The sequence below is a fragment of the Stegodyphus dumicola genome, chromosome 9, assembly GCF_044657685.1.
Source record: "Stegodyphus dumicola isolate Sdum_Otavi_A_Nest chromosome 9, ASM4465768v1".
Taxonomy (NCBI): domain Eukaryota; kingdom Metazoa; phylum Arthropoda; class Arachnida; order Araneae; family Eresidae; genus Stegodyphus; species Stegodyphus dumicola.
Window position 1 is genome coordinate 108,181,121 of NC_140776.1, and position 288,358 is coordinate 108,469,478.

Genomic DNA, 288,358 nt, shown 5'->3' on the forward strand with positions numbered 1-288,358 from the left:
CCTGTGTGTGGCCCAATCTCTGACACCTGTAGCATCTGGTGATGCCGTGATATTCGGTAATGGTGTGGGCGGCCCATCCCAAGTAGAGTCTTCGTGCCTTGATTGCTGCTGCAAATCCTGCTTGTTGGCATTCAAATACCCATTTGACTCTATCGCCTCGTCGTTCAAGAGAGAGGAGTTTCGGTTCCCTTATCCCTGAAGGGTCTTGACAAATCGAGAGGTCCATCATTTTCGAGAGGTCCCTCTTTCTCCAGGGGCCTTGAGAAAAGGAGAGGTTTTTCATCTTCGAGGAGGTTTGACAATGGGAGAGATCTCTCCTTCTCGAGGGGTCTCTCTTCCTCGAGGGGTCTTGAGAAAGGGAGAGGTTTTTCATCCTCGACGGGTTTTGACAAACGGAGAGGAATCTGAACGTGCTTCAACTTATCCTCATCGAGGAGGATGATGATAGGCTTTTGGAAAGGTTTCTTCTTTTTCTTCTGAACAGGCTCCTCCTGATGCTCGGGGAGAGGGATGGGGTAGTTGTTCCACCATTCTATTTTTTCTTGCTCGATAATTTTTTCAAAAGTCGTGGCCTCCTTAAGATGAGACGAAGGAGGAGAGTCCCCGAGAAGAATGTAATTGGCATTCTTCCCAGTCTTCTCGATCGAGAGAGGTTCGTGCAGACATTTGTGCAACCACTCACTAAAATGAACGAGAATCCCTTTTGTCTTCTCAAGACGATCCATAATCCTATTCATTTGCGAGACGGTTAGAAAGTGGGACGTGTAAAAATATTTGGCTCGTTTCATTAACAAAATTTGTGCATCCAAAGGTGGAATGTCACGAGCCATCAACACGTTTTCGTCGGACAAAAATTCATCCCGCATCTTTTGATAAGTCCCCACGATATGATAACCCGCACATTTTGAAAAATCGGAGGCTTTCAAGTAAACGACTCCTTGGATGATATAAAAGGAAAGATCAACATATTTATATTTGAAAGAAATACACGTGGTGAGCTGGGGATGCGTCTTCATGATCCACTTGGACAAAAATACGACTTTGGGCCTCTCCCCTTTTATTTATAGAGAAAGAGAGTGTGACCTCCCCCCTCCTCTCCCTTCTTCCTCTATCTCTGGACGTCCTTGGGATGGAAAGGGTGACTCTAAAAAAAGAAGGTCATGGTTGGTTAGTTTTTTTTATTAAATTATTACTGTCACTTCCTCATTCCCACACAAATTCATCTTTTAAAAAGAAAAAGAGGTCATGGAGATAAGATTTCTTGGAAAGGAGAGAGGGAAACAAACAAAAAAAACAAATAAAACGGACGTCATAGAGCCTATATGTGTCTGTGTGTGTGTATATATAAGAAGGCGCGAGTACTGGGCGTGATCATTTCTTTTCCATTAGGAGCCATGTCGCTGTTAGATGTTTTTCCAATTCAACGGATTTCGAACGGGGAGGATTTGAAGACGCTAAAGCAAATCGCCAACCTGAAAATCTTTTTGGCGTGCCATTGTGCAACATTTATTCCGCATTTACCAGCTCATCAAGCGATCGTTTCTTTCAACCAAGATGTCGAATCCTCCAACCTGCTCGTTCAGAATATATACAGAAATTTATTCGAATCGCAACAAACGAAAGAGGAATCTCCCTTCTCTTGGAACCGGATGGATCGAGCTTTGAGACGGCCCATTCAAACAGACCGGCGATATACGGATCCGCGCACGAGTTTTCGGTGGAAGAATATTTTTCTCACGAAACGATACTTTACGTTTGGAGTGAGAACGACGGTTGAGGACGAAGTTCATATTGTTCAGACCACAGCCGCTTCTCTCACCTATTACGAATCATCGTCCCCCAATCTGAAGGAAAGAAGTTTTAAAGTCACCGACAGGATGAAATATAAGAAATATATCCTAAGACCTTTTCAAAACTATGTCGTTCCCCCGAAAACGCAATATCTCATCGTCACGACCCAGAAGAGCCTCTTTCTCGTCGATCGGTGCTCGTGGACGGTTTGGAAACAATTGAAAAGGAGATTCCTTTCCAATCGCCGATGGTGTTTCAAGAAGAGTAGAACCCCCCGCCACCTTTACCCATACCTTCCTTAGATGATACGAGGAGCTGGACCAAACCGTCATGGCCCGAAACAAAATCGACCCGGCAAAGGAATGAAATTGAAGTCATCATGATTGAAGATGAGGAGGAAGAAAAAAAATTACCTCTTAAAAAACGGTCGACTTACCGGAACCTACCTGGCGTGCAAGATCCGCTTCAGAACCCAGAAGCTTCTTCTTCTTCTTCTTCCCCGACTTGTTCAAACAGGCAGCCTCTTTCGAACTCCTCACAGACAGAAACTCTTCCAGTATCCTCTTCTTCTTCTCCTCCTCCAACCTGTCCCGACATCGTAGAGGTAGAATGTCAGACGGGTCCACAAGCTTCAACGAGTCCCGACATCGTAGAGGTAGAATGTCAGACGGGTCCACAAGCTACAACGAGTCCCGACATCGTAGAGGTAGAATTTCAGCCGGGTTCACAAGTTCCAAGGGGTCCAGAAATCATGGAGGCAGAATCACAGCCGGGTCCACAAGTTCCAACGGGTCCAGAAATCATGGAGGCAGGATCACAGCCCGGTCCACAAGTTCCAACGGGTCCAGAAATCGTAGAGGTAGAATTTCAGCCGGGTCCACAAGTTCCAACGGGTCCAGAAATCATGGAGGCCGATTCGCAGCCGGGTCCAGACATCCTAGATCCCTCCACTCATCCCAAAGAGACTCCAAGTGTTTCAAGACAGCCTTGCGAGGATCCAGCCCTTCCCGTTTGGAATGATTATATGGACTTACAAAGTTTGATGGAACAGGAAGAAGAAAATAATCATACGGATGGGTGGGTCAAAGACTGTGTAGATCAGTTAACCTCGAATGAAATTGAACTGTTATGGAATTGCATTTCTGAAATCACATCGGAAATGGGATAAAAACCAAAACAAAAAACAATTTTTTTAACAAATTGGAGGAGGGTCATGATATCAATAAAAAATATTATATAGAGTCCAATCTTGGTGGTTCACTTCAGTTTTCCAGCATGAGGTGCTCCACGTTTCCCGAAATATGGATCCCATTCCAAGAGAGATTGTGTAGAGCCTTCACTTCAGTTCTTTTTTCTACCAAGAGGAGAGGGTCCCCAAAGGGCTACCAATGTCCAAAGAGAGAGAGAGTGTAGAGCGTTGATTTCAGTTTTTTTCCAAGTTTAGGGGAGGGAGGTCTCAAAATGGCACCCCCCATTTTCAAAGAGAGATGGTGTAGAGCGTTCATTTCTGTTTTTTCCAAAGTTAGGGAGTTTTCAAATGGCTACCCATTTCAGAGAGAGAGAAGGTGTAGAGCGTTCATTTCAGTTTTCCGAGGTTAGGATGGGGTTGGAGAATCCTCCAAAATGGCTACTCATCTCAAAGAGAGAGAGAGAAAATGCGTAGAGCGTTCATTTCAGTTTTCCAGCATTAGAAGGTCCCAAAATACCTTCTGAATTCAAAGAGAGATCGTGTAGAGCGTTCATTTCCAGTTCTCCAAGATCAGAAGAAGAGGGTCCGCTTTTCCCAAAATGGCTTTCCGCATTCAGAGACAGCGGGGTGCAGACTTCAGTTTCTCCCTTCCCAAGAATAGAGGGTCCCAAAATGGCTTCCCATTTCAAAGAGAGAGGGAGGGGCGTTCATTTCCGTTCTCTAAGATAGGGTCGTCTGCTTTTTCCCAAAATGGCTTCCCAATTCAAAGAGAGAGAGAGAGAGAAAGGATGTGTAGAGCGGTTATGTTCATTCTCCAAGATGGGGTCGTCTACTTTTTCTCAAAATGGCATCCCCCCCTTCAAAGAAAGATCGTGACCATTTTTTTCCAGTTTTTTCCAAGATGGGGGGAGGAGAAGAAAACCTAAGATGGAATAACACGACACAGAGAGAGAGAGAGAAAAAAACACCATCTTGTCATTTTCTGATAGGGTATCGGTGTTCGAATACTTTTGCGACCGACTGTACCTGCTGAAGCTATGACTTGTAAGGAGTGTATGCCTGAATGCAGAGGTGCATTATGAGTCATCATCACTAGGTCACCAGCCTACACAGCATTGTGTGTTACGTCATTCATGTAAATAAGGAATAAAATTGATTGCACTTTAGTTAAATAGCCTAACTCATTCGTTGTAAGTATTATGCGAGAGTACTGTAATTGTTGAATAAGAATACAACACTTGCTTTCTGTTTATCTGAAATGGGATAGATCTGACAGCAGTTATTCCGGCAGAAGCTTAAAAAAATGGATCATTCTCTATTTATTTAGATAATCAAAATACACAAGCTAAGGACATAACGTATTAAACCGTAATTCACTTTTCACATAAGACAGCCAATGTTTTCCATTTTCACATAAGTCGTACTTTCCCGTAATTTTGAAAATACTCTATTGCATGCTGTTCTGTTGAAGACAAGTCTGAAATCACTTTTTTTTTCAAAATGCAATTGATAATTTGTATTGATTTTTACAAAATTTAAACCTGGGAGTCATGAACAAATTTGTGATAGGTCACCAAATTCAAAGAAATTTATTTGACAAATAAAAGATATACGGAATTTGAAGAGAAGTTTGGATGTTTTTTAACATTTGCCAGGAACTTTAAATTAAACATTTCCATATTTTAATTTTGATTTTATTGCTTTCCACTTGATTTGTGTGTTATGCTTGATGATTTCCAAACAGCTCGCATCGAATTTCAAAACAATTGCATACGCACAGCTAAGATGTAGTTTTTTTTCGGCTATCTTAGTAGTATCTTGCATGCAATTTGTAATTGCAATACGCATCATTTATAAACTATGTTTCTTATTTCTAATCAAATTTGTTGTCAAATAAGCACATAACATTTCCTAAATATTAGAAAATTCAGTAGTGTCTCGAAGGGTAATAAAAGAAATTTTGTTTTAGTTGCAATTTTGTTCATGATGGTTAAATGGCCCAAAATAGGTACCCAATGTTCACAAGAGAAACGGGATGGATGGACCAGCATCAAATAAAGAGAAAAATTATTTATGAAGAGTTTATTTTATATACTGTTTTACATGTTGCATTATCAATGGCAAATGAATATCCATTGTGTGTTAAATGCAGTGAAAACTTGGCTCATGGAAAGTGTGAAAACTTGGCACATGGAAAGCATGAAACCTGTGAAATTAAAACCACATTTAGAAACAAACAGTACTTTTCTGTTTGGCCAGCACAAACGATAAAGTCGCCAACAATGATACAACTGATGCCAAACGGAATATCTTCGCTGGTTACCTTTTACCCCTCATTTTCAAAACAAGTCACATCCATTTCTTATCAGATTGGTTGTTTCTTTCAATACTGGCATACAATTACATAGAATTTTTACAAGATAGTTAAGAGCATTCGCGATAATTAAGTCAATTAGAATGCAATCACACCGCTCACCCAAAGGTGAAAATATAGAAAAGGCAAAATCAAGGGTTAAATTCATCAATTCGAATGAGAATGCACTAGTGAAGTAAAGCACTGCGGTTTTATATATTTTCTGAGTAAGCTATTTGTACAAATTGGAATAATTCTTGCATTTAAACTTGTATTCCAAATTAAGATTTAAGTTGAAATTAATGTATATGTTACCGTGAAAGAACGAAATTGGAGAATGTCGACTTTCACCGGAGAATGTCAACATTCACCATATACGTCGGTGAAAGATTGAATATTTCTTTGCATTCGGACCCTCACCGGTGTATGTCGACAATCACAGATATGGGGGTCTAGTCTGGACACCTGTCGAAATCGATATTGGAAAACCAGTCGGGATTCTCTTTCCACTCCACAGCAAACGGGAGAGCGAGTCTGACCCCTTCAAATTCCGTCGGCGGAAAATGAAGTGGAGATTCCGTGCGGAAGTGACGTTTATTGCATAACAACCAGTCTGTCTCACCTCTACATTGCTCGAGGCTCAGGGAAAGAGGGGTAGTTTGTTGTCAAAAGGGCTGCTTCGCACGTGCTTTTCAATGAGGATGGCGGTATAAAAATAAATTACCAATCAGTTGGAGTAAATGGTGAAATTTTTCGAAAAGCTCTGCAGCTGTTAAGCGATAAACTTGATAGAACATTTAGTAAAGAGCACAGAAAAAAGAAATGGGAAGAGTCAATGGATATTTTACACAAAACTGCAGATATGTGAAGAGAGTAAGCATAATTTTACGTATGATCTTTTGCAAAATGGAAATTTTCTAAAAGGTTACATGTTTGTAAACTATTTGTTAACAGTTTTATGGTTAAAATATTTTTGTCTTAAAAGTTATGTAACAGTGTCCTAAATCAAATCATTAAAATATAGCATCGTGTACACGTGTTTAATATTTCTACTGAATTTGAATCAAATTTTTTTAAAATTTTTAGCAGCCCATGATTGTATCAATAATTTTATTTATTCAGGAATTATACTTATCACGTAGCTACAAATATACCATGTATCGAAAATACCAATAAGCAGAAAACTTTGGATTGATGCATTAAAAGACGATTTACTAGTAAGTAAAAATATAAGAAATTTTTAACAAAAGTAATGGGAAGGAAAATAAAAAGAATTAAATAACTATAAGTTAAACCACAAAACATATCATCTTGCATATAAATGCACACACATAAACATATATATATATATTATATAAAATGGAAGGGAAAATTGCATAACAGCTGCATATTGATAATGGAAAGATTTTTCTGTTTATATAAATGAACTCTGGCATTCTTCCGTGTCAGTAGGTGCAATTATAGATACGTGGGTACCATCCTACAGCGCTGATGACACCAGAAAATCCAAATTTTCGATTGAATCGTAATTTGATTTTGTTTTGTTGAAAACTATGTAAATTTATCTATTTGGTGAAAATACCAGAACAAATAGCATATGTATCTTCTCAAATGCACCAACTTGACATTTATTTCTCAGCCCAATATATCTGTTATTAACAATATATCTCTGGTAACTTCCAGATGCAAAACAATTTAAGGCAAACAATTATAAATATATAATTGTTTAATAATATTGTTTCAGAATTTGTATAATATATTATAAATATATCAACATATGCAGTGAAAGGAAATTGTAGTACATATTCCTATTTATAACCTTTTTAAATAGATCTCACCAGCGACCGTGAGGTAAAATCGCTGAACACTGGTAGTTCAGTCCGAGGTCCGAATATCGCGAACGGGTTGGCTGCATTACCAACATATCTCTAATAATCAATATACCAATATATCTGTCATTACTAATATATTTCTCATTACCAACATATTTCTGGTAACTTCCAAAAGCATAAAAATTTAAGGCGTACAAAACCTTTTTTAAATAAATAACTATATACATATGTATAATTGTATTATAAACATATCAGCATATGCAGTGAAAGAAATTGCAGTACATGTTTCTATTTATACCCTTTGTAAATTGATCCCACTAGCGGCCGAGCGGTAAAATCTCTGAACACCGATAGTTCGGACCGAAGTTCGAATCCCGCGATCGGACTTGCTGCATGGGCTTCATTACAAACATATTTCTCGTAAATTCCAAAAGCATAAAAATTTAAGACATACAAAACATGTTTTAAATAACTAAGTAACTAAATGTATTATAAATATATTATCATATGCAGTGTAAGGAAATTGCGGAACACATTCCTATTTATGTCCTTTTTATATCGATCTCACTAGTGGCCAAGCAGTAAAATCTCTAAACACTGGTAGTACGGTCCGAGGTTCGAATCCAGAACGGACTATCTGCATGGGCCTCATTACCAACATATCATTGGTAACTTCCAGAAGCATAGGAGGTTAAGGCACGCAAAATCTGTTTTAAATATATATATATAACTGCATGATAAATATATTATCAGATGCAGTGAAAGAAATCGCAGTACATATTCTTATTTATACCCTTTTTAAATCGATCCTACAAGCGGCCGAGCGGTAAAATCCCTGAACATTGGAAGTTCGGTGCAAGGTTGGAATCCCGTGAACGGGCTGGCTGCATGGGCGTTTTCGTGGTTTCCCCATCTGTTACGTGTATACGAGCTAGTTTCCTTTAGAAAGTCCTCCACGAAGGCAACCCTCACTTTAGGCAGATAGCCCTCGAGGCTTTGCCGTAATTACATAAAACCAGCACTTTAAGATCTGAATAAAAATACAAAACTGATGTAATATCTAAAAGCAGACCACATTAAAAAATCTGATAACTAATTATAAATCTTGCATTATAATATTTACAAGAATTTAACCGAAAATTATACAGGAATTTAACTTGTTTTATACAGGAGATTTTGGAAACCGACATTCATATCAGTACAGTTAAAACTACTTAAATATTTTTTTAAGTCAAAGCAATTTAATGTAAATATTGAATTTAGGATGTGAATAATTTGAATTATATACTGCATATTCTTTCATGCACGTGTTAATGTATTAAATTTTTATACACTACAAATTAAAATAAAAGTAGAGGAAAATACATTATAATTTAAAACATAAAATTGCAAAATTTATAAATTACTCATCCAAACATGAAATTAAGTACATTGATATATACATTAGTTGAAAAATTAAATTTTAAATTAAAAGTATGCACTTCTTCTTTATATGTGAAATAGGAAAACACCAAATATATTATTTTCACTAAAATTTAATTAAGGAATTGCTACCGTAGAATACATAAATGATCTAGAATCGTTAGCATCAAATGCGTTATTTCTATAGCGAAATATTCGAGTTTTTCACAAATTTTAAGAAATTAAAATATCCATTAAATACACTTCCAGAAACTATCCGCCGTCCTCGCTTTAGCTCTAAAACGACAGTCAGAAACTTAAACGGCAGCTATTCAGCTGACGGAAAAATTTCCGACGCGTCGATCTCTGTAATGATCGAGACGATGACACCAGACTCGCTCTCTGTCGAGTAGATCGCAGAAAACGACCCGTTCTTCCATCTCGACGGTGTCCAGACTAGGGCCCATGCTCTGGTGTAGGTCGAAAAGAGAGGAGGAGTATATGTACACGCTGCCATTCCAAAAGGAAGTGTTCCACAAATAAATGCAGTTGTAAAAGCAAGGGCCTCTTGTGCAATTCAAAGTGTCATAATAGTTTAAGTTGTTGCAATAAATAAGATTTGAATCACATAATTTGGTAAGTTTATAACTTCTATTATTTTCCTTTCTCATTTTGAATGTACTGTGTGTTTTAAGTTCTTATATTCTTATTCTGAGTCTCAAGTGAGTTTTTTCGCGAATAAATTACGGAGAAGGAAATATAATATTCTTATATGTTCAACATTCATCATTAGTACATGGGGAATGTCGACATTCACCGGTGTAAGTCAGAAATAAGAGTATTTGGAAAATATTTCGGACATACACCAAGCGACTATGTGAATGTTGACATTCACCGGTGAAAGTCGACATTCTCCAGATTTCGGTGTTTCACCGTAACATATATAATTGTTGAGAGAATTAGATTTTTGTAGTGTAGTTTACGTGAGATGAGGTCACGTGATACGAACCGGCGAATCAGGATGTTGAATCATGAAAGCATAGTAAATTCTCAATGTCTTTTTACAAATTTATTGGCTTTTTAAAAAATTTTAAACCATATTAAAATGTTTATGCCATCAAAATAAAAATTCTTAGAACTAACGTTTGTTAACAATTTTCATATGTATATTGTAGCCAACAAATCTTGCTTGGTGAGATTTGCACCGGCGAAACAGAAAAGTAGCTCAGAAACTAAACATAAAGATTTAGTAAATAAACCTGAAGAATGTTTTGTAAGGAATGAGCTGAGAGCATGTAAAATTAAAATGTATTTTTGAAAAAATATACAACAGTTCCTGAGAAGGCTTTACAGGCATCCTTAAAAGTTTCATATTTAGCAAAAAATTTAAAACCTAAAACAATTGGAGAATCATTCCTTCTTCCTTCAGGAATTAAAATGACATCATTTATACACGCAGGAAAATATAGTAATGTTTTAAAAACAATAGCATTATCAAAAGATACCGTTTCTCACCAAATTTCTATCATATCCAACACTATAGAATACAAAATCCTGTCTTTACTATACAACTTGATGAAACTACCGACATTACTAAAATGTCTCAATTCATCGTTTATCTGAGATACGTTTTTGAATACAATGCAGTAGAATATTTTTTATGTTATAATATTTGGGAAGGAAAAGCAACTGGATAAAAAATGTTTGAAATTATTAACAGATATTTTGAAACGAATAATCTTGCCTAGACACACTTATCGCAGTTTGTGCTGATTATGCTGTAGCATTAACAGGTAATTATAAAAGACTAAGAGGGTTAATAATAAAAATTGCTCCCCATATAATATTACACATCATTTACAATCGTATGTCGTTGGCTACATCCAAAAGTTAAAGAAAAAGAGCCATTTATAGAATCTCCAACCTCATGATTAAGAAATTTCCGCTGAAAACTGTTTTCCTGTTACTTCTCAAGCAAATGGAAGACGGCTTCTTGCAAGCAACTACACTCCCATCCTGAAACTTGGCAGAACTGCTGCAGCACCAGAACCTTACAGACCCATCAGCTTGTTGTCATGCCTGAGCAAAATTATAGGAGCCATTTTACTTAAACGAGTCAACGACCACATCGAAGAAAGAAGTATACTCATTTCGTATCCGAAGAAATCTTTCGACAACCAACAGTTGTACAGGGTGCGTATTTCCAAACCCTACCCCACTTTTCGAATTTTTGACGTCAGGGAAAAATCGACTAGTTTCGCCTGGATGGTAATTCTTGAGCATGCGCTGAAGGGCGAGAAGTAACGTAAACAGAACTTTGGCTTGCGTTTGTAAACAGTATTAAAGGATATAGTTTCAAAGTGCATTCGTTTATGTACTTGCATAATTTGAATGTTTCTGTAATAAGAAAACTTCATTCAGATAAAATTTATTTTAATATTATTATCTGGTTATAGGATTATACGAAATGCTGAATACTGTAGATACTATTGTAATCTTCACATAACCTTTCACATTGGATTTTTCCTTATCATTGTAAAATATATTACATTATAAAGATTAAATCAAAGCAAATTACTTTGTTAGAGTAATTAGAGATATGAATGTTCTAGCCGTGTTCTCTTTTTTTATCACTTATTATTTATTTTCGCTTTGAAAACACATTTATATATGACAAATATGTATCTCCAATGAAAATTTTTTGTTTGTTTAAACTATATTTGTCAATAATGTAATAAAAACTCACTAATCTAGTGCTTCGTAGATCAATATGACAACAAATTCAAAATGTTTTGAAAACAATTCTTTAATCTTTAGTTTGTAGTAGATGCAGTTAAATGGCACAGAGAAAAAATATTTCAATAAAAAAGTTCTCTATGTTAATTCAATAGCAAAATTATTTCTATTTCAGTGAGAAATCCGCTTTCAATGCTTATATGATGGAAAAATGTAACATAAGCCTTTTGGAAGTTTTAAATATAAGCTAAAGGTTTATTATACAATTTTACGAGAGAAACTTAATAATTTAGTTTCATTCCTTTTAAATTTGCATATTCTTTTCCAATAGGTAACTAAAATTTTTGGCAAGTTAGAGACTTAACTTATACACAGTATTCCGTCACTTAAAATATCAATTAATTGTTCTTTTTCATTTAGAGATACATTGGAATTGAAAATACCAAAGGAAAAATGGGTCACGGATCCAATCTAATTCCTTATTTGGAAAATTTTCAAAAATTTTCTGTTAATTTTATTATACGTTGTTTTAAACAAGAAATCTGTATTATTTTCTGTAGTAAATTCTGAAAACATGTTTCTGTTGTTTTTGTTCAATTCTTCTTGCCAAAATATTAGGCTTAGTTTTAAAAGCTTCAATATTGGTGCTCAGTATTAAAATGTTTAGTTTTAGAAAATGTCTGCTATGAAACTAAGTTTTCCTAACTAATCATTATTAATGAATGAACTTGCTGATGTATGTCTCTTTTCTTCCGAAAATATGTAAACTGTATTTCTCAAATCGAAAACATGATTCAGTATTTTTCTTTGTGAAAGCCAACTGACTTTGGTAATAATGTCTCATACATAGAACTTATCTCATTACGTCGTATTAAAAAGAGACAACTGTTTAGGATCTTGCCTTTTAATGTAATTAATTGCAGTAATAACCCTGCAATATCTTGTGCAATTCTTCACAATGTCGTTGTGAATAATGGGAGTGTAGTTGCTTGCAAGAAGCCGTCTTCCATTTGCTTGAAAAGTAACAGGAAAACAGTTTTCAGCGGATAGCCAACGACATACGATTTGGATGTAGCATGCCTGGAATTATGTTATCCTCGCGTGGGTGTGTACTGTAATTGGTGTTGAAGTTCTGAACTAAGTTTTCAGTTGTAGTTTCCTGAATGTTGTTTATGCGAAACTGAGATTCTAGATGCTGTGCTAAAAGTTGGCGGAGAACCAGAAATAGCGCTAAAACCTTTAACAAAACGTTTCGGGAGTATCACGTGATATACAACCAATGACAGTGAAGATGAGCATTTTCGGTTTTCTGTCTTGATACGCTTGCATTTAGGAGATGTTTCTTCTTTACGCCAAAAGACGTCGCAGATGCAAAAAAAGAAAGAGAGAGAACTGTTTTGTTTACCTTCTAATGAATTCTGTGTGCGAGGGCGCTGCGATCACCGAGGCAAGCGGCTGGACGTTCGCAGCGCTCCGTAAAAAAGTGAAAAAAAATTCCTTTCCCCTTGGGGAATATCAATTAAATTACATTGAAATACTGATTTTTCTACAATACCTACACGTTTTCAAAAGTTTTTCAGTTGCGATGTTGATGAGAATGAAACAGCGGACAATGTGAGGAAGTACAACGAAAGGCTGGAATTTTAAGATAAGTACCCTTCTTTCATCTAAACTCAATCAAATTTCTATAAATATGTGCCTTTAAATCAATAAATTTTAACTTTTAATCAGTTTTTAGCATTAAAAAATACTTGAAATTGCTTATTGCCTGTGGCTTCCTTTGTTAAACAATTCCGAACAGACGCCAACGTTATCAGTTCATGTCTGTCGTCACTTACAAAGCCCCCTTATCTTGCTTTGAGGAATCTCGTGAGAGGGAAAATAGGGGACTCACGGCATCGCGCTATTTCCTCTCGGATCCTCTGGATTCTTTTTTTTTTTTTTTTTTTTTTTTTAGATCGCTTAAATATTTTTTGCCTTTAAATAATATTATACCTCACCGATTTTTTCTCATACTGTTCCTTGCTATCTGTTAAATGTCCATATGTAACGGATGGATTATTCGTCACTACCTTAAATAAATTCTTAGAACTATGAGCTTATATAAACAACAGTGTCCCTCATTGTGTAATTAATTAAGTAATTAATTGTGTAATTTATTAATTAAGTAGTAATAAATTATGATAGCAAAATAATAAATCTTGTAATAAATTATGATATATAAATTAATAAATACTATGTTTAATTTGTGTTTTTAATACATATACTCAGTAATTTACATACACACATATATTTATATATATCTTTTTTTTCTTCTTTCTTTCTTTCTTTCTTTTTCTTTTTCTTTTTTTTTTTTTGTGTGTGTGTGTGTGTGTGTGTGTGTGTACGGTTGTGGTCTTGTATTGTATATGGTTCTATCTTGTTTGTCTGCTGCTGTTTTTTGCAAAAATGTATGAAAATGTTGGGAACGAAAATAGCACAATTTACTTTAGTTAAATTAATATATACTTTGTATGATGACTTTTGTTGATATCTCAGGATGCAATACATATTACTTTGCACATACTCAGCATACATATTACTTTGTATTTCATGCTAAATACCTTGATACGAAGCAATTTAACACCGTCAATATTTTTTCCTCCCCCAGTAACACATCTATTCATCATTACCAAACACACTCACCACACACACTTGTGAGACACTAGTTATTGTAAATGAAGACAAATTTTCCTCCTTTTAACTACACTCATGGACACAATCGTATTTTAGGATATTTTCTACTTCTTTTCCTTTTCTTTCTATAGGCCCTTTTTTTTTTTTTTTTTTTTTTTTTTTTTTTTTTTTTTTTTTCCCTCTCTATTATTTTTGGGCCATTTATTTTAAATTTTATTTTGTCCCATATTTTCTTCCTGACCTTTTGAACTCGTGCAAGATGTACGAAGTTCCCTTTTTACTCTCCTCAGATACGAAATTGCCCCCTTTCTATATACCTTTCCTTCGCACCTATGCTTGATTTTTCGCCCATCGGTGCAGAAAGACTTAGCGGGTGCAAAACAAGACATCTGTCTACTTTGTCTGTCTGTCTGTTTTGTCTGACTTATTTTTTCTCAACGCATTTTATTATTCTAGTGTTAGCGCATTACAACTTCTTGATATATAATCTATTTCATCCATGTTTATTATGTTTCAACTTTATTTTGCATTTTCCATATAAAAAATAACATTTTCATGTTTCTTTAACTTAGATGCTAATCTAAGTTGCGCAGAAGCGCATATTCTTCTATTTCCAGTCTAAGGCTTCAGAGCAGCAACGCCAACTAAGGTCTAAACTCCTGGCGATAGGTTCTTCAAGAACCACCAGCGATGTACGATGGCTTACTTTTCGTAGGAAGAGAGCTGATGGCGATGCTTTGGAGATAAGCAATGAAGTCTACTGTGGTGCCACTGCTGGAAGATTTATCTGTGCTCAGTTCAGCTATTATGTTATGGAATAAGAACGATTTTAAAGCCTTAGCTGCAAAATTCCATTTTCAATCCTCAGATGATAGCGAACGACAAAAAGAGTTTCAAGTGCTGGAAGATGAAGCGGTAAGAAAGATACGTAAATTCTTACTACCTGAATCATTGGAAAAGAAAGTATTGAAGATTTTAAAATCAGTTTTCTGGGAAGTGTTGATATGGAAAGAAAATCATGCGAAAATTTTGTCTCATAGGTTAAGGAAAAGCGTATATAAGATTTGTTTGACATCAAAAGGAAGATTAGACCAAAAGAAAACAGCAGAAACGCTAGTAAGAGATGGTGGTTTATATAATACAACACGCTATAAGCTAGCCTGTATTTATTGCTTAGAGAATGATATTTTAACATTATGGCACCAAATGCATAAAAGTCGCAGAAAATGCTTTTATAGTAAAAGAGGGCCTGAAAATGTTAAGCAACATAAATTAGTAGTATATTGGACATATGCTATGCATGGGGAGGAAAATTGGCTTACTAAGGAGATGTTTGTTTCTTGTGTGTGTCGTAACATTTATCAGCGTATATTTGAAAATGCTGCTTTAGAGGGTGATAAAGTAGTAACTGAATATTTTTTACTTAAACTAACGTCTCAAGAAAAAAGTATGTCTTTGATGTACTGTGTGCAATGCATAGCATTCAGGCGTCGTCTTTTAGATTGGACCAAGTGGACCAGTCTTTCTCACCGGTATAAGAGTGAAGTTGTATACTTTCTGCTTTCAGAAATGAGTGATGAACAGCGAATAAAAGTGTATGCAAGTTCATCGTATGGAATAGCAAGGTGTTTATTGGATTTACCGTGGCAACATTTTCTAGAAGAACTGGATTTTCTGTGGGGTAATCTTTCTTTGACAGATTATAATAAATTATTGCAAATTATTATTGATCTGACAGAGCATGGGTACTTGGACTGTAACTACCAAAAGTGCTTGGGGGAGTTCTGGAAGCAAAGTCCAGATGTTTATAAAGAATATGTCATAAATATGGAAATAAATGACCAAGGGGAGTGTGAGAACATATTGTCATGCTTGCTTAATTTAGGTGACAGAGACAATATAAAATTGATTTTAAAGGATGCCACTATTAAAGAGAAAGAGAACTTTATCTTCAGTTATAAAGGAAAATGCATTTGTGAAGATTTGATCTACAGTGATAAAAGAGATTTGTTGAAATTCTTTGTTCAAGAATGTATATACTCAAGAGATGTTATGATCAGGTTCAAAAATGAACTTGAAAAACATATTTTATGTAGATCTGAAATGTTAAGAAGAGAAATTGATCTGCAACGGAAATCTTTCGAAGTTTTAGACGATTGTGCCAGTGAGTATGGTGAGTGGAAGCATGAAGAAGAAAATGTTCATTCAGGTGCGAGATTCCATAGTTCTAGTGCATATAGAGATGTGCCTTTGAGGCAAATATATGCTCCGGGTGATTTAGATTTTCTTTGTGTAATTACATAATTTATAGTTGCCAATTCTCCTGGTCAGTTTTTTTTTTTTTTTTTTCCGCATTTTCCAGCCTCCCAGTAGATTATGAATATGTCAGTTTTTAATTTTTACTTTCAGTTGGGAAAATTACAAAGATAAATGTTTTTCAGCAATAAGTGAAATTTATTGAATTAACTGAAATTTTATAACTTCAATTCCCTTAACCCCTAGTGATTTGATTCTGACATTATTTGTCTTATTAAATTTTATTTGGTAATGTATACATGAGTTACTGCTTTTAGTTAGTAATTTTTTAGATAATGCTACTATAACACTCTCTAAATATGAAAATAAGTACAAATAATAAAAAATATATAAATGGAAACAATGCCATTAATTAATTAAATAACCTATTAAATTTTTAATTCCATTAAATGTAAATTTCTTCCAATTTTACAAGTCATTTAGCAGTATATGCTACAAATGCCATGCAGCTCCGCTAAAAAATAGTCCTCACTTTTATTAACAGATCTTTACTGTGCTTCTGCAAGATAAAATAAAAGCATTTGGAGTATAGTTCTCCAAATTTCATTACTTTCATAATAATTGAATCATTATAGCTTCATAAAATTTAAAAAATGTATTAGCTTTCATATTCAAACGTACAATTAAGATTACAGGAAGAAAAGTGATTAAAGCAACAAATTTTTTTGTTACCATTTAAAAAGTAAGTAATTAAAAGTGGTAGATTGTACTCTTCATTTGATTTCATATTAATCTGCTGAAGATATGTGTAGATCTTTTTATAAAAGTTCAACTAAAATTTAATCTGTTAGCATTTACATGAAATTTTGTTTTACCCTCATAAATGGTACATTACTAAGTTTATCCATACAATATTTAATTACATTAACTGTTGATTAATTTCTTACTGTTAACATCAATTATTAATATTATTTTTATCCTGTTTAATTCTTTGAAATACAAAGCCTTTGCTAACCTGTATCCTTGAAATACCTAATGGCCCAAAATACTTTTCCAGTTTCACAGTAATTTCCTCCCCTTCCCATCCATTAATGCAGAAATAGCTGTGAAGATTTTGAATGACATGTTTTCTACTTTCTAACAAAGATTCCATTAGCTTTTGACCCCATTCTTTATAAACCTATTCTGACAGTCAGAGAAACAAGCCTCTCTGGCTTTATGATCACGAATGAGATTTTGTTTACTTCCGTTATTTTTATACAAAGGAATAAATTGATTAAAAATAAATATAATCCTTGAAAGCACACTGTACCAAAAAATAATGCTGTTAATTAAATATAAAAACATTTTGATTAAAAAAATAGTTTTTGTTAATTGCAAAGTGGATAAAATTTAATTGGAGGACCTTTAAAGGACACAAAATAAATAATGTGCTTGATTAACTCTAAAAACATCTCGGCATTACACGTTTTCATCTGTCATATTGTGCTATATTGCCAGAGCATTTATCATCCATGTGAGGTTGTATAAGTCGTCATATCATGAGTAATAATAAAAATACTTCACGGGATCCTGATACGTAACCATTTCATAGAAGTGCTATTGTTAAAATTCAGTGAGGTCTGTAAATTATCACTACATTAAGTTACTGAGCAGTATACGTAGTTCTTAATAATTTACAGCTCTTTTCCTATTTAATCATCTATAATTAATGTAATTTATAATGTGTATAATTCATATGATTTATAATTGATAATTTTTATAAACATTTAGAAATCATTATTGTAATTAACAAAACATTATGGATTTTAAATATTTTGGTATAGAATAACTGAGCATTGGTCATATGTTTTAATATTTTATACCTTTTTTCATTTCTTTCATGTCTAGTTAATTTAATTTATAATAAATAATTGTAATTATAATTTGTAATTATAATTGATAATCATAAATTATAGTAATTTATAATTATAGTTGATAATTTTTACAAGCACTTTAAAATCATTGTACTAAGTAAAAAACGATGCATTTAAGTTATAGAAGAATTGTTTGGATGTTATAACTAACAAAAAATTATACATTTGCTATAGAGTAATTAATTAGATGCTGATTAACAGTGATTTTTAATGCTGTTTTTATTGCATTGAAACAAGCAGATGTAGAAATCGAGAAACTGAGGTTATTATTACATTTTAGCATTTTAAAGAAATTCTGCGACAGTCTCAGTTAGATTTATGTATATTGGAAAATGGTATTTCTGCATTAAATTTGTGCAATCTGAAACAAGCAGATTTCAAATGTCGCCAAAAGCTTGTGCAGTCGTCACTTTAACAAGGAGCTATTCGGAAAATTTATAGCTTTCAACTTATTTTATTCTGCCATCTAATGACAATAAATCATCTATTTTAAGAATTAATCACATTGTTAATGAAATTAAAAGTTAGTAATGAATTTTAAAAGGAAGAAGATATCCAAGTAGATAATTTATGCAATTGCTTTTAATCCTGTAATGTGTGAGATTTTTGTCTGCAAAACTGGTCATGCTGTGAACTTACACGATTATAGTGAGAAACTGGTATTTGTTTTCTGTAATGGCCTTTGTGAGAAAAAATGGATTGATGCAATTTGGACCTAAGAAAATGCGATTTGTTTCCAAATGTTATAAGCATGCATATAAAAAAAAACTGACTATGTTAAACAAGAATTCATTCAATATTTACATGACATAATTTTTTTAATATGTACATATAGAAGGAATTTAGTATGTTTTTGTATTTATTATATTATTTAATAATGTAGTAATTAATTACAGTACTTATTTTAAAAATGTAAAAAAAATAACATGCCAGAAAATTAATTGGTTAATCTTGGGATTATGGTAACTTGGCGATTTTTTGGCAACCAACCCTGCTAGTTTTGTTTTGGACGCCATTTTGTTTACACAAAGTAAAGGCTTTTTTTTTTTTAACTACTCAACATTTTTTTCCAACAATCTGCTAGCCGAATTGCGCTTATGCTAGAACTTTTATGGAACAAAAGTGCTTAATCATGACGAAGATTAGGTGCGAAATTGGGAGAAAGTGCAAAATAGCCCACTGCTTGCTGCGTTTTGAAGAATTGCACATACACGGTATCATCCATGTACACGTCGACCTATTTTCACTTAAAAAAAAATCCCAGAATTGCACAAAAATAGCATTGTGCACACTCTTGACTTTATCCATGTACACTGCTAAAGTCCTAGCTAGTAACCTTTATCGCTTTACCAAAATGTCACCAAACTACCTGTTACCATATTCCAAAGATTAGCCAATTAATTTTTTACAAACTCTTACTGGTGGCAGTTCAGCAACTGCTGAATTCAATTGCTTACGCTAAAATTTCCACAGTTTTGAAATTGAGGTATTTGCATATAGGACTGCGATTTTTATGCAAAATAATTTGACGACTGCATATGTATCTGTAATATACTGATATTTCTTTTAATCAAAAATTAGCATTTTTTAGTACCCCTCTCTGCCATCAATTTTGTATACTTTTGTTAATTGTTTTGGTCAAACTGTAGTTTTTCACTTGTTGATGTTTCTGTATGAAGTTTTGGTTTTTATATTTAATTTTAAGTATGTTAGTTTTCTTTATAGCTTTATTTATTTGTGTTTTTGTTTTTATTTATTAATTGTTGTTACTTATTTTTGTAAGCACTTAATTTATCTATGTTTTGAATATTTTAGCATTTTTTCGAATTTTGATTTTCAGAGCTTTATGAAATACGTTTTCTTTTGGAGAATAAGATTTGCAGCTGTAAAATATCTCTAAAACTACAGTGTTAGTTATGTATCACAGTGATATCGCATAAGATCCTTCAGATGTTTTGATAATGATTAACATTCACAGTTACATAAGTGTATTTAATATTTTTTTTGCATTTTGTTCATAAAATCTGAACACAGTTCAAATAAAAATGTGAATAACCCATTTGAATACTAGTAGGAAAGCGTAGTTTAAGAAATTTATGCTATAATTTTAGTGAAGAAACAGTTTTTTTCCCTTTTTGTCCAATATCACTGATACAAATGTGTAGTCCAAAGAACCAGACTAATTCCGAACAATAGATATTTTTAAACTGTGTGCAGTTTTCTGATTCAAAGAAAGATATTTATTGAATGAAGGAAAGGCTAATTGTAAACCGTGTCCATATTTGAACAAATATAGTACAGTACAAAGTCTTTAATCCGGACCTCAAAGCTACAAACTTTCTGCGCATGCGTAGCGTTTACGCATGCGCATAATACGTTTATGCCTGCGCGTTTAATGTATAACGAACGGTATAAGCTAGGCTAAAATTATCTAATTATCTATTTCAGTTAATGTTGCAGATTGCGTTGTTCCTTAATCTTCTAATTGGATCCGGCTTATTATTTTTTGCAGACTGTTAGAGCAGTTTTATAAAAAGTAAGCTTGAACTTTCGATTATGTCAAAAAGAGTTTCCAATTCTGGAGCTGCCAAAGGATCTACAAAGCGAAAGCATGTTTTAATGTCCAGCAAACAAAAAGTGGAATTGCTGCAAAAAATGGATAAAGGCATGAAGAAAGTGACAGAGAGGTTAGTGAAAATGAAAAAATTTCGATTGACAAGTTAGTGGTATTCTCGGCACAGCAATTACAGGACTTGAACAGCGGAACTTTGTAACTGAACTAGAAATTTTGTCTGTTTATAGAATTAAAGAGGAAGTAATAGCACATAAAACAAAGCAACTTAAACAATTTACATTGAAAGAAATGTTTAATAAAGTAAACAAATAAATATTAAACCTTTTTTTGTTGTTTGTTAATTTTGATACCCTTTAGATCATAATTGCTCTTTATTTCATAAATTACGGTCTCATATTTTTAATTTTATAATTTATGCATGCCATCTTACCAGATTTAAATTGATGATCTATAATCCGGAATCGCCGAAGTCCCGACAAGTCCAGATTAAAGACTTTGTACTGTATTGAGTTTAAGACTGAAAATATTAACCTAGTGGTTAAAATATTTCTTCCTAATCATTTGTGACATCCAAAATTAACTAGTTTTAAAAGTCGTTAACATTTCGGACACCCATAATCCAGAACTCAAAGCTAAAATTCGGACACCCATAATCCAGAACTCAAAGCTAAAAACTTTCTGCGCATGTGCCGCGTTGACACATGCGCATAGGCGTTTACGCGTGCGCGTAAGACCCTTACGACTGCGTATATGCAACTTACATTGAAAGAAATGTTTAATAAAGTAAATAAATAAATATTAAGCTTTTTTTTTTTTTTTGTAAATTTTGAAACCTTTTAGATCATAATTGTTCTTTATTTCATAAATTACGGTTTCAAATTTTTAATTTTAGAATTTCTGCATGCCATCGTACGAGATTTAAACTGATGATCTATAATCCGGAATCGCCGAAGTCCCGACGAGTCCGGATTAACGACTTTTGACTGTATATCATTATTAATATGTTGTACTTTTTAATTACTTTGTTAATAGGTACTTGCATGTTATTGCAGCCACCTTAATAAAAGTTGCAAGACTTTCAGGATGTGCCTAACCTTGGCAATCATGGGCATAAATATTCTTCAGGCAATCATTCTCGTAATTCAGTCAAGCAAGATCGCCATTTTGGTGGGCATCCTTTTTGTTGTATTCTAAGGTCCGATGTTTTTTATAGAAAAATTGTCCTTTTTTTTTGGCCTTTAACTCAATTTTAAAGTCTCTTGTGGAATTTACCAACAAAATTGCTAAAAGGAACAATGGTTACATGCATTTGGTAGATAGCCGGGTTCGGTGCTGAGTTGGTCCAAGTCTGTGATTTTTTTAAGCAAAAACAGATCACTATGCGCATGAGTAGTAAAACAGCGCTATTAAATTAGAGGATTTTGCAGAAAATGTATTTTATATTTTTATTGCATCACACAATCCTTATTTAATAATAAAATTTGTGAAATATTTGCTCTTTGGTATGTTGGTAATGTTAGCCAACTTACAATAAATATCGGTAGTTTCGGAATGTTTTAAAAAAAAAGTTACGAAAAAGTCTCTAACCTGCAACTAACAAGTCACCAACTTGTACCTAATAAATAATGTTTACTTTTTCATCTGTAAGATCGGCCAAATTGCTCCAAGGTGGTTGTGTTAATATTTAAGCACCTGCCATTGTTAATGTGAATCAGACTTCATGACATCACTCGGTAATGCAAATCACAATTGAATGTATTGTTATTAATGTGAGTTACTGCTTACTATGTCACTATTAATGTGAACCAGTGTTCATTGCATTATTCTCAGTGTGAGTTAGTATTTAATATAAAAATATGAAAATATACAGTATTTGTTTTGTGCTTTTACATCAGTTTATTTCTATCAGGTTCATTATATATATATATATATATATATATGCAATGTTTTGTTTCACACCTCAGATACATTCTACTTGTCCTGCAAAATACACTGTGTCCACAAAAGTCCTTATGTGGACTATTTTTTCAACTGTTCCTTGCTCGTACAGAGGACGTTTACACATTTAAAAAATGATTTTGGGGCCAATTAGTGTTTAAAATGTAAAGAAATCTATTTAAACATTTGATTTGGCCTTTTTTCTGGACTATAAGTGTGCTTCATGATTTCCACAATAGAAGGGCTTTTCATTTCCAGGGGTATTGATTTCCATTCCTTTACTGCTACTTTCCCATCTGTTGTGGTGGGTTTATAGTTAGAAAGAGCTCTTTTGAAGAGATCAAAAGTATAATGCATAGGTGAAACGTCAGAGAAATTTGCAGAAATACACTGAAGAGGAATATATACTGAAGAGCCAAAACATTATGACCACCTACTCAATAACGAGTTGCTGAATTTTGGCCTTCAAAACAGCTGCAACTCGTCTTAGCATGGATGCCACAAGTTCTTGGTAGCTGACTGGAAACAGGTTGTACCAAAGCTCTTAGCAGCAATTACGCGAATTCGAGATATTCTGACATGATGGTGTTTGATCTCTGAACTGCTGCTTCATGCCATACCAAATGTGGTTTATTGGGTTAAGTTCATTAAGTTCCAGGACATACCGTATATACCTGCATATAAGTCGATCCCCCGACTTTTGAGAAAAATTTTCGGAGAAACAAATTTGTCACATGAACGGCGCCGCCGCCGCTAATATGTAGCTGATGTACTTGATAAAATTGCACTTACACTTTAGCAAATTTTTGTTTATTTCCATTTTAGCACATGATAAAATTTTAAAATATGTACAAAATTTTCAAAGAATTTCATTTGAATCTTTCAAATTCTGATTCAATTCAGAATCTGCAAATAAATCCTGTAATTCTTTTACAGTCATTAGCGAGTCGTTATAAATTTCATCACTCTGTTCATCACAGCTAGTGTTATTATCATCATCCAAGTTATTGGGAATGAAACGCTATTTGAATGGTTTAATTATCGTTTCAGCTGGAATCATGTCTTTAAACCCACCGTGCAATTAAAGTTATGCCCGGCTTTCTAATATTGCCATCTTTGGTTTTAGTATAAAGTGACCACATTTTCATTGAGATGAAGCGGGACAAATGGAATGAAATGCAGGCCCAGATCGAATAGGTGCGGGGCCGATTGGATTTTTTTTTGCGAGGCCCCTTTCAAATATCTTATACAAACGAATTTTTTCTTGGTTCAACACATTCAGTTGAACATTATCTATTGTTTGCTTAGCAGAAAGTCTTTTTTTGAAGCTCTATACATTTTAACATAGCTACCAAATAATTTTTTGATTTTTCATGTGTTCTCTTTTTTGTTTCAGTGGATTCGACATCTAATGATAAAGTTATAGGTTAGGTATCCATTTTAAATCACATAATAAACTTCAGTTTTTAATTTTACAAATAATTGTTTGTTAATAAAGATTATGTAATATAATTAGTACTTACCTTATTCGACAATTAGTAATTGTAATCACAAAATACGACTCTAATAATTATAACGATTAGAAGAATAGCGAACTACAAATGCAAGAAACAATTGACATTTGATACTAGCTATACATCCACCACTGGCAGGTACGGTTGTACGACTAGTTGCACGTGCATATACCTGCATAGTAGTTTACGTACGTAAAATAGGTCACGTCCGTAGTGCAAAATCTCTCTAATATAGGACTGTCCCGATTAAATTCAATACATTTGACATGAACTTTTACGGATATCAGTTTTCTATATTATATAATAATAAACGTTAATAAAATCTCATCCAGCAATGCGAACTTAAAATAAATATATTTTTAATTATTTGAATAATTCATAATTTATCCATTATTGTCAAAAGCAATCTGCTTTAAATTTCGAATTTTTTTTTTTTTTTTTGTTCATTTTGATGGTAACGCGGGGCCCGATTGGGCCCAATCGCCTTTTATCCAGCCCTGATGAAATGAGAATTAAAATTTATTTATGAAAGGCAGACCAATAATTCAAAAAATATATTTTATTATATACATTCATATACTTGTCTATAAATATACAAAAATATATTTATTATTAACTATTGGTAAAGATATTTGTAAAAAAACAATAATTTGAATATTATGTTTTTGATTAATTTAATATTTTTTTAATTAAAAATTATGGTTTTCTTTAACGGTTATATTTTTATCCGAGTGAATATTTTGCAATAAATTTGGATCATTTATTAAAATGTCATGGAATTTCTCTCATAAGTTGGTTAAATTATATTTTAGGCTTAATACAGATTTTAAAGTTTTAATGTTCAGCTGCGTTTTTTTCAAATGTCCATATTTTATTGATATTAGAAAAAACACGTTTCGTTGCTGCATTTCTTCCTGGAAGGGGATATAAAGGAAAATCTATAAAGCAGATTAATAAACATTCACTATATGGCGCGCGACAAAATGTAAAGACTTTAATTTTGCTATGAACTTTGGGCAAGTAGAAGAGAGAGACGGTTTGCAGACAGATGAGATGATAGACGTTCGGTTGTATTTCTAGTTTTTCTGTATATCTTAACGCTGAATTATTATGAAATTAAAAGTTTTTTTTCCCTTCTTAAGATGTAGCATTCATTGAATATAGAAATCAAAAATAGGAATCGGCGAGCTGAGATCCGTGCAACACTTTGAAAGGAACAAAGGTAAGTGAAACCTTTTTCCTTGAATTTTAGAACTTAGAAAATTTAGAATTTATAATATAGAAAGTTTTCTACATGGCATCCCAATGCCGGGACTTGAGCTCGATTTATGAATCTTGGAATGAATGCTTATAGAAATAATTTGAAATAACTTTTGTTTATTTTATCATTTTATCATTGTGAAACAGTGAAGCTTAATCTGTAAAATTTGTATTTGAATTAATTGACAGTGATAAAGTGAACTGTGTTGTGTATATTTTAAAATATAGACATTTACTGAATCTTTCATATTTGAATTGATCGTATTATTAGAAATTTATCCATATATCTTTAAAATATGGCCGAAGCACAATCATATGAGTTATTAAAAAGGAAACGTAAATCGCTGAGAACAGCGGTTACGAAGGCAGTTAATGATTTAGAAGCTGAATTAGTAAACACAGTTTTAAATACTGAAAAGATAGATGAGTTAATTGAGATTCTTTCTGTTTGATTTGAATCTCTAGCTTTAGTTGATCAACAACTAGAACCGCTTTTGAAGCTTGAGGAGTTTGATACCGAATTCGAAACTACACAAGAATATAGAGAAAAAGTATTGATTTGGAAATTTCATGCGAAAAAGAAAATCGTGACAACCTTTACAAATCTCGAATTCTGATAACCTTCGTATTAAAGTCCCCAAATACCATATTGCCCGATTCTATGGAGATGACGGCTCAAAATGGCTTACCTTTTGGAACAGTTTTGAAATAGCTGTGCATAATAATGAGTCGCTAAACAAAATAGATAAATTTAATTATTTAAAGGCTCATCTGGGGGATCTGCTTTGAACACTGTGGAGGGTTTTCCTATTTTGGCAGAAGCCTATGATAAAGCTGTGCAATTATTAAAGGAGAGATTTGCCAACCCCGAAATATTGATTACAGCACATACGAACAAGATTCTAATTATGCAGCCACTGAAAAACTCTAATGATATGTCTTTTAGGAAGTTTGGAGATAACTGTAATGTGCAATTAAGAAGTTTAGAATCATCAAACGTATCTCCCAAATATTACGGCAGTATTTTATGCCCTATGCTATTAAAACTTATTCCGTTTGATTTAGTGTTAGAACATAATAAATCACAAGAAAGCAAATCTAGTTACGACATTCAACATTTACTTGAGTATCTTACACACGCATTGACGGCGCGGGAAAAGACATATTTTTTAATAACAAGTCATCATTCGAATTAAACAAGTCGCACTTCGTATTTTGTTTCTCTTGTGTGTACATGTATTCTTCTGTGAAATAGTTGTTAAAAAAATAGTTAATTGTGTATGGATTAGTAATTAGGTACTTAAGGGAAAAAAATATGTATTTAACTATTAGCAATTATGAATTTAAACTCTTGCTCATTTAATTATTTAGCATATTCAGTTATATTTCTCATAATTCGAAACTTTTATCATGTTATTCGATGAGGGGTAGGGCTATGGCGCCCAGGCACCCTGGTGGTTAAGCACCGCAGTTCAACATGAATCGAAAACAAGACACCAGACATAATTTACCGCGAGATAAGCATCTGAATAAAAAACAAAATTTAACGGATGTTCCAACTGCGAATGAATTATTGACGGCTTCAAAGCCAGTGGGGAATAATAAAGAGAAAAATATAACAACTTGAATTTTGTGATTCCATGACTCATACTTCTGACTGTTGTAATGTAGTGATGAATCTTACTTAAAATGGCTTACGTTAATGGAAGAGCGGAAAAGTATCTTATTGCGTAAGGGAGCTTGCTTTGATTGTTTACAAAAAGCAAAACATCGCGGAACTGCCCCATTAAGAAAACTAAATGTGAATTCTGCTCTGGATTACATCATGTTTTTTTTTTTTTTTTTCTTTGAAAAACAAAAAAGGGAACGAATAAATAATAGGGATTCAGAGTCTACCGATCTAACTAATCAAAGCAAGGGAGAGGTTTTTTTGCAAACGTTGACTGTTTACATTGAGAATGAAAGTTCAAGGCAACTGGTGAGGGCGATTATAGACACCGGGAGCCAGAAAAGCTATATTTCAAAATATGTTGCAAAAAACATGGGTTTGAAGAGCAGAGGAAAAGAAACGATAACTCATGGGCTTTTCGGAGGTAAAAAAATGACGTCAGTCCGTGATAAATACTATACGATTAAGCAGGGGCGTAGCTAGAGTTCCCAGCGCCCGGGGACAACTGAAGAATTTGCGCCCCTTTCTATGTACCAAGAATGGAAAACATTTCATTAAAAAATTTCGTAGCATCAGTTTGGCGCCCCTTGGATGCTGCGCCCGGGGATAGATGTCCCCCCTTGCCCCACTCTAGCTACGCCACTGCGATTAAGTTATGCAGTTTTGATGAAAAATTTAAATTTGTTTTGGAAGTCAATGGTCAGGAACACATTTACTTAGGCATACCTAGAATTAATGATCATAACATCTTACAAGAATTAAAAAGAATGAATATTTTCGTAACCGATTCTTTTATGAATAAGAAGCTTTGTTTTTTCGAAAAGGACGTTAATGAAATTCATATCTTATTGGGTTCTGACATTGTTGGAAGGTTATTAACTGGTAATGTACAACAACTTTCTGGTGGACTCGCCGCAGTAGAAACGCATTTAGGATGGACAGTTTTAGGAAAATCTAAATATGAATATGACTTGACTAATCTGACTAAGCAAAAAATTCGCTATTGGTGCAGTCTATGCTTACGAATCTTGAAAAAATATCAGATTTATGGGAATTAGATTCTCTAGGCATAAAAGATCCTAATGAAAAGCGAACAAAATTAGAATTACAGGATTTCGCTTTGAAGCATTTTGAAAACACGGTAGCTAGGAATAAAGAAGGCAGGTATATTGTTTGCATTCCTTGGATTGAGGGCCATGCAAAACTTGGCGATAGTTTTGAACTGGCTAAAAAAAGATTGAAGAACACGGTAAGATCTTTAAAATCTGTAGGAAGATTAAATGATTATGAACATGTATTTGACGAATGGGAAAAGGAGGGCATTATCGAAAAAGTCGATTTAAATGAGGTTAATAAAACTGGGAAATTTTACTACTTACTCCACCGACCTGTGTTTAAAGAAAATTCTATCATTCTAAGATTTGACCAGTTTTTGATGGTTCAGCTCGACAGAGAAGTTTTAATTCACTTAATGATTGTGTAGAAAAGGGCCCTAATCTCATTGAAATGATACCCTCAATTGTGAATCGTTTTAGATTAGGAAAAATAGGTGTCATGTCAGATATTCGAAAAGCGTTTTTACAAATTGCTCTACACGAAAATGATAAGAATTTCCTACGCCTTTTGTTGTGGTTAGGAGGAAATCCTGATAAGTTTGTAATTTACAGGCATTGCCTCGTTGTTTTCGGCCTTTCGCGCAGCCCATTTTTATTAGCAGCAGTTATAAATTATCATATAAAGAATGCATCCGATCATTTGAAAATGGCAGCTGAAAAACTGAAAGACTATGTATGTGGACAACTGCATTACGAGTGTAGACTCAGTTGAAGAACTAGAGTCCTTCCAACGAGATGCTAAAGAACTGTTAGCTATGGGAAAGTTTGATCTGCGTGGATGGCTTAACAGTGAAGAGTCTGGTCAAAATTTTGAAAGAAAAAATGAGCATCAAAAAGCAGATCTAACTGAAGCGCAGGTACTGGGGCTTGCGTGGAATTTAGAAGAGGATTCCCTGTCTGTCACATACAGAGAAACAGAGACAAAAGGAGAATTCATTACAAAGAGAAAAATACTTTCGTTAGCACATCGAATTTTCCACCCAATCGGAGTGACTTGTCCTATTACTTTAATTTCCAAATTACTGTTGCAGGAATGCTGGAAAATAGGAGCTTCGTGGGACTCTAAATTCCCTTTAGACATAGGAAATAAATTTGAAAGTTCGAGAAACCAGCTGGTGGATCTAGAAAACATCATAATCTCTCGAAAGCTCTTGAGTCTTGAACTCAAGAATGCCAACCAATCGTTACACATTTTTTGTGATGCATCTAAATTGGCCTATGCTACTTGTGTCTTTCTTCGAACCGAAAAGGGTGGTGAAGTAACCTGCCAATTGATTCAAGCGAGATCGAAAGTCGCACTTTTAAAGGGAACCTCAATTCCAAGGTTAGAGTTATTGGCTTGCACAATTGGCGTAAGGTTGGTTACGTCAATAAAGAAAGATTTGAACATGGAAGATGCATCATCAGTTTTTTGGACAGACTCGATGGATGTTCTTTACTGGATAAAAAAGGAAGGCCATGGGTGATTTTCGTAGCCAATAGAGTAGAAGAGATTAGGACACTGTCTTCTCACGAAAATTGGAGATTTGTACCAGGTGTACTGAACCCTGCCGATCTCCCCTCGCGAGGAAGTTCGGTGAGAACTCTTATCAAAGAACGTTGGTGGAAGGGACCTTCTTGGCATAAAAAAGGAAGAAGAATGGCCAAAGTTAGAACACATTCCAAATATGGAGGTAGTTAATTCCGAAAAGAAAAAAACTATTGTAACGGCAGTTTCGGTGCAATGCAAAGAAAAGTATTACTATCGTTATTCAGCTTACGTTAAACTTGTCAGAATCACAGCGTGCATAACTAGATTTATAACAAATATGAAGAATATAAAATATCATAGAACAACAGGGAAATTGATAACTGATAAAATTAAAAGGGCTGAACGTACTTTGCTGAAGCAAGTACAGAGTGATGCGTTCAGTAATGAGACTGACAAGAAATTAAATTCTTTACAGGTAATTGAAAGACTCGGATGGTATTTTGAGATTAAAAACAAAAATATGTTTCAGAGAAGATCATGAAGAATTCCGTTTGCCTATTATACTTCCATCCTGTCATCTAGTTGTGAAAGCTCTCATTATATATAAGCACGAAAGTTTAGGACATGCCGGAGTCCAAATGCTTATGAGCCATCTTAGAGAGAATTATTGGATTCTGAAAACTAGAAAAGCTATTAAAGAAGTAATCAGGTCTTGTATCATCTGCAGTAGGTTTAAGACGAAACCAATAACTGTATCAGAAGGCTTTTTGCCTCAAGATCGTGTACGAGATGCCGCAATTTTCAAAATTATAGGAGTCGATCCTTGCAGGTCCTCTTATTCTCAATGTAGGAAAAAAGGCTTGGATTTTGATCCTGACTTGTGCAGTATACCGTGCAGTACATCTCGAATTGGTAACCTCAATCTCGATTGAAAATTTTATTTTTGGTTTGAGGAGATTTATAGCACGTCGCCTAAGACCAGCAGTCATTTACTCAGACAATGTTTCTAATTTCAAAGGCACTTCTAGGCTCTTAGAGAAAGTGGATTTAGAAAAATTGAAGAACATAGAGGGGCTAAATCCAATCACATGAAAATTCATACCTCCTAACGCCCCCTGGTAGGGAGGCTTCTGGGAGAGGTTGATTGGACTGATGAAGATAATTTTAAGGAAAACTTTAGGCAAAACGTCTTTAAATCATGAAGAAATGAATACTGTTCTACGCGATTGTGAAAGCTTTATAAATTCAAGACCGCTGACTTGGTATTTTTGAAGATCCCGAAGATTTGGAAACTCTGACTCCTGCAATGTTCTTACAAGAAATTAGAAAAATTGGCGTTCCCGAATTGAACAATATTGAGGCAAACACGTTAAAAAAGAAATTTGCATATCGTGTTAGAGTGAAAAGGGATTTAAGAAAACGTTTTAGAACGGAGTATCTAGGGCAACTGAGAGAAGCATATAAGGGGAAAAGAGAAAGTATCTTAAATGAAGAAGACATAGTTTTGCTAGGAAATGATCATACCAAAAGACTGAACTGGAATTTAGGGCGAGTAATGAAACTCTATCCTGGAAAAGACCATAGGGTTAGAGTAGCGCTTCTAAAAACAGCATATGGTTCCTTTTTACGTCCCGTGCAAAAATTGTTCCCTTTGGAATTACAGGAAAAGGAAAAACCAGCTTCATGCCCTACTAACTTTCCTTTGTTTCCAGATTCTAATGGAGTACATTCTATGCCCTCTAATTTAGACCCAGGTACAGGAGGACTACCACAGGAGGGAAACACTTTATGCCAATCATATTCCAATGATGGAGCTGTGCTGGAGAGAAGAACTGATGCTTTCAGAGTATCACCTGAGGATCCAACTCCTACTCGACCATCGGAGCCTCAGCGTTCACGTTATGGCAGACTAATAAAACCAACGAAAAATGTGACTACTTTACAGTTGTTTGAGTTTTACCCAGAACTTGATTAAAACTCAAAGTGGGGAATGTTGAAAACGGATATAAAGGAAAATCTATAAAGCAAATTAATAAACAGTCACTAAATGGCGTGCGACAAAATGTAAAGACTTTAATTTTGCTATGAACTTTGGGCAAGTAGAAGAGAGAGAGACGGTTTGCACACAGAAGAGATGATAGACGTTCGGCTGTATTTCTAGTTTTTCTGTATATCTTAACGCTGAATTATTATGAAATTAAAAGTTTTTTTCTTCTTCTTAAGATGTAGCATTCATTGAATATAGAAATCAAAAATTGGAATCGGCGAGCTCAGATCCAGGCAACACTTTGAAAGGAATGTGTTTCAGAGAAGATCATAAAGAATTCCGTTTGCCTATTATACATCCATCCCATCATCCAGTTGTGAAAGCTCTCATTATATATAAGCACGAAAGTTTAGAACATGCCGGAGTCCAAATGCTTATGAAACCCTTGAATTTTAGAATTTACAAAACTTGGAATTTATAGTATAGAAAGTTTTCTACAGAGAGCGTGTGTTCTACAATTTTCAAAATATTTTCATAAGGAATATTATTCTGTTTAAAATGAAGGAATAACTCCGTCCATTTTTTGTCTTTCTACATTTGCAGACAACCAACATTTAATTTTTTCATCAGTAACGTATCTTTTTACCAATGACACCTCATCAAAAAGATCATTTTGGCAAATATTATTTTTCGGAAAATGTTTACTAATATATTAAAAAGATTTTTCCACATATTCCCATAAAATCTCCTTTTTTAATGTCCAATGAAAGTTTTTAATATCTTCGAATTGAACTGTCTGTTCTTCAAGATATTCCAAGCAGTTATTATAAGAATTTCTGACTTCTTTCAGAAAATCAGGTCGTTTAATGTGGCACCTTGTTCTTCCAACCTTGTGATGCGATGCCCTTTCGAATAACTAAAGAAACGTAATTGTTATCAATTCTTTCTCGCAATTTTGTTTTTAAATTATTGATTTCATTTGCACTTCCGTAATTGAAATTTTGTCCCCTTCTATAATTTTCACTGCATTCTGAAATAATGTAGCTTGGTTGTGAATGAACTGAAGACAAATTTGTGATGTGTCATTTTCGAAAAACAGCTGCAATATTCTTGGACATTTATCTTGTGATAAAAAGTAGGAATTTAATGGTTCGTATATTTTTAAATATTTTCTACAGCTGGTAAAAGAGTATTTTGCTGTAACCAATAATTCTTTTATATTTGATTTCTGCGCTTTCACAAAAATCTTTCAAACGTTCGACATGCACAGTATATATATATAAAATGTAGTAAGCTCGCCTAAAAGTTACCAAGAGCTGCTGCTCCAAAAAGTTCAACACGTTTTAAAAAATTAATACATATGAAAATCAAACCATTAAACATGTAAAACATTAATAAAAAAACAGAATCAGATTTTTTGAATTAGATAATGATATTTTATGCCTAAAGCCACGGATGGTTTAAGATGGATGACTAATTCAGAGAATCTATTGTAAAAATGTACAGATAATTCTTGTTTATTCATTCTCTTTCCTCCAAAATTTTGACACTTTAATTTTAAATACTATTGTGTACATAGTTTTAAATTTCTATAATGGCCAATTTTACTGCTTTTATTAACAAATCGGGCCTTTTCGTTTTTCATAGTAGCTTGATCGCCCGCTAGCTTGAAGAATTACGACTTTTTTAACAAATGACTGTTTTTTCCTTTTACTCTTGCTTTAATGGCCAAGTTTTTGTAGTGTTAGCTGAATTAGCCATTTTCACTTCGAGAAAAAATTTTTTCCATCCAGCTACATGCCAGGCGCCATTTTTGAGATTTTTTCACGTTTTTCCGAGGTTTCCGGCCCTCTTCGATAATAGGAGACGAGTTGCAGATAACGAAAATCTCTTCGAATTGGCTAAATGCCCACATAACTTCGCTCCCCCCTACATACGTCATTCGTATGAAGTACACAGAAAGGAATTGCAACCACTTTTCAACTAGTTTTAAGAGGGAGAGCTTTGCATCGCCACAGGTCAGTTTTTTGTTTCTTTTGTTACAACTTTTTCTTGGTTTTAGCAAGACCCACTTAGTTTGTTCTCATCTTAATTTTCTTTTCTTTTATTTTATTTTAATTGCAGTTTTTCATTACAGATTTCTAAAATATAAAAATTAAATTGTTAATCTTTAAGCTTGCAGGCCCAGCCCGTATGTTTTTGTATATTTAGGACTAATAGCTGACTGCTATTTATTTTCGTTTTTATTTTTATTTTATTTTTGATTTTAATTTCGATTTTAGTCTAGATTTAAGATGTTTAGGTATTGTTTAACATATTTTAACACCTTAATGTGTCATTCTGTGCGGACGCGTCGGGAAATTGGAACAGAGAATTGAGACTATTAAAATTTCCAAGACACTTTGTCTAAATTAAAAAAAAAAAATTTGTAGCGAAAAAGTTTCAATTGTCTGTTTCGGCGAAACGCGTAATGGGGTTAGCTTGATTCGACGTTCAAATAAATGAAATTTCCCTTGCAAAGCCAGTTTGGAAGTCGAGTTGGGCTAATTTACCATTTTCCGCTTACCTTTTTATCTGACTCTGTTTTTTTAATGTTTTACATGTTTAATGGTTTGATTTTCATATGTATTAATTTTTTAAAACGTGTTGAACTTTTTGGAGCAGCAGCTCTTGGTAACTTTTAGGGGAGCTTACTACATTTTTTTATATTTTACTTATTTTGCAGCATATTGCGCAAGATGTTTTCTAGACCAAAATTAGTTTTTCAAAACTGTTATTACTACCTTGCTTGAAATATATATATAAATGCAAATAGATTTTTGAAATAATATTTTCAACATCCACGGGAAGTAAGTCAGATGTTGTTTGAATAGTATTGTATAGAATGTGCGCTGCACAACCTACTCGAATAATTTTTTGGATCACACGGTTCGTTAAGTTTCGTAAAAACGTTATTGATGCCTCTTCTAGCTTTTCCAACAAAATTTGCGTTAGTGTCAACAATAAAATTGCCTCACAATAGGCAATAATTTTATTGTTCAAATTATTCTTTTTTAAAATAGTACTTATTGTATCAAAAGTTATTTATGGAGTTTCACCCAGCTGCCGCCCAGACGGTATAGTGCTTAGGGGAGCCTGACTGCGATACCAAAAAACCTGGGTTCGAATCCCGGAGGAGGCATAGTTATAACTGACCGTCCCTTTATAGGAAGCAATGGTGGCTCACCTATTAGGTGCCTCCATAATAAAGAAACGACTACGTCTGGTTTTAGTATAGATTAATGGACTCTGTTACAAAACTGTAACTGTTCTCAATCTGCCATTAGGAAAAAAAAGTTTCACCCGGCCATGAAACAAAATCTAATATTCTAATTGTAATTTATGTTTCTGGATCAAAAATAGTCTAACACTTGTGGGAAATAATTTTAAATCTTTATGGTTGGAAGCATCATAATATATGCATTTGTGTAATTCTTTCCACAATTGTGAAAACGAATATGGTGAAAAAAACATTACAAATAATTGCTTCGGTTTTTGTCCTTGCATGTGCAAATTTTTTGTCGTACTATGTTTCGATCATTTGCGACGTACAATCAATTGTCAGCCTCCTGGGATCACAGAAAGTGTTGTTTTTGAAATATCTGCATACCTTTTTAGAACTTTTGAACGATGCGGTCGAAACATATCCCAAATCAAAAGCGAAGGTTTCCCTAAAAGTGCATCTGGATTTTTACATTTTGAAATCAATTAATCAATCATTAAGGTGTTGTCCATCCACCCATTTTTCTGTGCGCGAACAAGAACACCTGCCGGGAATGCTGTCTTTTTCGATAATGTTCTTCGCTTGAAAATAATCATGGGAGGCAACTTATTGCTTATGAAGTGGAAAGAATATATAAAAATTTTGTATTTTTTCTGTATGAACGATATTTTAAATAATCAAGTTTGCCGACGTTTATCGATAGGCGGATCTTTCTTTTAGTCTACAGGGGCTTTGTCCCTGAAGGACTATTGTTTTCGTTTTGCGATTTTGTGTTGAAAACTTTAAAAGGCTGTATCACTTTTCAAATCGTTCCCACCAAATACTATCATCCTGTATTATATTTGAAGAAATAATATAATGAAGAATCTCCATAAATGTATTTATGTTTCTCGCATTGTGATAAAACAACGGTACCTAGAGCCATCCAATTTTGAATGACGTAATCCTACTGCGAATATGGGTCTGTAGTGGAACATAATTTAATGTTTCTATATAATTATTAAGATTTCCTAATGTAATGTTTTGAATTGTTATTAAGATTCGCCGCGTGGCAACAAAGAGTCGAGCTAAAAACGTCGTTACTTGGAGTGTTCCTTGATAAGAGTTTCATAAGCTTTATTTCTTAAAAGTTTGTTATATTTTTACTAGAAAGCCCGGCGGTCATACGAAATAACCGCTGTTGTAGATATTATAAATTGTAATTAAAATGATTTGTGCAAAGGTATCTGCTAATCTAAACTAAATTACCCAGGGCAGGCGGCGAGGACGCCCCTTTGCTTACTGCCCCACGGGGTTTCCCCCTTCTACTTCCTTAATTGCTTAAAGTAGAGTGCAATGAAGGCAACCACTAGCGGCACATTTCTTAAGAGCCACCGCTAGCTCATTGAATAAAGGTGATTTAAATAATGAAATGTTAATTCACATGTCAAAGATCTCTTTGTACAGAGCATTTCTTGTGTAGATCTTTCCATCATTTTTAAGCTCGCCTTGCAAAAGACCATCAATTATTTTTAATTTTATGTCCGTTCTTTCACGAACTCTTGAACAGGCAACAAAAAGTTGACCATGTCCAAATGCAGGCTCAGGTAAAAAAATGCCAACACGCTTAAGCGTTTGGCCCCGAGACTTATGGATGGTCATAGCAAAGGCAAGTTTAACAGGAAATTGTCTAATTAAAACGGCAACCCTGTGCCGTGGCAACTTCACTCCATTGGCTAGTACAGTTACGCAAGCAACCAATAAACTATCGGCGACAAACAGACACTTAAGCCGCATATATGTATGGGGTGAAGTAACATCATCTCCTCCGAAACGGCTGGCTCCTGGGCTTAGCGAAGCCCACCGTTGGATTCCGCAGCTCCGTGGCACGCCATTTTGACCATTTGCGTCTTTGTGGGACTTTAATTAGCCGAGATGTTAATTAAAAACTGATTTCCCTACGTTTCCTCTACATTTTCCACTTTCTTTCTTGGGTTTTCGCTATTAGAGGGATTTGGCTACGTGCCAAATTCTTTTTTCTCGAATATCTACGCAACGGCGCCGAACTGAAATTCGAGACGCGTATCCTCGGATTCCAAAACATTCACGGAATCCATCGATACCGTTCTCATCTTCGTACAACTTTAATCGGCTGAGATATTAATTAAAAACTGCGGAAACGTAAATTTGTGCTCTCATTTTTTCGAGTGGCAACAATAAACTATCGGCGACACACACTTTAGCTGCTTATATATATATAACTAGAAAGGCCGTCGGTCATAGGAAATGACCGCTGTTCTAGATATTATACATTGTAATTAAAATGATTTGTGCAAAGGTGTCTGTTAATTCAAACTGAATTACCCAGGTCCGGCGGCGAGGACGCCCCTTTGCTTACTGCCCCACGGGGTTTTCCCCTTCTACTTCCTTAATTGATTAAAGTATAGTGCAATGAAGGAAACCACTGGCGGTATATTTCTTAAGAGCCACCGCTAGCTGAATAAATAAAGGTGATTTAAATAATAAAATGTTAATTCACATGTGAAATTTCTCTTTGTACACAACATTTCTTGTGTAGATCTTTTCATCATTTTTAAGCTCGCCTTGCAGATGACCATCCATTATTTTTAATTTTACGTCCGTTTTTTCACCAACTCTTGAGCAGGCAACATAAAGTTGACCGTGTCGAAATGCAGACTCAGGTAAAAAAATGCCAACACGCTTAAGCGTTTGGCCCTGAGATTTATTGATGGTCATAGCAAAGGAAAGTTTTACAGGTAACTGCCTACATTTCAATTGAAACGGCAAACCTTTGCCAAGGCAACTTCACCCCATTGGCTAGTACAGTTACGCAAGCAACCATAAACTATCAGCGACAAACAGACACTTAAGCCGCATATATATATATATATATAGGGTATATCATCTCCTCCGAAACGGCTGGCTCCCGGACTTAGCAAAGCCCACCGTTGAATTCCGCAGGTCCACGGAACGCCATTTTGACCATTTGCTTCTATGTGGGACTTTAATTAGCCGAGATATTAATTAAAAACTAATTTCTCTACGTTTTCCCTACATTTTCCACTTTCTTTCTTGGGTTTTCCCTACTAGAGGGATTTGGTTACGTGCCAAATTATTTTTTCTCGGATGTCTACGGAACGGCGCCGAGTTGAAATTCGAGACGCGTATCCTTGGATTCCAAAAAATTCTCCGAATCCATCGATACCATTCTCATCTTCGTACGACTTCACTTGGCCGAGATATTAATTAAAAACTGCGGAAACGTTAATTTCCGCGCTTATTTTTCCAGTGGCAACAATAAACTATCGGCGACACACCCTTAAGCCGCTTATATATATAAAGAAGATGTAGTGAAAAACATCAACCATAATAGTCGGTGGTAATGTATATATTTTCGTTTTCTTCTTAGTTAGCCAAGATTTTACTTCATTTTCTTTACTTATAGATTTACTTATCAAATTACAAAGCACTATGGACTTTGTTTCTGCCAAAGCAGGTAGACTTTGTGTGTAAATAGTTTTTACTCTTGTGAAACGTTTCAATGTACTGCAAATTGTGTTTTTCATCATTTTACTTGCCAATTATTGCTTATCAAAAGAATAATTTTTATGAAATTTTAAAAATGCCTTACAATACATCCTGCAAGAGATGGTGCAACCAGGGCTCCAGTCAACTAAAATACTTTTGATCGCTACTAATAGATGGCGCCACACGAGTACCTCTTTTGTTCAAAGTTTATTTATTCTACGGACGGCGGCCCAGGAGCCTCCGTCGCTAGTAATCTCTGAGTTCTTTGCTCCTCCTTACGGCGAACATTATGTGAAGATAGTTCTATGTTATTGTGCCCATCTGGCATAAATTTGATTGAGCCAGATAAACTACTGATCTCAGTAGTATTCTGGCTATAAGTTATCAGTCAGTCAGTCAGAAACGTCATCTCCTCCGAAACGGCTGGCTCCCGGGCTTAGCGAAGCCCACCGTTGGAATCCGCAGCACCGTGTCACGCCATTTTGACCATTTGCGTCTTCGTGGGACTTCAATTAGCCGAGATATTAATTAAAAACTGATTTCCCTACGTTTTCTCTACATTTTCCACTTTCTTTCTTGGGTTTTCCCTATTAGACGTATTTGGCTACGTGCCAAATTATTTTTTCTCGAATATCTACGGAATGGCGCCGAGTTGAAATTCGAGACGCGTATCCTCGGATTCTAAAAAATTCTCTGAATGCATCGATATTGTTCTCATCTTCGTACGACTTTAATCGGCTGAGATATTAATTAAAAACTGCGAAAACCTTAATTTCCGGTCTCATTATTTCCGAGTGGCAACAATAAACTATCGGCGACATAATTTTTAGCCGCTTATACTATATATAAAGAAGATAAAGATGTAAAAAATAAGTAACATGTTGCAAACAAGAATGAAAATTGTAAAAATATATATGCTGTTTCTTTTAACAGCAAAATAAGTATTAATTTCACCTATGAAATGCTCTGGCTGATCAGTTTCGGTTTCGCTTATTCATCAAATCCACATTAAAAGATTGGTGACCGTAACATTGGATTATGGAAGGAACATCAACGCTGGAAACTTGCAAGGTGAGTGTCAAAATTTCACCTTTTTGGCCAGAAAAGCCTGAAATTTGTTTTTTTCAAATAGAAGCTCAGTTCGAAATTAATGCTGTAACTGTTGATAGTTCCAAATTTAATTATGTAGTATCTCAACTAGAAAATATGTTCACATTATTTGGGATATCATTACGGATAAAACATCTGATAATAAATATGCTTTAGTTAAAGAAAGACTGTTAAACACATTCAAAGAGAGCGAAAATAAGAGAATTAAGCGCTTAGTCACTGGCCTTGACCTCGGGGATATGAAACACAGTCAGTTATTTCAAAAAATGAGATCGCTCGCTACTGATGACGTTTCAGATAAAGTACTCAAAACATTGTGGTTGGAAAAAATGCCTGACTCAATCAAAAATATTTTACTGGTTTCCGATGAAGGGTTAGACAAAATAGCTTTAACGGCCGTCAAATTAATGGAAATGAATTCAAAGCCTGAAATTTATTCCTCTGGCAAAAATTTAAATTCGGTTGATGAGTTACTGCTAAAAATTTCCTCTCTGAAAAAACAAATAGAAACGTTAAGTGTTTGTTTCTCGCCAATCTCGGTCTCGGAATCGTAGTAGCGATAGATACAAAGAGCGAAGTAGAAGTAATAAACGTAAAAGATTTAATACAAATGGAAAGTATTGTTATTACCATTACATGTTTGGTTCAAAATGCATTCCTGACAAGTGTCAACCTAATTGCTCTTGGGGTAAAAAAAAGTCGGAAAACTTAAACCAGCAGCGGAATTAGCGGCTGATTTTGCTGCAGGTTATGTTCAGGATGGCCGCAAACACCGAATATTTGTGACTGACAAACACACCGGTTTGCATTTTCTAATTGATTCCGGTTCAGATGCTTATTTATTACCTGCTAAAAAAAAAAAAAAAACTTCAAAGTGATATTAAATTATATGCCGCCAATGGCACAGAAATTCCCACTTATGCGGTAAAACTTTTAACGCTTGATCTTGGCCTTCGTCGAGCTTTTCGATGCCCATTCATTACTGCCAAATTAATAAAGGCATAATCGGAGCAGACGTTTTGGACCATTTCAAGTTATTAATTGATTTAAACAACAAAAGATTAATCGATTTTGTAACTAACCTTACTAATAAATGTGACATTACATCCATCTCCAAAATAAATTATATAAGTTTACATGATAAGTTAAAATATCATGATCTGTTATCCAAGTATCCGAATATTACAAAACCTAATCTTTTGATAACAAATGTTAAGCATCACATTTTAACTGAAGGTCAACCGGTGTATTCCAAGCCAAGACAGCTAGACAGTAAAAAGTTACAGATTGCCAAACAAGAATTTCAGTATATGTTGGAAAACAATATAATAAAACAGTCTACACCTCCATGGGCTAGTCCTCTCCACTTAGTCTCTAAAAGAGATGGAAATTTTCGTCCTTGTGGAGATTATCGAAGACTTCATGCTATAACTATTCCTGGCAGATACCCTATCCCTAGGATTAATGATTTTAACCACATTTTAAAAGACAGAAAAAAAAATATTTTCCAAAATTGATCTTTCAAAGCCTATTTCCAAATTCCTATAGCCGAAGAGGACAAACAGAAAACCGCCATAATTACGCCATTTGGCCTCTATTAATTTAATGTAATGAGCTTCGGTTTGCGAAATGCACCAGCTACTTTTCAAAGATTCATACATGAAGTATTTCAAGGTTTGGACTTTACTTTTCCATATCTCGATGACATATTATCAACATTTCCAAGTCGATCATGGGTATTGATAACTTAGAATTTTTAGGATATCTTATAACACCGGAAGGATCTCGTCCTCTACCTGAAAACGTCGAAGCAATTTTGAATTATAAATTACCAGAGACTATCCATGATTTGCGAACTTTCTTAGGGATGCTTAATTTTTATCGACCGTTTCTGAAGGATGCTGCTAAGACACAAGCAATACTTCATGAATACCTAAAGGGTGCTAAGAAAAAAGATAGAAGAAAAATTAAATGGTCAGATGAAGCTACATTTAACTTTGAAAAATGTAAACAGGATTTGGCAAACGTAGCTCTTTTAAGTTATCCCAATTCAGATTTGCCCTTGTCACTATGCACGAATGCATCTGATTGGGCTATTGGTGCAGTTCTCCAACAGTTTGAAAATGGAGCATGGAAACCTTTAGCTTTTTATTCAAAAAAATTAAATAACACTCAGAAAAATTACAGTACTTATGACCGCGAGTTACTGGAAGTATATCTTGCACTTAAACATTTTAAACACACGTTAGAAGGTCCCGATTTAAAATTTTTACGGATCATAAACCACTAGTTTATGCTTTCAGACAAAAGAGCGAAAAGGCATCACCAAGACAAATGCGCCAATTGCAATACATCAATTATAACATATCTCAATTTTCTTCTAACATATGCCATATTAGTGGAAGTGAAAACATTGTTGCAGATCAGTTATCAAGAATAGCCCATGTCTCTATTTCACTCATTGATTATGATAAAATTGCTGACAAACAAGTTAATGATAAAGAATTACAAGATTTAGAAGCTCAAAATAAAACGTTAAATTTCAAAAGTTATTTATTTCCATCTGGTAAAAATCTGTGGTGTGATAGTATTCTTCTAACATTAGATCATTTATACCCAAGCAGTTTAGAATGGATATATTTCAACAAATCCATGGCCTCGCTCATCCAGGAATCAAGTCGACCGTTAAAGAAATGACGTCCAAATTTATTTGGCCAAATATTAAAAAGGATATACAAACATGGAGTCGTGCCTGTATTGGTTGTCCAAAAAACTAAGGTCTCACGTCATACAAAATCTGAATTAGGAACTGAACAGCAGCAGTCTGATGAACGTTTTACTATAATTCACATTGACTTAATAGGTCCTTATTCACCATCTGATAATTTTGTGTATTGCTTGACTTGCATTGATCGCTATACTGGTTGGATGGAAGCCATTCCTTTGCGTGACATAACAACATAAACCGTTGCCAGAGATTTTTATGAACATTGGATCACTCGTTTTGGAATTCCTTACCAAATTATTACGGATCGTGGAGCACAGTTTACTTCTGAACTATTTCGAACCTTGGCAATTATATGTGGAGTCAAAATTCAACACACAACTTCCTATCATCCACAGTGTAACGGAAAAATTGGGAGATTTCATCGAACTTTGACAGCTGCTATCAAATGTCATAATTCCATTAAGTGGTCCGAATCCATTCCAACAATTCTTCTAGGTCTTAGGGCAGCCTTAAAAGAAGACTCTGGGTATTCCATTGCACAAATGGTTTACGGGAAAACAATCAAACTTTCTGGAGAATTTTTTGATAAACTCACAGTTTCTACAACACCTCAAACATTTTTTCATAAATTGAAAAAAACAAATGGAATTGTTCAAGCCTTCTCCGGTATAGCGAAAAATGATTCCTAAAGTTTTTGTCCATAAAGATCTAAATGTGTGTACTCATGTTTTCCTAAGAACTGATAGAGTCAACAAACCATTAGAACCTAGTTATGCAGGACCTTTCAAAGTACTTAAAAGAATGGGAAATTACTTCTTGTTACAAATCAAAGGTAAGGAAGTAAACATTTCGATTGAAAGGCTGAAGCCAGCCTATTGTTTATCAGGTGAGCAAAGGCTGGAACCAGAAACTTCTCACACCCAGCCCAAGACTCAGACTATGTTAAAATCTGAGACCAATGATGAACGATCTCGAGTCTCACGAACTGGACGACTAATCAAACGTTCTTTACGTTTTAGTAACAATGTTGAATTATTTTTCCTAACCTCTATTATTGAATATGTTTAATTGTAATTGTATTTAGTATTTTTAATTCTAATGTTAGCATACTCTACATTACTCCACTAACGGCATCTCTTAGATCGTAACACAGTTACTGGAGGGGGAGTAATGTAGCGGAACATAATTTAATGTTTCTATATCATTATTAAGATTTCCTAAGTAGCAACATGATGTAATGTTTTGAATAGTTGTTATTAAGATTCGCCGTGTGGCAGCAACGAGTCGAGCTAAAAACGTCGTTACTTGGAGTGTTCCATGATAAGCTTTTCCTAAGCTTTATTTCTTAAAAGTTTGTTATATTTTTATGTAAAAAATAAGTAACATGTTGCAAACAAGAATGAAAACTGGAAAAATAAATATGCTGTTTCTTTTAATAGCAAAATAAGCCTTTATTTTACTTATGAAATGCTCTGGATGATCAGTTTCGATTTCGCTTATTCATCATATCCACGGGCCTCTGAAAGCCCAAATTTGGAATTTGTTTTATTACCGATTTCATTTTTCCTAAAAATTGTCGACTTATGCGCGGGTATATACGTTAATTGGAATCCAACCTTATGTTCCTCGAAACTCTCGAATACAATTCGAGCCGTGGGACATGGGACTTTGTCCTGCTGGAAGATTCCATTTCCATTTGGATAAACAGACGCCATGTAAAGGTGCAACTAATTCGCAGTTATGTTCAGATAGTTCGCAACTTTCATGGTCGGTTCTACCACAACTAAGGATCCCAGAGCCGCCTAGGAGAATGACCCCCAAGGCATAATACTGCCATCAATAGCCTGTGTATGACTTGCTGTACGGAGGGGGGGGAGCAACTGTTTGCTTGGAAGATGGTGTACTCTGACATGTCCATCAATGTGATGAATGAGAAATCGTGATTCATCTCAACAGGCAATTGTCCACTCTCGATGTTCTCAAACCTACTGTAGGTGTAGTTGACAATGGTGTTTGGTCAGCAGAGACACACGAGTGGGACGTCTGCTGCGCAGTGCTATATCCAACAGTGTCCGCTGAACTGTATGTTCCAAAAACCTTGCACTTGGACCTGCATTTTATAAGACTGTCTGGCGCCGATTTTGCTGTACCAAGCGGGACAGTCTCCGACATCCTGTTTGGTGACGCGTGGATGTCAACAGCTTGGCATATACTTCACGATCATTTATCCACTTTGCATACATATAGACAACGACGAATCGTGAAGAACGTATACCAGTCCTTCTGTTTTGGAGATACTCGTTCCGATTTTTCAGGCCATTACGGTCTGCCGTCCATCAAATTCTTGCAGATCAGCAGCCTTTCTCATTCATCGCAAAAGTAAGTGCGAGAATTATATCTTACGTCCTCTAGCAGCAGTTAAATACCATTCCCACTTAATAACGTGCCCTTTACGTCATATACGTGTTCGTTGAAAAATGTGATGGTCGTAATGTTTTGGTTCGTCAACGCATCTGTACTTTTATCAGTCTTAATTTTTTTCAAGGAAAGCAATGGTACTTTTAAAAAATATGACTTGTTGCTTTGTCTTGATGAAGTTTTACTCTTTGAAAGTCATTGAAATAAAGAAATGGAATTTATTCTGTAAATATTGGGCATAAAGCAATTTCTTGCAACAATTATAAATCCCTTACTGAAATTTAAGTTAAAGTAACACGCCAAATAATGCTTTATTATGAATCAAAATTATTTGAATATATAATATCTATATATACAGGGACATAGATCATGAGACAAACTTGGAGGGGTGGTGGAGCGTACTTGTAGATAGAAAACGTTGGTTCTGCGCCACAGGGCGCTGGGACTGCGTGGCGCTCACAAGGGGGTAGGGAATTGAGCGCGCGAGGGTTGCTACGTCATCAACCACGCAGCTTAACCCAGGACGCGCTGCATCCTGTTCGTGACGTCATCAAACATTATCACCTCGGATCACCTTGCCATTGCTACGTCAGACACATGTTTCATCCTGTTTGTGTTGATGTACACGTTTACCGATTGACGTAGAACCCCCCGCTGCTCTGATGTCATACTGAATCCCCCACGTGATTGCAACATGTTGGAATTTCTAGAACATTCTTTTTAGTTCAGCAATGGCCGCTAGAGCGCAGTAGTCTTACCCATAGCGCTTTCTGATTGGTTCTCGTAGATCCTGACCAAGGCCTATATAAAGAGACGCTGGACCCTTTCATATCATTTCCGCCTGTGTTGCATGTTTCGCTCCTGCTTTTGCCCTTCCTGTTTCAATCAAGACGCGTTATTCGCGGTACGTATTTTATCATAGATTGTGTCTATTTTTAGATTCTATGTTACTATTTAGTATTTTTATTAGATATTATACATAGTTTTTATATAATGTCTTCTTTATTTTGTTCAAAATTTTCCTAAGGACCATTTTAGTTGAACCCGTTGCGTTTTAATGTAAGTCATTAATTTTCTATACCTCTTTTACATTAATTTTATTCTATATTTTTTTGCTATTATTTAGAGATTACATTTATTGAGATTCTAGCAAAATATGATACCTAAGGTAAATTTTCTTATTTAAATTAACGATACTTCGTATTTTCATGTAAATATTAATCGCATTTCTTAAATTATCTATAGCATGTGTTCTCTTTCCTATTGTAATTCCTCTTACCTTGTAAGATTCTCACTAGTGTAATTCTCAGTTACTGTAGAAAGTGACGAATCTTAAGAACTAGTTAGCGAATAATCGCTTAAGTTCGTGTAGCAGTAAACAACAAGATAGAAGGGTAACTAACCCTTTATTATTGCAATAAGATTTAACAACACTCCGTCTTGGAGTGTACACTTGGCTTGAACTTAAGAGACTAAAAATTAAACTAAAACTAAGATTATCTAAAGAAATATAGCCGAAGCTATCAAGATTATATCGAGTTGGCCCCTTAACTCTATTTGATTACGAAGCTTATCAAGGGCCGGAGTACGGCCGAGCGTAATAACAGCTTTCAGAGAGAGAGAGAGGCCAAAAGGCAGACGCCCGTAAATCAGAAACTCTGATTCTCTCTCACGTGAGTAACTTCGCGGTTTAAATACCGCTCCTTCTCATTAAGTATTCAGAAATTTGGTCGGAAGTAGTAAGTTGAAGTTGAGAATTTGACAGGAAAGGAACTTTAACTTAAAATTTAACTGTTAATAAAATTAACATAATCCTTACAAGATAAATTAACGATACATCGTGTTTTTACGTGAATTTTATCGCATTTCTGAAATTATATGTCGTATGCTTTCTTTTTTCTAATGTAATTTTTCTTAGCTAAATTAACGATACTTAATGTTTTTATGTAAATGTTATTGCATTTATTAAACTGATGATTTATATGTTGCATTAACAATCAAATATCTTTTTTTTCATTAGTTTGTTTTCTTTTTACTATTAGTTTATATAAGTAGGTTTATTTTAAGTTACTATTATTATTTAAACCTCTGGCTATGCTTTTAAATCATGAGGCTGCTCAGTCACAAGCCAACGTAAGTATCTTTCTTTTTTAAAAATGACATGTTTGAGAATTTTTTGAGTTATAATACTTATTTTTGGTACTTTTATATTTTTAGATGAATCTTGAATATGTTTTCGAACATGAAGGCATGCCTTTGGATGATCAAATGATTGCTATTATGGATTTTGGTGATCTTACATCATCACAGTTGGATTCGCCTTTCGTTGATATTAACATTGACAAGACATATTAAAGTGCAGCATTCAATTCCAAGAAACATTTTCGCCATATACAAAAAGGAGTTTCGACGCTCCGATAAATTGAATAATCATATGAAGATTCATGCTAAACCACCGAAATCCGCGCCATCGCTCAGTGAAACGAGCAGCTCCCCCCGCCACCATGCTTGCCCCTAAACGACACAGGCAAGAGCGTCCACCCTACCTTGGTACGTTTGCTACGGAAATCATTTATCCCAGTGAAGACACCAAGAATGACTTACAAGTGCTTTTAGAGTTGTCAAAAACCGAAGTCGCGAGCAAGATTCAAGAAACTGCCGCTCCTTACTAAGGTATCAAATGGTACTTGAATATTTGCGCGAAAATGGTCAGAAAAATGTGAGAGACCGAGGAGGAGACATGCACCCCTTACTTTCGGTCAACATGCAGCACCACCCTCACGGGAGAAATGCCTGATATGCAAACAGCTATTGAGAAGGTAAGGATATTTATTTTATCTGAATTTTGTACTCTGTATATATAATAATACTCAAATAAAAAAATTATCTGTTATTCAAATTAAAAAAAATATTTATTTTATCTGAATTTTGTACTCTGTATATATAATTTTGTACTCTCTTTATATAATAATATTCAAATAAAAAAATTTCCTTACCTTCTCAATAGCTGTTTACATATCAGGCATTTTTCCCGTGAGGGTGGTGCTGCATGTTGACCGAAAGTAAGGGGTGCATGTCTCCTCCTCGGTCTCTCACATTTTTCTGACCATTTTCGCGCAAATATTCAAGTACCATTTGATACCTTGGTGGTGTGCTGCAGTTTCTTGAATCTTGCTGGCGACTTCGGTTTTTGACAAGTCTAAAAACACTTGTAAATCATTCTTGGTGTCTTCACTGGGATAAATGATTTCCGTAGTAAACGTACCAAGGCAGGGTGGAAGCCCTTGCATCGGTCGTTTAGGGACAGGCATGGTGGCGGGGGGAGCTGCTCGTTTCACTGAGCGAGATGGCATAGATTTCTGAGGTTTAGCATGAATCTTCATATGATTATTCAGCTTATCGGCGCTTCGGAAGATCTTTTTGCATATGGAGCAAATGTATTTACCTGCCGAATGCTGCACTTTTATATGTCTTGTCAAGCTTCTCTGGTGTGCAAAGGTTTTATCAAAGGTGCAAAGGTCTCCAAGCAAATATCAAATCTGCTTTTGTGAAATGAACTGAAGTAATAGCTGGCGCGAGGCGCTGCTGTTCGTGACGTCAGCCTGCGTGCTGAGTGTTTCGAATGGTTTGCTTGTAGACAGAACCAAAGCTGATCTCGGAAGTGCAAGACTGTTTTGATGAAAATAAAGAAAGTCTTATTAAGAATTTTTTTGTCTTTATTCATAATGCACCCAGTCTCGGGTAGATGCAGCCCGCAAATGAATGAACTGTTTTGAATATATTTGATTTATATATTTTCTGTGTTCTTCGCAACATAGTGATATCCTCGGCGGAACAGGGACTATGAATTAGACTTTTCCGATTGAACTTTTGATTTTGAACTTCGATTTTGAATATACTTTGAAGATGGATTTGATTGCTTTAAAGGCCCAAAGAAGAGGACTTAGAATTACGTTTTCTCAAACCTCAATGAAAACCGAAAGTGAATTAACTGAAGAAGTAAGAGATTTAAAAATACTTTCGATTTTGAAGTGTCAACATTTTATAAGTTCCAGAGACTTGACGTATGCCAGAGTGCTATCTCGCAGCAGATTTTGCAGGCTGAAGATAGAGAAAAATTATTTAGTGATGACTTTCAAAAAGCGGAGGATTACCGAGATAAGTTTCTAGAACAGTGTGCTCAAATAGATGCGGAAGTACAAACCTCCTCTCTTCCAAGTAACTCAGAATCGAGGAAATTTAAATTGCCTAAAATTGAGTTTAAAAAATTCAGTGGTGAAGTTAAAGATTACCTGACTTTTTGGAGTCAGTTCCAGAAAATCCACGACGACAAAAGTATCGCTGATGAAGATAAAATGCAGTATCTGTTGCAGGCCATGGAACCCAAATCGAAGGCAGAACGCCTAGTTATTAGCTTCCTGGCAACAGCAGCTAATTATCCCAAAGCCATCGAACAACTAAGAGAGCGCTTTGGACGCGAAGATTTACTTGTGCAAATCTATGTGAGAGACTTGTTAAGCCTAATGATGAAAAACGCTGTAACCGGAAGAGCAAAAACTGATCTACCCACCCTGTATGATGAACTAGAAGGAAAATTGCGAGCGTTGGAAAGTTTGGGGAGAACCCAAGAAAAATATGGGGATTTTTTGACCCCCTGAAGTGGAAAGTTGCTTACCAGAAGAAGTACTGATGGCGTGGGAAAGAAGCCGAAATCACGACTCCATTGAAACTAAAGGGACTCGATCCTTGCAACAGTTAATGAATTTCTTAAAACAGGAAGTTAACCCATTAACGAGCCCGCCCCTCGGAACGAAATGCTTTGAAAATGGCCGTGTTGACAGTCAACAAACCCCTCCAAAAAAATCGCTTTCGTTTTCTGAAATCTCGCTAAGATGGCCCAGCTTAGGGCAGTATATTTGCTTCCCCTTAGTGGGATGGATAAGCCATAAAATTGCCTCCCCGCTATTGAATGGCAAGAAGTACTTGTTGCGTTTAGTTTCGTTTCTCCTCTTTCTTTGTACTTGTAGTTTGTAGACTTGTTTCTTTTAATATGTGACGTCCGAATTTTCCGAAATCTTTTTAGAATTTTAGCTTCCAAGCTTGTAAATTTTTAATTATTCGACATGTTTTATTGGGCAGTATTTTAAGAAAGATCATTATTTATTTTGTTACACAATTTTTTTACTATATACTTATCTATTTTATTTAGTTTTAGTAGGCCAATTTATTTTGGAAAGTTAAATTTTAATCCATTCTTTTACCGACTCAGTTTTCATCACGTTATAAGTCCGATTATTTACGATGAGAGTACAATATTTATCAGGAATTTTTGGAAAATTTGGTATACGTATTTATATTTTAGCGTTGAATTTTTTCCACAAGTTGTTCGTTAACAGTCGAGCTCATCCTCGTAAACGCTTGATCTTTTCAGCATGGAATTGGCAAGCAATAATCTTCTTAATGTTTTTCGGGATTTTATAGCAATTTCTAGAATTTTGGCGGTTTTCTACAAATATTTTGGTAAGTTTAGCTATTATACAGTTGCTAGTAATGTGGAATTTAAAACAAAAATGTACTCCTTCGTTGATTTGAGAGATCGCATTTCGAATTTAAACGGAAGTTTAAATGAATTTGATACAATCTTACCACAGACTAGAAAGAATTATTTCTTCTGTATTGGATGGATTTTCTCTCTTTTCCGCATTTTATACATTAAATGCATAAAGCAGACACGCACAAAAATCCCTTTTGATTCTTACGGTTTCAGTTAAATGAATTGTAAAATGTATATATATTTTAACATTCAAAATATATTTGCTCGTTTATGCATAAATTTAAAATCGTGGGACTTCCACTTACAAATTATATGACTAAATTGCAGTATTTAACTAATAACTGAAATTATAGTACTGAAATGACATAGAATATAAGAATAATTATAGTCAATTTAAATAAATTTCTATTCTATTGTAGTCTATTTAAATAAATTTATATTTTCATTTAAAATTTGTCATTATTAGCACCTCCAGCACTTTTATGCAATCGTAGGATTTTCCGAATTCTATTAGGTCCTTAACATAAGTTCAAGGCCTAATAGAAAAGTGATAATGTGGAAAGACTATGTCTTAAGTACCAATAGCCAAGTATTTGTAATTAAATAATTAAATAAAAATTAATATTGAATACCAGCCTCTTTTTTATTTATTTTTAGTCATGTGACAAAAGAAAAATAAGAATACTATTACATCTAAGAATTATTTAGTAAATTATTTTACTAATTTTATATGAATGAGGAAACACGGTAAAAATTTTTAATGATTGAATTCACCGTTAAAAATTAAACAAACCCCAAAATTCCTTTTTCCCAAAACTGCGTAAAATGTTTTGATTAAATATGACTTGAATGAAGTTTCCAATTCTGTTTTGAGTGATATAAATTAGGATATAAATATTATTAAATTCGGATATAAATTATTATTAGTAATAATTTTTATATTATAACTTAGCAGAATATCGTTTACCATTAAAAATTATATCTAAAAGAATTAAATTTTATAAAAGAATTAAAAATATAATTAACTGTTCCATTTTGTCCTTTATGCATCTATTTATATAAAAATGAAATCTGGCTAGGGAATTTACATCTTGTATATGAACTAAAAATTGGTATCTTGACAAAACTTATCAGAGCATAAAAAGCGTATATTCTGTGATATTAATGTATTAATCATACTTCTGTATACGTAAATGCAGTTTATAATTACCAGCATAAGTATCATAATGGATTTTATTAAAACGATGGAAACTGATGCATGATCATTATACAAAAGGAATACAAGGAATACAAAAACCTTGTCTAAAACTTAAAGGTTTATTCAACTGCAACTTCAAAAATGATGAAAACTTAACATCATAAACGAAAACTTAATATCTTAGGTGGAAAAATTCAAAATGCTTTAAAGTAACAGCTATGCCGGCACGGGGAAGAACACTTTCTTTTAAAAGACAAAATCCATCTATCCCTTTCGGCATACATCTCCATTCGCTGGATTCAGACTTCAGCTCCTACGTGTTTTGGACTTAAACGGCCGGACTGGAACTGAAACAGGACTGGATCATTACCGGAACCAGAATAGGACCGGAACCGGAATAGGACGGGAACCGGAACAGGACGGGAACCGGAATCTATCATCCCCTGGCTTCTTCCCCGGGCAGATCTATTCTGGCTCGAACTAAAATGAACTGCGGTGCCACCAAGGAAAGCACCTCCTTTTATTGACGGCGGTTGCCGTTACTACAGGCGATTATGCAAATATTTAACATCCTTCCATCTAAGGCGAAAAAAAAAAAAGTGAACTTTCACAACAAAGTAAAACAATTGTAAAGAACCGTAATATGCCAGTCTGTCTGGCGGAGTTACAGAGTTACAGTTCTACCAGATCGTGTTACAGGTCTCACAGATTTATCATCTACGTTAAGGTCAGACAACGAATCTTGTTTTTCATTCTGCAGCTTGACGGCTACATCATTTTGCGTTACCTCTAAAGGATACAGAGTTCGAACTGCTGTAAGCAAAATTCCATTTCGGGTCTTTACTCTTGCAAGCCGATTTATTCCATCAGGTCCTGGAAGTAGTTCTATGACACGACCAAGTTGCCAAAAAAGTCTTTTGTTACTACTAGCGATCAAAACGATATCCAATTTAATAGTAATTTTCTTTTCAGCTCTTTTATGCGAAACCTTGAGAATTCCCAAATATTCTTTACGAAATCTATTTTTAAATGCTTCTTGTACAGTTTGAATATACTGAAATCCTTTTTGTAAATTACTTGATTTAATACCATATTTTATATCCCGCAAACTACTAGTTCTAATTTCTTTTAAAAAGTCGGCAGGAGTTAAAGCTTTAAATTCAGGATCGGAAGGAATTACTTTCAACGGTCGGTCATTAAGAATCGCTTCACAGTCACCCAGTATCGTGTACATTTCTTCATAATTTAAACAAGCATGTTTAAGAACTTTTTTAAGGACTTGCTTCATCATTCCGATAAGACGTTCCCACCAACCACCCCACCATGGAGCACCAGGGGGAATAAACTTCCATGTTATTCTCTCATCGGCTGCCTGCCGAATAATTTGTTCAAAATCTATTAATTTGAATGCATTTGAAGCTCCTACAAAATTAGTTCCATTATCACTGTACACAGTTGTGGGTTTACCTCTTCGCGACACGAACCGATGAAAAGTCTGAAGAAACACTTCTGTAGATAGAGAAGTCAGCAACTCCAAATAGACCGCTCTATAAACGGCGCATGTAAAAACACAAATCCATGCCTTTTCTTTGTTTCTCAGCAGTGAAGGACCTACCCGTTACTTGAAATACTGCTGAATCATTTACTCGCTCTGTTGGCGGTGGGGCTGATATGTGGTCAACAGGTACAGCAGAATATCTCTTGCAAGTAATGCATTTACTCAAAACAGAACGTACAGTTCTTCTGCCAGATAACAACCAAAACCTTTCGCTTAAGGTATTCAGTATATATTGTACACCTGCATGTCCTTTCTTTTTATGTTCTTCCATAATTAAATTTCTAACTAACGGATGTTCTCCTGGTAATATTATAGGTGTTCTAAACTCTAACGTGTCATCTCTTCGAAACGCACCAGTTTTAATTCTTAGAATGCCCGCATCATAAAATGGACTAAGAGTTCGTAAGCGTACGTCTTCTATATCCTGAAACGATTCCGATTGAATCAAGTGAATAACAACCTTTTCTACAAAATCAATTTCATCAACAGTGAGTTCACCTTTCCTTTTTTTTCTTATTTCAGCAATTAAAGAAAAATCTTTGAATCCAACCAACAACTCTAACTGTTTTTCGATAGCTAGAATATCGCTCACTCAAACTAAACCTTTCAGTAGACACTAGAGATGAAACCACTGCCTTTTTTTTTTTTTTTTTTTTTTTCTCGCTGGCTATTTCCGCTTCATCAGTTATGAATTTGGCACTCGGCCAGTTTTCTTGGGATTTTAAAAGCCAGCTCGGACCCTCCCACCATTTTGACCGAACTGAACACCCTCTACTTGGAAGATCTGCAGGGTTAAGGTGACCAGGTATATGCCTCCAATCCTCCACACATGTCAAAAGCCTTATTTCCTGTACTCTATTTTGTACAAATGTCCCCCACGGTTCTTCCCTTTTTATCCATGCAAGGACAGTAGTTGAATCTGTCCAGAAAAATGTACTTCTGGCCTCAAAGTCTTTTAGAACGTCTGCAGCAAGACGAGATGCAATAGTTGCTGCTAACAATTCTAATCTTACAATAGTAGTTTCCTTTTTACCACAAGGGGAAACTCTAGACCTAGCCTGAAGCAACTGGACTTTAACTGATTCAGGTTCTTCTACACGAATGAAAACTACTGCCGCATACGCTGCTTGACTGGCGTCACAGAAAACATGTATTGAACACTGTTTGGGCTGATATCGTATCCACCTTGGAATTTTAATGTTTTTCAAAAGAAAAATGTCTTTTACCCATTTCAAAAATGTACTTTTAATTTCAGTGTTAACTTTTTCGTCCCATTTTACTTTTATTTCCCATGTACGCTGTAATAACATCTTAGGTAATATAAGAACTGGACATGTTATACCGATGGAATCAAATACTTTATAGGCTATTGCCAAAATACTTCTTTTCGTGACTTTCTCGAAACAAAGATTTTGCAAATTAGCAACATTTATTTGAAGAGTATCGCCTTGTCTTTCCCAAAGCAAACCTAATACATTCGAAACAGTTTCTGTTTCAAAACTACAGTCGGTATATTCCCAACCCCGTAATTCAAATTTTCGTTCTGCCATAACATCTGAAGATACTTTCATGAAGCGCTGTAATTCATCTTCACTTCCGACACTTGTTACACAGTTATCAACATAGAAACTATTCATTAATTTAACAACAATGTCGGAAGGATATTTTACATCTGCATCATTTTTCTCTAAAATTCCCAACCCCGTAATTCAAATTTTCGTTCTGCCATAACATCTGAAGATACTTTCATGAAGCGCTGTAATTCATCTTCACTTCCGACACTTGTTACACAGTTATCAACATAGAAACTATTCATTAATTTAACAACAATGTCGGAAGGATATTTTACATCTGCATCATTTTTCTCTAAAATTGAATGTAAGTGATATTGAATAACAGCTCCAAGTAAAAATGGACTACTGGTTACACCAAATACGACCCGACAATGATGAAAATGCTTCAAGCCATCTTCACCCTTTATCCAAAGAAATCGGAGGAAGTTTCTGTCACTAGAATTCAGGCCAATTTGTAGAAAGGCCTTACGAATATCAGAAATCACCCCTATTTTTTCCTGGCGAAATCTATTTAAGATTGTAGGAATAAATGCAATAAGGTTTAATCCCTTTTCAAGACAATCGTTGAGACTCGAAAAACCCTTTGCTTTAGACGAAGCGTCAAATACTGGCCGTAACTTCTTAGTACTATGTTCCTTAACAACATGTCTATGTGGCAAATAATGATGGGGTAAATCTAATTCATTTACAGGTACTTCCGCTATTATGCCCTCTTTGAGCCATTCTTGGAATACTCTTGGCGAAGATTATCCAGTTCAAGTTGCCTAATCGTACCATGCAACCTTTTAAGCGATAACTCAAAATTATCCGACAGGGGAGGGTGCCCTTCCAACCAAGGCAAAGACACTACAAAGCGGTTATCTTCTATTCTTACAGTATCAAGAAAATGTTGCCTGGTAGCTTCATGCAATTCCAATTTACTCTTTTGTTCGGATGGGTCCGTAATACCAAGCGAGTCGATGGCCCATAAATCAGAAATACAAGCCTCTTTATTCAACATTGAAGTAACTAAGAATGTTGAACCTTCACTATTCAATTCCCCGGTTTTTCCTATAACCGTCCATCCTAACTTTGTCACAATAGCCACAAGACCGTTTGAAATTTGTTTACGATTTTCCGTTAATAATCGTCCTGCAACATCGGCTCCTATTAAAATTTCTATAGGTCCTTCTAAACGATCTGTTAAACTTATTCCACAGTCAGCAAGCTCTTTAAGCCATATTCCTTGTCCAATAGAAGGTATATTATTACAAATAACAGGCTGACTTAACGTATCAAAATTACAGCTGTATGAGCCAGACGTATTAGATAAATGATTTTTGTAAACTTTATATTCACACAAACTGGTCGTTGTACCGCCAAATAATGCGTGGCTAAAGTATTCCTTTATCGTATACCTATAACTCATATCTTGAGCTGTGCTTTGCAGAATATATGACCTTTGAGAACCAGTATCAATTATAGCTCGAGCCGAACGAGATTTTTTATCTCCTTTAATTATTACTCTTATTGTTTGCAGCAAAACTTTAGGAGACCTTGAAGAAATGTTGGCGAGTGTTTCAGCCTGATTTGGAGGCTGTTCCGTTGCTCTTGTCTCACTCATTTGTGAATGGCCCTTACATAGAAAAATATGATGCCTTTTACCACATGTAAAACAAACTGTTTTTAATCTACACCTCCTGACAGAATGTCCAGATTTCAGACACAGGTAACAAGAGCGTGTCCTTTTGACCAAAACTTCTCTTTCCGACAACGATAAGTTACGCGGCTGAAAACATTCCGCAGAACCATGATTTATACTGGAACAAAATATGCAGCCTTTTCTAGCTTCATGAGAAGTAAACAGTTCAGCTGCCGTAGGTTTTAAGTGAGGTTCTCTTATCTTTAAACCCGAATTCCCTTTCTTATTACCGTGAGCTAATCGATCGAAAACATTGAAAGATTTAGCTGCTAAAGAAATTCTTTCCTTACTTTCAACTTCACCGCGCAAGAAACATAGAAGGCGCTCAAGGTCAGATTCCCTTTCTCTTAACTCAGCGTTTTCGCCGGTTAAACTTTCTGATCATTTAAGCGAAAACCTAAGTCTCTCCCACGTTTTTAAAAACTTCATTCGGCAATGCTGATTCTGATTCTATCAATGGATAGAATCAGTATTTCCGAATGAAGTTTTTAAGAATCATCATTGCCGAATGAAGTTTTTAAAAACGTGGATGAAATATCGCGCAATATTTGCCTCTATTTATTCCCAATATCTCCAGGGCTCTTAGATTAGATTCAAGTTCATCGTATAATTTCCGTGAATAACAAGGGTTAACAAATCACAAATATAAATCTCCGTTAGTCATTCTTTTTTACCAAAACGCGTTTGCAATGCTTCAATTGCGCTCTTGTAACTATCGCCAGTTGGCGGAAAGCTTTTAACTATTTCCTCTGCGGAAGAATTCTTCTCCATAGCCTGTGCCAAGTAAGCAAATTTATCATTATTATCTAATGTAGGATCTTTATCAATCTTTTGGAATTGCCTCCAAAATCCTAGCAATTTCTTCACGTTACCATCAAAGATAGGCAATTTAATCTTCGGATAATGTAACATTTTATTATGAACAAAGGACGGATCAATTAAAGTTATATTCGGGGTACCAAAAGTGAGATCTTTTAGTTTACTTTCCATAAGTCTCCACCTATCAAAATATAATTCAGATTCATCTATTTCCTTAATAAGTAAAGTCTCATCTGTAATTTCTTTAAACATTAATTCTCGTATTTTCATTTCGGTATCAAACAAAACTTTAGCTTTCTCGGCAATAACTTTTATTTTAATTAATTTTTCTTCCTGATTAAATTTAGTTTCTTCATTGTCAAATTCATTACACGCTTTGCTAAATAGTTTTCTATATTGAGTTCGTGCTAACTTTAAGGCTTCCATGATTCAAAATAAAAAAGTCGCTTACCTTGCAGACAATGTCCTGTCGCTTGGCGCGGCCGAGCGGTAAAGTCGCTGAACACTGGTAGTTCGGTCCGAGGTTCGAATCCCGCGAACGGGCTGGCTGCATGGGCGTTTTCGTGGTTTTCCCCATGTGTAACGTGTATACGAGCCAGTTTCCCTTAGAAAGTCCTCCACGAAAGGCATCCCTCTCTTAGGCAGATAGCCCTAGTGTGCTTTGCCATAATTAAATACACACCTGTCGCTTGGCGCCAAATGTTGATTTTTCCGTTAAATCTTATGTGATATATCTGACTTCGAATCTAAAATTTCTGAGGAACACAAAAACCTTGTCTAAAACTTAAAGGTTTATTCAACTGCAACTTCAAAAATGATGAAAACTTAACATCATAAACGAAAACTTAATATCTTAGGTGGAAACATTCAAAATGCTTTAAAGTTGTGTTGTTGTTGTGTATTTAATTATGGCAAAGCACACTAGGGCTATCTGCCTAAGGGGAGGGATGCCTTCGTGGAGGACTTTCTAAGGGAAACTGGCTCGTATACACGTTACACATGGGGAAAACCACGAAAACGCCCATGGGGCCAGCCTGTTCGCGGGATTCGAACCTCGGACCGAACTACCAGTGTTCAGCGACTTTACCGCTCGGCCGCTGGTGGGCCTCAAAATGCTTTAAAGTAACAGCTATGCCGGCACGGTAAAGAACACTTTCTTTTAAAAGACAAAATCCGTCTAGCCCTTTCGGCATATATCTCCATTCGCTGGATTCAGACTTCAGCTTCTACGTGTTTTGGACTTAAACGGCCGGACTGGAAGTGGAACAGGACTGGATCAGGACGGGAACCGGAATCTATCATCCCCTGGCTTCTCCCCCGGGCAGGTCTACTCTGGCTCGAACTAAAATGAACTGCGGTGCCACTAAGGAAAGCACCTCCTTTTATTGACGGCGGTTGCCGTTACTACAGGCGATTATGCAAATATTTAACATCTTGATAGCTTCGCAGTGAATAAGCGTTAAGGGGCCGACTCCGTTAGAATCTTGATAGCTTCGGCTGTATCTCTTTAATTAAGATTACTTTAGTTTGATTTTTAGTCTCTTAAGTTCAAGCTTAAGTGTGCCAAGACGGAGTTCTGTTACGCTGGATTGGAATAATAAAGGGTTATTTTACCCTTCTATCTTGTTCTTTCCTGTCAGGCGATCTCAAGCGATTATTCGCTTATCAGTTCTTAAGATTCTTCATTTTTAACTGTAACTTAAAATTCTACAAGTTATACGACCTGTTGGCACACAGAAATACTACTTAGTATTTGAAAAGTCTGGAAAATATCAAAATGATTAGGTTAATTATTCTTCGTTTTGAAATTGAGAATGGCAATTCTTTGTAAAGGAATTTGAAATGGAATCCTAAGTTTTTAAGACTTTTATTTTGGAAAAAGGTAGCATATTATTTTTATAAATTTAAAATTCTGAACCTTGAGATTCCAATTATACTGTGAATAGAAACACTTCATTCAATCAGCCTTATTAATGTGATCTAATTTTATGATTTGCATTCTGCGAACTGTTTTAATGTTAGTTTTAAGATATTACGAGATGAACGAGATTTAAAGCATAAGTTGCCTACTTTAGTTATTGTTTACTTTAATTATTCTTTATTATTATTATTTCCAGTGTTAGCAGTGCAGTAACATCAGCGTCTTTGCACAATTTCGAGCGTTCGCATATTCGATTCATCAGAGAATCGAGGGGCTTACTAGTAATTTTTTAATGCAATTACTGATTCTCAGAAACGATGATTCTGTCTCATCTTGGAAGGATATTTAAAACTACTTCAAAAAAAAATGTTTAAGCAGTAGTAAAAAGTATTTAAGCAACACAGACTGTTTTTGTTCAATGAAGAGGAATCATTCACTAAGGCGGCTGAAGTGATTAGATAAGCTTACCACGTGATTATTCATAAGAGAAGGAGACTTTAAAAAATCATTTGAAATTAATTCCAAGTTTCTGAGGGAAACTATGAGTGAGAAGATGCTCTTGCTGTTCGGTTTCTTCGCCTTTACTTTCTTGACGTTATCAAACGCAGCAATCAGAATTCGTAATTATTCATTTTTCTTAGCTTCAGTTTCACAGATTGTTTGCAGTTCTTAGTAAAATTAAACTCACTGCTAATTTATGTATTCATAATTTATTTAATAATCTAATTTATTCATAACTAACTTTTTTACTATGTAGTGCATAATTAATTTTATTATTACTTTTCTAACTTAAATTATTAGCCTAAAGGGCGTTAGACCAGAAGGGCTATTTATTTCATTTTGGCATTTTGCGTTGATTCGTTATAAAAGGCGAATCACTTTTTAAATTGTTTCCACCAAATATTAGAGCCCTGTATTATATTTAAAGAAATTGAATAATGAATAATTTGCATAAATGTATGTATGTTTTTCGCATTGTGATAAAACAACGGTACCTAGAGCCATCAAATTTTGAATAACGTACCTCTCCACCCGAATATAGACATATAGAAGCCCAAATTTGGAATTTATTTTATATTTTGTAAAACATTTATGAGTTTTTGATTAAGAAACTCAACGATTTCAAAGCGGGCAACAGCAGGACTGTACGCGGGGGGGGGGGGGAATTATCTCCAGCGCGCGAGACTGCATATCGGAAATTCTAAAGATATACTCTTTTAAATATTTCATGATATTGCTGTTGAATTGAATTTTATGGTTTAAGTGCGAAGAACATCATATTTAATAAATAAACGTAACACACAAAACAGCAGAAAAACGCCCCATTGCGCGTAGTATAAAATCTGAAAGCTTTCAGATTTAAAGCAAAAAATATTATTGTTTTTTCTGTAATTTTGATTGAAATTATACTTTTTTATGCAAATAAAAATAATGATTTAATTTTTGCTTTGAAAAAAAAAATAAGACCAGTGTTTATATGCGAGACCTGAGAAAAATATATTAATTTCACTTTTTTCAGAAACGCGTTGCCTGTTCAGACAAATAAAATAGCTTGAATTGTGTAGTTCCTTTGAGACAAAAAGTGTTCGTGTTAAAATGCTTTTGTCTGGGTAATAAAAATATTTGAATTTTAATTATGGTAATTCTAGCGTAATAAGTTAAATGATGAACAAAAAATGAAATCCTTGCTTTTATGTTACAGCAATTATTACTTTTGGAAGTTAGACGAATGTAGGAATGGGATGTTTGAGTATCACGAATCTTAAGAAAGATTCGAACTTTAAAAATCTGCTTATTTTTGTCAGTCAAATCTTTAGAATTCTAACCAAAAGAATCATAACATGCTTTTAATTCTAAACATTAAAAAGGAAAATTTTTTGGTACTTGAGATGCTACTAGTCTTGAAACTCATTTTTCATCCTTATAACTTCTGTGTTCGAATCAGGACTAAAGAGAAGGGCTAGCTCATAGAGCGTTTCCCCCTGAAACAGGCAGTGAGGAGTGATGACGTAGCAATGATGTCACTGAGCGCGGAGATGCAATTGACAACATAAAAATTAGCGTTTTAAATTTGAAGAATCAGCGTTTAAAATGAGCTGTGTGTGAAAGGTAGCTATAATTTGGAAGAGACAATGTTACTGCAGTATGCATTTTACACTGAACATTACAAAATTTAATAGTACTTACTCAATTTTAAAATAATAGATAAAATGCGCTACTCTTAGCATAAAGTTCCTTTTTTTATTTGCAGGGATTTTTTTTTCTTTAAATGCCTGTTTGTTTCTAATCATTTCTTTATCTGCATGTTAACTAAGAGAACTGTACTACTGCTAAGATAACTATAATAACAGCTATTTAAAATTAATCAGAAAAATAACCTTAAATTGGCATAGTTTTAAACGTGTATGGTTATATATGGCAAAATTTCTGCTAATCTAAGTTTGAGTTTCAGCCTAATTGTAAATTTTACATTAGCATATTTTTCTCCCGATTCATTATAATAACATATATTTTTTTTTAAATAATTTTGTAACTTAGGCTTACATCGATATTTCATTTAAATAAATACATGTAAGATTGTTATCTTAATTTAGACAAAACAACTTTATTCACAGTACCTAAAATAATTATTTAATTTTTCAAAAGTGGGGGTTAAGGGGGCAGGTCTTCTTATGCCAATTACTTTAATATTATACTTTATATATATTTTATCTAGAATGCTAAGCTAGCACAAAATCGAATCAATAATAACAGAGGATACAATAAAAATAACTGTAACAATAACTTAACAGAATTAGTTCTCATTTGAAATATGCTTTACGCTATTAACTTCTAAAATGCAATCTAGAAATATTTCAAATCAAAACATATTATACATACTTACTTTTTGTCTCTCGTTTCCCTTGACCATTTAATAATTTGGTTTTAGTTTGTGACACAATTTAATTCTCTATAATAATATCAACATTTAAAACAGTTCCATCTTCTAAAACAAATCCTTTATCTAAAAAGTGGTTTCTCAGTAATTTGAGCCCACCAGAGGCCGAGCGGTAAAGTCGCTGAACATTGGTAGTTCGGTCCGAGGTTCGAATCCCGCGAACGGGCTGGCTGCATGGGCGTTTTCGTGGTTTTCCCCATGTGTAACGTGTATACGAGCTAGTTTCCCTTAGAAAGTCCTCCACGAAGGCATTCCTCCCCTTAGGCAGATAGCCCTAGTGTGCTTTGTCATAATTAAATACACCAACACTCAGTAATTTCAGGCAGTCGCTAAATCTGCAAAAACCCATATTTTTTTCGTTTGGAATACTGGATTTAGAAAATGAGAACTATTAACCGAAATCTCTAACTCTTTCCACAAAGTAGTAGATCCTCCTAAATCAGACACTATTGCTTTCACTTCTACTCTAGATGATTGAATATGTCTTATGAGTGAAAAAAGAAGTTCTTTCTTCATTGGAGTGTTAAAATCAAAAAATATTGGTTGTTTCCACTGCGAAATGAGACCTCTGATTAAAACAAACTGCACTTTTTGAAAAGGACCGATTTTGGTCCAGTTTAGAGTCATAGCAGAGTTTAGAATCTATGTGCGTTTCGTCGAAACTGAGAACGCATATTTTTTTCTACAGAATTCAAATATTGGCATCTTTCCTTCATTACAGCAAGAACATCACTCTGAATTCCTGGACTACATGAAAATTTAGTGCACCATCTCTTTAATGTGCTAGTGCTAGGTAAAGGAATTCCCATTTTTTCTTTCCAAAAATCGTAGCTTTTAGATGACAGAGCTCTTATGACAATGCAACGTGAAATATCTTCACTAGTCCACCGGATTTTTTCCTTCTTTTCTAGCAATGCGTTAATCTGCGTCTTTGTAAAAATATGCTTTAGACGTTTTTCCAAATTCTCCGATCTGTTCTGTTTTTTCCTAAATTTCGCTGTTTGGGATTTTAATTTCTAAATTTCCGATACAAATTTCTTTCTAGATGTCGTCCACCTTCTTTGTCGCTGAGCAAACATTCTAAAATTTTTCTTTTCTCTATTTTTCAATATTTTATTACAATTTTCTAAGGATATTATTTTGTTCTTCAAATTATCAATACATTCTTGTTTATCATTACACTTAGGGCATTCAGGGATATTGTCACTTGTGAATTTTATTTCAAAATCATTGACATTTGATTTATTATTGTCAGCTTCAATTTCGTTCTCAGCTGCAAAATAAATTTTCTTTGGTATTAATTCATGTAGTTTTTCAAAACCACCCTGCATTACTTTTCTTTTCAAATGTCTCCGATTTCTTGGTGTTGTTTCGTTTATTGCATACGATAAATTTACTTTCGGCACAGTATTGCATTTCAACAGTTTCTTTTGCGGCAATCCAAGCAAGCGATTTCTCATGTCATCTTCATAATCACTGCACAGAAAATGTTCGCTGCAAATTCTTGCTTTTTTCACATTAATAGAATCCTGTCTTCGACATTTATGTATCCATTCTTTCGTCAAAAGCAAATTGTCCTTGGGGAAAGCATGAAATACAATATCTCTTCCTTTCGTATTTTTATAAGTGTTACGGCACGTTGCTACAGCACAAGAAGCCATATTACATGAAGGATACTTTAAATATAGAATTTAAAAGAAAACTGACTAAAACTATATATACACAAATTATTTTAAATGTTTGCATTATTAGAAAACAAATATGTATGATTAAAATTAATTTGGGATATGCGATCTCCAGAAAATCGTCTCGCAACTGAATGAAACTACAGTTTTAAAGGCGCGAAATCAGAGCAGGTGCAACAGAGATACGTCAGATTACTTCCGGTTCTCCCCTCTATGAGACTCGCGTCGGCGAGGAGTCGAACAAAGGAATGACCTAGCCCTTCTATTTATCCCTGGTTCGAATCACTTTTGGAATTGCTGCCACCAAATGTTATCTCGATGTATTAAAAAAAAAATGGAATAATAAAGAATCAATGCGTATATATGTATCTTCCTCACATTGTAGTAAAACGGTGACATATAGTCCTCCAGCTGAACGTTCGCATATAGAAACCGGAATTTTGAATTTCGAATTAGTTAGCTCAAAGGGGCCTTTAGTTACCAAACGGAATTTAGCGGCGTATCACTATAAATGTGGGTTCGCTTTAGATGGCTGCTTCACTTGTCGAATTGCCCTGTATTACTTTTAAAGAAATTAAATAATGAAGAACCTGCCTTAATGTATGCATGTTTCTTGCACTGTAAAAAAAGGACGTTACCTAAGGTCATCAGATTTTGAATAAAATAGTCATCTACCCGAAAATGTGCCACTGGAAGCCCGAATTTTGAATTTCGAATTTTATATTTCATATTTTGTAAAACTTTAATGAATTTAACAAGCTCAACGATTTAAAAGCGAGCAGTATCGACACTGTACGGATTAAATCATTGTTATCTCCACTAATAAGACTGTATATCGGAAACATAAAGATATGCTGCTTTTAAATCTTGTTGCTTGCATATGGGTTTGTAATAGATTGAATGCACAAGTCAGATAAAAAGTTAACAAAATCTATTCTTATTACAAGAAGTATAACATAACGCTGGAATTTTCTCTAAAGATATTCGTCCAATATCACAATATCACGCAATATAATCAGTAGCTATATTTTAAAATACTAAAACGTTTAATAGAACGCAATCCAAAGCGCAGACAAAGCTAATTCGATCTCACCGCGAATTCGCTACAATCAACAACAACGGCTCTGAGCTGAGCTGTTCTATCTCTGGCTTTCTATACTTTTTAAAAACGGCCGCACGAGATAGTTCCAACAATTTCTGAAAAGCGAAAAAATTAATTGAAGACCCTCCTTTATCTAATCCAGGAACTGCCGACGTTTTCCTGTCCCCTCTTGAACTTGAGTTCCCAAGAAGATGGGTGCTGCAAAAATTCATTTATCGCCATTAATGGGACATTTTATTGACACTACAAGCCTGTATTTTCGTTTATCAGATACTGTAAAAAATTGTGCATACAAAACAAATATTAATTTAAAATCTGGCGTGTGCTAAAGTAAAAAGAATTTCTTTTACACTCATTTTAAAGTTTTATGATGCTTAAAAAAATAATGAGCCAGACCTTTTTTATTCTCTATAAGAATTAAAACTTTCCAAGTTGTAGATTTTAGCTACTGATAGTAGTTATATCAGTTTTAAATAATAAAATTGATAGATTAATGACAGACATAAAACTGATACATAATCAACCTACCAGATATCGATTTGTAGAGCACCTTAAATAAGTTTTCTTGTCTAGATAAATATTAACAAATCTTCGTAGATAGCAGAATGGTTTTAACTTTCAAATTTACCATTCTAGGTAAACAGTTCTAATTTAATATAAAAAACTCTTTATTAAATCTAAAAATTGGATTTCTTAAGTGGTTCTACAAGGTTGTTCAATAAGTTCGCGGAACGGAAATGAAGAAGCCAATTTTTATTTGTAAAAATGACTTCATTTTTCAACGTAGTTTCCCTCAACTTCAATACACTTATTCCAAAGGTCTTCTAATTTATGGATCTTAAGTGGTTCTAGTAAATTCACACTAATATTATTGCAGTATACTCGTATGTCTTATTAAGCTTTCCATTTTTAATCATTGAGGTTATTTTAAAGTTATTTAACTTTCTTATATTCCATATTTTAATATTAGAAACGTTTAAATATTTATTTTGTTTTCCAGTCACTCTACCTAATGTACTTTGCCATGCATTTAACTTCTAATACACATTTAATTAATAAATTGATAATTATCAGCACCTGCAGAATTTTCATAATTAACAGAAAAATTTCGAACTCTCTTACATTCATATCTTGGGATTTTCGGTTCCTTTTCAAACCGTTCCTTTTTCACATATTGTTTCATTGTATTCAAGTTTTCATGTATGTAGAATTTATATACTTTGTATTGTATTTATTCCAATTTATATTTATATGATAATTTTTATGAATTCTTGCATCATAACTCTAGTTAACACAAGATGTTTCTAACACCTTGGTAAAGAGTGATCTTCAGCATGCAGCTTATTTTACAATCTAGTTTCAGGCTGAATTATTTGTAAAATTAATTATTTGAAATTATTTGCAAACAAAGATGGTCGCTAAATCGCGTTAATAATATTTTTAACTGTTGTAATTTATAATGCAACGAATTCATGTGATTTATAATTTTTTCAGCAGTATTGGAATTAATAGCAGATACTGAAAATGTTATACATTTAGATTACAATGATTTAGACTGCCATTGCCTTCTTCATTGGTGCTTTTATGCTACATTCCTAATATTTCATAATGGCATTCAGATAAGTTTTAACTCATTCACCAAACATGTAAATCTGTAATTGAGCCCACTTTTGTTCTTACATGTGTTGTATTTTCTATTTTCTTTAATATATTATTCAGCCTAATTTCAAAAGGTCTTACGATCAAGCGGAAAAGTCACTAAACATTGGTAGTTCGAACCAGTTTCTAATCCTAGAGATTCCCCAGCTCTTTCTTTTTTTTGTATTTATGTACTGTGAAAAAATATATTGCAAAGATTTTAGTTCATGAAGTAAAAATACATTTTAAATTCATTCTTTAAAAATACTGCAAAAATTTGTACCTTAGCATATCTCTTTACAAATCCTTTTAATAAGAAAAAATAAGGAAGGAAATTAACTCGGTTTCTGTGATTGATACCTCGGTGGAAAATATATGTAACTTTTTCGAAAAGCATAGAGTTTATATGGATATCAATAAATTAAGGATTATTTCTCCATCTAATTGTCTTAACATGTTTATTTCAGAATTTTCTTTTCACGCTGTAGTGCTTAACATTATGAGTTTTCTATAATCATTCAATTTCTCTCGCTATGGCAATTATGCGTACCTTCTGACAAGTAGTCATATTTTTAACCACTGTATTTTAATTCCTGTTGACTATCAGTACATTATTCACTTGTTTCCAAAGTGGAACATTTATTTTACACGCAAATCTACGTAAAATAGCAATAAAACTTCAGTTATGCGGAGCTCTCGATCGATTGTTTGTTTTAGAGTAAATGAAATTAAGCTTAATGTTGCTGTTAATTAGCTTGTTATTAATTTAATTATACGTTTCTAATTAATTATATGTTCAGATACTTACAAGTACATTAGAGGGAAACTGTCTCGTATACACGTTACACATGGGGAAAACCACGAAAACGCCCATGCAGCCAGCCCGTTCCGGGATTCGAACCTCGGCCCGAACTACCAGTGTTCAGCGACTCTACCGCTCGGCCGCTGGTGGGCCAGATAAATTTTAGAAAAATCTTCTTAGCATAATAATTTAAATTTATTAAAATTTATACGACAGTGTTCCAAACGCGTAGTAGTGCTATAATAGATTTCATGGTGAGTTTTTTAAAATTTAACTATTCATTTCTGCAAACATTTACATGATTACTGTAATTAACAAAAATATTTCTAGCACACTTTAACACACTTTGATACGGAATAATCTTTTGCACGCCACATTAAATTTTTCTAGTTCAGACATCATGACTATTATTGATGTAGTTTATAAAAAACATAATATAATATAGTTGGTGTATACCCCTGAAAAGCGATGTGCTGCCACTTCTCAGAACAACACATTTTTATCTTCCGCGCACTTTCAGAATAAATCTCTCTATTACTGATTAATAAACTAAGTTATTTATAATCTCTAAACGCAGTTCTTAATCATATTTTCTCTTTTATTTTTATTTATTTATTTATTTATTTTTACTTCCTTGTACGAAGTAAAGGAAGTATTATAATCGCGAAGAATTTCAGGTTTTAGATTTCAACGGAGATATCCATTTTGAACACACCGGAATCCATTTTGACTATTTTTTTGCTGGACTTCTGTACGCACGGACGGAATAAATGACTTTTTATTTCAAAACGAATTGTAAAATTCACTCGAAATTGAATTTTTTAGTAGCGTCTGTAAATGCCTGTGTGTGTACGTAAGTATGTATCTCGCATAACTCAAAAACGATTACCCGTAGATCGTTGAAATTTTGTATATAAAGAGAGCTACAACTTTTGCTAAACCTTTTAATTTTATAGCAATCGGCAGTGGCGAAAGGGCACTTTCCTCGAAGAATTTTTTTGAATTTTTCGCATAATTCAAAAACTGTTTGCCGTAGAATACTGAAATTTCGTATAAAGAATTTCTGTAACATCCAGTTATTTACTTTCCTGATTTTTACTTCCTCGTGCGATGTAAAGAAAGTTTTATAATGGCGAAAAATTTCAATTTTTAGATTTTAAAAAATGCCCATTTTGACTAGTCCTGTCGGGACGTCTGTACGTATGTATGTTACACAGCTCAAAAAACGATTCTCCGTAATGTTGTTGTTTTATTGTTGAAATAAATGTTGAAGTGTTGTGTTTGGAACTTTTATAATATCTAGTTATGTGCCTCTCTCTCTATCTCTCTCTCTCTTTTTTTTTTTTTTTTTTTTTTTGTTGTTGTTGCAATCGGCAGTGCCAAAAGCGTACTTTACTCGAAGGATTTTTAAATACAGCAGAAACACGTTACAAATGTAAATTAAAAATTTAGTAACCTTTACTTTTGTTTTGATTTTGTTGATCAAATCATAATAATTAAAAAAGCATAATATTAAATAGATAACAGACGTACATTTATTTAAAGAGTAATAAAGGAGCTTTTACTCTAGCCTAGCGTTTCTTAAAATGTGGGTCGCGAAACCAAATGGGGTCGCATAGTTAAGTGTTGTGATCACGAAAATTTAATTCAAGACAAATTTTTAAATAAATGTTTTCCAATTTGTTTTCATTATCTTTAATTTGATAGAGTCACTGAACCAGCGGCCGAGCGGTAAAGTCGCTGAACACTGATAGTTCGCTCCGAGGTTCGAATCCCGCGAACGGGCTGGCTGCATGGGCGTTTTCGTGGTTTTCCCCATGTGTAACGTGTATACGAGCCAGTTGCCCTTAGAAAGTCCTCCACGAAGGCATCCCTCCCCTTAGGCAAATAGCCCTCGAGGCTTTGCTATATTCACACACACACACAACTGTGATGACAATAAACAACCTCCTTGTTTAATTTGCAATAATGCTTCAGCTAGGAAGAGTATGAAACCATTAAAATTAGAAAGGCATCTCGAATCCAAACATCCTTTCTTACGTGAATAAACCAAAAGAATATTTTCAACGACTGTAAAAGTGTTCCAGCATAAAATCCCATATTTTGAAGAACTTAGAGAAAAATATTTACTTGCATCATTCGAAGGTTTATATCTGATTGCTATTTAAAGAAAGCTCACATTCGCAATTTAGATGGACGAAACAACTGATATTTCAAGAAAAAGTTCAGTTATTAGTGTTTATCAGACGCATTCATCAAGAAAACATCGATGAAGAATTGTAATTTCATCGGCCCTTGGAAGAATATACACGAGGAAAAGTCATCTATAGTGAAGTTGAGGATTTTTAAAACTGAAATCTTAGAAAAAAAAAAAAAATGTTCTGTAGTATATACAAATGGCGTAAAAGTGATGGCGAACAAAAATATTGTTCAAAGTTGCTAATTTGTTAAAGTTTGTAATGAACATGTAATATTTGCACATTGACAGATTTATCGAGAGTCCCTTGCAGCAGACATTTGCAATGGAATTGAACGATGTACTGCAGGATGCTGTCAAAATTATTAAAAGCCGTGCGCTTAACAGTCATTTATTTTAAAATTTTTTCGAAGACATGCAATCCGACACACAGAAATTATTATTACATGAAGAAGTAAGATGAAAGTTAAGAGGGCGAAGTTTAAGAAGATTCTTATTAATAAAAGCAAAATTACTACAATTTTAATCGGACAAAAATCTAATCTCAGAATGACTTAATGGCTATACAAGCTGTGTTATGTGTCAGATATTTTTGAGAAACTCAACGATCTCATCATTTCAAGGACAAATTAGCAAATTTATTTCGTATGATAAAATTCAAGATTTTATTAAAAAGACCAATATTTGAAAGAATTATTATTTTCGATTGTCAGCAATTTTAGGATTGAAAAAAGAACAATAATTCAAAAAATTCAGTTAAACACAGTTTTAAAGAACTTTATATCCAATTTTGATTTAAAATGTTATCTTGGATTCAAAAAACAGTTTTGATAGATATCAATGAGATTAATCACCTGCTATATAAAGCACAAGAGGAGCTGGTTGAGTTGTCTAGTGCATGAAACTTAAACTTGGGTTTCCACAATAAACCTTGACTTAATTCTAGATCGGTGGTAGAACTGAATTTCTCACAAATTCAGAAAGGATATCAAATTTTCTTCTGCCTATAGTTATGTGAAACGACTTTTACGTGTATTAAACCCGAATTTCAGCATTAAAAATCTGATGTGTACACCACACGACTTCCTTGTACGGAATATTAAATTATACGCATTTGTTTCTTGCATTTCGTTTAAACTTATTGGATTCAATTAAATCTACTTCGCCGACAGCGCATAAACCACAATAGAATAAAGGCATTCTTTAAAATTCACTCTATTTGTTTAACATCGACACTCTGGCACTAGGTTCACTTACCAGTATTATATTTCGTTCATATTATAACTATGCTTATGTCTATGTCTATGTCATTAACGCAATTAAGAGGCAATCGGTAGTAGTAGGGTGTCTTTAATGATGAGTTGAATCCAGTAAGATGGAACGCACTTTTTGCACCTAGTGCAGAGTCTCTAGAAGAGAAGTAAACGTGGCCCCACGATGTAAAGATCTGCAACTTGAGAATTTCTGCCGCTCGGCTATGCTTATCTTGAGAGAAGGTGCAAATTAATCTTTATCTGCAAAGTTCAGAAGCATCTCAATGGCTTGAAAAGCTAGGCAAAGTTTTTGCATATTTGATTTAGTTGATTTAATTCTCTGAACTATTGTGGTTATTGATTTCATGAGAAAAAGGGTTTTCTGATCTTTGAAAATGTTAATGATTTCTGCTAAATTTTCCTGCGGGTTTTTCTGCTTAACTTTGTCACTGTAAAGGTTTTTAGGCATTTCTTGATTAGTTTGGCCTCGAGCTTGAATAAATTCGGGGAAGTCATCTTTAGTGGGAATTTCTTGTGGTTTTTCTGTCTTCTCTAAATGATTGAATCTTTTTCTGTATACCTTACAACCACGATAAGAAGAAACGTGATTTTCGTGACAGTAAATGCAAGTTGGTTTTTCATCTGGTTTTAATTTACAGGTATTGGATCTGTGATTTTGTCCGCACTTACAGCACCTGACCTTTTTAAAGCAGTTATTTTGGGAGTGCCCGAACTCCTGGCAACTGAAACATTGAATTGGGCGTTTTCTGGGCTGATATTTTTCTATTGTGATATTGAATCCGAACATATTGTTTAATTGATGAATTTTCTCTCCTGCAGAATTTCTTTTTAGTTCAAGGAAAAATATAGGTAAATGGATAATTTGGTCTTCTGCTTTCTTCGTGAATTGCTTTACTTTAATTATAGGGAAGCTTCTGCGTTCTAAGCCTGCATGAATTGCTTGCTCTGTGTAGGATCTTTGGATATTCTTAAGTATAACTTTAATTGAAGAGGTTGAGGAAATTTGGTACGTATGAAAACTAATCTGTGCTTTCTTGAATTTATCAACTGTAGCTTTATAATCGGCTTCGGTGATAGTGTAAAGGAAAATCTGTCTTGCTTTGATTGTAACTTCAAATTCGTTTTTACATATCTCTCTGAGCATTTTGTCAATTTCAGGCCAATCAACATCGTTTTCTGGAATGACTAATGGGGAAATTTTCGTTTTATTTTCTGCTTTATTCTATGTTGTAGTCATCTGCGTTTCATCTGTAACTTCCATATCTTCGTTATTTTCGCTAAGAGTTTCAAATCTGTTATTTTGCGGAATAGCTGCTGGTGGGGTAGACTCGGAATTTTTCGCGGTTTTCTTTGGAGTTTACCAATCCTTATTGTTGTATCATATGTTTTAGAATTTGCCAGCTTCGGGGTGTTCTGAATGCTTGCTAAAATTAACTGATTTTGTTGAATTTCTTCTTGTAACTTTGAATGCATTTCCATCGCTGGTGGGGAGGTTAATGTCTTCATAGACTCAATGCAGTTAATTTATCGGTGATTTCGTTTTCTAATTTAAGTGAGAGATCTTTTGGGTTAGTCGGAAGCTAAGTATTAAAATATTCTTGCGAGATAGCTTCTGTTAAATTAGGAAAAACTTTTCTGTGTTTGTTAACTACTGCTTCAAAATTTGAAGGGGAGGGTTTGAATTTCTTAGTATTATCGGCTATTTTCTTAGGACTTCCTGCGGTTTTCTTTTCTTTCTCTGGGATTTACTTTTCTTAGTAGAAATTAGTATACTTTGAAGCGCCTGGTTATCTGAAGCAATTACAGGCATCTCTTTGGATGTAGTCGATTTTCTTGAATAATTCGAATAAGTAGAATCATTATCGCCATCATAATCGCTGAAAGTAGCATGCCAAGGAATTTTGCCTCTATTTGGTGGTTCACTATTACTGGCCATATCGAGAAGAACAAGCAAAAATAATATTTACCAAAAATCAAGAAGAACAATCGTTTATTTATAACTCCGAATGCACAAAATTTACATCATTTTTGTTCACTATATTTGTTTAATGCACAAAATTTATATCATTTTGCATTCACACACACAGAATGCACAAAATTTATATAATTTTCCCTCATATTATCCATATTATATATATATATATATATATATATATATATATATATATATATATATATTATTATTTCTGATTCACCTCAGGTATACAACTACTTTGAGTTTTGACCTGTTCAATCTGTGCAGCCTATGAAGGCCATTCACGGTATCTATATTAAAACTCAGAATGCATAAATTTATATCATTTGAAGAATTATCTAATACTTTCAAATACTATAATAAAGCTAGAACGATGTATAAAAGAAATTAAGCAAACAAAACAAAAAAGGAAACAGTTTTTCACAGACGATTGAGTATTTCTCATTCAATTAATTCAGTTCTCACTTCGCGACAAGACAAAAATACATAAAAGCTCAAAATATCTGTAATAAAAATTACGAATTATTAAAAATCAAGTTAATCTTAAACACTTAATTCCTGGAAAAAATTCCAGAAAGAATTAAGCATGATTTAATTCGCAATAATAAATGAAGGCGTTATCTTTGTTGTTGCGAAGCTAAGTTTCTCTAGATTGGCAACAAATCCACTAGTCTCCTGTTTCAAATGTAAACATCAATGGCCGCCATAAAAAAAGGCTTAGCGGCACTTAGACAACTTTAAAATTGTTGATAATTCTAAAAATATTGCATACAGATTTACTAAAGGCATAAAAACCTTTACCGGAAGATAAAAACAACATAATACAGTCATTTTTAAAGCAAAAAATGTACAATTTACAAACATATAAGAGTAAAGAAACTGAGATCACTGAGCCGGGTAGCAGAGTGGATATATATATAAATATATTTGTATACGTTTGGTGCGGCCGATTGCAACCAAAATACGAGGTGCACATCTACATGTTATAGCAGTCCTATATACAAAATTTCAACGTTCTGAGGCTACTCGTTTTTGAGTTATGCGAGATACGTACGCACGTACGTACATACGTTCGTACAGACGCCACGAAAAATTCTCTTTAGAATTCATTTTAAAGCAGTTTTATAATTTTTTTGAAGGAAAAGAGTATTTTATTCTTTCCTTACGTACAGATATCATGCAAAAACATCGTTAAATTGCATTTGATAGCGATCAAAATGGATATTTTCGTTGAAATATGCTGCCTAAACTTTTCGCGATTACAATACTTCCTCTTTACTTCGTAGAAAGAAGTAAAAATTGGTGAAGACGCGTTACACCCAAGCAGTGTCAAATATTGTAAAGATTTAATTTGTTATGCAGCAAAATACGAGCATATCTCTCTATTTTTTTATTCATTTGTGTATACTTGAAACAAATCATAAAATTACTTCTTTTGATGCTTATATTGTTTATCAAAGAAATACATCATTTACGGGAAAATATTTATTTTTATGGCTTTATTTTTATATTTAACATCTGCAATCAAGCAAAAATTCTGGATGATTAAAATGGGGTCATAAATAAAAAAAATTAAAAAGCGCTACTCTATCTTAATATTTCAAGAAGATTGTTGAAATTAATAACTGTTTAAATATTTGATGTTAATAAAAATTAATATTTTAGCAATTATATAACTGTTCCTTTTATTGAAGAATTAGAGGGTCGTATCTCACTTTCAGATGAAATAAGTTTAAATGAAATGCTGCCAAAATGTGCATAATTTACGTGCATAGCAAAAAAGTGCATAATAGCCATACAAGGAAAGCCATGTTGTATCTATATCAGATATTTTAATCTGATGAATTTAAATTAAAAGTACATTTAATCAATGCTCTGGTTAAATGGTCTTGCGTTAGCTAAACTCCTGCTAATAATTCTCCGTACGGAAATTCTTCAGTATTCATTATATTTAGTCTGTACAGTTTATCCTGTATCATGCCATAAGCTCCTCTTTCGCTTTGAGCTGTCTTCTTTATTCGTTTCGTAGTAGATTTTCTAGGCTTCGTTGGATAGGTAGAAAGAACAAAAAAGTTTTACTACAGCAGTAATATATATGCTGACTGCTACAAAAGGTCTATCGTGTCTCTTATCATCCAAGTCTTCAATAAATACAACACCAAAATGAAAGGAAACAGTTAATATTTGATTTTTACTATCAGTAATAACAGTATACTGAGAAATACAGTACCATACCAAAAATGGCATAAATATATTCGCGAATTTTTTTTCGCGTATTTAAAAAAAAATACGCGAATAACATAGTTATTCGCGTATTTTTTTAAAGCTGATTTTAATTTGCGAAAATCGAGAGGGGGAAAATTATGTGAGTTATTTTTCATTTCCGAAGAACGCGGTTGTTGTAAGAGCATAACAAATAAGAAGGAGTCATGTATTTTATAAAGTGGTAACTATCAGAATATTATTTCTATACCTACATTCCAACATGAATACATAATAATACTAACATTGCATCTGACAGTGATAGAGCCGGACATGTCGCGCAGAGCTCGACGTGTCTAGTTCGATTACCTTGTAAAACTCTGGGGCACCTCACATAAATGTGTTTTTACCGAAGTTCCCAAGAGGGACATCATAGGAAACAAGGAGAAGGGGGCCTTACCATTTACACAACTTGCAAAAAGTTCAAGTCTTTTTTTTTTTTTTTTTCATTCTTTCGAGACAGTTCTCAAACATGGGTATTTTAAGCCTAGCATTTTGAAAAGTGGTGTTGAATTTTTTTCACGTGATTCATAGTTTACACTTTCGTTAACACAACAGCTACAATTAGACATCACAAATGTTGCACGTCTACCCGTAGATCCCCCAAAAAGTAAACAAAGCAATTAATCAAGCACATGGAGGCACCAGCGACTAGCGCTCAAAACTGTTTGCACTTGCTCTGTGATCTCAGGATTGCCAAATGCCAGCTTTTGTTTAAGCCTAAATAAACTTTTTATATATATATATATAAATTAATTTTAGTAGATAACAATATTTTAACATATAAGCATTTTACGATAGATTCAAAAAAAAAAAAAAAAAAAAAAATCAAAGTAAAAAAAACTAAAAGAAATGATGGAGTCCCAAAAATTTAGCAAAACCTATGCACTAAAATTTTAGAAGCATAGATTTATAAAAAGTAGCAATTTGCGAAAAATCGCACGGCCTTGCACACTGCTCTGATCAAACTTGTCTGTGTGATTACGGCAAAGCCTCGAGGGCTAACTGCCTAAGGGGAGGGATGCCTTCGTGGATGACTCTCTAAGGAAAACTGGCTCTTATACACGTTACACATGGGGAAAACCATAAAAACGCTCACGCAGCCAGCCCGTTCGCGGAATTCGAACCTCGGACGACCGAAATACCAATGTTCAGCGGTCGCTGGAAGACCTGCTCTGATCACATGCTGTATTTCCTCGCGTAATTCCCCCCCCCCAAACTTTTTAGCTGTAGATACTGAAAATTTAGTAAATATTCGCATCATTTTCCCCTTCCTCTATTGCAAATAGTTTCTTTCTCTGTTCCATTTCGTTTATTGACAAATTAGATTCCCTCGATTACATTTATTCAGCGTATTTATTTTGCGTGTGCGTTTACATTTTTCTACTAGAATTTCGTCCATTTTGTTTTTCCCTGCAATTGTTATTTGAAACGTATTTCATTTAGATTCTGCGATAAGTTACCCGTACGTGGCGAGTGTTCAACCACTTAAAATGTTTTCGAAACATGTGATTTCTTCCTGATTTTATCATTTACGTTCAAGCTCTGACCTACTGCCAATGTGTTCGATTCTTTGCGAATCTGGGTCTATTTTTCGCCCCCTTCTCCTTCGTTCCTCCGCTGTCACTCTTGGAAAATGCGGTTAAGTCTCTCATTCATGTGGCGTGTCCATGTGGCTTTACGATGTAACATAGCCCGACACTTCACACAGTGTCTCAATTACCGTCAGATATAGGCTCCATCAGATACCGTCAGATATAGGTAATTTAATGTTAATATTACTATGTTTTCACATGGGAATGCAGGTTTCTTTTAAAGAAATAATATTGTGATAGCTACCTGCAGTTTAAACTTAACTTCTTTTCATTTTGTCTGCTCTTACTGTAAGTCGTTCTTTGGTATTATGATATACTGCACAGACCGTCAGCAAAAATCCCTCTACTAACTAAGCTACGCTGGAACTTTCGATCACGAACAAATTTTCTGAACGAAAAATGCATTGGATAACGAGCGATGAGACACGAACAAGTAAAAGCTGTATCACATCTATTGCCTGTCCTGCAAGAGCGCGTCAAAAGAAACATTTCTGTGAATTTTTACTTACTGAAAATCTAATTGGCTGTCTTACGCGAAAACCAGTTCTTTGAGATGAAACGCACGAGCCAACACAGCTCGAGTTTCATTTCAAATAAAAAATGCCTTGCATAGCTAGCCGGTACATTAGTTCCAACGAAACATGTTTCATCTAACAGCCCTCCAGTGGTAGGAGATGAAGAAACTTGTTTGTAGGAGAAGTTTCTTTTAGCCTCAGAGGCCCACCGCGTTCGAACGCGAAAGTCTCAGAACATTGGTAGTTCGACTTGGGTTCAATACCAGGCGAACGTGCTGGTTTCGAGGTTTTGCTCATGTGTAACATGGATGCCAGCCAGTTTCGCTTAGGTGGTTCTCCAGGAAAGTATCTTTATTCTTAGGCAGATAACCCTCGTGTACTTTGCCATACTCAAAATAAACCAAATCCTAGCGGCACGCTTTGTTAGAGGTGATAACCCCATAAACCGTCAATAAAAAATGATACTCCAAAATGAAGTCAATACAAAGGAGAAAATGTCTTCATTATTAGAAGGCGGAAGGGAATATATTCCTAGTAGTTATATTCGCAAAATCTGCGCAAAATGGAATAAAATTCATGCAACATTATCACTCTGATAAGTAGCAGTAAGATGTAGCATAAATATTTTCAGTGACAATATCACATCTTAATTCAGGAACATTTTAAAACACACGTAGAGTAGACACTAGATACCGCTTAATTTGATCGTGGTTAGTGTATTCGGATATTGTTATCGAATTTCTGGAGTTTGACCTTTTTGTATACGAAGCGTGAAAAATACATTATTCATTGTGATCAGCAAGTTGGTTAATGGGATCAGAATAATACATAATAAATTTTTTAAACTGCTTTAAAATCGTCAAGAAAGTTTTAAATGCATTATAAAAATTGCCAAGTTACACAGAACTGTCACCAAGGGAGTGGGTGAAACGCCAAATTCATTGGTTTCAGTTTTAGTCAACCATTTAAAATTGTAACAACAACAACAACAACAAAAAAAAAAAAAAAAAAAAAAAAAAAAAGAAGAAGAAGAAGAAAAACACAGTTTGACGAAGAGTTTTAATAACTCGATCGATTTTTAGGAAATTAGGCACATGGGCCTCTTCTTCAGGAGCAAATAAAATAAGTTTGCAGAATTTTCTTTTTCTAGAAATACCAACGCCAAATTAAGATTATTTTTTGGCCTAATTTAAAATTTTACTTTGACATGTTCTCTTCCAATGAGAAATGCCCTCCGGGTATTAATATTAAAGGTACAACATCAGTCACATAATTTCCAAATAAGTTATTAATCGTTCATAAAATAACTTTTGCATTAAAGTCATTATGAATAATTGATAAAGAAATGTCCGCATTTTCATTGTTAAAAAGTTGTTGAAAGTACCTATTTATATTTCTACTTTTATTTGTATTAAAAAAATTAATTTCATTGCTACTTTGAGCTTTGACGGGTATTTTTAATCATCGTTTATTGTGAAAAGCAGCCGTGGACAAACATGTTTACATTAAGCTGCGACTACTTTAATAACAAATCACACTGAGCAAATTTTTAAACGAACCCCATAGACGCTCAAATAGAAGCGAAGTTAAGAGGGGGGGGAATAAATAAATAAAAAAAATCTGAAAGCTTTTAGATTTTATATCACGCCCATCGAACCCAAGCTTTGAAGCCCAAAGGGGCGTTTTTTTCATATACACACACATAACCTTCTTTCGAGAGCGAGTGTCCCTTTGGACTATTAATATTTGAAAACAGCATATCTTTAGAATTTCCAATACACAGTACCGTGCGCTGGAGATAAAAATGTTTTTTTATCCCTTGTACAGTGTTGCCATTGCTCGTTTTGAAACCGTTGAGTTGGTTAATCAAAAATTCGTCAAATTTTTCAAAATATGAAGTAGACAATAAAGCGAATTCAAAATTCGAGATTTGGGCGTCTAGGTGCCCATGTTCGGTTGGAGGATTACGTTATTCAAAATTTGATGGCTATTATAAAATTTGATGTACTGTTGTTTTTTCACAATGAGAGAAACATGCATACATTTATGCAGATTCTTCATTATTTAATTTTTTAAGTATAATACAGGGTAATAATACTCTGCTCGACATTGAAAATGCAACACCAAGAAGGAGTGGTCAGAAATTTATGCAAATTTTAGAGTAGAGCACGTCAGTGAGTTATGCGAATGATGTGAAATGCGCAGCTCTCCGACGCACGTGAAGTAAGATATAAGGGAAGGAACGTGCAGAATGGGCAATATTCGTGTCGTTATTTCTGCCAGACGAATTATCGAAGAAAGTTGGTTTTTGTCCCAGAGGTTACGTGTAATAGGAGAAAATGCCAGGCCGCCGTCAACGAAGGCACTTTAAGCAGATAGACGATTTTGCGAAGGGTATGGTAATCGGACTGGGATGCCGGGTTGGTCCTTACGTCAAATTGCAGCTGATACCCACCTGGATGCGAGCACGGTGCATCGGCTATGGCGAACATGGTTGGAACAAGGAAATGTTGGAAGAAGGAGGGGTGCAGGTGCAGCCAGAGTGACGTCAGCACGCGTGGATCGACGCATCCGCCGACAAGCTGTGGCGGTCCCGCAAGTCACTTGTACCGCGATTCTGCAGCATGTGCAAGATAATAAATACCCTGAATGTTCCCGTGTCGACAAGAACCTTTTCCCGTCGATTGGTTGAAAGTGGCCTGCACTCACGGCGTCCGTTAAGAAGACTGCCATTGACCCCACAGCATAGACGCCGACGTTTAGAATGGTGCCGGACTGGAGCGACGTGGATGACAGAATGGCGAAACGTCATGTTCTCAGTTGAGTCACGCTTCTGTTTATCCAGTGACAGTCGCCGCATACGTGTGTAGCGTCGACGTGGAGACAGATCTAATCCGGCAGTAACTGTGAAACGCCCCACCGCGCGACAACGTGGCATAATGGTTTGGGACGCTGTTGCCTACGATTCCAGGTCACCTCTAGTTCGTATTCAGGGCACTATGACTGCCCAACGATACTTGGATAGTGCACTGCGGCCGGTGGCAATCCCCTACCTTCAGGAGCTGCTTAATGCAATTTTTCAGCAGGATAACACCCGACCACACAGTGCTCGCATCTGCCAACATGCTCTGCATGGTATACAAATGCTTCCCTGGCCACCGTACTCTCCTGACCTGTCACCAATCGAACATGTGTGGGATGTGATTGGACGCCGTTTGCAGGCTCTACCCCTGCCTCTTTCAGAAGACGAACTGTGGCAAATGGTTGAAAGGGAATGGAGAGCCATCCCTCAGGACACCATCCGCACTCTTATTGACTCTATTCCTAGACGTGTTTCTTTGTGCATCGCTGTCCGCGGTGGTCCTACATCCTACTGAGCCATGAGCCGGATATGTTAGAGAGAACGGACGTGTGTCGTTTCGCTCCTGTTTTTTCGAGATTTTCTATTGGAAATTCTGCTGCCGAAAGTGCGCCGTTGGTTTTAAAGTGTGTATGAATATCTGCTACATGCGTGGATACTTTGTTTATGTGTGTGTGACCATTTTTTTACGGAGATATAAGTGTTTTAGTGCAATAACAAAGGATTATAGGCTGCTGCAATTTCAGCGGACTTCTGTTCACTTACCTCGCCGCCTTCCCTACGGAAGGTTACCGCCGGCCAAACACGTGGCACCGAGGTAGGCTTAACTTTTTGCTTGAAACTTTGCTTGCTCCAGAGATTAGACAATTGTTTTCAAAAATCCATAACTCTTCAAATTTTAGTGATTTTCATACCGGGTTTTGTTCAAAATGTGTTAAATTTTAAGTTCTATCTTTTTGTATTACTTAATATAATCTTGTATTGATATTTAACGAGTTAGTATATAATAGCTATGTTTTTATGCACTTATGCTAAATTTCACCCTGTATTTAAATAGGGTTAACTGTATTTTCATATGTATTTGCTCCAAAGGGTTTGTCCTTTTGGCAGTTGTTTTTCGCGAAATTTTTAACATTGTCGAGAAGTTGAACTTTTTGTCGAGATCCAGTTCTCGTCATTAGACTATTGTCGAATCTCACTCGACAAGTGTTCGGTTTTCGTTTTTTGACATTTGTATTGATTAAAATAGTGTTTTAAGTATATTTCTTGATCTCTCAACTGTCTTATAATATTCTTTAAGCATTGTTTCACTTTATTTTATGGTTTTTTTTATGTAATTTAATTAATTTTACTGGACTTAGTTGTTTCAGATTGTGAAGATTGAAATCTATAATCTCTGCCTATATTTAGTGTCTTGCTATTATAACTGCTGATAATATACCTCGATATGTATTTGAGTCAGTTAAAATTTTAGTCATTCTGCTGTCTAAACATTACTTTGTGTATATTGATTAGTTATATAGGAATTTTGCTTGTATTATTCTCTGTTATCACGTGTCACATAGACATTTTAATCTGATCGTTCTTAATGACTTTTGGACATTGCACTTTTAGTCTATGTTTTACTACTGCTCTTTAATACTTTATAATGTCCCGTAAATCTGTTTTAACAACTGCCAGAGAAACATCACAGGGGGCTACTAGCGCACCCGATTTGTTAGACTCTGACTTACCTTATGCGGATAAAATTACACTACTCTGTGCTGATATACGCAAAGTAGCTACCACCAGCAGAGGTGGCAGAATCCTCTTATCTTCGGATCTTCGAGAGCATCTGTTACAATCTCTGACAACTTTGCAAACTTTGGCCTTACAGGGGCCTGAGGGCTTACCTATTCCAGAATTGGTGGACGCTGAAGTCAATACATCTACCATAGTTTGCTGTGAAGCGGTTCGACAACATTCTTTCCAGTCACCAGTTCTCCCATCTACAGCTGATCAGGCTTTGGCTCCTGCTCCATCTTTTGCGGATATTGTTCGACGACCTAAAAAGCCTAGCCTTATTATTCGTCCTAAAGCTGACACTACTAGTGATACGCTTAAAGAACAGCTTAATACCAAAGTTCCGCTCTCACAACTTAAAGTTGGAATAGATCGTATTACTAAAATAAATAACGGAGGTTTGGAGGTCTTCTGTCAAACACCTGATGATGTTGCGATACTCGAACAAGAACTCACGCGCTCTGATGTACCAGCAGATGTCAGTAGACCAATCAGAAGAAAACCAAGAATTGCTATCCATGACTTGCCGGAATCAATCACACCGCAAACAGTACTTTCAGAACTCAGCGGAGCCACGGGATTCCCAGAAACATCATTCACGATGCGATTCCGTCTCAGGGAGCGACGGAAGGGATACATTAAATGGATTGTTGAATGTGACTCCCCAGGTTTTGCTGCGGTCATGCGTCGGCGAAAAATTTTCGTCGGCTGGCAAGCTCACAGAGCCACTGAATTTATTGGAATTAAAAGATGTTACTCCTGTCAGCAATATGGCCATGTGCAAACAGAATGCAAGAGTAAGCGAAAATACTGCTCCTACTGTGCAGGAGATCACGGGCTCAAAGATTGCACAGCTCAAACACCTGAATGCATCAACTGTGGCGAAGCCAATAATCGTTACGGTACCAGATATGACTTCGCCCATCCCGCCTACCACCCCGATTGTCCAGAGTATCAACGTCGCGTCCAGCTCATCAGGGCAAACACAGACTACTAACTTCAATCCTTATAGTCTAGCATCAGGTAACTTAGTATCTGATTCTTCATTGGATCATATACAAAAAGATCTTAATACCACTCTTCTGCAACGAACTTTACCGACGGAATGTCTACAAATAAACCTTCAACATGCTCGAGCTGCGACGGCACAGACTGTAGAATATGCTACTTCTGAACATATTGACTTCATCTTAATCCAGGAGCCGTATTGTCTAAATGGTAAGGCGGTTGGCTTTCCACTGCACTGGACACTATATCAAAAGGAAGATCCTTTACTTCCACCCCGTGCAATTATTGTCAATTGCAATTCTTCCTGGTCTCCTTTACTTGTCACTGCGCAGCGAGATATTGTTGCTGTTCTTCTGGAAGTTCATCATCTGACAGTCCTTCTGGTTTCCATTTATTCCTCACCGTCCTCAGAAATCGAACCTATGCTCTCTGCGATGCAAGATTTACTGACCTCAATTCAAATTCCAAATTTGCTCTTTTCTGGTGATTTTAATGCTCATAATGTTTCGTGGGGATATGCTACTACGGACGTAAAGGGTAGACTTCTGGAAGATTTTATATCCAGTTTTAATCTCGTAAAACATAATTCACATGATGCTCCTCCGACTTTTGATCGTCAACATTCACATGGTTGGCCAGATTTGACTTTGTCTACTTTGCCTATGGCCTCTCTTCTTCAAGATTGGCGAGTAATTGAGGGTCTAAGTCTATCAGACCATAACTATATACGTTTTTCACTCGCGGGAACTACAGCCACCTCAATCATACGGCGTTATAATTTACCTGGCCGAAAGGTCAGACAGTTTACTGCAGCCATTCAAGCCAATTTGGCCTCTTATCATTCTCGTCTTCAATCTCTGCATTCTCGTGAAGATCTACAAAATTTTACTAGTGATCTTATGGCTACCATTCGAATAATATGTGATAGTGTTTTGCCTATTCGTACCACTAAGAAGTTATGTACATTAAATTGGTGGAATGCTCAGCTTCGTACTCAACAACAAAAATGTAGAGCTCTTCGACGTCGGCTAAAGCAAGAGCGTCGAAATAATATCAGCTCCAATACTCTGCTTCTTTACCGACAGGAAAGAGCATGTTACAAACAAATGATTATACGTGCCAAATTAACTAGCTGGCGCAAATTTTGTTCTGAGACAACATCTGTTTATGGTATTCATCATAAGATTGCGACCGACAAGCTGTTTAAGCCAGCAACTTTCCATCTTTTACCTACAGTTAGTTCTAATAGTCACCTGACTGAATCAACTCTATCAGAAGTCCTTGATACGGTTTTTTCTACAGATGATAATTCAACTGATTCCTCCTTTCATCAGACTATTCGAAATCAAACTTCTAGTCTTCAAACACCAGACGATGTTATTTTTACTACTCAAGAAATTCGGCAAGTCTTACGCCAACTCCCTAATAAGCGCGCACCGGGTCCAGATGGTGTTGACTATTGTATTGTCAAATTGATTATTAGCACCAATCTCAGTCTCTTCCAAAGCCTGTTTAATAAGCTATTCAATAGTGGAACTTTTCCTCAATGTTTTAAAATTGGCCAGGTGATCTTATTTTTAAAGAAACACCGTGATCCAGCCCGTGCCGATTCTTATCGCCCTATTTGTTTGTTGTCAGCTTTTGGCAAAACTTTTGAAAAACTTCTTATGGGACGATTGAGATTTCATTTGCACTCAACAAATTATCTGTGTCCTTTTCAATACGGTTTTCGCACCAAAAGATCAACACTGCACGCTTTAAAGGAAGTTCAAGATACCATCCTGCGCAATAAGTTCTCCGGCCACCACACAGCGTTTATCTCAGTGGATTTAAAGAGCGCCTTCGATACGTTGTGGTGGCCGGCAGTTCTATATGCATTAAGAGATGCCAATTGCCCCCGCAATTTATATAATACTCTTGCACATTATCTGTCCGATCGACATTTGATCATTTCCTATAATGGAGGCCTGGTACATAGATATCAGACTCGAGGGTGCCCGCAGGGTTCATGTGCGAGCCCCTTTCTCTGGAATGTGACATACAATCTTATCCTCAAGCAGCCATGGCCTGAACATACAACTGTGGTTACTTATGCCGATGATACCGCATTCATAGTGCGAGGTAGGACTCGTGATCAACTTCAAGCAAACTCACAGGAGACCTGTTCTTTGTTTCAGACTAGATGTGAAGATTTTAAATTGCAAATCTCTGAAGAGAAATCGCAAATTCTGATCATTCCTAAGAAGGGTGGTTCTATGACTCGTCAGCCGAGAATAACCATAAATGGCAAGCGTCTTCGTATTAAACGTGAACTTAAATACCTTGGAATTATTTTCGACGACAAACTCAATTGGATTCCCCATGTGTTAGATCTCAAGAAGCGTACTGCTGTGATTGCTCAACGCCTTAAACTTATGAAGGGAATCCACTGGGGCTTAAATCCACATCTTCTTAAAGTTTTATATGCAACAGTAACTGAAAAGATTGTTTCATATGGTGCTGCAATTTGGGCAGCACCAATGCAAGGACGCAAAGTCCGACATTTAAATAGTATACAGAGACCATTTCTCTTAAATATCACTCGTGCCTTCCGCACATCACCAACTAACGCCCTCGCAGTTGCAGCTGGAGTCTTGCCTTTACCTATTGCGGTTGAAAAGGACGCAGCTTATCAGTTGATTAGACAACTTGGCTGTTCAGTTCAGTTTGGAGATCACTCTTTCTCCTCCCATGATTATGAAGCAGCAATAAACAGAGAAGATCAACACCCCTCCCTCTATGGTACGGGAGTTAAAGTTAATCTCAAACCGAGTCATCAAGTTTCTCATGCTGATCTGGTCTTTTATACTGATGGCTCTAAATTGGAAGATCAGGTTGGCTGTGCATATATAGCCATACTGCAAGATCAGACAACTCTTCACCAGTGGAAATGCCATCTGTCTTCTTTTAACAGCGTCTTCCAGAGTGAGGCTATTGCTATTCGACAAGCAATACAAACAATCATTAATCATCGATATTCACATTCCTATGTTCTTACCGATAGTCTCTCCACATTGTATGCCATTTTAAATCCTCTGCATTCATCCCCCATTATTGTGGACATTCAAACTAGCTTGTCTCGACATAAAAATCTACACATTTGTTTAGAATGGACAAAAGCTCATGTGGGGAACTACGGTAATGAAACTGTCGATAGGCTTGCTAAGGAAGCAGCACAGAATCACGAGATAACACAGACCTTGACGGTTTCACGCCCAGTATCTAATCTAAAGCGTCACTTACTTCTCACAGCCATCTCCTTGTGGCAAAATGCATGGAGTTCGGAGGAAACTGGTCGCCGAGCATTTGCCCATGTCCCTAAAGTAGATTTAGACCGATTAATCATGCCACCACAGCTGATCTTCTACATTACGGGCCACGGGCCTTTTCCCTTATATTTCGAGAGACATGGACTCTCTTCCTCAGCACTCTGTAGTTGTGGACAACTGGGCAATCCAGAACACTATCTAATCGATTGTCCACTTACTACTGAATTCCATATTCCTTTTCCACCTACGGATAGGACTGCCTTTAGTCGTTTTTTGATTAAGCAACGGCATCAAGTCAAAAAGATAGTCCGTTTAATTGACAAACTGATGAATCTGGGACTTGATCTTTGTGCCTTATAATATCGACATATGATTCAACTTCTTCAACTGCTTGTATATATTATAACCCATCTACTTTTATGCTCTGAAGTGTTTGTAACCATTGTAATCTATTGTAATCCATCTGTTATAAGTCGCTGTGTATAGCAGCAGTCAAATATTTATATATTCTCTCTCAGCATCTTTTTCTAAGTGCAACCAGGTAATATTGTCTATAACAGCTGTCCTTGTACCTATGGTACATTTAATACCAGGTGCTGTTTAGTATCTGTATATCTTGCATTTGCCTATTTACCGATGAATAATAATGTTATCTTTTGCATATGCACATTTATTATCAAGTGCTGTTAAATATCTGTATATATTGAATTTGCATATTTATCTGTTGCATATGTATTGTCCTAATAGTCTCTTTGTTGTCCATAGCAGCTATCAATGTACTTATGGTACATTTTTTACCAGGTGCTGTTAAATATCTGAATATATTAAATCTGCATATTTACCTATGAATAATAATGTTATTGTCTTTATTTTTATCTTTTGCCCATGTATTATCAAACATATAACTGTCTGTATTCCCTCATAATGCACTATGATAATATCTACATTGAACGTATTTTGCGTTTTTCACTGTATAATAGTATATAATATCTTGGCATATCTAGTTGGGCGTATTAATGGTACATTGTTTGCCAGTTGCTGTTAAACATCGGTATACCATATACTTGCATATTTGGCTATACATTATACTGTTACTGTCTTCTTTTCATCAATTGCCCATGTAATATCATACATTTAATTCTCTGTGTAATAATAACACTGAATGTATTGGGGTCGCTAGAGATTTTCATTGTATAATATATCCAACCATTATCCATTGTTTTAAATATATCCATTGTATTTATACCAACATTGAATGTATTTTGTGTTTTTCACGGTATAATATATGTTCATAATTTGTGGCATACTTAAGTCTATATTTCATCCTTTGCAAATGTATAATAACACATTTAACTGTCTGCATCAATTTATTTGCTGCATAAGGATCACAAGTGTCATGATAATTTTAAATGTATATTTGTGTTACCAACACTGAATGTATTTTATATTTCTATTGTATAGTATTGTATAGTATCTACTGTATCGTATCGTATTATGGTATTGTTTTGTATTGTATAGTATCTTATATCAGTTGACTTTATACAGGTTAAATATGTTAATTTTTATTCATTATAATCGTTTAATTAGCTTTTGTATTGTATTGTAGTATTGTATAGTATTGTATGGTATCTTATATAAGTTATCTTTTATGCAGGTAACTGCATCAATTTATTTGCTGCATTTGGATCACTGGTATCATGACAATTTTAAATGTATTTTTGTGTCACCAACACTGAATGTATTTTGTATTTTCATCACTAGTGTCATGACAATTTTAAATGTATTTTTGTGTCACCAACACTGAATGTATTTTGTATTTTCATTGTATAGTATTGTATAGCATCTACTGTATCGTATTATATTGTGGTATTGTATCTACTGTATCGTATTGTATTGTGGTATTGTATAGTATTGTATAGTATCTTATATCAGTTGGCTTTTAGTACAGGTTAAATATGTTAATTTTTTTTTGTATTGTATTGTATTGTAATATTGTATAGTATTGTATAGTATCTTATATTCGTTAACTTTTATGCAGGCTAAATATGTTATTTTTATTCCTCTTAATCGTATAATTAGCCTTATTGCATGTTTTTCCCACAATACCACGTGATCAAGTGTATTGTACCGCTATTACATTCTGTTACATTGTATTCTTTTATTTTTATTTCTTTTGGTATATCCTCTGTGTATTGCTGTAATCATTTACATTCATTATTTCACTATGTTCTCTATTTTTATGTTATATTGTCATTAAGTCTAATTCTACTGTCTATATTTATTCATTGTATATTATTGGGCTGCCCAACATCAGACTGTACTTTAGCTTATGTATATTCTATATTTGTGTGTATTGCACCTTTGTAAAATTTTTGCTTATTGTCCAAACTCGCCCTTTTTGGCCCTGCATGCTTTTGTTATTTTATTTAATAAATGTGGGGCCTGGGCGGTTGTTGGGACTGTCTTTCGTGGGCATTTGGTCTGTTGGACTGCCCCCGGGTTGAATTTGGCTCTGGGTTTGGGCGCCCGGCGCGTGGCGTCTTGTAATTCCTCTTTAGGCTCTAGATATAGGTGGACGTGGTGCTATACCGATTAACCTTTTGGTAAAGGGACAGTGCCCACGTCCTCCGTTGCTTATCGCTTGCTTATCCTACTGAGCCGGAGTTTGGCTTGAGACGCCGTGAGGGTAAGTCGCACTATTTGAGCTCCGTCTATTTGTTCAATAACTACGGACGTTTTACTCGCATCGACTTGGTAGTAGTTGCTATCTGTTCCTAAGATCAACAGGAACAATTTGATACCCCATTTATATATGTTGGTCAATTTGTTCTCTAATTATCATTTTTACAACAAATTAGCATTGAGCTGTGTTATTCCCAGCGGATATACCACCTTTGACGTCCTCTGAGGGAGCTGTTGTTATCCGTCGCAACCTAAAAGTTACATCATCTTGTAGAGATAAATTCCCTCTTCAATTCAAGATATGTGTGAAGACAATTGGATAATTACAAAATTAATTATGGACAAATTACTGTAATTACATAGCAGCATTTCGATTCGGAAGACGATTTGACCGCTGAAGCTTCGTAACGGTAGCATTCCACACCCCCCCCCCGTGAGCAGAGGAAGCTGTTAAGGCCAAATCCAACGGCGAATTTCTTCATAGTAGGCTTTTAATCAGGCCACTGCTAATTAGACCGCTAATTATTGTATCAACTTGAAACCTGTGCCATACTTCCAATAAGATTACGGAAGGTTCAAGTTTCCAAATTTGAAACAGATCCGTTAATTAGAAGCGGAGATACAAATTTTTGCACTAATTTTTGGACTTAGTGAAAATTGTGTTTTGTGACTCACTTGCGATTTGAAATAGTGTGCGCTGAGTGTGTAACACCTGAATATAACAGCTTTTGGATTACAGCAAGTTTTAAAACAGATGAAAAACAGAGAAGTTTAACGACCAAGTTTATTACAAGTTTTGGAGTGCACCCAACATTGTTAGGTTATTAAGTACAGTCTGCCACCTTTACAATTGTTCAGTCATCGAGTACTTTAAGCATTTACAGAATTCTTTGAAATATGTCCTGTCAATCAGTTCTCCCGATTGACGGTGATTCAGCACATCCAGAAAATGGACTTGATCCTACATTAGTATTGGCATCTGATTTACCTCATACTGATAAAATTACTGCACTGTGTGACGACATTCGAAGAATTGCAACTACTAAACGAAGTTCAAAATTTTCGCTGCCCACGGATTTACGCACTAGACTCTTAAATTCTCTTACTGCTTTACAAACTCTTGCTTCAGCGGGTCCTGAATGTGTATTAAAGCCCGCCAAGGTTGATATTGGTGTTAACACCTCCACAGTACTTTGTTGCGAATTAGCTCATTCCTCGCCATCACTTCCTTCTGTTCCTTTGCTAAGTGATTTACCGGCGTCTACATCTTTGCCTGCTCCTCCAATACCTACTTTTGCGGAGATTGCTAGAAAACATAACAAGCCTCGTATATATATTAATCCCAAAGCGCATGTCTCAGAAGTTGAGCTCAAAGCTGAATTAAATGCTAAAGTTCCTCTCTCAAAACTTAAGGTTGGCATTGAGAGAATTATTAAAACCCGCCGAGGTGGTTTAGAAGTGGTGTGTAACTCTAATGATGACGGCAATGTCCTTGAAAAAGAAATCCAAAACCAGGACATCCCAGCGGAGATTAGCCGTCCCCGCCGGCACAGACCTCGATGCGCAGTTCATGACCTGCCCGAATCCATCAAGCCAGAGGATGTCGTTGCCGAAATCAGTGGTGCCACTGGCATGCCCAGTAACATCTTCAAGCCTCTCCATCGACTTAGAGAGCGTCGTAAAGGGCACGTTAAGTGGATCTTTGAGTGCGAGCCCCGAGGCTTCTGTGCACTCATGCAACAACACAAGATCTTCCTCGGCTGGCAGGCACATAGAGTCTCGGAACACATTGGAATTAACAGATGCTTCCGATTCCAGCAGTTCGGTCATCTACAAGCCAACTGCAAGAGTCGAAAACAATTTTGTTCCTACTGTGCTGAGGAGCACGGCATTCGGGACTGTACAGCGCAAAATCCACTGTGTATCAACTGCAGTGATGCCAATGCTTGATTCGGAACTGGTTTCGACTACGACCATCCTGCCTACGACTCAGCCTGTATCCAGTACCAACGTCGTGTGCAATCCATCCGAGATAAGACAAACTATGAGTACTAATAATCAGTCCTTGCCTTCTATTGGAAATGCATCGGCTGATACTATAAACATGGATTTTATCCGCAGTGGACTTTCAATTAAATGTATACAGATCAATCTTCAACACGCTAAGGCTGCTGTTGCTCAACTTACGCATTACGCAGTAGAACGTGAGGCTGATCTCATCTTTGTTCAGGAGCCTTATATTAAGGACGGACTTGCTGTGGGTTTCCCGCTTCAGTGGTCTATCTTTCAAGCAGGCGATTTGGAGAAACCACCCAGGGCCATCATTATCAATTGCAACAAGGATTGGAAACCGACAGTCGTCGCAGCTAATAGGGACAATGTAGCCATTCTTCTTGATGTACAGGAAACCTCCATGCTTTTTATTTCACAATATTCATCTCCATCCGAGTCCATTCTTCCTTCATTGACTTTTCTATCAACTACTCTACAGCGCATTAAAATCCCTCTTCAGTTTATTGTGGGTGATTATAACGCCCATAATACAACTTGGGGTTATGCTTCAACGGATGAAAAAGGCCATCCTTTGGAGGATTTTCTATCAGCACATCATTTAATTCTGCATAACTCAATTGATGCCCCTCCAACCTTCAACAGAATACATTCACGTGGATGGCCGGATCTGACTATTAGTTCCACTTCTGCGGCTTCTCTCCTCCAGAACTGGACAGTTGAAGATGAAATAAGTCTTAGCGACCATCGCTATATTACATTTACAATAGCTCAGCCTACAACCATTCAAATTATTCGACGCTACAATCTGCCAGGAAAACGGATACGTGCCTTTACTGATCGTGTGAAAGCATTAGTAAATGATCTCGATGGTCAACTTTCTTCAGCCAATACTCGCGCTGATTTGGAGAATTTCACGGTTGTTCTACAGAAGGGTCTTCAACAAATCTGTAATGATCTTTTACCACAACGCTATGCCAAAAAGCTTAATAATACAATGGTGGAACAGTGAACTTCGTTCCCAGCAGAAGAAATGCCGCGCTTTACGACGGCGAATCAAATATGAGCGACGAATGCATCTACCAGCAACTTCGCTTCCTCTACATCAACAGGAGAGAGCAAAATATGAACGTTCAATTTTACAAGCGAAATTGAATTCCTGGCATGCCTTCTGTACCGAATCGCATGATACATATGGGATTCATCATAAGATAATGACAGGCAAATTATTCAAACCTGCTCAATTATTTCTTCCTCTTGGCTCAACAGCCTCACAAGATTTTACCAAAGATACTCTGACTCATATCTTGGATACTGTTTTTGGACCGTCTGATCGCTATGAAGGTACTTCCCATCACTCATCGATATCTGAAGAAGAGCTCTCATCCACTGCGTCTCCGGACAAAGAAATTACTTTAAAGGAATTAAAATTCATTGTTGCCCATTTGCCGAAACGGAAAGCTCCAGGCCCGGATGGCATTGACTATGCCATCGTCAAAACTGCTATCTTGGCCTCACCAGTATTTTTTGTTATATTTTTCAACAAGTTATTGGCAACTGGTACTTTTCCTAGGTCTTTTAAAATAGGCCAGGTTGTCTTGTTTTTAAAGAAGGATAGAAACCCGACTGAGGCTACTTCATTTCGACCCATTTGCCTACTTCCAGCGCTTGGGAAAATTTTTGAGAAGATACTGATGACTCGTCTGCGTTTTCATCTACATCAGCACCAAATTATTAGTTCTCGACAATATGGCTTTCAGCCCGGTTCATCTACATTACATGCACTGCATGATATCACACAAGTCATCCTGAATAATAAATTCTCTGGCTACCACACCGCATTAGTCAGCTTAGATCTTAAAAGCGCATTCGACAGTTTGTGGTGGGTAGCTATTAAGCAAGCTCTGGTAAACTCCAATTGTCCGAGTAATATTTATAAAGTTTTAGAACACTATTTGCAAGACAGACGTCTTATTGCAGTACATCCAGCGGGAATTATCGAAAAAGTACAGACAAGAGGATGCCCGCAAGGTTCTTGCGCAGGTCCTCAACTCTGGAACCTCACTTTTAATAAGATACTTCAAGCTCCCTGGCCTGATCATACGCATATATATGCGTATGCCGATGATGTGGCTCTTGTTATCCGGGGACATTCTCGCGAAGTTTTACAGCAAAATTGCAATGAGTCTCTTCAACTCTTTCAACAGCATTGTGATGATCTGAAATTGATTATTGCTGAAAACAAATCCAAGGTACTTCTTGTACCTAAGAAAGGAGGTTCCTTGGTCAGGCGACCAAGAATTGTCCTCAATACCCACAGGTTGCAAATCCTTAGAGAAATCAAATATTTGGGAGTTATCAATGATGATAAGTTAACCTGGATCCCACATATTCTGTCCATTAAAAAACGAACACAGATGATTGCCAAACAGCTTCGTTATCTTCAGGAATATCGATGGGGATTAAACCACCATATCCAAAAAAGTCTATATACTACTGTCACAGAAAAGATTGTTACTTACGCCGCTGCTGTTTGGGCACTCCCCATGCAGGGGAGAAAAGTGAAACATCTTTCAACCATCCAACGCCCTTTTGCCCTGAGTATAACTCGGGCATATATTACAACTTCTTCGGACTCACTAAATGTTCTAGCCGGTCTACTCCCTCTTCATATTAGAACTGAGGAAGAGGCTGTTCGTCAGTTACTTGTGCAACTACGCAGGCCTATCACATTCGATGGAGAACATTATTTGCCTGATGACTATGAAGCAAAACTGAAACCTTTTAGTATTCATCCAGCAGACTATGGGGTTGGAGTTAGGCTCCATATTCCACCATCAGTGTTTCGTAATTCTTCAAGCCACGTGATATATACTGATGGATCAAAGATAGATGATAACGTAGGAAGCGCTTTTGTTGCTTTTCGTGATAATCTTCCTCTAGCCCACTGGAAGGGACATTTATCTATGCAGAATAGTGTTTTTCAAGGGGAAGCAGTGGCGATAGCACGCGCTATCCGCTACTTGCTGACTCAGAATATAACACAAGCGACAATCAATTCTGATAGCATTACTGTCATCCACGCCATTGGCAATCCTGAGCATTCCTCTCCAATTATACGAGACATTCAACAGGACTTACGTGCTTCTCCGTCTTTCACTATTCATATTGCTTGGGTTAAAGCGCATGTGGGAGAATATGGTAACGAACTTGCAGATGCCTATGCCAAGGAGGCGGCTTCTGGTGATGCTGATGAGAATATATCCATTCCTTGGCCACATTCTTTTCTCAAGCGAACTTTACGTCTTCGAGCAATTAGTAAGTGGCAAGAGGAATGGGACAATAGCTTCACCGGTCGACGTACTTTCTACCATCTTTCATATGTGTCGACAGATCGCTGCTGTGGCAATGCCCATCTTTCCCGTTACATTTCGGGGCATGGACCTTTTCCTGAATTCTTCGCACGCTTTGGCATAAGTGATACCAATGTCTGCAGTTGTGGTGAACTCGGCTCTCCGGAGCACTATTTAGCCAATTGTCCCCTGACAGAAGGCCTACACATACGATTTCCTACGCAAAATCGTCAGGCATTTTGCAAACTCTTAGTTAAGCAAAGACACCTGATCCGCAAACTAAATTGCGTAATGGAGAAAGTCTCCAGCATTGGGCTTGACCTATGTCAAGTTTAATCTAAAAGGTTTTCAGGAAATATATTAACCATGTAATATTTGCTTTTTGTAGCTAGACTGTTAATAACAAATGAAATATAAGTTTGACTGCATCACGTTAGTTTGTGTGTATCGAACTCCATCTATCACCTTTTCAGGTTTGTTAGAAATTTTTATTTTTATTTTTATTTATCTATCTATCTATCTATCTATCTATATATATTTAAGCTATGCCTTTACATAGTTCTCACGTTGGTTTGATTTATCTTAATCATTGTATCATGCTTACAAGTATCTTCATTCAGTATAGTATTATTAGTAAATTATGTTGGTATGTTATATTGTAATGTATAGTGAGCCTTTGTACTATAACAGAAATTGTAAACGTTTATTTGATGGCATCATGTTAATCTAATTACATTGAAATCTGTCTCATGTTGTAAGAATCTGTCTACTTTTTATTTAGTACACAATTTCAATATCATTGTTTCTTGTCTCATGTTAGCTAGTTTCATTCTTAAGTCAGCAAGTATAGCATTATCAGTAAATAATTCTAGTCGATCTGCAAATATCGCATTCAGTCAGTAATATAGTTCTGTCGGTACTATAGTTATTGTTGACAATATGGATAGTTTCAGTCAGCAAGTATAGCTTTTTCCGCAAATTCTTCTTTATTTTGTATGCAACTTTCTGTCTTTGTATATTTTTTTGTTTAACTATTGCATATTTGAGCCTAGTATTTTTACAGATGACTTGTTTGTTTGTTCCGTACTCTCCTACTGTTCATATGCATTTTTTTTTTTTTTTTACCTTCCAAACTGTGTATCATTGCAAATTATGTATTCATTTCAATTATGTATCATTGCAAATTTTGTATTCATTTCAAATTATGTATCTGTTTGCTAATATCAATAAACGACTGGGATCACGTAGCGCTAAACCAATTAACCAAATGGTAACGGCGCTAAACCAATTAACCAAATGGTAAAAGGCGTGGTGCCCGTCTTCCCCGTTCCTAAATCCTAAATCCTACTGAGCCGACGTCGTTCTCGCTCTGTATTCTGACTATCATTTTGAAATAAAGATCACGTATTGCTGTGTGCTGTCTCTGTGTTTTTTCCAAATTTCATCACTTTCTGGCCACTTCTTCTTGGTGTTGCATTTTCAATGTCGAGCAGTGTATTTGATGGCAATAATTTGAAGAGTAAAATGGATATTTGTAGTGAACCGACGCAAAATGCCGTTTCGAGATTAACAGCCCTTCTGGGCTAATGCCTCTTTAGGCTAAAAACTGCAAGAGAGCAACTATCTGATATTTTTAAGGAATAGGATTTCCCCTTTTAAACAATAACATTTTTCATCATTGACATTTTTACTGTTTTCTACTTACGTCATCAACTTTCCTTCGCAGAAATGCAGTAAAATTTAATTCATATTTTCCTATTTTTTGTATGTTTAAAGTTAAATATTGTGTATGTGTTAGGTTTAATGTATTTTATCAGTTTTGCAACATGAATATATAAAGTATTTTTCCAAGTAAAAATTTGGGATCAGGGAAAAGATAACGCATTTTACATGAATTCCTATGAGGAAAACTGTTTCTATTTACGAATATTTCGGGTGACGAACGGATTAAGTTCGTGAATCTAATTTTCGCTTTGTTACGTTTTATCGCAATTTGAAAATGAAAGTGGATCAAACGTTTAAAATGTTTTCTATTTGAGAGCAATATTTAAATCATCTTCAAAGAAAAAAAAAAAAAAAAAAAGGAGGGCAGGGAGGATTTTCTACACAGATAATAATTATCGTCGAGAGTTGAGTCTGAAGTAGAACATATTTCGCCACTGATTCGTCTGATAATCATTCAGACTAAACAAATCATTATGCGCAGATAACACGGATAACGAGTGTGAACTGTTCTCTAACAGAATTTTCTTTAAGTATTTAACAGAAATAAAAGAACTAATATTTTTCCTTTCTTGAATTTTTGTTTACCGTGTAGTTTAAAATCTCTCAACCTTCTTGCATTGATCCTATTAACAGGAATGTTTTCCTTCGCTGACCTTCTTGCATTTATTTCTGTAATCTGCAACGTACCGCATAATCGTAATACAAATTACTGCACCTAAATAACTTAAAGATGACAAGTAGATTAAAATATGAATAAATGTCCTATCGTTCCTTACGTACCGTTACTACCGTTCCTTATCTATACTTATCTTACACTCTTGTCATTCTGATGTACTATCGGCGTCTTCTGGTGGCTTCCTGTAATTTGCATATTATTCTTGAAGATGTATGCGATAATTCAACAGGTGAAATTTTTACTTTAGATATCGATTTCCGTGTGATTCTGAATTATCTTTAATTTATGGACATGAGTGTACAAGGAATAATTAACTAGAAAGCAGATGAAACCCTCTCCTCCTACAGCTCCAGTTTTCATGAAATCATTCTCCCGAATGCTTCTACTGTAAAAACTGTGATGGACTTGATTTCAGATAAGAATATCACCAAACTTCTCTCCAGGGTCCTGGAAATAGCCGAAAAATGCAAGGCCTCGATGTTGCCGATTCATAAAATGAAACTGGCTCCCCCCCATAGAAACCCATAAAATCTTTTACGGGGAATTGGCCTCCGGGTACCTGTAGGCCAAATCCCTGTAAAAACCCACAAACGGAAGGTTAAACCCCCATAAAAACCCATAAATAGAAACCCGTATAACTGTACGGATATCCATAGGCCGAAATCTCCATAAAAACCTATAAGCAGAAACCCATGCAACTGTACAGATACGAGTAAGCCAAATCTCCGTAAAAACCTATAGAAATATGTAGAACTGTAGGCACCATAAACGAAATCCTAGTAAAATCCCATAGCCAGAAATTAGAACTTTATGCGTATCCATAGGCCAAATCTCAATAAAAAAATGGATATTCCGTAGGTCTATTCCTCATAAAAACCAGTAAACAAAAACCCGTACACCTATATAAGTACCCATAGGCCAAATCCCTGTAACAAACAGTACACAAAAATCTACAGACCAATAAAGGTACCTCTTGTCAAACTCGTTGCACAAAACAGTAGACAAAAAACCATAAAAAAAACCAATAGAATTATACCATAGCTGAGTATACATACACAGAATCGTATATACAACGGGTATCCATATACAGAATCGCTATTAAAAGTAAACAAAAATAGAACTGTAGATCAAATTTTCATAAAAACTAGTAATAAATACATAAACCAGCGGAAGTACATAAAGTACATAAAGCAGAAGTACACTGTTGAAATGTACAGAATTAAATGGAGGAGAAATCATGTAGAGTAATTTTAATTAAAATTCAATGCGAATAAACTTCATAAAAGTTTAAAAATATCTAGAAGCCTACAAGCCCTTGTCCTTCTCAATGCATGTCAGTATCTATAAACATATTACAAAATAATTGTATAAATTCTCTTTACAAAATTTTAAACTCCCTTTATATAGTTTTGAAAATAAAATTAATAGAAAGATAATAATCAAAGTCATGATTCACAACCATCGAATGATATATGTACATATATATGTGTAAGAAAAATAAAGAATATGTAATAGATTAAATTAGCAGCGGAAAATTAATTTTCATTCTCTATTCTAAAAACAGTAATCGCTCTGCACTGCATCATTTCGAGATTAATCCATATCATATGACTCTTACATAATTTTACGTTGTAAATGGAACTAAAACAGCCAATAGTAATTTTAAAGCTCTACTAATTATCAAATAAAAATTCATCGAGAACCAAAAATAACTCAGTTTGAATTAAGATTTCACCCTTAACATAACGCATTTGCTCTTTACGCTTTGGCCTAGCTGGACTGCAGTCTGTCTGCTACTTTCTTACTACAAATTTATCAAAAACGTAAACTTATGGAATAATGTGCGAATTTCTTTGTGGCTGCAATATATTTGCTGAAATAAAAGTTGAATAAATCTACCTCGACTGCCAAATTTCTTATTTATTGTGGATTGAAGTTTCAACATCTCTAAGCCGTCAAAATTCTTGCTGTTCATTACGGATTCAACCGCCTGCATTCGACTACAGAATCTATTACATATACAGGGGGGGGTTTATAGATCATGGGACAAACTTGGAGGAGCGTATTAAAACATGCATTTTTTGTATAGGAATGTAGGGTCTAAAGTGACAGGTTAAGGCAGGAACGCAAAAAAACGACATTAGAGGAAAATGTGTTTATGTACAAAATCAATGCAAAGTGCTTCTTTGCAGAAATACAGTATTCACAGTAAATGTTAAAAAAAGGGACCACTAACAGTAATAGGAATTACAACTGTGATTGGCAGGCAATGCAGCGGTAGAGGGCGGTAGTGGGTCGGACAAACCACGATCCGATGCATCAGAGGACCATTCGCAACGCTGATGTCGAGCGTGATGGTTGAGCTTACGCACTGGGAAAAAGCTGACATGCATCTCATGTATGGTGCTGCCAATGGGAACGTAAGAGCAGCACTACAGTTGTACCAGGAACGGTTTCCGAACAGGCGTATGCCGAAGCACACAATGTTCGAGAGGTTGCATCGATCTCCGTATGAAAACGGTTCACTTAAAGCTACCTCTGATACTAGGAGTGGAAGAAGGATTGAAAATGGTTTGCACCCATACCATTTGCAGAGACTCCAAGCCTTGCAAGAGACAGATTACCCTCTTCGAGTTCATTTCTGTCATTCTTGCAGTAGTGTGCGGCGCAGGTGGATTTCCCATCGGATGTGCTATTCACGGACGAGGCAACTTTCTCACAGGACGGCATCTTCAATAGCCACAACATGCACCTGTGGGTAACTCATAATCCACACGGCACACGTCCACATGCATTCCAAACCCGCTTCTCCGTGAATGTGTGGGCGGGTATTGTTAACGACTATCTCATAGGCCTATACCTCTTACTTGCACGTACAAATGGCTTATGTTATCATATTTTTCTGCAAGAGGTGTTACAGGAATTGCTGAAGGATGTTCCGGCTGTCGTTCGTGATCGCATGTGGTTCCAGCATGAGGGTGCAACTGCGGATCCGCAATTACTTGGATGGGACATTTCCGGGCCGATGGATTGGCCGTGGTGGACCCATTCGATGGCCACCCCGTTCGCCAGATTTATCCAGCTTGGATTTTTTTATGGAGCCATCTGAAGAGCTATCATGTACGAGACACCCGTGACTCACTGGAGGGCATTGTTGTACGACTATCCATTGCGGCTGCAAGCATGCGTAAAATGCCTGTCGTTTTTCAAAATGTTCGTCAATCCCTTCTGTGATGTTACCAAGCATGTATTACTGTTGGTGGTCGCAATTTTGAACATTTATTGTGAATAATGTATTGCTACAAAGAAGCACTTTGCGTTGATTTTGTACATAAACACATTTTCCTATCGTGTCGTTTTTTTTTTTTTTTTTTTTGCGTTCCTGCCTTAACCCGTCACTTTAGACCCTACATTTTTATAAAAATGCATGGTTTAGTACGCTTCACCACCCCTCCAAGTTTATCCCATGATCTATGAAACACCCTGTATATATATACATATCATATGATGGTTACGAATCAGGACTTTGATTACATATACATTATTGATTTGATAATAAATATATACTGTATCTCATTGCATATATTTATATTTCAGCTATTTCATTAGGAAATTAAACAATGGCATTTAATCACATCAGCTTATTTAACAATTTGATACCTAGTGAGAAATGTATTGCCAAGAGATGGCACTTTCTAGCATCTGCTTAAATTTTAAGTTACCTAGAATGCACTAAACCAAATTTAAACAAAACTAGACAAAACCCTAATTTCCAGGAAGAGAAACACTGTTACAAGCAAAAATATTAAATAAACAAGCAAACAAAAAGAATAAGAGACTTGCAAAATTAGAAACTTAAGAAAGATTTTAAATTTAGCCTACTTGCTATCCGCTTACAACTCGCTTACCACTGATAGCACCACCCTGCAGCTTATTATGACACGCATACACGTTTACGTTTTACGCGGAAGAAAGGATGAATCCTAGAATATAATGTAGTGAAGAAATAATAATATACAAACACTGTGTCAACCACCTCTTTACTTTGAATCAGGGTTTCTTAAACTTTTTGCTGTCGTTACCCCTTTTTATCAGTGAGATTCTTTCGCGACCCCCCAAGACTCCATAATATTTACGAAACCTTTGTGAGACCCCATAAACATTTCGCAAATCTGACACAAGCCTGTGTGAAACTGTCACTTTTTTCCCTTCTACTTTAATACTATTGCAGTTTTAAGTCATTAACTTTAATTTCTAATTTTAAGTCATAGAACAATGTGAAAATTTTAAATAAGTAACAGACGAAATGACAGCGTCACGTGCAAAGCAAGTAAAATGAACATTTCTATTATAAAAAGAATGCGTCGAAATGTTTTCCTTTTTTCTCTGTCTTATCTTTATCTAGTTTCAGATACATCGTATAAAAATATTTGGTAATTGTGTAAGGATCTTAAGTTTTACTAACGTTTATTTTATTTTAAATCTTTACTATCACTTCTTATTTTCTACTTCCGGCCAGAATTATAAGCGTGAAGGAGTTTATGCAAAGTTGTCTGGCGAACGCCAAGTATTTAAGTGTGGCCTTTTTGCCAAGAGAGAGAGAGGAAGCAGTGAGTTCGAAGCAGGCCGCTTACCTTAGAAGTTACGCAGTTGCTATTTGCCTTCCAGGCCAGAGGTTTTAATCCTCTTGATAAATTAAACGTATTGTAGTGTTCACAGTCTCTGTGCTACATACGCTTCCTGTTACTATAAGGCCAATCTTACACGTGTATTATTCTAAAGTTAAATTAGAGTTTAGTTTTATTTTGATATCTTTTACGTTAGACCCCGAGTGGAGGGTCATTGTATTCCGAAGTACGGAAGTCATGGTATATAAAGAAAAATAAAGGGTTTTGTATACCCTTCGTCTGTATCCTGTCTACTTACTACAATTAGTGAACATAGCTTTAGTAAGCTCTCTGTTTTTAGTCAGGTCCTTGTATGTTTCCGAAGAAGGTTAGAAGAAACATTGAACCTGATAATTGTAAAATTATTATAATAAGTTAAAGAAACATCAAAACTGCTAAAAGTTTTAGCGACCCACAGTTTAAGAAATGCTGCTTTGAATGTTACCTGTATCTCTCAGAATAAAAATGAAACATCAATATAAAAATATAATAAACTTAATAATACCCAAAATACAATAAATTATATTGTAACAAAACAAACTTTAAAAAATACCGATTCTCAACCCACAGTTTGGGAATTAAGGAAATATCTCATAGCGCATAATATTTTAATCTGTATCTCACTTTTAGTGCTATATAATCTTCCACAGACTTTATATAAATAAAATCTATAACATAGTAGGTATTTATACTATATGTAGTTCTTGATGTAAAAAAGATTAATTATTAACTTTCGTACTGTAAAAATTCCATTTCTGTGAATGAGTATGAATATACTCATACTCATACACACGTAATTATAAGTATCTATTTATTAAATAACTAATTTAATGAAACTAAATTTCTATAGAAAAAATATATAAAAATACCATTTACCTATATATATTAATAATTTATTATTACAAAAGGTGTTTCATATATCATCTCCAGGGAACATAAATTAGAGCGATGAATTATTGGAATAAATCTGAGTCAGTGCTTTGGTATAAGTTATTTAGATTTCTATTGTAGAAAAAATACTTTAAAAACTGTATGGAAATTTTATTTTGAACCGTAAAAATTCTAAATAGTAAAATAAAAGTACTGAAAAGGTAGCTATTATTATTGACAATACATTATATAATATAAAATTATCACTTCGTGCTGAGCATTTCCTGTATTTACACTGCCAATGCTGTGTTTAGCAATATAAATAAATTTTCTACACAGCCTTATACACACACAGTTAAAATTACTATCATTGTAATTAAGCGGATATTAGCACATATAGTCACATTTGTTTACACACAGTTTTATTTACATTAATATCTATACAAACAGATAAATTTAGTGCAGAAAATTTAACTACCATTTCCGCAGTATAACTAATGAAAGAAAATAATGTTTAAATATTACTCTAACTATATTATATAACAGTGCCCTTACATGACTCATGATTTGAAAAGCTTTGGTTTTAATTGTCTTTTAAAAACTTTCAATTACTTCTGCAAAATTAATAGCCACGTAAAAATTATTACACCTAAATCAATTGATTAAACTTTCCTAAAACAATTAATTCCGTAATCCAGATAATGCCAGTTTCTTGTAGCCTTACAAAATTATCAGTGATTTTAACTACTGTTATTTAATTATGTTCCTAACATATGCATCACTGTCAGAGGTGGTCATTTAAGAAAATAACCACTATATGAGGTTTCACTTAAGGTAATTTTTTTTTCAAATAAATAATTCATTTTTTATACTCCCAAGACCAGCACATTTAATATTGCATAAACTTTATCAATTATTCACAAATCTATTCCCATTTCAAGAGCAATTTATAAAAAAAAAACATTTGAAATTTTCTTCATCGAACTAATAATAATGAAAATTAAAATATGCATAAAAATGACTATATGTGTTTTAACAAAATTACACAAAATATTCAATGTAACAATGTGGTTCTAGTCTCATACTTGTAAAGAAAAACAGACCAAAAAGAAAAAACAATGTAAGCTACTATGATCATCTAAATTTTCACACAATTTTAGCATTGGAAAAAAGATTCTTTAGCTTGTATGTCTTGTCTGCCTCATTCAATAAGTAATAAACATACTAAAAATTTAAACGTTTACTTCATTAATAAAACTCACCTTTTTTGTTCGCGAAATATAATTAGTACATTTTTTGAAGGGGGAAAAAACACTCTTTCTGCTCAGCCACATCACATTAGTCGAAAAATGGAAAATTGAATAATGCAAGATCATTTTCAAGTAAGGTATGCTCAAATATATTAGTACATAATATTCAAAACATCTACATGAACAAGCTTAAAAGAGTATTTCTAAACTGTAATAAAAAAAAATTCAATAATACACTTTCAGCAGAATGCAAAAACTATATTTGTGCATCTGATGTAAACACACTGTGCCAAATTATCAAGTCTGAAATTATTACTTTTCAGTCTTTAAGCACATTGCTTTTTAGGATAAAAGTAAATATGGAAAATCAATTTCACGCACAGAAACTCCATTTCACAACAAATCAACTATTAGCAAAGTTCTCTCAAACATTAGACAGGATTACACGTGCATGGCATGATATTTGCTTTCATATTCACAGTCAGTACTGGTATTTTATTATATACCATTAATATCTAAACAGCAAAATTTATAATATAGTAAATTATTTATTGCATTACTACAGCCTACTTACTATCCACCATGATTATAACACAAACATCGCATAACAGCATTAACAGAACGGCGCCATATTGCTTGTTTGGGAAATTTCTTCTCATGGAGGTAGCGGGGGAGGGAGGGGAATTTTTTTTTCTCACGTTAGCGTTAACACGGAGAAAAATAGTTTTGCGATTGGGAATGAACGTGGTCGCGTTAAAGAGATGATGGTTGATACCGGTGTTTATTTGTAATATCAGAATTGTAAGTGAGTGTGTGTGTGTGTATTCAGATAACCAATTCATGGCGAAAACCACCTCCCTAAGATGACCGCTTCTGAAAGAAACCAGTATTTCTGAAAACATAAGTGTATTTTGGTATTGAACATTCCCTCTCTAAGGCGACCATTCACAAAGAAAATTCTGCAAGTGGGGCTGGTCGCCTTAGAGAGATTCATTTCGTAGATACCATCTCCCTAAGGCTCCTCTAAAAGATAAGCGTTTTTCTGAGAACGTGAGTATGTATTGGTATTGAGTATCACCTCTCTAAGGCGACCACTTGCAAAGATAAATTTTTATTTGTGGCTGGTCGCCTTAGAGAGAGCTTGTTGTGTGCGGTGTATATGATTACTGTTATTGTTTCCGACAAAAGTTTTTTAAAAACCAAATATATAAGCATGTTTAATAAACACTCTCTCTAAAACGACCACCTGCGTTTCCAGGTTACTCTGATGGTCTTAAAGAGATCATATGTTCATTCTATTAATTTTATTGTTTACAAGATGTCTATTGACATCACATAGAAAGTTAGCGTAAACCTATATAAACCAACAGAAGATTTATTATTATATTGATACCAGTAAGAAAACCAGTAAAAGTCAATATAAACCAATACAAACCAGTAGAAAGTTCTGACATTGATGTTGTTTGTATGGGTGTCAATGGAAACCAGTAAGGAAAACCCACAGAGATCAATAGAAACCAGTAAAAGTCAGTAGAGACCAACAAAAATTCTATAGGTACCAGTAGAAAGTTTTACTGGTTTCTATGGGGTATTTTGAAACCAGTAAGAGAAACCCACTAGAAATTGAAATTTCAGAACTTTCCGAAATATCTTCATTTCAAAATATCTTCATTTTTTCTTCTCATCGAAGCTGTAAAGCGAGATGAATTTTCTCGCTTTTAGGACTTATCATTCGCCGACAAAAATCACGTGTATACTAACTTCGATTCGCTATTGAAATGCTTCCTAATTCGCTAGCCGATGATCCTCACGCTTTGCCTATTTTTCACCCTTCTGTGTTTTTATCGCTATTCATCCTTATGGTATGACACGTAGTATTCCTGATGCTACGTTTCGACCCTCCGGTTGCGGACTTACAATTGCGTGTGTCATCTCTACAGTCTATTGCTTATCAAAGACTATTGCCTTTAATTATTGCTTTTCATTACGATATGCCTTCACGCACCATATGGAAATCGAAAAGTGACATAACATCGATTGGGATAGGACTCCAGTCCAGGCGCCCGTTTCAACGAACGTTTCGTTCAAGGATCAGATGGCGTCACTACGCAGCCAGCTACCAGACAGTGTTTGCTGCTGTACACATTCCTCCTCACTGAATTTCCGCACAAATGTAAAAGTACCTGATGTTCTTATTACTTTAGATTCCTCTCCATGAGTGTACTTTATGTTTTTTACCTCGATGCTCAAAATGGGACAATTTAAGGTTTCTAGTGAGAGTTACTTTTGTAACTGAAAGCCAGCCTAAAGAACTAGTTCAAAGTTCATTCTTTGTAAACCTTTTTCTTGCATTTGAAGCTGACCTTCATCCTCAACATGGTTATAAATTTATTCAAAACCAGCGAAAAAAAAAAAAATTGCTTTTTTGCTTAATTTTAAACATTTTTTTAAAAGGGGTTATTAGTCTCACAAAGGGATTTTGAATCGAGTGACTGCATCACTTCACTTTTCATTCGCGTCTGTTGCCATTCAGAAACATGTAAGACATTTATCTTTCAAACTTAATATCTGTTTATGTGGATTCACAAACTAAGCTATTTGAAAACAATAAATGTAAATCTTAAGAATATTCGTTTCTTGCTTTTGAATCGAATTGATTAATATAATAAAAATGCATTTAATTCTTAACCTATCTAATTAAAAATATTCAATATTTTCATAGAATGACATTGTATATTTTTTATTATTTATTTTTTATTTTGTAAAACTTTAATTGATTTTTAATTAACAAACACAGCGATTTGAAAATAAGCAGTGGCAACACTGTACAGAATAAAACATTTTTATCTGAAACGCGCGAGACTGTCTATCGGAAATTCTAATGATATGCTGAATTTAAATATTGTTTGCTTTCGATGTTGAATTAAATTTTATGTAGCGTAAGCGTCAAAGACGTAATATTTAATAAATAAAGTAAATACACGAAATGTTAATAATAAAAAGTCAAAAAAGGTTTTAAGCCATCTTAATAAGAAAACTGAACACTGAAATCATGAAATGAAATATATATATATAATTTATTTCCTAAACAATATTGATTAATTGATTAACATTATATATATATATATATATATATATATGTGTGTGTGTGTGTGTGTGTGTGTGTATGTATGTATGTATGCCAATACTTAAAGCTGCATTGGGGAAATCTAAACGTGTACTGCTATGCTGCTTTTAAAATTTTCGTAATTTTGCTCCTGAATTGTACGTGGTGTAAATGCGAAGAAAATTATGCTTAATATTAAAGCTAAAAATCGCTAAAAATTGGGTTAGTAGGAGTGAATGTAACAGCAGACTGGTAAATTGCGAGCTCAGCAAGAGCGTAAAAAACTTAACAAACTATTTTAAGCGACCGTTAAAAATCTGAAACCTTTCAGATTTCTTTAAATTTATAATATTTTTTATGTATTGTTTATTATTTTTTATTCATTTTCTTCTTTTTAATCTCAGTGACAAGTTGTGAATGAAATTAGTTAATTAGTTAATTGAAAAAACGAGAAAAATGATAATAAAGAACTGTTTTTAACTTCCAAACCTTTTAATGAATGAAAAAAATAAAAGAAATTACATAATTAAAAACGTCTACGTCTCCAACTAACGTGAATTGGGGAATTTAATGCTTGGGTGGATACTGATAAAAAGCTCAAGTAGCAGTATGTAGCACAGAAGAAGGTAGCTGCCTGTTGCTTTCTTAAACGAATTTGCAGAAACATTATTAACGTATGAATAGGAAGAAAAGTTCATAATTGGACTTTCGCGTAATGATTGCGAACAATTAATTATAACTGACTGTTCCTAATTAAAATACTGTTGAATTAAGTGTTTATATGTTTTTAGTTATGTTAAATTAATGTCCATGAGTGGCATAGCTAGGGTGGGGCAAGGAGAGACATCTGTCCCCAGGCACAGCATCCAGAAGGCGCCAAATTGATATTACGGAATTTTAGAAAGAAAGGTTTTACATTCTTGGCACACAGAAAGGGGCTCAAAATCTTCAGTTGTCCCCGGGCGCTAAAAACCTTAGCTATGCCTCTGATGTCCAGTGATAATTTGAACGATATCTTTTCTCATCGCTTAATCTTATCGTTCGGTTAATGTTATCAAAAATAGTCACGGACGAATGCGATCACATTACGCAGCACCTACTGTTTACTAAAAGGCCAGAGGAATTCTAGGAAAAGATTTGAATTTAATAGACGCTTCTTTTTTACTTTTTTTCCCTACAGCAAACCACTGTGACCAACAGATGCCATGTAACAACTGCCAATGTGTGGACAGAGAAGAGTGGTGCAACGGGCATAGTAAGTGCGCAGACGGGAGCGACGAAAAGTACTGCCAATTTAAACACTGTAAGTATTGTGATTTGTTGCTGTGACGTCTAAAGAATAATCTCCGATGTTAAGTAACGAAGAATCTGTATTTATTGTACACTGCGCGAAAAAAATGGAATAGTTCTATACCTCCCATTCTACTGGGTCGATTGAAGAAATTCAACTTACGTTTTTCATGTCTCGAACGCGACTTAGGATATATATTAGATTATATATAGCATTATCCTAATATAGGTATTTTGACACAAATTCGGACTTTTTCTGATCTTCCCAGTAGAACGGGAGATCGAACTGTCCCTTATTTGGGGGGGGGAGCAGTGGACATACGAATGAATATATGAATGTTCAGGGCTTAATTTTTAAAGGAAATTTCCTAAGGAAGGCCATCAGGGAAGACGAACAAGAATAAATAAATAAAATAACTAATGAAAGATTGATAATTAAGAGAATTAAAACTAAATTTCAGTTACACAGCCACCAAATTTTGAATAAGCGTTGCCCTACATTCGAATATGTGCACCTTGAAATCTAAGTTTTGAATTCTGAATTAGCTTTTTATTTATGTTACAGAAGGTGTTTTATATTTTTAGAAGGATTTCGATAAAGAATTTTTTAAAAAATGTTTTGGAATAAAGAGTTTTGGTAACACCTTATTTATTTAAAGTCAGAAATATCGTTTGCAACTTCTAAATTTATTCGTCTTTCAAAATGGTCGTTAAGTTGGAATACAGCGCCATCTAGAGAGACTTGGCCATGATAGAGCATGTAGCATGTATTAGCACTGGATGTAGTAATTACCGTTAATAAAATATGTTCTCTGTTTTCACAGTCTGCTCATTAGCTTAGAATTACAGAATCACAGCACATGGTCAGCAAAGACGCAGAACAAAATGCTGGCACTGGATTTAGAAATAAAACCTCATTAAAAGCGAGACTAACTAGGTTAGAAAGGAATATGATAACAGTTCGAATAAAAACGAAATAAAAACTGAATATAGATCGCTTGAAAGTATTCAAGTGAATATTAGAAACATGAAGAATAGATATTTCGAAAGTGTTCATGAAAAAGATGTCACAGCCATCGATGAAGAAATTGCCGAAATGGAAAAAGAATGTAATTACTAGAGGTACGAATTAGGAAAATTCTATCATCTATCGCACATTCTGAACATGAAAGTGATTGTTGTAAATTTTATCCTAAAGTACAAATACGTTTATCAGAGTTACCGATTCCTAAATTTTCTGGTAAATATACCGAATGGAACTATTTTAAGCAGCAATTCGAAAACATTATAACGAATAATAATAAATTTTGATAGAAGTTCAGAACTCTACTATTTAAAGGCTGCATTTATTGATGGAGCAAAAATTACAATTTTCGAATAAGGATTTAACTTATGTAAGGTCAGCTAACTGTTTGTTTATTTCTAAAATTACCAATGTAACTCTATCAAGGAGTTTAGATGTGCGGTCTTTAAATATTTCCTTTGATATTCAGTTTGTGGATCCGCAGTTTGGAACTCCTAACACAATAGACATGTTACTAGGGGCCAAAATATTCTGTGAGATTTTAAAACAAGGGAAGTTTCAATTAGAAAATCAACCCTTGATATTCTAAGAAACAGGTTTTCGATTTATCGTATCTGGTGCATGCAAGAATAACTCAGAAGTAAATTATTGTGTGCAAAGATATTGGAAAGTTGAATCCATTGAAAATATCAAGAATATTTTGAGTGAAGAAGAAAAATACTGTGAAGAACATTTCGAGTGTACTCACTGTAGACAAAAGGATGGAAGATATGCAATAGATCAATAACCCATTAGGGAACGTGTAGAATTAGGAGAATCGAAAACACTGGCTGAGAAAAGATTGCATCAAGTATGGAAACGACTAGAAAGCGATTCGAATATGAAACCATTACATAAGAATTTTATCAAGGAATATAAGGATTTAAATCACATGGAAGAAGTTCAAGAAACTGAAACGTCGACTTGGAAATATCTCAGTCATCACGGAAGTTATCGGCTAGAGAAAACCTCTACCGGTTTCGTGTTGCATTTAATGCATCGGAGGCTACTAGTAATAAAAAATCATTTAATTCAATGTTAATGAAATGGTGAATACCTCAAAAAGATTTATTTTCTATTATTATTAAATTTCTAAAATACAACTATGCACTAGGAGCTGATGTTCAGAAGATGTACCGACAAATACTTATTGAACACATCTCAAAGAAACCTACAGTTGATCTTATGGAAAGAATCAGTTGGTAGTCCTGCGCAGACTTATCGCCTAAGGACTGTAATGTACGGAACAGCAAGTGCACCATTCCTCGCAATAAGGGCCCTGAAGCAGTTAACAATGGATGAATCTACTGATATCCTTATGCCTCAAGAGCCATACTGAAGGACTGTTACGTAGATAATATTATCACTGGAACTAATAGGCTGCAAGAAGCCAAGGAATTGCTGACACAGTTAACTTAAATAAGGGACAGGACTTCTAGAATGTGGTGGAATGCAGTTACAAAAATGGTGTTCAAATAATACAGAACTATTGACGAAAAGTGTTAGCATGGATTAAGAAGGAACCTCATTAACTCAAGACATTTGTTGCTAATAGAGTATCTGTTGTTCGCAATATGACTGCTGTTCCTGAGGCGTACCATGTTAGCACTCATAATAATCCGGCCGATTTGATATCACATGGAACTGAACCTAAAGATCTTTTTCATAATGATTGATGGTGGTATGGACCAACATTCTTGACTAAGGTGGTGACTGGTGGGAAGTAATTTCATCTGATATGGCTGATGTGGAATACGTAAAACTCAAACTTAAGGACAGTGAATTAATCTAATGTGAACACTAATTCCCTTGTTTTAGATCATATTCTTAATGTTAGTGATAACTATATTCGTATTAAAAAATAAGAATTGTGTTTCTTCCAGACGTAAGTTAAAAATTTTATGCCCTTTTCTAGATAATGACTCTCTTCTGAAAGTAAGGTGCTGACTTACCAATAGTAAACTTAATTACGATAAAAAATTTCCTTGTGTAATACCAAAAGATCATGTATTTACTAGAGTAATTTTTTAGTATTATTACCATGTTAAATATTTGCATTTTGGTGCGCAAGCATCAGGTTCATCAGGTTCGCAGTAAATTTTGGGTTATTATTGGTTGAGATATAGCTGTACATGAATGTGTAACGCGTTTTAAGGTTAAACCAACTGTATGTTAACAACTTATGGGAAATTTGCCTGGTGAAAGAGGTTTTGTATTTAATACTTGTGGACTTGATTTTTCTGATCCATTTCTCATCAAGTATAAAAATCAGAGAAAAGATAATTATGCAGAAGTGTACGTTGAGTAAGCAATACATTTAGATGTAAACTGATTTAACCACCATATGCATTACTTGATACTATTAAAATATTTATTGCTAGACGTGGAAAGTGTAACAACATAATGTCAGATAATGGTACTAATATGGTGGGTGCAAAATCAGAACTGAAAATATTGCCTAACATAATACTTAAACCTAATTCTGATATAGCCGATTTTGTTAATCTTCCATAATCGAGGTGAGCGCCAGATTTGGCGAGAGTTTTTAATCTGGGGCGTTTTTGATTTGGTTGTGGTTTATGTCTGTATGTTTTCTTGTGACAAACCTAGAGCTTTATTTCGGTCTTCTAATCAGTGCGAGTTTAGTGTAGCCAGAAGATTTTTCTTTTTAATTTAATTTTGAAATACTTGTACTCTGCTTGTTATTAAAAGTTTTACTATTTAATATTTATAGGAGGTTAAGCTGGTGTTGGTGGGAGAATGTTGGATTTCAGATGACGTGAAGTTTATAATTTATGAATGTTTCAATTTAATTTTATTTAGTTAATGTTTTCCCGGTCAGTTAATTAATTTTTTTTTAGTTTTCTTACTTGCAATCGAAACATGTGGAATGTTTAAAGCAGTGCTCCGCAACCGGTGTGCCGCGGCACACTGGTGTGCCATGAGTAGGATATAGGTGTGCCGCAATCAAATACATGTATTTGACATTTTGCAATTTTTTATCATGTATTTAATACACAATGACAATTTTTTTTCCTTAATAATGTTTATTTTAAATGTTTTTATATATTTCACTGTTGTGTGGTTGTGTGTGTGATTGTAAGTGTGTCAGCATTTGAATTTTTTCGGCACTTCCTTGATAACTCGGAACTCTTTGGTGTGCCACGAAATTCCAGAAAGATTTTTTGTGCGTCGCAGGTGAGAAGAGGTTGCGGAGCACTGGTTTAAAGTCTTGAACGAAAATTGTTTAGTGTGTTGAATTCCAAGACGATAGTAACTTGTATATTTTAGTAAGTGTATGATGCATCCGTTGCTAGTGAATTTGAATATGTTTACTAGGCTGCCAATTTTGGAGTTCGAGGAAAGTGTTATACAATTTATTATTCATTATACTATTTATTATTATACTATTTTATTATTCATTTTACTATTTATTATTATACTATTTTATTATTCATTATACTATTTATTATTATACTATTTTATTATTCATTATACTATTTTATCTTGAATTACATAGATAGGACTATGTTTTTACTTGCAAAGCTGATGGACTTTGTTTTACTCATCTAGCATTTTATCATCTCATTTTACTATTCTGCTTACATAAAAATAACGGCGTTTCACTACTACAAAACTTAAAAAGTTACTATTCTGTTTAACTTTAAAAATCACATCTTAGTGCTCTCATTGCCGCCAAAAAAAATTCGCCAAATTTTAAAGGCCAAAATAATTTGACGCCAACTTACCCCGGTTATGGAAGATTAGCCGCAGATTTCCTAATACTTGAAGGCATAAATTGAAAACTGATTCCACCTAGGGCACCAAATTTTGGTGGTTTATGGATAGCAGGTGTTAAGTCATTTAAATATTATCTTCAGCGTACAATCGGCAGTTATAAACAGACTTTAGAAGAGTTTTGGACTGTTGTCACACAGATTGAAAGTGTTCTCAATTCTCTTCCAGTTTTACCTTTATCAACAGATGCGAATGATTTTGAAGCCTTAACACTGGATCATTGTTTAGTTGGACGTTCCTTTACTTTTTATCCTACACCGGATTTGTCTCATCTTACAGATAACGGACTTTCTAAATGGCAGATTTTTATCAAGTTCATTCAAGTTATTTGGAAACGTTGGCAAACTGATTATTTAAATCATCTCAAACAACGCACCTAATGGTTTATTAATAAGGAAAATTTAAAGGAAGGTATGTTAGTTGTGTTAAAGGAAGATGGTCTTCCCCCACTTAAATAGTCTTTAGGTAGAATTGTAAAAGTTGTACTTGGTACAGATTATTGTATTTGAAGATTTGTATTCTTTGAAGAACCTTGAGAGTTATGCGTAGTGGTGGGTGTAGGATCGAGGTTCTCTGCTACAGAAGTATAAACTTAACCAAGTTGAAGAAATTAAACATAAGATTTAATCAGTGACTTCTATCCTTAAGATTTAACAACATACGTGTCAGACTTTGACACTAATGAACTTATAGGATGGATAACGTACGAATGTATTAGATTCGTATAATGTGACTTTATCCTGCTTAACAGTCCTTTTTATATAGGCATGTATTTGGCGATGTAGATAGATAATTCAGAATGCTTATGCAGATTCTTATCACCACTATGCTATCCCTTATTAGGACTCCTTGCCTCACGTTTCTGCATCGCGCTTGAGAGAATCACAGCTGCTGGCCACGGCGGCAAACATCATCAGATAGGCGTAGCACAGAGGTCAGACTTCAGCACCATCAGAATCGGAAATACACATTACCCTTTCTGCCTTCGTCTCTCCTCGTCGGCAGGAACCTCCCGCACAACTATATAGTTTGCCTTTTCTGCTCAACGCAATCGCGAATGGGAGAAATGCAAATTTCTATTTCTAACAATTTCCTTCGATAAGCTGAAAAGAGAACAAATCAAAAACGACGTTCATTAGTCAAAGTTTAAGGCCTAATAAATTCATGTATTTCTTATGTTTGTCTTTGCCGAGATTCTTTGTTAAAATAAAATATCGGCTGACATTTCTGTTGTAGACTTAATGTCAATTTCTTTCTTGTCATATGTCATTTTCTCTTATGTAATGAAATCGAGTTTCGATGTGTTTTGTTCGAGAGTAATGAACTGTATTTTTCATCAAATGTTGCGAACTTTGATTGTCATTATACAACACAGTTGCTTCTGTTACCTTTTCCGAAAAAACTAGCTCCCTTAATAGCAAACGCAAGTGCATCGCTTCTTTTGAAGTTTCAATTAACGTTATATATTCTGCTTTGGTGCTTGACTAAAATTCTTTGCTTGCGTAATTCCCAAGAAATCGGGCTTCTTGCTAATATGAAACTATAGCCACTAAATGATTTCCTGTCGAGAGTATTTTCGGCCCAATCTGCGTCTACATAACATTTAAAATTTTCATTTGTTTTTTGATAAGTTATCTTCATTTATCGTTGTAGTTTTATCGTTACCGTTTTGCTTGAATCCAGGGAAAATATTACCGTTAAATTACTTATTAAAATGTGGTTACTGTTAAATTGACTACGTCTGCTAACAGAGTTTGCAATGTCAGGTCGTGTAGATAACAGCTAAGTAAATTAAGGATTCAATTAATGACTGATACTTAATTTTGTCTGCCATTTCATTTTCTTTGGTGACGTTTGATGAATTGCATAGTGGCTTTCCAGTTATCTGCATCTGGTCTGGATAAAGCTTCTCCCACAGTTTCTGGATCCGCAAAAACTTCATAATTTACCAAATTAGCGTGGTTTTGCTAATAGATTTTTCTTGGTCTACCTGGTTTTCCCATTTTTAGACACATAGGTCTTCCTGGTCTTCTTTCTGAACCTTAAATTGTGTTTCCTTCGGCTTCTGCTTTCCCTTCATTTGGCATTTCAGAATTTTTTTCAGCAGGAACAAATTCTATGAATTCCTGTTCGCCTTCAGTTGAAATTCTCGAGCTTGTTTCAGATTCCGCGAGTTTCAAAAATCTGACATCCTGACTTTGTGTTACTTCAGAAGTTCAAGGCTTCCATATACGATACGCTTTCGCTTCCTCAGAATATCCAACAAGAATGTATCCTTTGCTTTTTGAGAGAAATTTGTTTTTCCTGTTTGAAGTTGTTGATGCAGAAGCTTTGCTTCCTATGGTCCTGAAATGAGATATTGTAGGCTTTCTTTTAGACCATATTTCTTCCGGCGTTTTTGATCTGTTTTTAGTCGGACATCTATTACGAATGTAGGCGGCTGTATTCACCATTTCTGCCCACAGTCCTTGAGGTAATTTTGCTTTGAACAATAGACACCTGGCCATTTCAACTAGGGTATGGTTTGCCCATTCTGCGACTCCGTTCTCTTACGATCTATACTCCACTGAAAATTGGCGTTTAATGCCCTGTCGTCTATGAATGTTATGAAGTATTTTTGCACCACCTAAAGATGTGACATTCAAAGAACCACATATATCTGTGTGTACAAGTTCAAGTACGTCAGGGTTTACTATGCGCGTTTACTTTGGGAATGGTAATCTTGTTTGTTTGCATTTTGTACAAATTTCACAAAATAGAGTTTGACTATTACATTTTGTAATATTTAGACCATGTACCAACTTGTGGGAATGCATTCTTTTTAAGTAGGCTAGATTTAAGTGACCACATCTCTCGTGCCATAATTTCAGTTTACTGTTTGAATTATTTTACCCTTTGCCACATTTGAAACCTCAGTTACATCTTGTTGGCTTACAACATATAGACCATTTTGCTTCGTGCATATAAAACTACGCGTTTATTTTTGTGGTTATAAAAATACGCGTTTACTTTTGTGCTTATAAAACTACGCGTTAATTTTTGTCTTTAATCCACGCATGGTTATTTCTAAAGTAAACAGTACATTTACGTTGCGTTGCTACATTAACTGAAATTAAGTTCATTTTTAGGTTGGGAATATATGATACATCATTAAGTATTAGGCAGTATGAACTTGAATAAACACTTGCATAAATTTCAACTTTGCCTTTAATCTATAAAAAGTCCTTATTTGCTAACTGAACTTCACTTTTTGTATCAGTTACTGACATAAATATACTTTTATCATTGCACATGTGTGCAGTTGCTCCCGAATCAAGGTATCATTTATGTGTTCCTAATTCTCGCGTTGTATTCACAATCGTGAGAGAATTTGCTTTAGGGGATTCTTGGTTAGGATTTTTGTTTTTGGTTTGTCTGCATTCCGGTGCTTTGTGGCTTTTTCTGTTACAATTATAACACTTGAAGGTTTATTACTTTATACTTTTTAGACTTTTTCTCGTTGCCATAATATTTAGTAACTAACGCATCCTGAGCTTGGCTGTTTTCTTGCGGTTTAATAGCTTCTTCTAGTAACTTAACTTTTAGCGTGTTTAAGTCTAAAACTTTCAAATTCTTCGGTTAAGCTACATAATAGCAAAACGGTAAGAAATTCTTCTGGAATTTCAGATCCAATTTCAGCTAATTTATCAACAACTTCGAAGAAGTTAAATATTCCTGCATGTTTTCGTTCGTGTTCATCCTTGAGATAAGCTGCTTCATGAGACTAACTTTAGTAATAGTAACTTAAGTAACTTTAGGCTGATGTATGTAATTTCATCCATACTTCGTACGAGGTTTGACCACGCTCAGAGCAATAACTGCTAAAGATTATGGTCTTTTGAATTCCACTTGTGGAGGAATTCGGCTAAGTTACTTTAGGTTTTTTTTTTTTTGTTTTGTTTTTTGTTTTGTTTTATTAGATTACGACAAAGCACTCGAGGGCTATCTGCCTTAAGAGAGGGATGCCTTCGTGGAGGACTTTCTAAGGGAAATTGGCTCGTATACACATTACACACGGGGAAAACCACGAAAACGCCCATGCAGCCAGCCCGTTCGCGGGATTCGAACCTCGGACCGAACTACCAGTGTTCAGTGACGTTACCGCTCGGCCGCTGGTGGGTCTAAGTTACTTTAGGATGTTTCTGTCTTGACTATCTGCCCACTGACGACATCCCAAAGTTCTGACTGGACTAAAACCATTTTCACTTGAAAATGCCATATTTCAAAATCACTGTTATTCAATTTCTCAATTTATATATTTGGGTTCATTATGTTCATCTGATGCATATACTTTCAGGAAAAACCAAGGAAAGAAGAGTAATTTTGGCTTACCTTATTTTCCACAACAACAACAACAACAACACACACACACACACACACCCAAAAAAAAAAAAAAAAAAAAACACCGATGTTCAACTTACTGTTTAGACATATTCCTCTTTTGGACTAGGTAGACAGAGACCTGGACTCCCGAGCATCTGGTTACCTGGGCCATAACTTATTGTATTTGAAGATTTGTGTTCTTTGAAGAACTTTGAGAGTTATACGTAATGGTGGGTGTAGAACCGAGGTTCCCTACTACAGATGGATAAACTGCACCAGGTTGAAAAAATTAAAAATGAGATTTAATCAGTGACTTCTATCCATAAGTTTTTTTTTCCAGTGGCAGATTGTGAACAGTTACAATGTAACATAGTCCATTAAATCTATACAAGGCCAGATGTGGTGGTCTCTTTATTATGGAGGCACCTAATAGTTGGCCCACCATCGTCTCCTATGAAGGGACGGACAGTTACAACCCTGCCTTCTCCAGGATTCGAACCCAGACCCTTCGGTATCGCATTCAGGCTTCCCTAACCACTATACCAACTGGGCGGCTCTATCCTTAAAGTTTAACAATATAGATGAACATGCGTGTCAGACTTTGACATTAATTAATCCCTCGAACAAAGATAATAAAACCAGACTTGTTATAGTGAAAACATCAAATGGTGTATATATTCGATCTATTAGTAAAATTTGTTTATTACCTATGTAGAATAACTATGTTTAGCTTTATGTTATTGTGTTCTTATTAAAAATTATGCTTATATGAAAATAGAACTGTTTAAAGAGTAAGTCAGATTGTAGCATTGTGAATTAGTTTATGTTCTTTAAAATGTTTATATTATTCCATGGTGAAAAATATCGTATTAACTTTCATATTTGTACTGTAGAATAGGTTGTTTTTGAAAATGTTAAATTGTATGTTTAGAATTTACTTGCTGAAAGTTGGAATTTCGTTAGTTTAGAGTTATAGACTGACAATACAATGGTCATGTAAAGAAGTTGTGGATTAAGGCGCATGTTTCTGCGCTTTCTGAAGAGAAATATTCTTATTTCATAATTAAAAAACGTTGTGAAATGCATCGTATTAAAATTTCGAAGTGCAAAATAAGCAACGTTATTGATTGAAAAATAAAAACATTCAATCATTGCTTCTGCATGGAAAGAAGATTATAAACAAATACTCGAAAAAGTTACTTACTGTTTCTAATGTTTCTAAATTTAAACCCTTGGTAACTAAAGAAAATTCTCCGAGAGGAAATCAGTTGCAAAGTATTTAAATACATCTATAACAACAATAAATAAAATAATAAACCAAGATTTACAACTTAAAAATGATAAAAACATAGTGTTCACAGGCTTTTGGCGAGCATGTCGATCAACTCAGAACAATTTGTAAAACCTTGCATAAAAAATGTTTAGCAGGAGATAGATGGAAATACATTTGACCCTTGATGAAGCACTGGTTAAGTTAAATTAATAATGATGGAGCAAAACAAACCTGCTACAAAAAAGGTCTATTTATTATCGAAAACAAAGACAAAAAATTGTACAGAACTGTTTCCGTCAAATGCAAAGAAAGTTTCAATAAGGGGTTTATGATGGTCGCAGGTCTCCTTTACAATGGGAAATTAAAAACAAGAAAAGTGAAAAAAAAGGATTAAAATGAGCTCGAATACTAACAAGAGAAAGTTTGAAGTCCGATATTTGCAGATAAAATCTCATTTTGTTATCCGAATGATTTTTTTCAGAGAGTAAATAAAACGTCATCAAAACAAAGCAACAAGTCATGCTTCGAAACGTACCAACTCATTCCTTGAAAAAAAAAATAAATAAAACTCATACATGCATTGCCTATATGTTTTTTCAACGTATTCTTAGAAAATCCCCTGACGTTTTACGTGTGGACTTTGGTCTTTTGGAAAGAGCTTTTTCTAAGCGCAAACTCACCTCAATTGATGAAGTCTGGAAAGTAGTGGTAGAAGACTAGAAATCAATACTCTTTTTTAGGAAAGGAATAGAAATTTTACGAAAAGCTTTCCGATCATGGAAATCCTGATGCGAATTTATAATTTAGAAAAAAGTTATCAAATGAAATATTTAAGAAAATACTATTTACTTTGTAATATTTAATTAAAGGATCCCGAAATCAGTCTAAATATATGTAAACATCCTCTGCACATTTTGTGCGATCATAAAGAAACTTAGATCGAAGATTAGATTAAGAAAAGATTAATTGTATGTAAATTATTATAGATTAATTGTAGCGATGTATTGTCTCTCGACAGAAAGTAAGATGCTTGTTTTTTTAAATGAACCAATAAATTCAGTGATTTAAATGAACTGTGTTGTCATTCAGCAAAGCGTAAGTGTCTTTCAGATTGAATGAACAGACTCAGCGATCTGTAAACAAGACAGAAAGAAGGAAATGTGTTGCCGCTGCCCCTATCCGAAATAAAACACTTTTATCTTTCAAGAGCCACTGTGTTGCCATTCGGTAAAGCGTAATACGTTTAATTTTTCATAACATATTGATCCCTCTGGAACTGATTAACAAACTAAGCGACTTCAAAGCAATAAATACAGGTTTTTCACTTCCATTATTATTAACTACTAGCTCAACCCCTGAAATAGCACTCATTCAATGACACTCAGATGGATTCATTCAAATCATTACATATATTTTCTTCTTTATAATAACTATTTAAGGTAGACAGGCCCCACATACGATTAGCTATAATAAATATATACATCTAATTTCTTAAACTGCAATGAAAGGAATCTAATGGTAGTGCGGTGAGAGTTGGCGGGAAAATGGCACCTAAACGAGCGTTATAAAGTATGTTTACCTAATACCGATGAATCACTGTGTAGAGACATTAAGTATTTTGGAAGAACGAAAGATGAAAAATATGCAACGCCTTCGCCTGGAATCGAACCGCGTACCTCTCAATTAAGCGCTGAGCGTGCATACCATCACGCCACAAAGTAAGCCTAGAAGGCGGGAGAAATACCTTATATACTCCCCCTTGTAAAGGAAGAGTGGTGTTTTTAGGGGACCCAATCGCCAAATTCTGGGTGAGGAGAATCATCATCCAACACCCTTTTAGTTCGAGCGCCACTGTAGAGACATTAGGTATTTTGGAAGCAGGAAAGATGTAAAATATGCAACGCCTTTCCCGGGAATCAAACCGCGGACTCCTCAATTACGCGCTGAGCGTGCGGACCACCACAACACGAAGGCATGCCAAGTAGGCGGGAGAAATACCTTATAACTGTATCACGTGACATATAGCCAATGAGAGTAAAGATGAGCACTTTTTACCTTGCGTCTTCAGCCGTCTTTTTTTATGCGAAGGGACATTTTCTCCTTCTAAACGATTTTTATCAATGTTAATGAAAGTATAAAACAAAAATACTCTGGAATTTTAAAATAAAAAACTCTTTCAGGGTACAATCCGGATCCAAACAATTGTGCCAACACTCATTTCTTATGCACGGATGGACGCTGTGTGCCCATCTTCGTCCAATGTGACTCTTACTTCGATTGCTTGGATGGATCGGATGAAGAAGGTTGTAAGTATCAATTTCAACAAACAAAAAAAGAAAAAAAAAAAAAAAAAACCAAAAAAAAAAAAAAAAAAATCTGCAACGTTCTAGTTTGAAGAATAGGAATTAGGTTTTCTAGCTTCTATTTTGAGAGACAATTAAATGTTCAAACTAACGACTATGCACACAAAACAATTACTTTAACCTGATGACGAATTAGATCTTTTAGTAAGTATTAAAACATAAATTTAAATATAAGGTGACAAAAACGTTCTTGTTGTTTTTGATGTTCAATATCATGAAGTACGCACATGTACAGGTAGAAACCAGGCCAGCACCTATGTAGTACCTTAGGTAATTGAGGTACTGCTGAATCTAGCTACAGAGCTCACAAAGAGGAAACAAAGTGATTCATCCGCAGAAGAAGCGGTAAAAGGTTAGTGTAACCATTGACATGCACTAATACAGGCACGCTATGCACACACAGCAATCATAGCTCATTCTAATGTCGGAGCTATCGAAGCAGGTCCTTCGCGGCTGTTTCCTGTTTTAATTTAAGATATATCTTCTCATCAATGGATTCCTTGACTGTGTTAGGCATTTGGGGATAATACCATGGACGAACGCACCTCCAGGTCTTGATTCTAGAATAGTGTTGGCGAACTTTTTTGGGGCTGCGTGCCCAAAATGGAATGGCCACGTGCCATTCCGTTTAAGATATTAAATTAAAATTATTCATAAGTTACCTCAAAATGCTTAGATCTGAAAACTGAAATCTATTTAACAATGAAAGTATTAAAACTCACCGGCAGTCTGCAATAAGTTTGAATTCGTTTAGCAAACTTTAACTGCTTTAAGTTTGGCGTATTCTGTGCCATGTAACAAGTAATATAATTGACCCAAACAATTAAAACGCCTTAAATACGTATATTATTTCTATGGCGATATATTAAAAATCTTATATCTAGGCTTAGGCCCTATGCCAGTGTCATAATGCGATAAGATAGTAAGTGAAACGTTCCAGAACAAACTAAAACACTTATTTCAATTACATAGTATCATTTTATTGTGATTATTGATTAAGAAAGTAATATTTTAATCCCGTGCCGGCTGAGGAGGCTCGGCTTGCCGACTGTGCCACGCGTGCCGTAGGTTCGCCACCACTGTTCTAGAAGTTCAGGTCGAGAGATCTGAGACTTTATGAACTCCACAGTGGGTGACCAAAAGTGTTGGATACTGAGGTCTTGAAGGCAACCACAGAGGAGGACAACATGTAGTGAACTTGCTAAACGCTCCAAGGTTTCCAAGGAGACAGACTTCATTTTTACCGCAAGGAAGATGTACAAGTTGAATAGGTAGGTACCACACACAATGTCGCAGCCAACAAGCAAGCACGAGTCACAGCCTGCTTGTCATTTACTATGTCGATAATGAAACACATCCATGTATTTGTTCGAATAATCAGGAGTTAAGAATCGTGGGTTCAATAAGACAAGGCATTGGTTGTCAACATTCTTCCAAACCATCACTGCAATCTCTTAAGAATATACGCAGTGTCTGATGACTAGTCACCAATTTATGGGTTATAAATTACTACCATTAAGCCGAAACATGACTGAAGACCTGTATTCGGAGCAGTTGCAACAGGTGTAATATACACTGCAGCAGAAGAATCCAGCGTTGGTTAGCAAGGGTGTGCTGTACCTCTGCGACAGTGTAAAACCACACATGACACTAACGACTAGAATGCCACTGAGAGACTTGCCTGGGAAACACTGAGCCATCCACTATTCTGACCAGACGTATCAGCTGTTTCATTCTCTGCGCTCTAGTTCCATGGAAAATCCTTTGACAAGAAAGCAGACCTGTGGCACGCACTCAAGGAATTCATTGCGTCATAGACTCCCGAGTTTTATCGCCAGGCCATTACACAAGTGCAGGAATTTTGGCAAAATGTGCTGGATGCTGATGGAGACTATTTCGAAACATAACGCTGAGTCCAGTCGCTGTATGTCTTGTCTGTTCGTGACAATCATGAAAGACAAGAGCGTTTTTGGTCACCTTGTACCACCTAATTCCTACTCAGTGAATAAGAATGCTTGGTAAATACAACAACACTTATATGCGAGGTATCATTGTATATGTGTACAATCAACAATTGCAAAAATAAAGGCTGCGTAAGGACTTAAATAGGAACGGTGTAAAAATGGTGAAACTTTCAGCTACTTACGTCACTCAAATATAAATGAAATCCCCGTCAATGAATCAGATTATTAAAATATATAAATGAAAATACCTGATGATTTTCACTGTTTCTTCAACGCACACAAATTTATAATCCATTTCCGGGGTCGCCGTTGTAGAGTCTCGATTCACATACAAGAGTTTTGAATCACACGTAGAATAACTTGAATAAAAGTTTATTTTTCTCTCATATATACTTCAACGTTTATATCTCGGAATCCCAGATTCTTGACACAAGTTAGTCCATCTGCACAAATCTAGTCATTTTACATTTTTACATCTGAGACTCATGAAAGACAAGAACTTTTAAATGCTTCTAGATTTGTTGAGTAATTGAACTTATTTAATTCTCATAACACATTTGTAGTAAATTGGTTTGTTTACTTCTCAGAATAAACTGGTTTTAGACATTTTCCCCACCTTTCCATTATTTTCCCCTTGATTACCGCTCTTTTTTCCTTTCCTTCCTTCTTCTGTCGAGTTTCTCTCCTTCCTTTTCGCTTCGTCGAACCAGATTTGGAATTGGTGCATTTTTATGCCAGGGCACTAACGGATGCGTAATACAACCACAAGAAATATTCAAGGAGTCTCAAAGACTTTCACTATGACATAAGACTGCAATACTAATCGAAGTTGAAAATAATCGAAACTTTTGCTCTCTCTCTCCGAAACTTGCAAATGAATTTCTGTCTCCGAGAAATCCTTTCATTAGAGGACATTCAGAGGATTAAAGCTTTCGTCCGTTATCAGCGAATGTCCGCTAAATGCGAGAGCAATTTTTCATCTACATCCGTGTTCCAGGGATAGTAGGCAATGCGCTGAATCTTCTATATCGAAATTCATTAATGTAAATCCTCAATGTTCATTAATGAGGAATGACCACGAACAGAGATGTTGCAAGTATATAAACTTAATTTTGCATTTCAACAAACTTAATAAGATGTACTTTTCCAACAGGTGATATAGAAACAACGCCCGAATACGATCCTTGGACGATGACGACTACAAAAGTGATAACAACAACTACTAAAAGACCTCCCTTGATGCCGTCACAGACACCCTTTACACCTACACAACCCTATCCATCTATTCCAGAAACGACAACGACAAGTACTTGGATACCTAAAAGAAGACGGCCTACGAGGCCATCCTCATCACCATGTCCAAATAGTCCAGAAACTTCAAGTGTCAGGACACGTCCAGAAAGGCCGTCTACACAACCACCTTCTCCACGCTGGCCAGAAACGACAACGAGAAGTACCAGTTTCCCCCTTACCCATCCTTCTCTGATACCAAGCATTTACTCCAGCAGATTGAAATTCTTCAAGCCTTTCCATTTCGCGACGGATTACGCAAGAATATACGGAACCCGAGAGTACTCGAGCGTTATCTCAAAGGCTGTGCAGTGGCTCCTAAATGCACGTGACAAATATGGCGATTGGGGAAGAGACACTCCAAGAATACTGATCGCCTTGTCCCTGGTCAGCAATAGCTTTATATCTGGTATACACGAGTACGATCTCACGGCGAAACATTTCCAAGTTCTTCTCGGGCTGAACTTATTAAGGTGAGTATTCATCCACTTTTGATAAATTTAAGGCAGCGATTTTAAATCTTTTTTATACCTCTTCAGTAATGGTCTCAATTTCAAACTGTATGCGGATCGAATGCACTATCCGAAAGTAGCTGAAGGGAAAACCCACTTCCCTCCAAAAAAAAAAAGGAAGTTTGTTTTATTTTATTCTTTAATTCAGTTTTGAGATTGGCATCTGCAACAGATTATTTCAAACATATTGATAGCTAAATACTAAGTTTCAGACTGACATTTATTTCAAACAGTTATAATGTGTTGAACAAATGCCTTGAAATAAACAAATTTCGAAAGCTTTCCAAGTGGGACAAAACTTAAAAATAAATAATGATAATCTCTTCTCTTTCTTTGCTTCATTAAATATTTCTTTGACGAGACCTTACAATTTAAAATTTTATCTGGAAGGAAACGGACTTTAGCATAAAATACCAAACCATAGTACATTACTTCAATTTACATTATCTCTTTTAAACCTTTTTTATTTAAACATTTCATTAAAATTTTATTTGAAGTTTCGTTGAACTAATCTATTCTATCAATAAAATTTCTTTCTCGCTGCTCTCGAGTAAAAATGTACTGTCAAGGTCGAGCCGATGTCTTTTGTATTCGGTGACAGAAATCTACTGCCAAGCCCACAACCTACATGCTGGAAATTCGGATACACTAGACCTGAGAAACACCATAATTTCAAAACTGCACCTAATGTTCTAATAAGAGCGTGCTTTAAACTTTATTGTTGGCTGGACAGCCTAACCTTAAACCCATGCACACGGCTAGCTTTCATTTCTAACTTAAATTTCTCTTAAATATGTTAGCTTGCATTTAAAGGCCTTATTCATAGTATACAAATTTAATTCTTACACCTATGTAAGCTTCATTTTACTTTCACAAACATATTTAAGATTACTTTTATATTTATAATGCAAAATATTATATATACTACATAAATGAAATATTTACAATACATTAAATTAGGAAATTCAGCTTGCGTTTTACATCAAAATACATAAGTTGCTCAAGATTTATTTATATTTTCATTAACATTTCCTCGCATCCTCTTTGACTAAAACACAGTTCTTGTTTCTAAACTAAATTAGAATGAATATGAATAATTGCAATTTTACTTCCGAGTTTCTTGCTACATAAACAACTGAAATGGCTTCACTTGAGGCAAAATTCAGAAACAGAACAACAACTCTTCCACTTTTGCACACAAAATAAAACTGAATCTCAGTGAACAGAAATTAAATTCCCATTTATCTTTTTGTTTTTCTGTACTCCTTCATTCGCTTATTCACGAACTCCTGCCAAGTGGGGTAGACGTTTGCTTATTTACTCGGATTCTTCGGGGCTGAGTCTCCTCCTCTATCAGGGCTTTAATTATCTTGGGGTCATCTTGACTCTCGGCATCTTCCCTAGATGTAGATGTTGAGAGTACTTCGTGTCCTCTGGTGTCTTGCTGAGCCTTTCTGCAGGAATTCAAATTAACTGTAGGTGTAGATTTTCGCGGTCTGATATGCCCGTTGGAGGTTGTTCAGCTGGACATGTGTTGCGTAGAACCCTCGGTGTTGACTCCTCGCTGTACTTGGGCCCAGACAGTGCAACTACTTCTCAGGCTCTTAGTGTACGCTAAACATCCTTTGGTTGTTCGTGTGACTTACCGGATTCCTTTCTTTTTGGCTGCTTTCTTGGCAACTTGTTCCTTCTCAATTACGGTTGCGTGCTTATACCTTTTTAGCTGTTCATCCGTTTGTTGGTTTCCCGTCTTTTTCTACACGGAACGTTCACTTTGGAAGCCAGTTGTGCTCTACCACTCTTGCTGGCTCTGGTTTTTCTTGTTGCTACTGAAAAATATCTTATTGAATATTTGCATCTTCTATTCTATGTTTACCACTGTATGTTACCCTTTCTATCTTTTAAATAAACTACTGTTCCTCCAATTCTTTCAGTTACGTACGGCATTGAAACAGTCCACAAAATTTGGCTACCCTGTTTCCCCCACCACATAATAGTGAATGCTTTACCTTGAGCACTTTGACTTCCACCTTGTAATTCATCCCCCCCTTTTTCTGTCTTACTACAGCTTCTGGTTTTCCCTTGCCATATTCGAATTTTTCACTGCTTCGTTTAATATTTTTTATAGCTGCCATTTTAAACTCTGGAGCTCTCGTTTGCACACAGAATAATTAATCAGTAGTGTAACTAGCTAGACCTAGGAGGTGTTCTGCTGGAGGTGCTCCTGTCGTGCCACGCTTAGCTCTGCTCAAGACATTATTTACCCCAGGAGCGGAGTTTGTCAAGGTTCAGGTCATAGCCAGAACGCCGGGAGATGCCTCCCAGTCGATCAATGTGTGAACCACCCTGGCTGTAATTAACATCGTTATTTAACTTACACGTACGGCACGACCTGACATATGCACTAGTAGGGGAAATGAGAGTTCCAGCTCGGGATCTTAGGGACCTGGAGTTGAGGGAGCTCCCGAAAAGGAAGGCTGAGTCGTGGGAGGGAGGCTTATCTGAAAATGGGGACAGGGAGCCTTATCAGAAAGCGGATGCGAGTAGAGTAGTTGCTACGTCATAGAAAAAAGATATGTGCTTAGATTATTTTCTTTTTAATTTGGTTTTATTATTTTTTAATTGGTGATTTAAGCATTGACTAGTTATATGATAATGTGTACTTATTTATATTGAATTCTTGAAAGCATATATCAAGTAGGTGTTTTAAGTGAATGATATAGTTCATTTCCTTAAACAGATATAAAATGAAATGTTTCCTTCACAGTATAACCTCTTAAGATAATTATTTTCTTACTTGTATTTATCCTATGACTGAATATCTGCAAAACTGCTACATGTCATAACAATTTAATAAGGGATTATATTTTACTGATTTATCGGAGGTGATTTCCCTTCGTTAATAAATTTTTATCCTTTGTATTTTTTTTTCGTATTCCAACTGTTTTCCTACGTATATGATGATTATGTCCTAGTTACCGTGAATGAGGATTATTTCTGAATTTAATGATTGAGTGATCCTATACACTCAGAATTTTACCTTATTTCTTAAATCTTCTGTTCATAATATCATATATACTTTCCATAATCTTCATTACATTACGCATTTTTATTCTTAAATTCATTTTGCACAGAGTTTTTTCAGACTTGTTAGGCAATACTTTTAACTTATTCGTTATATTTTATGAGTGTAATTACTAAAACACGCATTTTCGTGTATTATATTATTCAATGTTAGATGTAATTTTTAACTTTTTTCGTTCTTTCCAACGTTAGCGATCTTCAACATATTCTGCATTTTAACTTATTTCATACATTTTCTAATCATATAGATGACTTGTATTTAATTTTAGATGTAACATTTCTAGCTTGTTTTGTACATTTTAACCTGCACACTATTTAATATACTCAAATTTTTACCAGTTTATATTTTCACACTATACACATGACTTTTACTCGATTTCTCGCATACATTTTAACCTTCATGATTTCCAATATAGTCCTAATTTTAACATAATTCCTGCATTTTCATATCATATACCTGACGTTTATTTAATTTTATGTGTAAATTATAACTTTTCTATTTTTTAACGTTTTTAGTTTCCAACATACTCTGAGTTTTAACTAATTTGCTATATTTTAACACTATGTACATGACTTTTACTTCATTTCTCTTATACATTTTAACCTTCATAATTTCCAATATAGTCCTAATTTTAACATAATTGCTATATTTTCACATGATATACCTGACTTATTTAATTCTAGATGTAAATTTTAATTCCTTTTCTATATTTTAACGTTTTTAGTTTTCCACATACTAAGAATTTTAACTAATTTTTTATATTTTCACATGACTTTCATTTAATTTGTAACGACTTTTATGTGTTTTAACCTTCCTAATTTCAAACAGGCTCTTAATTTTAGCTTAATACCTCTATTTTCTTACTATGTATATGAGCTTTATTTAATTTTAGATGTTATTTTTTAACTTGTTTCGTTCATTCTGAACCTTCGTAATTTTGAATTTTAAACTTTAATTTTAAACATTTTACTTTAATATTAAACTTGTTTATTACATTTTTCTACCATATACCTGACTTATTTAATTTTAGATGTAAAATTTAACTCCTTTTTTATTTTTTATCGTTTTTAGTTTCCAACATACTAAGAATGTTAACTAATTTGTTATATTTTCACATGACTTTCATTTAATTTGTAACGACTTTTATATGTTTTAACCTTCCTAATTTCAAACAGGCTCTTAATTTTAGCTTAATCCCTCTGTTTTCTTACTATGTATACGAGCTTTATTTAATTTTAGATATTATTTTTAACTTGTTTTGCACATTTTATACCTTCGTAATTTTTAAAGTACTCTAATTTTGAACTTGTTTATTACATTTTCCTACTATACGCATGAACTTTAGATAATTTTAGATGTCATTGTTATACTTTTCTGACACTGGGTTTCTTTCTACTTTCCAGCATAATCTAAAATTTAACTCTGTTTTACAATTTGTGATTGTGATTGGACTTTTTATTTTACTATTTCAGCTAAATTAACATGCTTAAATTTCTTAAACATAGAGATAGATTTTGATTAAGCATTTTATTTTACAACCTTTAACTCCTATTCATATCCAATTCGTTGAATAACCCTTACTTACTCCATATTTTATAATACTATTTTAATTTGCCAATTCTGCAATTTAACATTCGCCAGTACTCTTACCATGATTGAACCTACTATTTCACTTCATTATTAACTTCATTCGCATTTTCAAACTTTAACATTTCCTGCATATTCTGGTATTTCCTTTTAATTTTTAACACCCTTCATATCTAAATATATGTTTTTAAGCTCTTCAGTGTTACCAATGTTCAGTTTTGAATCTTGATTCTCATGAAGCTAGTTTGATAGATTCCGAATTTTTAGAATGAATGAAATCTCAACTTTCATCCATAATTTTAGAACCATATTTATTCTTTCATGTACTCATACAAAATTCTTTCTTATTATTTTGAAAGCTCAGTACCTTTTAATTCAGTAATTTGTACTAATTGACTGCATTCTACGTCACTTTAAATGTCTCGACTATGTTAAATTTTCACTTTATTACCTTTTCCTACACTAAGTACGGATATTTCTGCCTTCATGAACGACTTTCATGTGAAATTGACGAAATTTGACGTTACATGTATAAAAGAAATTTCTAAGGTAAACATTTCCAGTATTGAATAAGAGATGAACGACCATTGATTTTACTCATTGGTTACCATTTCATCTCTTGAAAGTTTGTTTTATTGATATGCATTTATTTTCTAACGCATAATGTTAACAAATTCTTTTTTTTTTTTACTTAGTTCAGTTCCAACTTAATTTACTAGACAATTTCATACATAGACTATTTTTTAATTTCTTAGAACAAAATGTTCTTTTCGCAAATGTCAGTTTGCTATATTGTCAATGAATTTATTTACCAGTTTATTTTCTTATGGATGAAATTCTGTGAAGTACCTTTACACAATATATATCATTACCAATATACGTATATTTACAGAAGGAACCACAGAGAGAAAGAGTAAGAGACATTTTACCCAAATCTCCACTATAATTTCGAATATTTTAACCTTCTTCATCACAAATATAGAAATTTCTTCGTACAATACTCATCATATCAGTTAAATATTTCTTACTAATACACATTTAATGAGGAATATCCCCTATTCAATACAAAATTACACCCAAATATGTGTTACGTTTTCTTATAAAAGTACATGTATGTTTGCATTATAGGAACTTTCTATCCATTTTCGAGAACTGTAAATTGCTAAATATTGCTAATTATACAAAATTGCTAAATTATACAAAACTTTGCAGAAACGAATAATTTCAACTGTGGATCTTCTCTCGAGGGTGTGAGTATGACTCCTGAGACGTGGTATGATTTCATGAAAAAATTACCAAACTTTAATTTCAAGTATTCGGAAGCATCCTTCATAGCCAATAATCAATTGGTGGTATTTTCTGCAAACGCGCAATGTGTTCTTCAAGAAATTTTTGAAAGTCCCTACGGTGGTTTCCGTCTCGTAGCAGATTGTTTGAATTAGAGTCATATCAAACCGATAAACTTTTAGATTTATACAGTGAAATAACACAAACTATCCAAACTACCCTATTTCAACATGTGGTTACCGCATGAGATAAGAAAACGGCAATCAAAATGCCAGTTGGAACATTTAACTAGCGAGCAATGCATGCAAAAAGTTAACAATATTACTTACGAGGAGTACTTAACCAGTCTCAACGAGGTGTTTATCTGTGAGGGATGTGCGGTCAATCATCCAAGTCAACGTCGCCACCCCTGTATAATGAAGACAACTCGGGAAAAAGCTATGAATAATACTGACAAAGCTATATTGTCAATGAACTTTAAAAGACTTGCTCAAAAACTTTATAAGGACACTTGCTGTTGTATTTATGATAATGAAGACTTTTTAAAGAATATTTCATTGTCACCTTTACGTGATCAAATAGCAAATTTGTAAGAAAAAAAATTTTATTAAGTATGTATTTTAATAAAAAATGTTTTATTTATATTGAAATGTATCTTTACTTAGCTGTCAACTGTTTATTATTATGTTTTAAATGAATATTTCTTTACCTTAATCTTACCTCTTAAGTCTTTATAAGTTATAAGAATACGCTTTTTTACCGTATACTGCTTATAAAAAATATGTTACTCAGGTTTTATATTAATGCATTGCAAGATTTTACATTTCATTTAAGTGTTGGTAAAGTTTTACTGTTCCTAATGAATGGGATTTTCGTAGTGTGTACGTGGATATTTAATTGCATTTATCTTAATAATGCTTGGGAATAATTTGATAATATGTCGCATAAATATACTTTTCTTTTCAAAATCTTAATTGAAAGTTAATTAAAATTAGTTAATTAGTATTAAAATGTTAATTGTACTACAGAATGATTCATGACTTTTCTGTTTGTACTGACGAGGGTAGATAAAGTGAACTTCAGGTTTTTCCCACTGATAGTAAATCTGGAGCTGATAAAAATCTGTTAAGACTCATGTTTAGGTAAATATATTGCTTTCTATCACACATTTTCTAAACATTTGTTGGGAATTCTGGGTAAATAACTTAAATTCGGTAAAAGTTATATCCTCATTTGGGTAAAACCTTAAATATTCTATAGTGAAAAATGCTTATTACATATTTAGTTCTTAATATTAAGAAAATAGTTCTAAGATATTTATTCTGTATTGTGGAAATACTGCAGGAAAAGTTAAATTATTTATATGGTCTTTGGAGTTTTTCTCTCAGAAAGAGGTAATATTTAGCAATTTACAGTTCTCGAAAATGGATAGAAAGTTCCTATAATGCAAACATACATGTGCTTTTATAAGAAAACGTAACACTTATTTGGGTGTAATTTTGTATTGAATAGGGGATATTCCTCATTAAATGTGTATTAGTAAGAAATATTTAACTGATATGATGAGTATTGTGCGAAGAAATTTCTATATTTGTGATGAAGAAGGTTAAAATATTCGAAATTATAGTGGAGAATTGGGTAAAATGTCTCTTACTCTTTCTCTGTGGTTCCTTCTCTCTGTGGTTCCTTCTGTAAATATACGTATATTGGTAATGATATATGTTGTGTAAAGTACCTCACAGGATTTTGTTCATAAGAAAATAAATTGGTAAATAAATTAAGGCAAACTGACATTTGCGAAAAGAACATTTTGTTCTAAGAAATTAAAAAATAGTCTATGTATGAAATTGTCTAGTAAATTAAGTTGGAGCTGAACTAAGTAAAAAAAAAAAGAATTTGTTAACATTATGCGTTAGAAAATAAATGCATATCAATAAAACAAACTTTCAAGAGATGAAATGGTAACCAATGAGTAAAATCAATGGTCGTTCATCTCTTATTCAATACTGGAAATGTTTACCTTAGAAATTTCTTTTATACATGTAACGTCAAATTTCATCAATTTCACATGAAAGTCGTTCATGAAGGCAGAAATATCCGTACTTAGTGTAGGAAAAGGTAATAAAGTGAAAATTTAAGATAGTCGAGACATTTAAAGTGACGTAGAATGTATTCAATTGGTACAAATTACTGAATTAAAAGGTACTGAGCTTTCAAAATAATAAGAAAGAATTTTATATGAGTACATGAAAGAATAAATATGGTTCTAAAATTATGGATGAAAGTTGAGATTTCATTCATTCTAAAAATTCGGAATCTATCAAACTAGCTTCATGAGAATCAAGATTCAAAACTGAACATTGGTAACACTGCAGAGCTTAAAAACATATATTTAGATATGAAGGGTGTTAAAAATTAAAAGGAAATACCAGAATATGCAGGAAATGTTAAAGTTTGAAAATGCGAATGAAGTTAATAATGAAGTGAAATAGTAGGATCAATCATGGTAAGAGTACTGGCGAATGTTAAATTGCAGAATTGGCAAATTAAAATAGTACTATAAAATATGGAGTAAGTAAGGGTTATTCAACGAATTGGATATGAATAGGAGTTAGAGGTTGTAAAATAAAATGCTTAATCAAAATCTATCTCTATGTTTAAGAAATTTAAGCATGTTAATTTAGCTGAAATAGTAAAATAAAAAGTCCAATCACAATCACAAATTGTAAAACAGAGTTAAATTTTAGAGTATGTTGGAAACTAGAAAGAAACCCAGTGTCTGAAAAGTATAACAATGACATCTAAAATTATCTAAAGTTCATGCGTATAGTAGGAAAATGTAATAAACAAGTTCAAAATTAGAGTACTTTAAAAATTACGAAGGTATAAAATGTGCAAAACAAGTTAAAAATAATATCTAAAATTTAAATAAAGCTCGTATTAAGAAAATAGAGGAATTAAGCTAAAATTAAGAGCCTGTTTGAAATTAGGAAGGTTAAAACATATAAAAGTCGTTTCAAATTAAATGAAAGTCATGTGAAAATATAACAAATTAGTTAACATTCTTAGTACAGTAGAAGTCCATTAGTCCGGCATCCAACAGTCCGGAATGCCCGATAGTCCGGCATCGCTCCGGAAAATTGTAAAAATTTTGGTTTTCTCCAAAAGTGTGTCTTTAAAGCAAATAAAACCGCTCGAGAGCTATTCGGAAGTTTTCGGGGTAGTTCGAGATCATCCGGAAGCGCTCGGTATTGTTCGGAAACAATTAGCGGCCGGCTAGTCTCAGCTGTCACAACAAATTCACGTGCAGTGCAGCTCCGTTAATCAATCACGAAGCGTCTTCGCCATTTTTTTGTGCGTTGTTGTTTTGTGTCCTTTCACATCGCAGTAAACGTAACTTTTGAAACTGTTTATAAAAAAAGTGATTTTCGTTCTAACTGTACAGTGACTATGTTTTCAAAACCTAAGCCTTCGAGTTCAAAAGGAGAGAAACGAAAACACGTAACACTGACTCTCAATCAGAAACTAGAAATCATCAAACGGCTAGAAAAAGGCGAGATTAGAAATGTTTTAATGAATGAGTTTAATATTGGCTCATCAACTATTTATGACATTAAAAAACAAAAAGATGAACTAATGAAGTTTGCTTCTCAATCGGTAACAACTGAAAAATTGGCTTCTAGGCAAACATTAAAAAAACCAAAACTTGAAGATGAGGTAGAGGAGTGGCTTTTAATCGACGAGAATGAGCCTGTTGAACAAGAACTAACCGATGAGGACATTATCAACATTGTAGTAAACCCTCAGCCTACTCAAAATCTTGAAGAAAATGACTCAGATGCCGAAACGGAAGAAAAGGAAAAAATCAGCTGGGCAGAAGCTGCAGAATCACTAAATAAGTTTATCTCTTTTGCCGAGGCTAGTACTAGCTACAGTGCTTCAGAAATTATTGATTTCCATATAATTAGAAATAAATTTTATACTAAACGCCAAAAGTCAAGAAAACAAAAAGACATTCGTGACTTTTTTAAATCTAAGTGAAATATGTTTTACAGTACGTGTACATACATTATATGAAATGTAAAATAAACTTTGTTGTATGTATTTGCATACTGTATTTTTAGTTTAATTATTAACCTAATTGTTCTTATAATTACCGCCCGATAGACCGGAATTTTCGGTAGTCCGGCACCGAGCCGGTCCCGAACGTGCCGGATTATCGGACTTCTACTGTATGTTGGAAACTAAAAACGATAAAAAATAGAAAAGGAGTTAAATTTTATATCTAAAATTAAATCAGGTAGTATGCGGAAAACTAAAAACGTTAAAATATAGAAAAGGAATTAAAATTTACATCTAGAATTAAATAAGTCAGGTATATCATGTGAAAATATAGCAATTATGTTAAAATTAGGACTATATTGGAAATTATGAAGGTTAAAATGTATAAGAGAAATGAAGTAAAAGTCATGTACGTAGTGTGAAAATATAGCAAATTAGTTAAAACTCAGAGTATGTTGGAAACTAAAAACGTTAAAAAATAGAAAATAAGTTATAATTTACACATAAAATTAAATAAACGTCAGGTATATGATATGAAAATGCAGGAATTATGTTAAAATTAGAACTATATTGGAAATCATGAAGGTTAAAATGTATGCGAGAAATCGAGTAAAAGTCATGTATATAGTGTGAAAATATAAACTGGAAAAAATTTGAGTATATTAAATAGTGTGAAGGTTAAAATGTACAAAACAAGCTAGAAATGTTACATCTAAAATTAAATACAAGTCATCTATATGATTAGAAAATGTATGAAATAAGTTAAAATGCAGAATATGTTGAAGATCGCTAACGTTGGAAAGAACGAAAAAAGTTAATAATTACATCTAACATTGAATAATATAATACACGAAAATGCGTGTTTTAGTAATTACACTCATAAAATATAATGAATAAGTTAAAAGTATTGCCTAACAAGTCTGAAAAAACTCTGTGTAAAATGAATTTAAGAATAAAAATGCGTAATGTAATGAAGATTATGGAAAGTATATATGATATTATGAACAGAAGATTTAAGAAATAAGGTAAAATTCTGAGTGTATAGGATCACTCAATCATTAAATTCAAAAATAATCCTCATTCACGGTAACTAGGAGATAATCATCATATACGTAGGAAAACAGTTGGAATACGAAGAAAAAACACAAAGGATAAAAATTTATTAACGAAGGGAAATCACCTCCGATAAATCAGTAAAATATAATCTCTTATTAAATTGTTATGACATGTAGCAGTTTTGCAGATATTCAGTCATAGGATAAATACAAGTAAGAAAATAATTATCTTAAGAGGTTATACTGTGAAGGAAACATTTCATTTTATATCTGTTTAAGGAAATGAACTATATCATTCACTTAAAACACCTACTTGATATATGCTTTCAAGAATTCAATATAAATAAGTACACATTATCATATAGTCAATGCTTAAATCACCAAATTAAAAGGAAAATAATCTAAGCACATATCTTTTTTCTATGACGTAGCAACTACTCTACTCGCATCCGCTTTCTGATAAGGCTCCCTGTCCCCATTTTCAGATAAGCCTCCCTCCCACGACTCAGCCTTCCTTCTCGGGAGCTCGCTCAACTCCAGATCCCTAAGATCCCGAGCTGGAACTCTCATTTTCTCTACTTGCACTTACAGACTTTTGCAATCGCGGATAATATACCGCCTCGCGAACTCGTCGTACTATTTTTCGCCTTTCCAGCTGGCCAGAAATGGGCGAATCGTACATTTCACTTAGAATGTTTAACCTGAAACTTGCTGGGATACCTGGTCTAAGATCGTAAATTTGCTTTGTGATTTTCGCTTAAAGTAAACGATTATAGGTAAGTTTGCAGTTGTCGTCTCTGTTTCAGATGGGCGTAATGTCCGGGTGCTCAAAATGATCCTGGTCCTTCAAATATGAAGAAATATTTTTTTAAATGCGGTCTCTCTTTTTGCAGTTCTTTTATGATAATGTCGTGTGAGTCAGGGATTTTTTCGCTAAAGCTTATGCTAAAGCTGTGCGCTTACGTTAAAGCTTGTTTTAGTTTTCAAACATCGTATTGGCCTCGGCTGACAAAGCAAAGCGGGTGTTTTCCTGTTTATTTGTATCAAGAGCTCAGCTATTTTATCAAAGCTTTTTATGAAAGTTGTATAGTATGAACACATGCCTAAGAATGAAGATAATTTATTTGCAGTATTTGGCCGAGGATAGTTTTCAATAACGTTTGTTTTAGAATTTTCTATTCCAGTTCCTTTACCTGATATTTTATATCCTAAGTTCTGAAGCAACGAACTTACATTTGGCGGCATTTACTTACAGTCCAGCTTCAATTAGGAGTGAAAATACTTCATGTAAATCTTTGATACCTTTGTCGATTGTTTGACTAGTAACTATTATACCGTCTAAGTAGATGAATTTGTTTTTCCCAAGGACTAGTCTTAAGATTGTTTCCATAGGGCGTTGGAAAGTGGCGGGTGCTCTGCATAAGTTGAACGGCATTCTTGAAAAGGTTTAAACGCCGCACTTTGCAATGAATGCCATTTTCGAGAAGTCTTCAGGCTTCACGCCAATTTGGAAATAGCCAAATGTTAGATCCAACGTTGTCATGAATCCGGTTGATTTAATTTCTTCGGTTATGGGGATGGGATAAAGAGAATATTTAGTTATACCGTTAAGTTTTCCGCAATCAAACCTGCGGAACGCCATGTTTTGTAGTTGGTAGGTGGGACATTATTTTTCTTTACACACAGTACCCGGGCTAGCATAAGGACTGCTTATTGATATTATAATTCTATTTTTTAACATGTCCTGGATATGCTCCTCGATCGTTTTCTTCTTTGTTTTATCTTAGCGATAAGGGTTTTGACTTCTCCGGGACCGCGGTACTGGTATCTATGCTATGATTTACTATATGTGTATGGCCTGGACAATCATCATCAATTAAATCTGAAAACTGTTCTGTAAGTTTAGCAGTTCTTGTAAAACGTCTATCACACAGGCTATTCGTAGCTAGAACACGACATCGAAAGATTTCTCAGAACGCCGTTCTGCGAAACCGGGTTACCACCTTCAGTTAGTAAACAGACTTGAAAGCCAAACAGAAATCAATTATCGCTCAAATTGCTGAAATGTACATACAAATGTTTTTCATCTATAATAACAAATCCATATGAATAATATTTATATTAATGAATGTATATACAAAAGTTTTTCATCCATAATAACAAATCGATATGAATAAGATTTATATTAATGAATGTATATACAAATGTTTTTCATCCATAATAACAAATCCATATGAATAAGATTTATATTAATGAATGTATATACAAAAGTTTTTCATCCATAATAACAAATCCATATGAATAAGATTTATATTAATGAATGTATATACAAATGTTTTTCATCCATAATAACAAATCCATATGAATAAGATTTATATTAATGAATGTATATACAAATGTTTTTCATCCATAATAACAAATCCATATGAATAAGATTTATATTAATGAATGTATATACAAATGTTTTTCATCCGTAATAACAAATCCATAAATTTCCGATATTTCAATATGCAGCATTTATAATAAAAATATAGTTTTTATGCATTATCTAAACAGTATTTCATTAATATTATGAAAATAATAGCATAGAAATTTAATTTGTATACTGTTTATTACATAAGCTATGTTTTCCTTTTTCACACAGTATGTCGCCGATTATGCAATTTGAATTTAAAAGTAGTAAAAGTAATTAGTAGAAAAGTAAAGTCGCGCATATACAAACAGATTTTTTAAAAAAATTATTCACCGTAAATTTAATGAAAAAAATTCTATTATATAACAATAACATTTCTTTTCGCACGATCATCACGAAATACGACAAATATGACGAACTTTTAGCGAAGAATAATTTGTAAACAAATCATCAGGAGTAGCACGTCATCACCAAGCACGTCATAAAATACTGGCTACTCTGAAATTTCCACGAGTATAAACTTTATGTATGTATAAACATTTTAAAAATGCCTTAGACAGTTATACTGCAACATATATATGTTTTTTCCGTATTTCTTCAATTAAATCGGCTTCTGTTTCCACTGTTCAGGATCTCACAGTTGCAGCCATCGTCATATTGAAAATTACCCGTGATCCTTCAGGAGCAGAAATTTCGTCTGATTGGTTGGATCTCTACGTGGAACACAGTTCCAAACGATACATTTTCGGAAAAGTTTCAAAATGTTTCTCATAGCCGAGACTCCCCCTCCTCGGCTAGATGGAACATTTCTCAGAAACCTCTCGTTTAAACCAGTACTACTAGAATTTCGTTACGCTGAAATGTCCCGCCCAGCCGCGCACATCGCTAGATATGATAGCCCCTTAAGTTTTCATTCTCTTCCCGTCCCAAGTGATACAATTCCCTCTCCGGTGGCTGTTTCCTTCTTTCCGCCAGCTGATTCATCTCTAGCAGTAAAATCAAATCTTGAAAATTTGTTTGCACTTCTACCTTCAAAATATATAATCCTAAAATTCCTAAATAAAAGCTTGAAGATTTTTCACGACAAAAGATTCACTTCTAATTGTTCGTCTCGATCGATGCCTCTGCAGGGACATTATTTAGTAACACCTGCATAACTATCAACTCCAAATTTTTAACCATGACGGTATTCACTGAACTTTTGACAGATTTTCTTGACTTTCGGGTAACTGAATCGTCTTATCTTATATACTCGTTCTTAGTTTAAATTTTTCACATTACTTTCTACCTGCTTTTTATCCTGTTTTTGATCTTCGTCTTGGCTATTGCCATTAACGGTTGAATCTTTTCCTCTTTTATCGAATTCTCTCTTCTGCCCAAACTGCGGTCTTCGCTGAGGCGCTGGCCTAAAATTTTCTTCATATGTCCTCTTTCCATGTACTGTCGTACTTGTTTTTTTTTCGCCACGCGTCGATTTTAGAATTTAGTTGCGGATTCAAATAGACTTTCAAAATTAAGACACAATAACACGCCGAATAAATACTAATTCAGAAGTCAAACAACAAAAATCAGCGTTATATTTACAAAATTTTCACAGGACTAGTTTCGATGGTTTTACCGAACCACCATCTTCAGCTGCAAAACCGTAAATGAACAAGATATCTTGTCTGAAGTTGGTGGTTATCTTGTTCATTTGCGGTTTTGCAGCTGAAGATGGTGGTTCGGTAAAACCATCGAAACTAGTCCTGTGAAAATTTTGTAAATATAACGCTGATTTTTGTTGTTTGACTTCTGAATTAGACTTTCAAAAGTTGTTGGATTGCGGAGCTCGAAATAATCTTGTATTTATGGTAGTAACCTAGGTAAAATAATTTGAATAATTACTTCGTCCGGCCTCTTCTCGTACAACAAATTAAAAATTTGAACTTTCGTAAAATAAAGTCTTGTTAAGTCTTGAACTTTAATCTGGAATTTACTAAATAGCTCCAACTCGAGCTTGGATCTATCTTTCACAATGGGAACAGCTTTGATAAGACCATTTTTTAAATTTTTCAGATGTGTAGGTATCAAAGATAGTGGATTGACTTTATTAAGTAAAAATAAGTTAGCCTAATGGCTGCACAAATAAAGTATCGCGCAAGTTAAGCTCTGATCTTAAGTCGGCATGACTGTTAAAAAAATAAGATGTGTGTGCCAATCCCAATATTTATTTTATCAGTAGTGTTTATCAGTAGTTATCAACAGTAGTGTTGTTGTCGTTTCGTCCCTATCTGGTGTGCATTGCTGTGGTTGCTTATGTAACCTAAATATTCCCAATATATACTTGATTGTTCAACCTGGACTATGTCATTTCTTTAACCCACTATTAATTCAAATTTTAACACGTTATCAGCACGAAGCTCTAAAAGAAATGCCATTACAATCCAGGATTGAAGATCGCCGAAGCCTAACCACGTTGTGAACCTGAAGTGAGCTAGGTAACCATCCTTTGATTAAGTAAATAAAAAAAATTTTCACGAATTTAGCTCGATATATTTACTTGAAGAATGACATCTGAAGTTTATAAAATGCCGAAACTAAACGGTGTCAATTTTCACTTATTGTGTATCCGTTCGCGTGCAGTGCTGGTGCAGAAGAGATGTTAGGAAGCAGTGGAACCCGGATATGGAATTGAAATGAATAAAGCGCAGAGGAATAAGAATGACGAAGCTCTTACCCTATTATTCCTCATAGTTGAAGATACATTTCTAGATGATATCGGAGAGCCAGAGATGCCTGGAACTGTTTAAAAAAATGCGTACAAAATTCGGTTTGCTTCACGTACTGCAACTTATGAGAGAATTATTTAACATAAATATGAAGCTAAATGAGTCTGCCCAATCCTAGCTAGCAATTTTAATGGATTTACATAGAAGATTAGCTAATGGTAGATGTGCCTTCACAGATAGAGAAGTGGCCCTAGTGATGCTATTGGGACTGCCTAGAACTTATGAATCGCTCATCCTAAGTTTGGAAAAAGACCAAATCTGGCAACTATGATTGTGAAACCACGGCTACTCTTAGAAGAGAGACGTATAGTTAGAAATGAGAGTTCAGCCAAAGTGTATCATGAAGAACAAGCTCTTCACTCTAAAAGTTTTGCCACCAACCAAAAGAAGCCTGCATTTGAAAGACCCATGAAGAAGTATGCAGCTAAAAGGCCAAATGAAGAAGAAACTAACAAAGGAAGAAATACTAAATACTTCAGCTGTAGCCAGTGGTGTCACATCTCTAAAAATTGTGAAGAGGCCAAATATCAGAACCAAAACAGCGCCAAAACTGCAAACATTGCATTTCTGCCAAACGAAGAAAAATTTTAAAAAAAAGTAATCTGTGGATTTTAGACAGTGTAGCTACAAAACACATAACCTTTGATAAAGGAAAAATTTTAGACCTTAAGAAGTACACATCTGAAGTTGAAGTTCCTAATTCAGAAAGAATAAAGTTTGCTGGAATTGGAAATATTTCATTTTCTGTTGGAGAAGAAGATGGAGAAAACAACATCACTATTGAAAATGTCCTATATGTTCCAGAACTAGGAGGAAATCTATTATTCATTGGTAGAATTGAAGAAAGAGGCTTAAAAGTAGAATTTTTTGAAGGAAAAGCCTAAGTGATTGGTAAGAATGGAAACACTCTTCTATCTGATCAGAAAAAAGGAAGACTGTACATGATCGAAGAAAAGATGACAACTGCCTACGTTATGAAAACTGAAAGTGCCGACTTGCTTCATTGAAGACTTGGTCATCCACATTCTTGTACAACAAATAATATTATCCCCATCGGAAGAAGCCTGAAATCAACAGTATTAGTAAATGCACCTTTCCAAGTCTGTATCCAGGGAAAAATGAAAAGGAAGAAATTTCCAAAGGCCGCTAGTACAAAAGCTAAAGACATCCTAAAAGTTATACATTCAGATGTTGTTGGTAAAATTTCTCCCCCTTCCTTTGGAGGCTCAAATTACTTTGTGACCTTTCACGAACGAATTTTCTCATTAACCACGGCATTCTCTATGAAAGCCAAAAGCGAAGTACTAGAAAAATTTTAGGAGTACCGTTGAATGCTAGAAAATCTCCAAAACAGAAAAATCAAATTCCGGAGAAATGATAATGGTAGGGAATATATAAGTGAAAGGTTTGACAATTACCTCGCTGCGCATGGGATCCAAAGACAGCTAACTGTATCTGATACACCTCAACAAAATGGTTTCGCAGAAAGATTGAACCAAACATTGATAAACACGACAAAATGCTCACTTACCGAGTCCGGAGCAGATCACATGTTTTGGGCCGAAGCAATGGCAACTGCGGCCTCTCTCCACAACAAGCGCCCATCTATGGCAATTGATGGCGATATTCCAGAGGAAAGATGGTTAGGGTGGGGAAGCAAAACAGACCACTTCAGAGTTTTCGGATGCAGAGCCTGGAGCCATGTTCGCTCACACTCAAGAGGAAGCAAGGTTGATCCTAAAGCCACAGAATATGTTTTAGTGAAATATTCTAAAGGAGTTAAGGGCTACAAATTGTATGAGCTAAAGAAGAAAAATTTTTTTTGTTAGCAGAGATGCCATTTTTGAAGAAAATGTTTTCCCCTTAAAGCTAAGCAAGTGTGACAGTCCTTGGACCCTTGGACCTATCTGAAACAGAAGCTCATGACTCATCTCTAGATCACATAATTCCTGATGTAAATGACTCGGATGAAACCCAACGTCTAAATACAGATCCGATTGACCAAAATTTTGAAAGATGTCCAGACGTACAGCTTGAAAATACTCCAGATTACGAAGATGAAGGCAATCAGTTATACAGATACAAGACGTTGCTAACAACCTAGACCCTAAGTCGAAGCAGCAGCCATAAATCCTACCCATGGGAGTGAGAGAGGTGAAAAAAGGAACACCAGAATTCCTAAACATTTCAAAGATTTTAATCTCTACGATGACCAAGAGATACAACAATCTGAAGAAAAGGACACAGTAACTCTAAAAGATATCCTGAAATCACCCGAAGCTGACATGTGGTTAAAAGCCATGGAGAAAGAAATTCAGAACCTCACTCAAGCTTAAACCTGTGAACTAACTACGAAACCACCAGCAGCTAAGGTAATACCATCCAGATGGTTGTTTCGTAAGAAAAAAAGTCGAGATTGAGAACCGAGCAAAGTTCAAAGCCAGATTGGTGGCAAAAGGCTATTTGCAAATACCCGGAGTGGAATTTCAAGACACCTTTTCACCAGTCATCAAACTTAAATCTATAAGGTTATTGCTTGCCGTAGCTTCAGAGAAAAACAAACCTAGAGGTTTACCAAATGGATGTGACAGCTGCATACTTTAATGGAATTCTAAAAGAGGACATATATATGGCACAGTCAGAAGACTGCATTGAGAAAGGGAAAGAACATCTTGTCTGCCACCTGAAGAAAAGCATTTATGGTCTCCGACAATCAGGACGTGCATGGAATACCTGCTTGAAAGACTTCCTGACCCAGTATGGATTGAAAAGATCAAGTGCAGATCCTTGTATTTGCTTTTGTCAATTTGCTTTTGCATGAGAAGAACATTATAATTGAAGTTTATGTTGATGACCTCCTGATAGTTGGAAACATGCCAGAGAAAAATGAATTTAAGGAAAGCATCAAGAAAAGGTTCAATATCAAGGACCTAGATCCTGCAAGCCAGATCTTATTCGTGCGAATATGCAAAGAACAAAATGGATCATACACACTAGATCAAATCGTTTATGTATCAGAAATAGAAGAAACGTTTAAAATGACTGAAGCAAAATGTGCATCCACGCCATTGGACCCCAGCATAAAATATAAGAAGGTAGATTAACAACAATGGGAGGAAATCAAAGAAAATAGCAAGGAAATCCCTTACAGACAAGCTATAGGAAGTCTCCTTTATCTGACTTGTAGTACTCGTCCAGACATGGCTTATTCTTCCACCTACATGAGCCAGTTTAATGAAGAACACTGGAGAGGTGTGAAGCACATTCTAAGATACCTAAAGGTGACACAACACAGAAAGTTGAGATTCCAGAAGACAGGTGAGCCACTTCAAGGTCTGCTCAGATGCAGACTGGGGTGCTGACAGAACTAACCGTAAATCTTACAGTGGTTATATAATGCTACTCGCAGGTGCTCCAATCTCATGTTCGAGCAAGAAGCAATCCACAGCAACTTTATCGTTGGCAGAAGATGAGTATGTGGCGATGTGTGACACTGCCAAGTAAATCCTAGGGATTAAAAATTTGGTCAAGGCAATCTGTAGTGAATTAGCTGCTTCACCTCAAAAAGTGTTAGTCGACAACCAGGGAGCAATCTTCTGAGCCAAGAACCATGTTACTTCTGAAAGAAGTAAGTACATCGATATTAAATTTCATTTTCTGAGAGACCTAGTGAAAGAAAATGTGATTGTATTTGACCATGGGCCATTCAGCGACAATCTTGCTGATCTCCTAATGCAATAGCAGCTGCATTGTTCTTCTGTAAATGTGTACAACCACAGCGTGATTAATTTTTTATAGACGTATGTAAATATCTTGCATATAGTGTGATTGGCAAGAAGTGTGTTAAAAAAAATAAGATATGTGTGCCAATTCCAATATTTATTTTATGTTAGTTGGCAGCAGTAGTGTTGTTCTCGTTTCGTCCCTATCTGGTGTGCATTGCTGTAGTTGCTTGTTTCCATGTAACCTAAATATTCCCAATATATATTTGATTTTTCAACCTGGACTATGTTACTTCTTTAACCCACGATTAATTCAAATGTTAACAATGACAAGCCTAATGACGAAAATAACGCAACGCCGCAAAATACTACTCTCAGGAGAACAGAAATTAGCAAACACTATCTCCTTTCTACTTCATTTCAATACCACGTGAGGTAGAAATTTACATGCTGGCAGGAAAATGGAAATGAGGAGATTAGAAAAGTGAATTTTGTGTAAAATAACTGGCTAAAGAACTGAAGAAGACCTTACAAACTTCTTTAGAATCCTTTAGAACTATAGGCAAATTTTCTATATTCCACGTCTATCTTTTATCGAATTCTATAAAAGTTTAAACATAGCTTCATTAGAAGCTTTAAAGAGATACGTGTATATATTCTATGGTGATTTAAGTAAAGATTCCGTAAACAGTTTTGCAATTGCTAAAGGTCTCATGCACACAATCTAATGTAATATGTATAGAACTCGTAGTATGGTTTTGTTTTGTTTTCCAATGTAAAAATACCGCTTAAAAGTAACCCTTACGAAAATCTCTTCTAGAATCCTATGAAAAAAATCCAGTACAAAACTTCTTTAGAATTCTGTAGAATTATGGTGATTTCTGCGTAAGCCTGGTTAAAGATTTTTTTGTAGAACATCACAAAATATTATATTTAGTTTCTATAGAATTATATATAAAAATTCTATAGACATATGTATAAATATTCGATACACATTTGTACAAAGGCACCCTAAGAATTCGTGCAGAATTTCTAAACGCATAGAATCTTATTTAAATTATGCAGAATTAATTAATAGAATTCTACTGAAAATATCAGATCCAGTTTATGGAGAATTCTTCCGGAATTCCAAACACGTTTCCTTGCTCTAAGCTGACTCTTTTGTCTCATACAGATACCCAGATGTAAAAATCAATGTCTTGTGTGATAAGCAAAGGTTCAAAACAAAGTAAATGTACATTACATTTATTTCAGAGTGATGCAATTGCAATCGACTGAAATATTATGATGTCTCAGCTGAAAAAAATAAAATCTTGTTCTCGACGAAACATTTTGATTTACTCATCACATAAAAGGAGCTTTGAAAAGGACAAACAAATATTTAACTACTATTTCGAGAATGTTACAGCCTTTATGTATTCCTTATTTTGGGCTGCAAAATTAGCAGATGGGCTAGAAGGTCCGAATGTGCATTTTTATATGACCGTTCCGGCAGAAACGTAACTTACTAAAAGTATGAAAAGTACTGAAAGTACTATTCGGTAAATAAAAAGTGTTACGTTTCGCTCACTAGCGGAACACCTGGCGCTGTCTAATGAGAGAAAGACACACTTTAAACTGAATTCCTAATAACAATACTTAATGCCCTCTCTCTGTCCAGATTGCTGAATTTGTAACTACAGAGCTGAGTTTGTAATCATTTACATTTCCCATGACAAACAATTTGTCTTTCTAATCTCTGATCCTTTCTCCGAGTAATCTTCTCTGCTGTTTCAATATCACTGAGCAACGGCCTTTCACATTTTGAAGCTTATATAAACTCAAATTTAATTTAAATAATTTTAGGACATATATTGATAAAAAGTGAAATATTTGTTTTTGTGTGAAAAGAAAATCAGAGCAAATTAATAGGGCTATGCAGATCACACTCGCTGGGCCAAAAATCATTAATTGATATATTTTTTAAAATTGTAAACATATTTTATGTTTTCACGTGAGTTGGGCTTTATATCTTATAAATTCGTCATTGAATGTAATGCTAATATATGACAAACAAGAGGAAGGACCAAACGTCAATGAAAATATATATGTTACTGATTTATTCATTGTTTTCCCCTATTTTATAGGATAACCTCGGAACCAGTTCCCTTAAGCAGGCAGGCCATTCATATCAACGCACTTCTAGCCACGTGCCAGAATCCGACAAATTTTCACGGCTTCAATTTGGCAGAGAGTCTCAAACAGCAAGTGGAGAGCATAGCCCGAAACCAAAAACGAACTTTCATCAATCCGGTTGTATACCTGGCGTTGTGCCTGATGGATCAAGAATTGTCTATAGACACCATTGATATCCTTAGACGGATGATTAGACCTTCTGAACCTTTCGACGAGGAAGCGAAAGGTAATGGCTTCTTTCTTTAACATCGTAACAGGTGTAAACACCGCAGCAAAAATATTGAGGACGAAAACGTCGTGGAAAAAGCAAAACAAGGCGAAAATATCTTCGTCCAAAATAAAGCGGTTCAGAAAAATCGTGGTTTTAAAACATTGCCGTAAAAAATAAAGAGCATCTACAAATCATCGCTTGACGATAATATCGCAGACGTGTTTTTCACGCTTTAAAAGTTGCAAATTCATATGTAAAGATGAGTAATATTTTTACACTCATATTTCATATTTTTGGAATAATTAATAATTTTTTTCCTAAAAAAGGAAGAAGAAAACTTTATCATTCAAAAGCTGAAAATGGTTTGGTTTATAGATTACGGCAAAGCACTCGAGGGCTATCTGCCTTAAGGGAGGGATGCCTTCTTGGAGGATTTTTTAAGGGAAACTGGCTCGTATACACGTTACACATGGAGAAAACCACGAAAACACCCATGCAGCCAGCCCGTTCGCGGGATTTGAACCTCAGACCGAACTACTAGTGTTCAGCGACGTTACCGCTCGGTCGCTGGTGGGCAGCTGAATATGAATAGAACATTAATGCTACGTACAGTATGCAATTAATGCTACGTAGTTCATATAATTTCAAATTTATGTACTTAAGCAGGCAGGCCTATAAAAGCCATTATAGGCCTGCCTAAAAGCCATTATTTAATAACCTCTTTTATAAAGTTCCATTGTCAGCTTTTTAGGAAAAATATAGTCTAAAAATTTAGGAAAGGGAAGCTGGATAATTGCATGAAGTTACCTGTATTAAAATTGTTTAAGCAGTTATTAAAGTGTAAAAATATTAACGCAAACTGATTCGTTTTCACATCATTCATTTAGAACTCAAATTTAAAATTATACCTAGAAAATGTAAATGCAGACATTTTTCAGGAAGAGTATATAATTACAGTGAATCCTTTGGGCGACTATCTTCCTAAGACGGCTTGTGTTTCGAGAACATAAATAAAGATAGGTATCAAAAATACCTCTATAAGATGACCACATCCACGAAGACTATAAATATATGGAATCGTCAATGGTTAAAGAGGATTTTTTTATATTTAATTGTTTTTATAATTAATTATGAAATATCATTACATTTTTTAGCTTTGCTTAAACTTACGTAACATAGAGTGAACCGTCTTTCTTAGACGACCACATATAAATGTAGCCAGTATAGCTGCGAAATTTTGACATTAAATTTCTTCTTTCTAAGACGACCAGCGTCATAGAAGGGTAAATCATTTAGAACCGTAAATGGTCGTGTTCATGGAGGTAGGAAGTAAGATGGTGTGTTGGTGTATTTAATTATTGCAAAGCACACTAGGCTATCTGCCTAAGGGGAGGAATGCCTTCGTGGAGGACTTTTTAAGGGAAACTGGCTCGTATACACGTTACATATGCGGGAAGTAAGATGGAGTGGCTCTAATCGGTTTCCCCGCTTTGAATCACTGACGATCCCTTCGTTGGTGACCGAAACAATGGGTAATTTACCATTAAGTTCAATTGGTTTTGACACGATCTGATGTAAATGTTTTGTAATTACGTCGTAAATATACATATAAATGTATATATTCTCAAATATGACATGATTTTTTAGCTTCTAAAGGCATCTTTTAAATAGAAAAATATAAGTCAATTTATAATTAATGCTGTATTTGGTCCATTTCAAATTACAGCACCTTTTTATTTTAATAGCAAAATACTTTAAATAGTACTTAACTTTCTTTGAATATTTCTGAAAGGGAATAAAATAAGGATTTTTTTAAGTATTATTTAAAACTTATTATTATAAAATGTAAGGGAAATAATTCTTTTAATTACACTTATCAAATTTTTTTACCCTTAATTTCAGCAATACGTATTCCAAAACTCTTCTTTATTACTTTCTTAAGTACGCATCTCGTAGAATTTGCTTTACAATACCTTTTAACAGATTGCTTTCTAGTACGAACAATTCTTGCTCAAATAGTTTTATAACGTATTTGTCAACAGGGCTTCAATTTATGTTTACAATTCAATGTTAAGGTATATGTGTTATGTAAGGTATTATCAATATTTAGATAATATTTATAATCATTATAAATTGACCGCACATGGTACTTCCGCCGAATTCGTGAATGTATCCGTCTTCTGTTCTACACATTTGTGTAAACCTGTACATAATTTTACACAAATGTGTGGTTACAAATGAAGGAAAAGTTAACTTACTGGCATATCTGTGTGTATATTATTAATTTTGACGATGACTGCAGCATTTGGTGGTAATTTTATTTTTATTAACACTTATATTTTAATAACTTATATTTTAATAAGTAAAACGTGTAACCCAAAGTGATTATTTTTCAGATATATAAAAATAAAATGATTAGTTTAAAATGAGCTATAGTAAAGCCTCTCCTATAAAAAAGTTTAAAAAATATATATTACAATAATATGTGGATGTGAAAAATATTTATTTTATTTAAAACATTTTGTAAACATAAAATAAAAGTAGCGAATACTCTATCAAGGGTATCGAAAGATGTGCACAATTTTAAAGGAACCGTAAGGAATTTTTTTTCATTCTTTAAGCATAACATTTTTACTAAAATCTATATTTTTGTAGTTCGACAGCTTAGTATTTTATAAAACAAATTCATAATCAAAATCGCTGTTGTTAGTTATCGAAAAATAACTAAGATGTGATTTTTGCTTAAATGTCAATAACTATACAAATTGTCACTAAACAATACTATTATCCACCACACCATGAATATTTTTTTTTATGCGGAAGTGTCCCGTTTTTTCGATTTGCATGGAACTTTAGTGTGTCGAAATACTACCAGACCACTGTCAAGTGAGCTTCTGAATGTAAACAAAAAAAAAAAAAAAAAAAACACCCCATCTGGTGACCGAAGCTTCGGAGCAGTGCTTCACTTCTAGTGCCGGTTTGATCACTCCTTCCTATCTTACCCATGGTCGTCTTAGAGACAGTGCTCAGTGCGTCTAGCTTTAACATTTGGGTAATTTATTTCTTTTAGTAAGTATTAAATTTTAATTTCTTTTTGTTTGAAACATTTTTATTTATTTATTGTTCTTTCTTGATACATAGTGAATCATTTCCTAGTAACGTCCTCTGAAAGGGACCAATAATTAGTTTATTGTGAAAGATATTTCATATGTTATTAGGCAGGTATTTTATTACGGCTTCTACTAAATTGCTGAGGAATTATCACTGAGAACAGCTTCGGTGAGAACAGGAGTAATTATCGCTTAGTTGCTTCAATGAGGACATTTTGAGGAAAATTGCATCATATTAATAATTAGAATAAAAATACTGGTCGTAGTCTTTTATTTCCTAAGATCATGTATTTTGCTTGGAATTTCTAACATATTTTATTTTTTTCCGAGAATACATTTTTTGAGGTAATTTTCCAAAATAATTTTTCGGCGACATTTTTCCGAACACCGTGCCTAATAACACAACTTTTCTGAACGGTAACCTTTCACAAAATATTTTTAGATGCCTACTTATCCGTATTTTCAATCATCTGAGGTAATCCACATTGTCTGGGTAAGTCGGCATTCCACTCTATGTAACAAAAACTTGATTACACAAAACTAAATTATCGCAAAAACCTATATAAAATATTTATCGGGTCAGACAATAACTTAAATTAATTAATTCAACAATGAACAACGAACAAATAATTTTGATATTTATGATAATTTTCTCCATAATTTAATAGTATTTTAAATTATTCACCCAAGGTGAACATTTCTTTGGCGTCATCAATGTCTCTGTTCTATTCTTCATCATTGTCTTGGTCTAGTTTAGAAATTAAATATTATGGCCATTGTTTAGCGTAAGGGAATCAAACTTCTTATAATTTTATTTTCTAACAGGTGTAACACTTTCTGAAATATAAGAACTGCCAGACGACACTGAAAGTTAGATTTCGTTATTTGTCAATTTTTTTTTTCCTAAGTTGGAATTGCCAAAATGTGAAAATTTTCATCATTTAAAACACTTCTGTAATTGGAACTATATGACTATAATCAAGAACTGCGAAAATAAAGGATGGGTAAAGACTTTGAAGCCCGGTAAGGGAGTGAGTATATATATATATATTTATATACATTCTTGATACATATATATATTTGGTACTACCGATTGTAACAAAAGTGGGCAGAGCAGAATTATATATTAGCAGTCCCAAACACAAAATTCCAAAGTCCTACGGCTAATCGTTTTTGAATTATGCGAGATACATAGATGCATACATAAGTGCGTACAAACGTCATGAAAAATACCCTTTGAATTCGTTTTTGAAAAGAGAGTCCTTTATTCTATCCGTGAGTACAAACGTACAGACGTCCATCGAATAGACGTAAATCGTCCAAATTGACTCGGAAACGGTCAAAATGGATATTTCCATGGAAATATCATAACTGAAATTTCTCGCGATTACAATATTTCCTTTACTTCGTACAAGAAAGTAAAAAAATTCGTCTAATGCAAAATTTGAACATTTATGTAAAATTATTATTTAAAAAAATGCACAGAGAACCCGTTCTAAAACGGCCATTTACAGTTCTGAATAATTTACCCTTCTATAAAAATAATCTTCTTAGAAAGATGAGATTTAATGCGTTTCACAGCTACACTGGTCACTTTTAGAAGTGGTCGTCTGAGAAACAGGGTTATATTATAAAAGTTCAAACAATAACTAAAAATGTTTCGACAAAATTAATAATATTTTTAACTTATTTATAAAAATGTCTAAATATAATGTTAAATATAAAATATCTTGTTTAACCATTGACGGTTCCATACATTTTTAGTCTTCTGTGGATGTAGTTATCTTGCACAGTTATTGTTTAATAACTATCTTTACCTATGTTTTTGAAACACTGGCCGTCGTAGGAAGGTATTCGCCAAGAGAATTTACTGTAATTATATATACTTTCTGAGGGAAAAAAATCTGCATTTAAATTTTCTAGGTATAATTTTAAATTTGAGTCTTCTCAATGAATGATGAAATAACAAATCAGTTTCCTTCAGTACTCCTTTGCCGAAATGGCGACTAGCGGCCTAGGAATAAAGTCGTTGAATACTGGTAGTTTGACTCAGCAAACGAATATGTACGATTTGATTTTCCTAGTATATAATATGGATACGAGGCAGTTCCTGAGAAAATTCCTCCACAAAAGCTTCCCTTTTTGACAGATATCCCTAATGTGCTTTGCTATAATCCAACAAATCCAAACCCCTACTGAAATATTTTGTGGCTTCCTCCTCATAACTAGCGAATTAACATCTATACAGGGCTGTACATAAAAATGTTAATGACACTTTTAAGAACAAAACGAAACTTAATTTTTACTCAAAGAATATCAGATTAACAAAGGTAAAAGAAAATAATTTTACAGTTTGATAATTACTTAAACAATTTTAACATAGGTTACCTCATGCAATTACTCATCTTACCTTTCCTGATTTTTTTAGACTTTATTTTTTTATGAAAGCTGCCAGTACCATTAAAAAGATTAATTAAATATTAACTTTTAAGTACGTAAATTTAAAATTATATGAACAACGTAGCATTAATTAGATACTCGTATGTAGCACTAATATTCTACTCATTTTAAGCTTTTGAATGCTAAAGTTTCCTTCTTGCTTTTTTAGGAAAAAAAATATTAATTAATCCAAAAATATGTAATATAGAGGTAAGAATATTCCTCATCCTTATTTGCGCTGCAAATTGTTATGCGAATATTCATTTGCAACTTTATAGTCTGAAAAACATATTAATATGGATTTTGTATTTAGTTAGCTATTTTTAGTATAATTACAATTAAAATTGTTTTATATTCCCCTTAAATGCAGCACGAGACATATTTTAAGAGAAAGCTATACCGGAAAGGTAAAAATACAAGAGCACGCTCATTTTACATTTAATAAATAGATATCTCATAATTTATATTTAAATTGAATAAATGTAATTGACTACTGTGTTAGCTGTAGTCATAATTCCATTTTTTTGCTTTCCATAAATCTCTAAAAGCAGAAATTACCAGAACTTTCTCGTGACCGATTAAAAAGCTTTAAAAAGCCGGAGAGAAACATCTCAGTTCCAGTTGCTTACTTAATCGTTGTTGTTGATTGCAGTGAATTCACGGTGAGATCGGCTTACCTTTCTCTGCGCTTTGGATAGCATTCTATTTAACTTTTTATTAGTTTAAAATATAACTACTGCGGGATATTGTGATATTGTACGAATATCTTTGAGGAAAAATTCAGCGTTTTGTTATTTTTCTTGTGGTAAGAATAAATTTTATTAAGTTTTCATCGGACCTGTGCATTCAGTCTATTATGAACCCGTACGCATGCAACAATATATCTGTGATGTTATCGTCATGCGATGATGTGGAGATGCTCTATTTTTTACCACGGTATTTTGAAACTGCGATGTTTTTTAACTGCTTTACTTTCGACAAGGATGTTTTATACCGCGATGTCTTAGACTTGCAATGTTTTTTCCTTACTCTCTTTTTTCCCACGATGTTTTGTGCGAAAACGTTTTCGCCTTGCGTTGTTTTCTCCTCGAGGTTTTCGTCCGCGATGTTTTTGCTGCAATATTTTGTACGGAATTTTCAATACTCATAAATAACGCACACACCTCACGTTTCCGCTGAGCATTAATTCCGATTAATTCTGACTTGTTATTTTCTGTTTTTTACCATTAGGTTATTCTTAGAAATTAATGAAAAGTCCTTATTAAAATTTAAATCTGTAAAACATATATTAAACCAACAAACAACTGAATAAATGGCAGTAACACAGGATATTCTTAGGATGTCATATTTAAGTCACAATGTTCCAGGATCTACTGAGGATCTTCGTTCTCGGATATCCTAAGGATTCGTAATTTAATATCTAGATGTCGATGATATCTATTTTAAATCACCAGTTTCCTAGATACACGAAGTTGTCCGCAATAAGTTGATTCTCACATCTTAAGAATTCCGAATTTAAAATCTAAAGGTGGAGCTAGGTACGAGAGAAATTACCCTAAAGTTAATTCTTCGATGTCCTGAGGACTTCGGGATTTAACATTTTGCGGATGTCTTATTTAAGTCTCTGTGTATTCTACATACGAGAAGTTGTCCTGATTTTTATATGCTTTGCAGATTTTTTCATTTAGCAGCTCAAGGAAGTCTTGTTTAACTCGCTGAGTGTCTGCATGCGCGAAATTGTCTTGAAGATGTTGATTGCCAAATGTTCGAAGGACTTCATAATTTAAAATTTCAAGAATATCAGGTTTAAGTCCCCGTTTCGGCAGATATACAAAGTTGTTCTGAAATTCTTGAATTTCAGATGTTTCCAGGACTTCGTCATTTAGCATCCTGGGAATATTCAACTGCATTTTTAGGGGGAACTTTCGTCGTCATATATTCTAAGGGTGTTTATTCTTTTCCAGCGATTTATGTTTTCTGCTGATGCTCTGGATGTCCAGGGAAACATAGGACTATGACAACAGGCACTCATCAAAATGTGTTTCGGACATTAAGCGGATATTGCGAGTGTCTTGAGGGATGAGGCAAATAAAACTTTAAATCTCCACAGTCTCCCGTACACTATCGTAAGGATGTAAAATATTCTGAGGATCCTAAGCTATAATATTAAGCATTCAGAAAGATGCGTTGAAAGTTTAAGGATGTCCGTATATCGTGGGGATATGAGCTTGCCCCGTGAGTAATATCTTCGGAATATCCCAAGGAATTTTCAGTGCTACGCGGGCAGTTAAAAAAATGTCAGGTGCTTCCATTGACATAAAATATATATTCCAACAGATTATGTTTCGAAGTTAAGTTTTAAATGATACTTCTTTTCGGCTGTTAATAAGTAACAGAGGCACGCACTGTATGGGTAAAGAAACTAAGCAATACAGTATGCGAAAAAGAGGCTGCAGTACAGAGATTTATAACGACAGGAAACGGAACACTTAATGCTATTTATTGAAGAAAAAAGAAATGAGAAAAATTTAAGAATTAAGCTGCCTGGAAAGTAAAAGTTGGAATTCATATCACTAAATCAAAGTAGGTATGTTTTTATTTTCAGGAAGCCTCCAAGAAATTAATTCGCCAATTGAAAAGGTTTTTAAAGATATTTTTGGCAGTAAAAATTGGAAAATATAATTTTTTAATCAACAGAGAGTTTGTGGTCTTTTCTTATTTGCGAGAAATTTATTTTGATAAAAAATGAGGAGTTAAAGAAGAGCCATCGAAATCTTCGAAACACGTGGTGCAAGATTATGCAAATGCAGTCATCGCCTTGTTTCCTGATCGTAACCAATCCTAGGTTCATATTAGTTCACATTAGAATGATTTAAACTTAAAGGTTACTGAACAATACCCTTTAAGATGCAGAAGAGCACTTAAAATATCAATTAAGACTCTGTTGTTATGTAGGCAAATTAATTAACAGAAGAAGTAATGAAGATAAATAGGAAAATAGTTGGGAACAAAAGTTCAGTGAGAAATAAAGTTTTTCCAAAAACTATGAAAGCGGAGATACACAGCTTTCTAATATCTATAGAAATTTTTCATCATATCAGTTCAAACTATTTAAAAGAAAATTTAAATTCAAATGAGAGAAGATTAACTTCGAGCGAAATGTTTTTCTATTTCTTGTATACACTCATGCGTCTGCATACAAAATGAAATCTAATGTAAATTTGTACAATAAAATATAGATTACAACATTCTTTCTCTATACCTTTTACTTAATTTTATACCTCGGGTTATCTTACCAAACGGATATGTCTCTTTTAATATAATCCTCTTTAATTTCACTTTCAATAATGAATTTTTGAAGCAAGTTGTTATTAAAACAAAAATTACTTTTGAATTGATTTTTACTATTTTTAAGAGTAAGATTTACTTTATCTTCTGGAACAATTAGTATTAGCATTCAATCTACCCGACATTGAATATGAAACACCAAGAAGGAGTGGCCAGAAAGTGATGAAACTCGGCAAACAGAGAGAGACAGTAACGAACAATAAGTGATCTTTATTTCGAAATGATATGCATAATACAGAGCAAGAACAAAGTCGGCTCAGTAGGTTGTAGGACTACCTCGGACGACGATACACGAAGCGACACACATGGTCTAGCTACAGAGTCAATGAGACTACGGATGGTGTCTTGAGAAATGGCTCTTCATTTCCTGTCAACCACTTGCCACAGTTCGTCTTCTGAAAGCGGCAATAGCAGTGTTTGCAAATGGCATCCAGTCATAAAGTCACATCCCAAATGTGTTCGATTCATGAGAGATCAGGAGAAAACGGTTGGCATGAAAGCATCTGCATACCTTGCACAGTACGTTGGCTGATACGAGCAGTGTGTGGTCTGGCGTTATCCTGCTGATAAAGGGCACTGCGCACTACCTGAAGGTACGGGAGTGTCACCGACCGCAGAATATCATCCACGTATCGTTTGGTTGTCTTAGTACCTTTAATACGAATTAAAGATGAACTGAAATCGTACGCAATTTCGCTCCAAACCATGACGCCGCGTTGTCAAGCAGTGAGGCCTTCCACAATTTCTGCCGGATTGGACCTGTCTCACATCGAGGCTACACTCGTACACGGCGACCATCATTGGAAAAACAGGAGCGTGATTCATCCGTGAACCCCACCTTCTGCCATTCCGTTGTCCACATCGCTCGAGCCCGGCATCATTGCAGACGTTGGCGTCTATGACGTGGGATCAATAGCAATCTTCTTAAAGGACGCCACGAGTGCAGGCCACTAGCCACCAATCGAAGGCAAATGGTTCCGGTCGATAGGGAACATCTAGGATAGCTTGAACATGCTGCAGAATGGAGATAGAAGTGGCTTGCGGGTGGGCCACAGTTTGTCTGTCTATGCATCAATCCACGCGTGCTGACGTCACTCTGGTGGCTACGGCACCTCTGGAACTTGGCACATTTCCTTGTTCCAACCATTGTCGCCACAGCCTGTGCACTGTGAACGCGCCCGGGTGTGTGTCAGCTGAGATCTGCCGTATGGACCAACCTGCCGTTTTCAGTCCGATTGCCATGCCCCTCGTAAAATCATCTGTCTACTCGAATTGCCTCCGTTGACGACGGTCTGCCATTCTCTGCTATTATACGCGTCCTTTGAGACAAAAACCAATTTTCTACGATCATTTTCCTAACAGAAATGATAGCACGAAAATTGAGCATTCTGCAGGTTCCTTTATCATCTTCAATGTGTATTGGAGAGCTGCGCATTTTACATCATTCGCATAACTCGATGACATGGGTTTATCCAGAAATTTGCATAATTTTCGGGCTACTCCTTCTTGGTGTTTCATTTTCAATGTCGGGTAATATGTTTAATTAATCCCGTAAGGTTTATCCTAAGTTTATAACAGTTATTTTTAAGTTAAAGCTTCTTTCCTATCTCTCTTAATTTTCGCTTACAAATTCCTTACCAGAGTGTGTTTTTAGAATAGCGTTAAAGGCAAATGAAGAGTAGTATTTAAGTCGAAGTTCCACTAACCTCGAGAGAGAGGACCAGAGTTTCTGATTAGCGGGCGTTTGCCTTTTGGCCACGTCTCTCTAAGTTGTTATTACGCCAGGCCGTATTACTGGCCCTTAATAGCTTCGCTAGCTAATTTGGTATTAAGGGGCCAACTAGTTAGATTTGTGTTAGCTTCAGCTAAATCTCTTTAGTTAGTCATTAGTTAAGTTCTTATTTCTTATGTTTCTAAGCCCAAGTAGAGGCTTTGTTGTACGTCCTGAGAAAGTGACCGACTGTACACCTTTAGTTTGAGCAATAAAGGTAATTAACCCCTCGTGAGTTTTACGTTTTTATTTCTGGACTTTAGCGATTATTGGTTTAGCAGCTCACTAGGTTCCTCCACACTTAGTTAATAGATAAAAGGGAGAAACACTACACCGTTAAAATTCTTTCAGAAATTATCCCACTGTAATTTGAAGTTTTCACAGTATTTTTATTCTCACTTTCATTGCTTCTTGTTAATATCATGTACTATATTGTAATAGACATGCAAAGTCTCGCCGCTACAGCACTGGCTTGCTATAGTCACCAACACGCCTTGACGCAATCCAACGGAAATCCTTTGGACGCCTATGTCAGGGAAGCGATATCTCAACTTCTGCAACGACAGAATTCCGACGGAAGTTTCGGCAGCATATACAGTACAGCTTTAGCAGCACAGGTAACATCATTAACGTCCTATTTGATACCAGATCAAGGTTGTTATTTTTTCTAACTGATGAAATGGGACATCTGTCTCAAAGCCACTCATAAACTGGGACATTTGTTTATAGAGTTGCTCACTTTCTGTTAAACAAAGTTAAGAGAAAACTAGTGTTCTAAATTAGTTGGCCTAAGTTAGCCGTAACACTAAATTAGCTAGCGAATTATCAAAAGGCACGTAATAATACGGTCCAGTGTAACGCGCTGTAAACGCGCTGTAACGTAAAGGTAAACGCGCGCTATTCAGGAATACTAATTCTCTCTGCCGAAGTCTGTTAAACTTGATTTAAATGCTATTCTCCTTCTCATTTGCATTTAACGCGATACTAAAATCTCCTTCGGGTAGGAGTTGTAAGTTGAAACAAGGAACATTAGGAAAGCAGAATTCAAATAAAATAGCTGTTATAAAATTAAAAATATACCTTACATATAACTGTAAGGTTTATCCTACGTTTTTAACAGTTATCTTTTGTTAAAGCTAATTTCCTTTTCCTCCTAATTTCAGCTTACAATTTGTTACCAGAATGTGTTTTCAGAATCTCGGCTAATACAAATTGATAAGAGCGGTAATTAAGTCGAGCAGTGTATGGCCTGACTTCGTTAGAGAGCCAGAGATTCTGACTAGCGCGCGTTTGCCATTTGGATTTGGATTTGCTCTCTCTAAGTTATTACTACACTCGGCCGTATTTCAGGCCCTTGATAGCTTCGCCAGTTTAGTTGATATTTAGGGGCCAACTACTTAGAATTTTAATAGCTTCAGTTATATCTTTTTAGTTAAGCATTAGTTAAGCTTTATTTCTTAGTACTCTTGGGTTCAAGCCCAAGTGGAGGCTTTTCTGTACCTTCTGTGAGCCTTCTGAGAAAGGAGCCAACTGTTACAGTCTTTTTTTTTTTTTTTTTTTTTTTTTTTTTTGAGAAATAAAGAGTAATTAACCCTTCTTGAGTTTACATCCCTGTTCCTGAGCTAAAGCGGTTATTCGCTTACCAGTTCACGGGTTCCACACACTTAGCTGTTAGAGAAAAGATTGGAACCCCACATAACAAACTTGAACTTCTGTCTTAAGTCGACTGAAAAACCGAGACAGCTGTCTTAAGACTGGCTGACAAACCGCGACCTTTGTTTTAAATCAAGTAGCAAATCAGGATATCTGACTTAAGACTGGATATTAAGTCGATTGACGACCGGGACAAGTGTCTTAAGTCGACTAATAAACGGAGATTTGTCTTAAATATGAATGTGAAATCTAGACATATCTCAAGTTTGACCGACAAATCGGGACATTCGTCTTAAGTCTGTCCAGCAAATCAGGACACCTGTCTTACTATTATCAACAAGTACACTAAAGAAAAAATAAATTCATCTTTTATTCTCTAAAATTAGTGCTAATAAGAAATTTAACAAAATTATACATTGCAATATTTTCTACTGGAAAGGATATGCCAAAAGTATTTCAGGTATACATTGCTAAAACATCCTCCAACACAGTTTAAAAAAATCTTTCGTATATTCTTAGAAAGCATACCAATCCTCAAAAACGTTGGGATAATTCTGTGTGTGAGGGGGGGTTATATAGCAGTTAAAAAATCTGTAGATATTTGGCATAAGAAAAGATTTTTTTTTCTGGTTATAACCTAATTATCTAAGTAAATACACACCAAAAGATCTCCAATCCACAATTAATACTCGCCATCAACTGACATAGATTATTCCTATAGATTTGGAATTTCAAACACTGATCGTTACGTATCATGGCGAGCAAGAAATCCCGAAGCATGACTTAATAAATTGTCAAATAACAGTAGGGCTGCGTGTAAAGTTTCTAAACAAGAATCAGCTAGCATTCAGCAGAGCTTTAATTAAGAAAACAGCATTTAATACAGAAAATCTACAAGATAATGGATATGCTCTCTCAGAACGAAAATGAGCAATGTTACACTGCGTAATGAATAATTCAGGGCACAGAAATTTATTTTATATCATAATAGTTCTTACTACATGGATAAAATGCTAATGGATATTTTATATATAGTATCAAAGAATTTCTAAATCACAAAATACATATGAACTGATGTGACTTGACCTCATGGACATATAAACATAAGCTTCATATTTTGAATATGAACCCTCTACATTCGTTTCATACTAGTTCATGAATAATCAAGAACTTTTCTACATTTGTTCCATACTAGTTTATAAATAATTAAGAACTAAATGTGTCAATTTTCTAATACATCTATATATCAATTGTGTACACGTAATGCCATTCATATCCAGTACGTCGTCATGCTGCGCGACCTGTCTGGCTTTGAGAGGTGGGCCATACCCAATGTTACGCTACTTTTCAGTTCGATATCTCAACGGAATTTCAGATACCTATGTTCTATGAGCTTTGCTGATTATGATGACTTTTTTCTGTGTTATAAATGTATATTCATACCAAATATCATTAAAATCTGTCTATTAATTTTTCAGAAATTCCACATCATGAGGTTTTTACTGTCACTTCTTTCCGTTTCTCTATCAGAATGCAAATCAGGTTTAAGAATACTTGAGGTGAAGTTTTTGAATTGTAAGACAGAGTGTGTTTCTACCTTTCGAGACCACGTTACTATGTTTCTGTTAGCTCATATAAGATTGTATTCTTAGACTTTGCATTATAGTTAACAACATTTAAATTTTTACGCCGGTTAGAAGTTTAAGCCAACTTCGAATTAAATCAGTTGTGTAACTTGGCTACTAGTCTAAGTTTTAAATTTGAAATTTACTATTACTTTAAGTTACATTGACACAAATGGTGGTTGTACTGAAAGCAGCAGACGTGCAGTTTATGTTCAAAGTTCCGATTTAATAAAATGGTTTGTAACCTTCTGAAGTCTTTGTCGTTATCTTTGGACAACCGATAATTCGCTTCAAGTCTGTTAGTTTGGATACCAGTTTATGCTACCAAAGAGCACCAGACTATATATATTATTCTGTGTATAATCTTTATAACATTCAGTATGTACACATAACCTGCAGTGTTGTAGCTGCCTGCTGCCAGATGAACAACGGAAATACGATTGCAGAAATCCAATGTTCTTTGCCAACACCGTCTGAAAGACACCTGTAGCTATCTAAAAGGCGTTGGTTCAGGCCTTGTGACTGTCTAACTTGTAACTATTATTGACTAAATCTACGGCAAACAGAAGGTTGCTGCTTTATCCATCTAATTTTATGTTTCACTTTAGCGTGTTTCTCTCCTGTTGTATGTAGAAGGTGTTATTTTTGCTCCGCTACTACAGATGCTTGCTCCTACAGGGACGCTTTCTCTCGAATAATGGCGAACGTTGGTGAACCTATAATGAAAAGGCGGTGTCCTTCGCCCTCCATCAACAGTCAATAGCTTGAATGTTGCTGGAATAATAAAGAACGTGGATTTCTGGGAATATACTTTTTAGTATATGAATGAAAGATTATGGAGTTTTCTTGAAATATTTTCTTATTACCCCTGGAATATCTCGGGCATACTCCCGCGCTATGTGGAATATTGTTACTTATTATATAATTGTTGTATATTATATAATTGTTACATATTATATCCTTAGGACTTAAAATTAATGTATACATATGCAATATTACCAAACAAGAAACAGAAGTGACATGCGCGTAAACCATGATATGCAATTCAAATTATACTTCACCTGAATATGGGACCCCCTCCAAATTCCAGTCCAATGGGAACTATCGACAAAATATTCGCGCAAGGACAAAATGGTCGTAAAATTGTCGTAAAATTACCAGATGGAGTCAGGCCACCAACAATCCACAAGAAAAATCAACATTCTTGCAACAGTAGGACAGATAGAGACATGGAAAAAGTCATTTTCAAGGAGAGCGAAATTTGGGGTGCAAACAGTTTTTGAACTAAAAGTCAGGGAAAAAATATGTTTCGTTTCCTATTCCATCTTACAAAGTTTCTTCTAAGAATGGAAACTAGGATAAACGGAACGTTCCAAAAATTTTATATCAGGATTGCTAATAGCTAATCCTGCAAAAAGCGGGATAAAACATCCCGAAAACGTCGTTTTGAGACAGTTATCAAATTCCAGGATATGTAACACTAATGGCAGATGCAGTTGATAGACAAATCGATAGGAAACTGGCAGATTCAGAAAAATTGTCGCACCTGGCTTTGTACATGTTGTTTCCGCTGTTGCCCCTCACATCTTGGCAGCCCTGTGGGAACAACACGTAACCGCTGAAAGGGAACATTAGAATATCTAAAATACCTGATCGAAAGGTTTACCTTCATAAAAAATTTGATGAAAAACAGTGGAAACAGTGGAATGTATTTATAACGAAAACGGAATCAACGATCAGAACGACAACTCAAGAAAGTCTGATAGCTGTTACAGAATAATTAATTATATGTTCACATGTTAGGATATAGTATGGTGATAAGGTATAAAACAGTGTAAAAATAATTTTGAACAACAGATATACGCTGTGTCCACAAATGTCCTTACACTGCCTTTGTTGGCAACCGTTGTTCGTAGGCTTATACTTCAGATTACAAAAATGTGTACTTATAATTACATACTTCCGATTACAAAAATGTTTTAAGTGACGCAAAGATTCATGTTTTGACATTTTTAAATTTAAAGGCATCAATTTTATAAATATTACGAAATCTAACTTTTTATAAGTTCCTCCGATCTCTATATTTATATTCAGAAAAAAAAATTATTATTTGTACACGTTACAAAAAATAAAACGCAAAAGCTTGATTCCCGTACGACAAACATTGACCGAGATATTTCATTTAAAAATCTACGATTTTTGACGTCGTACTGAATTTGTACTGAGGAGCCGATTAGAAAATAACTTAGAACAAATTAAGATTGATTTCTTCTCCATTCAATGATACAGTTTGGGAATTTACTGTTGTCTCTGATTTATTCATATTTGATAATCCAATAGAATTTTCACACAAGTAATTTATAAATTTGTAAAGTCGAAACATGCATTGTAGGGTTTATATTTATTTTAACTAACATTTATTTTAAGTTTAAACTATCTTTCCTGTCAATCCTTACTTTCCTCTGGAATTGCCAATGTTAGAGTATGTAAATTTTAGTAGAACGTGCAAGGATTGAAATTGTCAGCGGAAGTAATCTGACTTAAATAAAAGGGAAACGAGTTCGAAAGTGTGCTTTCTTGCTTCACGAGCGTGGAGGTGGCTAGTTAGAAATTGAAGAACCACGCGTTTCGGCCTGTGTGCTAGCCTCGGCAGATTGTTGAATCTTTCAACGTAATATTCAGAAGTTTTCTGAATTATCAGCGGTATATTAGAACGCGGTTAGGTTAGTTACGTTTAGAGAGCCTCGTAGTTAAACACTTGTTATTATTCTTTTTTTTAGTTTCTTATTTTTATTTTACCGCTGGGTAGGCGTAGTTTGTGAGCGTCAAGAGCACGCATTTGTAATTTCTAAAGTTGAATAAAAAGGGATTTAAACCCTTCTCAAGACTTTGTCTACTTTCCAGTTCTTAGCAGTCACCACTATTGTTGCGTGCAGATTGGAAGCGCGCAACATTACATTGGCGCCCGAACACTTGTCGAACTGAAATGGCCGAAAATTGGATGGAAGCTGCTGGACAACAACAAGAAATGGCAAGCCAATTGGAAGGATTTGGATACCTGGTCCAGACGATGAGAGCGTTAATCAAGCCAAACGTCAATTTCGACGGAAAAAATTCGGTGGCGATATTTCTAGAAGGCCTAGAAAATCACTTCCAGCTCTACCCTGTGCCTGAAAGACAAAAAGTTGCCATTGCCACATCTGCACTAAGAGGACAGGCCTCGCTATGGTGGAAGAATATAGGCAAATTTTTATTAGGGGAATTCGGAGGCCAGACATATACATTTGAAAATTTCAAAAAATCGTTATTCAAGGCCTTCCCCATAGTGAAAGATCGAGCAAGGCTAGAAGCCGAACTATATAGTTTATATCAACGGAATATAGAAGAGTTGACGGACTTTATTCTGCGAAAAATTAAGATGACGGATATGCTGCATGGGAAGAAACCCGACGCGGAGATTATTGAAATAATCTTACCAAGATTGTTACCTGCTGTTCAAAACTACTTCGAAATTAGAAACCCAAGCACATTGCAGGAGCTCTTCGAATTGGCGGTCAAGTTCCAAAATCGCAGAATAGCGGGAAAGCTAGAGGGGCATCGTATTCTCAAAGTATCCGAAGGCAATCTTCAAATGAGCAGACCAGAAATGCAAACCGCTCTTATGGGGGAAAGAGCTATCAAGCTAACTCATCGAAGCTCGAAGGTCAAGGCCCAAAAAGGAAATTTGAAAACAACCGTCCGCGTACCCAGAAGGCAGAAGTTGAAAGGAAAGCTTTAAACGAGTAGAGGGGCCTGTGAAAGCGAGGGTCCAGACCTCGGAAGTTTTGAAAAAACCCTCAAGAAGACAAATACGGTCATCGTAAAGAACTCACAGTTACCAATTATACAAGTCCTGTTTGGCGATTTACCAGTAGAAGCCCTCATCGATACAGGAGCAGAAGGTAATTTTATGAGTGATATTTTTTAAGAACTTTAATAGGTTACGATTATTTAAAAATAAAAACACAGAAATCATAGCAGCACAAGGACAAACTTGTCAATGTATCGGAAAACTATCTTTAAAGATACAGGTTCAAAATGAAAGCCTTAAAGTATTAATTTTTGTAGTAAAAAATTTGCAAAGTCCACTTATTTTAGGTATGGAGTTTTTAAAAGCCGCCAAGGCCAAACTCAATTTTCAGGAAAGTTCTATCGTGCTGGAGATGGATCGGAGGGTGGTGGAACCAGTGGAACAACCGCAAGTTGACCTTAGCCATTTGAATGACCATGAAAGTCAAGCCATCCAGCAAGTGGTGAGTACTTTTTCAAACTTGTTTTCAGAACGGCCTGGTAGTAGTCAAATTGTTACGCATGAGATACAGTTAACTGCCGACAAACCCTGTAGGACTAAACCTTATCGCTATGATAAACAGAAAGAGAAAATCATAGAAGAACATATTCAGGAAATGTTAAAGAATCAAATAATAACGCCCATAAATAGTGAGAACGCGAGTCCAGTCGTACTATGTAGGAAAAAGAACGAGTTTCCTCCTTCGGATAAAAGGGCTTGGAGGTTTGCTATCGATTACAGGAAACTTAATAGTGTTACCAAATTCCCAGTTTACCCTTTGCCGGTTATAGAGGAAATTATAAGAAAGATTAAATCTACAAGATACATGACTACTTTGGACTTAACGTCTGGCTACTATCAAATAGTTATGAGAACCGAAGACATACATAAAACCGCGTTTATAACAAAATCGGGCACTTATGCATTTTTACGCATGCCCTTTGGGTTGTGTGGGGCCCCATCAACATTCCAGAGAGCTATGGACATTGTTCCAAAGCCTTTCCTAGGAAAATCGACTTTAATCTATCTAGATGATATAATTATAACGAGTAGTACGTTGGAACAACATATTAAAGATCTAGAAGAAGTTTTTAAATTATTAAAAGAGGCCGGTCTTACAATTAACGCCTCAAAATGCAAGTTCGCAACTAAAGAACTTAAATATCTGGGTTATAAAATTTCGCAAAAGGGTATAGAAACTCAAGATTCAAAAATAAAAGCAATCAAGAGTTTCCCACCTCCCAACACCGCCAAGAAACTTTCTTCTTTCCTTGGGCTGTGTTCTTATTATCGGTCATTCATAAAAGATTTTGCTAATATTGTTGAACCCTTGTTAGTAATTAAAAGAAAGAAAAGTAAATTCACGTGGACAGCAGAAGGAAATACCGCATTTGAAAGGTTAAAAGAAGCGCTCATCAATGCCCCTGTTTTGAAATTCCCGGAGGGGGACGAAAATCTGGAAATTGCAGCAGATGCGTCGGACTATGCTGTGGGTGCGGTTCTCATGCAAAATGGCCATCCTTTGGCATTTTTTAGTAAAACGTTGAATCCTACACAAAGGAATTATACAGCTACAGAGAGAGAAACATTAGCCGTATTAATGGCTGTACACAAATTTCGAGTTTATTTCGGCAAAGCGCCAGTAACAGTCTTTTCGAATCATGCGGCTGTTGGTAGACTTTACTCGGGAAAAAACCTAACGCCCAGGTTAATAAGATGGGCTTTAAAACTTCAAGAATATAATCTCATAATTAAATATAAACCGGGTAAGGAAAACAATGTAGCTGACGCACTTTCTCGTATAAAACTGGATGATGAAGTCAATGAACTTAAATGCGCTGTGTTGACTTCAAAAATTTTAGATTCTAGCGATACAATTATTGCTGAATTGAAAGCTGATCCTGAATTTGGAAGTATCTATGCATATTTGAAAGACCCCGAAAGCTTTGAGCACACAGATATCGATGCGATAAGAAATAGAGCAGAAAACTATGAAATAATAGATAATTTATTATTTTATACGAAAACAACAAACGAAAATCTCGAGTACAAACCAGTCATCCCAGCCTCGCTTCGATTAAGCATTTTGAAGGAATTACACGACGCGAAAACAGCGGGTCATTTAGGGGTCAGAAAGACTTTAAAAAGGGTACGCGAGGCGGTATATTTCCCGCAATTATACAAAATAGTAACTGCGTATGTCAGGTCCTGCAATCAATGTCAGTTAATAAATGATATTAATTGCAGCCCGGCCGGGTACTTAAATAGCATTTGCGCTACATTTCCGAATGAAATTTTAGGCATAGATCTTCTTGGTCCTTTCCCCCAGAGTGAATTAAAATCGTTTTCTTTTAGTAATTGTAGATCATTTTTCAAAATGGACAGAAATTGTTCCACTTAAACGCGCGTCAGCCAAAACAGTCGCAGATGCATTCTTACACAGATACATTTTAAAATACGATGCACCGATAAAAGTCATTAGCGATAACGGTAAACAATTCGTTAGCCAAATATTTGAAAATATTTGCACTGGACTTGGCATACGCCATATCAAAATGGTTCCGTATAGACCACAGGCAAACATAGCAGAAAAAGTTAATAAAAACATTGTAAAAATAATTCGAAGTTATGTTAGCACACATCACAAGCGCTAGGATGGCTACATAAATGAGTTAGCTTATACTTTAAGCACGGCAAATCACGATACTACGGGAAAAACCCCAGCAGAATTATTTTTAGGACGGAAGTTAATTACGCCATTAGATAAATTATTCTTTGTGCAACAAAGAGAGCAAGAATTTAAGCAGAAAGATGTGCAAACACTTATTGACCAGGCGGTTAAAAGCTCGGATACGGCAAGAAATAGACAAAAGTTATACTATGATAGAAAACGCCATGAAGCAGATTTTAAAGTTGGGGATAAAGTGTTGAAGCGGAAATTTTCTTTATCAAGTGCCCCAGACAATTTTACTGCAAAGTTAGCTCCAAAATTTGAAGGCCCCTATGTAATTCAGGAAATCAAGGGAGTCGTATTGTACCTTAAGAACGAGAGAGGGGAAATCTGTAAAGCAAGTCCCGACCAGGTGAAAAAATATTATAATCAAAATGATTTTGAAATCCTTAAAAGTTTCTTGCAGGACTCAAGCGTAAAAGAAGTAGAAGGTCCAGAAGTAACGTCACCCCTCCACCACCCAAGAAGCAGAGAACTGAAGAGAAACCTAGCCCTTCTACAAGCCATGCGACGGTACCGAAGAGAAGAAACGAAAACGTTCAGACTCCAGCATTTAAGAAATACAAGAAAGCAACGCCGCCGCGTAAAGAAGCTTTGGTAAAGAGGAAAACACCACTTACAACGTATCGCAGTAGAAATTCTGCATCGAGGAGAACGCTTCCAGGGCCAGAGAGTCAGGTGCAAACAAGGCCGCCGTTCCCGAGAACGAAAAGACAGCAGGAGGAACGAAAAGACCACCACCAACAGAAGAAATTCAAGCATGATTCCAGACCGGAAGACGCCAAGACCAGCCGTCCAGGGGCGAAACGGAAAAAACAGCAACCCGACGACTACCACTCCAAGAGGCCAGCATGCAGAGGGCGAAAAAGAAAAAGCAACGTGGACGACACTCGAAGGACGGTAAGGAGACGACTGACGTCGATGAAACCTATAACGTGGGAGCAGTTCTGCCAGAAGAGGATGGCGGAGTTCCAATCATCGAAAACTCAAAGACAAGTTAAAATCTTCTATAAAATTTTTTTCTTTTGTTCCGAAATGTTATGCGTAAATATGAAGTTCTATGTTTTGAAGGAAGTCAATGTGTCTCGGTTGAGACTTAGTTTTCTTTTACTTTATTTAGCTAAGGCAAAAGTATTATTTTCTTTAAGTATAAAATCTAAGAACAAGCAGTTTCTGTTGGTCGAAAGACTAATTCTGTTAAAGCCAAAATTTGGCCGAAGATAAAAATAACTTCGTATTCTTGTATTAATAAGAACTTTAGTTTCAGTGCCGCCAGCTTGGCGAAGAATGAGTAAAGTAAAAATTTATTTTTCTCTTATTCATTTTATGGTAAATTGTAAAAATCATATGTATTAGAATTTTGTAAATATACGTAAATACTTGAAAGTTATGTAAAAGTAGAATTTAGACTAGAAGCATAAAATTTTAGATGCTAAAAGTAAATGCTCTAAAGCAATGAATTCAAATTTAAGTATTAAACTGTAGATAAAATCATGCTTTAGAGCGAAAGCCTGCATGTCTAAAGATGAATGAGGGGGAATTTAGAATGGATGTGTTTTGTAGGGTTCTCTACCTACACTTGAATTTTAAGAATGTTAAAATAGCCCATCGAGTTGTAGAATGTCGAGTAAGGTGTGTCTATTTTGTCGATGAATTCTAACAAATCATTGTGGTTAGGGGAAGTGTTGCAATACTAAAACACGAATATTCCCGTTTGACACCACACATGGTGGAGAGCCAGGGTAAAGTTAAATTCATGTTTGAATACTTGAATGAATGTGAATTAAGCAGTAACTAAGGAAAATAAATCGTTCAAAAACAAAAACTTATTCAGTGTCAAGAAAGTGTAAATTATAATGTATTCAGAAAGATACTGATACTTATTCCTTCCAGATGCTGGAAGGAAGAGAACAGATTGATTGCTGAAGTCCAGGAAAGGTTGCTGTAAGAAGAGAGAGTTAAATAAGTATTTACAGAAATTTATTCTATTTTGTGAAAAAACAGTTTTTTTATGTAAACGAGGCTCTTAAAATTTAGTTCAGAATTGTGGAAACTTTTCAACAGGTCGTTTCTAGGACCTGCTTCCAAGTTTACCAAATTATCGCAGCGGCAAATGTAGGGTTTATATTTATTTTAACTAACATTTATTTTAAGTTTAAACTATCTTTCCTGTCAATCCTTACTTTCCCCTGGAATTGCCAATGCCAGAGTATGTTAATTTTAGTAGAACGCGCAAGGATTCAAATTGTCAGCGAAAGTAATCTGAGTTAAATAGAAGGGAAACGAGTTCGAAAGTGTGCTTTCTTGCTTCATGAGTGTGGAGGTGGCTAGTTAGAAATTGAAGAACCACGCGTTTCGGCCTGTGTGCTTGCCTCGGCAGATTGTTGAATCTTTCAACGTAATATTCAGAAGTTTTCTGAATTATCAGCAGTATCTTAGAACGCGGTTAGGTCAGTTACGTTTAGAGAGCCTCGTAGTTAGTCACTTGTTATTATTCTTTTTTTAGTTTCTTATTTTTATTTTACCGTCGGGTCGGCGTAGTTTGTGAGCGTCAAGAGCACGCATTTGTAATTTCTAAAGTTGAATAAAAAGGGATTTAAACCCTTCTCAAGACTTTGTCTACTTTCCAGTTCTTAGCAGTCACCACTATTGTTGCATGCAGGTTGGAAGCGCGCAACATTACAGCATTATTAATGGTCTCATGAAGTTTTATTACTTTAGAACCATAATTTGGTCATACTTAAAAAATCTTTAAAGTGCAAACACTTTTTATTTCTAATTAATGTAAATTATATTTCGAGTTGGCCGCACGCCAGTACCGAAGCCTGCCATTGTTTTCTAGAAAAACACTGATCAATATATATTATATATATATATATATATATATGTGTGTGTGTGTGTGTGTGTGTGTAAGGATTTCTAAAATGCGTAGATGACAACAGTGGAACTTCTAACAGCTTACGATACTGCGTAGATGGCTGAGAAGACGGTAGTGGGGTGAAGGTGGCAGAGTGGAAAGCATAATCACGCAATTTAGCACAAAATATCTTGAAAAATAACAATCTTTATTTTTTTTACTCATCCTTCTTCAGACAAAATGTTTCCTAATTATATTTGAATACAGTAAGTTGCATTTTGAAGTACGACGTCGTTTTAAGCAAGTAAGCGGCAGCAGCTTACATAAAAAGCATCTTGGCGGCAGGAGAGCTTATGCCGTAAAGGGGAAGAGTTATAGTACTTTCAGAGGACGAAGGTTGGGAGTGGGAAAGTTTCAGTTCAGAGTTTTGGTTTACAATTAATTTGATTGGACAAGAGGCATCTGCATTAAAACGTTACGTAAGATAGAAAAGTCTGGAACCTATGAGAAGAGATGAATTTAGGGGCAGATTACCGAATTTAGAATGTTAATTTTGAGGTCGCCAATTATTTTTTTGAAACAGCTATCATAATTTGTTATATCTTACATATATATATTGATCAGTATTTTTCCTCTATAATATGCATAGAGATGCTAGTCACGTAATCTATTAATAATAGAAATCTTTTTCTAAAAGATAATTTGTTTTTTGTTACTTACTAATGCAAATATTCTACTTCTTCACTTTGCCGACGGTGCCTGAATTCTCTATCTTCTATTTCTTTCTCTGTATTTTCATTCTCTATTTTGATATCAAATATCTCCGTCACCTTTTTATTGCACTGGAATCAAACTCTTCGCGTTTTATTTTTTACAAGTACAAAAATTTCCTAAATGTAATAAAGACTAAAGCAAAGTGTAAAGAGTCAGATTGAGTAGTTTTTACATTATTGTTGCCCTCAGATTTTGAAGTGACAAAATATGAATTTTTGCGCAATTTAAAACATTTTATGACTGGAAGTATATCTCTACGACTAACAATTACGAAAATAAAGTCCGGAGAAAGACTTTTGGTGATATGGTGTATAGGAACATTGTGATATGCATGCAGTGATCCAAACCGGTTGAACGTAGTGCTAATGTTGAGCAGAGAAGCATGAACAATGCCATATTTCTTCAAGCACGAACAATGCCGTAGCGTTTTAACTGTAAATTCTGAAAAATGTTTAAATATTCGTGTAATTTTCCCCTTCTATTTTGTACATAGTTTGCCCTGTGGTAGCTAATTTATTGGTAAATTGATTATTTTCATTATTATTATTATTATTATTATTATTATTATTTTTATATTCAATGTGTTCAATTTCTATTCGCCTTTTTTATATTAGCATTTCATCCCTTCCCATTTCCTTTCATTCATATTTTCCCTTCCAGTTATTATTTAAAATGTATGTATATTATGCAGATTCTTCATCAAGCTACACGGGCGTAGCAGGTGTTCTAACACTTAAGAAACTTTCCAAACATGTGTTTTCTCCTTCCTTTGGATGTTCCAGCTCATTGTAGCCGTATCTACTGCTGATTTGTTCCATCTTTCGAAATCCGGGTCTTTTTTATTCGCCTCTTTTTCTTCGTTCTTCTGATGTGAACTCTTGGAAACTACAGTCAAGTCTCAATTCATGGGAAGTTCCCTGCAAAGTAACTGAGCCGATATGTACGTGACCAGTTCAGTTATCGTCAGATATTGTAATGTTAGTATTGCTATGTATTCTTATTGGAATGTAAGTTTCTTTTAAAAAATAATATTGTGATAGCTGCCAATAGTTTATCCATGACCTCTTTTCATTTGCTATCTTCTAACGGTAATCGCGTTCTTCAGAAATTAAAAGACTCGCTAATTTTCCCAGCACGAATGTTGAACGATAAAATTAATTTAAAAAAGGAGGGAAATAGTTGAGAAAATACGGTATGAGATGATTCGCTTGTGATGAGAAATGAGACTTAGATTGATACTTTTATAGAAATGGTAGTATTTCCATTATTTTTTCTGCCCTTTTTAGATAAACACCAATTTGCTGGGGTAATTTCATTGAATTTTAGGCTAATCTAATCATTGGTGGATGGAACTATCAATAATTCAGGAAATTTCACGAGGCATCGGTGTCTGTGACGCTGCATGGTTACTTGATATCGATAGTTTAAAAAATGAAACATTCATTATAATTGTTTTTGCAACAAAAAGTGATAAACTTATAGGGAAAAAAATTTGATGACATTCTAAAAAGTCGAAAGATAAACTAATGGTACCTGTATTAAACCCAAAGCCGTTGTTAACTCGTCGCAACTTCCTCACTGTTGGATCTAATTCTTTTACTGCATTGCATAAAGACAATAAATTCTCATATTCTGCCACAAGAATGATTTCATAAAATGTTATAAAGATACTGGAACCTTTGTACAAGTTGTCGATTGTCAGCCGAGATTAAAAACCTTCACATGGGCGTCCCAGCAGCCTCGATGAGGGTTGCCTTTTTCACGATACCGTACTTTATAAGAGCGCTAGCATATCTCTGCCTTTATGTCACGGCATCTTTGTGTATTGGCGAGCGACAGTCAACTTGAAAAATTTTACAGAAACTTTGTGCAGGTTAGCGACTGCTCAGCAAGATTAAGACTTACAGATGAGCGTCTCAGCACTTTGACGAGGACTGCTTACTTAAGACTCCTATCACATTTTTTATTTTTATGCCATGGGACCACTATCCGTGGAAGCGAGGTTCAACTTAAATGGTACCGTAACCTTTGTATAAGTTCGCGAATGTTCATCAAGATTAAGGCCTTCATATGGACCTAAATGAATAGCCTTAATGAGGGTTCTTTTTTTCAAGATAATGAATTTTTTAAATGATACCGGCACCTTTGAGCCTTTATACTATGGGACCTTTGCGCCTTTGTCAACGATAAGCAACTTGAAAAAAGGTGCCTTTGCCTGATCAGGTTAGACTAGTCCCATCCGCTCCTAAGCGTAATGTAACACAGGTATTTCTTTCTTTCCAGGCACTTATGTCTTTCAACTGCAGTGGAGACTGGAATCACAAAAAGACGCTGACCTTCTTGGTAGATCAACAACAGCCTGACGGCTCCTTTGGAGACTTGTTAGCAACGTACTTTGTTTTGCCAGTTCTAAGTGGTCGGTCCTTGGTTCACCTTAGAAATACCATCTGCGATCCTCCAATCATTTCTAAAGGTTAGTAAATTTGGCCTACTTCTGCCATACTTAGAAAAACAAATTTGATCCTAAAGTAAAATAAAATTAGAAAATTATTTTTTACAATGAGCTTTTATTTAAAATGGATATGATAATTGATGTACTAAAAAGGAGAAAAACGACTTATCGTATAGTTTATCGGGAATAAATTCTATTCACAGAATTCTTCAGTAATTTTATATCGCGAATAATAAAATCGCAGAATGTCCATTATACATTTTCAAAAATAATTAATAACCTATTTGGCAATGCAATTAAATTAAGAGATTTTGTTATTAGGCGCCCAGAATTGTAGAGTAATTCTGTAAATACAGTTATTTATCATTCCCATCGAATTATAGGATATATTATTCTTCTCCTTTTAGTACATTAATTATCATATCTATTTTAAATAAAAACTTATTGTATAAATCCTTTTCCTTAGTTGCATTTTATTTCCTGTTTTTAGTCTCAGTTGCACATTATCGATGATTAAATTTTCAGTCATTAAAACTCAAGCAATAAATTGTAAGAAAATTACGAAATAAAGAAAAATAATTAAACTTCATTCAGAGAATGAAGAAAGCACTTTGAATATTCAGTTTCGGAAAATGGGCGTAATAACAATGTCACAACGGATATTTTACTTCAAGCTAAAACGAAAAAAGCGAACATCGGCACTTACTCATCGAGTGTGCTAAGATGATGAACTCTAAACCAATTTTCCTATAAGCAGCATTTATTTCTTCCGTCTGCTTCAGAAGCACAAGTGTAGGAAATTCCTCAAATAATATTTTTATGACGAAAAATAAGTTTTAATCAGTGAAACTTTCAAAACTTTATATTCAAAACATTTATAGGTGTTGAAATTTAAAAATCATAAAAGTCAAATAGTCTAAAAAGTCGAATGATTTTTCAAAAATTCACCAAAAACTCACAAACAAAGTTATAATCTTCATCTAAGTTTCACTCAAAAGTTTTTTTTTTTTTTTCTAGCTCTGTTCGCTGATAAGAACAGTAAAAGTGTGATATGTTAAGCTTGTTCGTTAAAGGAAGGTATGTGCGAAAATTCATTTAAACATCAAATAAAAAAAATCTGCTTCGAATTTTTAAATATATTTCTTCAACACTTTACATCAAGGATGTCAAACTCGCGGCCCACAACAAATATTTTTGTGGCCCGGCCAATATATCGGCAAATAATAATATATAATAATAAAATAACATATCGACGAAGAAAAAAATTAAATGTTTACTGCTAAGTAATTAACGATAATTTATTCAGTGTTGTTAGATTACTCACGGCGAGCTGACACACACTACTTAAATTACAAATGCGTGTGAGTAGCTTGTGTTCAGCTACCTTCGGCTTTTGGGGAACACGTGCACTCAGAACTTGTACGCATCCCCCGATAGCCGAATGTGGCCGAACTCATGGTCTCAGTTTTCCAATCATAGTTTTGTACGATATATTGGTGCATGCATGTGCATGCACTTTGCTTTATTATTAATTATTACTTAATTCATATTGTTACGGATTTCATAGTTATTTATTTATTTAGTTTTTTTAATTTAGAATTGTAATTAGATTTGCTTCATGATGCCTTAGCAACGCAGACGATTTTTGAAAAGACAGCTGCGTTGGAAGGTTAAAAATAGAACAGCGCGTGCATTTAATACCTAATAAATAAATATCTCGTAATTGCTGTTGCCATCCACAAAAATCCAGATATTTATAGATGTTTCCAGTATATTCGAGAAATTAATTATAAAGCTTATAAAAGCCGAGAACAAACAACTCATCTCAGTAGTAGCTGTAGTTCTAGCGAACTGTTTGTTTACTTACTGCTGTGATTGAATTGTAGTGATTTCGCTGTGAGATAGAATTAGTTTCTCTGTTTTGAATTGATTTTTGCTAAACGTTTGACATTTTGTGATATTGTTAGAATATTTTTGAAGAATTATTTCAGCATTTTGATTTATCTCTTGTGGAAAGAATAAATTTTTGTTAACTTTTTAACGTTAACCGTGCTTATTCCAGCCCTTTGTATTCAGTATGTCTATATCAAAACCAAGTGGTAGTAAAATTAAACGAAAAATCGCTGACGAACATAGAATATTCCAAGTAAAATGCGAATTAGAATATTTTTGCTGTGAAATAAAAGATAAAATAATCTGCTTGATATGTAATAATACTATTAATGTATCAGTTATATAATATAATATAGTATAGTTATATAATATAATATAGTAGTTATATAATAGTAGCATTACTAAGAAAAAAACTTAGTGAAATTCACGGTTCAAACATTCATCATATGCATTGTATTATACATCAAGAAGTTCTATGCACGAAAGTAATAAATATGGAGAATGTTTTGTCATATATAAAAAAAGTTATAAATTTTATAAGATCTCGAGGTTTAAATCAGCGTCAATTCACTGCTTTCTGAAGTGAGTTACATAGTGAATATTCGGGTTTGTCCTACTGTACCCAGGTACGTTGGTTATCTTACTCCAAGATATCAAACAATTCTGAGATTTGAAAGAAGAAATATGTCAGTTTTTAAAAACGAAAAATCAAGACGTAAGTTTGTTTTACGATCCAATATGGATACAAGATTTTTCTTTCTTGTTTGATATAACCAAACACTTAACCGATTTAAATTTATCGTTACAAGGAAAATATCTTATCATTACGAACATGTTTGACATAATTAAAGCATTCAAATATCAACTAGTTCTTTGGGAAAAACAACTTAAAAATGAAGATTTGATGACTTCCCGACGTGCAGCATGAACAAATCAAGTTTAGATGATACTTGTTCGTAACAAAAATACGCAAAAAAAATTGCAAATTTAACAACTGAATTTGAAACGAGGTTTAATGATTTTAGTTCCCTCGAAGACAAATTTTTTTTTGTTTCCTTCGATTTTCTCAATAAATATTGACTCAGTACCCAGCCATATGCAAATGGAGGTGATCGAGATTCAATGCAACTCAAATTTGAAAGCAAAATTCATTGAAGTGGGCATGCCTGAAGTTTACAAATATTTACCAGCCAGGTTTGAAAATACTCGAAAATTCGCATGTGAAATCATTTCCATGTTTGGTAGCACTTATCGGTGCGAGCAGTTATTTTCAGTCATGAAAGGTAATAAGTCTCCTATTAGAAACCGTATTAATGATGCTCACCTTGGGTCAGCGTTGAAAGTTATCACTGCAAACAAAATTTCTCCCAAAATAGGAAAATAATAGCAGAGAAGAGATGTCAAGTATCAGGACGTAAACATTAAATTTTTGTTCTTTTCTCTCTCTCTCTCTCTCTCTATATATATATATGTTTATTATTGTATTATTCGAAATAAATCTACGTTTCTATGAATATTGATTTTTTTTTTTTTTTTTTTTTTTTTTCGGCCCGCCTAAAGTTAAACCTTGTTTGTTTGGCCCAAGTGTACCTATGAGTTTGACATCCCTGCTTTACATTGTCATCGATCAACAGTGTGTGTACGAAATTTAAACCTGGTGGCTTATGAATGACTGGAGATATTCAAGAGAATTTAAGATTCGTCTTAATCCTAGTTTCATTAGATAAAGTTCATGAAAGAATGGTAAAATTTTTACTATAAATAAATAACTTTTATATACTTCACTTTAAACGTGGAAATTTTTTTAATTTGTTTTTGGGTGAGATTCAAGTCTCATGAAGAATTTATAACATCTTTAAAACACTTGAGAAATGTTTTGCTATTGTAGTAAAGTATTTCAGCATTAAAACTGCTAAAGTAGGGTTTCTCAGTCTGAAAAGTTTAAGGGAAGAAGGAATGTAATTAGCCTTTTATTTATCTGTTGACTTCAATACACTCTCGATTACTCGGGGTGATGCTGGTCAAGCAAGTCAGGAATAATTGAAAAACACGGATAATCCAAACTATAAGTTTTCAAACATATCATATACGTATATTTCTTTTAAAAAAAGTTATTTTAGTTCGTTTGTGAGAAATGTAAACATTTATCAAAGAATTTTATTGCGTATTGTTCAAAATGCTGTTTTATCACTGTATTCGAATTCCCTTTAGTCGAAATAATTTTTGTTTAACAATTTACCGAAGAGTTTGCGAGCCAGTTCCATATTCTTTGGCGATCTTTATTGTCGATTCGCCATGTTCAGATCCTTTTTGTTTTAAAGTTAAAACAATTTTCTTGCGCTTAATACATGTAGAATGCTCTTCACTTTTTTAGTTCTAAAATTGATCAATTTTTAAAATAATAATAGGAAAATACTCAAGAAAGTACGTACGAAACTTAAAAATCTCGGTGATCAATCGAGATGATGCTTTCGAGTAGGCACATGTAGAATAAATAGTGCGAAATAATCGCTGAAACTAAACCTAAAGACGCACATCAGCGGTTTTTAGAGCATGATTGGACTTGCGCTTTTTTTTACGCACTCTCTCGCATACCGATTCGTGTGCATGCGTTGGCACCGACAAGGTGTTGGTGTATTTAATTATGGCAAAGCACACTACGGCTATCTGCCTAAGGGGAGGGATGCCTTCGTGGAGGACTTTCTAAGGAAAACTGGCTCGTATACACGTTACACATGGGAAAAATCCACAAAAACACCCATGCAGCCAGCCCGTTCGCGGGATTCGAACCTCGGACCGAACTACCGGTGTTCAGCGACTTTACCGCTCGGCCGCTGGTGGGTCTGGCACCGACAAGCATGCATAATTTGCACTCGTATAATTGAAAATACGGATGTAAAAAAAACTACGTTTATTCATGTTTTGGTATTTATCAATATATTCTATAGCTTTTCTTGTTTAATTTACGAAACTCATCCAAAGTAAATGTATATATATATATATATAGTATATGTAAGAAAAATAAAGAATATGTAAAAGACTAAATTAGCAGCCTAAATTAATTTCCCTTCTGTATTCTAAAAATAGCAACATCTAGTTTTCTATAGATTTCCTATGAGTTTAAAGTTGTCAATTCATGCTTGTGTGAAATATATATCTATTTATCGTAGTATATTTAAAGTGTTGAGATGGCCCTGCGTGTTTTAGTTGGATGCAAGCGAGTTATAGATTATGCTGCTAGAATTAGAATTAAGCCCAACAAAACTGGAGTCGTGATAGAAGGCGTAAAGCAAAGCTTGAATCCTTTTGATGAGATAGCAGTGGAAGAATCTCTCCGTTTGAAAGAGAAGAAACTCTGTAGTGAGATCATTGCTGTTTCGTGTGGCCCACCTAGTTGCCAGGAAACATTGCGCACAGCTCTTGCTATGGGTGCAGACAAAGGCATCCATGTGGAAATCGACGGCAAGGGATTATACTTTAGCTACTTCACGTATCTAAAATTCTTGCCGCTCTGGCATTACGAGAAAAAGTAGATCTCATAATAGTTGGGAAACAAGCCATTGATGATGATGCAAATCAGACAGCACAAATGACAGCTGCAGTTTTAGACTGGCCACAGGCTACATTTGCATCCCAAATAGAAAAGACAGAAATCAACGGCAAGGATTATACTTTAGCTACTTCACGTATCTAAAATTCTTGCCGCTCTGGCATTACGAGAAAAAGTAGATCTCATAATAGTTGGGAAACAAGCCATTGATGATGATGCAAATCAGACAGCACAAATGACAGCTGCAGTTTTAGACTGGCCACAGGCTACATTTGCATCCCAAATAGAAAAGACAGAAATCGACGGCAAGGATTATACTTTAGCTACTTCACGTATCTAAAATTCTTGCCGCTCTGGCATTACGAGAAAAAGTAGATCTCATAATAGTTGGGAAACAAGCCATTGATGATGATGCAAATCAGACAGCACAAATGACAGCTGCAGTTTTAGACTGGCCACAGGCTACATTTGCATCCCAAATAGAAAAGACAGACGGGCAACTTCAGATCAAAAGTGGCTTAAAATATTACAACTGAGTCGACAGGACACGTGTCCTGTGCGTTGGAATTCCAGTGGAAATGTCATCGCAGTGTCTGCAATAACCAACCATCTCTTCAAACTTCCATGTGTAACGGAAATTCATAATGTATATCGAGTATCCGAAAGTCCGATCAGTGAAAACGAAGTGTACAGCCATCTGTTAAATGTTTAGAAGAAAAAAAAAGTGTTTTAAATCACCAAGGTGTGCCTGTGCTTCACAGAAGTGTTATCATCGAAATTGTGGCTACGATTGTGAAAGCGAATTAGTTAATTAATGCCTTCATGTTATAATCTTCAAGATATCTTCGGCTCCGTCAATTTATGTGCGCAACCTGAAATCAGCAAGTCGTGTTAAAAGTTTTAAATGTTTTAAGTCAAAATCCATTCTTCGAAATTTAATCTAGCATATATGGTGATTTAATAAGCTTCTGCAGCTTTCTTTCTGCTAAGCTTCTAAGCTTTCTGCAGCATTAAGAATAACTTCTGCAGCGTCTTAATTAACCAGCGATATGAAAATATGAAAAAAAATTGAATCATAGAATTGCTATGAGTGCTTAAAAATGAAATGTAGAGCCAGCCTTCCAAAATTAATCCAGCGTTTGTTTATAGTAAAATGACGAATGTTTCCCAAGTGCCAACGTTTCAAATCATTCCAGTGCTTTCAAGGTCATCGAACTGCATATCTTGATCCGGGATATATGCGAATAAATTAGGATGTTTTTTCGCAATTATAGCATTAAATATACAATTGAAATAGGTGCCAGAAATTTATTTTCACTTTTGCTTTTGCGTAATTGAATCTACATTGGGAACTGATATTTTTTTCCTTAATAAAGTGGATATTAAACAATGTAACTCTATGATATGAAAAAATATAATTTAATATTAGAAATTTGAATTCTAAAAATTTAGTAAAGTGACTAAAGAATTCTTAAATTTTTGAATTACTTTTAGGGAACGCTATCAAGATGAGTTTTATATTTTTGAAATTTTGTTGAAAATTTTGAATACGAATTTTATAATTATTCTAAAAATGAAGTGTATATAAAAAATAAGTGAAATTATTACAAATACGTAATATGAAATTATGGTAAATGCATGTTAAAATTTATGGGTGATTGTATGTTAAGTATATAGTATGTCGACGTAGTACTGGGTTCCTAAACAGAGGCCAGTAAATTACCTCTACAGTTGTTCCTTTTACCCTCTTCGTGTAAGATAATGTTGGAGGCTCTCATTTTATGAGTGTGGGTAATTTATTTAAATATTATTATACTTTATTTTTATTGTGGAATCTATTAGTGCAGTTCTCAAAGGCCAGTTACCTTATGCAAGGAACGGAGGCCTTTTCAAGTAACTACCTAGGCACCCTGGGCCACCAGTGCAGAGAATACACTGGTTAGCTCAAGAGGACAGCCCTATTGATGGATATGTTTGTTTAGAAGTGCAATTGCGAGGCTTTCCAGTTTGGTAAAATCAGGAATTGTAAATGAAAGATAATAACGGTGAAACCATAATTTCTGAAACTGTTACTCTATTATATTTATGGTGTTAAAATATAATTTATCAGTATGGAAATTAGTGTCATAAATATTTATGTGCGTTACATTTAATTATAAGTAATGATTATGTAAAACGTTATTTTGTGATATTCTGTGGTAACACGAACCTTCTCTGAAGAATTATGATTATGTGAACTCTCAAGCAAAAAGACTTTTGGACTGAAATGCTGAAAAATTCAACAGGACTCTAAAAATTAAAATTTATTTCAAAAAATTGATATTTATAAATTATACTTTACAGGATCAAAATTTTATGATTTTTTTTTTTTTTCGCATTTGCTAGTGCTTTAACGCTTTTTCTTTAAAAAGGCTTTTCTGTCGCTACGCCTTTTTCTTCTTGAAGGGGGGGATATGTAAGAAAAATAAAGAATATGTAAAAGATTAACTTAGCAGCGTAAATTAATTTCCCTTCTCTATTCTAAAAATAGCAACATCTATTTGCACTGCGTCATTTCAAGAAAAATCTATGTCATATGGTTCTTACGTAATTATGATGGTGTAAATGGTACTAAAACTCAACCAGCCAATAGTAATTTTACAGCAATAATAACTGTCCAAACAAAATGCTTTGAAAACCAAAACTAACTCAGTCTGACTTGAGATTTCATCCTGAATATTACGCACTTGCTTTCCGCGCTTTGGCCTAGGTACACTGCTGTCTCTCTGCTGCTGCTTTCTTGCTGCAAAGTTATCAAAAATGTAAGCCTTTTGGAACAGGCACATTTAATGTGCCGACTTGTCTGTAGCTGCAACATGTTGCTCAAAATAAAACTGAAAATTTAAACTGCATTCACCTCCAATTTCCTGGTCATTGATTCTGAGTTCGAATTTATCACGCACACATATATAAATACTCGACTCTTGTAAAGAAGGGAGCAATGATCGTCTAACAATGGTAAAAGACTACTGGCGCAAAAAAGGTTGAGAACCAACTATGCGAAAGGGATAAACTTTTTTTTCTTTCTGTTATTAAAGTCTTCACCACAATTCACTTTCTTATAATGAATGTGGCTGTCCGTTAATCATTTATAGTGATAAATATTACATATGTTATTTAACTGCTGATGTAAGTTTATTTCTCATTTTCAATCATAAATGGCCAGCACTACACTTTCGCTTTCTGCGATGATGTTAACAACCATATTTAGAATAGCAAGGCTTCCTTCAAACAGTGGTATAAATGTCATAAGTGGTTTATCTAGCCTTTGTTTCTAGGTAACCAGACCTAGCTACGTGACAAAAGGTTTAGGTGTTTGGGTATAATTGATCTTTGATCGTTTCTTTGCTTCTAGTCTAAACTACAGAGAGTTTTATCCAGTAAATTTTTATTTTTGCCTTAGGCCGTTTGCTTTTATTTAAGATTTGCATTAATACACCAACACCTGCAGGTGAAAATCAGCTAAGTGGCAAAGTCATAAGGAGAATAGTTTAATCAATTTTCACTAAAAAATTTGCATATCTTGTGAAGCAATTACATTCAAATGGCATATCTGTAAGATTCCGTAAGCAAATAGAGCAAAATTTTGCAGAACTATCTTAAAGTTACAGCAATGACATAACAGTATGAAATTTTGCTGAACACTTGTGTTGGCTGTCCAATCCTGAGTGTTGCAGTGTGAAAATTTTTGAATGGCTGAGATAATCTCGCAACTGTAGAGTTTTCAAGTACATTTAATACACAGTAAGGATAAATATTGAAGATGAAAATAAAATAGAGGTGGCATAAAATAAAGTAGAAAAAAGTTCGCCAGTTTTGTCACTGAGAAGCTGAAACAAATTCCATAAGCTTTGTCAGCAGTAAGTCCTTCTGTTTTGCCAGTAAATAAAACATAAAAAAAAGTCCTACAGCTTTACCAGTAAAAATTTAAATACAAAAATATATACACTATATACATCACTACAATAATGAGTTTTGGCATAAAGTTCGAAGTTTTCAAATTTATGCCGACTTGGTATAAGAGTCGACCAATCAGAGCGAACGCCCGAAACCTATTGAGCAGGAAAACGGAGCGGGGGAGCTGTAGACACATCCATGCATGCGTAAATTTAGCTTTTGCGACTGTCTACGGTTTAACCTTGTCACGCAGGTGTGAACGGAACTCCCGCATTTAAAGCTTTATGACTACATCTCTATGACATTTATACCCCCGTCTGAACGGAGTTTCGGGCTGTTATCACATATCCGTTTGTTTTGGACGAGGAACTATTTCAAACAATTTTTCTACCTGCTTTACCACAGGAAGAAAGAAGCACAATTTTCCCCTTTGTTTCATAAAATAATTGTAAGTTGTTCGTTTTCAGCAAGAAATCAGCTATCAGCATCGGATGCCCCATCATCAGTCTCCATTTGTAATGAAGAACTAGTTTCCCCTTTACAGGTAACCCTAACGTGATCCCTGGTTACTGGCTGTTTTATATCATGTGATAAACTGAAAAATGATACAAAATAGTTGTTCTTCCAAAATGTTTTGAATGTGTGATATGATTTTAATACTCTGACTACCCAGCGGCCAAATGGTTTAGAACACTCAGTTTTGGCAGTTTTACCCGGGTTCGAAACCCAACGAACAAGCTACCTGCAGCGCTGTTTTCCTTGCTTTTCCCCATTTGTAATATCAATATGAGCCAGTTTCCATTGAAAAATCCTCCACGAATCCCTCTTTGACATAAATATTCCTCGTGTGCTTTGGAAGATTCAAATAATCTACCGATTTATTCAAACTCTAAGTCATTCAGTTCTTTATTTTATTTTATTTTGTGCTTTTCATTAATTTGGATTTGAAATTTTCAGTCATTCAGGAAATGCTGACAAACAAAACAGTACTGAGCCTATATATTAGAATTAGCTTTGTAGAAATAATATACATGAAAGCATAAATTACTGGGTTCAAAGACAATGCCAATTGTTTTACAGTTATATAACAAACTGCAGTCTTTATTTTAACCTTTGGCATAAAAAGGTTAGAATAGTGATTACAGTCATAAAAAGGCGAAGAACGCAATTTGATATCTTTTAATTCTTCCTCTTCCCCACCACATGCTTTATAATTAAGAACTGAGTCCTCAAAAGAGTTTGTTAAATTCTATGAAGTCATCGACGTCGAAATAACTACTTTTTCATGTAATACATTCATTTCAGCACAATTTTGCATTGATAATGTAATGTCCTTAATTTTTGAATAAGCTAGACTAGCGATTCTCATCCAATGGGGAAATTTCATAGTTTAAGGAAGGAATGTGGTCAATCTATTATTTAGTTCAATATTTCAAATTGAATCGAAATATCAAACCTGTTCAATATTTCAAATCGAATCTGTACATTATATCGAATTACCTGTTCGAATCGAACCTATTCAGTATTTCGAATCGAATTGAAACAGGTTATACCGCAAATATCGCACGAAGAACAACGTATCTGACTCCGTAATAAATAAGGTCCTTAAGGCACGTCATATAAAAAATCCTGAACAGTGGTACCTCAGAATAGGCAGAGTAGGAGGGTTGATCAGTTGTCACCATGAAGGTCTCGAGCAGACGATCAAAGATACATAAGGCGACAACACTAAGATCATCAAGATGGGAAGTCTTTCAAAAGAGTTTTAATTTCACAGGTATATTTTTTCTAGCAATTCTAAGAGAGTTCAAATCCAATTTTTACTTTTTACCAGGGAGATCTGAAATTTTTCATTTTGCTGGCGAATGATATGAAAATAGTAACAAAAGTTAAAAGCTTTGAGTCAGAAAGCTGTCATATAATTCCTGCGGCATTTTCACATTGCACTCAGTAGAGGTATTAGTTTTGGGAATCTGAATCTTAGGAGGAATTTCCAAGGAATGTTCTTTTTCTTTTCGTGAAAATTTTTTTCAGAACAAGTTCATTTGGGCTAAAACAACCACTCGTAGAATTTTATGGGTGGTCTCCTTGGCATCTAAAGCATATAAGTTTCTCCTCATTGGGAAGCGTACATGTGTAAATTAAGTGCGGTAAGCTACATTTCAAGCATCTGGGTTCATTGAAGCAACCGAATTGGTTGTGTCCAAATCTTTGCCATCGGAAATAAGTTCTTGGAGGGGGGGTCCTCGCTTGAATTTACAACTATTACCTGTGGAGAAGAGGCAGCTCTGATATTAAATATTTTGAGACCATCATCGGTTTTAGAAACTTTTGTAAAGACTTTTACAGATCTATCTTTTCCCTTCTCAAACTGTTTCACCTTTGAAACAGGAATATTTATGCCAAGTAGTTCTTTTTTGATATCCATTACTAAAGTGTCAGCAGTGAATCCATTAATGATGACCTTGAGAGGAGGACCTTTAGGTTTATAGTAAACACAAAACTGTACAAAATTTTTAACATGCATAGCGATGGCTTTATAATACATAGGCGAATAACCTCTAGTGCTATTAATTTTGAAAATTTCACGTATGAATTTCATTATATATCTTGCCTAGGGCACAGGATCCAAGATATATCTTGCTTAAGGCTATTATATATTCCAAGATATGTCTTGCCTAGGGTTATTATGAAAAATGTTTGAAAATTTCACGTATGAGTTTCCACAATATATCTTGACTAGGGCACAGTCTTGGCGAAGGCTTCTCAGGTTTTTTTCTTAACTGACATATCAGTTTGTATTTCTTCATCTGTAGCTACATGATCAGATAGTATGGGAAAGCTATTACTAATTTCTGTCTGAGGAAGTGTACCATTTAGTAGAACAACAAATTTGTTCGGCTGTTCCAGTCGTTTGTATTAGTAAACACGTATCCTAATTCAGGGGTTTCTTTATTCAGGCCTGGTCGATCAGCAGAATAATCAAATAACTCTAAATCAGTAAGGAAGTTCATGATATTAAATCCGTATTTGACGTAAAGGTTAACCAACCACTTCATCTGTTTAAGTTCGAAATAAAAAAAATTCCGTTTCTCATCCAAAAAAGCTGCCATTTTCTTTAAGGGTTCTAAACAGTCTATAAGGTTCCATAAAATCACATCATGAAACATCAGTGCCTTCAAAAGCTTCCTTCAATTTGTATGCACCGGTGGGGCAGCCTTGAACAAATCTAAATTCTGTTCTATACTAAGATTGCAAATGTTAAATTCACAAACTAAGCACACAGTCCTCCAGGATGAGGTAGAAGTCATGACGAAAGCGAATAAAGTAATCACGTAAGAAGCACAACGCAGGAACGTTAAAGAATAACAGCCTTCCCAGGTGAAGGTTCCTTAATCATGATCTTTATCAAAACGGAGCAACAGACGACAGTACCTTCACCGTCGGTGGGGCAATCCTAGGACGTCTCTCTCTCAACTGACCGTTCAGTATTTAGTTTTAGTTTATGACTATAAAAAAGCTACTTTTACTTACCTTCGGTATTTATCAGCTATTTCTGTACTTTTTGTTGTTTAATTAATAAAAGAGAAGCTATACCGGAAAATTACGAATACAGGGGTAAGTCCATTTAACATTGAGTAAATGGGTATCTCGGTAATTTGCCGAGATATCGCCAGGCTGACAATGGGTTTGGCACTTATTTTGTCTCCGAATTTGTCGAGAAATCTCTAATACTCGCCAATCTTGGCGATCATTTGGCGACATTTTGTTCTGGTCCCTGTATTACCGTAATCCCTCCCCGGGGTTGACTCAGGAGAATTCCTGGGAAGAAATGGCTACGATCTGGACTTGGACAGTCTCAACCACGGCAGCTAACAAACAATCTTCACAGGACTGGAATCTGAGTTCGCTCAGGTTGGATCAGGCTTGGCAGGGACCGTGCTGGTACTGTCGTGTCTGCCCCTCGGTCGTGGTGTCGTTACATTTTAGATAAATAGTGCGGGGTGGCACTTAATTCCGATTGACAAAAGCCTTAGGACGGAAGTTGTCCCGTCACAAGCGATGTATCACCGTAGTAACTATTGTAATTGAGTAAATATAATTCATCATTGTATTAGCTGTAACCGTAATCCGATCCTCATATTGCGTTCCAGCAATTTTGAGAAGTAGAAAGTATTAAAAATACCTCGGCGGCCGGCTGAAAACTATATAAGGCTGGACAGAACATCAGCTCTCAGCATGGGCGTAGCCAGGAGGGTGCAGGGAGGTGCACGTGCATCCCTTATACGAATGCAACTTTTTTTCTTAAATTTCAACTAACAAGTTAGAGAAACCTTTTCTCTGTTTCTCACATTATTCTTTAAGGTCCTCCCCCGTCTTCTGTAGAATCTCTTAGCCGAATGAATTTAATCTTTTCAAAGCTCCAAAGATTTTCACAGCCTGTCATACAAATAAGGACCACCTAATGTCGGGACATCCTTTTGCTCATATTCACCTTAAAAGATATAAATAATTAACGGATGTCTGATTGTGTAATTCCAAGTGTTTCCTATAAACAAGCATCCCCTCTTTTGTCCGGCATAAGTATAATTTTTAGTATCCCGGGGTTTCACATAAACAGAATTTTAATGCTTGTAAAAGAACATCGTAGAGCAACAGATGTTTTATGCCAGCAAATTCTGTCTTTCGCAAGTGCTATGGCTGAGAGCATTGGCACTGAATTGCAAGCACCGAGAATTGTAAAACTGCAAAAACATCGCTCAAAGCCTCCAGTATCTACAACCGATGAATTCTGAAAAAAATCTCTTATTATCCCTTATCTGGATTCCTCAAAGAAAGATTTTCCAAAAATAATTTACCAGCATTTTCTTTGTTGTTATTACGTCCTGTGGCTATGCTAAAAATGCCAGTGGAAGAATTCACCAAAAAAGCGGAATGCATTCGCAATTTTTATCATTTGAAAGATTTTGATAGTCAGAGAGGAGTTAACTACGGAAGATTTGGTAAAAGCTGTGACAATTTTTTTCCCAGGAAAAAAAAAAAAAATGTGCTCTTCTTATATCTTTGTCTCAACCATGTACTACGTGCACTATTGAGCGCTCATTTGGTAAACTGCGGAGAGTAAAAATTTGGTTGCGCTCTACAGTGACAGAGATTCTCTTAAATGGGTTGGATAGGTTAAGAGTGCATCGTAAGCTTGTTCAAGAAACAAGAATAGAGATAGAAAAAGAAGTTTTTGAACGAATTTAGTTCAGATAGAAGAAAAATGTTTGTTATATTAATTAAAAACCAAGTAAAAAATGTTCAGAAGTCTATTCATATTTCCCATATTTCAACAATCTGTTTAAACCCATGTATTTCACTTCCGCTATTTATTTGCTCGGGAAAAAAACCAGAAAAACACTCATGCAGCCAACCAATTAATTCGCTTTCAAATCGAACTACTTCTTTTAGCAATTCTTTCTTTAGCAATTTTATCTACTCTACCACTGAGGAATTTATGTCGTATCCTAGTTCCGTTTTCTCGGTCTAAGATCGTTTGCACCCCCCATCTCCGATTTTGGTTATGCCCTTGGCTCTCAGTCAGTAGTTTAGTTATTGTTATTGCGAGCTGTTAGTTCAGCGCGAACTGAGAAATCCTGGGTTAGTTTTCTCTTTAGATGCGCTTTGTATCGCCTTGTGATTAATATTCTTAGAAGTTTGAAGTGTAACAAATGATTTTACTCTATGATAGTGCATACACCTGTACGAGCATTTCTATGGAAGGTTCCAGAACGTTGAAGTATTTCATTTGATAAAAATAAATTTCATTAACCTGGAGTATTCCCCACTGTGTACTTCTAAGTTACAGTTGAAGGTGAAGAATCTTAAGAACTGGTAAGCGAATAATCGCTTGAGCTCGTGAGGTAGAAAACAACAAGTGAGAAGGGTGAAATAACCTTTTATTATTCCAAATAAAGTTGAACAAAACTCCGTCTCGGAGTTGTACAATAAAGCCGACACTCGGGCTTCAACTTAAGAGACTAAGGAAGAAACTAAACTAATCTTAACCAAAAAGAGGTAGCCGGAAATATCAAAATTCTAACAGAGTTGGCCCCTTAACGCTAATTGACTGCGAAGCTATCAAAGGCACAAAGCACGGCCGAGCGTAATGATAGCTTACGAGAGAGTAGCCTAAAAAGGCAGACGCGTGCTAGCCAGAATATCTGGTATCTCTCTAAGACAGTAGAACTTCGCGGTTAAATACCGCTCTTCCTTATTAGCATTCAGATGTGATTCTAAAACTATCTGGCCGGAAGGGGTAAGTTGAAATTAAGAAGCGATAGGGAAGGAAGTTTAACTCAAAATTTAACTGTTAATAAAATTAACATAATCCTTACAAACCTATCCTCGAATATGTATGCTTTCAATCTATTACGGCGTACGCACCAAATAATTTAAACTGTATTCTTAATTACATACTTTCCTTTTAAAAAGTATTTTCCAGCTTCAGGGTTGGTGACTTCTGAAATGACTTCTATCAAAATTATAACAGAACTAGGCGAACTCGTTCTATGACCTCTAACGGCCCGTTTACACTACTAAAATTTTGCTTCCAAACAATGTACGCTGCTGTAACTCTACTGCTCCGCCTAATCTAATCCGAGTGGCTTCAGTTTCCTCTCAAAACTAGTCGCTTGGCTTAGGTTAGACGGAGCAATCGAGTTAGTGTACGTTCTTAGTATAAACAGGCTTTAGCAACGTGTAAGGCTAGAAGAAACGAGTGTTTCCTACCATTGAGAGGGTGCCGATGTTTCGGCTAGCTACGCGGGACATTTTGCATTATAGATGAACATTTTCTATTACAGATTTCCTTGAAGCTTTGTCCCTCGTAAGCTTTTGCCAAAGAACAAGCTTTCACTCAAGTTAATAGTCAGATCAATACGAAAAGTTTAACAAAAATCTTTTTTTCTACAAACGAAGTTATTTCAAGGTTATTTATCACTCTTACAAATGCCATATACGTACTCACACGATCAAGCCCTTACTGCATTTTAACACATGAATTCGGAATTATCTATTCAATTTTTCCGCAAGAATCATCTCATAAAAAAATCCAATGGTTCATGTCATATTTAAATATTCTAATTTAAAAATTTCTAACCCTTAATGAATGGTAGTTTTATATTTTGACTTAGATCGGAATCTAAATTATTTTTTCCCCTTTCTTGCCGAACTGCAGATCTCAGTCCCGAAGAGATACTGGACTATTCTGGTCCCAAGCACTATATTCGCTACTCTCTGCATTTTGGAAATCCTCTGCGAAAGGCCCTTACCGTCCTGATGCATCTGCCCGTGAAGATTACACTCTTCGATGCGATGAGAGTCGCCGAGTACATCAATGCGGATTTTAAGTAAGTATTTCTTTTCTTGAGATGCACATGATAATTGAAACATGCCAACTCTTCGATACAAGACTTGCCGAGTACTTCATTTCCAACTTGAAGTAAGTATTTTCTTTCTCGAGCACATCTATTGCGCGCACTATAGGTGAGATAGCAACCATCCTGGTTCATCTGCGGGTGGCGGTCCTGTCCGATGAGATGAGAGTCATCAAGTTCTTCAATTCCGGTTTCAAATAAGGTATTTTTTCTCTTGTATATGGTGCCCGCTATAAAGACAAGCGAACTCTTCGATACGATGGGAGTCGCCGAATACATCAACGTGAAGTAAGCATTGATTCCTTTTCATGAATATATCTACGGTAACCATTGTTAATGCGATGAACAATGTCCGTTGTGAATACAACTTACAGTTCTGTAAAACATGTCCTTAATAGATTCTCGAAAAATGTAACCCTCAACCTATTCCAGATAGGATTTAATGTCTAAAACCAGAATTTCTGGAAATTTATAACAAATTTATTATCAAAAATAGTGAGCAAAAGTAAGTATATCAGTAATACATAAAATAACTAATCAAGAATGGATGAAATTAAATAAAATGTAACAGTATACGTGAAATATTAACATATTAAACTGAAATAATGCATCATAATAAGTGAATAAAACAATAAAATAAATTATAGTATGGCCTGAAAATCCAACGTAAAACACTCCTATCTTAAAAGGGTTGCATTTCGATATGGGAGGGGGGCGGGATTTTTCCCCAGCACTCCTTGTTTCGCTCCTTTTGAGACGTCTTTTACTTCCGTTTCCTTCCCTGTTTCGCTCCTTTTGAGACATATAAATCGATAAATAATAATATCGATAAATATTCAAGACTAGTCTCGATACCAGCTTTACTAACAACTGGAAGAATATTGCATCGACAATACAATTTTTGCGATTATTGTGAATCACTCCATATCGTATCTTCAAAAGTACTTACTCGGAGCTTAGACGCTCCCAATAGACGTATACTACCAATTACAAAATGTGAGCAGACATTAAATTTTTTCACTTTTAAAAATCTGATGTTGAGACCACAGGACTTCCTAACATGGTCTATTACATTATATACAATTTTCCTCAAATAATTCAAAATTAATAAACCGATCCGTCGAGGCAAGTCGAAAATAACACCAGAAACTGCAAATTTCGAGATTAAATATCCCGGCAATTTTTATCGTACGTGAGTCAAACTTTTTATAATTTTATTTTTTCATGACGAATATAAATCTTTCCCAGATATAAGAACCGAGAGTGACTTCAACTGAAATGCACATGTAGAGAGTTGTTAAAACTTCATGTTGCATGTTGTAGTATGGGGGGGGAGACATTTGCAGCAGCATCTGTAATACGTCGTTGAAGGTCCTGCAATATTTGTGGAGGGGTCGCATACACCTGCTGTTTGAGGTATCCGCATAGGTGGTGTGGTGTATTTAATTATGGCAAAGCACACTAGGGCTATCTGCCTAAGGGGAGGGATGCCTTCGTGGAGGACTTTCTAAGGGAAACTGGCTCGTATACACGTTACACACGGGGAAAACCACGAAAACGCCCATGCAGCCAGCCCGTTCGCGGGATTCGAACCTCGGACCGAACTACCAGTGTTCAGCGACTTTACCGCTCGGCCGCTGGTGGGCGGTATCCGCATAGGAAAAAGTCCATTGGATTCAGTTCAAGTGAATATGGAGGCCATTCTTCGAAACCACCGTACCCGGTTATTCATTCTCCGAATTCCTTTATCAGCTAATTCTTCACTTGCGACGTCATGTTGGAGCCATCTATTCAGGAGTTGAAGAAACGGCAGGTTGTCAACAAAATCCGGTATTATGTCTTGCAGAAGTTCAAATTTTCATTATGAAATTTGATAAATTTGTGTTATTTGATACTGACATATTTTTCTAACTAACTATACACTTTCTTTATATCCTATATTTCTACATATATATATTATAATCAACCTTCATTACATATTTCATTTCTACTTAAAGTACTAAAGTACTAAATTATTTCTACTAAAGGCAAGTCAGCTGCCAGTGGATTGTCCTGTCGGCGATAGAAAGCGAAACGATGACATCAAAAAATCCTAGATCCACTTAGGAAACGATTGTAAAATAGTTCAGTTTCACTTGATGATCACTTGTCCGACCAATAGTCATCCCAAACACACGAAATTCGTCCCAGTAAGGAAAGTAAGATTCCCTCTGTCATTGGTCAACAGCCTTAAGCCCCATACAGGTGACAGTGCGATTTAGCTCAGTTCCGCACCCAATTTTGATGGAGACACCCCAGAGGAACGGATCCTAGGGTCTCCTACCATCGATCTCCCGAGAGGACTTTTGGCTCGCCGCATATTTAGAGTGCCCCCATGCCGCATGGACACTGTACATTTAGAAACACCCATGCCTTCTCCAGGATTCGAACCGGGCTCTTCGGTTCGGCAGTCAGGGACGCTAAGCACTATACCGGTTGGGTGGCCTCTTCATCAAATTTGTTTGCTTCATCACAAACCAATAATTATGAAACCGAGTGCATTTTTCAAAATGGAACAGCGGAACAACTGACACCTTGAATGTATAAATATTTTGCAGTCTCCTTTGCTTTTGACTGAATTATAGGTTCACTTAATAATGCAATGGAAGCGCGGATATGACTAAACCATTATAGAAGTTGTAATGTCCAGGCGGTTTAACCTCTATCTGGATACGGGTGTGGTAGGAAACTACATAGAAGAAGGGTTCAAACCCTTTATTAACTCTTTAAAATTTACACTGCGTCAACTTGACGCTAACAAACTTCGCCTCTACTTGGGCGGTAACCGAAAAGCAGGTAATTGAAAATCAAAGCTTCCTTCCACCTGTCCTCGAAGAGCACTTGAAGCAATAGCTACTTTCTGCCTTTCCGGTACCGGATACAATTGGAAGTGCGTCTCGAGGGCTTCCACAATTGAGGTTACGGGGTTCTTGCTATCAAATACCACTGCTGGTTTAATTGCTGTCCTGATTGTCTGTATCAGGAAGCCAAATCCATCTAACGGGGAGATCACCATTAGGTCTACCACTTCTGAGCCCTTGTGGAGATACTTCTTCGTTGGCCATTTTTTCACTGGTTCGTATAAATTTGGGCGCCAATTGTAGGTCTCTATCTGGATGCAGGAGTAGCAGGAAACTACGCAGAAGAAGTGTTCAAACTCTTTATTAACTCTTTAAAATTTACACTGCGTTAACTTGACGCTAACAAACTTCACCTCTACTTGGTCGGTAACCGAAAAGCAGGTAACTGAAAATCAAAAGTTGAAATGTTTAACAAGTGCTAAACTAATCTACAGGGCTCAGCGAGATACCGACCTTCGACCCCCCTCTATAACTAGTGGCAGCAGATAAGTGCATTTAAGCCACTTGAACCAGCAATCGGCAATTGTATTAACGGCAGAGACGACTTTGGTCGAGCCCAATTCTCTCACTTCTCTTCTAAAACCTCGGTATTTAAACTTTTCTCCTCAAGGTAGAATTTGCATTCACGTCACGCGCGCTACCAAAATTTAACTATTCTGGCACTGACAATTAGGGGAATGAAGGCTTATAGGAAAGTCTGAACTAAAATTTAAATTATTAGTTAAAATAAATATAAATCCCTACAGTTGCCGATGCCAGAATTTAGCATACTTGAATAAAGGTCCTTAAAAACCGGTTAGAAACTGTTAAATTCTAGAAAAACAACTCTGAGCCCCGTTTACATACAAGGACGAAACTTTGATTTAAATTATAATATAAATAATTCGTTTTCTCTTTCGTTGTAGACTCCATAATTCTTGCTCCTTACGGTACTGAATCTTGTCCTGGAAGGAATAACTATGAATACGTGTTTCTAAACATACAATAGAGAATACTTTACGTTCATAAGCATTGGACTTTTTCTCGAGTTTCTAACTCTTTAGACTTAAATGAAATTTTAAGTTTACCGAACATTGCGGGTATTTTTTTTTTTTTTTTAAGGGACACAAGTATTTATCCACATTCACGCTTAATTTTAGCTTAGTTCCCTTCTGGCGTTTGAAACATGCAAGCTTTCGCTCAGAGACGTATGATTTAATTTGGCAAAAATTTCCTTAATTCACGATATTCTTTCATTAATTTTTCATACATTAACTTTTAAACGTATTTCGAAACCTTTCACTCTACACAATTATTCTAATAGCTTTAGAATTTAATATGCATTTACAGTTACTTTACCTTAGCACAATAGATATTTTCACATTTTACAATCACATACTTTTAGCATACTAGAGAATAAAATGAGAGAAAAAATATTAGACTTCTTTCTTCTCGCCAAAAGGGCGAACCTAAAACAAATTTTCATTACCAAGTAATAATACGAAGTTGCTTGTATACGGCCAGAAACGTAATTTTGAGCTCTGTTTCTAATTGTGACAAGGTCTGGATGTTCGAAGTTATCTGGATCCTTTAAATGCGCATAGATATTACCAATTCTGGATCCTTTCTCAATTCAGAAATAATAGTTTCTCGGGAATCTAAAACTTTAGATGTTATAATTGCGCATTTTCTTGATCCTCGTTGTCATCTATCTTGATTCTTGACAGCGCGTCGGCCAAAGTGTTTTCTTTGCCTGGCGTATACTTAATTATTAAGTTGTATTCTTGTAACTTTAAGGCCCATCTAATTAGTCTAGGAGTTAAATTCTTTCCCGATTATACTTTACTTACGGTAGCATGGTCTGAATACACAGTGACGGGCGTTTTTCCGAAATATACTCGAAACTTCTGAACTGCCTTAATTCTGAACACGGCTAATGTTTCTCGTTCGGTCGGCGTATAATTCCTCTGTGTGGTATTTAAACTTTTACTAAAAAATGCCAGGGATGCCGATTTTGCATTAGCACTGCACCCACGGTATAATCTGAGGCGTCGTCCGCAATCTCTAAATTATCATCGCCCTCCGGAAATTTTAACACCGGTGCGTTAATTAAAGCTACTTTTAATTGTTCGAAGGCTGTGTTTGCCTCAGCTGTCCAAACAAGCTTTGATTTTTTTCCGTTTTAACACTAGTAAAGGTTGAACAATGTTAGCGAAGTTTTGAATAAACGTACGATTATAAGAACATAGTCCAAGAAAAGATGGCCCACCAGCGGCCGAACGGTAAAGACGCTCAACACTGGTAGTTCTGTCCGAGGTTCAAATCCCGCGGACGGGCTGGCTGCATGGGCGTTTTCGTGGTTTTCCCCATGTGAAACGTGTATACGAGCCAGTTTCCCTTAGAAAGTCCTCCACGAAGGCATCCTTCCCTTTAGGCAGATAGCCCTCGTGTGCTTTGCCATAATTGAATAATCCAATCCAATCCAAGAAAAGATGACAGCTTCTTCGCCGTATTTGGCGGAGGGTAATTTTTAATAGCTTTTATTTTGGAATCCTCAATCTCAATGCCCTTAGCTGAAATTTTGTACCCTAGATATCTTAATTCTTTGATTGCAAATTTACATTTTGAGGCATTTACCGTTAATCCCACTTCTTTCAATAATGAAAAAATTTCGTGAAAGTCTTTTATATGTTCATCAATAGTACTGCTTGTTATGATGATATCATCTAAATAAATTAAAATGTATTTCTCGAGGACGGGACGTAAAATAATATCCATGGCACGTTGAAAAGTTGAAGGTGCCCCGCATAGCCCGAAAGACATACATAAAAACGCATAAGTGCCTGTTTTAGTAGTAAAAGCAGTTTTATTTACGTCTTCCTGTTTCATGGCAATTTGAAAATATCCCGAAGTAAGATCGAGAGTAGTCATAAATTTTGTAGATTTTATTTTCCTAATAATCTCCTCAATCATGTGTAAAGGATAAACCGGAAATTTAGTTAAACTATTAAGTTTTCTATAATTTATAGCAAAGCGATATGCTTTGGGATCCGTAAGGAGTAAATTTCTATAATTTATAGCAAAGCGATATGCTTTGGGATCCGTAAGGAGTAAATTTCTATAATTTATAGCAAAGCGATATGCTTTGGGATCCGTAAGGAGTAAATTTCTATAATTTATAGCAAAGCGATATGCTTTGGGATCCGTAAGGAGTAAATTTCTATAATTTATAGCAAAGCGATATGCTTTGGGATCCGTAAGGAGTAAATTTCTATAATTTATAGCAAAGCGATATGCTTTGGGATCCGTAAGGAGTAAATTTCTATAATTTATAGCAAAGCGATATGCTTTGGGATCCGTAAGGAGTAAATTTCCTGCAAAGCACAACAGGGCTCGCATATGACTATTTATAGGAGTTATAATTTTATTTTTTAACATCTCTTGTATTATGTTGCTCAATGATAGCCTCTTTCTCTTTGTCATACCTGTACGGTTTGGCTTTACAAGGATCATTAGATTTTAATTCAATAGAATGAGTTACTATATGTGTCTTCCCAGGCTTATCAGAAAATAATGATGAAAACTTACTTACCAATTCTTGCAGCTTGGCTCTTTCATCTTCTTTTAAATGCTGGAGGTCGATTTCTGGAATTTTCTCAGCAGCTTTCACCACCCCTGAATCCATATACAACGTAATTGAATTAGCTGAAAAATCAATTCTTGCATTTGCGGCTCTAAGGAATTGGGTTCCCAGAATGACTTTGTTCTGCAAGTATTTCACTACGTAAAATAATAGTTTAAAGTTTTCATCCTAAACTTGCACATTAAGCGAGCGTTTCCCGATACATTCGCACACTTTCCCTTGAGCGGTTATTATTTCCGTCGTGTTATTTTTAAATAATCTAACTTTTCTAAAATATTTATAATAAAAATTTTGATTTATGAAATTCCCTTTTGCACCGGTGTCTATGAGTGCTTCTTCGGGAACATTATTTAAAAGGACTTGTATTACAGGTAATTGAGAATTTTTTACTACCACAGTATTCACATACATCTTAGAGAGATTTTTTGATGCCTCAGGAGTTTGAACCCTCAAATTCTCAAACCCCTTTTTTCGTTTAAAGGCGTTTTTGGTCTTGCTGTTTTCTGGTTACGCTGGTGGGTTTTGGCGTTATCTTTATCATTGTTACTCGTTGACGGCTTAGCTGAAAACTTTTTTTCCTCCGTAGTACTTATTTCTTTCCGCGGCCGGCTGTCGGGAAAACTTCTGATTACATCTCTGGGCTAGAAACTTTGATTCTTCTGCTATCCGCCAATTCTGAAACTACTAGTTCGAATACCTCTTGCAGCGTTTGCGGATTACGGAGTTCCACAATGTCTTGAACGGAGGGTAATAATCTTGGCAGTATGATTTCGATAATTTCATTGTCAGGTTTTCTACCGTATAGCATATTCACAAACTTGACTTTTCGTAGGATAAATTCGGTTAGTTCTTCAATCCTCCGTTGATAGAAGCTGTGTAATTCGGCTTCAAGTTTGGCACGATCTTTAACTATCGGGAAAGCTTTTAGGAGTGCTCCTTTGAAACTGTTGAAGGTATACGTGAGTGACCCAACTTCGCCAAGTAGGAATTTGCTAATTCCTTTCCACCAAGCTTCCTTCCACCTGTCTTCGGAGAGCACTTGAAGCAATAGCTACTTTCTGCGTTTCCGGTACGGATACAATTGAAAGTGCGTCTCGAGGGCTTCCACAAATGAGTTTACGGAGTTCTTGCCATCAAATACCACTGCTGGTTTAATTGCTGCCCTGATTGTCTGTATCAGGAAGCCAAATCCATCTAACGGGGAGGTCATCATTAGGTCTACCACTTCTGAGCCTTGTGGAGATACTTCTTCGTTGACCATTTTTTCTCTGGTTCGTAAAAATTCGGGCGCCAAATGTAGTGTCCAGGCGGTTTAACCTCTATCTGGATACAGGAGTAGCAGGAAAGTACACAGAAGAAGTGCTCAAACTCTTTATTGACTATTTAAAATTTAAACTGCGTTAACTTGACGCTAACAAACTTCACCTCTACTTGGGCGGTAACCGAAAAGCAGGTAATTGAAAATCAAAAGTTGAAATGTTTAACAAGTGCTAAACTAATCTACAGGGCTCAGCGAGATACCGACCTTCGACCCCCTCTAGAACTAGTAGCAGCAGATAAATGCATTTAAGCCACTTGAACCGGCAATCGGCAATTGTAGTACTAATGGCAGATACGTCTGCTCGAGCCCAACTCTCACTTCTCTTCTAAAACCTCGGTATTTAAACTTTTCTCCTCAAGGTAGAATTTGCATTCACGTCATGCGCGCTACCCAAATGTAACTATTCTGGCACTGACAATTAGGGAAATGAAGGCTTATAGGAAAATCTGATCTAAAATTTAAATTTATAGTTAAAATAAATATAAATCCCTACAAAGTAGAGGTTCGAAATCGTCTTACTTAGCATTGTGATATCGCTTAGATTTGTTTCCTGAACCCGATGCAACAACATTAGGAATTTTTCTCGGTCTTCAAGTATTGTGGATATGGTAGATTTTGCACTTTCATATTTTTCGACAATTGTACTTTCTTCAATACATCACGGCCAATTTCCTGTAGGATTTTTAGTTTTGTTTGCAGATCTATGCCTGTTTTTTTTTTCCTTTTGGCTGTGAATCATTCTGTTACTGCTTGCATTTGAGCATAAGTCGCGTCCTGAAATCTGCCAGAATGCCATCTGCTGGTTTGTCGAATAGTGCAGCTAGAACTTTCGGAAAATAAAGACATGTTGTTGCGCACTAAAATTTCATGTGTAACTAAACTACAGTCCAGTAACTCTATATAATTATTTTATTGTAAATGCAATACATTTGAATTTTCCTGGAATTATTTATTTAGAATACTTTGTCCTACTGAGTTTTAAGAAAAAGAAAAGATACTAAATCGCTCCGGTGACAATTGGAAGAAGAAGACAGGTAAGTAATTTTATCTGATTAATACAGAATTAAGACACAATAACACGCCGAATAAATACTAATTCAGAAGTCAAACAACAAAAATCAGCGTTATATTTACCAAATTTTCACAGGACTAGTTTCGATGGTTTTACCGAACCACCATCTTCAGCTGCAAAACTGCAAATGAACCAGATAGGAAATAATGATTAGATAAGATAAGAAAGCCTGGACAAGAATAAGCAAGTGGCGCCATCTGTTGGTGAAACCAGAACTAAAACATAATTTCTTTAAAAGCCGAAGGAAAATTTGGATTGGAATTAGGATCGTTAACTAGAACAGAAAGATTTTTATGAATGTGAAATGCCTCTAGAAAATCCAGTTCTCCAATGGAAGATGCTTTTTGAATAATTTTGGCAGCAGAAAAACTGAAAGTGTGGTTTTCGGACTAACAATGTTGAGCAACAGAAGACTTCTGTGTTTCCTTTTTTCTAACATATGCCTCATGTTCCTTAACGCGAAATTTTAAGGCTCTCTTAGTTTGGCCAATGTAAATTAAACCACACTGGCAAGGAATCCTATAAATACCCCAGGAATTCATATCCGGAATGGGGTCCTTGAGTATGGAACTCGGAATTTTATTGATGGGAGAATAAACAACCCGAAAGTTAAATTTCTGCAAAATATGTGCAACTTTATAGCTAATTGATGGAAAGAAGGGAATGACAACAGAATTTTTATAATCTCCTAAAACAAGAGTGTGCCTTTTAGTGTGTTGAGATGAGAATTTTTTAACTGCTTGATTAATAATGTTTTGTGCCAGATTATATGCTCTTCCCAAAATTCATAAAAGTGGTATTCCTTTCCGCCCTATTGTATCAAATTTAGGTACTGCCTCGTATCCATTAGCTAAATATTTAGTTTCTAGATTTTCAACTCTATTAGACAATAACATTTACACCATAAAAAATTCAATAGAGTTTGTAAAAAAAGTTAAAAACATTTCTCCTAGTAATTTACTCATGGTTTCTTTTGATGTAAAATCATTATTCACCAATGTCCCAGTGGAGGGTGCATTAAGATGTCTAGAAACCAGACTTCGCGAATTTCATTTCTCTTGCATCGAAATTGATGAGCTAATTTCTCTCACTCAACTTTGTTTGAAACAAACACATTTTGTTTTCCAAAATAAATATTACAAGCAAACTGAGGGATTAGCCATGGGAAGCCCCCTCAGTCCCATCCTGGCTGATATCTACATGCATTATTATGAATCAAAATTGTTTGAAACTTTAAACTTCCCGGCATGGTTCCGCTATGTAGACGATACTTTTACTCTGTTTGAAGGTAATAAAGATGATTTAAATAAAGTTCTTTCAACAATGAATTCTATTGATCCTGCTATTCAGTTCACTTTTGAACTTGAGACTTGCAATTCTCTTCCGTTTCTCGACATTCTGGTCACACGTAACACATCCAACTTCAGTACTACGGTTTACCGTAAACCTTCATCGGTTTGCCTTCCACCACACTTTAAATCATGTCATCCGACTAAACAAAAGTTAGCTTCATTTTATTCCTATGTTTTCCGTGCTCTTCAAGTTTGCTCCTCCAAACTAGCCCTTGATGAAGAACTAAATTATTTAAAAGCAATAGCTATTGACAGGGGCTTTCCACCCAACATTATTAATCAAGCAGTTAAAAAATTCTCATCTCAACACACTAAAAGGCACACTCTTGTTTTAGGAGATTATAAAAATTCTGTTGTCATTCCCTTCTTTCCATCAATTAGCTATAAAGTTGCACATATTTTGCAGAAATTTAACTTTCGGGTTGTTTATTCTCCCATCAATAAAATTCCGAGTTCCATACTCAAGGACCCCATTCCGGATATGAATTCCTGGGGTATTTATAGGATTCCTCGCCAGTGTGGTTTAATTTACATTGGCCAAACTAAGAGAGCCTTAAAATTTCGCGTTAAGGAACATGAGGCATATGTTAGAAAAAAGGAAACACAGAAGTCTTCTGTTGCTCAACATTGTTGGTCCGAAAACCACACTTTCAGTTTTTCTGCTGCCAAAATTATTCAAAAAACATCTTCCATTGGAGAACTGGATTTTCTAGAGGCATTTCACATTCATAAAAATCTTTCTGTTCTAGTTAACGATCCTAATTCCAATCCAAATTTTCCTTCGGCTTTTAAAGAAATTATGTTTTAGTTCTGGTTTCACCAACAGATGGCGCCACTTGCTTATTCTTGTCCAGGCTTTCTTATCTTATCTAATCATTATTTCCTATCTGGTTCATTTGCGGTTTTGCAGCTGAAGATGGTGGTTCGGTAAAACCATCAAAACTAGTCCTGTGAAAATTTGGTAAATATAACGCTGATTTTTGTTGTTTGACTTCTGAATTAATACAGAATTGTTCAAGATTTAACATTTGTAGAACTAGCTAACTTTAAAAGTGGGGAAAAGCGCACATATGAATACAAAATTGTTAGTTGGAGGTCATTCTTAAGACGAATGAAGCTCAATGTTGATACGATGATGGCGATTATCAAGCAATGCTACGCATGTCGGCTATGTTTTAAAAATACATTGTATTCTGTGAGTCTCTCAATTAAACGGGACACAACATTTCTGAACGCAGATCTAGCAGAGAAACAACAGGAAAAAAATATGAAAAGCTTCGTGTTAAGTTATCAAAATTAGTGTTAAGTGACAAAATCCAATGACGCAATGAACTAAAAAACAGTTCGTAATTCGTGTAAATCAAAATTTACTTTAACCGGTGAAGCTTCTTATAAGATCACATTCCTCGCTGCTGAGACTGAAATTTTGTTCATACACTGCTGACCATTAAAACTGCAACACCAGGAATGAATGATCTGACGAACGTCAAAATCTCATGAAAGGAAGAAGAAGTTGAGATATGCAAAGGTTAGTATTTCAGCGCATTTAGACGACGCAGGAGGGAGAAACGATATCTGAAGCACTGCATAAAAGAAAAGTTGTGTAGTGGATTTCTCAAACGTAAAATGCTTTGAAAGGTTGGAGTTTGTTCAGAATATCGTGTCATGCTTTTATGCTTCGAATAAGAATAGGAAATTCTTACAGGCAAGTTTCGAAATTCGATAGAGGCAAGATCATTGCCTATCGAAAGTGTAGATTATCATTCTGTGATATCGCCGGTCGCACTGGTTGGCATCCAACCACTGTCATGAGAATATGGAATCAATGCATTGCTGAGGATCATACTGAATGGCATGCAGGATATCAACGCCCTCCCATGATTAACGCCACAGAGGACAGATATTTTGAGGTAAGCCCTGCAAAACCGTGCGACTACTTCATGGACCATTAATCAGGAAATGAGCATGTTTGCAGCACGCCTAGTATCAGATTGTAAAGTCCGTCGACGTTTGCAGCAGCGTGGATTACCAGTAGGTTGACCATGTAGAGTGATTGAGTGAGTGCACCGCTATGATGGCTTCCGACCACGGACATGAACCAAACGGAATACCATCACGGCGGGGAAGACTCCAAAGTAACAACGTTGAATATTACATACTAATAACAGATTTTACATATTGATAACTGCAGGTACTAAGCGTTACATTAGGTTAATTGGAAAAGCCGGAGAATGAAAAATTAGCAACCGCCTTCGCCGGGATTCGAATCGCGGACGTCTGGAATACCGGCCCAGCATGCAGAACCACTACACCATTAAGGCAAGCTAGGAAAGTGAGAGAAATACCTTATATACACCCCTTTTTAAAGGGCGATTCGGGTTTTCAGGGGACTCAATCGCCAAATCCTGTTTGTGGAGAAACCTCATCCAACACCCTTTTAGTTCGAGCGCCACTGTAGAGACATTAGGTTAATTGTAAAAGCCGGAGAGATGAAAAATGAACAATCACTTTCGCCGGGAATTGAACCACGGACCTCTGGAATACTGGCTCAGCGTGCAGAACCACTACACCACGAAGGCAGTCTAGGAAAGTGGGAGAAATACCTTATAATCAATACTTCGGCTTCCCTTGACAATGCATTATAGAAAGAGACAACGACTCTGGTGCGCCAAATGACAAAGCTGGGTACAGGAGTTGCACAGCATCACCTTTTCAAGCGCGTCCCGGTTATACGTGCAGTATTCTGATGGGCGAATACGTGTCTGGAGTGTCCGAGAAGACAGTACGTCGCCTGCTTGCATTCGGTATTGGCTTAGGGACCCTGCACCTGGTATGATGGTTTAGGCAGACACGACACGCACATTTCTAGTTCAGATCGACGCTAATTTGAACGTAAATGGGTACATTTCTGGCATCTTACGTCCAATGATTGTGCCCTACTTTAGAGGCCTGCCAAACGACATGTTCCAACAAGATGATGCAAGATCACATGTTGCACCCCGTGTTCTGACCTTCCTCGATACACAGGGTATCCGACTGCTGCCCAGGCCTGCACGATCTCCAGAACTGTCATCCATTAAAAGCATCTGATCATGGGTTGCTGAGAGACTGGCCCGCCTTCCCTCTCCAGCTAATACGATTGATGAAGTGCGGCATAAACTTGAAGCAGTATGAAATGTGTTGCCCATTTCTGTCATCCAAGCCTAATCTGACTCCATGCCTAATGGGGTATGAGCCGTTTTAGCTGCCAGGGTGGCAGCTTTTTCTACTAATTTTGCACCCCTGTAAACCTCCAAAATGCTTACAAATTTTATCATTTTGCCTTCATGCCATACTATTTACGTGCAAAAAATATCTTTTTTGACCATAAAGGAAAACATCCTTCATGGTGTTGCAGTTTTAATGTTCAGCAGTGTATTAACCGAGTGTTCGCCTTGCGAGTTCCTGTTAAAGACGTTTGCTGTATCAGTATCTTATTTCTAGTTTCAGTTCAAAAACTTTTTATGCAAATATCGACTTTTTTATCTTTCGGCAAAATTTACATCCAGCTTTAATGTCTAAAAATAAATAAATATATTTTCTATACTTTATATACTTTTATAAATAAAAACAAGACATAGCTAATCGAGCTAAATCACGCTGCCTAACGACAGCTTCATGGTTGACGGGATAATACGTAAGTACCGAAATTCCAAATTCCTGTCCAGAAAAACAAATCTTTCACTTAAAAGTCTCAAAAGTAATATTAAAAAATCTATAATCCATCTTTTTTTAATGAGTAGTTATGTCTGCAATACTTCATTTGATATTTAGATTTGCATACGAGGAAATCGAAGGAAATATATACGTCTACTCTATTTCGAACGTTCCAAATGATTCGGAGCGGGGCTTCTCCTGGTATTTGTATGTGAAAGGAAAAGGCAGCGAAGAAAAAACGATAGATCAACAAGAACTCTTCACTGGAGGTGAGTTAGCATCATTCTATTATATTCTTAGATAAAATATTCCATCATTTTAAATCGCCGTCAGTCTTCTTGAAAAGTTGGGTGTACATCCAACAAATCCGGAACAGATGCTCCTACGTCAGGAAATGAAAATATGCTTCTAATTTTAATACTTGCGGAATTTATTTAATTCCTTGCCAGCAGTGTTTAACATTGATAAACTTAATTATTGTTGCAGGCTGCGATTTGTAGAGATCCCCTTAATAACTATTAGGGCCAGCGCTAAGCCTTTTGCCGCTCGAAACAGACGCTGTGACTCTGCTCACCTGGTCACGCCTTAAATTCTAAAAGTTTTGCCACCTCTAAAAGTCTGCTGTCCGGTGCATAGATTCTGCCACCAGCAGTGATGAGCAGACAGAACTTCACACGTTATTGAAATAAATAATAGCTCATGCAACAAAGTAAATAGCTGTAAATATCTCAAGGAGAATATAAGAGATAAGGCCAAGTCTCCTTAGTCCTTATTTTTTTCCACTCAAATGTTTTTAAGAACCAGAATAAGATAGATAAAATATTCCGGACGGTGCGGGAGGATATCCACTAAAACTCCGGGAACTTTTTCCGTACCTAATGAAATAGGAGGGCGGAGTTAATATTTTACTCCAAAGTAATTGGAAAAACAGAACTCCTTTGTGATCCCACCTGATCAAGATCAAAATCTTTTTTGGATGCAGCCCTGGCTTCGCTGCTATCTGTAACCTGTTTCCTGAAATTCCCCAAGTTTGCTTTCGCACCATGCTGTAGCATACAATCCAAGATCCATTGTTCATAACGAGTTTCTTGACGAAGGAATCACCTCTCTGTCTGCGTAGCAGATCATCACAGATAGTGATCCTGTCAAGCTTGTGAAGCTCAGTCAGGAGATGGCACTCAAATTTCGTGCCTGCTTTCGTAATCTTTTCGCTTCAGATGGTTGTGAACCGTCGATTTGAAGAGGCTATGTATCTTTGTACACATGTAAAAGTGTATGAGACACCAGAGACTCCATTACAGAATTCAGCAGATATTACCCTAATACACTAACCAGCTACAGTATGAAAAGCTGGAATTGACTGTATGCTTTTTCTTCTAAGGAACAAGGAGTTATTCATCGGAGTTGTTACATTTAAACATAAGAGAATAATAACACAAAATTAGGCAAAGTTACATAATATAACACAAACTGTTGAGTATACTCATTATAATATTGGATTATGAAAATACAACAAAGTTCATATTTTAGAGATCGTTGCACTTTGCATTTTTATTGCAGGTAGAGAAACATATGGAATTTGATTTTGTTAACCGGAATGTCTGATTCCTGTTATGTGAGGATATTTGTTACAGGTAAGACTGGACTGAGCTCAAATCTTTCAGTCCAAAGTTCATAAATAATAGAAGAGTTCTTGCGCTTAACTCAGTGTGTTTGGTGTTTTGAGACACTATGGAAATTGTTGTTGTTGTTCGAAATCAATTATTGGAGTGTAAACTAGTTATTGCTATTTCCGCTTTTTCGTTTTCGGTCCTAAGGTGTGACTTGTCATAGGTCTAGTCATAGAACACTGAGTTTTTGGTGTATTTTTTTATGATTTTGGGATGTAAGTGGCATTCAGATATCAACAGTAGATTGAAGTTAATTAGTCTAGATTGCTTAGTTTCCAAATGTGCAGTTCACGGAGGCTCTGGCCTGTCAGATATTTCACTTGGTCGTCATCTGCAGTGGGGGATGTCCAAAACTTGGTTGCTCAAATGGCCGAGTTCTTAGTTCATTGATTTTGAAGCTTTATATCTCTACTATTAAATAATAAAGAATCTGTTTGTATGTATGTATATATGTTTCTTGCGTTGCATAAAAACGCAGCACTTAACTAAGTTTAAATTCTTCTAGGCCTTCATACGAACATCGGAACCTCGAAACCTGTATTTTGAAGTTCTTTTACATTTATTTCATATTTTATGCGAAATGAAGAAATTTTTGATGAATAAACTCAGAGATCTGAAAGCAAGTAGTGGCAGCAATGCTCGCAAGAAAACATTTTTATCTTCCGCGCTCGGAACTGTTGCCATTCGGCAAAATGTGATATATTAGTCTTTCAATTTTATAAAAATATTCCGTTAAACTTTGAACGCATAGTGCAGTAAACTTACTACAGAAAACAGTATTCACCCACGCCTCCGAGACCCACCACACTGGTCGTTCATCCCTTAGGTTCAAATTCCAGGCGAAAGGGCAGACTGCGTGACTGCATGACCATTTTCCTGGTATTTCCCACGTGTAACGTATATATAAGCCAGTTTCCTTCAGAAAGTCCTCCACGAAGGTATACATCCCTTTAGGCAGCCCTCTATTGCTTTTCGTCGAATAAACTACATCAAACACGCTTTTGAATACCCTGCCTTAATTCGTTGGCATTTATGATAGAAATCCCGCAAAAGTGCCGCCGATATAGCGAAGAGCGAAAGTTGTTGAGTTGGTCTGTGTGACATGCGACACCAACTTATGTGCGCCTGCAAAGTTTCTTGAGTATAAGTTCAGGAAGATGAAGTGGCACACAGTTGTAGTTATAATACTATCTTGAAATGTCCCATAGACGATTAACAATATAAACTGCAAAAAAAAAAAAAAAATATATCGTCTTTGTAAGATAATTGTTCAGGGAAAGTTTCTTGATCGTGATGAATATAAAAAATAAAAACACAGTTAAATGTAAAAAAGGATATAAAGTAGGAAATCAACGGTTGTAACTGATTACGTTTCAAAATTGAGTTCAGTCAAGACAAGGTCTTCCATGACTATTTGTATTTTCATCGCTGGGAAATTCGTTCGTTTAAATCTCTCAACGAGAAATTTAGTTTTTATTAGGATGTTTTTAATCCAATCCTTAAATGTCTGTAATTCTTTGGCACTGGCTAAGAGTGTTTACTTCGAATAGCCTGCTGAGTTTTAACAGTAGATTTGCTTACAGCTGTAAAATGTTGATCATTTTTTGGTGGAGGTTCTGGTATGTTTTCTTGCTTTTTTATATTTTAGGGTACAGTGGGAGAGCTTTATCGGAGGCCACGTGAACTCCTCCGCAAAGAATACAATTCTTAAGAACGTTTTTGTCTTTTTTGCAAATATTAGTCAAGCAATTTTGAGTAAGCTTAACACAGCAGGCCTTATGATGATAACGGGTCTTACTATGTCTGTAATACTGACAGTTATGGCGTTGAGTACCGTTAGCCCGAATGGTTTTAAAAAGATTCTACATAAACAGATAAGTTCATTAAGTTAGTTAAGCTAAAGATTAACTTGCATTTTTTGTTGTGTTTTGTGTCAACGAGAAGCATGGGAAGAGGCTCAATCTCTTCTACGACTTTCAGTTTTCATTTGAACTCTTTTTCTAGTAGTACTTGTTTGACATATTGAGGGTTTGTACCTTCCGTGAATATTTTGATTAGCGAGCAGGGAAAACGAATGATAATGGGATTTTTCTAGCAAGTCAGTGGTTACTTTGCGGTGTCCTCTTCGTTTAAAACTTTTATTATCTGATTTCAGAAATCTCCGCTTTTAAAAAAAGTATTGTCACTGTCCGAAATAAAATACATTTATCATCCATGCACCAGAGCTTTGTCTTTAAAGTGCAAGGTAACTTTCAGATTTAATCTATCTGATATTCAGTAACAAACCAAATGATTTAAAAATATAGTCAACGTAATTCTTAAGAATAATTTTACTACTTTTTAATCTGAATGATTTCAAGAGAAATGCATTTATATCACGAGATGTCTGATTAGAAATATGCAATTTTTTATGAAATGGCACTAGCTGTAATCATTAAAATTATTGCATGTATATATGATGCCTATTTAACCCTTAAATGCATGAATTTTTATTTTTATTTTACTTTTTTAAATTAAGTCAAAAATACATTAGAACTAATATCAAATAAAATAAGAAAAATAATTAGAAAAAATCTAAACTAAGCTTTTATTCCAATTTTTGAAAAAATATTATTGTTGTCAAATGGTTACATTATGCAAATGAATATGATAGGCAAATGTGTAATAACAATTTTATGTAATACTTGTAAACTTATTCAAACAAATTTAAACCTTTGAATACATCAAAATAACAACAAACACAAAATCGAAAATTCTTAAACACAAATAATGTCTACACCCTACACTTACTGACGACCAATAATGACGACTAATAACTCGACATTGTAACTTATTGACGACCAATAACTCACAATAATGACCGTTACACCGTTAGCGCTACACTGAAACTTTCAAAACTAAATACGTAAACAGTATGTATCCAATTGGTTACACTATGTAGTAAGCTAAAGTTTGTGTTTTCATTTGATTTACCTGACTAAATATGAGTATGTTGCCAAGTGGCAACTACATGAATTTGAGAGTTAAGACGGCTGACCGCACAAACGACAAGTGTTAAAATAACTAGTACTTATACATTAAAATGAATAATTCCATTTTTATAAGTGTGTTTCCACTCAGGAAAGCGTAAGATATTTGGTTCGCCTTTCAAATTTAATAGATCTATTATTAATAAACAAAGGGATCTAAAATAAAAGTTCACTCCTATTATGATTAATTACTAGCTGGACTCATGAAAGCAATCATATATATTTTTTTTTCTTTTTCAAAATTATCAGACACCTGATTTATGAAAACGTGTATGTATACATATGGTGTATTAAAGTATAACATTTTTTTGTTTTGTTTTTGCAGATATCAGAGAATATACTCCAAACGCAAATGATCATATAGTGTTCTGGTACTTTCACCTCAGAACCCTTGGAAATCGTGGTGGAATCGTCTAAAATATTTTATAATGGATTTAATGCTACAGAATGACAGAAACAAGAAAATATTGTTTCATCTATTCAATTTTTTGAAAAACAATTGAATTAATAGACAACATAAATTCAACTGAAAATATTATGTAGCCGAGTAAATAAATATAGGACTGTCAAAACAGCTGCATTACCTGAAGTTCAAAGGATATTTCTTTATTCAAACAACCAGGAGAATTAGTTACTAATTAGCAAACTTAATCGCTAAATTTTCTTAATGCGCAACTTATAAAGTTGTAGATTCATTAGGTTTTTTGGAAGCAGGCAAAATGAAAAATTAGTAACACCTTCCCCGGGAATCGAACCTGGACCTCTGGAGTACCGGCCCAGCGTGCAGAACCACTACAACAGGAAGGCACACTAGGAAAGTGGGAGAAATACCTTATAAAGTCACAGCATAGTTCGTTACCAAAATGGATATCTGATGGCTGCTTTAACAATCAGAAATAATTTTTGCCTGGAAAACTGGAGAATAAATCAAATTCTGTGCTTGGTTTTGTATTGAAAGTATATTCGATTCTTTCAAGCTCACCATTTTTCTGAAAATATTCAAAGTTGCGAATATTATAAGAAACAAATTTAGGTACTTCTTTGTTAAAATTACTATTCCATAAGTCTATGGCGAAACTTGAAATTTGGATGTTACATTATAAGGTATTTCTCCCGCTTTCCTAGCATACCTTCGTGGTGTAGTAGTTCTGGACGCTGAACCAGTATTCCAGAGGTCCGCGGTTCGATTCCCGGCGAGCGCGTAGCTAAACATGACTGACATGTAGTGCCTAATGAGAGGTGAAGCAGGGGGAATAATAAATAAATAAATAAATAAATCTCTTCTGCTCCAAAAAATCCTAATGTCTCTACATTGGCACCCGAATTAAAAGGCTGTTGGATGAGGATTCTCCACACCCAGGATTTGGCGATTAGGTCCCCTAAAAAACCACAGTCCCCCTTTAAAAAGGGGACTATGTAAGGTATTTCTCCCGCTTTCCTAGCGTGCTTTCGTGGTGTAGTGGTTCTGCACGCTGGGCCGGTATTTCAGAGCTCCGCGCTTCGATTCCCGGCGAAGGCGTTTGCTAATTATTTTTCATCTTGCCTGCTTCCAAAAAATACCTAATGTCTCTACAACATATTAGGGAATTAAGTTTGCGGGGTTTTACAACTATTCGCAGTGGCTCTTTTAAGAACGAAGAAATATTCTTGCAATATTTTTTATTTCTAATCACACTTAAGTATAATCACCTTTGCACGACTTGGTGGCCTTTTACAGGTGAAAATGTAATCAATCAACTTTTCTATGTGCTCTTGCAACTTGATGCAACTAAATGGACAGGAGTCTTGGGCAGGGGAAGGTAGTCCAGCCAGAAATCACCTTGGAGGTGACACAAATTATTTTGCCGAGTACCTGGGGCTCCAGTTCCAGGTTCATTGGACTTCTGAAAATGTTCCCTTTCGAACCGGGCCCGAGGAATCATCACTCCCTGTTCTCGGTGTTATTTCTCAGGCGTAATCTATTCGCTTGGAAGTTTGACTGGTCGTCAATAATACCCCCCCCGGTACTACCCAGGCTGTCTGTCACCAGAGGACATTACCCGGAGTGCTCAGACCAGCCGAGTTACCAGGACTTTTACGCCAATCTCCCTTAGTCCGGCCGCATAAACGATCTTCCCTCGGGTTCTGGAACTGCTAGGCTCGTAATTATTGTTCCTCCACAGTGCTACTGCCATGATAAGATGCCAAGTCAGTGTATAGACCCCGGGGGGGGGGTAAGATGAAAGGGTAAAAATTACTTATCGGATGCAAAGTGTCGAAACATTATCAACATATCAACAGAAAAAACACTTTAAATATTTTAAAACATATATTTTAATGAGTAAAAAGGGGGTTACAGAATACATTAAAAATAAAATACACTTTTTCACGAAATCTTTGTATAATTATCTTGAACTGTTCTTCTCGTGTACTCTTTTGTCCCTTAAAAAGACTTTACAGAACTGCACAAACACGGCATCGCGCGGTGGCTATCTACCGAATGCATCTTAGTACTGCTCCCTTTAGTGATTTTTTAGTAAAATATTGTATTTTTTGCTGAAATTTTACCACAGTTTCTTCCAATGCTGGAAAATTCTACGCGCATATTTTAAATTCGAGTTAAGGGCAAAAAATATCACGATTTGTATATAAAAAGTGTTCGAATACATTTTTTGAAAAAGGCGACCTGCTTGATTGAAGGACTGATATGAGAGTGGTTACCTAAAAAAATGTATACGCGCATAGTTGCCAGAATTTGGCATATTCTGAAAATGTGGCTTCTTTTACTAAGGTGGTTGCGATAATATGTAAGTACCTTTGTAACAAGATTTTAACTACTAATGTCATAATATAAAAATTTATTTAAATAAACTCAATTATATTTCAGAACAAATTTTCGGTCATACTAATAAGGTTATACAAGCTTGCAATGACTGTATTTTTTAACTTTCGATAATTGATTCTTATGTATTTTTGAATTCTGAATCCGAAAGTGACCTTCATTCCATCAGGTCACGATTTTTCGCAAATCCCAAATTTCAAAATTGTTAAGAAGGTAAAAAATTGAGAAAATATAATACATTAAAATAGGCAGAAAACTTTTCTTTCTTCATTTTTTTTCCCTAAGCATTTTTATAGCAAAACAATTAGGGGAGCAAAGTGAGCTCTTCAGTTTTCTAATGAATACTGCTATGAATAAGCCTAATTTTCCATTATAAAGAAGTCTTCATTATTTCCATTATTTTTTTGAATTTTTAAGAGGTACATTGGGTCCCTACTCATTTAGAAGTGCGTTACGAAAATTTTGAATTTTTTCTTGGTAAAATTAAATACGACGATTATAAGTGGATTACGTGCGACGATCTCGAAATAATATCGGCGCTTCTACTACAACAAGGAGGGTGCACAAGTTTCCCTGGTTTTTTGAGCGAATGAGATAGCAGAGACAAAGAAAATCATTGGATAAAGGAACATTGAAAAAATGAGCTTACCAGAACCTGGTACCAAAAATGTGCTCCGAAAAAGTTCTCATAAATCCGAATAAATTTCCTCTTCCACCTCTGCATATCGGGTAGGCTCATGGAGGTAAAGGAAGGTAAGAAGGGCTCATGGAGGTAAGAAGGGGCCAAACCAACACCCCACTGGGTAGTTAAACCTCAATCACATTATGCTTGGCTACGAGGAACTTGACGTCGAAAGGGACAATTCTCAGAACCAGCACAATTCCAGGAAACACACGTAGCTAGGTTACCATTTTCACTTACTACAAATACTTGAACGCCAAACACTAATCGATTATCGTACAGCTTGGGATCACGTGATGCTTCAGAAGCAGAACTTTCGGCTGAATGATTGTTTCTACCCGGGACACAGGTCCAGCCGAGACATTTTCAATGAGGTTTGAAAAAATCCCGCTTAACCGCAACATCGTTTCCGTAATTAGGCGGACCTTCGCTTCAGGCTGGGCTCTTTTTTCTAGGAATCCTCACGTTTAAACCAGTGCTACCAGAATCTCGTTTCTCAGAAAAGTCCCGTCTAGCAGGGACTGTAGCCAAGTGTGATAACCTCTTTAAGTTCTAGGGGGTGTTGGCCAAACCCGCACTACGAGTGAAGCACTGCTCCGAGGCTTCCGTCTCCAGATGAGATGTTTTCTGTTTACATTCAAAAGCTCCCTTGACAGCGTTTTGATAGTATTTCGACACATGACAGTTCCATACAAATCGAAAAACGGGACACTTCCGCATGAAAAAAAAAATTCATAGTGTGATGGATAATAGCAATCTGTGTAGTTTAGTGACATTTACGCAAAAATCACATCTTGGTTATTTTTCGATAACTAACAATAGCGATTTTATTATGAATTTGTTTTATAAAATTCTAGGCTGTTGAAATACAAAAATATAGATTTTAGAAAAAATGTTATGCCTAAAGAATGAAAAATACCTTACGGTACCTTTAAAATTGTATACGTCTTTCGATACCCTTGATAGAGTATTCGCTACTTTTATTTTATGTTCCAAACGCCAAAATATTTTAAATAAAATAATTTTTTGTGATCCACATATTATTGTAACATGTACCTTTTGAAAATTTTTAGATGAGATGCTTTACAGTTGCTCATTTGAAACTCATCATTTTATTTTTATATAACTGAAAAATAATCACTTTGGGCTTACATGTTTTACTTATTTGGGTTAATTAAAAAATAGAATTACCACCAAATGCTGCAATCCTAGTCAAAATTAATAAATATACACACAGATATGCGAATAAGTTAACTTTTCCTTGATTTATAACCACATATTTGTGTAAAATTATGTACAGTTTTACACAAATGTGTGGAACAGAAGACGGATACGTTTACGAATTCGGTGAATGAATCAATATTATGCAGAGTAAGGCAATCAAGATCTGATGACAATGCGTTAATGTTTAAATGTGGAATGGATAGTTATGATTTATTTATTATATTGTCAAGAGAATTATTAAATTTTGTAAAATCGCTAAAAGAGGTATTGAATGCTTTGCCAAAATATATTTGCTAGAAGATTTGAATTTGATAATGAATGTATCCTAAAACGTGTTTTAAGTTTGAAACTTGATGGCTAAATGTAAGTATAAAATTATGCATTTTAAAATATTTGTAATTAGGCACATAGGCCAGGTTAAGTTTTTATTAAATAGAGTAAGGCATGCAAGAGCTATCTGCCTAAAGGGAGAGATGCCATCGTGGAGGAATTTCGAAGAAAAACTGACCTTTGAGTGGGTATTAAAAATAATACATGTAATTTTCATTCAAATTATACTTATACATATTTCTTAAGTAAGCATTTCAGGTATATGCTAAATTATTGTAAATTACTTTACTCAAAGAATATAGTGAATGCACAGAAATTAAAGATTTACGCACACTGAAAATGAAAAATATGAAATATGTATGCATATTTATGCATATGCTTGCAAAAAGCATGTATCTGCCTTTAACAAAATACGTAAATATTTATTACATTATTTATAAATGTATTTGAAATGAAGGATTTATTCATTCATAAACTCAAAGTGAAAAGTGAAAGTTACTGTAAAGAAATCTAATTATTAAATGTATCTAAATTTATAATGATTATAAATATTATATAAATATATAATAACCTTAACGTTGAATTGTAAACATAAACTGAAATCCTATTGACAAATACGTTAAAGCTAAGTACATGAGAAAATGTTAAGTACATGCAAACGAGCACCAATATTTAACGTATTTCATTATTAAAATAAAAGGTTCTCAAATTTAAAATGGACTGAATAGAGCATTAATTATAAATAATATGTACTATAATACTAACACATTTTTTTAATGAAACTGCATTGCCTCTTAGAGGCAAAGCGGTGGATCATTCATTCCGAGCTGTGACTCCGAGTGTGTTGGACGCACTTTGGTTTACCTGCTCAATTTACCACGAACTGACCCAGTCCCGTAGGCCGGTCAGTTAGTTTACTTTTAGTTTTTACTATTTTCTTTGACTTCTGCGAGTGACCCTTAGGGTTTCACGGCAAGCATGTTCTTTTTTAGAACAGTAATTAGGCTAGCAACTGTACGGATTCTGTTTTATCTACTTTGCCTATGCCATCTACTTCAAGACACGAGGAATTTCTGAAAGACCCCAGACTAAGGGAAAAAGCGAAAACTAAAAAGGAAAATACGAGTTCGGAGAAGGAAATCACGAATGCGGAAAGAATAAGAGACGAAAAAATTCAGAAACTTATCCAGGAATTTGGAGATGATTATTCGACTCATCACTTGGAATTTGAACAGCGATTAAAGGAAGCCAAAACCCCTGAAGATCAGAATAGACTTACGATGAAACACGCAATGAAAACGCCCAAACTCTTCAGTAAGAAGCAACGAATGGAGCAAGTACTACCTAATAATGAAAATGATTGTACTACGCCAAAAATGACTGCTAAAATTCAAGAAAAACCGATCCCGATGGAGATACTACAAGAAAACCGTTTTCAAGTACTTAGGAAAATCGCCGAGGAAAACCCTGAAGGAGGAGCCAAAGCTGACAACCCGCCCCCACCTATTGTATTTTCACGAGACGATGTTGGTTGGATGACTCTGGACGAAATGTTCACACTAAATTGTACAGATCCCCATGAATCACAAATGAAAGGAAAATCCATCTTCGTGTATACGAAGAACTTGAAGGATTACAGTGTGATGAACGGAGTCTTACTTGAAAAAGAGATCCCTTACCATTCATGCCAGTTGGAATTCGAGTAGCCGATTCGAGTCATCAGAAAGAACCTCCCCGCTACTATCAAAGAAGATGCCATACTTCAAGACCTTAAATTCAGGAAATATCCTATAGGAAAAGTCAAGCAGTTCTCCAAAACCCATAAAGGACAGAAAATTAAATTTCCCATCTACCTACTGGAACTAAAAAGATCCCCTGAAGGCAATAAGATTCACCAGCTTAATAATATGTTCAGTTTTAACATCACCATAGAGAAATTCAATGCTACCGCTGGCAGCAATTCGATCATTCGCAATATTGTTGCAGTAATCCCGTCAGATGTGTAAAGTGCGGGCAACAACATCGAAGCAACCAATGCAATATGAAGCCAGAAGACAAGCCTAAATGTATTTTCTGCGGACTCTGCCACGTCAGCAGCTATACAGGCTGCAGCGAGTATACAGGCTCCAGCGAGTATAAAAAAAGATTCGAAAAGAAAAGGAGCCCTCTCCAGCCTAAAGCTCCTGAATTCTCCGAGGAAAACTTCCCTAGCTCCAAGACTGCCGAAATCCCAACCAAGCTACCTACAGCGAGAAATTAAAAGGTAAAATTACTCCACCCCTAAAGACCTCAGCGACGCAATGAAATAGATTCAAGATGAAATGATTGACTTGTAATATTGGCAAAATCAGATTAGCAAAGAATGCTGCAGAAAAATTACAAACAGGCTTCCAAGCACCTATGCTACTCATCAATTTCGCAGAATCCGAATATTAGGAGGGCCCACCAGCGGCCGAGCGGTAAAGTCGCTGAACACTGGTAGTTCGGTCCGAGGTTCGAATCCCGCGAACGGGCTGGCTGCATGGGCGTTTTCGTGGTTTTCCCCATGTGTAACATGTATACGAGCCAGTTTCCCTTAGAAAGTCCTCCACGAAGGCATCCCTCCCCTTAGGCAGATAGCCCTAGTGTGCTTTGCCATAATTAAATACACCACACCGAATATTAGGAAAGATTTAGCACTCCCTCTATGACGGACCAAAAGAAAAGCAGGAATTCCACACAACTACAGGATGCGGCAGCTTTCATAGTAGGATATTAGAAACACACCATAAGGCGGCGTTAGAAGCTTGCCATAACTCGGCGTAACGTATTCCCTGGGACATTGCCGACGGCAGTTCGGATGCGATCCTTCAACTCAGGAATGGTGGCACAACGTGTTCGGAAAACTTCTTGCTTCAGGTGGCCCCAAAGAAAAAATTGTGCATATGAAAAATCAGGTGAGCGAGGCGGTCAGGAAATGTCACCAAAACGGGAAATTACTCTACCTGGAAATGTCTGTCGCAATGGTCCGTTCATCTGGAACTTTCCCATGACGTCCCAAGTTGAAATGCTGCCGAAATAGATACTGGGTAGCAATAATAGAGTAGTTATTCTTGAAATAACTTTCAATAGCAAAGGCACGGTGCTGTGCACTCGCCCGATCCATATCACTGTCACACTCGAAATGGCAGCTCATTAGTACACGAATGCGGAACGAGCTGGCGCGCATTCATACAGTACATCATTGTATTGCGGAAGTCAAATTGCGCTATGAACGCTGCCGCACCCTCTATTTTCTGGACTTAATCTCTTCTACTTCTTATGCAGTCTTCCTTCTTCTCCGAAGGTGTTATACGCAAGGCTCTTATCATTCGTAACATCTTTTGAGAATTCTTTTTTTTTTTTTTTGAATCCTCAGCCAACACTTGCTAATGTTATGATAGGAATGCTATGTCATTTCGCCATGCGTTACATACAGGATGAGGCTTTTAGCCTAGACGCTTGTTTTCCATGTACTTCGCACCTGAGCCTTCGCCACAACTGTATTTTAGGGTAAAGATGATCAGGACATTTTTTTAAAAATTAACCTCCGTGTTAAGGCTCAAGGCCTTAACACGGATTAACTTCTAAATTAACATGACAAATTCAAAGCCAATATAAAGAAATAAATACAAAGAACTGATCAACAAAAATACTCAAAATGTAGAAAAGTAGACTGCATTTCTTTAGAATAGCTGCTGAAAAGATATAGATATTGCAAGTCATAGATTAGTTAGATTAGTCATAAATTAACATCGTAACATCGTTTCAAGAAATTTTATTTTTAAGGGAAAAGCAAAAATTGGATAGAATTTTTTTTTTCTTTTAAATAAGAAAGACTTGTGTGATTGCTCTCAAAATCGATAGTTATTTTTATCAAAATTTACGTCCCACTAATGTTGCTTTCTTGTCTAATTTCAAACAGTTGATTGGAATCGAAAGAAGTTGTTGAGCAATTTAACCCCTCACTTGACATATTTTGTTACTTGGCAATTTTTATAATTTATGTTGACCATATTTGTCGATTTCACTTTAGTTTGAAAAATGTATTCTACGATGTTAATCGAATTCTTGATCACAATAAGTAACGTATTTTCCATGTTTCCGTATACAAACGGGCAGAATTTCTGCAAATTCATAACAATATCCAAATGACAACATTGACCGATGTCTACTGTACAAAAATGTTGTAGTGTTTCCTAAAAATTAATATCTTTTTGAAATTTTAGTACCACTCTAAATAAGTCTTGTGAATACTTTTCAAGAGGGTGTAAATAATCAGAAAATATAAATATTTACTTGTTTTTGAGTATGCTATAACATTTGGTAATAAATGCTGTCAAATTTGGCGAATAATTGCTAGTTGCTGGTAAAACAGAAATTTTTAGACTGGCTGTAAAAGTTTCCTTGATGCTATTGCAATAGCCAATTATTTTTAATATCGAATGGGATATATACATAAATGCAATGATGATGGATTCATCAGATCGGGCCTCATCTCACTTGAAACATTGTGGGCTCTTACATTAAGATACAAGACATGCTAATCGTCATTTAAAAATTAAGTAATGATTTGGAGCCTCCTTGGGATTTCAACTTTCAGCAACCCACTTCTGAATACCTGGAGCAGAGCCGTTCTTAGGTGGTACGGGGCCTTATGCGCAACGAAGGTTTGTGGCCGGAGCCCCCAACTTTTAGGGGGTTCGAGGGTGCTTCGCTCCCACATAGTTCACGCATTACATAATACAGATTACATTTCTAAGAATTTAATTATTAATTAATAATATTAATTAATACTTGCATGGTACATATCATACACATTTCATAGTGCAGTTTACATTTACTGAGAGATTGATTAATACTTTTGTTTAGGGTTCTTAATATTTATGTTTAAGGTACTTTACACTTGTTTGGTTCAATTCTTACTATAAGTATGTATAGTTGGGTGCTTAGGTTAACTCATAGGTTGGCTTTACGCATTAATTATTATTTACAGTTTGCATAGTACATATTACACACATTGGTACATATTACACACATTGAATAGTGCATTCTATTAGCATTAATTAGCATGGTACATATTATACACATTAAATAGTACTGTGAATATTGACATGGTACATATTATACACATTAAATAGTACTGTGAATATTGACATGGTACATATTACACACAATTACTGAGACATGGGGTATATTTGCATGGTACATATTACACACATTCACAGTTTACAGTTACTAAGAATACAATTGCTGAGAATATTAGCATGTTACATATTACAATAATATTAACATGGTACATGTTGCACACATTAAATAGTACAGATTACAATTACTGAGAAATTTAATAGTATTTATTTACGTTATGTTCAGACTTGCATGGTACCTATTACCATATTCTGACTTGCATGACTATTATATGTTCTATACCCTATTCAAACTTGCTTGATGCATATACATTCATATTGCATGGTACATATTCTCACACGTTGCATACTATATATTCCATTTACTCAGAAATTGTTTTTACTTATGTTTAAGGTACGTTGCATCCGCAAGGTTCAATATTTTAATATTAATTAAACATAATTATGCATTCATTATTGTTTACAGACATGCATGGTACATAGTACACACATTACATAATACTGATTACATTTACTAAGAAGTTAATTAATAGTTAATGATATTAATTAATACTTGCATGGTGCATATTACTTGCTTATTATAGTACAGTTTACATTTATTTAGAGATTCATGAATACTTGTCTTAATACGTTCAGACTTGCAAATCCAGGCTTGTATGATACATAAACATTCATATTGCTTGGTACATATTTTACACATTACATACTACATATTGCGTTTACTCGGTAATTGAATATTACTTATGTTTAAGGTATGTTGCATCCGTTGAGTTCATGTTTACGTAATCATACTTAATTAGATACTTAGGCTAACATTATGCATTCATTATTATTTACAGACTTGTATGATAGATAGTACATACATTACATAATACTGATTACATTTACTAAGAAGTTCATTAATAGTTAATAATATTAATTAATATTTGCATGGTACATATTACACGCATTTCATAGTACATTTAACATTTAGTGAGAGATTGAATACTGCTTAAGTTTAAATACTGAGAGTGTTAGCATGGTACATATTACACACAATTACTGAGACATGGTACATATTACACACATTTACAGATTACAATTACTTAGTATATTAGCATGGTACATATTACTACAATATTAGCATGGTACATATTACACACATTAAATAGTACAGTTTACAATTACTGAGAAATTGAATAAATATAAATAGTCAGATATGTGATTAATAGGCATACTATATGCGTAAGTTTGTGATTCATATGCAGTAGTCATTATACTGCTTGACACCATAAGATACATTAAGCAGTTTCTTACAATTCTGTGCCAAGTTTTACATAGTGCATATTACAAACCTGCATTTCACATATTACACACATTATATAATGCAGGTTATATTAATTTGCATGTAATACACATGCAGAAAAAGTCACTATGTTGAAATATTGTAACATTATTAATTGCACAAGGAAAGGTAATCTGCAGATTAGGTTGCAGTCTATATATAAATAGTCTGATGTGAAAAATAGGCATAGTACATGCATAAATTTGTGATTCCTATGCAGTAGTCATTATGCTGCTTGACACCATAAGTTACATTAAGCAGTTTGACACAATTCTGTGCCAAGTATCATTAGCCTTGACATGACGGCAGTGATTTGGCGTATTGTTGGCTTATGCTTAACGAGGAACCTGCAGAAGGCCTGCCGATCTGTTATAGGAATGGCAATATGGTGGACCTCTGTAAGGGGACATGCAGTGATGTAATGGTCTGCTGTGCCCTCTTCACCACAGATGCATTCGTCAGTGCTGGTGATAGCGTGTCGATGATAGTACTGTGGGAAGGGGCCATGATTGGATATGTAACGTACCAAGAGGGGACTGGCGATAAGTCTTTGTAAATCTACTTCTACTTTTGGCTTGAAGTAAAACGTTCTACTGCCGGTCAAGCTGTTCGTCCACTCCTGCTGCCATTTATTGCAAACAATTTGTCGTAAGGTCTTTTATAGATATGAGGTAGGCCATGGGATCTGTACTGTAGTAATGTTGTTCCCAGTGGCGGCGTCTTTTGTCAGGCCGTCTGCAAGTTCATTGACAAAAATACCTGTGTGCGCTTTAATCCATTTTATGACGTAATGATTGTGAGCATTTTCACGTAGACTTTTTTGAATGCCTGCTATTTGCGGGGAGGTGTGTTCTGAATTGGCAATTGCTTGCATAAAAGATAGGCTATGCATTAAGGCTTTGGAGATTTTATTATTCGTGAGATAGCGTATGGCCTCGTGAATGGCGAGTGCTTCACTCTGGAAAACGCTGTTTTCAGTGCTGAGCTGCATCTGCCATTGGTGAAGGGGTTGTTGTTGTTCACTGAGCACGACAAAGGCGCTGCCTACCTTTTCGTCAATATGAGAACCATCTGTGTAGATGGAGATGTAGCCGGATGGTGCCACATATGCTGGGTTCTTCGTGAGGTGAATTCCAATACCCTGGATTGCTGGGTGTATATGAAGTTGTAAGGTCTTATTCTCAAACTGTTCTTGAGAGAAGGTAACGTAATCATAAGTAAGTGAAAGTCTTAACTGCTGAACCTGTTGTGTCACCGCTTCTTCTTCTATGCGTAGATGAAGTGGTAGCACTCCTGCCAAGATGTTTAGTGCATCAGTAGATGTTGTCCTGAAGGCCCTTGTAATTGAGAGTAGGAAGGGCCCTCTGTAGTGCAGACAGGTGCCGGACTTTCTTTCCCTGCATGGGGAAGGCCCAAATGGCCGCTCCATAGGACACCATCTTCTCGACGACAGTAAGATATAACGCTTTTTGTACGTGAGAATTAATCCCCCAATGAAATCCGCGTTGCATTCTGAAATGCTGTGCTATGGTTGCTGTACGCTTCTTTAAATTAAGTATGTGCGGCATCCATGTCAGTTTTTCATCTATGTATAGGCCGAGGTATCTCAGGACACGGACAATTTTAATTCGACAATTGTTGATGCGGATTGTCGGTCTTCTAGTCAGTGATCCTCCCTTCTTTGCGATTAGTGGAATTTGACATTTGTGCTCTGCTACTTGGAGTTTTTATCTGTTGCATTGTTGGTAGAATAGATTGCAAACTTTATTTGAGTTGGCCTCCAATTCTGCTCTAGTACGTCCTCGGACAAGTATAACAACATCGTCTGCATATGCGAATATGGAGGAATGCGTTGGCAGTGTGAAATTTAAGACTGAGTTGAAGGTTGTGTTCCACAAATGGCGGCCTGCACAGGACCCCTGTGGACATCCTCTGGTTTGGGTACGCTTGATAATCCCACTGTCGTGCACTATTAGAAGGCAACGTCCCGTTAGGTAATTTCGCAAAGTAAGGAAAATATTGCGTGGACATTGAACTGTTCTGAGTGCTTCTAAAATTGAGGGCCACCACAGCATATCAAATGCACTTTTCAGATCTATACTGATTAGTGCAGTATGATAGCCGTGGTTGCGATTATCGTGTATAGCTGAATGTATATCGTGGAGAGCATGCAGTGTTTATGACCCTGTTCGAAATCCATATTGCTTGGGGTGTAGATGGTGGCCTCTTTCTAAGTGGTGTCGTAAGCGATTCATTAGAAGCTTCTCATATACTTTTCCGAGAGCCGAAAGTAAGCAGATCGGTCGGTACGAGGATGGATCTGAAGGGTCGCGATCCTTTTTTAGGAATAATACGACCTGGCCGAGCTTGAATGCTTTGGGGAAGGTACCTGTTTGTAGCAGCTTATTAAAGAAGGCTATAAAAAGTGGCAAAGATGCCCTTATTGCTGTTTTGATGATTTGATAGCTTATCCCGTCTGGTCCCGGTGCCTTGTTATTGGGGAGGAATTTCAGGACTTGTAAAACTTCCTGCATGGTGAAGTCTGGATCGTCTGCAGTAGACGGAGTAGATTTGTTACTGCGTAGAGATTTATAATATTTCGAGTCGTCAGAATTGTCATCTTGACTAAAGACGTGGTCCAGGATATTTTCTAGCGTATTTTGGTGGATTCTTCCGTAATTACTGATTGGTCTGCTGGTATGAATTGAAGACGCACTGGTTTAAAGAGCTTGTTAGAGGCTATTTTGTGGTGCAGCCCGTAAATTCCTTCCGTTTCAGTACAGAATTTTTGCCAGGAATGGATCTTGGCCTTGATTATTAGTCGTTTATATAATGCTCGCTCTCTTTGAAAGATAGGTAGGGTAGTGCTCTGGATTCCATAACGCCGTTCCTGCTTTAATCTGCGTCTGAGCGCACGGCATTTTTTCCGTTGGATGGTGAACTCTGTGTTCCACCAGATAGTGGCATTTAATTTCTTTTTGGATCTTGTTGGTAAGAGCTCTTCGCAAGTGTCATGAAGGGTTTTCATGATGTCGTCGGTTAGCGATTCCATATCACTTTGTGTATTGGCATTTTTTAGGACTGGGGTTAGATTGCTTAATCTTTGATCAATTTTCCGAGAGAACTGTCGCTTCTTATTTGATGGCGTGTTATAACGTTTAATAATTTCTATTTGTGGTAGGCTATTGATTTTGAAGGTGATAAATTTGTGGTCTGATAAGCTATCAGCTTCTTCTACCTTCCAGTCCTGCACATGCTGTGCTATCGGCGCCGTAGAGAGGGCCAAACCCGGCCAGCCGACAGCAAAAATTCTGTCAAAGGTTGGTGGAAAATCTATGGAATTATGGAGAATGAGATTATGTGTTGATAAGAAATCCTTAAGTTGTCTTCCTCTGGTGTCGGTACTATTGTAGCCCCAGTTGGTATGATGAGCGTTGTAATCTCCAGCTATGATGACGTTTGGCAGCTTGGTACGTTGGAGAACTGACTGTGCTAGTTCATTCGTGGTTTCTAAATCCTCAGCTGGGGAAGCATATTGCGAGATGAGTAGAAGGGAGAAGTTGCTGGCTTGAAGAAGGACTGCACTTAAGTCTCTTTGCTGCTCAATAATCAGAGGAGTCCAATTAGGTTGACAACATACTAAGATAGCGCGGGGCGGTTGAATCTTGTCTTGCTGCTGATATATCGTCCATTTAAGTGGGAATCCCACTGCTTGGCCATTTCGTGTGTACGGTTCTTGTGCTAGAATGAAGTCGATACTATGCTCGATGGCAAATGCTACTGCTCTATTTGTCGCTGCTTGTGCTCTCTGTAAATTTATCTGTAGGAATGCAATTGGGCTCTGTGCTATATTAGCCGTATTTATTTATTATTTTTTTTGAAACTTTCGTCGGGACGTGAGGTTGCTATTGAGCGCATTAAAGGCGCTGGTAGGCTTTTAGTACTCTGTACTGTCTCTTATGGTCTGCACTCTTCGCTGGTACTGCGGACAGTCGGGGTGGTAGGCTGGGTGGGTAAAATTATGTCTTGATCCATAGCCTGAGTTTGCGTCCCCGCAGTTAATGCACTGCGGTTGATGTGCATTGCATTCCCAAACCCCATATTCTCCAGCGCAGAATGAACAGTATTGCTTTTGGCTTTTGCAGTCTGCCTGCGTATGCCCGTACTGCTGACATCTGTAGCATCTTTTGATGCCAGAGTACTCTATGACTTTGTGGGCCTGCCATCCCAAGATCTTCCTTTGCTGCATGATGGCACTAAAGCTTGTGGGCTCACATCCGAATACCCACTTGACTTCTCCTTTACGTCGTTCTCTGAGACGGTGCAGGGGCTTGAAGGTGTTATTGGGCATGTTTGTAGCAGCGCTGATTTCCTTAAGCACTTCCTCGGGTTTTGTAGACTCTGGCAGGTCGTGAATTGCACATCTTGGCTTGCGCTTCCGAGGTCTACTGATTTCCGCCGGGATTTCTTTTTGCTTGATGTGCTGCTAGAGAGCTGTGGCATCATCGCTGGTGTTACAGATTACTTCAATGCCGCCTTTGTTACTTCTGATAATCTTGTTTATTCCAACCTGAATCTTCGTGAGGGGTACTTTGGCGTTGAGCTGCGTTCTTAGGTGCGCTTCTGTAATGTCGGCTTTCGGCCGTATGAAAAGGCTTTGTGTTATTGTTTTCCTGACGATCTCAGCAAATGTCGGTCGGGTGGCAGTTGGTGGTGGTGTTGAGGCCTGTTGAGAATGCTGTTCTGAAGTCGGATGTTGCTGAGAATGTGCTAATTCGCAACAAAGCACGGTTGAGGTATTGACTCCGGTATCGACTTTGGCAGTTTTTGGTATAAAGTCTGGTCCTTTTATGGCTAGCGTTTGTAATGCGGCCAGAGAGTCTAGGAGGCGAACACGGAGTTCAATTGGTAACAGGAATTTGACGTTTCTTTTAGTGGTCGTTACCTGTCGGATGTCTTCGTATAAAAAAGGAAATCTTTTCTACGTAAGGCAGATCTGAAGCCAATTTCTTAGAAGCGTCTAAGGTACTTTGTGTGTCAGATGATTCTCCGTCAGTTGTAAGGGCCGAAGGACGTGGCATGATTTGAAGGGTGCACCGTGATGGCAGCTATTGTAAAGAGTCTATTCAGTGGTACTAGAAATTCGTTACAATAAAAACTGAAAAGTTCGCGTTACACTATTTTGCACAATTCGCTGATCACTGAATTGAACACAGTCACTACTAGCACTACTTTGCACACTAATTTACACTTACTAATAAACACTTGAAGAAGCCTTTTAAGTTGTATAAAGGACATTAATCAAATTAGCAGTGAAATGCATACAAATTAAAAATAACTTAATTAAATCAATAATTAAAGACTTATAATATGGTAATTAGATTAATTGCAATTAGCATTGTTCAAAGGTGCCAGAGACGCAAGTCTTCTCGGTAAATATAAGCTGTACTATGTAATGTGTATAATATGCACCATGCAAACCTGTAAACACTAATGAATGCGTAGTGTTAAACTATGTGTTAACCTAAATACCTAAGATGTAAAGTACCTTTAACATAAGTATTAATCAATCTCTCTGTGTGTAATATGTACCATGCAAGTCTGTAAATAATAATGAATGCATAGAGTTAACCTAAGTATCTAATCATGTATAATTAACGTAAATATTGAACCTTACGGATGCAAAGAACCTTAAACATAAGTCATATTCAATTTCTCAGTAAATGTAATGTGTAATATGAAATGCTTGAAATATGTACCATGCAATATGAATGTAATGCACCATGCAAGTATGAATAAGCAAGTCCGAATATGGTACGGCATGTGTAATAGTCATGCAAGTCAGAGTATGGCAATATGTACCATGCAAGTCTGAATGGGTAGCGATAACCTAAGTACCTAATTATGTCATTCAAATGAGAGTGGGCGTGGTGCTCATACCAATTAACCGTAACGGTAGAGGGATGGTGCCCACGTCCTCCGTCACTCACTCACTCACTCCCCCTCCCCCGAAACTAGAAACGGACTGTGAAAATTTACTGAAAAAATACGCTTTCCAGAAGAGCAAAGAGCAAAATTCATTAGCGTATTATATATATCTTATCTTCTATATCATATTACAGGATTTAGGATAACTGAGTATTACCTAATATACTGAGTAACTGAGTATCACCTAATGTATTATGTACACTGCTCAAAAAAAAAAAAATGGGACAGTCCTATATCTCCCGATCTACTGGGCCGATTGACAAAATTCAAATTGCGTTCTTCATGTCTCGAAAGCGCGACTTAGGATATATATTAGATTTATATATAGCACTATTCTAACATAGGTATTTTGACACAAAATCGGACTTTTTCTGAAATAACATACCAATTTTTTTTACATATTTCGATTCTACGACTCAAATTACGCCTAAATATGAAATTTTGTAAAATTTGGAGCGAAATTTACAGAGAAATTCACTAATTTATGTTGGCACTTTTTTGTCAGTTTGCGCCAAGAATACTTTACTTGGCGAACTTCTTAATATATGGCAACCTAGTTTCCTTTCCCGTGAGAGGAAAAAAAGTCACCATCGTTCCTTTTTTCCAAATAATATTCTTTATATATATTATATTTTTAATTATAACTTATTATTTTAAGTAATTTTTTCTTTTTCGAATTTCATTTTAATTGTTTAAGTTGCACCTTTTTTTTTTTTTTTTTCCGAATAACTGTTTTAAAAATTTCTATTTACCTATTCGAACTGCGTAAATAAAGGTGCAGCGTTTATTTATTTATTTTTTTCAAATAGTTTTCTTTATATATATTTTTCGTCATAGTTATTATTTTAGGTCATTTTTAAATTTTATACTTTTATTTTAATTGTTTGTGTTGCATTGTTTCTTCAGATAATTGTTTTAAAATTTTCTATTTATTCCTTCGAACTAAGCATTTTAAATATATTTATTAATATCAATTTTCCAGAATTTGATTTTATTTATTTGAACTGCGTTTCTTTCGGAAGAATACTTTGTAACCCAGACTACGATGCGTTTGAAAACTGCGTACTATATTAAAAGAGAAAATACAGTAAAGTACAGTTTTACACGCCTTTCAATGTTCCGTTCAGAAAAAATATATATAAATAAGAGAGATGTATAACCGATATTTTAACTTAGGATGACCTGCATACACTGCTTTAAACAGTTTTATCATTGTGCCCATTGCTTTACACAATTTTATTCTACATTTGGTTTCTTAAAATGTTATTCATATTTCAGTCAAATATTTTATTTTTGAAATCGCAAGAATCAAATATCATAAGATTGAAAAGTTTTAAATTAAAAAAAAATACGAATACTAAATTTTACGAAAAAATTTATTTTTCTTCTCTTTTTCTTTAAGCATTCTGAAAGTATTTTGAAAAGTATCCAACTTTTCGAAACATTTTGGTATTTCTGACAATCATTTTAAATAAAGTTATCGCCTTCCATTTCATAAAGGCCCACAAACGGCCGAGCGGTAAAGTTGCTGAACACTGGTAGTTCACTCCGGGGTTCGAACCCCGGTAAACGGGCTGGTTGCATGGACGTTTTCGTGGATTTTCTGTGTACCGCGTATGACAGCTGGTTTCCCTTAGAAAGTTCTTCACGAAGTATTTCGTCAGAGCCTTTATCAGTCTTTAGAGGCTAAACATTTTGAAGGTATGAGATGAAAGGAAAGACTGGTTTCATCAAAAGGTTTTGGTTTATTTTATTATGACAAAGCACACTACGGCTATCTGCCTAAGGGGAGGGATGCCTTCGTGGAGGACTTTCTAAGGGAAACTGGCTCGCATACACGTTACACATGGGGAAAACCACGAAAACGCCCATGCAGCCAGCCCGTTCGCGGTATTCGAACCTCGGACCGAACTACCAGTGTTCAGCGACTTTACCGCTCGGCCGCTGTTTCATCAGGAAGGGAAAAAAAACATCTTTAGGTGACATCCACATACATCACTGGATAAACTCCTGAATCTTCAAATAATTCGACTGAGAAAATCATGGGATTCACCATTTATGATACGATATGATGTTCTATAACGTAATTTACACAACCATATAGTCTAAAACCAGTCGCTCTTCACTTTAATCTGCAATGATATCGTTTTGTCTTTTCTGTTAACACAAGCTCAATTGATGGTATTTGCTGGTGTACACGTCCAAGTGTTTTCTCTTTGAACACCTAAATTCATTGAAGTATCCTGAAAGTATATTCGAAAGCGTCCAACATTTTGAACATCTTGGTATGTATGACAGCCAAATTTCCCTGCAAATTTTTGCTTACTTTTCTCCCTAATTTTCTTCTTTCCTTCTACAGTTATTTTCAGTGCTCACACAAGAAAATTAAGAAAATTCGACTGCTAGACTTCGATACATTTTGCATTCTTGTCAATTTTTAAAATATCAATTATATGAATTGCGTTTCAGCTAAAGACAGCTTTTCATTTTCTAGTCATTTTAGCTATAAATAAAGTTTAAAGCGAAGTCCAAAGGATAAATATTTTAATTAAAAGATTTTTGCTAAATGACAAAGAAATAAAACAGTCCAGCAGGGTTTATTCTGTACCACAGAGTGATCCGATTCTTATATCGGCTGAAACAATCTAAATCATACTAAAGATCATGTTTTTTTTATACAGTCTATAACGCGAGAGAAAAATTAGCTTCTTAAAACATTCTTTCTAAGAGGATTAATATAAAAGATTATATTTATACATATATTTTTAAAGCTGGGACTTGAACCAAACTGTCAAACTTTTAAAGTTTAATTTACATGGTGGTTATAATTAAAGTTTCAATTTGAAATGGTCATAAAAGGAAAACTACCGGACCAAATGTTATCAAACTTGGGAATCGTGTAAAGGAGGTTATGGGAATTTAAACTCACCACCAGGGGGAAAATGGCGCTGTATAAAATATTGTTAAATGAAATAAGACACGAAAACATCTGTTTAAAATGCGTTTAATATTTTCCGAAACGTGTTACAAAGCATGTTCAATGTAGCGTCCAGCATTTTCCGAAAGCAAGTTAAATCATGTTACTGCATTCTCAACAGCAGCTCTTAGCATATCAGGTTTGGTTTTGGTTTGGTTTATTAGATTACGGCAAAGCACTCGAGGGCTATCTGCCTTAAGGGAGGGATGCCTTCGTGGAGGACTTTTTAAGGGAAACTGGCTCGTATACACGTTACACATAGCATATCAGGAGGAATGTTATCAGTGTATCACATTTTTCATTTCTGCCAAATTGTTCAGATTATCACCATAAACAGTGCTTTTGAGATAACCTCATAGACAAAAGTCACAGAGGTTGAGGTCTGGTGGGAAGAGGGGAAGTGTTGGCCTATAAGACGTTCATTCGTAAAATGTTGCCTAAGTAACAATGCGACACTCTTGAGGTGGTGCCCAGCATTGCATAAAAATCGTAGTATCTAAAATGCCACGTTACTGCAGTTCATGTATCACGAAACATTTTAATATTGGCTCTAAGTGAGCTGCAATCGCAGTAGTCCAGCTGTCGACTGCTCTTCAGAAAAAAATGGTTCAGTTATAAAACTAGCTGTCATTCAACAGTAAACGGTGTGAAATGACTGTTATGCAATCGAATGCAGTAGGAGAATGCAATGGAACTAGATAGATAACATGAGAGATTTCTTTGGCCCAAATCGATTAAAAGCGCTTTGAATCAGTATCTTCATGTTTTAGTGCCGAATTCAGGCTTAAAAAATTACAAATTAGCGATCTGTAAGAAAACGATTTCCAGATTGTACGCACTTGTGAGAGTGATTTGCGATCTCACATTTTCTAATCGCTAATTCGTGGTTTTCACGGACGAAATTCTCACTTACAGGCATGGCGCACTCGACATTCATCGAATTTAACGTCTTTAAATGGTAATTTGCCCACTTCAAAGTTTCTTAAGGCTATACAACATATTAAACCCGTTTAACAAAAGATTAAGTTAGATTCCGACCCATATTTCGTTTAACAATATTGCATACAGCGCCATTTACCCCCCTGGTGGTGAGGTTTCGAACTTCCTTTTTTTCGCGGAAAATAAATTCCCATGACCTCCTTTGCACGATTTCCAAGTTTGATAACATTTGATCCAGTAGTTTTCCTTTTATGACCATTTCAATGTGGAACTTTAATTATAACCACTCTGTATATTATTAAATTTTAATTTGAAGCTATGCATTATATGTATACCATATAATGCATAGCTTCAAATTATTTTCGCTTTTATGGAAAAATAAAAAATCGAAGCAAATATACTTAGTATAATGGACCAAAACTGAAAACATTTTTCCTCCCTCCGAAAATAAAATACTGAAATTTCGAACTTGAATTTATTGGGTTATCGAAATATTTAATTTGACTTATCTTCTAAGTCTTAGTTCCGACAACAATTCCGTCAAAAATTCCGAATTACTTAAGCTAAAGTAAAAGATTTAGTATATATTCACTGTATGTTAATAAAGTAATCAGAGTGTAATAAAAATAGATTATAGAATTTACGCTGATGTAACTTTTTGTCTGACTGCACAACATGTAATGAAAGAGAAGATTTGTAGAGATCTGCTTTTGACATGCCTCTAAAAGTAGATGTCTTATTAATTTTGTCTCTTCAATGTCAAAAAACTTTCCTTTGAGAGGCAACTTTAGTTTTGGGGAAAGAAAAAAAATCACAAGAAGACAAATTTGAAGAACATGCAGGACGATTGAGTACACATACTTATTTTCGGAACACAAACGGAACACAAACGGTTATTGAATAATGAAAAGATGCATTGTCATGCAATGCAAAACATTTGGAATACGTTTTCTGGCTGAATAACGTAAGATTAAAAGTCACCTGCTTAATTCACATCCATTTACAAGTCAACTACTCGGGCAATTGCAGAATCGCTTTGATCCTGAGCTTGTAAGACAAACCTAATATCACTGGATTTAAACACTTCTTTAATCTTCCGAGAACGTTCCTTCTTTAGCTCATATTCCAAGAATATTAAGTGAATACAATTATTGCCAAAGAAATTGAATATTCATTTGCACTACGGCTTGGCAGTTTACTAACGAGTTAACAAAACTTAAATTCTGCTTTTTGTGTCTAAGAATACAACAATATTTTAAATATTTACAAATAAAATATTAAATTGGAGATTTAATTGGAGCCTCATCAGTTGCCTAGAATTTGAAAAAAAAAAAAAAAAAAGATTGTTAAATACTAATTGTTTGCTGCTCAGTCTAACCCAGGCTGCATCGTTGGTTTTCGTAGTTTTTTAGGTTCTCTTTACAAAGATTCTCTATGAAAGCATCTTAAGCAAATAGCTCCCATGTTCTTTCTATGTTCAAATAACCAACTAACCTAGTTTAAGCGCGATTTCCAAGTGAAGTTACTAGTAAAATCCGAATACTCATTAAAAATCATGTATCTAGCCAATCGGGAGTAACATGAAAGATACGTCGCCAATAATTGAAATGTTGTTACGGTACGCTGTTTCGTAACTTAGATGGTCATTCCTTAATTAAATGGCTGAGCGGTAAAGACGCTGAACACTGGTAGTTCAGTGCGAGGTTCGAATCCCGCGAACGGGCTGGCCGCATGGGTGGTTTCGTGGTTTTCCCCATGTGTAACGTGTATACGAGCCAGTTTCCCTTAGAAAGTCCTCCACGAAGGCATCCCTCCCTTTAGGCAGATAGCCCTCGTGTGCTTTGCCATAATTAAATAATCCAATCCAATCCTTAATTAAATATAATTGATTTGTAAATTCTACTAGAACTGACGGTAAGAATTGAAGTGGAAATAAGTAATATGGTGTGCAATCTTGATTAATATAAAATTAAAAATATTTGCATAGAAAAATGTTTGCATTCAGACAGAAAGTTTTTTGAAATATTTGCAATTACTTTATAAGAAGGATTTATTAATAACCGTAATAATTACTTATTATATTACTGATGATTAGGATTCAGTTCTTGACAATTACATTCTAAATTAGAATTTTAAAGATATAATGAAAATACGCTACGCACAAAAATACATTTTAGGAAAAAAAATGAGTTGATTTTTTATGTTTTAAAACTTCTTAAATTCATTTAGTAAACATCGTATCCTCGTTGTTTATTGAATCCAGAATGTTGGTGTCGTTTATATAATTATTCTTACTTGTCCATAGAATCTGCTGACTTATCCAGCCATTAAGTAGCTGCAGATCATTTCTACATAACCATTGAACTTCCATTAATTCAGTCTCTAGAGGGTTGACTTTATAAAAAATGATTATTCTAAATATTATGTTTCTATAAAAATGTATTGTGCTTTAAAAATATGGATAATAGTATCAGCCGTTCTTTCAGCCACTTCAAAGGCAACAGTTTGTTTAGAAATAAATTATGCAGTTAATGTCATAAAATTCAAATAAATATCAAACGAAAATTCTCAGTTTTAGACAATTCGATTTAAACGAAGTAAAGTAGCAGACGATAAAACGCCGAAGGTAAAAATTTACTCTTACAAAACTTACTCTTAATTTTTTTAAAAAAAGAAAAGATACGAGAGAAATTTAAAAAAAAATAGTTAAAATTTTGAATAATATCATCTATAATTTAAAAAATAGCCTTTCATATAGTATTAATAAATATTTATTACGCATCATTGAGGGAAAAAATGTCATATAATTAATTCTCCGTAAAATTTTACTTGAAGTTTAAGGTTAAAAATAGCTGTGGCAATTCAGTGTAACAAAAATCCATAGACCACATTTGGCGTTATTATTGCTCAAAAAAAAAGGTGCCAAATTTCAAAACGCAAAATTATATAAATTCGTGTATATCTTAGAAAATTTTGAATAAAAAAGTCTAATTTTTTGCAGATATGCTTAAAAATACACCTACTTTAAGATGATGGTAAAAATTTTATAGGTTATAATTCAAAATTTTTTTCGAAAAATCTATAGAAATTATTTAAAAATAGAAATTTAAAAAATAAAACGCAAAAAATGGGTAAATTTTATTTGGAATGAACCAAAATTTCGAAATGTGAGAGAAAAAATCAAAAAAGTTTAATAAAAAAAGAGATATTAATAAATATTTGCCAAATTCAATTAACATTGAGGAGCTAAAATTTTGAGAGCTAATATTTTAAAAACTATTCGTACGATTTTTTACAAAACTTGGTATTCTGCCATAATTTGAGTCGTAGAATCGAAATATGTAAAAAAATTGGTATGTTATTTCAGAAAAAGTCCGATTTTGTGTTAAAATACCTATGTTAAAATAGTGCTATATATAAATCTAATATATATCCTAAGTCGCGCTTTCGAGACATGAAAAACGCAGTTTGAATTTTGTCAATCGGCCCAGTAGAACGGGAGATATAGCACTGTCCCATTTTTTTTTTTTGAGCAGTGTACATGGAGCTGTAACCTGACATTCAGTTCAAACTCTAATGTAAAAACACCTTGCGTACTTTCATTTTGGCAAAATCTTTTATTAAATCTGCATAATCAAGAGAGCGCTCAATTGATATTAATGCTAAGCCAGTCAATGGCTCTCGCGTCATGCTTGTTCACTGGTCACTCATAATCAGCTTGAACTTTGAAACACTTGAGCTAAATCTTAAATAAAATAGAGCTAAATCTTAAAATAAAGCTGCTTTAGCAGATGCGACAGTTACAGAAACTGTTAAAGTGATACGTAATGCAACAGAGACGTTTGGGAATGAATCTTGGAAATTTTTCTCATATATGAATTGCGGACTTTTAAAAGCACCAGTACTTTGTGGCGCTAAACCTACTAAGTCGGGCAATTCGGCACATAAATCACGAGCATTTAACATCCGACTCCAGTAATTCCATTTGTTAAGATATCGCTGAGAACATCGCAACACTTCCTCAGGTCAGTTTCGCTCATTCCCGTAATACATCCGAAATTGCGCAGAGTCAAAACTTGTCATAATGGCCTTTCATCTGGTCAAATCGTTTCGTAATTGGCATTACAGCTTGATCTAGCAAGACGTTGAAAAATTCAACGCGGAATTTGTCGTTAGGTTTACATATCGTTTCATCACGTGCTTCATAATCGAGTTGCCTCCGGACCCTCCTTCCACGTCCTGCGATCTGAGCAGTTGGACGGTTTATTTCGCTCTCGTCCATCTCGAGTTCTGTAGCTAACTCTTTAGCTGCGTCTTGGGCCGAATCATAACCCGTTTTTATGTAGGATTTCAGAAAGTCGATGTGTTCTGCATGCAATTCAAAGTGGCATCGAATTGCATGTCTTTACTTTGCAACATTTTGCTCACAATATTAACTCTTTCCAAGAGATCGTACTATATTACTAACGATACGAAGAAATGGTGGTGTTTAATTTGATTTGCCAAACCGTCAGCCTCCGTTCTTGCTTTCGGATCATTTGCACTCTCAGGGACTTCAATCAATGCATCATAAATCGATCCTATATTAAACCTCACAGGTTTAACAGAATCTATTCGACATTCCCAGCGCATTTCTGAGATTGGCTTCACATATCAAACGATTTCAAATATCGCTTGAGCATATCCCATCGTTGAGTCGACGCAGCAAACAGCAAGTAAATCTGATGCAAAATCTTAAAAAGGTTGATAGCCGTAGTTGAAGATTTCGCCATATCGCTGAGCACTAAGTTTGCGACAGTACTAAGTTTAATGTGTGACAACCGCATGGAACGTAAAACTCTTTCGGATTTAGCTCAAGTATGCGTTTTTTGTACCCCGTTGTTCTGACCCTTCATATTGGATCCGTTATCATATCCTTGCCCTCTGCAGTTTTGTATTTGCATATTTAGTTCATCAAGCTTTTTCAAGCATGCTTCTTTAAATTAAACCTCTGCTATTACCTATTGTCAAAAAAAACTACAAAATGCTTGTAAATCTCAACTGTCGTTGCATTAACATTTACAATTCATATTATCATAGTAATTTGCTCCTGATGGCTTGCATCAGAAGTACAATCTAGCATGATGGAGTAATATTTGGCAGCCTGAGCATCTGCAATGATTTTCTTAAGAAACGCTTCACCCATGAGTTGGAAATATTAATTTTGAATATGATTTCCTAAATAATGGTCATATATCTCAGCGTTTTTGATTCGTCGTAGATGCTTCCGTAAGCAGGGATAAAATTTACCTAAAGCTCCCCATGTGCCAAGAAATTGCCGTTATTAGGTTTCTAGAGATGGTTACTGCTGCCACGAAACTTCAAATTCCTCTAAGCAGAGACCTGCACGATAAAAAGTAACTTTCTATGATGTTCTTCCAAATCACATTTTCGCAGTAGAAGCAACAGACATTCTTTATCAATTGTTTCTCCTCGATTAAGTGCCATTTCATGCCATACACGAACAGCGTTCATGTGCTTTGGCAATGATTCGTGCTCACAAAGAATGTACCAATGTTCTTCCAGTCGCTGTTTCCGTCGGTGGTCAATTTTATTTTTGAATCACAAAACAGCTTACAGCAAAAACAAAAGACGGCATTTTTCTGTTTCGAATAAACAAGCCAGGTACGGTTCCCAGTCTCGGTATTTTTCAGCTTGCGCTAGAAAAACGTGGCAGAAAAATTACGTTTATCTGAAGAATCCTTGTTGGGAGAATATGTCGCATGGGCCACTCTGAAAGGGCCCTTTTCAACTAAGAAAATTCGCTCGAATTCATGGATGGATGAAGGCCGTGCTCCTCGATCTTTCCAATCAAATGAAACATTTCGGGAGACATGGTCGTTTTGTATTTCTTCTTGTTCTTCACTATCATGTTCAATATCTTGTACTGGTCGCGAACGCAAATGACCAGCATTCCCAGCAGCAATCGTTTCATCAGCTTCATACAGAGACCCTGACACCGACATTTCTTGTTACTCATTGTTACCCTCACTGAGTCGGACTTCATCACGCGTTGCTGAACTATTATCCTGTCGTGCGCATTCATCTTCTTCGCGGTGACCCTGCTACTGTTCATCGAGAATATCGAGTAATCGTTTTTCAGCCAAAAGCATCATTTACTCCCATTTGTTGCATTTGATTTTGATGAGGCACCGGCAGCAGGGGTGCTATCAGTAGTGTCGCGGCTAGAACTTACTTCATCTGTACGTCTAGCCGACATAGTTCAACAGAGCTTCTTTCGGCGACGTAATGAAAGCTTTTTCATTGGCTTTTTTCTTGCGTTTAGCAGCACCAAACTGAGAAGCTCGCTTCATTTTTATAACAGGGAGGACCCGAGAACAAAATCAAAATCGAATTCTCCGCAAATCAGTGATGACTAATCACTTACAGTTATACAACTCTGAACGCGCATACAGCAAAGAATGCAGATTGGGACGATCTCACCAAGCGAACCACGCACGGAAGTGCCGCTTTGTGAAATGGTTCCAGATCGATCCGATCCGAGCATTTTATGCCGAGATATTGCACGACAGCGCAACATGTCCGGCTCAATAACATGAATTTTGCCTATATGGCACATAATGTGAATGCTACATGACCGTGGTATCCCAAGTGACTAAAGGGATGGAAAGGGGTGTGGCCGACAGTAACAAGGCCAGTGAAAGGTTTCAGATGTTCCAAGTTACACTTATGCCGAGATTATCAAGCATTCTGCTTGATGTGTTCCGGCTGTCATCAGATGTTTGCTCTTTGGGCGCTGAAAAGAGAATAAGTTCGAAGTGTGAGTGCAGAAGGGCAGGAGCTAAAGGCGAAGGGGCGTGACCAGTTGTCATGTGGGCTGCAAGCTGACTTATCATTGACTGCGAATCTTCTGAGTAATACCTCGCTAAAATTGCAATTAAATACAGTACAAAACTTATATGAAAGTAGAAATAGTAAAATTAACTACATAAATCAGTCTTCTAAATTATTTACATAATCATATTAGTTTAAGTTCGTCAGGAGATAAACACAAGGCACGGGAAGAAGAGCCCATAAGTCACATGGGTAGGCACCCACCCAAGCTGAGGCTCAGACACTTGCTTCTTGAGTTTGATGTCACTGAAAGTAGATACTATCGTGATCATTATTTAATAGACACTAATTAAGTGGGAAAGTCTTGATTTTCCTTAAGCATAAGGTAAGCAGCATAAGGCCTCAGAAACCTATCTTCAGCAAGTATCTCGTAGTGAAACAAGTTAAAGTTCATAAGATGTTCGCAATTTACCGCACCATGAAAGAAACTTGCATTAATCTTGCGAATAAATTGATTTAGTGGTTCAATTTTCATGTCTCTATGCAATACTTCGTTTCTGACATAATAGCGGGCATTTGTGCTAATCCTAAGAACTTGTTCTGCACTTTCTGGAGTTTATATCTTTTTCAGTGGCGGTAGCCTAGGCTGGCGCCGCATATGTCATAATTGGTCTGATGGTACTAAGATAAATTAGTCTTTTCTAATGATTTATACCGATCCAATTTTGAAAATTTTCCTAAAATTGGGTAGAGACATTTCATGACTCTTAGTGTATGGTTACGAACATTCTCAATATGTGTAGTCCAGGTAAATCGATTATTGATAGTTATGCCAAGATATTTCGCTTTATTGAGAATTGGCACTGGTTCGTTAAACAGTAACAGTTCCTTTTTAAGGGGGCATTCCTCTTTCTTTTTCTGACAATGAGGAGATGGGATTTTTGTGCATTAATCCGGCCTTTCCAGCGTTTACACCAGTTTTCAATGTAAGGGACGTTTTCCTGTAGTTTTTTAATTGCATGATGCGACAGCAGTGTCGTCAGCATAGCATGCAAGTATTGCATTATTATTGCGGTGGATTTTCGAGAAATAGAACAAGTAGAGTATCGGACCTAAAACCGATCCCTGAAGAATACCACTCAGCATGATTCTTTTAGTAGATAGGGAGTTTCCAACGGAGACTTTAAAATTCCAATTTGATATGAAAGAAAGTAGCACAAGAATGAGTTCTCATTCAAAATCAAGATCGATTAATTTGCAAATTAGCGCCTCATGCCAAACGCGATCGAAAGCCTTTGCCACGTCTAGCATGAGGACAGCTGTATTCAAATTATTGTGAAGTGCTTGTCCCACAAAGTCAGTAATTCTTACTAATTGCTTGGTGGTCGATAGATGTTCACGGAATCCAAATTGCTCCGGTGGTAGCTTTTGGAGGTGCAATTTCCTACGGACAAGTAAAATTCTTTCATAAAGTTTAGATAGTCCAGGCAGGAGGCTAATAGGTCGGAAACCATCTGTTTGCATATGATCTTTCCCTGGTTTGGGGATCATAAATTCTTCCGTCTTCCATTGTTGTGGAAAGTAAGAGTGAGTCAAGCAAGCGTTAAAGATAGAAGTAATCTTGCATATAACGTTGATAGGCAGGTTTTTCATGGCAGTGTTTGTGATGCCGTCAAGCCCCGGGGCTTTTTTGGTCTTCAATTTTTTAATAATTCGATTTTTAATGGAGTTGCAAGCTTCGTTAAATTATTAGCTGTATGTGAATTAAGCCAGTCCTTCGCTTTGGAGAGCGTGTGCAGTTCAAAATCAACATCTACGGGCCAGCAATTTGGCGAAAATTTATCTTCTAGGTGAAAAGCAAACATGGCTGCCTTTTCTTGGTCTGAAGTCGCAACCTTATTATTGAAGTGGCAGTGGTCGGTTATTGGTGTACGTAGTTTTTACATTTTTTATGAAATTCCAAAATGTACCATTTTTGGCATCCAAATTCAGCATTTTCTCTTGCCATAATTCCTTCTTATGTTGTTTAATAAGTTTCCGTATTTCTTTACTGATCTTATTAATTTCCCTCTTCATTGGTGGAGACCAGCTCACGTGATAACATTTTCTTAACCTATTTCGCTGCTGCATTAGCGAAAGAATATTTGACGGTAACTTATAAAGTTTCTATCATTAATTATATCACTTGCCTCTACAGTGGCGGTTTTAATTTTACTGGTTAATGAAGAAATTTCATTTTCAATATCAATAACAGTCCTTAGGCTTTTTTGAGGGAAAGTCCAGTCTTTCAACAAATTTTCAAAAAGCCTCCAGTCTGTGTAAGATCTGGTCGCATTAGTCGAGGGTTTAGGAATTCCTAACGTAGCAATTACAGGTAGATGGTCAGAGTCGAGTTCGTGAATTACATTTAATGCCATTGGAACCATTGTAGTCGCTAGAACAATATCTAGAATGTCTGATTTTTCTAGCCGGTCTTGTCGATATGTATATTCACTTGGGGAGTGCAATACTACAGGGTGATTTGTGACATACTCATGTAAAAATTTTCCGTGGGCATTGCCTCTTCTACAATTCCATGCTGTGTGCTTAGAATTAAAGTCCCCAGCAGCAATCGTAGGGAAGTCTTCAGGCAATATAGAGTCTAGGAAAGTTTCAGAGAGTCGATTTCGTGGTGGGCTATACACTGCACAGAAATTTATGTCACCATACACCGGTAAAGTAATTTGAACAGTTACGATTTCACAATTAAAATCCGTGCATGAATTTATGAGACACGACGGGTATTTTCTTTTCACATAAATCATAACATCTCCTCCTCTATGGGTGGTACGGTCACATTTGTATGAAACATAGTTCGGAACTTTGAGACGATGGCATGGTTTCGCATGAGTCTCAGTAATCATGCCAATGTCAATATCGTGATCAATACAAAATTGTTGGAATTCACCAATTCGATTATGGGGGCCATTAGCGTTCCAGAAAACGAAACGGATAGTTGCCAGCCGTCTGGTGTAATTATCCATGAATTTGGGAGTCCGGATTTCGTTTCTGATGTGTAGTTGAGTTTTCATCAATTTATTTCTTGCACAGAAAAGGAATTCCAGATTCCTTAATGAAGGTGACCAACATACTTAGTTGTTGGAACATTTGTTTGGCCTCTGTCATCATTTTCATAGCTTCCGGAGCGAGTCCCGTAGTTAATGGCTGAGCATATGATTTATTCGTCACTCTACGTTCATTGAACGTTTTAGCTTTGGGAGTTACTTTCTGCTGTGGAAATTTCTCACATCCTCTATAGTTGGCTGTGTGTCCAACTTGCAAACAGTTGGCACATTTCGGAGGTTCAGATTTATCTTTTGAACAATTCAAAGTTTCGTGCGCCTCAGCGCAACGAACACAATGCGGCTCGTGATTGCAGTGCGTTTGCGAGTGGTGGAACCCTTGGCAGCGATAACACTGCAAGGGTCCCGCTCTGCCGTTGTAATTCTCAACTTTGATTTTCATTCCCATAAGGAAAGATTCATGATGGATTCTCTTATTTTTGTCATTTCTCACAAGAGTAATGAGAAAGAGGAGAAGGTTGATTACATCGCCATTTCTTCGTCTTTTCAATTGGTTGACACGGATGATGTCATAATTTTTGGCGACTAATTCTTCAGCAATTTCATTAATGTCCGTGTAAGCCGGTAAATGCCGGATTACTACTTTTAAATTTTTGGGTGCAGGTAGCTCAAAAGAGTGAAAACTCACTTTTGCATCTTTCAGAATTTTCTGGACTTGTTTAAAAATAGTAGATATTTTTACCAATATCTTAAATCCGTCCTGTATTTGCTGACCGAAGTAGTCACTTTTAAAGTGCAATCCACACTTCTTTAAGAGCGCTCTAGCTTTATTCCAGTTGAAGTTGGCATCTCTTACAATGAAGGGCGGAAGCTGTTCGCCATTCTTCTTAGGATTTACTGATTCCGGTGGAATTTCATCAATTTTTCCATCATTAATGGGTGCTGTTTCTATAGATTCTGATTCAGCAGTGTTGGGATCATCTCTGGGCGAATTAAGGTTCGTTGCGGCTGCTTGGAGTGGTGCCGGCTTTCTGATTGGTTGCTTTCGAGGTCTCCGGGTGGTATCTCCTATGGGAGCGCAGTCGTCAGAGTCCGAACTGGCATCTAGTGCTTTATATTTCGTAAAGTCTTCTTCAAACTTTGCTGGGCTCTCCGCTCTTCTGACATTAGATTTAATATTAGGACGGGGAGGAAAATCATTTTTCATGCTGTTTGCTGATGGGGGAACCGCAGCACTAGCAGGAGAGTCATTAGAACCATCCTCTGGTTTGTCATCTTTAAGTGGTCTGCATTCATCATTGGCACCATAGTTGTGACAATAAAACAGTACGTCGCAAGGCCTTTTTACGGCAAACTGATAAACATAGTTCAACGAATGCCAACTTTTTTTTAGTACAAGTATAATCAGATAGTAAAACGCTAAGTAATCAAAATGCAAGAGCGAGGGGACAGAGCACCTTCACGCTCAGAGTCTAGCCAGTACCTCCTACATAAAAAGCCACGGCACGGCTGACACTACGTCACTAAAGTCGTCCTTATCTACAGACAGCCACATGAAGCCACTTATCGCTGTTATTCCCTTAAGACGAGAGAAAATGAAACGTAGTCCCCCCTGGCAGAAGGCTTATATCATTTGGTTTTAAATAAATAAATATGTATATCCGATTTGCCCTTCATCGACTGCATTTCCTAATTTCAAATACGTATCTTAACTTTTCTTAAATAATTTTACACTTAAAATAATAGAACAGAAATTGATTTAACATACTTCAGATCGTGGTAATAAAATACATGTTTAAAATCTGGCTGTTGCTGTTTGTTTTTTGAATATATATTTTACTAAATATTCTCTTCCTTATTAAAAAGGCAATAATAATGCATAATGACAAGTTAACAGTTGATTAAAACTAAAAATCCCTAGTTCTAAATTTATTAATCATGTTTTATTTTTGCAATATCAGTTTTTAACATTTGCTATTTACACATATTTGTTTAGTAATTTTCCGGTTTTGATCTTGTTCACTTCACAGTAGGATTGAATTTCTTAACATATAATAAACCTGGAGTATGATTTGAATACTATTTTTGAGCAATATGAAAAATACTATTTTTGAGCAATATGAAAAATACTATTTTTGAGCATATATTGGTATTTCTTCAGTGTTAATTTTCAATATAGGCGCAAAAAATTCCATACATTTAAGCTTTTTCAATTAGATTCCTATTTTTGAAGAATATGTAATTGCATCTTTCTCAATAACAAAAAAGGAAAATTGCAAAAATTCAACAAACTTTACACTTGTTTGGAATTCAAAATTCTCAAGTTTCATTCTTATCATTTAATGTCTGTAACATCCCTTTTGTTTAATATGTACATATATAATTTTCTTGTAACTAGTAAATTTTTGCTTCTAAAAATCATTTAATTGTAACTTATCTAAGAATTTTTTAGCAAATGATAAATATGAAGTTGTATAATTGATATGCACTTACTGGAATTTTTTTATCAGGATAATCAGCAGAAACTTTTAAAACATCTAAATAGATCAAATGCCCTGAATTTTTAGAATTGTAAGGAATAAGGAGTTTAGTGTTAAGGTAAGATTTAAAATTTTCAGAATAATTTCAGATCTTTATTAAGAAAGTAGCACAACTAGGGTGCAAAACGCATTAAAAAAGACTTATTTTTTACCTGAAATTTTTCTACCAGTACAATTATAACTAGAAATAATAGGAAATGACACCATGTATTATAGTGAGAAAAAGGGGAGTAAATGCTTATTTAGGCAATTTCATGCTACTTACTTTTTATTACAGTAAATCCCTTTGAGAAAAAATAACTTTACAAATGTATGAGGCCTTACAGCTGGGAAGAAATGAAAGTACTTTTTTATTCTAGTTTATTTTTTATAGAGTTAGATGTATTTTCCCCTGTATACGTACAACTACATTTCTAGAAGTTTTTTTTTTTTTTTTTTTTTTGACAGAATTAAACATAGAATAAAATGAAAATAATATATTAGTAAATATCTATAAAAATTAGTCATCTGGAATTGTATTTGACTACAAATTGTACATACTTCCTTCTTACAGTTTAAAATTAATGTAACATACACGTCTGTTTCACTTAAAATAAGATTAGAAAATTTCAAGATATTGATTTTAAAATATAAACGAAAGTAATATTAATTGACAAAGTATTTTATCTTCAAAAATGAATATTTCTTTAGTTTATGATGAAAAAGCTTAGTATATTATATAACAGACCTTAAAGCGTTAGCACTTTTCTATGATAATTGCAAATATTTACCTTTGTGTGTGTGTGTGTATGCGTGCATGCATTTTGGAATAGGTGGCAAAGATTTCACAACACAAATAGAAAAAGCACTTTTTTATTCAACATATTATACACATTCTGCAGAAAATATTCATTTAAAAAAGTGAATTACAAGTCTGAAAATATTAAGAAAAAATAGGTTAGTTTCACTCTCTTATTTTGTACCTTAACACATAACATATTTCATTTCTGCTACATACATAAACTATTTTTTTTTTAATGTTTTCAGTTTCCGTTGCTTAGTTAAATTATTGCTTAAAAGATTATCATTTGACTTTTTGCAGTAATTATTTAGAAAAATATTTGTTGATGATTGTATGATATTTTTCAAAATAATCTGAGGGTTATGAAGTTTCGCACAGTCATTCAATTCCGAAATAAATTTTTCATGAAGTAAATTTAAAATAATTTTACACACTGTATCTCGTGGATTAGCCGAAAATAAAAAATTTTGCTCATATTCGTCTGAAATTAGTTTCTTCACAACAATAAAATTATATATAACAGCATGTAAAATATCAGGATGAGGCTACATTAGTCCTCTATTAAAAACCTTAATCCATGTGTAGCGAAGCGGTATCTTAACTTTAAATTAATAAACCTAAGAATACATCAATGCGAGTGGACTGTAAATTAACCTTTTATTCGGTAGTTTGAACTTTCGAACACAGCACAGCACAAAGTAAAAACGACAGAGTTACAATTAGCGGTTTTAAGAATGCAAGAACAAAATGCGAGCTGCGCATACAATCTGCGCATTGCGAAATAATATCTCACAGACAGGCAGAGAGCTCTGGTGGCCGAAACACCATGAGTGAATATTTTCATCATTTTCCAAAGTTAACTCCTTATCAATAGTAATACTGGATTTACATACATCACATTTTAACTTTTTTAGGATACTGTAACAGCAATATCCAGCTATATATATTAAAATAGGTATATCCAATTTTATGTCGTGTATGTCACTATCATCAACTGTTATATCATTGAAGTGTCTGGTGTGCAAATATAGAAAAGTAACACTTCTCTGACTCCTACGGAACCAATATTTATTCCTTACAAAGTTATAGATTCTTATCCATAAGATTTATTTACATTTTACATGCACGTAGAATCGCATGACAGAAACCCGAAGTTTGTTTCCTTCGTTCTTCGCGGAGACTAGAAGGTGTTGCCATTCCGCTTTAACTAAATTTAATTAGAAACTTGACGGAACTGAAGCGACACTACACACCCCCTTCCTAATGACAGCGATTATGGAAGATTATCTTTAAAGTGACGGGGGAACTTCACATGTCTGCCGGTTCTAGTAGTCTTTGTTTCATGATGAGTTTCTGAATTTTCTTCAGTGTTCTTGAGTGCAGGTGTTTCCCCAAGTTCCGCTTTCTTGGAATGGGAGTTTTGGAAAGGAATATCAGAATCTTGCACTAGGAAACATGGCTTTAGTCTGTCTATTGAAACTCTTTTAACTTTTCCTTGGATTTCAATATCGAAGTACTTATTCTTTCTTGCTCTTACAGGATACGGTCCAAGATAGACAGGCTGTAGCGACGAATTATTAATGTTGTTGTATAGGAATACGTGAGAACAGTTGGAAAGATGTTTAGAAACAAAGACTGTTCTATTTCCATGGGTGGTGGTAGAACTTGGCTTCATAGCTCTTATTATTTTCTGAAGGTTTTGAGAAAATTCAGACTGTTTCATATGAGGTACTGTTGAAAAGAATTCACCAGGTAATGCTAAAGGAGTTCCGTATACAAGTGTATGAGCAACCTAGGTCTTCCTTGATGGCAGATCTTATGCCTAAAAGAACGAAAGGCAATGCTTCCAGCCATGATTTTGATTCGAGTAGATGACATTTGAGACTTGCTTTTAAAGTTCTGTGTTGTCTTTCGATCAGTCCATTTGCCTGTGGATGGTACGCAGTTGTAGTGTTTGTATGAAAACCAAGATATTTTCCTAAAGCTTGAAAAAGTTGGCTATCAAATTGCCGACCTTGGTCAGAGGTTATGCGATTCGGAATTCCAATGAAATCAAAGCTTTAGCAATAGATTCTGCTGATTGATCTTCTAACGGTACCGCTTCGATACGTCGTGTATAACGATCGATGATGGTTAGAAGGTATTTGAATCCTTTGCAAGGAGGTAGCGGACCCACCAGATCTATGTTTAAATGTTGGAATCTGTGTGGAGGTACTTTGAATTCTCCCAAAGATGAATGTGTATGTCTGTGAACTTTAGATCTTTGGCAAGATAAACATGCTCTAGTCCATAATTGGCAGTCTTAATTCATATTGGGCCATATGAAACGTCGTGTTATCAATTTTATCGTGGATCTTATTCCAGGATGAGATAAATTATGGATTGAAGAAAATATTTTCTGCCGAAACTTTGCAGGGATGTATGGTCGATTATAATTTGTAGAAGTATCACAGTAAATTTTCTTGTCGCTGTCCGATATAGGGATCTGTAGGAATTTTAAGTTTGGGTTGTTTTTTAGTGTCTCCAAGTCGTCATCTTCTTGACAGTCTGCTATAGTTTGTAAGTCTATTGCAGATGGTACAGAAATGGTGTCTATGCGAGAGAGAGCGTCAGCGACGGTATTTTCATGCCCTTGTATGAATCGGATATCGGTTGAGAACTGGCCTATATATGATAGTTGTCTAGCTTGTCGTGGCGAAGCTTTTTCCAAATTTTGTTGGAAGGCAAATGTTAGTGGTTTGTGATCCGTGTATATTGCAAAAGTTCGCCCTTCTAAGATGTATTTGAAATGTTTTACTGCTGTATAGATGGCTAAGAGTTCTCTGTCGTAGGCACTATATTTTTGTTGTGCAGATGTCAAATTTCGGGAAAAGAAACTTAAGGGTTGTTTTGCATTATTCACAATCTGATGTAAAACGGCTCCAATGGCAGTATCGGAAGCATCAGTTGTTAGCGATATTTCAGCCTTTTCGGATGGGTGAGTTAAGTTTGTGGCATGAATAAGTGCATCTTTTAAGATCTGGAAGGGGTTTCTTGTTTCTGCCGTCCAGGTTATTTCTTTTCTGCAGTTCTTTTTAATACCACTGAGCAATGTTGTTAAAGGTTGTTGCAGTTTTGCACAATTTGGTATGAATCTGTGATAAAAATTCCCCATACCTAAAAATCGTCTTAAACTAGTAAATGACTTTGGTTCTGGGAAATTTTTATGGCATCAACTTTCGTTGAAAGAGGTTTAAGTCCTTCAGCTGACACTTCGCATCCCAGGAATGCAAGTTTTGCTTGACCAAATTTACACTTTGCCGCATTAATACACAGGCCATATTCGTTTAGTCTCTCAAGGACTGCTCGTAGATGTTTTTGGTGAGCTTCTTCATCTGGAGAGGCTATTAGAATGTCATCCAAATAGCAAAACACGAATTCTAGTCCATTCAACACACTGTTCATGAAACGTTGGAACGTTTGGGCCGCATTTCGTAGGCCGAACGTCATGAATGGGAACTCGAATAAGCCAAAGGGAGTGAGAATGGCCGTTTTCGGTATATCTTCTTCGCGAACTGGAATTTGTAGGTACGCTCTAATGAGGTCTATGGATGAGAAAACTTTTTTCCAGCTAAAATGGAACTGTAATCTGTTAAAAATGGGAGAGGGTATCTATCAGGAATCGTGATGTTGTTTAACGCTCGATAGTCTCCACAAGGTCTCCAATCACCTGATTTCTTCATAGCGAGATGTAGTGGGCTCGATCAGTTACTTTTGGATGGCCTGCATAAACCCATTTGGAGCATAAATTCAAACTCCTTTTTAGCCGCTTTAAGTTTCTCAGCTGATAGTCTCCTGGCTTTAGCGAAAACTGGTGGACCTCTGGTTTCGATATAATGTTCGATGTTATGATTTTTAACTTTATTATTAACTACATTCAGTTTTAACAAATCCGGAAAATCGTTAATGATACGTTTATATGGATCATTTACGGCATTTAAAATCGGAATATTATTATTGTTATTTTGAAAACAAGGAGTTCCATTGGTTGTTAAGAATGTAGTACCATCAATCAACTTGCGATTTTTAGAATCTACCAAAAGGTTAAAATTTGCAAGAAAATCCATGCCTATTATCGGTTTGTTTACGTCCGCAATTACAAAAGGCCATGTGAATGATCGTCTGAGTCCAAGATCAAGCTTGAGTAATTTTTGGCCATATGTTTTAATTTTCGTACCATTTGCAGCAAAGAGTTCTAATTTTGAGATTTTTTTTTTTTTATTTTCAGGCAAGGGAGGAACGACAGAAATTTCTGCCCTAGTATCTATTAAAAATTGGGTAGCCGATTCTTTGTCGCTGATGAAAAGACGACTCAGCTGCACCCCTTGTCCCTCCGTCGTCAAGAGAGACGGGGAGCTGGTTTTCCGGACTATTTTTCTGTGATGTTGATGAGTAGTTGCAGGGTTGTTTACACTTAAATGACTTATCACCGAATTTTTTATGATAGTAACAAATATCACTAGATCTGTTACCACCGTAACTCCTATCTCGTGATTTGGATCGGTTACGACAATAGGGACGACTGTGGCGTTGCTTGTTTAAAGCATAAACTTGTAAGCTAAGTTCACTAACCTGTTTTTGTAAACTTTCAATCACTTCCGTTTTTACCGTTATGGATGATGCAGCAGCTATTTGGGGAGTAACAGGGTTTAATTCCCAAATCTTATCGGCCATTGTAGCCACTTTTGACAAATCTTCACTACTAACAGATATAATGCTACGCATATTAACGGGTAAACGTTGTAGCCACAATGTTTTTAGGAAAGTATCTGTTACTTTATCGCCAGCCAAATTACGCATCTCACACAGTAATTGAGATGGCTTTTTGTCACCCAGTTCTAACTCACTCAGTAATTTTTGGGTTTTTTGAGTCTCTGAATCAGCATATAATGAAATTAGTCTATTTTTAATTGCCTCATATTTATTATCTTGTGGTGGACTTAGCAAAATATCAGATACCTGTGACAAAATATCGGGTTCAATGGAACTTATAACATAATCATATTTTGTTTGATCTGCACTAATTTTTGCATTTTTAAATTGTGCTTCTAGTTGAATAAACCATATTTTAGGATCTGGCTTCCGAAAAGGAGGAACTTTAACGCTTACCTTGGCGGCAGATGCAGTTGTTGCTTTAATTTCGGTTTCGTCTTCGTCAGCCATTGTAGAATTCGATCACGCCGGGATACACCAGTGAAGTGTCTGGTGTGCAAATATAGAAAAATAACACTTCTCTGACTCCTATGGAACCAATATTTTATTCCTTACAAAGTTATAGATTCTTATCCATAAGATTTATTTACATTTTACATGCACGTAGAATCGCATGACAGAAACCTGAAGTTTGTTTACTTCGTTCTTCGCGGAGACTAGAAGGTGTTGCCATTCCGCTTTAACTAAATTTAATTAGAAACTTGACGGAACTGAAGCGACACTACAATCATCCATGAACGTTTGAACATCAGTATCATTAAAAGCTTGTTCTTTGGAGTCTTTAAAATATGATATATGAAGAGGAATTTTTCCAAATTTTGAAGAATTTATTAAGGTTGGTAAAGTACTCTGAAGTCTTAATTTACCCTCTATTTCATAAACCTGTCTGATTGAAATATTATGGTGAGCTCCAGCCAGTTGCCTATATTTACCAAATCTAGCCTCTAACATATCCGTTTGTATTTTGCCAAGCAAAAGGTATTCAAAACCCAGTTCATTTATACAATAACTTGACATCTCAATTAAAGCATACGTTGTGTGAGATAATGCAAAGTGAGTTTTTTTGGTTAGGGATGATAAAAACCAGATGCTAAATTCAAATTTTTCCAACTATATAACCAATTCAAAAATTTGTTCATAAAAATATTTTTTTCATCATTATCTGCCACAGTGAAAGGTGTTTCAAATATATTATTTTTATGAACCCCTTTAAAAATAGATTTTTACATTTACAATTGACCACCAGGTGTTTATTATTTTAATAAATTTTCCAGTTTCTTGAAAGTTTATTATTTCTTTCTGCTGCCCAAAACAAAACAATGCTTCAACAACATTATCATTAAAAATCTACAATGCAAGCTTTACACTTTGTTTTTCTAAGTTAGTTGGATAGACAGCTTTTATTGTCAGACCATAAGCATACTTTTACCAGTTTCAAATTCATGTAATTTTTAATACAAGAAAAAGATGCAGTTTCAATATGTGAAGCATCATCAAAAACTTGGAAAAAACATACTCTGATTATTATTTGTTTGATTTACCCAGTTATTCCTAATACATTTTAAAATATGCACTGTATCAATAATAAAAAACAATGGCCTAGATTTGTCAACAGGATTTGGATAAACGATACTAACTTTAGGTGGTTCTGAAAACAGAGATATAGCCTTTTTATTAATTGAATTATTGTCGGTGACAACAGCAATAATTTTAAACCCAATATTTTCTAATCCCACAACAATGTTTTAATATAAATATGCAAGTTATCTTCACTAAGTGTTTTCACTGGCAAAATATGTACAACATACTTATAAACAGATAACAGGCTACGAATCATGAAAACATATGCACTAGATGCAGCATTTTTACAATTATATGCCATTCCACACAAATTACCACCTTTATAATCAAATGCTTGATTTAGGTGGATTTCATCAATCATTAAAATAACAGGCAGATCTTTTTCTGATAATTCTTGAAATTTAAATTTTATGTAACTTAGGAATTTTTGGGTTGAATTGTTCATTTATTGAATGTTTATTAAAATCTGAAAAAATTTTCTGTATGGTCCGTGGATGTGGCATAATAATATTTTCCGAATTTCGAATAAAATTATATGCGTGTGGTGAAATCGTGTGAAGTAAAGTAGAAAATATTAAAAAATCTGCGGAATACCTATACTGTTGTTTTTCAGAGTTAAAGTTTGATATTTGCTCAAGGAGAAAATTTATTTCATTGCTCTTATATGAAATTCTCTCTTTTAACGTCTTCATCAATTCACTTACAATTTGTAAGTAATGTTGAATATTGTCTTCAGATGAAGCATTAGAGACAAATAAGTCTACGCTCTCTAAAATACTTAAAAGATCTTTAAGGTTATTAATTTTTGATGGGATTAGGTCTTGCTTCAATGATTTAATTGGTACATTTCTAATGGCTACAGATATATTCAAATTACAATCAATAATTAGCGATTTTAGAATTCTTGGATTATTGTCATTAGAAATATTAAGAATCATGGTATGAATGGGCCTGTGTATAACTATCCAGTTATTTGGTAACATCACAGTATCAAGACAAATTTTTAGTTCATCTAAGTTATAAAACATGTGTTTTCTTTCATACTCTTCCTTTTCAGCTAAGCTACAGGCTACTGCGTTTTCAAGTGCATCTCTTTCTCTTTTAAGTATTTTAAGCTCTGGTGATTCCCTTGATGAAACACTGGAGCTAAGATGACTCGGACCATCAGGAAACTGACTTGGAATTGCTCCATTTTTTAAACGAGGAAGTGGTACAATTACCTTCTTTCCAGTTTTTTCATCAAAGAATTCAGTTTGTCTCAGAACATCATGTTGTTTGAAGTGAAGTTCACACTCCTTTCAATACAAAAAAGAATAAATAAATAAACACGCATTAAAGTTTTAAAACTTATAAAATGGTAAGCATTTTGCCATCCTTTTAAACACATGCATAGACCTTATAAGTCTAATCTAATTTAATCTAAGGGTATAATGTGTACGCTAAAGATTACCAACTAAAAAAAAAAAAAAAAAAATCTGGAAGAATACAGATTTTAACGGTCACCAAAAAGGGTTTTATTTTATTTAATCATGGCACAAAGCACTCAAGGGCTATCTGCCTAACAGAAGGGATGCCTTCGTGGAGGACACTTTAAAGGAATTTGGCTTGTATACATTTGGGAAAAACCCCGAACTGAATGACCAGTGTTCAGCAACTTTGCCGCTCAGCTGCTGGTGGATCCAAGCAAGAGTTTATCAGGGTGTTTTACACTATCGCTGACCTCGCAGTCTACCAGCCTGCTCTTGCACTCACTTCTACTAACATTTTTTTCATTTTTTTTTTTAGAATTATTATTAAGCATAGTTTTATTTATTTATTTATTTATTTATTTATTTCATTTTCACCACATACAGTTCAACAACACAACCACAAATTTTTTAAAAGCTTAACAGCAGGATATCTTTAGAATTCCCGATGTAGTGTTAAATGTTAGCATACATTTTTCTATTTTTTCACTCTTTTCTTAGTCATCATATCAATGTTAAATTTTCTTTTCCTGTTTTTATTATAAACTTTATTAAATAGCATGTTCTTTGCATTTAGGCCATATAAAATTCAATTCAATAGCAAAATCAGAAAATATTCGATACTAAAAGATAAAAATCTTACATTCCCAAATGGCAATAATCTCGTGTGTTGGAGATGAAAATATTTTATTTCAAACAATGTTGCTACATGTAGATTCTTCGTTATTTAATTTCTTTAAAAATAATACAAAGCGATAATATTTGGTGGCAATAATTTGAAAAGGGATACAGCCATTTATTCCACTTTAAACGGCAAAATCCCAAAACAAAATTAAAACCCCTTTTGAGCTAAAAAGAGCCATGGATGCTTTAGCAAAGTTTTGAAAGTGTAAACAATTAGCACATGTTTGTTGTTTGTCATATGCCAAATGCACAGATCAAGTAACATATAATTGCTACATCCTAAATATTTTTCTCTTCAGTTATTTGAAGACAACACTTGGTTATTGAAGTACAATCAAAAAGTTGATAATACAGTTAGGTAAAGAATATGATTAATCATCAATTTGATGGATAAAGCAATCCGCATTCACTCCTGGCATTCGGATACAAATTTACTGGCTCTTTTGCTGAACGTTTTGAGAACTGACATGTTCACAACCAGAAGTACAAATTTACTTGTATACATATGTACGTTTATACTTAAGAACATAAAACATAAATCATTAAAAAAACATTGCTCCTATTTTTATTATTATTATTAAGAGAAGTATAAGTGCTAAAATAATGAAATAAAAAAGAGAAAAATAAGAATTTGTACATTTAAAGAGTTCACTTGCAGAAATCAAATGTTTTAGGCTATTATGTGATTTTTGAGTGAAAATTTCACAATCATGTGTCATGTGTTTGACAATATATTGCTGTGAATTGCTCATTTTTAGATTGCTTATATTCCACATGATTTTCTTTACTCTTTCAAAATTTTTTAAATCTACATAATTTATTAATACAATAAAACATTTTTACATTCGGCTGCAACAACTATAAATAAATCAAACCCCAGTAAGTGCTTTTAGATAAAAACTTAATGCCAGGAACAAGTTACGCGTTATTGGTATAAGAAACTCATATATATTTGTGTATGGAACACTTTAATAAGCTAATCAGGATTTATGCTACCATGCACAGTGAAAACTAGTAAGCTTACAATATGTGGCAATTTTACTTAGCAGGTTATTTTAACACCCTGTAACCTACTCCAGAAATTAAAATAACTACGGTGAAACACTATTCAATTTATATGTTTGTTTTCTTTTACTTATAATTCTTAACTTTTTTTAACGGTTTTTTCAATCAGTAAAATTTAGAACATTGCATCGTTAGCATTAATTTCCTGTTTACATGATCTATGAGCAAAATGCATTCTCAAATGCTCCTAGAATATAATAGGGTATTGCATACATTCAACTGTAAAAAGAAAAAATATATAAAAGGTATAATGGGAGTTAATCTAAATCAGAGCAATTAATAATATACCAAACAGTAAGATATTAAATCTAAAACAACTTTAAATTAACGTCTAATAAATAACAACTTTAAATTAACGTCTAACAAATTAAAATTATATGAACATTATAAGATAGGTAGATTTTATATTGAATACTTATTGAGAAAAAGATTCATTTTATAATCACTTTAAAATTCAACATAAGCTCTGTATTACATGAAAATTCCTGCCAGATTAATGAATCACAAACCAATGTACATGTTAAAAAATCTCGGTGGTCCTGGGGAAATATAAATTAAAGAGTTCATTAATAATTCTCATTCATAATGTGTATAAAAGGAATTTCAGCTTATTAAATAAATACATAACTATGCTTGTATGGAAAGCAACACGATAATATAAACGTGATGAAACGATAATATAAAAGTTCGTTTTATTTGCTTTGGTTGAATGCGATAGAATTTTAGTATGTTATTTCCCTTGCAGTCGGAATTTTTTGTTTAACATTTTCAAGTCACTTATGTTTCAATAGCATTAATCTTTCAGGAATTTTCTAATTTAAAAATGGAATGCATGTTTACCTTTGAATGTTTGGTAGGCTGGAATCCGTCTTGTCGTTTGCAGTTCCAAATCCATTTCTTTTTGAGCTCTTCTTCCGCAGGAAAACTAAATACGGCTACCTTCGGGCCATTCTTGTAGTTTCCTTTGCATGTTGCAACACAGCATTTGTGTGGCATAGTAAAAAAAATAAAATAATACGCAAATATAAAATATTCAACTACAGCGTACTACACTTTCAAACAACAGTCGGTTCACTACACTACCAGAGCACGAGGAAGGTGTTGACAAAGTGGAGAGACGACTTTCGTGACGTCAGAGCGTTCAAGCAACCCTAGAACCTAGGCTTTGTACGTAGGAGGTACTGGTCTAGCTCGCTTCTCCCAAGCAGGTTTCAGATGCTGCTTGCTTCGGCTATTTATATAGATGAAGGATGCGCTGTGCGCCGACGTCTTGGCAGGCGCGTCATTATCTGCTCTCCCGCTGGCACTGGCGATCCCGCCGCCGCATTGAGAGATGCTCGTTCTAGGGCCCCGAGTGCTAAAAAAGGCGGACCATTTGGCAGTCGGGCCCTAGACGACCGCCTAATTGGCCTATGCCTAAGAACGCCCCTGCCTGGAGCAATGGTCTCCAAAATAGGGTATACAAGCAATACTTGGGAATACGCTAAAAAGTAGGCTCATGATCAGTTAATAATAATGTTAATATAATACGTACATACATAATGCATTACTTTATAATTTTTCTTCTATATTATAACGAATTGTATTACACGTACTGCACTGTTCTGTATTATATTATATAGGGTACAACTTATATTATTTTTATCTTAGGGGTATCCGTTCAAAAATGTTTGGAAATTGCTGATTTTCAAAGTATTTTCAAACATTAGCTTCAAAGCTTTATAACACAAGACACCTAGTTAGTAAAAAAGAAAAAAAAAATTATAAAAACTATATCAAATAAAGGAACAAATAACATACAAATAAAAGAATATAACATATACATCCTATTGATAAAAGATATATTACATGGAACCAGGGGTCAGCTTCGAAATTTTAACAAAGAACTTCCACTTTACCACAAGCAAATTGTAACAAAATGTCTTATAACTGTATGTTTTACTATATACCATAAAAAGACATTACAAATTTTGCATGAACAAAACAAGAACAACAAAAAAAAATAATAATTTTAAAAACTGATGATATAATTCATGAAATTTCATAAATTAATGACGGACAAATGCTACATAATTTATTCTTCACGTCAGATGACTTTCAAAGAAGTTCTAAGGCCTAGTAATAATTTATCAAAAAATGTTTTATGTAAAGTTTAAGATTAATTCTTTTGTGATGGTTTTTTTTTATTTGGTTTATTTAATTATGGCAAAGCACACTAGAGATATCTGCCTAAGGGGAGGGACGCCTTCGTGGAGGACTGCTTAAGGGAAACTGGCTCGTATACACGTTACACATGGGGAAAACCACGAAAACGCTCATGCAGCCAGCCCGTTCGCGGGATTCGAACCTCGGACCGAACTACCAGTATTCAGCGACGTTACCGCTCGGCCGCTGGTGGACCAAATTCTTTTGTGATAATCATAATACTTGAAATACCTTGAACATTCAAATGCAATGAAGAAAATGAACTTAGATACCTTTTTACAAAAATTAAATTGGCTTATCAAGCTTTATTTGGGTTTACATAAAACCAGGCAGAATTCTTTTGGTTATGTAGTGACATCATGCTCATCCATTTTTGGTGCTAAATCACACTACTTGAGGGCAAGGTATACGTGCTAATAAAATAACAAGTCCTACAATGGTATTAAAAATCTCTTATTTACTTAATTTGGGGGGGGGGGGAATTTTAAAATATTTCGATTAGTTGAGTGCCAGGCTTTTTATTGTACGTAATTTCATACTTTTAAAGTTTACATTGAAGAAACACTGTTACATGATATGTCATTTACAAAGTAATAATGAGTAAATAATATGTAATAATAAAAACAATAATAATTAATATTGCAATTTCTTAGAAAAACTCAAATCATTTAAAATTTGGGTAAAATATGAGTTACATAAACGTTTATGGAACACATTATGACCAATTGCTAAAAATTTCTGATTTTTTAAAAAAAGAAAAGGAAAAAGAAAAAAAAAACTCTTCTATGATAAATAAATCTTCACCTGCACACTGCACTCTGAGGCACTAACCTGTCCATTTCATACATTTTTTAACGTGTCTAAATTTATAGGGCCTCGCGTAATTACAAACAAATTAAAGATAAATTTTAGATCACAAGCATAACAACAAATTAAGGTAGCCCCTCTGTAGGGAACTTCTTAAATGTAAACATATCAAATTGGGAATTATAATGCTATGTTGGTAATCTCACAAAAACTTTTGTCCATTTTGTCCAGGAGCCATGTTTTCAATTTGTAATTGTGTCATTTTGTTTATTACTTCATTATATTTTGGACACTCATTTTCATTCAGAACTTGGACATTATTTTGATTATTTCATCATATTTTCAATACTCATTCTCATTTAGAATTTGAGGATTAAGTTCCAGTAATAAACAGGTGGAATTAAGGAAGTTGTTGAAGACCTAAAATATTATTAAGCATAGCCCTCCACAATAAAATTTTGCAAAGAGTTAGATCACAGAAGCTTCCCCCAGTTTCAGTTACATATGATAATTATGATTGTTTTTGCTGCTGGTGTTATGCAAGTTAGCAAAAATGTCGCACATCATTCAAAATAATAATGAGTAAATAAGTAATAATGAGAAACAGTTTAGCAGTGCATTATTACTTTCATTATTATTTTAATATTTCAATTTTTTAATATTAAAATAATAATGAGAAACACTTTAGCAAAGCATTATTACTTTCATTATTATTTTAATATTTCAATTTTTTTAATATTAAAATAATAATGACAAACACTTTAGCAGTGCAGTTCTTCCATGGCTCACATGCTTACAAATAAAATATCTTGCATTCATTAAAAATAGGATAAGATGTAGCAGCCAAAAGCACAGCAACTGAAAACTGCCAGTGTGCTGCATATAAAACCCATTTAGTAAACAGATATTATAGGTACAGAATCTTAATACATTCAACAACTCTATACAACTAAATCTAGAATAATTCTGAATTTCATCAGATCAAGTCGGCAATTTCAATGTTTCATTTTTTACATGTTTAAAATATTTTTCATTCATTGGAAAATGCAATAATTTGAATTAATAAAAAAACTATTCTGAATTTTCTTAAATGTGTTTTTTCATCAAAGTGAAACAATGCTATAAGATAAGCAGTTAAAAACATTCTACGTAGTAACTGAAACGTGTGCTATAAGAAACAATGCTATAAGATAAGCAGTTAAAAACATTCTACGTAGTAACTGAAACGTGTCAGTCTGGTATATATAAAACCCATCTGATGAATAGATATTAAAGGCACAAAACCATAACACATTCAACAAGTCTGCACCACTAAGACTAGTATATGCTTGAATTTTATCAGATTAAGTCAGTAGCTTCAGTGATTTATTTTTTATATATTTAACAAAATATATAAAAAATCAAAATATCTTGCAAAATACAGCAAAATATCTTGAATTCATTACAAATTGTCACATTTTGAAATAATTTTAAAAATTTTAATTTTATTAAATGCACTTTTCAGCCTTTCATCAAAGTTAAACAATGTTGCAAGATGTAGCAACGAAAAAGCACAATATACTGGAACTGAAAAGTGTCAGTCTGGTATATATAAAACCCATCTGATGAATAGATATTAAAGGCACAAAACCATAACACATTCAACAAGTCTGCACCACTAAGACTAGTATATGCTTGAATTTTATCAGATTAAGTCAGTAGCTTCAGTGATTTATTTTTTATATATTTAACAAAATATATAAAAAATCAAAATATCTTGCAAAATACAGCAAAATATCTTGAATTCATTACAAATTGTCACATTTTGAAATAATTTTAAAAATTTTAATTTTATTAAATGCACTTTTCAGCCTTTCATCAAAGTTAAACAATATTGCAAGATGTAGCAACGGAAAAGCACAATATACTGGAACTGAAAAGTGTCAGTCTGGTATATATAAAACCCATCTGATGAATAGATATTAAAGGCACAAAACCATAACACATTCAACAAGTCTGCACCACTAAGACTAGTATATGCTTGAATTTTATCAGATTAAGTCAGTAGCTTCAGTGATTTATTTTTTATATATTTAACAAAATATATAAAAAATCAAAATATCTTGCAAAATACAGCAAAATATCTTGAATTCATTACAAATTGTCACATTTTGAAATAATTTTAAAAATTTTAATTTTATTAAATGCACTTTTCAGCCTTTCATCAAAGTTAAACAATGTTGCAAGATGTAGCAACGGAAAAGCACAATATACTGGAACTGAAAAGTGTCAGTTTGGTGTACACAAAACCTATTCGATGAACAGATATTAAAGACACAAATTATAACACATGCAACAAATCTGTACTGCTAAAACTAGAACATGCCTGAATTTTATCAGATTAAGTCAGCAGCTTCAATGATTTATTTTTTACAAACTTAAAAATAAAATATCTTAATTAAGAAGTATGATAATTTACATATATAAAAGTATTTTGTTAAATGCTTTTTTTTTTTTTTTTTTTTTAGCCTTTTATGTGTTTTAGTACTTATCTTATCTAGTGCATTTGGCGAGAGTAAACAACATTGACACGATCTGGTAATACGAAAGTTGTTTAACCAAATGTCAGAAGTATGCATGTATATGAAACTGATTATGATACAATATTTTATTTAGTACAACTTTGTTAGAAAAGTTTTGTTTAAGAAAATAACATGCATAAACATAAAAATTCTTTTTTTTTTTTTACAAACTCTTTCTGGTGGCTACAACTGTGAAATGGATGCATAATAATGTGCCAAACACATTATCAAGACTAACTTGGTACCTGAACATAGCATCATCAAATGGTTTCTTTTCCAAGATAAAAATACATATTACACATTTTTGCACAAATTTGGTACTTTTTCAACCTATGTGCCCACAGTCTAAACCAGCGGTCGCCAACCGGTGTTCCGGGAAAACTTTTTGATGGTCCGCAGAAAAATTGAAATATTATTTATATTTTTATGAAGATTAAGTTTAAAAATGACAAGTAACAAAACCTATTATGGAATATGGATTATACTTTTTCTTTTAATTTTAGCTACTAATTTTAGCGAAATTCCTTCGATGAATTTAGCGACTTTTTAGTTACTTTTGCAGGTGTATCTAGCGACATTTGAAAGTGAGAGTTGGCATCCATGGATATGCTGCTGTTTTCAATAATAGTGCGAACTGTAATTCTCTTTCCTTTTGAATTACAAACATTGCTATTGTAGTCGTTAATAACACAGTTTTTCTCTGTGTCAAAAGGCAAGTTTATGGATTTTTATGAGAACCATTTGCATTCTTGTTTATAATTGCATCACTGGAAATTTCCGTTTTTGTGATGGCGCTATTGCTGAGTAAGTGATGATTATTATGATAACAATAATTAAAAATTGGCGGGATGACATTTTCAGAAGTTCCTTTTCAATGATATGGAAATGTGAAGCCTTCTGTACAAGAATGTAAGATTTTTGTACTTTTCAAATATTTTTTCATCAAAATATGTGTAGTAGTGAGATGTTAACAGTGTTTTAATTGTTACTTATAATCAGGGGTGTAGCTGAATTTCCATAAAGGCATGCTGCTGAATACGAAATGTTTCGATAATTATACACTGTTGGCCACCCTAATTGCAACACCAAGAAAGACAAGAGATATCACAACAAAATTTATTTAGTAGATAACATGTTGACCAAGTATCAAATGATTAAATTTATAGACTTCTGTGAAATGTTGTTCCTTCCAGAATCAGTAGCCAGAGTAGCCGCCATTGTTGGAGATCACCGCTGCCACACACCTCGGCATTGATTCAAAGAGACTTTGGATGTGTTCTTGGGGTGCAGCAGACCAAGCAGCTTCCACAGATGGCAGGTGACGGAGGATAAGCAGCTTCCACACATTGCCAAAGTTGATCTGGTGTGGCAGCTTGGGATGTAATCTGGGTCAATCGTTCAGCAACCATGGACCACATGTTTTCTGTCGGCGAAAGATCCGGAGAGCGAGCCGGGCAGGGAAGCAGTTCAATCTGGCGATTGACGAAGAACCCTTGGACAATACGTGCCACGTGTGGTCACGCATTATCCTGTTGAAATATGGCTGTGGGCAAGTCCTGAAGGTAAGGAAGGACAACTGGCTCCAACAACTCGGAGATGTAGCGCTGGCTGTTTAAAATACCGGCAATGCGTATTAGAGGAGTGCGAGAGTGATATCCAATACCGCCCCAAACCATAATACCCGGTGCAGGACCAGTGTGGCGGTGCATAACGCAGCTGTTCAGCATCCTCTCTCCACGGTATCTCCAGACTCGAATCCGACCATCGTGGTGTTGCAGACAGAAGCGTGATTCGTCAGTAAAGACAATTTCATTCCATTCTACCGTTCACATCCTTCTTTCATCGCACCATTGGCGGCGGAGACGTCTGTGGTTCTGCGGCAAGGGTAGACGAAGCAATGGGCGCCTTGCGGACAGACCACTCTGCTGTAAACGGCGTCGAATGGTACGCGCAGACACTGGATGATGCGTTACAGACTGAATGTGCTGTGCTATGGTTCGTGATGTGACTGAGCGATCCGTCACTGCTATGTGCACAATGCTCCTGTCATCACGTGAAGTGGTGAACTGAGGTGGATGCGATCGAACACGTCGGTCCGCCGTACCCTCCTGCATCCAACGGTCACATATCCGCATTACAGTTGTTTGGTTTCGTCCACGACTACCGATTTCCCTGAAAGATAATCCACACTCTCGGTAGGTCACTATCCTTCCTCTGTCGAACTCGGATACTTAATCAAACGATGATCGCTGTTTACCACGAGGCATGATTGATCCTTTAAAAAAAAAAAAAAAAAAAAAAAAAAAAAAAAAAACGCAAGAAAAACGCAATTGCCGAACTTGAAATCGTCGAAACTCCAAGCCTTAAATAGCACTTTGAAGTGGCGCCGCAGACGCGCGTGATGTGCGTCTTCGCTGAAATTCTAATCATTTGAGTATCTCACCTCCGCTAATACATGTTGTAAATTTCATGTTATTTGCATGCTTCCTTCAGGATGTTGCATTTACGGTGGCCAGCAGTGTATTAACAAATGAATATTGGAATTACATGTATTAGAAAGTTGAATGTTGTTTTTGCATATTAATATGTTGTTTTTAAGGTCTGTTTTAAGGGTTTTTCCCCCCTAATTCATATTAGCGGTCCACCAAATATAAAATTATATATGTAGTGGTTCATGAAGTTCTAAGGGTTGACAACCGCTGGTCTAAACAAATTATGTTCCAGTTATGTTATGTTCAGGAAAGAGAAAAAAAAAATCTTAAGTAACCTGTAAACATCTTATTATTTTGTGGCGGACATCTTTTTTTCCTGTAATTTGCTCTGACTTTAAGTTCCTAGTCGTAATGATGCTTCATCTTAATCTTCCAAACAATGATGCAGATTCAATGGGATATTTTCAATGATGTGGTATTATCCTTTCAAAAATGTAGGCTCTTTTAACCTCAAAGTAAATCACAGATTCAACTTTTTAGATGAAGAAATCGATGATCATACGCACCTATGAGGGTCAGCCAAAAAAGGAATAAACGACAATTTGCAACCACCCAACATTACCATCATATTTAGCAGAATTCGTTTGACAATAGAAACAAAAAGTGAATGAAAACGATTTATTCAACTCTATCACTGAAGCGACTGGTAAACAGTTTCTGCCGAAAATCAACATTGACATTTGACAAAGCCAATGAAGTTTATGTAAATAAATAATAATAATTAAATCTGTTGATATTTTATATTTTTTAAAATTTATTTTTGGCACTTTATTAAAATGTAGGCAACCTTATCAGCAAACAGAAAATTTGTTTAGATTGCTGGCACATAATGGAAAAGTACCAGAATTTCTTGTTCTTTTATAAAACATATATTTTGGGGGGCAAAAAAAAACACCGTAATATTTTAATAGCAATAATACAAGAAACGTATTTGCACTGATTGGTAATCATAAACATGTGTTTCTTGCATATGTATGGATCGGGAATCATTTGTTTTTCACTGAAGCAGGAATATGCCCAATCAGCATTCTCAGCTGCTACAAAAGACAAGCAGGTTTTTTTTTCTTTCTTTTCCCCTGCCTCTTTTGTTAAATGTGTTCTTTATTGTTTTTGTTAGAGAAACAATGACATAGCAGCCAAAAGCATAATACATTACAGCTGAAAAGTGTCAGTATAGTGCATATAAAATTCATTTGATAAACAGATATTACAGGCACCAAACCACAACACACTCAACACTACTGCTAATACCAGTACAAGCCCGAATTTTGTCAATTCAAGCCAGCAGCGTTCAAACGTCTCCCTGACAAAAGTGAGACAAAGAAACAAATTACATAGCGAGATTACAACTGCAAAGAACCTGTTGGCAACAATGCCTTGTTTTACTTGTTAGCTTCACCAATGGCTAATCAAGAATGATTTTAGCAGTAATGCTTAAGCGAAAGTTAAGCAGGAAAAAACATCATATTAAGTGATTAACACGATTTAGCTTATTAGACATACTATTTCATGATACAGTGTGATCAGCGAATAAGCCCTGATTTCAAAATTAAATATCTCTATAACAAAGATCGATAGAATTATGCGGTAAACTGTACGTTTATTAGCAAAACTGTAAAAATGGTGTACAAAAGTTCATAAAATTTAGTTATGAAATTCGTTAACAGATGGCGCTCTAATCGCAATGGCCTATCAATAGCCTTTAAAATGTGCTTCGAAGTCGAAAGTGATCAGTACAACTGTTGGCTAGTGAAAAGAGGCTAGCGTAGAAAGTGAAATAATGTATTCCATTGAACAACGTATATTTTGGTTCTGAAATTTCACCGATCAGAACACAGTCCTACGGCAACACGTCGCAGTTTTCAAAACCGATTCAATGTTCCAGTTGGACCCCATGCAAAAACCATTCGCATGCTGTTCGCGAAATTCGAATGGACTGGCTGCGTGACTGATGATCGAAAGGGAAATGTTGAGCGTAAGCAAACTATAGTCACCCCTGAAAACGCAGCCAAAGTTTATGGATTTGTTCAGCAAAATCCTAGGAAAAGCATCCGCTGCATTGCATCAGAGACAGGTTAAGTACACGAGCTCACAAAAAATATTTAAAAATAGCCTACGGCTGTTTCCATACAAAATCCAAAGTCATCAGGCCATACCCATGAAAGCTGTGCAACAAAGGGTTGACTTTGCGAATCAGATTCTAACAATGGTCGACAACGACAGATTTGATGTGAGCTGCATCTGGTTCACAGTAGAGGCACATTTTCATTTGAATGGAATCGTTAATAAACAAAACTGGAGATTTTGGGGTACCGAAAATCCTCATTTGTGTGAAGAAAAAGCACTGCATTCGCCTAAAGTTATGGCATGGGCTGTGGTATGCGCCAGAGGCATTATCGGACCCTTTTTCGTACGAGAAACGATAACTACTGAACGTTACGTTACAATTTTGGAACAATTTGTCAGCACTCAATTAGCGTTGGAGGATCGACAAGGTATTGACTGGTTCCTGCAAGATGGGGCTCGACCACATCGAACAAATAAAGTTTTTCACTTTCTTCATGAATACTTTGGGAATAGAGTAATTGCGTTAGATTATCCTCAATTTACTGACACAGGAATAGCTTCGCCTCCATATTCTCCCGATCTGAGTCCTTGTGACTTCTTTCTGTGGGGCGCATTGAGAGACGCTGTCTATCGAAATAATCTTGCTACTCTAGATGAGCTTGAATCGTTGATTGGTGTTGCATATGATTCCATTTCCGTCCAGACATTGCAAGACGTGATGTCAAATTTCATTGTTCGTTTACGCCACCTCATTGTTTCGAACGGTGAACATTTTGAATAAGTTGTATTTTGATTGCAAAGGCTGCTTCACTTTATTTTTTAACTAATTTTTTTAACTCCTTTCAGAGAAAGAGTTTTCAGTGCAGAGCGCCATCTGTTAACGATTTTCGTAACTAAATTTTCTAAATTTCCGTACACCATTTTTACAGTTTTGCTAATAAATGTACAGTTTACCGCATAATTCTAACGATTTTTGTTGTAGAGATATTTAATTTTGAAATCAGGGCTTATTCGCTGATCACCCTGTATTAAGTACATGTTCATTAAATATACATACAGTTAAACAAATGTTATTGCTAAGCTTAAAATACATGATATTAAGGATAATGTTAACAGACAAAGCATAATATTTACTGTACATGAATTAAATTTAGGTGAAAAAACTTGGAGTATACGAATTCAGATTATGAGAAAGAAGCATGATATTAAGCATACATAGATGAAAGTCAGCTTGTTAGCTCTGATATTTAGTACTACATATAAAATATATGGAAATAAAAATTGGCCAGTAAAGTAAATGTGGTAAAAGTATATTTACGGGTACCCCTTGGCGAAAACAGACAGTATATGGATACCGAGTTTGTGCAATTCTTTGACTTGTTATTTTGTCTTTGTGTAGGGGCAAGTGCACATTGACCTATTTTCACTTAAAAGAAATCACAGAATTGCACAAACTACGCATTGCGCACTCCCTTTATCCATGTACACGTCGACCTATTTTCACTTAAAAAAACATCAGAGAATACCACAAACTTGACATTGCGCATTCCCATGTACACATTGATATAGTTTCATTTAAGTCAAAGGAGCACCAAATTCTAGGTAAAAGTATAGGAACTACTCTTATACGCGCCCTCAGGTCACCAAATTTCTCGCCAAACATTTTTGGCAAGAAACTCCACGCTGCCATATTACTATCTAAATTTTTTGTCTACATTTCGAAATTTAAGCCTAAAATGCCTCCAAAAAAACGGTTTTCGCACATGCAAAAACCCCGTTTTGAACACACAATTTAAGCTAAAAATCCGAAACAGAAACAAAAAATTTAGATAGCAAAAAAGTAAAGTTTCTAACCAAAAATATTTGACGAGAATCCATGTACACAGCGATATATTTTAACTTCAAAAAAATATACGAATTGTACAATCTAAGCAACGAACGAATCTACAAAGTACGCACACCTCGCTTTAATAAATTAACTTAACAACAATAAATGTCAAAGAATACCATGTACACAGCATCCTGTTTAAACTTAAAAAATCTACGAATTGCACAATCTAGGCACTACGCACTAATCAGCAAAAAAACTAAAATAAATTTCAAATAATTAAAAAAACAACAATAACGATAGAAATCCATACTAAAAAAATAATGAACATAGCATTCTACAAAATAAGAACAAGAATAAAATAAAATGCACTTCCCATGAATGAATGCTTTTCGAACAGCAGAAATACCAATTTCATACCATTTTTAACATGCTTCCATGTAATCACTATCCTATTTATATGAGAGCCAGACACACTATCCAGAAAATTCATACTATGGTTCACAAATAAATGTTCAAAACCTTCTTTTCCTAAATCCTTGTAAGATTACCATCCATCCGAAAAAATAGTTGTACCAGGCTCAATCCACTTTTTAATACACTGCATCAGCATTTCCCTACTTCTATCATGCACAGCCACTAAAAATAATCTCCCAGACCCTCTTTCCACACCTCCAAATACCCACTGCCCCTCAACAGGATGGCCACGATGATGTTTCCTTTTGCCGAACTTCGATTCATCATCAACTTCCACCACTTTATCTTCCCCCCTATCTTCTCAGACACAGAGCACACTCGTTAACAACTCCAACATCGTACCTTTCAATACTAACAATTATGGGCTGCTCTGTTCCGCGTGACTAATGGTCCGCACTACAGATCCGACTCTCCCTCAGGACCAGGCATGGAGGTTCAACCTCCGCTCTGACCCCTCGGAGGGGTCGGCGCATCACCTGGAATTCACCAGACAGCACTGGTCGCCAATTGCTCCTGCCAGTCGCATGGGCGAGCTCGCCGCAGTGGGCCATTACCCAGCATACCGAGGGGAACTAGCCCTCTGGCTACGGACATGCCAGACCCCGAGACCGGCCAATAAGTGACCTTTCCCGGAGCCTTCAGAACCACCAAGTTCATAAATTTTATACCCCCGTAGCCGAGACTGCCTAGATACAGATCCTAGCCAGTAGCTTCGCAGAATTCTCTACACCTTTTAATACTAAATTTCCTTTGCACACAATCTAAAATATGCGACTGAAATCTTGAAACCACGTCTTTCATTGCAACATAGGCTATTTCAAAACACGCACGACACGAACAAACGAGCAATTAAACCACTATACCAAAAGATTTTTCAACCTCAACAGAGTTGCCATACAACACGCAACCGCATCAAAAACCAGCGCAGAATACATATCGCCACATTTGGTGATATTAGGGCACATATAAGAGTAGAGCCAAAGTATCTTTATAGAACATTCAATTACTCAGGTTACCATAAATGAAACAACCTTGCGACAATACAAGGGGGTACCCTTCAGTCTACTCTAACCATAAATGTTAGTTATTGACAGGGCTGTGCAGTCAGAGTCGGAGTCGGAGTTAGGCAGATTTTGGGGTAAAAGGAGTCGGAGCTGAAGTCGCTAAAAACAGGTCGACTCCGACTCCAGTTTTTGTTGGACAGTTTGTATTTGAAATGAAATTAAAGTGAATTGAAAAAAATTAATAACAAACTGAGTTATTTTTATTTATGGACTATATACATTAATAAATAGTTATTTCCTATTTAATCAACATATTAATAAATAAATAGAAGCGAGAAGGATGGATGTGATATTTGCCATTAGTGATTAAACTGATTCGTTTAGTTACTTCATTTAGCTACAAATCTCACTGGTAAATTTAGGTAAGCAGCAATAGCAGCAAGAACTCCCAAAATTGATGGCATTCTTAGGAAATGAGCAGGAAAAAGAGCAATTATTGATCAAGCAACGCGATGGAGAAGTACATATTTGATGGTAAAGAGGTTGTTAAAATTAAGAATGTTTTTAGAAGATGTAGATAACCCTAAATGCTTCACTAACAGAAAGACTGTGGAATGATCTTGCAGAATTGGAAACTCTTCTTTCTACACCGTATATAGCCACAAAAAAGCTGCAATCTGAAGAATTTTCAGAAGGTGAGACTGGAAGAATGTGAAGTTTGTTCTTTCTGAAATGGAGGGTTTATTGCAGAAGGAATCGTTTCTTCAATGAAGAAAAGAGAAATTAGTTTGCTATACAATGAGACCTTTCTGGGTTCAATATATGTAGATCCAAAACCCCGAATTTTGTTGGATGACGAACAAATTAAGAAGGCGAAGAAAGCCCTCTATGAACTTTCAGTAAGAATGAAATTATTTTGAGAACAATTGGAGAGTTGAAATCAGGAACTCAAACTGCAGACATTGTAACTGAGTCTCTGTCATCCTCTTCCAGTGATGAATTAGATTTTGAGACAGATTTTTTGGAGAATATTGAAAAGGCTAAGGCAAGGCAAATGAAAATAAAGAACTAAGAGCCTTTAGATATAAAAATGAAAAAAAAAAAAAAAATACAAACAAAATTTCTACACGGCCTTTGAAGAAATAGAGAAATATGATTGCTCTTGCAAGATACCTCTTTTATAAATTATAAAAACCTATCCTGAAAAGTTAAAAGAAGTAGCTCTAACAGTAATAGCTCTTCTTCCTTCTCAAGTCAGTGTCCTTCAAAAAGAAGATCTTGCCAAAGCTGTACTGTTTTTTAGAAATAACTAATGCCAGTTTTTCCATTTCACAATAAATGCTAATTAATATAAATAATTTGATATGCCATCAATGTTTTTCCTTGTAGCATCTATTACTTCTTTTATATTAAAAAAAAAAAGCTTAACTCATGTGTAAATGTTTTGGAGTCGGTCATATTCCCTCCTGACTCCACAGCCCTGGTTATTGAAATTAATTTTTATTTAATTTTATTACAAAAAAAATTTAAAATGCTTGTACACTTATGTATAGCAATACTTAAGTTCCTTTAAATTACATTGGTGTTGCCTTGAAAACAAGTATCTGAGTAGGAAATTTCTTAGGTTTTCTTAGCAAACATCACTTTCAGAAAAAAAAAAAAAAAAAAAAAAAAAAGCATAGAAATCATACAGATTACGAAATTGGAGAACAGTAAGTTACAAGTGTAATTAAACTACAAACAGCAGTCAAAGAAAGTGATGGGAACAAAAAGAAATGGATACGGCTTTTCCAAATAAGCTCACTAGTGGAATTACCAGAATTGTGCCGTTAGCATCACTTTTAGTAATGTTTACATTTATCGGATTCTCTGCATTAGTTTTTCTACAGCAGCAATCTATGCAATTAATTTCTAAATGCTGTTCAAAGGAAATGCTGTTTCTGTTATGTAAATCTCTTTTAAAAACCCATAAAAAATATTTTTTCAGTTTCTTAAAAAAACTATGCAGCATCATTTCCTGGTTTAAAAAAAAACATGCATATGCTCTAATTCACTGGTGAAAGTGTTGAAATAATAAAAATGTGTACAAGATTCGACAGTTAATGAGAATTTAAAAATTATCTGATTTTAAGTCCAAAGGAGCATTAGCCCAGAAAAGCCATTCTCAAAACAGAATTTTTTGTTGAAATACTATAAAAGTCTGAATCACTTTTCAAATTGTTGCCACCAAATATTATTGCCCTGTATTATATTTAACGAAATTAAATAATGAGGAATTTGCATCAACGTATGCATGTGTTTCACATTCTAAAAAAAACAGCACCTAGAAGTATCAAATTTTGAATAGAGCAGTCCTCCACCCAAATATGGAGCACCTTCCTTCTCTTCCAAAGCCCGAATTTTGAAATTGTTTTATTGTATATATTTCATATTTTGTAAAACTTTAACGAATTTTTGCTAAACAAACTCAGTTATTTCAAAGCGAGCAATGGCAACACTGTAAGGGGAAGGCACATTTTGGTACTATTCAGTTTTGAGGGCCATAAAAAAATCGCCAACCTATTGTTGATGCCAGTGCTGCCAAAAATAATTGCGGCAAGCCTAACGCAAGAAAGGAAGTATAATAGTAAATAACTAGCTAAGATTTATATTTTAATTTAGATGAAAAGTTAATTTCATATAATACATTTTTACTATTAAAATTTACATAAAAAATCTGATGTATACACCACATGACTTCCTCGTACGGAATATTAAATTATACGCATTTTTTCTAGCATTTCATTTAAACTTATTGGATTGAATTAAATCTAATTCGCCGACAGCGCATAAACCACAATAGAATAAATGCATTCTTTAAAATGCACTCTAGTATTTGTTTACCATAGCGACACTCTGGCGCTAGATTCACCTAACAGTATTAATAATTATATAACAATTAACTTATATAATAATTATATAACGGAAACTAAGTTAACTGTTATATAATCCAATAATTGTATAACCGTTAACTTAACATATTTCGTTCATATTATAACTCATAATGCACAAAATTTATATCATTTAAAGAATAGAATTATCTAATCGTTGCCACATGTTCTATTCAAATACTATAATAAAGCTAGAATGATGTATAAAAGAAATTAAGCAAACAAAACAAAAAAGAAACAGTTTTTCACAGACGATTGAGTATTTCTCATTTAATTAATTCAGTTCTCACTTCGCGAGAAGGCAGAAATACATAAAAACTCAAAATATATATATTAAAAATTACGAAGTAAATCTTAAACACTTATTTCCTCGAAAAAATTCCAGAAAGAATTAAGCATGATTTAATTGGCAATAATAAATGAATGCGTTATCTTTGTTGTTGCGAAGCTAAGTTTCTCTAGATCGGCAACAAATCCACTAGTCTCCTGTTTCAAATGTAAACATCAATGGCCGCCATAAAAAAAAGGCTTAGCGGCACTTAGACAACTTTAAAATTGTTGATAATTCTAAAAATATTGCATACAGATTTACTAAAGGCATAAAAACCTTTACCGGAAGATAAAAACAACATAATACAATCATTTTTAACAGTGGCGTAGCTAGGGTGGGGCAAGGGGGACATCTGTTCCCGGGCGCAGAATCCAAAGGGCGCCAAATTCATGCTACAAAGTTTTTTAATGAAATGTTTTCTATTTTTGGCACACAGAAAGGGGCGCAAATTCTTCAATTGTCCCCGGGCGCTGGAAACTCTAGCTACGCCCCTGATTTTTAAAGCAAAAAATGTACAATTTACAAACATATAAGAGTAAAGAAACTGAGATCACTGAGCCGGGTAGCAGAGTGAATATATATATAAATATATTTGTATACGTTTGGTGCGGCCGATTGCAACCAAAATACGAGGTGCACATCTACATGTTATAGCAGTCCTATATACAAAATTTCAACGTTCTGAGGCTACTCGTTTTTGAGTTATGCGAGATACGTACGTACATACGTACGTACAGACGCCACGAAAAATTCTCTTCAGAATTCATTTTAAAGCAGTTTTATAATTTTTTTGAGGGAAAAGAGTATTTTATTCTGTCCTTACGTACAGATATCACGCAAAAACATCGTTAAATTGCATTCGATAGCGGTCAAAATGGATAATTTCGTTGAAATATGCTGCCTGAAACTTTTCGCGATTACATTTCGTACAAGGAAATGAAAAGGCTAAACATGACTGAATGGAAGCATAAGAGTAAATAACTATTTCAGGTCATAATTATAATTTATATAAAAATTGCTAAACATAACTAAATGGATACCTGCATCGCTATTTCGCTACCGAGTTATCGCTAAAGCATAATTTCATCTCGTTGGTTGTTCAAACGTAATTTTCTATAATGAAGGATGCCTTTCCTTTAAAAAAATTCTCGGTAAAGTGCAGAATCGCCCACTTATTTGTTTGCCGCTTTTTACAAGGGTAAAAACAATTGGATTTTTGTCAATTTTCTTTTACTTTTTGAGTGAAAATAGGTCGATGTGTACGTAGATAAAGTCAAGGGTGTGCGCAGTGCCATTTTTGTGCAATTCTGGGATTTTTTTTTTTTTTTTTTTTTTTTTTTTTTAAAGGGGACTCGTACACCTTAAACCCCTCATGATCTTCGAATATGTGACTATTGCAAGAATTGGAATATTTTATTTATTTTTAAAAAAATTACTTCCAACTTTTTACAGCTGACTGCATAATATAGCTGCTTTGAAAACTAATAGCCAGAAAGTTTGTGTTGCCACAAATATTTTTGTAATTTAATCCTCTTTGTGACAAAATATTTCGCCGTATTTCCACCTTGCGTGCATGATATTTTAAAAATGGCTAATGGTACATACTTGAAATTTGATGGAATTCATTATATGGGCACTATTTTCTAACTGAACCAACAAGCTGATGAATATTTTAATATTGAAAAATTTTATGGGCGAAAACATTAAAAAATTTTTTAATAAAATACATTTTATAAACTCAACTCAAAATAGAATAAAAATTTAACATGAAATTTTTAGAATTTTAGGTTCACAGTAGTTTCCAATTGTTATAAAAGCTATATATTAAATATGGAATTAAATTGTGAAACAGAATGTTTTAAACTGTGCGCGCAAGTTGAAAACATGACGAAAAATGTTGTCACAAAGCGGATTAAATTATAAAAATATTTGTGGCAACACAAACTTTCTGATTACTATTTCAGAAAGCAGCTATATTATGTAGTTAGCTGTAAAAAGTTGGTAGTAATTGCTTATAAAATAAATAAGTTATCCCAATTCTTGCAACAGTCACCTATTCGAACATCTTATGGGTTTTAAAGTGTATGAGTCGCCCCTTAAGTGAAAATAGGTTGATGTGTACATGGATACTGAGTATGTGCAATTCTTAAAAACGCGTCAAGCAGTGTGTGATTCTGCACTTTACCCAAAATTCTATTGCAGACTTCTCGTCATGGGCAATTCTCAAATTGTTAAATCCATAGGATATCAAAAAAGGATTTAAAATCAAGAGCATTTAAAAATTAAACTAGTATTTCAATGGCATCTTAAAAAATATAGAACTATATAAACTTAACGCAATCTGAAATCAGCACATACGCTAGATTTGGTGCCATGGACCTTATAAGAAATAGACTAACCCAAATAGCTTTTCTCCCTCTTCTGACGCATTCCCGGCTGTCAGCTTGATCACATCCGGAGGAGTAGGGACGACTTGCAAAAACTTACAATGGTTGGCTATTGCAGTTGGTATAATTGTCAAGAAAACGTTGGTTGTAGCGCCTCATTTCACAAATTAGAATTTTTAGATATTTTTATTTTTGAAACTGAGATAGATTTTTAAAAATTTAGCATATTTATCAAGCATAATTAATGTTCCAAATAATTATAAAGCTGTTGCATGCTTTCAGGCCTGGCTATTTTTTTACTCTTCCTATACTGTAAGGAAATTTGTAACTACTTCTTTTAGAAAATATTTTAAATCTGAACTAACAGAAAATTTCAAACAAAGAATTTTCTCTTATAATTTTTATGCTTTTTATTGGTGTAAATAAGTAAAAAATACTAAAATACCTAAAAATGAATTTTTAAAAGTTTTTGCTTAAAATTTTAAGTTGTGCTGCTTTTTTAAGATTATAGGCGAATATTATAGCATATTTTATATAAAGGCGTTTTATTTCAATTATATTTCATAATACATCATAGTGATAAACACTTTTAACACCCTAATAATTTTTATACATTTATTCTAATGTCAAAATTGTAAATTGTAATAATTGATTGTGCTAACATTTTATAGTGATTATTTTTTAAATTTAATTCTAATTCTGCATAAGATTTTTTTATTTACTGTTAATGTAATTTATTAGCCCAAAGGGGTGGTAGTCGAGAAAAGCTATTAGTTTCGAAACGGCATTTTGCTCTGTTTCATTATAAACGTCCGTTTCATTTTGCAAATTGTTGCCACCAAATATTATCGCTTTGTATTATATTTAAAGAAAATAATCTGCATGAATACATGTATGTTTCTCGCATTTTGAAAAAACGACGGTATTTAGAGCCATCAAATTTTGAACAACGTAATTCTCCACCCAAACAGCCGAATTTGTTTTAATCCATTTTCATATTTTGTAAAACTTTAATGAATTATTGACTAAGAAACTCAACGAGTTCAAAGCGAGTAATGGCAACACTGTGCGAAAAATAACATTTTTATCTCCAGAGCGGAAATTCTAAAGATATGCTGTTTTCAAATATTTTGTCATACTGCTGTTGAATTGAATTTTGTGTTGTTTACGTGCGAAGAACATGATATTCAATAAATAGAGGTAACACATAAAGCGTTAAAAAACGCCCCTTTGAGCGTAACATAACATCTGAGTGCTTCCAGATTTTATTTATTTATTTATTTTCAATACACTGAGGAAATGAATTATTAAAATAAATAATAATCCGAATTTTATGAATTATTAAAATAATTATCATATGATGTTAATAATCATATGATCAAATAAATGATAGTCTTGTAATGTTATAATAATTTTATAAACCACTGCCTGAAAATGCTCATAAAATTTAAAAATATATATATCAGATCTTGTTTAATTTTGCTTTATTTATTTCAAAGCTTCATTTACTATCAATCTTATTTAATTTTACGTTATTTGTACGCAAAATTAAGTTCATAAATTTTGTGCTTACAGTTTTTACCGTTTTACCAAAGTAAAGATGTTTGGACACGAATTACGCGTGAAAAAAATGCGCGAAATGCAGTAAAAAGTGCTTTAATGAGATATATTAAATCCTATCTGGAAAAAACTGTGGCTTTCATAATCTCATCACTATACAACGTATCACATTTAATAATTAAAAAGAGTTATGTGATACAAACGCAGGCCGTAGGTTTCAGTGTTAAAGTAAACCAGATCGTCCCTACTCTTTCTTGCCGACATGTCGGTGACGCGCTGTCGGTAACCACTGGGTTGGTCTAAGGTCCATGTTTGGTGCGCTGTTAAATGGACGTGTTCGCGAAAAACATTTTCGCTGCAATTTTTTTACGGTCCTCAAAACGGAATAGTACCGACATTTTTATCTTCAGCATGCAAGACTATCTATCCAAAATTCTAAAGATAGGCTTATTTAATCCAAATGCTCTTGAACCGTTTATGTGTATGTAAATGAGAAAATGTCCCTTTGGGCATAGTACTACGCCCAAATTATTTTGTTCTTATTTGTTTCAAACAATAATTCCACATAAAACATAACAGCGATGAAATTTTATATTAGCAAATCATTTGTATAACTTTTTTGACAAGATTCATTGCTTTTTTAACAAGATTCATTTCACGCTGTTCTGAAAACAGACTTCTTTTTATTAAATGTCTTACCAATGTTTTAAAATTTTTAAACAGAATTGCAGTTTTCTTCCTTCTTTTGTTTCAGTTTGGAGTTTGTTTCATTCGGCATACGAAGGGGAAAAAAATACAGTACAAAGTCTTTAATCCGGACGTCCATAATCCGTATTGCGTAAACATATTATGCGCATGCGCGTTTAATGTATAATGGACGGTATAGGCTAGGCTAAAATTATCTATTTCAGTTAATGTTGCAGATTGCGCTGTTCCTTAATCTTCTAATTGCATCCGGCTTATTATTTTTTGCTTACTGTTAGAGCAATTTTATAAAAATTAAGCTTGAACTTTCGAGTATGACAAAAAGAGTTTCCAATTCTGGAGCTGCCAAAGGATCTACAAAGAGAAAGCCTGTTTCGATGTACCTCTTCCGATAGTGAAGAAAGTGACAGAGAGGTTAGTGAAAATGAAAAAATTTCGATTGACAAGTTAGTCGGCATTCTCGGCACAGCAATTAGAGGACTTGAACAGTGGAACTTTGTAACTGAACACACAAAAAACGAAGTAACTTAAACAACTTGCATTGAAAGAAATGTTTAATAAAGTAAATAAATAAATATTAAGCTTTTTTTGGGGGGGGGAATTTTGATACCCAATTGCTCTTTATTTCATAAATTACGGTTTCACATTTTTAATGTTATAATTTCTGCATGCCATCTTACCAGATTTAGATGATCTATAATCCGCAAAAACCCAAAATCCGGAATCGCCGAAGTCCCGACAAGTCCGGATTAAAGACTTTGCACTGTACTGCCAATGAACTCTCTGCGAAAATGCTGCAAATCACATCTTCAAACAAGTCTGCTGCAATCAGTGCTAAGATCATTAACATGTTTAACACTCAAAAACAAAACGGTTTTCGCAGCAGAAAAATTTCACATCAATTAAGAAAAAATTCATAAATCACCAAGAATGTTAATGAAAAACCAAGAATGTTAATATAAAAGAATGAGTATTTTTATTATTCAAAGTATGATTTTTATTATGATTCTTACTGATGAAAATGGCCATAAAATTTTAGAACATTTATAGAAGTAACAATAATTTTAAAGTATATTTTCCAATTATCCACACCCCTGATTTCACCATTCCGTAGAATTGCTTTTTTTGGCTAAAGTGACCACATTTTCATTGAGAGAAAGCAGGACAAATGAAATGAAATGAGAATTGTAATTTAGTTATGAAAGTGAACCAATAATTCAAAATACTATATTTTATTCTATACATTCATTTACTTGTTTATAAATATACAAAAATACATTTATTATTAACTATTGGTAACTATAAAAATATTCGTAAAAACTATAATTTGAATATTAAGTTTTTTAATTAATTTAAAATTTTATTTTTAAAAATTATGATTTTCTTTCACGGTCATATTTTTTTATGCGAGTGAATACTTTGCGATAGATTTGAATCATTTATTAAAATGTCGTAAAATTTCTCACATAAATAGGTCCAATTATATTTTACCCTTAATAGAGATTTTAAAGTTTTAATGTTCAACTGCATTTCTTCAATTGTCCATATTTTATTGATAATAGAAAAAACACATTCTGTTTCTGCATTTCTTCCTGGAAGGAAGAGCGGGTGTTCTACAATTTTCAAAATATTTTCATAAGAAATATTATTATGTTTAAAATGAAGGAATAACTCCATGCAATTTTTGTCTGTGTACAGATTTGTAGATAACCAACATTTAATTTTTTTCTTCAGTATTGTATCTTTTTACCAGACACCTCATCAAAAAGATCATTTTCACAAATATTATTTTTCAGAAAATGGTTACTAATATACAGTCAAAAGTCGTTAATCCGGACTCGTAGGGAATTCGGCGATTCCGGATTATAGATCATCAGTTTAAATCTGGTAAGATGGCATGCAGAAATTATAAAATTAAAAATATGAAACCGTAATTTATGAAATAAAGAATAATTATGATTAAAGGGTATCAAAATTTACAAAAAAAGGAGCTTAATATTTATTTGTTTACTTTATTAAATGTTTCTTTCAATGTAAGTTGTTTAAGTTGCTTCATTTTTTATGAGATAATACTTTCTCTTTAATTCTATAAACAGACATAATTTCTTGTTCAGTTACAAAGTTCCGCTGTTCAAGTCCTATAATTGCTGTGTCAAGAATACCAACTAATTTGTCAATCAAAATTTTTTCGTTTTCAATAACCACTTTCTTCGCTATCGAAAGCGAATTATAATGACGAGGAATTTGATTTAAATCATATCAAAGACGGAGTACATCAAGATGAAATACTACATTCAGTAAGGAATTATAAGCCAAATAAAATGAAAACATCTGCTCTGAAGATAAGGATAGTGCTGACAGATCAACTTCCAATTCATTGCGCCCCTCCCTCCCCGCAGAGCAGCGTGAAATTGATAAACAGATTTTGGAATGGTTAGATAAGCAAAGGATATGCATTTATCCATTTTTTTGGAGCAATTCCACTTTTTGTTTAATGGACTTCGAAACAGACTTTTGCTTTGTAGATCCTTTACATATTAGTAAATATATATCAGAAATTCTATTTGACATAATCGAAAGTTCAAGCTTACTTTTATAAAATTGCTCTAACGGTCTACAAAAAATAATAAGCTGGATCCAATTCAAAGATTAAGGAACAACGCAATCTGCAACATTAACTGAATTAGATAATTTTAGCTTAGCTTATACCGTCCGTTATACATTAAACGCACATTCGTAAAAGTATTTTGCGCATGCGCACACGCATATTCGCAGCCGTAAAGGTCTTATGCGCTTGCGTCAATGCAAAAGTTTGTAGTTTTGAGGTCCGGATTATAGATCATTCCAGATTATGGGTGTCCGAATTAACGACTTTTGACTGTATTAAGATTTTATCCACATATAGCCCATAAAATCTCCTTTTTTAATGCCACCCAATGGAAATTTTTAATATCCTCTAATTGAACTGTCCCTTCTTCAAGATATTCGAAGCAGTTATTATAAAAATTTCTGACTTCTTTCAGAAAATCAGGTCGTTTAATGGCACTTTGTTCTTCCAACCTAATGATGTCCTTTCGAATAACTAAAGGAACATAATCTTTATCAATTCTCGCAATTTTGTTTTTAAATTATTGATTTTATTTGACACTTCCCTAATTGAAATTTTGTCCCCTTCAATATTTTTCACAGCATTGGAAATAATGTAGCTTGGTTGTGGATGAACTGAAGCCAAATTTGTGATATGTCACTTTCAAAAAAGAGCTGCAATATTCTTGGACATTTATTTTTGATAAAAAGTATGATTTTAATGGTACGTATATTTTAAAAATATTTTCTACAGCTGGTAAGAGCTAGCCATCATGTTTTGCTGTAACCAATAATTCTTTTATATTCGATTTCTGCACTTTTCACAAAATCCTTCAAATATTTAACATGCACAGTATATATATATTAGAATACGAATAATTTTTTGCAATAATATTTTCAAGATCCACTGGAAGTAAGTCAGATGCTGTTTGAATAGTACTGTGTAGAATGTGCGCTGTACAACTTACTCCAATAATTTTTTAATTCAAATGTTCGTTAAGTTTCGTAAAAGCAACATTGATGCTTCTCTAGCTTTTCCACGAAAATTTGTGTTAGTGTTATCCTCACAATAGCCAATAATTTTATTGCTCAAATTATTCTTTTTTAAAAAAATTACTTATTGAATAAAAAATTATTTATGAAGTTTCACCCGGCAATGAAACAAAGTCTAATATTCTAATTTTATTTCCTGTTTTTGGATCAAAAAGTCTTACAATTGTGGGAAATAAATTTTTGTGGTTGGAATCATCATAATATATGGATATAAATTTACATTTATGTAATTCTTTCTGCAATTGTGAAAACGAATATAGTGAAAAAACATTACAAATAATTGCTTCGGTTTTTATCCTTGTACATGCACATTTTTTGTCACACAATGTTTTGATCATTTGTGACATACAATCAATTGATCTGAAACTCTGATTGTGGTTTATTGTGTGGAAAGCAAATAACCCTTCAGCTAATAATAGCTGTTCCTCCGTTAACAATACATATTCCTTGGGGAGACATAACGACAATGATAGAACATCACAGAGTAAATCTAACTCGTTACATCGCCTAATTTAGTTTATTCTGCATGCATTTTACGTGTTTCTTTATTTATGTAGTTTTTATTTCTTTATATTTACTATAATAATTAATATATAATAAGTAATATATTTTTACAGTCCATTTAAAATAAGAAATGCAGAAGTTTTCTAAAAAGCGGGACATTTTTAAAAAGCGGCGGGATGCAGGATAATCTTCTAAAAAGCGGGACTGTCCCGCCAAAATAGGGACGTGTGGTCACTTTATTTTGGGCACATCTTCAAGTACATATGCAACAATAGCCAACCCATGCATTTGTGTTCAGCATATATGTTTAAGTACACATGGATTTACATGCTTTATTTTTCAAAATTTCAGTACATGCCTTCTATAGTTGCCTTGGAAAATATGTTTATTCGGCGCTTTCTATATTATCGAGAAAAAAATGATTAGCAACCTATATGTTTTGTAATTGAGTATCTACACATTATTGCAACTGTTTTAGAGGTAATCATCAAACTCTGTCTACCACGTTTGTAAAAATTATTCAGGCAACCATCCTGACAAATATTCAGTTTCCAGTGTCACCATTTTTCTGTATTCTTTTTGTTGTATTTAAAGTTGCAATGGACTTTATAGAAAAATTATGATTATTTTTCGTTTTAAAGTCTGTGCTTGTAGGATTTTCATATAATAGAAAAAAGAGTGCTGAAATTTCTGCAGGAATACAATATTTTGCTGCAAAATGACTAAAAGAACAATGCTTCAAATTCTTTCACAAAGCCACCATTACAAAATTTCCTCAACCAAAACAAAAACCCATTTGTAACGAGGTTTACTTTTCGTCTTTTGGAATTAATATATAGTTGAAACATAGAATAAGTTATTTATATAATACATAATGTTTTACAATAAAAGTAATATTTATTTTTGTTCTGTAAAATTTGCCAAACTGCACCACGGTGGCTGCAATAATATGCAAGTTACCATAATTGCATTTTGTCAATAAAACATTTTTCATTGTAAAATACCCATTCTGCTTACTATTTTCAATCTTCCATTGGTTGACTTTTTGTTTCGGTGGACACAAATTCGGTGTCCATGTACACATCAACCTATTTTAACTTAAAAAAACATCAGAGAGCTGAGCAAACTAGGCATTGTGCACTGCCTTAACTTTGTCCATGTACACATTGACCTATTTTAACTTAAAAAAACATCAGAGAATTGCACAAACTAGGCATTGCGCACAGCCTTAACGGCAGTTTTCGGATAACCGGCTCTTGGCGACCTCGCTACGGCGGCCGGTGGTGGCGATTTCCGCCAAACCCGGCTACCGACCCCGACAACTTTCTGCTGACGTTTAGGTTACTGTAGAATCCGGAGTATCGGGAGGGATTTAAGGAAAACTTCTGTGTGCTCACTTGAAGGTCACGTGACCATTTTTCTTCGCTTCTGCTGCGTGGTTAGAAGTTGAGAAGTTTGTCTCCTATTTGATCGGAGCGTAGGTAAATAAATAATGTTAAATGGGAATTAAAACCGATAATTATACATAAATAATAATGTTAAATGGGAATTAAAACTGATAATTATAAATAAATAATAATGTTAAATGGGAATTAAAACCGATAATTATAAATAAATAATAATATTTGGCGCATTTCGAAATCCAAGATGGCGGCCAAAAACTCGCCAAATTCAGCCAAGAGCCGGGTATCCGAAATGAGCCGCAAAATAATAGCAAGTTAAAAATCCAAGACCATACCACGCAAATGCAAGCAAACACAGCAACTGAAAACCAAACCCGGGTTGATACAAAAGGGTTATTATTACAAAAAATAGCCAAAATCTAAATTTATCCCAAAATGGTTAGTGATACTCATAGAATATTTTAATGACAAAAACTAAAAAAAAAAACTAAAAATTTCCGCAAAGCTACTTTCACCAACATTAGGGTTACCAAAACACCTATTTCATGCAGTAGGCTCCCAGATTTCAAGAACAACCAATACTATTTGACGATTGTTTCAGACACAAACCAAGAGGTACCATAGGGTAAAGATCAGCCTCTTCCATCAATGGAAAAAAGAACTATAATTTATGTTTGAGGGATTATTAGCAGTAGTCACTGAACAGTGATTACCAGATTCTACAGAAGATGAATTTTCCAGTATGTTTATATAAAAATATTTTTTAATAAACTACCAACTACTGTAGAATAACATATAACATTTTCTGATAAATTTAACAAATAGAATTTTTTGTCTTGTTTATGTTATTTTAAATAAATTGCTCACATAATTGTATTAAATGTAATTAATGTATACATTAAACAAGTTCCATTGAATTATATTACCATTTTAAATGAATTGCTGACAAATCTATATTAAATACTGTAAACCAAAATTTATATTAAATTTCCTCTCTCGATATACACTCACTTCCAAAAGTTAAGCACGAAGATATAAAATTCAAAAAAATCAACAAATACTGCTTTGATTGACACAAAATTTGGCAGGAAAGTAGCATATATATTTATGCATAAAACAAAATCAATAATTATATACAGAAATTAAAACAATATTAAATTTTTTTAAGTTATCAGATAATGACATACTGGAGACTCAAAGAGAATTATATATAAAGTGAAAAAAAAGGACAGTAATAGGGGATGTAATCCCCCCCTCATCTGTATACAAAGTTTACACCTTGTGACCATGCTTCCAAATAGGTGGTCAACCACCGCAGAATTAAGCAATCGCCATTCTTCTTGTAGAATAGTTTCCAGCTTAACAAGAGTGGCAGGAGGTGGGAAACATGAAGATACAGCACGGCCGAGAGCATCCCAAAGACTTTCAATGGGATTAGGGTCGAGCGAATATGCTGGCCACGCCATATGCGCAATCCCTTGACTCTCCGGGTAGTCATCGCCGATGTCAGCTCTATGGGGGCATGCATTATCGTCCATTAAAACAAAAGTAGGGCCAAATGCTGCAGCGTACAATCTCACAATGGGTTCTAGGACTTCATCTCGATACCGGACAGTCGTCAAAGAACCCCATTTAAAGATGTGCAGGTCGGTGCGGTATAATAATGAAATCTCTGCCCACACCATAATGCTTCCGCCTCGGAAGGCGTGATGTTCGGTGATGTTTTGGGACTGATTGCGTGTTCGTTGTTTACACCATATCCTTATACGCTTGTCATTTGGCTCCAGAACAAATCTTGACTCATCAGTTAACATGACATTGCCCCAGTCAGACACATTCCAACTGACATGTTCCCGGCATCACTGTAATTGTGCCCCTCTTAATTAGACGGATAGAGAAACACAAACTCGAGGTACCCGGTCGTACAATCCACTCATATGTAATCTTCGGCGTATAGCTGCAGATATCGCCTTACCAATGGACGCTGTAACCATAGATGTCACACGTGTGGAGGTCGCTCTGCGATTCCGCTTGGCTACACTAGAAATTTATCGAACTTCCATGGGGGTTGTAACCCTTGGGCGACCAGCTACGGGCCTTTGGACAACTGTATGGTTTGGAATTGTTCCCCTAAACGTGAAATTACAGAATGATGAATGCTGAAGAAAAGAGCAACATCTGCGCTCAGAATCTTCCACTCGTCTTCTGGAAGTCATAGAAACACGTATGTCCTGAAAACAAATTGTACGAAAGTTTTAAACACCTTTTATCAGCACTTACAATCAACTTCTGTAACCCTTCATAAAGCTGACTTCTTATAAGACTGCCGTTTTTTGCATATTTCTTGACATGAAAGCGCGATTGGCTGTTATACTTCCATCTACCTCTGCAGCGAATTGCATCTTCTTCAATTCTGGTTGGCTTCCGGAAATTAGCATTTTCTTCTCCGTGCTTAACTTTTGGAAGTGAGTGTATATAAAATATACATTATTACTATTTTCTGTAATTTTATGTTACTATATATATTAAATAACTTTTGCTGTATGAATACTGAATGAATTGTCTAGGTACTACTCTTGTGCCCTCAGATTGCCAAATGCAGCGATGTGTTGTGTGCTGGCTTTTGGTGCGACTGCATGTTCTGCGATGGTTTTGGGGGCGATGTTGGTTTCTATGGCAACCCTTTTTACGTGGAAACTTGGATTTGCTAGTTGGTTCATGTGGTAATTAAGCGATTTATGACGTGTTGGCAAAATTTTATTCGCGTGCCTGGTACAACTATTTTTTCGGGTGGCTGAAAATTCTACAAGTATTTTGGAAAAGAAGATTTTGAACATTTATTTGTGAAAGATAGTTATTAATTTTGTGGATAGTGAGGTTGCCTGTCATATAAATACGATAGAGATTATGTGGTGACATGTTAAAAGTTACGTTGCCTACTTATAATCAGAAATACGATTTTGTGTTTTATATATTTTTCCATTGTTGTTCTGAAATGGGAGATGCTTTTAACAAATTTGTGATGAAATTGTTTTGGTGATGTTTGAAATTGGTATTTCTGCTGCTCGAAGAAGCATTCATTCATGGTAAGTGTGTGTTTTTTTAAATTGTTTGAAATTTATTTTAGTTTATTTTGTCGATTAGTGTACAATGCCTAGATTGTGCAATTTGTAGATGCTTTTAAAAGTTTAAACAGAATGCTGAAGAAAACGGAATAACAGAATCCACGAACAACACACACCTCCCTTCATCGTTCAATGATAAACAGAACGATGAAGCAATGTGTGCGTAGTTCGTAGATTCCTTCGCTGCCTAGATTGTGCAATTTGTAGATTTTTTTTTTAAGTTTAAACAGAACACTGCATACATGGTATTCTTTGAAATTTATTGTTATGTTAATTTATTTAAGTGAGGTGTGTGTAGTTCGATTCTTTCGCTGCATAGATTGTGCAATTCTCCGATTTTTATAAGTTAAAACAGATCCCTGTGTACATGGATTCTTGTCAAATATTTTTGTTTAGAAACTTTACGTTTTTGCTATTTAAATTTTTTATTTCAGATTTTTAGCTTAAATTGTGTGTCCAAAATGTGGTTTTTTCATGTTCGAAAACCACGTTTTTGGAGACATTTTAGGCTTAAAGTTTGAAATGTAGATAAAAAATTTAGATAATAATATGGCATCGCCAAGCAAATTCGTTGATAAGAGTAATTCCATTGCCTATTTAGTTTCCGTCAATGTTTATAACATATGGCCACAAACTGGGTTTTTAAGCCCAAGCTGCACCAATACCCTTTTCTATTGCACAGAGAGCTACAGAAGACAGGTAACGACAATTTCTTGTTTCTCACAAAATGCTCCTTTTTACTGTAATTCATCAATAAATAGTACTACTTATATGCGATACGCATAGCCATTCACTAATTCACAAAATCGGCAATGATTTGCCTCCCTTTTGTGGTGGTGCGGATAATCAGAAAGTACTTTTTAAAGTTTTAATTTCAATGTAATTTTTATGTATATTTTCTACTGTAATTTCACCATATAGATATTTCCAAATATTTCTGTACAAATTAATATTTACCATTTGAATGATAAAGTGATTTTGTACATTATTTTCAATTTCAAGAAATGGAAGCATTTTTCCTACATCTATTAATAGTCTTCTACTTTCATTTAAATTTGGCAATGTTTTGGTGAAGGTAAAAATGCTGCACTAAAGTAGAAATTAATTGGAAATATACTCAAAATTAATACTAAAATACTACAATACCTGAAAAATCTTTTTCTTAGTATCATAAATATTTTTTTCAAATTTTAATACCACAGTAATAGCATCATTCTTTTCTTTTGTATTTTGATACTGCTTAACTTTTTTCCCAGTTTTTAAACTGTCTATTGTATCTTGAAACAAACCGTCAGGTATTCTAACGTTTACCTTTCCTTTCTGACCAAAAGATCCTTCAATAATTCCTATTTCACCAGAAGACAGAAGAACTTTAAAATTTTGGAATATCTGAATATTAGTTTCTTTTTTAAACAAATCTCTCACAATAATCTGATACTCATTTACCATTCTATCTATGATACCTTCTTTAGATTTTTCTTTCAACACTTTAAGTTGAGAGAGTATGCTATTATCTTGCTTGTTAGACTCTACAGATAGAATTTTGCCATGGAAGGCTAACCGGCAAACATTGGCGTGGATATCCGTTTCCAACCTCGATGCAATATAAATACTATCTTTGCATAAAATTACTGGCTTTTCAAACTGAAGCAATGCAAATACCATCAAATGTTCGTCTGTTTTCATTTCCTGCTTTGACGCAATTTCATACTCACTGGTAATTTCTTCTACGTGTTTATAATAGACATCATAATCAAACATATCTGTAACAGCACAACCGTATTGACTTTTATTTAGAGGCACAAAAAAGGAACACTTGGCAATCACTGTATCATGCATTATGCTAACATGAAATTTTGTGTTACTCAAAAATTTGCCCTTAAAGTATGGTATTTTATGCACACTCGTTATAGCCTTATCAATCATTTCCATGTATCCCGGAGAACATACAGCACCTCTTTCCAGGACTTTGGGATCAAACTGAGTTACACATATACCCACTCTGTCTCCTTGCTTTGCTTTTGTTATAGGCATTTTGAACATCTGAATGCTTTTAACTTTCCTGGTAATTTTTGCTGCAGGAATTTCTACAGTATCTGATATTGATACCGAACCCTGGATGACTGTACCGGTCATAACTGTGCCTTGTCCCTTAATAGCAAAACAATGATCTACAGCAAATACGAACGGCCCATCAGCAGAGCGCCGAGGAACAAATGCATGATCCTTCAAACATTCTATAAGAGTACTGATGCCGACACTCACATTTGTGTTTTCGACACTGGATTTAGCAGCTACAGGGACAACAGATGAATTCGCAAATTTAGTTTTTTCTAACGTTTTAAGAATTTTCTTCGACATTTTTTGTACGAGCATATCTTTTTTGTCAATAGGAAGGAGATCAATTTTATTTAACACGACAATTAATCGGTTGCATGTAATTTCGCCTAAAATAAGGCATTCTGCAGTTTGAGTTTGCATTCCTTTGGTCACATCCACAACCAAAATAATTAAGTCGATAATTTGAGCTCCTCCGATAATTGTTCGGATCAAGGATGCATGCCCAGGGCAATCGACTAAAGTGAACTGAAGAATGTCATATTCGTTATTTGCGGCCTTTATGTGATCTGGTATTTCTACACTAAATGAAGAAAATCCGAGATCTAAAGTTATTCCTCTTTCTTGACTCTGAGGGTTTTTATCAAAAGAAGCAGTAGATGATACAGTACTAAGAGCTTTCGATAAAGAAGTTTTACCGCTATCAATATGGCCCAAAACACCTACGTTGATATTAAGTACCCTTAGAGACATATTAAGCAAAACTTACAGAATGCTGCACTTTATGAAAAATATAAAGTCCGGATTAAATAATATGATATAACGCCTAAGACTTGCTCATTCGAATACATATTCAAAACAAAATCGCAAAACACGTATCACGTGACCGATATATTATGGCTCAGTTCACTTCATTTATATTCACCACCGTTTCTCATCATGGCACCTGTGCAACTTTGTGGTCGGCGCACGCATATTCACAAAGGTCGCCGCTTTTTCAGATGGCCCAGACTTTCCTTTCCCCATTGATGACAAATAGCTGATAGCTTTGCACTTTGTAATGGATTACGCAGTCTCGAGACTTCGTTTACGTTTTATGCGAAAGGAATTGATAAGGGCCGCTCTTCATATTTATTTTTTTTTTCTTGCTGTATACGAGAGTGGACGTAATACGAATAAATCTCTATGCTACAGTCAATTATTTCCATTATTCGAATTAATTCATCGTGAGAACTTTAAAAGTCTTTATAAACAAAAACTTACTCATATTGCTGATACAAAAGTGTTGATATGCTTTGTTCAGTTCTCTTTGTTAATAAAAAAACAGCAATTGTGCATGTAATGACAGTAAAAAATAGTAAAAAATTATATATGTCTGTATTGTTGCCTAAGTAGTAATAATGCATGATTATAAAATAAATATTAGAATCTACTGAAGTAATAATTACATATGTTAGAACACAAGAAAATAATCTAAATTTTTATTTATTTTAGTGATTTGTATTTTTACTTTTTTTAAATTATGTTCACAGAGTTCTATTTTAAGTTTCCTCCAAACAGCAGAGATGCGTGTCCTAAATTTTGTACTGAAAAACACAAAATTATGTTCAAAGAAAAGAAATTCATAAATTCTGCATTGCCTACGATTGATAGTTAAAAAAATCATGGTTTCCATTTCTCCACATCGAAAAATTATACTCGGGGGGGGGAGACACCACTTCATTTGACATTTTATGTTTTATATCAATAAAAATCCTATGGTTTTAACCATTGAGTCTAATTTTAATCCCTCTTCATTATTAGTTTTTAAGGAAATTTGCTTCTTATTTGCATTTTGGTCTCTCTCTGTCAATAGTGGTATTAAAGATTTGGTTTTTATCATTTAACCAAACTCTCCAGTTTCTTCTCTTTCATTACACCCAGTGTGCATGCCGTGCTGAATGCCTTATTTCAGATTCAAAATGTACAGACAGAGGACAGTACCAGGACGACAAAAGTGGTTATTTAACAACATAAATAACATTGGCATCAATTATGCTCTCCCTAAGACAACCACTTCCATAGAAAAAATTTTATAGCAGCTGTGCCTGTCTGTGTTACAGACGGCTCACTGTATTTTATGTTTTAAAATTAATTAGCTCGTTTTAATACTGATGCTATTTAAAGTTTTTTTTCTTAGTTCAAACAACCCATGTTACTGATCAAAAAGTAGTTTCTTATGATTATTAGTCATATTATTAAAAATTTCAAAATGGCTTTTGGAAATTTACCTCCTTACACAATGATTTGCAGTTTGACAAAAAAATCTTTCACAAGTTGGTCTTACTATGGGCAAGTATTGAATTTCTTTTCCGAAATGATAACCAGTAATTTTGTTTAGAGTTAAAAATCATTTCTATGGTATATGTACAGTCGGTCACAAAAGTATTCGAACACCGGTACCCTATCAGAAAATGACAAGATGGCGTTTTTTTTCTCTTTCTCTCTGTGTGTCGTGTTATTCCATCCTAGATTTTCTTCTCCCCCCCATCTTGGAAAAACCTGGAAAAAATTGGTCACGATCTCTTTTTGAATGGGGAGATGACATTTTGAGAAAAAGCTGACGACCCTATCTTGGAAAATGAACATGACCGCTCTACACACCCTTTCACTCTCTCTCTCTCTCTCTTTGAATTGGGAAGCCATTTTGGGAAAATGCAGACGACCCTATCTTGGAGAATGGAAATGAACGCCTCTCCCTCTCTCTTTGAAATGGGAAGCCATTTTGGGACCCTCTATTCTTGGGGAGGGAGAAAACTGAAGTCTGCACTTCGCTGTCTCTGAATACGGAAAGCCCTTTTGGGAAAAGCGGACCCTCTTCTTCTGATCTTGGAGAACTGGAAATGAACGCTCTACACGATCTCTCTTTGAATTCAGAAGGTATTTTGGGACCTTCTAATGTTGGAAAACTGAAATGGACGCTCTACGCTTTCTCTCTCTCTCTCTCTCTCTCTTTCTCTGAAATGGGTAGCCATTTGAAAACTCCCTAACTTTGGAAAAAACAGAAATGAACGCTCTACACCATCTCTCTTTGAAAATGGGGGGTGTCATTTTGAGACCTCCCTCCCCTAAACTTGGAAAAAAAAACTGAAATGAACGCTCTACACTTTCTCTCTTTGGACATGGGTAGCCCTTTGGGGACCCTCTCCTCTTGGTAGAAAAAAAAAGAACTGAAGTGAAAGCTCTACACAATCTCTCTTGGAATGGGATCCATATTTCGGGAAACGTGGATCACCTCATGCTGGAAAACTGAAGTGGACCACCAAGATTGGACTCTATATAATATTTTTTTTAATTGACATCATGACCCTCCTCCAATTTGTTATTAAAAATTTTTTTTTGTTTTGGTTTTTATCCCATTTCCGATGTGATTTCAGAAA

At 35.0% G+C, this 288,358-nt stretch overlaps 3 protein-coding genes and 1 pseudogene across 4 annotated transcripts; 3 read left to right on the forward strand and 1 right to left on the reverse strand.

Annotated features, from left to right (window-relative positions):
• The first annotated feature begins 14,356 nt into the window (after positions 1-14,356).
• Positions 14,357-22,614, forward strand: LOC146995448 (uncharacterized). Its single transcript, XM_085823883.1, has one exon. It carries the CDS (start codon positions 14,729-14,731, stop codon positions 16,280-16,282), a length of 1,554 nt encoding a protein of 517 aa, XP_085680009.1. The 5' UTR covers positions 14,357-14,728; the 3' UTR covers positions 16,283-22,614.
• A 36,881-nt stretch (positions 22,615-59,495) lies between these two features.
• On the forward strand, positions 59,496-209,230 carry LOC118203696 (uncharacterized protein CG3556-like). Of its 2 annotated transcripts, XM_085823884.1 has the most exons (10): positions 59,497-59,650; positions 107,491-107,613; positions 120,277-120,402; positions 123,577-124,186; positions 146,331-146,605; positions 157,700-157,875; positions 173,011-173,200; positions 189,781-189,952; positions 204,060-204,211; positions 208,967-209,230. In XM_085823884.1, the coding sequence occupies exons 1-10, from the start codon at positions 59,572-59,574 to the stop codon at positions 209,056-209,058; spliced, it is 1,995 nt and encodes a 664-aa protein (XP_085680010.1). In that variant the 5' UTR covers positions 59,497-59,571; the 3' UTR covers positions 209,059-209,230. The 2 variants fall into 2 exon arrangements, with proteins under 2 accessions (XP_085680011.1, XP_085680010.1); XM_085823885.1 differs by lacking the exons at positions 189,781-189,952; positions 204,060-204,211 and having other exon boundaries at positions 59,496-59,650.
• LOC146995449 (electron transfer flavoprotein subunit beta pseudogene) lies at positions 178,180-179,158 on the forward strand (annotated as a pseudogene).
• Positions 209,231-277,958: 68,728 nt separating the features above from the next.
• On the reverse strand, positions 277,959-285,851 carry eEFSec (eukaryotic translation elongation factor, selenocysteine-specific). The gene has a single exon (XM_085823886.1). The coding sequence runs from the start codon at positions 285,690-285,692 to the stop codon at positions 284,019-284,021; it is 1,674 nt and encodes a 557-aa protein (XP_085680012.1). The 5' UTR covers positions 285,693-285,851; the 3' UTR covers positions 277,959-284,018.
• Between the last annotated feature and the right edge of the window lie 2,507 nt (positions 285,852-288,358).

Coding starts and splice junctions, on each gene's coding strand:
- eEFSec (XM_085823886.1), bottom strand. CDS start 285,692: ATGTCTCTAAGGGTACTTAATATCAACGTAGGTGTTTTGGGCCATATT.
- LOC146995448 (XM_085823883.1), top strand. CDS start 14,729: ATGAAGTCTACTGTGGTGCCACTGCTGGAAGATTTATCTGTGCTCAGT.
- LOC118203696 (XM_085823884.1), top strand. CDS start 59,572: ATGAGTGAGAAGATGCTCTTGCTGTTCGGTTTCTTCGCCTTTACTTTC. Junction 157,876..173,010: donor GTACAGCTTTAGCAGCACAG/GTAACATCATTA, acceptor CTTTCTTTCCAG/GCACTTATGTCTTTCAACTG. Junction 173,201..189,780: donor TCCTCCAATCATTTCTAAAG/GTTAGTAAATTT, acceptor GCCGAACTGCAG/ATCTCAGTCCCGAAGAGATA.